The following is a 288,358-nucleotide window of genomic DNA, read 5'->3' as shown; positions in this document are numbered from 1 at the left end:
GGCTTTTTTGCATAAGTACAAATTAGATGGGGAGCTGTTTGGAAATATTGATGCCTACCCTTGTGAGGAGCAGGGGCTGTCCTTCCCCTGGCAGCACGTGCTCCATGAGCCCCACACGTGTCTGTAGCCTCGAGCCAGGTTCTGGCCACAGCTCGCATTGCTCCTTCCCTGCTGCTGCGTGCCCAAGTGAGTAGGAGGGAACTTGCAAATCCATACCCTTGTTAAAGCTTATGAATTATTCTTTTGATCTGCATTCTCTAGGAAGAGTGAGGAAGCCGGCCCAAGTAAAATTAGAATTGTCCCTACTGCTAAATCTACTTGAATTTATATATATGTAACAAAACCTTTCTCGTAATAGTGCTTTTAAAATTCAATTCGGTGCTTTTTAAAATGACAGACTTTGGTCAAAAGCAAATTTCCTTCCCATGCTTTTTATTCTGCATAATAAGGAGCTAAACCTGGTATTGCCTTACTCACGTGGGAGTTCCCTGCCTCTACCTTAGGTCTCAGAGCTGGTTATAACCTTGCACGTTTGACATGGCATTCTCTGTGCCAGATACACGCTTTGTGCTGAGCTCTTTCAAAGGTCTTTGCTGTCCTCGGGAGAGATCAGTCTGTCATAAACTGGTGGTAAGGCTCTTGTACTGGAGAAGGGCATTTGAGGCTGTGCTGCAGCCCCAAAGGGGTGGTATTGCCACCTTAGGGAGGTGCTGGGGAGGGAGGCTGGCTGACACTGCCTCGAGGTGGAGAGAATGCAGTTATTTTTGTGGGTGAGAAGAAATGTGAAGTGGCACTTCTCTTTGTGGTAGAGGAAAAGCAGGTTGTGTGTTTATGGATGCAGCGTGGAGCAGACACATCTCCTACAAGCTGCACCTTGTGATTACCCAGGTCACCGACGTTCATTCAACCTGCGGCTTTAGCATCGTGATGGCGTTACGAAATTCTAAGGTGTGGACTTCTTTCACACTGAAGCGAGACAAAATAAGTGAAAATGCTGAATCTCTGAAGAGGCAAAAAACACTTTGTTTTCATTTTGTTCTAGCTTTTTACTCAGTCAGGGTGGAAACGGGGATGGGACCACAAGTGATGTGGGTGGATTAGCTGTCATCTGCTGGCGAGGGTCTGAGTCCGTGAGGACAACTGACTGGCAGGAAGGAGGAATCTCTCCCCCATACTATTTCAAAGGCTAGACATTTGGGTGGTGTTAGGGGATTTTGCTATGTTTTAACCAATGTGCCCTTCTTTGTGTGAAACGACAGGATCTCTGCACAAAATCCTGGGCTGCTCTGGGGAGAAAGGGGGGGGGGGGGGGGAAGATCTTTGTGACTAGCACCACTGAGCTTCCTGAGGTGTAACCCTTTGTCAAACAATTATTTTCTAAAATACAGTCCCTCAGCTCATAGATTTGATGCAGAGATAAAAAAAAAAAAAAACAACCTTCAGATGTTGTCTCTTATATGCTGTGCCTTTTCTACACCCAACATGAAAGCCAGGCTTTTCCTGAAATTGTCTCCTGTCCTGTTTAAATCCTATGGAGGATTTGTTTTAATAATAACTTTTCTAAAGAAGTTAGTTTCATTATCTGAGAACAAAAGGGTCCCTGCCTTTTCAAATGCACAGCCTGCCACATGACAGACACCCTCTCCAAGCAGGAAGGGTAGGAATCCTGTTGCTCCTGACCTACAGAAGATGTTTGAGAAAGACCTTGGCCTTTAGTGCCACTCAAATGCTGGTATTAAAAGCCCTGACCTGATGTTTCCAGCTGAGCAAAACTCTTTGTGGTTGAGGAGGGGGATGTTACTTGTTCTTCTGTCAGCTGTGTCTGGGGAGCTCTTAGCCATTTTGATAAGAAAACCAGAATTCAGGATAAGCAAGCTGTGACGGGCCAAACATAAATATCGTATCTTGATTGTCTGAGAGCTGGGTGTCATATTGCAACTATCCCACTGAAAATAACTTATGAAAGGATTGTGTTGTGCATTAAGCTTCTACCAAATTACAAACAGCCTTTTGTAAAAGCTTTTTGACTGTACTGCTATTCAGCTGTCTGCAGGTGAAACCCATAAAAGAAGCCTGTTGCAGTAAAAACCTTTATTTTCCATTGTTAGGCAGGGGAAAAAAAAATGGAGGGACCAAAGGCTTTGGTCTACTCCCTAATGTAAGTAGGAAGGCTGTATCTGCATCATGCTCTGTCCTTCAAAAGTTGTCATGACTTTCTTCTGAAGAATGAAGGAAACTGGCCTATTGGCTCTGTGAAGGAAGCTGACTTCTTCTGGGCTTTTACTTACCTATTGCTGAGGCTCCCTGGCCTTTTTTACTTTCATTGAATGGGATAACAAAAACACAAAGTCAGACGTTTCAGTAAACTAACTCTTGGCTTGGTGTTTGTGAATCTGGTTACACTGAACATTTTGCCCAACATGTTTGTCTGCAGTTTTTTCACACAATCCTCTTTGAACACTTGTTGAGGGCTTTTTCCCCTCAATTTCCTGGAATACGGATAAGGTTGATGTGCCTCCACCATTATGCTCCACTTCCCATATTGAATGTGTTCCTAAAAGCTTTACAGATTTAATAACAGCCGAGCATGGTGGCGTGTGCTCGGAGCAGCACAGGGGGAGGCCAATTGAAGAGGGAAGAAAAGCTAAGAGCTGCAATTCTGCAGAAAGTGTTCTCCCTTTGCATTGGGCCCAGTCTTTCGCAGGGAAATCTTTTTTCACTTGCTGGAGACACAAGCTCCAGCTAATTCTTGCTGTGATGCTACCAATTTTACCGCAGCAGTGGCACTCATGGAATTGCTCAGCAGTAGGGCAATGACTTGCCACCAGCCTCGACGCCCCAGCCATCAGATCCAATTTTCCCTTCCTCCTACCGAGCCTCAAGCCACTTTACAAAGGTCTAAAATGAATTCATATAGCACTGATCTTTAATAGCACCAAGGCTGCTGTGCCCCCATGGCCTTTCCCTCGTGCATCTGAGGGTTGTCCATCTTTAGGCTGGACGTCAGGAGGGGGTTCTTCACAGAGAGGGTGGTTGCACACTGGAACAGGCTCCCCAGGGAAGTGGTCACTGCACCGAGCCTGTCTGAATTTAAGAAGAGATTGGACTGTGAACTTAGGCACATGGTCTGAACTTTTGGGTAGACCTGTGCGGTGTCGAGAGTTGGACTTGATGATCCTTAAGGGTCCCTTCCAACTCAGGATATTCTATGATTCTATGATTCTATGTTGTTTGTTCCTGTGGAAGAAGGGCAACAAATCTTAGTCTTGTTCCTGCTCTTAGTCCCTGCAATGTTATTTTTCAGGCAGAAGTTCTTGGGACACCCGATACCTCCCGTGAGGATGTTCACAGGCCCTGTAGTGTGCTTCTCCAGGAGACTGGGATACTCGGCAGCTGTCAGCATGGCTGTGACAGATCTGGCTCTTCAGATGCAACTCGGCCCTTGAAGTAAGGGATGATGATGGAAGGTTCACAACTTTAAAACACAGAAAAGGTCAATGCTAATTCAAAATATTTCACCATGCTTATTTCCCAGCTCTAGAGAAACTCATACTTCTTACTAAGCCCTATTGCAGTGTCCCCTGCACGTAGATCAGGGCTGCTAGGTCCTTGGTTAAGTCTTGCTGGAGAAGCATTAGATCAATGAGAAAAGTGGCTGGTGTCAGGGATGCTGACAGGCGTAGGCATCATGCTGTCATCCAATTTTTGAGTAAGGAAAGACCCTTGCTAGGAGAGCTCTCCGAGAGCACTTAGGCACTCATTGCCTGCTGTCAAGAAGCTGGCTGCCAAATCAAGGAGGTGACAAAAAACCAATTGAAAGTCACTGCAGGGCTGGCCAGCAGAGAGGGAGCTGGATGAATGTTTGCTTTGTGTGGCAATTCTGTTCCTTCAGTGAACCAAGGGAAAAAGGTGTGTGCTCCTGCCTTCACAGCATGCTCTTCTGGAGCATGGCAAAGCCCTGAGTCTGCTGTAGTTAATGCATTGTTAGCTTGTCATTACTCAGGTCACCCAAATGTTGGTGCTCCTACCATCTCTGTCTGTTACCGTAATGTACAAAAACACAAGTGTATGGGTACTAAAGGCTTGTTTGGTGCTGTACCGAGCCCTGTGTGATCATGTACCTCCAGCCCAGCTGCCCAGCAAAGCAGGGAGGTTTGTAAATCCAGCTTGGGTACCCACAAGGAGGCTGTTAAGGGATGTGCTCCTCCCAGGACCAGCACACGGGGAGCTCAGAGGGCACGTGCATGGAATTAGAGACCTAAAGTTTCAAGTCATATATGAGCTCTTTTTTTTTTTATTTTTAACATTTAAACCTTATAGGGCTCTGATTTTATTTTTTTTCTTCCCCCATCTCCTTCCTCTTTAAAATGTCTGCTGTTGTGTACTGATCACACACAAACAAAGCTGGCCAAAGCCCATCCTTACTCTTGAAGCTGTACCTCAAACTCTAGCAACAGAAAAGCCCCGACCTGTGTTGTAGAGCTTGGCATTATACAGAGCTAGCCTGGATTTAGTTCACCACCCATGTTTTGAGTGTGCTGTGTGTCTAAAAGGAAGCCTCAGGTCTTTCACGGAGGCAGTGTGCTGTGCAGTGACCTCTAACACCCGGCTGTGTTTTAGTGCAGTCTCAAAGCACTTCACAAAGAAAGAAGCAGCAGCACCATTTTAAGGAGGGGGATGGCTTAAAGTTGAAGCAAGCCAGGTGCCAAACTCACAAATAGAAGCTGAACCTCCAGCTGTGCCCTTGCCTGGGGGTGTTTTTATCTTTTTTCTTGCAAAGGGTGTCTTGATCTATGTAGACTCTTTCTGTACCATTCAGATGCATAAGCCTTTACACTGTGAAAAAATAGTCACCTCTCCTGGAAAACATTGTGACCCAACCTCCAGACTACCACCCAAACTGAGGTAGTGTGCCACATCTGGGGTGGCATCACCTGATGCTGCTAGCAGGGTGGGTACCACTGATCTGAGGGAGCAACAGTGGCAAGGGAAAAAACTTGGTGTTGACATCTGTCTCTTTCCTTTTTTATTTCTTTCTCTAATGAAATACATCCATCTCAACTGATGATTTCAGAAAAACAAAGCAGGGGATGGAAAAGGACAGCAGGCTTTTCCAAATGGAATGGAATTTTTCACAGGAAGTGGAAATGAAGTTGGATTGCAGTAAAAATCTCAATGCTCAGGCTGGGCGTCAATGCCAAAAAGGCTGGGCATTTTTGATGGATGTTTGCTTGTTTTCCCTCAGGAAATGTAAGATCAGAGCTGCCTCAAAAGAGGCAAATAGCGGTGTCTTAGTGTATCAGCATGCTGAGAAATCTCTGGCCTCGCTGAATGCAGTGTGTCCTCACGAGGCAGGTGGTGCTTTGTGGTCGTGTGGCAAATAGGCAGCTGGAAGGAACTGAGCGAAATGAGTAGGGGGTAAAGAGAAGCAGCTCAGCACCAGGGCATGCAGAGGAAGCCCGAGGGTTTGGCACAGGTCTGTGAAAGCTTGGCTCTTGGGATCACAGCAATACGCTGCCTCAGCTCGGCTTCTGAAGGTCCAGGGAGGAGCATGTGAATTCTGCACGCATCAGTGGCTGGCATAATTGAAATCTGCACTAAAATATAAATTAACGGAGGGAAAGTGTTCCTCCTTTTTCCATCTGAGCTATTTGCTTCAGCTTTATTACCCGAGATGGTAGTAAGGAATGGTCTTGTTGATTGAACGTCCTAGACCAAGTGGGGGGTGGGACCCCAATATCCATGACGCTGGTGAACAGAAACCTCTGGTGTGGGTTCAGAAGAATGTTTCCTAAAATGGAGGTAATAATCATCACAGAGCATTTAAAATTGCTCCAACAAATGGCACACAATACCTGCCTTGTTTTTCTTATAATTAACAAGGACAATGCTCTTAATTGGACAAAGAAGCAAGAGGCCCTGATTCAGCAGCACACTTGTGAATTCCAGCATGCAAGAAGTTCTCTGGAGCCAAAGAGAGGATGTTCCCTTGGCTACAGAGGGATATGTTTAAGTGCTTTTCTGGACAGAGGCCATCAGGAGTCAGGTAGAAGGACTCACAGATGCAAAGCTATTAGAGTAGTAAAGCTGCTTAGCTAATGGTCTTACTGAATGGGATCCTCATTTTGTGAACTGAGACAGGAACAGGAAACAGCAGGCTTGTGGTCAGAGGAATAGGGCTCTGCGCATCTCCCAGCAGAGAGACAGGCCCAGGATGATGGCATGGCTCTTCTTTAATTAAATGTTTTAGCTTGCGGTGTGTCTTAATCTCACAATGTGTCTTAATTTTATGGGATAATGTGTCTTGTTCGGCTTGCTGATGGGTTCTGCAGAAGCTGTAAGAGTTAAGCCCGTCCCATGTTATTTACTGAAATGTCAGAAGTTTCTATTCTGTTATTCCAGCAGTTGTCTTGTTATGGCTCTGAGAGAGCCTGTGAGCAGCATTCCAGATACAGGCTCTAAAAAGGACTACATAGTTTTATTGGTCCCATTTGAAAAATTACATTCCCACATCTCCTTAAAACAAACAAAAAAACCTGATCTTCATCTCCTCCCACTTGGCATTTGCAATATTGCCAGCTTTGTACACCACCTAATTACAATACCAGGGCAATAATATTTCATTTGGACTAGCAAGGGGCTGTCAGTTCCCCAGAAAAGCAAGGGAATTGTGTTTTTCCACCTTCAGCAGCAGGAAAGGATGCTGCTATGCAGGCTCTTTGGGGGTCAAGGGATTTCAGCCCATCTGCTGAAATAAAGGGACTTCTCAGGTATTTGTACCCTGCAGGCTGGAAGAAATGGCATCCACAGCTGGTGCTCCCTGGGGATGGGGGGAGAGGGAATGGAGACAGGCATACGTGTCACTAAATTACTGTACCTGCTCTGCTGCGGGGTAGTCGCATCGGTGTCACTGCTGTCATCTGGCCCCACTGTGGGCAATGAGTGAGGAAGTGTCTGTCACGTTTCATTTACCAGGCTTTGACAGATTTGCCAAATCATTGCCTGGGCTGATGGACTGCTCTCCTGTGTTACTGGAGTGGTAGCAAGAATCAGGACCTGGCTATTGAGGTGTGTGACACGGGCCGGTGCTGTGAGACCATCGAAGCTTTGGGCATACCCCACGTCTCTGCTGTATGTTTATGTTGTGTTTTTTTTTTTGGGGGGGTGGGGGGTGGCAGTGAGAGCAAGGTGGGGAGGTGATTTTTGTAATTTTTTTTTGTAAAGTTAACACAAAGCTCCTCATGGATGAACCTCACTGAATCCACGGAGGAGCCAGGCTTTAAAATTCAGACCTATCAACCAGCCGGAGGAGGTGTAAATAATAGATGCCACTGGTACACAGGAGAGAAGCTGATGGATAGCATCTGATTCTGTGAAATCACCAAGTGTGCAAGGATTGATGGAGATATGGGCCATCTCCTCTACTCCTTTGGCTTTCCATGCATAGAGAGGTATATGTCCCATGTTTACCGTAATTGCAGTGCTTCCTAATCTAACGTAGAAACTCACTAGCCCTTGGAAATTGACTGAGTGGTTCAGTGGGGCTGGGCTGAACGACTGGGTTTTGATGCATTTGGATGCCTGGCTTCCCTCAAAATCAATATTGAATGTACCCTTTGCCATCTGAAAGACTTTTAAAATGTGGCCCTAAATGTATTTATCCTGCAGGAAGCGTCTGAGTTGCAATCAAAATGTGGAATTTATGATAATGTGTCCTGTGGCAAAGCATTAATGCTACTCACCCTTATATTAATAGCGAATGCAACACCGGTTATACTGCAGAGACAACTGGGGAAAAAACACGTATTCGGAGATCTATTTATTTCTGAACAAAATAGATAAGTATCCTAATCTCCCTAGAAAGTCCTTCTGGATTTATGCTGACAATAGAATTCTGTGGGCTCAAATAATCAGTAATCCTGGATTGTTTTAAGAAGCAGCATTTTGTTACAATTCATGCCTGGTGGGACACAGCTATGTTTGTCTACACATTTGTTGTCCTGACCTCTTAGTGTGGTCATCACCCCTGTAATACGGGGTTCGTCTGAGATCCAAGATGAGATGTGCTTCATGCCGCACACAGGGACAGGCTGTGGGGGCTGGCTTAGCCATGCCCTGAGTCTTGTCTTGCAAAACCCTCTGGTTTTGCAATGCCCTGTTTGGGGTGCTCGTCTGCAGTCTTACTGAATCCGACAGGCCTCTGGAGCAAGTCCCTGTGAGAGCTGTCTGCATCCCCAGCCTCTCTGTAAATGGGTGGGACTCACTTCTTCACCTTACTTTTGGTGTGGTGCCAGCAAAAGCAGCACTATTAAAACTAATTAGATAAATATATATGTATGCCGTAATCAGGCAGTTAATTATGGCTTATGAAGCAGATGGCAGTCCCTGGCATTTACTCTGTCTATTCATAGCTATTTTAGAGTGAAGTATATACATTGCAGCTAATCATGACACAATGTAAAATACGCAGGTAATTGTGAACTTAGTTCTTGTTGTGTTATTTGTGTGAAGCATCCAAGTGGTTTGGAGAAATCTGCAGGCAGAGGTCCCTGTGATGATGCCTCTCTCCCCTGTTGGGTTGGCAATGCCTCTGACTTCCTATTACTGTTCTTTCACTGGAGAGCTGATGCTATCATTTAGTCTTCTCTTTTAAAGGTTGTGAATGGTTTAACTCTGTCTTAAAATCCAGGTAGGTGGTATAGAAATAACGAGAGCCCTACTGTTGCTGGGATAATCTGGAGACAGGAGCCCTTAAAAACAGCTAGGAAACCTTTGTTTTCATTCAAGTGTCACCCAAAAAAAAATTATTTTTAAGACCAGTTGAGTGTTATATCATCTTTTTTTGAACACACCCCCAAGCTGGAGTTTCTGTCAGCAAAAAAAGTTGCAAAGCTGTAGATTAGGAAGTCTGGAAACTAACATGGAAAATGAGGAGGCTGAGTTTTGGCATCTGACACCCAGTGCACCCTGCATACGTTTTGTTAGGCTTGCTTCCTCAGCACAAGAGGGCCACCCCCTGCCTTGGAGCATTTGTGATCTCTCTGATGTCAGGCTAGGAGAGCACCAGCTCTAATTTAATTCGAGAGTGTGAAGGGTGCTGATTTCATGAAGGCATATCGAGGGAGATGTGAATAAAATGTCAGAGGGATATCAGCCTACATGCCTGATGAGCCCCCTTTTACCTACCAATTAATTTCTAAAGCACTTCACTCCTGATTGAATTATGCCTTCAGAAATGAAGGAAAAGAAAACCCAGCATTGTGTCCAGAGGAATATTATGGTTTCCTGCATTGGTCACAAAGCTTGAAAATACTAGAATAAATCCATAGTTGATAAGTCCACCTACCCTTGCAGGTAAAATGCATTAAGCCTTGCAGATTGTGGCACTGAATAGCTATAAGAAACCATTACAAAAAGTGTTCTTGAAGTACATGCTCTTTTTTTTTTTTTTTAATGAAATTATTCAGTCTCTACATTCCTGGGTCAACTGTATTTCTGCCTTCCTTTGCTGACTGTATGTAGGAAACACTTGATCCAAAAAGCTTTAGAAATTTTGTAACATCTTACATAAAATATTGAGGAAGGAAATGACTTTCTTTTCTGTTTTTATATTGTGACTGATCAAGTAGAATATTTAAGAACACGCAGTCCTGATACGTACAGTCAATTAGGTCCATGTGAATATATTCATATTCTGGTGACAGGCTCTCTTCTTAGAAATATGAAGAGTAATGGTGTTTTATCCCATACACAGTAAAATGTTGAGATTTAAGTGGTGAAACAAAATGATTCAGTAGAGAAAGATGTTTGTTTTGTTTCTTTGTTTATTTTTCCCCAAAGTGTAGTATTAAATTTAAAATGTTCCATTTCAAAGCACAGACTTGAAAGTGGTATTTTTCATTTAGATTCTCTTGATGGACAAATAAGAATAACTGAAACCAACATTTTCCCATAGCTTGAAAATTTCTGGTGAATCTATTAGTTCTGATAGTAAATTATATTAAAGAAAGAAAATGTTCATTGTTTCGAATAAAGAAGATAAAGACAGAAGAATTCTGGGCCAAGCAAGAGCTATTTGTAGTTCAGGAGCTTCTAACAGAGCAAGATAAGGAATTAGTTCCTGAAAAAGTCGTTTCATATGAAAAGAATGAAACGGAGCAGGGTATTTTGTGTGTTTTTGTTTTTTTTTTTTTTCTTTTATTCCTGGTCCAAGGCAGGTAATGAAACTGAAAGATGAGTCCTTGATTACATCAGTCAGATGTCAAGGTTACCTCTACTGTAACCTGTGGTCATTATGCACTGCATTAACTACGATAAAAAGTATGGGAAATCACCTTTTCCATAAGTGGGCAGAGACTGCAAAAGTCAGAGCACTTGCCTTTGGTATTACTGTTGCCAGAGTTTTAGGAACACAGACCTCTGCAGTCTCCAGTCTCCAGGGATCCCAGCATAAGAGCATCCTCTATTAAACTCCAGCTTCTCCCCTTTCCTGGTATTTTCCAAGCCCTACAGGGAGAGTGCTGCTCTCCTTCATTTTGCCCAGCTTTGTCCCTTGCAGCCTTCTCAGAGGAATAAAGAAAATCAATTGAACTATACTTATTTTGGGGGGGTCGCAGAATAATGGAAGTAGCTCTTATGGATGTGACGCAGACTGCATCCATTCATCCCTGAGGCACGATGAATGGAGGCGTGGATTGATTTTGACTATGGTACCTCGAGAGCCAGGACTTCAGCAGCAGCCTTACAAAACAAAACAAATTGTGTTCTGCATTGCACAGAATTAATTCTTTATTCTTTAACCATATCTTATGATGAAAAACATGCAGGGAATGTAGAGAATGGTAGAGAATTTCTTGGGAACCTCGGTAGTTTCTGAAGCTCTGAAAAGGCATCAGGGACACGATAGTCTAACACGCTGTCAAGTTTGCTTGTTGAGTGGTTTAGCAATGAGTCCAATGAGGTCAGTCTTCTGAATTTGTTAACAGTGGAGCATAAAATTTCTGGTTTTGTGATTTACCTCTATTTTTAATTGATTTTCTTTTAATTTTTCATTTTATTAAACTGGAATACTTTTACCACCACGCATAAAAAATGCAACTGAAAACTCTACTACTATGTAACCAACCAAATATGTTGCAGGCTAGTAAGGACTTTAACTGTACAGGGATGCTCTCAATTTTCATTCCAACCTTCCTAACAATGTGACTAGTTATGGTATATCTGTTGAAAATTGTTAGCCTAATCTGTCTAAAGCAGTCAATCCTTTTATAATCTCTAGCCTTCTTGTTTTGTCTCAGTGATCTGTAAACATATATGTATATGTGTTGGATTGACAGAGTGTTGGTCATTCATGTTTTTATCAAGCAGGTTAAAAAAAATCTAGGTTAAAACATCCAGTATTCCAGTCCTCCATAAACTACATGATACCAAAAAGTGGGGGTGGGAGATGTAAGATCTAGAAAAATATTAATTAACACCTAGCATAACACATCAGTTGATTGGGAAGGATATGTATTTTTCTACTAAAAACTTGTTCTGTGTTTTCCCAAAGTTAAGTGAATTTTGCATCTGAACTCAGTTAAATTTGAGAGACTTGTGCATCTGTTCACCCCCAGCCCTCCAAAGCCTCTGACAATTTAGAGAGAGAAATATATCAGAGGTTTGTCACAAAAGGCTTAAACTTGCCAGAATTCTGAAGTGACTTGGCAAAATTTGTCTTTGAAATCAATGGCCTGGCTCCAGGGATTTACCATTTTCAAGGCAGTAAAAAGAGACAAGAGCAAAGGCTCCCAAGTTCTGTGAGCACATGCAGGCTTCCAGCTCCTGCAGACATCCTCTTGAGCCTTTTTTCCTCTCCAACCAGAACTTGGTACTAATCTAGTATTGGACCTAGCAATTTTTGCAATTTCGATTATTATATTGTACTGATCATGTTGTAAACTCCTGGAGAAGGAAGCGCTGGAGGAGGAGGAGCTTTTTGTGACCTCACGTTAATCAAACTGCCGTTGGATTTGGTGCTTTTCTGTGACATTGATAATAATAACAAATGCAAAGTAATGTGCCCTGCTCCAGCAGGTAATTATACTTGACTGGGCTGAATTGATTTGCTTTGTGTTCAGTCAAGCTGAACTGACATGCAAGTGACACTGAGTAAGTTTGTGGCACCTGCCACTCATCCTGAATAAATGACCTTTCAGAGATACAGAATTAACTTTCCGTTCAAAGAGTAATGTTCCTGATACAGAAGGAAACTCTTTATCCACAGTAGCTTAGGAAATGCAGCATTTTTCCCCTTGGTTTGAAGGCTAAAGGAATTCATAAATAATATTTAATATATTGTCTGTTTAATCTTTTTGAAAATTCAGATGGCTTCATGAATCTTGGAGAATGCCTATCCTCAGAATAGTGATTTGTGAGATAGTTTTATTCTTCCTTATCTTTGATATTGACTTGCCCAGTACTTCTGAATGTTTCCTGAAAGCGCTCTCTGATTTGTATCAGCTCACAAAAAATTAAAACATGCAGACTTTTAGCTATGGTGTGTCTAATCTTCCCTTTCCTCACTGTTAGGCCCTGGCTAGAAAGCCTTTGCTCCCCGTAGTGGCAGTCTGCTCCGGTTATTTTCCACCCAAGTGCAGTCAGAGTTCACACTTGGTTAAAAAATAGTCATTGTGAGAGTCAATCGCTTGCCAGTCATTTCAGGTAGCTTAAGTGTATTTACCCACGTAATTTCTATGCTCATCGTTTAAGTGAATATTTTTTAAAGTTATCCCATAAATTTCTAAGGCATTAGCTGCTTTAGATGGTGTCAGTCCACCCTTGCTCTGCATGCTGTGGATGCTTTGTGCCGTAACCTTCCAATAATAAGAAAATCAATATTTTAAGTTCAATCCTGTTATGCTGTTTGAATTCACTCTGAGAGGTGAATATTTTAGTTTCTTCTGGAACTAAGAGCAAGGAAATAAACCTTGGTGGTTTCTGTAAATGGGTGTAGATCTTGAAGGATGTGACAACACATCTTGCTTCTGATGTTTAATGATAAATAAAATACACTTAATATCCTGTTTGGTATTGAAGTGACACCAGCAGCAGACTGTCACAAAGCCTAGTGGCACCTTCTCAGTGTCACAAGAAAACAGGGAAGGAGACAGCTCCTTTGGGTTTTCTGTAACTGTGGTTTTCTGCTGCAACATGGTTTGCTTTCTGTCTGGGGGAAATTGATGGGCAGGGAGGAAGGGCAATGGAAGCTGTTTGGGTGGCTTTTGTAGGCATTGATTCATGCAGCTTGTTTTTGTCACGGTGGAAGGGAAGGGAAGCAGAATTGTTCGTTTGCTCTGGGTGCCATAGGTCTCTAGGCCAGCTCCACAGCCCCACTACAAGAACTGTGGCACTGAGATATTGTCCGCTGTTTTCCACTTTCCTCCTCCCTACTCTGCTCTTATGGTCTGTCTAGAGTGAACTTTGAGCTAATGGACTAATATTCCAGCACCACAAGGAGTGCCCATCTTCTCCATTATGAAAGAAGGGAAAGAAAATGCTGTAATGGTTTGTGTTTCCTTTGGGGATGAGGATGGAGATAGACTGGGGTGTGGGGCTCAGAGAAGCATGAGCTACATGCATGACTTTTGCTCTAACAGCTGTTATGGGGTAATGTTTTTCTGCCAAAATCCATCCTGTCCCAACCCTGCAATGTGAATTGAGATACGTGGTACGAGCCTCTCTGTGACTCTAGAAGTGTTAAAAGCTTTGCTGACAAATGGCAGTGCTGCCAGGCAGCTGTCCATCACTTGCTTATTCTTATTTTCCAAACATTTTCTCCAGACACCGGTGGAGAGTGTCGGTAAGTTAAATAGGTTTTCCTGTTGAACAATGCTCCCATTGAAGTGCTGCTGCCTCTGATCCCATCCCTTAGTCTGTAGCATGGCTTGTCCCTTGGGAAACCTGGAGCAAACATTGCGTTTGCTGTAGTGTCACTTCCCTTAAGCAGTGTGGGCAGGGGGATGTGATCCCAATCATGGCTTTGAATTGTGAGATTGGTTCCCTTCTCTGCCACCCTTTGTTTGTGAAGGAGAAATAACAATACTTCTCCTTTTCACCTTTCTTCAAATGCTTGTGACATTTTTGAGCTGCTGTGAGGCTACAGTGATGGAAGCACTTGTGGAGAAGGCTGGAAGTGCTGTACTCTTGTTGCATAAGCTCCATTTCTAACTCATGTAAGAGAAATTGCCGTTCCTGTGTGGCCTGGAGAAACACTAGCACGTTGGGGTGCTCCCCTATTCTTTGTGTTTGTCCAAAGAAGGTTCTTCCTCTCCTCTTTGAACCTTTGCTGCTGAGCTGTCAGAATAAGTTCAAATATTCTTCCCAAACCTTATTGTGTCACAAGACTGCATAAAGCACAAGGGATTGATGCTTAATAAAACATAGAGTTGGATCTGTCTTGCAGGTTATCTTAGTTACTTCCCCATTATCATACACCCTCTGAATAATAAACATTTGTACCACTATGGAAAGCCAAAAAAAGTACCTGGCAAAAATCTCCAGACTAAAGCTGTAAGATGTCTGTTAAATGTAACTGAAAATTTGTACAAGATTCAAGGAAGTGAAAATCATGATGGTACAATTAATGAAAATTTAACCTGTTTGACATTGAAAATGCAACTTTAATGCTTTAAGAACAACAAAGCATATCCACTACTCCATAAATCTCCAAGCAAGTTTATCTGCTTCCATATAGCTTCTGATGCTATAAGCTATGTAATTAATAATCTGTTGTCATGTGTTATCAACCATCTATTTTAAGATTGCTTGAAAATGTCTCAAGGGTGCAATTGAAATAATATATCAAGGAATCACCCCTCGCCCTTGCCAGTCTTGTAAATTGATATTTAATACAAAATAACCTTAGCTACGTGATTTAACCCTTTTGGGGAGGGTGGCCTGGAAAAATATTTCTCACAAAAGCTTTGGGTGAGTTCTGCCTTTACCTTATATCATATCGAAGAACTATTGTAGCTGTACACCCTCACTAGTGTGAACAGCAAAGACAAGGCCCTGAGACAACTCCTTCCATTAGCATTAGGTTTCCAGATCATGAGTGTGAAACTAGATAATAATTGGGAGGAAACTAATTTAATGGAAATTCCTATGAAGCCAGTGGTCCCTGCTTCACTGCCCATTTAACTTAGCACAGTAGGGAGCCTGAAAATATAGACAGTAAAATTCCCCTTTCATAATGGATGAATTAATTTAGCCAGCCTAGTTGATTCAAATGCAAATTATGAGTTGAAAGTGTCCACTATTTATTTCTTCATCTAAGACTGTTTTTCTGTTTCTCTCAGTTTCTGAAGTGCAGCAGAGAAGTGCTGAGCTACCAAGCACTCTCGTAGACACCAGCCAATTTTAGTAGGCTTTCTAATGACATTTGTTTTTTTGTTCTCTGCTTTAAACCTAATTTTGGGATTGTTTATTTGCTTTGACTTGTTTGTGGCTTCCAGCTGTGGCACATCGCCGCTGCCAAGTGGTTCATTTTCAAGCAAGCGGTTGGATATCAGCAGGAGGAACACCTCATCTCAGCTGGATGACCGCTGCCAATTGCACGCTGAATTTTCCTTCGGGTTTGGTTGGAAGGCAGCTGTGGAGTCCTGTTTTGTGTGTATGTTTGCACACATTTGTACATGCGTAAACACACACATGTATAGGAGTCCTGTTGGATATTTGCCTCTGGGTAATAGTACGTGGGGTTCCTACTCTGCACCAAATAATTTTGGGAACCCTTTGCAGCTGCATTTTTTAACTAATAATGTGTATTTCCCTTTATTTCTTGGGGAACTCTTCCCCCATAATAACTGAGTGGAGGGAAGCTCTGTGTTACTAGAGTCCTCTCCAGAGCAGAAGTTTCCATCTGTGTACTAGGACGGTGGCAGCATTTGAGCCATCAGCTGACTGCTTGGGAGGAACCCACTGCAGACCTCTAACAAATGCCAGAGGACTCCCTTCAGAAGTAGGAGGTGGGCAGTTAGGAAATCAGGTTGGGATTTGGTGGAGATTAGATGATGATTAAACTGTTTTGCATTCAACAGCAAGGAAAGTCAATTTCATCTGTGCTGCAGTCGTACTTTCCTCTACCACACATAAGAGGAAAAATGCTGGTTTTTTTTTTTGGTTTTTGTTTCCCTATTCAAAGACATGATCAGACAGCCCTGCAAGGACTGCCAATCATCTTTTTGAATGAAGAACGTTTCTTGTTAGAGGTGACTCTCCATTTACTGTCTTCCTACAACGTTCTCCAAAATCTGTGGTAATAATGGATGAGGTATGTGCTATGTTCCTTTCTCTCACACAGGTATTAATTCTTCACTTCAGATGCCAAATAAAACTCCCAATCTCACTGGCTTTCCTGGCTGGAGATGCCAGAAACCAAAGAGCCAACCCAGAGATACGCTCCATCAAGCCTCTGAAGTGTAAATTGGACCAAAGCACCTGAAATGCCATTTATTTTTCCTCACTCACTTTCCTTTGAGTGGGAACAGCTTTCCCTTTCAAACAGCATCTTTTGGCCCTGTGCACATCATCCAAATTAGAGTCAAGTTGTGCGTGTTACATTGCTTTGCTCCATGTCTTCTCTAGCCCTTGTCTTAAATATGTTTCCCCAGCAATGATGATTTTAGCTATTTCTATTCTGCTAGCAAGCATCTCAAAAGCATTGTCTGAAACATGTAGCTGGGAGAGCAGGATATGAAAGGGGGGAAGATGCAGAAGTTTTTGTGCTTTTTAGGTACTCTGACATTTCCAAAGTACTTGGATATTGTGGGTTCTTGGAATCTAACTACAAAGCCATTCTCTATGGTGACTTTTTTTTTTTTTTTATATTCCCTAGTATTTTCTAGCTGTTTTTAAACTGGTTGATAACTGTACTCCTACAATGCACATAAAGATGATATCACATGTTCACGGTCTTCTAGCTCTATTCTAAATTTGCTTGCTTATGAAATATTTTAAAAAGTACTTTATATTTCTTAGAAGCGTTTTATTCCAGCTTTAAGTTTTCTTATTTGGGCTTTGTACTCTAACAGAAGCCTTGCAGAAACACTACAGGTCCTTAAAAATTTAATCACTGTAATCTATATCAATTTAGTTTAGTACTGTGTAGAAATGTATCAGCTGTTGCTTGCAGCTTCAGCTCAGCTGGTGAAGCACTGTGCAAAGGGAAGCATACAGAAAGGAAGGCTGCTGTCCTGCAGCTGTCTGAAGACTTGTCTGTGCATAAGGATGCTTAGCAATGGGCACCCCTGAATTGTTTCCCATACAGAGATCTTTTATTTTGGGAGAGGAGAATGAAGCAACTGCTCCATCTGTTTTCATATGATCTAAGTTCAAAGACACTCTTATTCTAAAATATATTGATTTACAGATTTAGTTAGAATAACAATTGCATTTTGAATTTATGCACTACCTCAAACTGAATTTTCAAGTGTAGACAAGCTTTAAGCACTTGGAGGCTGACTTTTAATTAGTATGGCTGACAGCACCACCCCAGAGCTGGTTTATCTTAATGACAGAAGCTAAACTTCATTAAGTTTTCTGAGTAGCATAAGAAAATGCAAATAAGACAGAGCCCCTTAAAGGGCTTGTGACACCCCTGTCACTTTTACTATGGATGTGATTTTCACTCATAATCCCATTGGCTTCCCCTCATTGCTGTGTATGTCGGCTGTGTTCCCAACTTGGCACTGTACCCAAATATTTCAGTGGCTCGTCAGTGCCTCGCTGTGAGGATGGTGGAAGGTGACAGTTTTGTTGTGAGCAAAGTGCAGCCACAGCCCCAAGCTATCTTGAAGCTCTCAGGATGGATGCAGGAGCCAAATGACTCTCCTAGCACAGCACTAAGATGTCTCCTCTTGGATTAGGGTCCACGTGTCACAGGTGTTCAAGACGCCACAGTATTTCCTTGGAGGATCTGCACAAATGCATCTCCTTTGTCTTCGCTCAGTTTGGAAAATGAGCAAAATAAGCTCATCTTTGCTTGCCAATGTGGTATTGGACTCCTTTGTCTTCTGGGTTCATCAGCAACCAGGAGCTAGTTTATCCAGCAAGCCAAAAACTAGAGCAGCCACAGTGGCCCAGAGCAGTACAAGGATGCAGAGCACCTGTGACTGTAGCAAAAGCAGGGCTTCACCCTGGCTTGTAAATTAAAAGCTGCTGGCAACTTTCTGCAGCTGGGAAATGGAGCTTTTCGTTATAATTCCTTACCTGGATCTGGACTATGGCTTATTTCTTCTTGTGTTAGAAGGCAACAGTTGATGGGTTTAAAAAAAAATATATATATATATATATATATATCAAGAAACATAGTGCCACGTATTTTTTGATTTAGTGGGAAGTGGCAGATTGTTACATACATTTCTCCACTTCCCCTGTACTCCTTTTCACTCTCAGGACTGCTGTGAAAGGCAGCATCAAACTTCTGGAGCTGGCCTAGCTCCAGGGAATATCAGGGCCAGAAGAAAAGTCTATTTTGGGGGATGAGAAGGAGGGAGATGCAGACGAAATAAACTCAGTTTTTTATTAAAAAAAAAAAAAAAAAAAAAAAGGTAGAAAGGGATAATGTGTTTATGTTCAACAATGATTTTATTACAAATGCGATGTACAGTGACAGTATGTTAAATTTCCTAGTCAACAGGGGACAACGCAGAACAATTTGTGGCAAAAAGGAAACAGATGCAATTCTGTCTGCAGCTTCACACATCTGCTCTGCAAGCCAGTACTCCTCCTATAAGTCTCTAGGAGGGATCCAATAAAAATGATATAAAATTTTATTGTGTTAGTGGCACTAGTTATTAGAGTGAGGAGCCAGAAAGCTTACCCAGGGGCTGAACCTCTCCTGTCTTTTAGTGCAGAGTAAATGATGAGGCTGTTGCCGGTAACAGCAATACTACAGTGGGAAAAGGTAAATTCATTTTAGAGTGCTTAGCGTGCTGCCCTGGATGGCTCAAAATCAGTGCAGGAAAGCTAATAAAAGACTAATAGGCAAAGACATACCAAGAAGGATGGAAATGAAATGTTGAGGTGGTATTTAAATTTTAAAAAAACAAACAGCCTACTACTTGACAGTTGAATGTTTGTCTGCACAGGGGCACACAGGAAACCTTACTGGCTTATAAAGTAAGTGAAATTATAATTTTTCATACAGACATTAATTCTGAATTCAGGTGGCTGTAACTCAGGAGGTGAAGCAGAGTGAAATGAGGTAAAACAATACCAGCTTTCCTTCTGAATTGGTACACCTACAAGAGGATTCAAATGCAGTCTAACTGAAAGATACAACTGCTAGGAATACAGTTTGTATTTGTGTTTTTGTTTGTTTTTATTATGTTGATTTAACTTTTCAAGCCCCTGATCCAAGACCATGTGCATGAAGCCAGTTTGTCAGAGCACTGCTGGGGCACCCTGGGGTGCCCTGTGCCAGACAGCCTATGCCACGAGCTCCTGGCACCCCTGACCACAGACACCAGTCTACTGCCCAACCCTTCAAAATGGCCTGAGGGTTGGAGTTGAAAGTAAAGGGATAAAAATGAGGAATGGTTAGGAAGGAATTAAGATAAATGCTAGGGAGAATGTTGTGGAGCTGCAGCCTCCTCAGCACTGAGAAGCGAGCCGGCTGTCTTTCCTCCGAGTGGTGGCCCCTCATAGGTGCCATGGCTTCTCCCCCGTGCTATTTGGGAATGGATTTCACCTGCCCTCTGAGGATGCTTTGCCCCTGCCATGAGCCTTGGGGTAACAGAGATGATGCGTGCAAATGGGGATGGCTGAGGGAAGGAAGGGGAGCGCCGCCGTTTTGGGTGGTACGAGGATGCCTCAGCACAAGGGGTGTGCCAGCCTGACATGAAATGGCGGCCGCTGCCTTCCTCCAGGTAGCCTTGTCCTCTCTGGAGCATTCACCGATCATTTTGGTTCATATCCTGACCCACCAAAGCAGTAGGTTCTGCCATTTTTCTGTGCTAGTGCCTTTCCTAGTGCCTTATGACTAAGAAATCCCAGGTGACAGCATCTTCTTTAACTGATGTGTTTAGTGTGGAACAACATCGCTGTTGTTCCTTCTGTTCTGCCTTCTCTGTGTGTTTATAATGCTGAGATGCGCAATAAAATCTTCATGGATTTCTTAAGTATGGAGTTTAACTGTGTCATTTTTATTAGCAGGATATTCTATCAGTAGAAAATTTCAAAGAGCTGAATGAACAACCCCTCTCATATCAGTAAGGACAAAGTAATAAGGACAATGTTCTCCTCTCTGGTCACGTATCCTTTATGAAATGTAAATAAATACTGGGATGTTAAGCATGTACTTCTGCAGAATACAGCGTTGTCTGGAAATAGACTCTTGCCAGGTAATGCAATGGACAGGCTTCTTTTTTAATCTCTAGCAATGCAACAAAATGTTGCACTTTGTACCATTAAGTTCCTTAAAGCAGGGTGAATACATATTGAACACAGTCAAGTCCATTTACCTTATAAACCAATAAATTAAACTAATTTAAACATAAGAAACAGATTCATATACTAGAACTCCCTTCTTTTTTTAAAAAAGGAAAGTTCTTTTAGCATGGAAGATGATTGCATTTGAAAATAAATCCCCACTAAAACATGACAACTGTTTAAAAAAAAAAAAAAAAGTTAAAAAAAAGTGCTTTAACGTGAAATGAAGTTATCTTATATCTTTCAAATGAAAATTTCCATCTGCAGAATCACAGTGAAACTTTTTATGCTCATTTATGTTGTCAGTGATCTGTACATCACTGAATTATTGCAGTTCCTCTGTGCAGGTTGAGGTGCTTTGCCAGTTAGCACTATAAACATACTAATGCTTAGGTTATGTCACTCAAACAAAATATTGCAATACCAATTTACTTAATGAGAGGCAAAATATTTTTATCTGACTTCCTGAATGAAACCTAGATGTTTCTGAAAGATCAAAACTTTCAAGAATTTCTTTTCTAATATAAGTGTGTTTGAGTGGAACTCTCCTGAGCCATTTCAACTTCCAGACACAATTTCAAAAAGACCAATCTTTTACAACCTTACTAGCTAAATAGGGCCAAACCTTTCTATATATTTTTGAGAATAAACAAATCATTAGTTACAGCTGTAACGGAGAAAGCAAACCTTTCAACACTGTTCTTCTGTTGGCTGGTTAGAAAATGTTTGTGGAAATGCGTTGCCAGGTAAATACATTATTGATTATTTTAGAATAAAAATAACCAGTAGGATAAATATTGACCCATTTTATTTGTTTAGTTAAGAACACTTTTATGAGTTCTGTACAGCTGCACAGGAAAAAGCCACTGGCAACAAGACTGGTTGCAAATATGCTTAACAAATGTTTCTGATGCAGTTGTGACCCAATCCCTTATCTTCTCACTATATTGCACAATAAAGATAAACCATCAGTATAGGTATAGCCCCTGGAAACCAGCTGGTCTGGCAGACTAGCTGAAGAAACATAGAACTTACATGACAATGACAGAGTAAGGAGTCAAATGTCTTACTTCATAAGGTTTTGAGCCTGAAATCAGAGAGAGGGGGAAAAAAATCATTCCATTAGAATCTTAAGTTTCTAAACTTTGCACTGTAGCTCAAAATTTCAGACATCTCGTGTTATCAACACAGTGAGCTGAGAATAGGATTTGGTCTATTCTTATAAAGGTTCTGTTTGCTAATTGCTGTGGATGATCCAACTGGAGCGTTTGGATGCCCTCAGCATATCAGGGAATTCTTATTCAGAAATCTGGAACAGATTCCTGGAAGGCTACAGATTCAGATAAATATAACTGGCATAATTTTCAGCTAGTATAAACTTCTGTAGCCCTACTTAAGTGAGAATAACTGAGTCCATGGATTTATATGAGGTGATGACTATTTATTTTCACTTTGTGTTAGAAATCAAGCCGAAAATCAGGTTAATAATTCTGAATGGGTCTTTTTTCCCCTCAGTTCCCATCCATTCATTTACGGTTGAGCAAATGTTTTCCTTGATTAAAGGACTGTGTCAGAACAAAATACACTTTTTGCACATTTGCTTTACCTGTGATGCTGAAATCAGTCTTGTGTCAGTTTACTGGTATTTTTCATGGTTCAGAGACACACGCACGCAAAACAGTTGAAAGGGGCATCTTGCAGAAATCCTGTTAGCAGAAAGCAATGTAATGAACAAGCCTGTTTTGGAGACCATGAAGTGCTATCATCCATAAGAATAATCCTGAATAAACCATCTGATACCCTGAAGCCCAGACTGTTCTTTGTGGACGGGTAGGTAATTGCTACAGTGAAGAACATGCATATATTAAATTAAAGGTATGATTTATATATATATTATACTCAGTTAAATGCATTAAATCAAATGCTTGCTTCCTTATAGTCAGCATAAGGCTTCAGGCGTCCTTGTAATATAATAACTGATGGAGTTATACACAGCCATTGTTTGTGGCAGGTGACTGTACAGCTTTGCATTAATATCAGGTGATTATTAACAACACTAATATATTCATTTGTAGAGAAAGAGACTATCATTTTTTAATTGTGTAGTCTGGGTGTTTTCTATGCTTCACTGCCTAATGCCACATTTGGAAACAGCTGGCCAAGGATGAACAAGGAAAAACACAAGTTAAAACATTTTATGACTGCATTAGGTTCAATCCTTGTGTTTCTGTGCTTGGTTTCTGAAACATGGCTTCTTCCACAAGACAGATTAATATCCAAGGGATTAACTGAAAATACATTCTGTACGTGTGCTGCAGACAATATGGCTGATCTTCAGGAAACGACAAAATAAGCTCATTTATGCTTCAAGAGTTGAAGGGGAGCTTTATATTAATGGTGAAACCAAATCCCATAACTTTAATTTCCTTACAAAATGACCAGACATGTTTTATGTAAGGTATTTTCCTTCTGCCTTGTGATGGCAACCAAAAGCCTCGAGTTCTTAATGTAAACAGAGTGGGACAGCAGTCAGAAAAAGTTATTATATATGGAATTAATTTCTTCCATTCTCTCTTTAATTATTCTATATATTACTCATATTGAATCTTTAGTGATGCTTACACAGATATAGCAAGCAAGAACATAAAACTGCAAAATAATGAAGGAAATGCTTCAAAACTGCCTCATCTAGGGACCCTCCTGCAGGCTGCATATTACATCCTGATGGATGTATTCTGTACTCTGCCTTTTTGCAGGAATTTGCAGACAGTGGCAGTTGGAATTGCTTGGCCCAGAGAGAAATTGTTGCTCTACCAAAATCAACAAGGAACTTTCTGATGACTACAGCAGTACCAAAAGTTTGACTCGGGTGATTTGTAGTTGCCCATGTTCACAACTCCACTATGTGGAAGGGAAGGCCAACAACTTCCTTCAGTCCTGTCTTGCTAGGCTCAGCCAGATGGCTCAAGAGGAGATGACAGCCTGAAACTAATCAAGTCTGAGCCAGGTTTCAGAACTCAGGTGACACAAGGAATATTAAAATAATAATAATAGAATATCAAGGAAAAAAAAAAAAAAAAAAAAAAAAAACACCACAGCTGTCCCTTTTGCTCACTTAATTTCTCAATGACTTTGTAAAACTGACTCAGGGGTCATCACATCAGTGATAAGTTATAAATGTGGCAAAAAAATGAAAATTACCTCACTGTAGCAAATTGGCCTCAAAGGCCAACAAAACTTTCCATCCTGTTTCATAAAATAGTGCTGTAATCAGTAAGAATGATAAATTATACTATCTATAGTATAAGGTCATCTTGCAGGAGACTGATGCCTTATGTGAGCAACAGATTGCTGCCCAGGTAAAAGAGCTTTGCAAAGAAAGGCCATCAAAGTCACCCAAACATAGTGAGGAAATGGAGAAAGCTATGAAATGCTTTTAGATGCAGAGAAGTTCATATCACAGGCCAGATGGCTGAGAATAAATAGTTTATACTTTTAAATCAGTGGTTATTTTAGTTGATATTTCTCTTTGTATCATGCAGTCACTGAGAAAGAGAGCATTGATTCCCACAATGTTTATACACTAATACACAAATTATATTAAGACCAAGGAGGAGAGTTTTCAAAAGCAGCAGACCTGACCTAAGCTATGACAACTCACGATCACAAGCCTTTTTTAGGAGCTTTTGAAAATCACAGCCAAAAGGTTTTGCTTTGTTTTGCTCTAAGCACAGTCAGGAGCATAGACCTGCTAGGGTGTGGAGGTGTTGCCTGAATGCATTACTAGAGTGAATCTCCACAGTGGCTACCTGGTTCTCATGCCAGGTTGCCCTGCCCTCCCAAGGGGTGTAGCTTCTATGACAACTTAAGGACATAAAATAAAGTAATAAGGAACCAAAGGAATTGTATGGCAGCTGAGAAGTTGGGAAAGATAGTTTCCAATTTCCTTGTCAAAGTCCTATGTAGGACTACAAGCATACAGAACCACTTTCATTGCTGGGCACCTCAACCATGGTCACCCCTTGTGACCTGGGGACAGTCCCAGGCCTCCTGAACTGATCCATCTTTAAAGACCTCCCTCTGGTCTTTGGGTTTGGTTCCCAGTCTGTACCTTTATGTTCCTCTGTATTTACTGGTGTCCATCAGGATGGGCACCATTACAGGAAACCAGCAAAACAGATGGATATTCTGAGTAGTGCACTGGAGAATGAGACAAAATTGGTAAGCCTGATACTTCCAATGGCACGTGGTTTGGAGACAGGACTTTTAGTTCCTACAAATGATTTGCCAAATGTTTCTTATAAATCCCCTATCTAAAATTGTAAGATCTGTCAAAGTCCCCTGGGATTTATAGCAGCTTAATAACCATAATAAATGACTGTATTAGCACAGAGAGAACATGCATAGGGTGATTAATAGATTTTTCTCAAAGTCAGATAAAAATGAACAGTAGAAGGAAGGAAAACCTTCATATTAACCCTGTGGGAGCTCCGGTATTAATTGGCACATAATCAGGTACAGCTGCTAATAATCATGCAGCTCTTTAAACCAACACATAAAGCACTGCCAATACAGCCTTAAGAGGCAGAGATTAGGTAGTATGCAAATATTCTTTGAAATCCTGTTTGGGTTGCTGGATTGAAGTCACATTTTCTTATTAAGGTTACAAATGGCTGATTGTAGGTTCTGTTTATGTCAAGATCTGATAATCCTTCATGCTGCAAATCATCTCATCCCTTGCTTGCAGGTCACTGAATAACATGTCAGAAAATACTTTTTTTTTTTTTTTTCTTCTTTTCCCTGGGTTTTGTATCTCGATAATACCAGTCTACAGAGCACCCAGTCTTCTTGATGGGATATTCTATAGGCTCTTTGTGGGATCTTATTTTCTAGGATATTGCTGTCTTCTGGAGAAACAACATATCTCAGCTTGCTGGAGCTACTACCAGGTCATGCAACACCAGGCAAGTTCAAATATGAAAGCAAACTTAAGAAAGCAAATTGATTGTATAGCAACAAAGAATTAAGCTCTTGATTACAAGCTTGGAAGCAGTTACACATGCAGAAAAGAAAACAAGCCCAAAGATTTAAGAAACCTACAGTGACTCTAACAACAACCTCTTGTTTGAGCTGTCACTTATGTTTTTTTTCCTCAGCTATAAAAGTCAAGGGGCCAATTCAGCAGAACTCCCCCTCCATAGGATGGGCTTTCTGAGTAGACTATCGTCCTGGGGTTTCCATTAACCTTCATACTCAAGGGGTTCCTTGATTCTATTGAATGCAAACAAAGCTTCAAAGCCCTCTCTCAAGGACCCCTCTATTTCTTTACTTATTTAGGGTCTCTTTCCCTCCCGCAGTCTTGGCGTAGCTGTTACGCATAACATAAGCAATAATGAGGTATCTTTAACACCAAGTATGACAGCTCTGCTTTGTGGATAGGTTCACTGGAGTGCTGAGCCTTTCCTGTTCTTGTTAGAAGGTCAGCTGAATTGCATTTAGATTTCTTCATGTTTGTTTTTCTAATCCCACAGGTCTACTTGTGCAACACTTATGTCTTTTGTCCTCATGACGCTTTTACAGTGACCATGGAAGGCATTTTGCAACATGTTAGTCATTTTAGGGTTTGTTCTGCCAAACAGAGATATCCCAGGGTTTTTATTACAACGCTTTAAGAATGGCTTTTGGGATACATGAAACAGTTTTTTCCAATCAGCTAAAGCTGTGACAGTTTTCATGCATGCCTTTACAAAGCTAATCAGCAGCTGCATTTGTTTCTTCTCTCCAAAATACTGCTCTCCTTCTTTGCTGTGTTCCTCTTATGAATATTCATAAATGTGATATAAATTAAGTGTGAGAGATGTGCTCTCTACTCTTATTTGAGGTGCTTCCTTCTGTTCATGTCTGTAGCATACAGACTTTCTGATCTTCCTAAAGAAAAAGGAAAGGGATAAATGAGTAAATAGAGAGACGTGTAAGAGCTAGTGCTGGGTGTTGCCTGGCGACTAATAGCTATCAGAGCCAAATTAGCCAAGCTGCTCTGGAGACACAGGTGGGTAGCAGATAGGGACCTCAAAAACAGGAAAGAGCAACAGGAGAGATTAACTGAGTTTGGAAAAGGAGGCAAAGGTGAAACAGGGAGGTGTGGGCTAGAGTCCCTGAGGTAATCTTTGTTGGTTTTATTTCTTGATGTCTTTCTGTGCTACAAATGAAAATGTTGTCATTTTCTTCTCAAGCCGACTCCACAGTTTGTTTTTTTCAGATAGAAGCACGAAGGGTTTGGGTGTGTGTTTTGCAAATTTGTTCCAGATATGTTATTTACTTGAGTAGATCTTGCTCTGTTTTGTGCATTTCAAAGGTATAAGTACAGTAAAGAGTGCATGAAGTGAAATCAGAAGTGGTATGAGGTATGTTGTACTAAACCTCATGCTGATGCTGCTTATTAGGTGTGGCTGTCTTGTAACTCTCTGCAAGCTCATCCAGAACAAACAGATACCAGACAAATCCCTACACCTTGGAAGATATGCCTGGAAACCTCTTATGCTTCTATCAGAAGTGATGTGTATGCTTAATTCTGTTATGTCATGTGCTAAAAGTGTTATTTCCTCTTTAAAATATGTAGCAGCCTTTTATTGGTCCACATAGTGATTCTACAGAAATGTTTTCTTCTTTCCCCCCTCCCCCCTCCAAATGAGAAAACAGGAAAGTAGCTTTTTATTGGAAGGAAAAAATAAATGTTAGGAAAAGAATACAAAGCTGGGAAGACTTAGGGAGAAAGAGAATAGGGTGTAAGAGGGACTGAAAACTTTGAAGAAAGAAGTGTGTGAAGGAAACTGTCCTAAATTTGTGATTACACTTTAAATTCTGTCTTTACAATTCCTTGTATTCTGTAAAATGCTTTTGTCTAGGTTGTGTTTTAAGTTTATTATATTTTGGCTTGTTTTTCACTTTTGATGTGTGTTATACTAAATAAATATGCCCTACCAGAAATACGACGCAAATCACCTATGGGGTACTGCTAGTGATCTTATTTACAATAACACTAAGCATGGGCTCTTCTGGATATATCCTTTGTGCGTCTCGCTTTTTATTCCATGTGTAGTCAGCATTAACCTTTCACCATATGTGAAGAACAAGAAGTAATCAATACAAAACCAGGCTACCTGCCAAGAAGCAATTTCCTGCCCCCCAGCCCCCTTTCCCCCTTCTCTCCAAGATCAAAAATATAATAGTATCACTTCCATGGTTTTATTTATTTAAAGTTTATTTGGTGTTGTTTGGGGGCAAACAAACAAACAAAACAAGTAAACATTGCTTCTTTCTGTTGTTTTAGAATTAGCAAGAGCTTAAAGCTTGATTGTTTTTGGAGCTTTTGGAAACTTCTGAAGGTTGTGAGTTGTCGTGGCTTTTCTGAAGGTAAGAATATTTACCATGCTTTCTTTGGGACTAAAGGAGCCAGTAGGCTTCAGCTGGCGCTAAGAGATTTCCCTGAATCTATGGTTTGTGTGCATCTGAATTGTTCTGTATGAAAAAGGATTGTAATCACTCAAAAGATCAGGTTTAGTGTCACTTAGAAGCAAGTAGACTTCTTTACATCTGAAATGCAAGAGCGGTTTTGAAAATATCTTAACGGTATTGCAATGAAATACGCTGCAATTTAACAACTTGAGCTCAAAGGAAAGTTTTTGTTTCTTTGCCAATAACTTAAGATTCTTTTACTTGCTAAAGGTGTGTGCCATAGTTAAGATATAGATGATGCTATGAAAAGATGAGAAGCTTGGTGCATTTAAGACCTTCATAATTCATGTCTCTCAGGAGTAGGCTCAGAAATAGAAAGCATATTGAAGACAGTTAATTTCAGTGCTGTCAAAAAATCTTGGGATAGCAGTATGGAACATTAAAGCAATAGATATTAAATGAACCCAAAACTTTATTGGAAGCAACTGAAATAGATTGTATTGTTTAGTGCTTTTTGCCTGTTGGATGTTATAACAGATTCACTGTTGGAGTGTGGGTGCCTGCGCGTTAAACCTTCTGTAACTCTGGCAGATCCTCGGTGTTGCTGTTTCTGGCATCCTCAAATTTTGGACTCTAGTAATCTGGACCTTTATTTTTCTAGTAGCAAAATCTGTAAACTATAATAATTTGTATGAATTACCATAATATTTTGCTCATGCACTGGCCCCTTTGTAAACATAGAAGTATAGCTGCTCTGTTATTCATGGACAGCTTGGTTGTTTCAAACTGTCCGTTAAGTCTGCAAGTAGGACTCAAGCTGTAAGACTACAGTTTCTGATACTGTGGGATGGTTACTATTTTTCCTTTTATTTTTTGTCTCAGTCCCCTCTTTCTGCTACGGCCCTCAATCCAAAAGAACCTTGAAATGGGATCACATTCTATATGCACTTTTCTGTAACCCATGAAAAAGGAGTCTTTCAATTTGCCCTGTGCTCACCTTGCTACACAGAAACCGTATTTCTGATTAAGTTTTTCATTATCATGAGAGAGAAATACCTTTCTTCTGCCTGTTCGATATAAATCCACCTGGGATGTAAGGATAGGGGAGGGGGGATAAAATCTGGTTTCTATTGCTGCAGGCAGGAAGCAGACAAGGTTAGCTGTTGTTTGCCATCCTAGAACTAGCAATCCCTTTCCTAGCACATTTCCTTCTACTAAGTCATGTTGAGGCTATGCAGAGAAACAAGAGTACGTGGGGAGCTTGGGAGGGGTCCTCAGGTGTCACACCAAAACCTGACACAGGACTCTGGGTTGACCTGAGATAAGAAACGGAATCAAATGTCTCATACTGGCTGCTCTCATTCTGGGAATGAGGTTGTGAAGTGAGAAAAATGCTGCGTGTCACACACCGAAAGGAAAACTCTTTGCATCTTGCAGCTTCAGCCTGGGGATGAAGAAAGGGTGGTGCTAAGTGCATGGCTCACAGGGAGGCCCAAATACAAAGCCTGCAAGCTGAAATTATGGACTGCTGGTCAGCTGCCTGTGGCACGTAAAATAAGTGTGTATGATTTTAGAGGAGTTTCTGGCAGACGTGCTGAACTAGGAGATGATTTTGATGGTAGAATAGCAACTTCATTCTGTTTGCTTCCACTTTCTTCTTGTCTCAGTTTCACATCGCCTAACACTTTCATTGTGTTAATCACTTGGACAGCACCATTTTCCTAGCACCTACCAACCTGTAAGTCTCTCTTCTTTCTACCTGCTTCCTTAAAGATTAGTTTCGTGTTATGATCCACCAAAGTAACCCATCTAACACCTAGCTGCTGCGACTGCAGTAGCAGTTTCACATTGCCGACAAAATCCCATCAGAGCCGGAAATTGTTTTCTTTATGTGAGTGGCAAGGCAATTACTGAGCTGAGTGACGTGGGTAGAGGAGTGCATTTGCACGAGAAGCTATTGCTACAGCAGAAACTTCTGTCAGGAAAGCAGTGGCTGACTGACATCTTTTGGCTTATTATTATGGGCCTTGTGTAAATGAAGTAGAAGCAGTGACTGTTACCATGCTTCTCATCAACAAAGTGTTATGCCAGTAATTAGGTTTCCACTAACTCACATCTTCTTTCTAGACATTAATTGGGGGAAGATATGCAGATTGCTGGTTAATAATAGAACAGTTATAGTTCTATAATCACTTTCTTGATGTTCATCAATTTGTTTGATTGCTTGTGTGGCAAACATTTGATCCTGCATGTGTCTATTTAGCCACCAGACAGTTTAATAAACCTCATTGTTTATCAAGTTAGTGACATCTTAAAGTGCTGCAACTCGCAGAGCCTAATAGCAGCAAATATAGAACTCCATTTTGCAAAAATACACAGAGCGGGGCCTTTCACAGAAAGCTCCAGATTGTCCAAACCACATATGGATGTCAGGGATGGGAACAGTGTGAGCTGTGTGCCGAACCTATTTTAAACTCCCACTCGTGATTTCCAAATACAGCACTCTGACAGAGAGCAGGCATCGAGATTTTTTTGGAACTGTAGCGCTTGTGTAAATAAACCAGAAATCTGCTTTGGCAAAAGTGTTAATTATTATTTTACCTGTTCATGGGGGTACTACTAAAATTGGAGCCTTACAGACATATGTAATTAGATGCAGATCACATGTATAATATTTCCTGGCCAAAGAGGCCAAGAAGTCTGCAGGGGTATTCTTCTTGCTCTTTAAAGAGGGATGTAGGGCTCTGGGAGGGGAGGAAGTGTCCATGTATTACACAGTGGCAGATGTGTTCTGTCATTTAATACCCCTTGTGGGCTGTTTTGTGACCCTGATAGCTACAAAAGCTCAATCTGAAAGAGTTTTCCCCTACCTTTCAGAAGGTGTTGTTTACATGAGATCAGCTCCACACTAACCCAGGTTTCAATCTGTTCTGCGCCCACTCGTCTGCAGCTGTCTGGAATATGCCATCTGGCTGCACGTTAGCAAACTGCTAAGGCTGGTATTGAACTCAGGACCAAACATCCATCCTCTACGTCTGGGTTTTAGTCGATATATCAGCACTCTGTACGTTCTGTGCAGTTGCAGACCTGTCCTCAGAATTTCCCTAAAGTGCTGCTCCCCTCGTTCCTTGTAGACCAGAGATAAAGTATTCCAGCTGAGAGAGAGAGACAATCCTTTTATAAAATAAGCTGTGCTATTAGGCTTAGCTAAGCTACTTTTTTGCACCTCCTGGGGAAACAGAAAAGTACTTGGGAACAATCATTGCACAGGAGCGTGAACAAAGAATTCAGCAGAAATCCAGATCTATGTTTTATTTATGCTAAAGTGGAATACTATTCCTCTTCTCATAACAGCTGATTTCAGGTCTATGCACAAAGCCTCTAGATAGTTTCTGAGTTCATTAGGTGACCATTTTACACAGATGTTAACTGGTTTGAAGTTTTGTGTCTTGGTGATTGGATAGGATTGCTGAATACTGCCCTCCAGCCTCCATACCTAGCAGGAAAAAAAAGTTTGACTCTAGTTTTCCTCCTGTTATATCTTTATACAGATAACTTGCTGTAAACTTGCAGCTTGTTTTTAATCAGCTCCTTGCCATGTCCATGTTTTTTTTTTTTGTTTTTTTTTTTTGTTTGTTTGTTTGTTTTTTGTTTTTTTTTTTTTTTGGAGGGGGGAGAGAGGGAAAGTAATCGAATAGCTGTGGACAGAAAGCTAGCCTTGAAAAGCTGTGATCCTGTGTCAGCATCTGGTTTTTCCTGTTCCCAATTTCTTTGATTTTTTTTTTTTTTTTTTCAGCAAACAGATTAATTTTGTTTGAATTTCTGCTTGAATTTACACCCTCATAGAAAGCTGGAATAGACAAGTATAAGCACTCACTGACAAGCCTTCTTCCTTTTGGAGGTACTCAATGTGGTTGGGGTGGTAAAGAAAAATCTGACAACCTGATGTAAGGGAGAATCCCTTGTGCAATTTGTGCGTTATTAAGCAAAGTAGTTCCACCTTTCCAAAGCTGAAGTTCATTTCCATGTCCTCATATTTACAGTCTTGGGTACCTACTGCTGCACGCTTGTGTAGCATTTTCATGTGCTCAGCTGGATATTGGAACAACTGGATGTGGTTATATAGGTACTTGGGTTTTGTGTACTGCTCTTTGCAAGCACTTGAGCATGGTGCAAGCAGATGTATAGAAAACATAAACTACAAGCAATATCTTAAGCTTCCAGAGAGGGATGTATATGCAGGGCATGCTGTCAACTAGCCTTTGAAGGCTTGAGATGGACCTAAGAGAGTTGGTTGCTAGTTTGTTTGTTTGTGTTGCACCTCATCTAATCTTCACTTGAATTAAAGAAAATGATGAGAACCTCCAGGCGATCTTTGAAAAGGCTTCTGTGTATAGTACACTGCTTACTGAGACTTGGTTTGAGAGTGCTGCTTGATGTCTGTGGAAAAGAAGTTTTTCAGAATAGTAACCGGACGTAAAGGTTTGCATTTTTTTAACTGTCCCTGTGATTACATCTGTCACACTAATGCAGGTGCTTTCAGTAAAAAATAATGTAGCAAAGGATTGATGTACCCCTGTAGTGTATGAATAGTGGAACAAAGAGGAAGAATGTGTTTCTGAATGAGTTGATAGGAGGAATGTGTATCTTGAACCTTGGAAAGGAAAGTGGCATCCGAGGAGCTAACAGGGGTTTACTGCCCTTAATGCTGGAAATCTTTCAAAAATCTCCTTCAAATATTTTCTGCTATGACTCAAGCTTCTTCCTTCTCTCATCCACCAGTCTGGTCTCCTTCTATTGGCAGGTGTTCATTAAATACTTGAAGAATATTGCTGTGTTCTCCTTTTTTTTCTTCCCCCTTGAGATTCATCAAATCCAGTTCTGTACCTCATGTTTTCTAGGTCACTGATTATTTTCTGAACTCTCTTTTGCATTCTGTCCTGATGAGCTATCTATCTCCAAGCACACAAGCCCAGACTTGTGATATCTGAAGCTTTCAAGATACCTTAAGAGATTGGTTGCAAAAATCTTTAAATGTGAGTTCTATCTATACAGAGATCACTTCATAGGTAAAATTTGTGCATTTGTCTAACAGCTTTCAATCTGCAATTAAGGCCACAGCTATGTGCATTTCATTTGATTTAGATGATGCTGAAAGGTATTTATAAGGCTTGTTTCACCAGCACCATTGTTCCTGTTAAGATTACAGTGTCTTAAAGTTTTGTGATCTCTAAAGTAATATCCTAAAGCATAGGAAAATACTATTATCTCTTTGAAGGCCAATTTTCAGCTTCTCTTTTAATGTAAAGATACCAAAGCAGGTTCCCAGTATTGTTGGGGGGAGACCCCTACCTAAGGAGGACAGTTCAGCCTGTTTTCTACGGCATATTGTGTTGGGTCTGTCTGAGCTGGAGTCACCTTTTCCCTACAGCAGCCTACACAGTGCTGTACTCTGCACTCGTAGCTGGAACAGCACTGATATCACTCCAGTGTTGTGTCTATTGCTGCATAGTGCTGGCACAGCATCAGGACTCCTTCCAAGCCCCCAAGAGCCAGCAGGCTGGGGGTGGGCAAGTGATGGGGAGGGGACATTGCTGGGGCAGCTGACCTAAACCAACCAAAGGGATATTCCATAACACCTGATGTCACACTCAGCAATAAAAGGGGGGACTCTCGTGGGGGAGGGGGCTGTTCCTCCTGAACAACCACTACGCGTTTGGGGCCCTGCTTCCCAGGACGTGGCCGAACACCGCTCGCTGATGGGAAGTAGAGAATAATTTTTTCCTCTCTCTGTGCTTCCGCGCGGACTGATTGCTTCTTTTGTCTCTGTTTTTTTTTCCTCCCATTCCCTTTCCCTTTAATTAAACCTTTCTTATCTCAAACCTCGAGTTCTCTGTGTTGTATTTTCTCCCCCTTCCTCTTTGAGGAGAGGGGGAGTGAGAGAGCGGTTGTGGTGGAGCTCGGCTGCCCACCTGAGTAAAACCACCACAGTCCTTTTTGGCGCCCAACGTGGGGCTCGAGGGTTGAGATAATAATAGCATTGATTGAAGTATTTACAACTAACATATTGGTAGTCATAATGCTCGGTTTTCTGGTAATACTTTTCTGTGTGGATATGTTGTATATAGCCCACTCTCTGTTTTCTTTTTTCCTTTACATCCGATCGGAGAAAGTGTTGAAGTCTGTGCTTGTTTTTTTTATCATGTTGTGCTGTAACATACTGGCCTTCAGTTTTGTTTGGTATTCAGACCCGGCATTGTTATCCTCCTGGTCTCCTGGAGATTATCTTATTGAAAATATTAGGAATTACAGTGCCTTCTACTTTTCTCCCTGTGGGCTAATTACAGCAGCCTTTCAGTATCTTGGATACCCCTGGTCAGATATTATCCTCCTATCACTAGGTCTAGTGTTTGTCATCTTCCCCAAAGTAAAGCAATTTATTAAGAATATTATTCAAGGACCTGTCCCCAGACAAAGTTGTGGGTGGCAAGGTGTGTGGGGGGATTTGGGCAGGTACCTATCACGGTTTTCTCCTCCAATGGTTCTAAATTTCACCCCTGAACAAGTACAAAATCCAAGAAAACTGGTGGAATGTTTGAAAGACGTATGCCCTGACCCTGGCAATACTAGAGAACTCCACCAGCTGGCTGCACTCTGCTGGGGTCTGGCTTACGCCTATCAGATGTCAATTAACATTGCCCAGCACCCTCAAGGGGATAGGGAGCTTCCTGAATTTGATAATGAGACAGCACACACTGTGACTACCCTAGAGGACCGACCATCTATGGTATCAGTCGCCCCTGTAGTGAAGACGAAACAGTGGAAACGGAGATCAGGTCGTTTAGTAAGGGAAGAAGCTCCTTCTACGGATGAGGGAGAAGAGGAAAAGGCAAGTGGCTCTAAAGCAGCGTTATCACGGCAACATCGCGAAGAAGAGACTGAAATCATAGATGAATCAGAAACTACTCGGTCTCTATCTCTGAGTGAGCTGCGAGAAATACGGAAAGACTTCAGTCGCCATCCAGGTGAGCACATCCTCACTTGGCTGCTTCGATGCTGGGATAGTGGGGCCAATACCCAACAGCTAGAAGGCAACGAAGCCAAGCAGCTGGGATCCCTTTCTAGAGAAAGACTCATTGATAGAGTAATTGGAAGAGAGGCACAAGTTATCAGCCTCTGGAGGCGAATCCTAACAGCAGTGAAAGAAAGGTATCCCCACAAAGAGGATATTGTCTACCAAGTAAACAAATGGACCACTATGGATAAGGGCCTCCAGCAGCTGCGGGAATTAGCTGTGCTGGAGATGCTTTATAGTGATTTAAACAACGCCCAGGCACCTAAAGACCCCGATGAAGTGCAATGCACAGCGTCCATGTGGCAGAAGTTTGTACGAGCTGCACCCCCAACACATGCCAGCACACTGGCAGTCATGGGTTGGGACGAGGGGATGGGGCCAACTGTGGATACCGTGTCCAACCAGCTTCATAAATATGAAGAAAATCTCTCTCCCCCAGTACGGGGCTGCATTTCAGCTGTGGAGAAACTGTCCCAACGGTTAGATGAACACATAGCTTCGTCCTCACCTAAACGGAAAAATCTTTCGGCCATCAAGCGCCAGCAGTCCCCGGCTCAAACAAGGGAGAATCCGGGACGCACACCGCGAGGTACCTTGTGGTTTTATTTACGTGACCACGGGGAAGATATGAGGAAGTGGGATGGTGAACCGACCTCGGCCCTAGCTGCTCGGGTACGTGAGCTACGGAAAGATACAACAGCAACAAAGAGGGCCCCTAGGAAGATTGCTGCCCCAGTTTCTGTTGAACAGTCCCCCAGAGGCAGTAGAAGGAATAGTATTACTCCTGACCCTGATGAAGAGGTTTCTGCTTCACGTTTGGAAGAAATAATTGATAGATACTCCGACCAGGATTAGTGGGGCCCTGCCTCTGGCCAGGTAGAGGAGAGGGACAACCGGATTTACTGGACTGTGTGGATTCGATGGCCTGGCACACCGGAACCGCAAAAATATAAAGCTTTAGTGGACACAGGCGCACAGTGTACCCTAATGCCGTCAGGCCACCAAGGGGCAGAACCCATCTCTATCTCTGGAGTGACGGGGGGATCCCAAGAGCTAACCATATTGGAAGCTGAAGTGAGTCTAACTGGGAATGAGTGGCAAAAGCACCCCATCGTGACTGGCCCAGAGGCTCCGTGCATCCTTGGCATAGACTACCTCAGGAAAGGGTACTTCAAGGATCCAAAAGGGTACCGGTGGGCTTTTGGCATAGCTGCCTTGAGCACAGAGAAGATTAAGCAGCTGTCTACCCTGCCTGGTCTCTCACAAGACCCTTCTGCTGTAGGATTGCTGAGGATTGAAGAACAGCAAGTGCCAATTGCAACTACAACTGTGCACCGGCGGCAATATCGCACCAACCGAGACTCCCTGATTCCTATCCATGAGTTAGTTCACCATCTGGAGAGCCAAGGAGTGATCAGCAAGACTCATTCACCTTTTAACAGTCCTATATGGCCAGTGCGGAAGTCCAATGGCGAGTGGAGGCTAACAGTGGACTATCGGGGCCTGAATGAAGTCACACCACCACTAAGTGCAGCAGTGCCAGACATGCTGGAACTCCAGTACGAACTAGAGTCAAAGGCAGCCAAGTGGTATGCTACAATTGATATTGCTAATGCATTTTTCTCTATCCCTCTAGCAGCAGCATGCAGGCCACAATTCGCTTTCACTTGGAGGGGCATTCAGTATACTTGGAATCGACTGCCCCAGGGGTGGAAACATAGCCCTACCATCTGCCATGGACTGATCCAGACGACACTGGAACAGGGGAACGCTCCTGAACACCTGCAGTATATCGATGATATCATCGTATGGGGTAACACAGCAGAAGAAGTTTTTGGGAAAGGGAAGAAAATAATTCAAATTCTTCTGAAAGCTGGATTTGCCATTAAACAGAATAAAGTCAAGGGACCTGCACAGGAAATCCAGTTCTTGGGGGTAAAATGGCAGGATGGACGTCGCCACATTCCGACGGATGTGATCAACAAAATAACAGTTATGTCTCCGCCAACTAGCAAAAAAGAAACACAAGCTTTCCTAGGTCTTGTGGGATTTTGGAGAATGCATGTGCCAGGCTATAGTCAGCTTGTGAGTCCTCTATATCGAGTGACTCGAAAGAGGAACTCTTTCGAGTGGGGCCCCGAGCAACAACAGGCCTTTGAACAACTCAAACAAGAAATAGCTCGTGCAGTAGCCCTTGGGCCTGTCCGTACTGGACCAGCTGTGCAAAACATACTGTACACTGCAGCTGGGGAGCATGGGCTCACCTGGAGCCTCTGGCAGAAGACCCCAGGAGAAACTCGAGGCCGACCTTTGGGGTTCTGGAGCCGGGCCTATCGAGGATCAGAAGCCAATTACACCCCAACTGAAAAGGAAATATTAACAGCATATGAGGGGATTAGAGCAGCTTCAGAAGTTGTTGGTACAGAAGCACAACTTCTCTTGGCCCCACGGCTACCTGTGTTACATTGGATGTTCAAAGAGAAAATCCCCACTACACATCATGCAACCGATGCTACGTGGAGTAAATGGGTAGCGTTAATTACACAGCGGGCTCGAGTGGGGAAACCCAATCGCCCGGGAATCCTGGAAGAGATTATGGACTGGCCAGAGGGCAGGGATTTCGGAGCACCGACAGAAGAAGTAACGCGTGCTGAAGAGGCACCACCATACAATGAGTTGCCAGAAGACAGAAAGCAATATGTGTTGTTCACTGATGGATCCTGCCGTGTGGTAGGGAGCCATCGGAAGTGGAAAGCTGCTGTGTGGAGTCCCACACGACAAGTTGTGGAGGCCATGGAAGGGGAAGGTGAGTCAAGTCAGTATGCAGAAGTGAAAGCTATACAACTGGCCCTAGAAATTGCTGAAAGAGAAAAGTGGCCGGTACTGTATCTCTACACTGACTCATGGATGGTGGCAAATGCGCTATGGGGGTGGCTGCGACAATGGAAACAGAACAACTGGCAGCGCAGAGGTAAACCTATCTGGGCTGCTACCCTGTGGCAAGATATTGCTGCCCGGGTAGAAAACCTGGCTGTAAAGGTACGTCATGTAGATGCCCATATGCCTAAGAATCGTGCTACCGAAGAACATCAGAACAACGAAGAAGTAGATCGAGCTTCAAAAATTGAAATAGCTCAGGTGGACCTGGACTGGGGACGTAAGGGTGAACTGTTTGTAGCTCGATGGGCTCATGAAACATCAGGACATCTGGGGAGGGACGCCACATATAGATGGGCTCGTGATCGAGGGGTGGACCTGACCATTGAGGCCATCACACAGGTTACCCATCAGTGTGAGACCTGTGCTGCAATTAAACGAGCCATGAGGGTAAAGTCTCCCTGGAACAGGGGGAGATGGCTTGGATTTCGATATGGTGAGGCCTGGCAGATTGACTACATCGGACCACTTCCACAAACCCGCCAAGGCAAACGGTACATACTCACCATGGTAGAAGCAACTACTGGGTGGCTGGAAACATACCCTGTAAACCATGCCACGGCCCGAAACACTATCTTGGGCCTGGAAAGGCAAGTGCTGTGGCGACATGGTACACCGGAGAGAATAGAGTCCGACAATGGGAGTCACTTCCGAAACAATTTGATCACTTCCTGGGCCAAGAGACATGGCATTGAATGGGTGTATCACATCCCTTATCACCCACAAGCCTCTGGGAAGGTTGAGAGGTACAATGGACTGTTAAAAACTATGCTGCGAGCATTGGGTGCTGGGACATGGAAACATTGGGATATAAATCTACCAGAGGCCACTTGGCTAGTTAACAACAGGGGGTCTGAAAGCCGTCCTGGTCCTGCTGAAACAAAACCCCTACACACTGTGGGAGAAGCTAAAGTCCCTGTAGTGCGTGTGGGGAAGTGGATGGGGAAGGCGGTGTGGGTTGCCCCTGCCTCGGGAAAAGGCAAACCCACTCGTGGGATTGTCTTTGCCCAAGGACCAGGGTATACCTGGTGGGTAATGCAGAAAGATGGGGATATCAAGTGTGTGCCTCAAGGAGATTTAACACTGGGAGAAAATTAATCTGTCATCCAACTTATGTGTTGTAGGAGGACACTGCAGAACCAATGACAGGTCAACTTTGCAAGGAACCGGGCAAGTGCAACACTGATGTGAGCTAAGCTGGTGCTGGTGTCAAGAAAACCAACTTCGCCTGCCCTGAGTGACCACTTTGACAGATGAAGGCGAAACCATCAACAGTTCTTATGAGCATTTTGGGAAAAGACCTATAGAATAAAGAGAAGTACAGACATAAAAATGCTTCAATGAACAGAAAACAATGGTGATGAGAACATCTATATACTAAACTGTACCTGATTGTGACACAAATGTTATGGAATAAGGGGTGGAAGTTGTGTTGGGTCTGTCTGAGCTGGAGTCACCTTTTCCCTACAGCAGCCTACACAGTGCTGTACTCTGCACTCGTAGCTGGAACAGCACTGATATCACTCCAGTGTTGTGTCTATTGCTGCATAGTGCTGGCACAGCATCAGGACTCCTTCCAAGCCCCCAAGAGCCAGCAGGCTGGGGGTGGGCAAGTGATGGGGAGGGGACATTGCTGGGGCAGCTGACCTAAACCAACCAAAGGGATATTCCATAACACCTGATGTCACACTCAGCAATAAAAGGGGGGACTCTCGTGGGGGAGGGGGCTGTTCCTCCTGAACAACCACTACGCGTTTGGGGCCCTGCTTCCCAGGACGTGGCCGAACACCGCTCGCTGATGGGAAGTAGAGAATAATTTTTTCCTCTCTCTGTGCTTCCGCGCGGACTGATTGCTTCTTTTGTCTCTGTTTTTTTTTCCTCCCATTCCCTTTCCCTTTAATTAAACCTTTCTTATCTCAAACCTCGAGTTCTCTGTGTTGTATTTTCTCCCCCTTCCTCTTTGAGGAGAGGGGGAGTGAGAGAGCGGTTGTGGTGGAGCTCGGCTGCCCACCTGAGTAAAACCACCACACATATAAAATGAGCCTTGAAGAATTACAGTCCCAGCTGAAGTGTGGCATTGTTTCCTTAAAGAGAAATGAACATAAATGAAAGCTGCAGTCTCAACGCCTCGATCATATGGAAAATCTGCAGCTCATGTCACCAGACCACCTTTATTCTGCTAAATTGAAGCAAACTGAGATTTAAGTAATAATGTTTGTTTGCAGCGATGCTCCATAAAATGATTATAGAAAATGAAGGGAATCTCGTCTAATGAGAAAAATGAGCTGCGTGGTAGCTCTTCTGCTGGGTATTGCAGAACCAGTGAGGAGAAGAAACTGTTAACGTTGTGTTGGGCCAGCACTGAGACTTTTCATTATGATGAAAGGCATTATACTGAAACCACATGGGTCTTAAGGTTCTTATTAACAGAGAATTAAATTAAATAAATCAACATTTATTTACACAAAATTGTGTAAAATTATATATATAAAAAAAAAAAAAGAGCAAAACAAAAAAATACCTTTGACTGGTAACAGCTGCCCATAACTTTTTGAGCCAACAGACCTGAGCATCTTCTCTCTGTTTCTTCTTCATCCTTGCCTTTAGCTGATAACATACAGTTTACTTGTCATGCAGCCAACCCAGCCTACCATATGCTTAAAAAGTCTTTTCCCCACTCCTCTCTGGTACAAGCACAAGCTGTGTGCGCCGTGTTCTGGTAGAGGTAGGAAACACCCTCAGGAAATGTATGTGCTAAGACAGAGCAGACTGTTGATTAAAATGTCAGCACTGACTTCAAACTGTTGGCCTGGATATTTCTGGTAACTCCAGACCATGCCAAACACCTTCAGATCTCTCCAGATGTAGCATATTCTGCAAATATTAACTATCCATGCAATTCCTTAAAAACTAATTAAAAGATATCCTTCCCTTTCTTTTTCACACTTTCTACTTCTGATTATCTGGATGACCTCTCTTTCTGATGTGACAATTGTTTTTTATCATTTAACTTCCTTGCAGTTCAAAGAAAGAAGATGGTTAATTCATCTGGTCTCAACAGATGAATTCACCTTTAATACTTAGTTGACACAGAAGCATGAAGAAGCTACTGATGTATTTTACAGAAATTAGGCTTAACTTTTCTACTATGAACAACACTTCATAACCTGACGGGGCAATTTTCCCCATCCAAATAGCTCTCCTCCTCCTTCACCCTTAGCTGTCCTGAGCTGCTCACACAAATAATGTTACTACTTTTGCAAAATACTGTGATTGTTTAATTAGATAATTGTGCTCTTTTTGTTGCATACCATTAGGCATGTGGATATCTTCCTATCATACTCCTCAGGTATCCCAGGTAAAGTTTTGATGGATGACGTATTTTCAGACTTTCACTGAAATTTACACTCTGATTTATACTAGCTGCTGAGCATCCCAGAAGTGACTTTTTTTTTTTTATCATTGTTAAGCACTCCTGAGAGTTTAGTGGTGTACAGGACTAGTGCAGGCTCTCAGTACAGGCATGAACAGATTCACAGGAAGTGGTTTTCTAGGCACAAGTCCATTCAAAAGATGCTTTATCACAGGCTGGATATAATGCTTTCTTACTCCAGCGAAGTATCTGTTGAATGTTTCATATCTGTTAGATGATTCATATCTTCAGATCTCTGGACAAAAAGCTGAAATCTCTAGCTATTTCCCTAGAGTGTAACTTCAGTTTTCATAGGTACTGAGGAGTTTCCTCAGGCTGCAGTTCAGCAGGAAGCTGCTTTTCAACTTCAAAACAGCCACAAAAGCCATGGATAAGGGGAGATTTGAAATATTTCTTAAAAGTGAAGAAGAGAAATTTGCCCGTTAAAGTAAAATTCTACCCTCTGGTTGTCCCCTGCAGCTCCCCAACAGGAAACACTAAAACGAAGTCATTTTCCTGATAACAAGGGAGAACACAGTATCAAGGAGAATTAGTTTGTGTATTGCTATTGCCACTTAAATGTGAAGATATAGACTGGGAAAAGATTTCTCTGTACTTTGCTCAAAGTAATCAGTTCTAGTTACGGATAGACTGTGTGAATTATGTTGGAATGATTGTGCTCAGCTGTTCTGTGTGAAATAAACTTAATCCCTTCTGCAAAAGGATGCCACCCAGCCTACTCGGTGTCTTTAGGACCTCTGAGGATGGCACATAACTTAATCAAGGGAACTTGTTAAAGCAACTTGTTTTTGTGAATGTTTTCATTCCTGTTATCACAAAATGTACTGCAGAAGTTTCCTCTTTAGTCTGTTTTTTTTTTTTTTTCCTTACATCCCTAAATAACTCTGTCATTCATGCTGCAGCTTTGCAAATCTGATAACTTTCTGAACCGTTCTACATTGAGAGGACAAAGATTTCATTCAACAAAAGTTCAGTATGTCATTCTGTGTTGAAGTCACTAACTTCTAGCTGGCAATTATCCTTTTTTAATAATAAAAATATTTTTCTACGTGCTGTGATAGATCTCTCCCACCCCCCAAAAAGTAAGTTTTGCAACCCTCAGATTCTGTATTATATCTAGCGTGAATATTAGCGGAACATGTGTCTACTGTAAAATCTACAGAGTTCAAAGAGGATCGCTTCCTTTGACGTTAGGAAGTGTCACAATCATTATTAATTCAATTTTCAGCTTAAGCTTTTCTCCCCAAAGGGTGTGTGACCTCCTGCATCATGCACCATTTTGGTGGTGAAGGCCAGGACTCCGTTCCTTGAGATGCACTAGTTGTGTCCTCAGCTTCCACGTGGCCATTGCATCCTGTTGGAGTATATCAATGCCCTCAAGACATCCTGAACTCTGTCAATACAGAGGCAAAAGAGGAAGGAGAAAATGGGTACATTTAAGTAGGTCTAACTGGTAAGAGGATACGTGTGTACTTTTGCGGTGTTTCTACATGCTTTGTCTGAAGTACTTTGTTGTACTTTAAAAAATAATAAAATAGATACAGCTGACCTGGATTATTTTTTTCCTGTAACAAACTTACAAGTCTGCTTACAACTATTTCTCTGTCTTTTCCTTTCCACTTGATTTATCCATGACTTCCTGGTCATATTTTTAGCTTGTACTTAATCTCACATTAATGTCTCTCTGTGAACAAACTGATTAAGCTGTGGCATACTGAATAAATATTTGTTTTAGTCTGAACTTTCCCTTCCTGTCTGCTTTCCTGAACAAGCACACCCTGATGTTCTATCCAGCCAAGAAATGCAATTCCAAAAGAAAATAAATCAGAAAATAAATTATACAACTTTTTTTGAAGTGTTTTGTTGACGTTCTAGATTCTCCTTCCACGTGCATGTCTGCAGTGTGTTTGAGTAATAGTAAAACCCAAGATCCACAATTTAACCACTACTCATCGTTTACATGTGTAAAGCTGTTTTGTGGGTGTGTGCTGGTTCTTGGCTGTTTGGGAGTACAAAAGAGGTGAAGGCTGACATGTTTCCCTCTAGAGGCAGTTCAGTGCTGCTCACCATTCCTGAATACTCACCACTCTTGCTTGCCTTAGCTGTAGGGCAGTGTTGGAGAACAGGCTCAGCTGGCTTTATGGGGTGCACATCTACTTTAAATTCTACTCACTGAAAAGCCTCATTTATGCAGACTGTGACATAAAGGAGGGCAGCTTTTGCCCTTTATAACTCCAATACTAGACATAGTTTGTAAACCCAACTCTTTCTGTAGCGTGAACTATAACATAACTAATGAAAAAAGCACTGAATAGAGCTGAAATATATGAAAGATTTTATCATATTGAGGAAGTTGTGGTGAAATGAAAATGTTATGTAACGCGTTGTCAGTAAAGGATATCTGAAGGACAAGTAAGGGCTGTCTTTTTACCCTTTTTTCTTTTTTTCCCCCGCTCTGCTCCTTCATTCCTACTAGGAGTTGTAGAATCTCAATAAACTCTTCGTAAACTTGTTACCCTTGCCTGGAACCAATGCTGGAGGTTGTAGAGGTGATAGATAAAAGGAGATGACTAGGTAGTCATCAGTCAGGTGGGGAGTGGATGACCTCTATTCCTCTTTGGAACAGGGATCCTTGAGGATGTGTTGTCAACTTCAAAGTCCCTTTCTGTAGTTTGTTTTTCCTGCAGGGGAAAAATAAACATTTTATACATTTTCATGTTGTTTGATTTTTTTTTTTTTTTCTCTCTCAAGTCCTTGAACTTCTAAGTCTCCTGTTTCAACACTTATATTTGCCTACAACTTTACCTTTCTTATCCTATATGGCTCTGCTTCATTTCTTTTTCACAGCTCATTCTCACCATTTATTAATTTTCTCAGAAGTTTGCGTCAAGGTTATACAGCAGTGCTGTATCAGCTGGCCTTGGATCACAGCTGAACCCTTGGGATTCAAAAGATGAATACAAGAAGTTAACTCAGCTGTCTTGGTTCTAATAAAGAACAAAAGGTTTGGGATAAGCCAATAGAACAATTTAATTCCTAGTCATATAGTACCAACGTTATAGTCTGAATAAGTCTGGGTCATTTCAGCAAGGATCTTTTAATATGTTAATTAGTCCGTAGAGGCAAAAAGAGATCTGAGGTAGTAGCTGTCTGGTCCTTGTTCTAGTTCTGTAGATGATGTTTTAAATGGGTTCTAGTCCAGTGCTGGTGAGAGGGATGACTGTGGTTGCACACAAAAATTATGACCATTGAGTCATGAAGATTCCATCGATTTTTGTCCCAATGTTCTGGTTCTTTTCTCTGGGAACACCATCTCTTTAAAGAACTTAAATGGGAAATGCTGTTTTTTTTTTTTTGTTTTTTTTTTTCTCACTCTGAATCTGTTTGGAAGGTCTGGGCTGAGATACGGAGGGACCTGCAGCAATATTTAGACACAGCCACATCCTCAGATTAATTTACAGAATGTAGCTAATTAGAGTGACAGCTTTTTTGCTTGCTTTTTTTCCTGTAGCTTCTGTTTGCAGTATTCTATGGCTAATAAAACTGTCAATTCTCTTTTACTTCAATAAAAGGTCACCCCCCAACAACAGCCCTGTGCCTTCTAACAGCTAGTGCCTTTATTAATATTTAAAATGTACACAGTGATATTTCCAAAAGGTCAGACTTTTAAAAGACATAAAATGTCATCCCTAATTCTTCTCCCTCCTGGCCTTTTTCTACACCTTCTCCTCCCCAACCACTATTTAAAAGTTCTGTTTTAGATACAGTATTTATTATGGCTTGTGTTAAATCAGATAAACATCAAGCATTGCCCTGTTGCACTGCTACAGAAAGGAGGAATTTGTCACTGATTCAGCCCAACAATTTATGTACACAGTTTTCAGTTTTGACTCTACCTTGGATTCCCTTGTGTTAAATGAGTCATTTGCTCCATCAGCTCCTGATTCAAGACTGCATTTAAGCCACTGCCTGACATTGGGAAGGTAGGGTCAAAAGGTTATTGAGGCTTCAACTGTAAATAAGATTTTAAAAACTTATCCTCTCTAAGGCCTCTGTGTTCTTCCTCTGCAGCCCATCTACGCCCTCAGTCCTATCTAGATGGTAACTTCTGCATACAGGGAAACCTCCTCCAACTATATTGACCCAAAGTAGCATCCTGTTCTGCAAACTGGATAGCCAAAAGAAATGGCAGGGAATATTTCTACATATACATTTTGTATTACCTTTGATCACAGCTCGTCATGCATATGTGCTGAAAATTTTGTTGAAGTCAGTGAATATGAAAACACACAGAAGCTGAAGTTACAAGCTATATGTTGTGAGATGGTTGTTCAATCTGGTAGATTTTTGTTCAAAGGGCAAAGATTGTTTACAGGCCTGCTTCTTCATCTTACTTTGTTTGCCATCTGAATTTCTTTTCTACAGAACCCACGAACTCAGCATAATTCTGGTAAAATTAAATATTCTCTTCAGCAAAGCCCAGTCTCAATTTTCTGGTGAATCAGATTCCCTCTCACATTGCATGATGTATAAACTGCACAGAGGAGTCTCTGGATGAATTCTGGGATCACTTCTGAATTGTTTCATGGAAATCTGAGATGCAGCTGGACAATCCTAATTAGATAACGATCCCTAATTTTAATCAAAGATCTATTGTCACACAGCCTTTCATCTTCTAGGGTGTAACTGGTTATAACATCCATCTGAAAGAACAAGTTGAAACATTTGATGAATTCATGTTTGCCAAAAGTCTAGCTCCTCGGCTCTTTCCACAATGCTATGGGAGCTGATGATGGTTTAAGAACTGTAGCTTGGTCCCTGACCAGCTAATTCACATCAGTCACTGGATCTCTCATGCTCATTCTGTCATACTGCTCTGGATCAGACAATCAAAAAAAAAAAAAGTGCACACTGGGGAAAAACATCCAATGGATGGTGTTTAAGCACAGGGAGGGATAGTGCCTGCTGTTCCTTAATGCCTGTGAGCGATTGACAGCTGAACATTATTCAGGTCCTTACTTCTTCCAAAGGATACTGTTTGTTTTTCATGGCAATGTAAGAGAAGTACTTTCTTTGCTAAGAAGGATTAATTGCTACTATCAGTCAGGCTAATTTTCTACAAGGTAATTTCACATCTAGCGTAAACTGCAAGCCCAGAATAAGATCTCAAGATCTCTGCAATTCAGTTATTGTTTGCTTGCTTGTTTATTTTAAAGGATGAAGGGGATCAAAAAAGTGTATTGGTCATAATAGTTTAGTTTAGTTAGAAACTGGATTTCCTGCTCACTTTAGGCTTGTAAACATCCCTAGGCAATATGGCCAGGTTAAACATCTTGCACTGAAACTAATTGGATAGTCATAAAGTTAGATTTCCCTCTGCCTCAGTAAAGTTAAGGTGGAATCCGCTGGAATTGCGGGGTCCTGATAGAACTGATCCCTGTATAGGGGACAAAGGCTGTTGATATCTCCTTTACAAATAAATACATGAAGTTAAAGGACAACCCTCATCTTGTGTTTAATAAAAGATCAGTCAGTCAATTTGGCAATCAGAGTGGGAGGCTTGAATCAATAAATTATGCAGCTGAAGATGCAAGCTGAAGTTTTTCGGTACACAAGAGACTGTCCCACTTAAGCTAATAACCAGGTGATCTGAATCACCTTCAGGTGTGGAGATGGAAGGAGCTGGAGTAAATGCTACATTGGTCTTAAAAACCTGAGTTCAGCACAATTGATGCTGCTAAAAAAAAAAAAAAAAAAAAAAAAAAGGCTGTCTGAAACAGTTAAGTGCAAAAAAGGGGTATGTTGGACTCAGTGTCATCTACTTCAGGTTTTATGTATTTTTATCAGGACCGGGGTGTGGGGAAGACAGCGTCACTGAATTTTAAACTTTTTCTGTTTATTAGATGGCTTAAGCAGGAACCTGCAACTTCTTCCTTGAGTGTGCTGACTTACAAATCCATTTTTAGGTGCAAAGCACAGGTCTGCCTGTACCTATTATAGCATTATTAGACACGCAGCTTGAATTAAGAGTTTTCCTCCTGAAGCTGGGTGCTCCTCATGACTCCAAGCCAAAGCTCTCGTATGGATAGTTTTTCCCTTTGTTTCATGCAAGTGTCGTGGTGAAGTGCACTTTGGAAGCAGTGATGAAAATTAATTATCCTCATTCAGGATATCAGGATTTAACAGATCCAGTGATGAAAAGCAATGGTGTTCTGAAAACATTTTTCTTGTTATCTTCAGTAATGTATTAACAGAATAACTGGTAGGAAGAAATGCTTCATCTAAATGGATTTGGGCCTTATGGTGCTCGGGACCCAGCACAAAGGCACTATTCTTCCTAGTATTTCTAAATGATGTTATAAATACCAGTGTGAGAATTTCAGTCCCTAAAATCTTCAGTGAAAGAAGAGAACCAGTGATGAATAGTGAGTAATGAGCATTACTAGAACGGGGCTGTTTGAAATCAGGAGCATAGTGATGTTTGATTGTGCTTTTACTGATTGTAATCTACTATTTGTGAGCTTTCCAATTTTATCTCCCTTGGGTTTTATAGCTCTACTGATTTGTCTCTAACACCTTTGCTAGTAGTACAGTTGAAAATGTATCTGTAGTGATGCTGGTATAATATGTGCTTAATGGAAGTGTAAATATCTGAGGGAATGTAGCTGGCATCTTCCAACCAGCAGGAATTTCTGTGCAGCCCAGTGAAAGGTGTGAGTAGAACAAAGCAAATTAATGATAGAATTTCTTAGCAACTAATCTGGTGACAGTAATGCTTTGGGTGAATGCAATTGTTATTTCCCTGGCCACTTTAGGGAAGGAAGAAAAAATAAAAAAACGTATGGGAAAAGTCTAAAGAGTTAATGCTTTATTTTTTGTTCTCAAACTAATGCTTCTTTTTTCTTTTAGCTGAACTGGCTTTTCTAAAGCTTTTCTTTAACAAAGTAAGAAGCTTAGAATTGTAATGAAGTTTTCCATTTAGGACTAATATCTAATTAAATCTAATTTTTCAAATTTTAGTTTTGCTGATCACTGTCAGGGTTTTTCCTCTGTGTTAGGTAAACCACATTTTTTCTCTCCTTTCCTTGCATTTCAACTGAAACATTAATTGCTTTTTGAATGAATCAAATCATCTCTTATTACAAAATTCTACCCACCTGCTCATCAAATTCAAAACATTTTGTCAGGTAAGCTTATCTCACTAATACTGACAAACTATTCAAAATCAATAATTAACTGTGTAGTCATTGTAGCATGGAGACAATGAACAGATTCTGGACACTTTCACAGCCTGATCCAGTGCTATAAAATGTCTCTCCTTTACCATAGCTAAATATCCTTCATATGAAAGTAGATGGCCTTTGAGTTTTACCCCGCTGTGTCTTTTCTGAGCTATATCGCCTGACAACAAACGTTATTTTACATTGTCACTTGTGTTACCGTCTTTCAGCCTCTCAGTTACCTAATTGTAAGTTCATGACAGTTCTCGTGTAAGTTATCTCTGTGCATTTACATAGGAGACTTTATCTCCTGTCTCTTTCTTAGTCACCAGGAGGTCCTTTAATTCATAATGTATGGGACCGAAAACTAAAATTATAAATAGCATCAGAAAATAGGCAACTGTTTCCTCTTCCATTCATTTGAAGAGTAATATCTATATATATGTTATTTTTCCTACATTTTTTCTCTGTGCTTCTAAAGAAACATGTGGATGACTGCAACAGAAATGTACCACCTTTCCATTAAATTTACTGATTGATATGCTGTCTTAAATGATGTCTTTTTGTGGAAGTGAAGTTCAGTGAAAGTGAAGGCCATCTGTCTGAACAAAACATCTGAGACCACTCTACCTGAAGAAAAATGTATTTCTCTCCATAGGACAGAGGTTTATAACTGTATTTACTAGCTTGCTTGTAAAGCAAATTTATCTTGCAGCTACACTCATTGCTACATAATCAAAATTAACATAAGCAAACATAATGAAGAACTTCATCAAAGGAAGGACATACTCTTTCCCATTTTCTCTCTCTGATTACTAATTTTTATTAAAAGTAAATAGAACTCCTGTCAGCAGAAGCAGTTTTCTTATGTGAGTCATAAAAGAGAAGGAACAAAGATAAGCAGACCTGAATCAATAGAACTGGAAGGTTACTGAAAGCACATATGCTACTGTTTGTGAAAGCTAAGTCACAATTTATTTTAGCCAATCCGTCTCATTTGGTGTCTCTCTTCTCTAGAGATTAATACTAGAAGGGAGTCGGTTCATTTTGCTCTGTACTTTTATTCAGCTCAGCCATGTTTCTTAAAAAAATAATAATAATAGTAAATCAGTTAAGGGCAGTTGTTGGGCAGAGAGAGACAATTGTGGTGTGTCAATCAAGGATTGAAGAAACAGCATTTGGCAGGGAAAGAAGCAAAGCCAGGGAATAATTCTGCAGGGTTCATTCCCCCTGTGGTTTAGGAAGAACCAAAACTCAAAGTCTGTGTTACTGCTAAGCTCTGAGAGCCTGACTGAAGGGACCCTAGAGCCCCTGTGAAGCTTCTCTGGAGAAAAATTGCCTCCCTGCTCTAGTGAATCCTTCTCTGTCATAAGGAATATCTGAGGAAGGAGCTTGCCCCCGCAGGTGAAATGCCATAACACAGGCTGTAGTAACAGGACAGTTTACAACAGGAATCTGAGTGACAGGACTTTGAAGACTGTTCATCTAAACAGTGTATGCTTGTGCTTTGTTTTCTTTTATATAAGCTACCTGAAAACAGATCTAAATGTAAAATATCTTAAATAACAGATGTATAATAATTTTTGTTTACTTGTGGTACTACTTACTTTCTCTTACCTTTTTAAGGTGCTGGAAACTTGTGAATGATAGTTGACTGTGGTTTTACTTATGTGACTAAAATGGCAACTCTGTAGGAAATCAATGACTTCAGCTGGGTAGAGATGCAGTGTGATCCTACAGAGCTCTTTGGTCAGAGACCAAATGTGTTACTGCTGTTGCATTTTTCCCCTTTTATAATATTTCATTTTAGTCCTCAGCTATTGGGTCTCTTCATCAGGAATTCAATCTAAACTTCACTGGCAAGAATTACAGTGCAATCGCTAGATTGGGATGCACTTCATAATCAAGGCAGTTACATTACTGTTACAGCATTATTCTAGTTCTGTTATATAACTTGAATTTACTAGGATGGATAAATCTTGGTTACTCTGAGCATCTTCTATTTTATTGCTGTTCTACCTCACATTTTTTATTTTGTGTATTTTATACTCAACAGTTTAGTTATGCCTGTAGTGTTGCCAGTAGTTCCTAGATATTTTTATATGAAAATATACTAATTTTATTTGAAGTTCGGTGTCAATCCTTAGTGAATTGGGAAAAATTACTGAAAGAATATGAAATTTTGGTGAAATTTATCTACATATACATACTAAGCAGGGCAACAAGACTCTCAGCAGAGAAGTTTAACGTGTACTCAACTCCCTTTAACTTCAAAACTTGTTTATTTTCTTTTTGTTAAAGGTGATGAACTTGCATGTATGTGCTTTTGAGTGAGGAAACGTAGAACATGGGTCAGTGTCCTGAGTTGATCATTTCTCATAGGTTTCTCTTCTAGGTCAGTTACAAATTTCCACACTCTAGCTCTATGTTTATAGAAGGCTAGCGGAAGAAAGTAAATGGGATCTTTAATTGCCTTTGATACTGGTCTTTGCAGGCCAACATACATATAGAAGTTTACTTTAACTATTTTCTGTCTGGAGATATTGTGAGCTGTCCTCAGCCTGCCCTCTGTTAATTTGGAGACATCTGTACTACTCTAGCATCTGGGGGCTAATATGACAATAGTGGTGGGGGAAGGAATCTGTGCAGAGCCAGTTCTGGCTATATAGACAATCCAAACAAAAGAACCACATGTATCATTAGAAAGATAAACAAATAATGAACAACTACATTATGGGTAAACAAATATGGATCCTTTTCATTTTTAGTCTTGTGTTAATGCTCAGTAATGGCACCAGGAACCATGTGAACAGAATAGGCAAAATAAAGTTTGGATGAAATATAATGATGTGCCATTAAGAATTCATTTAGCCTACTGAAGGCAGATACTTGATGGAAGTCAGATAAACTTGTGGCAGAACCCATAACTAAACTTAGATTAAGATGTTGCTGTCTCTTCTTCATGTTCTTCCTTTTTCTACATTTGATTTTTATCAAAAAACTTTTTGTGGAAATAACAGTTAGTTTTAGTTTACTAATGCTGTTGAAAGATGTGAGAAAAAGTCTGTCTAAAAAAAATCAGTGCTTTGTATTTTTGAGAACCACAAAATTAGCAGGAAGGTTGTTTGTTACCTACTTGAGGATGACTAAAACCATTTGTTCTCGCAAAAAAAAAAAAAGCTGCTGAGATTTTAAACTGCACATTTCAAAACATTGCAAGTCAAAATAGTGAAAGCGCATGACTTTTTTGACATTTTTACTCCTCATACAAATTGCAAGGTGCTTCAAATTGCCCAGACATTTTGGTTTTCCACTTTAAAAAATATATATACTCCTGTTTAAAACTAATATTAATTGTCTACATTCTTGAAGCTATCTAGTGCTATGACAAAACATTTTTCATGGTCACCATGCTACTGGTACATTACAAATAAATGAGGTTAGTGCGGTGGAGGACTTCAGCAAGTGAGATTGAGCTTTGTGGATATTCTTGCTCCTTTATTTTGTTTTCATTTAAACGTTGTTAATGGTTTATCCAAATGCAGCATTCAGAAAAGTAGTGGATCATCAAATCATGCTAGAAGCTGGCAATGTTGAAAAGAGTTGTTCAAGTATCTGTGTACCTCTGGCAGGGCAATTCAAGGCTAACCTATGAAAACTTTTTCTTCTACCCTGACCTTTTCCAAACAGATAATATTGGCATGCGTAAATAACAAACTGTGCGGGTTGCTTGGATTTTCTTGAATAGACTGAGAGCAACAAGTCTAGTGATTGTTACATTGAATTTTTATTTGAAACTGAAGCCCCTGGAGAGGGAAGGTTATTTGAGCGCTTCAAGCCCACTGAAATGCCATTCTCCTCAAGAAGATTAATTTGATGGAGGGGAACAAAAAAAAAAAAAAAAAAAAAATCAAGAGCCTGCTATTATTGCTTGAAGATTGAACTGAGACAGGCCTTGTCATCTGTGGCTGGCCAGGTTTCTTTCACATTTTGATTTCACTACTTGAAAATACTGAATTAGTCCATCTGTTCACATTTAATTTTTCTCTCTGCTGGGACTTCAGTTGGTCGTCTTGTGTCTGTCAGGCACATTTCCAAAGCATCTACATGGAAAGTATTGCTTGCTTTCTCCCAAAATAGCAAAAATGCCTGCTAACAACAGCCTCCCAGGATCCTTGCTACTACAGGGAACATCTGTCCTTAGAATGAATGCAAACTTCATCTGTGCTGTTCCTGAACTTCCCTTACAGGAGTATTTTCCTAAGGAATTAACTGTAAACTCCATTTTGGACAGCGTTGTTACCCCAAATCATTTTATCTATGGTGAAAATGTTCCTGCTTTGAGTAATACTTCACTTGAATGAAAAGAAGCAAGGATAATCAAGTGGAGCTTATATGCAGAGCCATTCAAAATTTCTTCTAATTTAGAGGATTGGACAAACCATGAAAAATAACAGGTGGTTTATAAGCATGTTTTACAAGTTTCTAAATCTATACCCACTAGACTTTATAACCTACTGAATATTTATTTAAAGGTAATTTTCTGATGCTTGAGAAATTTCCCACAACGTAGACTGACTTGAGACGACCAGAAGTTGTAACCATGATCTGAAGTTGTCTCACTGCTTCAGGCGGTCTGTGGTTGCTAATCTTCCAGCAAAGCATGGTCTATTTGAGAAGCATGAAAATGGAGTCACATTCACTTTACCTGGTTATAGCAATCCTAAAGTCAGGAGCTAGCTTAAACTGATTTATGCACAGAGGTAAAAATTTCCTGAGAATGATGCATCCCATTCCAATCTAGGATAAATTCCCCTCTGAAAGTGCTCACCTCTCTTCTAGTACGAAGGGTCCTTAGATGATGAGGATGAGTTTGAGCACTAGCACAACCGAATGCAGTAAAGTTAAATCAAATTTTTCCCAACATTTTTAGCAAGTTTTTAAAACAAGAGCTGAAACTGTGTTGCCTTACCTCACTGCAGTTGTTTTGGGCTTTTTTTTATGGCATTCCTTGTTTCTAGAATGACTACTTCCAAGCCTTGCAAAAAAGACAAGAAGCATAAAGAAGCACAGAAAACTAATTCACCAAAATGGCCTCTTCGTGTCAAGATACAAAACGATTAGCAGTAGTGTTTAAAATCAGAGTAAGAACTAGATTGTTCCTGCAAGCAGTCATTACTTCAAAATGTGGGTTGGAGAGTGGCTGCTTCTGGGACATAGTGCTGTCAGGCACTGAACTTTTTGAACTGTCTCTTGAAACTTTCTGCTGTGATCATGGTGCTCTCTTCCCTGTAGTAAAGGCCAACGAAGTTCAGCAACAGCCTTTTTCCCTCTTCTTGGAAAGAACATAGGGATAGTGGCAGTAGGATGCAGCACAAACAGGTTCTTGAACATAGTTTGGTATTTCATGGTTTAAAATATATATATAAATAAGTAAGTTTCTGAATAACCTGATAGCAATGACATTTTTCTGATTCTGAATTCACATTGTTTTCTCCTGCTTTGAGGCCTCTGTGCCACAAGAGTGTTTGGCTAAGTCCCTAAAGTCATACACAGTAAAGCAGATCTCTGGCAACAGATCTTGACAGGTCACAGTGACGTATGCTGTGCATCTTGGTGCTCTAAATGAGGCAAATAGAATGTACGAGGCAGTCCTGAGTGTCTGAAGTCTTATGTAGGCGCAGGCTGATGCACCCATTAGCACACCCATTGCTTCAGAATTTGACTTTCTGCAGATATACGCCATGAAAAACAACAGATATCACCTCACTCCTTTAGCCTTATGGGCTTTAAAATCAACTCTTTATTTCCTTATCTTGTATTTTGTCTTCCCCGTGCTTTCTACTGCCTAAGAAATTCAGAGCGGTGCTTCTTCCAGCCAGAAGGTGGATACTTTACAGGGACCACAGAGAAACAAGTCAGGAAACTGGCTGGTATTTAAAATTTCCCAAGATTCCCCAATTCCTATGAACTTATTTCAGTGGGGGAGAACATGGCCCTATTCTTCCCTTGGTAGCTCTGTCTTCCTTGAGAATAGCATTCATTCTACAATGTTTGTGGCTGGCTACAGCACACTGAAACCTTACAGCGAGAAATTAGTTATCTTTCTCACTGTCTGCCTCTCTGTGATGATTAACTATGTTTGTATGAGTGAGAATTAATTGCTGGGAAGGTTATCACTGTGTAAGAGGTATCAATAGATCCCCAACTCCCCTTCCTCTTCCTAGCTGCGTGCTGGATGACCTGAGCTGCCTCTCAGGGTCACGTAGCTAAGCAGCCCCAGCACCAGTGCTGGCTGCTTTGCCTCAGAGCTAGTTCTGTCTGCAGCCTGGTGCTGAAAAAAGCCCTGAGCCTTTGGGGGCCGGAGCTGAATTCTCAGCTCCTAGCCTAGCTTCAAGGCACAGCTGGGTATTGGAGTCAAGAACTACTCATTTCTCTATGTCTTCAGCTTGTAGAGCTGTGGTGTTTGGTGTTGTGTGCTTCTTGCCCCCCACCAGTTGCAGTCAGCGTACCTAGTGTATCCTGTTTGCAAGCAGGAATTGCTGATGTTTTGGTGACTCATAGGGCTTCTACCCCTTAGCTGCCTGCCTTGCGGGGATAATTCAGTTACTCAGGCACCAGTTGCTGAACTGTTTTGCATCATCATCTGGTGTGTTGAGAGAGAGTAAAGCACTGCTCTTTACCTTGACAAGACAGCTATGAGCTGCAGCAGCTGCTTAGGAACAGCAAAGAGCTTGGAGAGAAGGGAGGGGGCAGGAACATCTCCCTCAGTCCCAAGACAAACCCTCTCCACTTGCAAATCACACCACTGAGGTGTCTGGGCCAAGTGCTGCTGCAGCCCTGCCTTCCTTTCCTTGGGTTGTTTCCAGCCTGTTTTCAGAACCGGCTTTCTGTTGACCTGATCCCTTTGCTCTCAGAGTATTTTGCCATATCCCACCATGAAGATCGCTAGGTAAGCTGTGGATAAATTTGTGCTGTCCATCACCTGTATGCTTTACATCTAATCTCCCCAGGTGCAAGTAGACAGGTTCAGCAAGCTAGAATTGGCACAGATTTGACCAGAGGTCCTTCCTTCTACACTTCAGGTTGTGTGGACATTGAAGGTTGTGAGGTGAGAATATACCTGACACACAAATATTTTATCAGATATCTTCCATAGCAGAGTCGCAAAGCATGTATGTTGCTCCCTATGTTAACAAAATTAGCCTAGGTTCTCTGCTTAAATAACTGTACCATGACCTGATTCATGCTAATTTTCACCAGTTGAGATCTGATTGCATCCTGGTTATCCTGCTTTGTTCCTGGTAATTAGAACAACCCCTTGATAGAGCAACTGCTCTTCTGCTGCTTATTTTGTTCTTGTTGCTTGTCATTGTTGCTGTTGTTTGTTTTTTCCTGTGCTCAGGAAAGGCTAAGCCTTGCAGTAGCAGTTGCCTGTGTTTTCAGAGCCATGCTACCAGAAGGCTCTGTGGTGTGCACTCTCCTGTACAGCCTCACTTGCTTTTGGCAATGAACCAAGACCCTCCAGAACTGACAGCTATAATAGAAGATAATGCATTACACCTACTAATTTGTGGATTGCTGCACAGCAGTTTACCTATTTAAATTCTTCTATGGGACTGGGGACTGGCATAGATTTCCAACAGCTGTTTCCAATAGTCAACACTTTCAAAAGTTAATAAAGATTGCTGCAAATTTACCATTGAATAGCAGGAGGAAAAAAGGCAGAAAATCAACTGATGCTATTGCACAGACAGTAGCCCTGCATCCCCTGCCCTCAGGTGAAGTATCAGAAGTTTAGTTTTTATTTCTCTTCAGTGGATCTGAATTACTAACTACTCATGGGTGCCATAAACTGCAAATGAATTTGAACTTCTTAAACTCAGGACTCCATAGTTTGTGAAGCAGAGAAGACATCTTGCAGACACAGAATGCTTTTCTTTCCTGGCAAAAAGCACCAGAATAAGTTATGACAAGGAAGAGGGGAAAAAAAAAGTTTGTCTTAAAACCAGGAAAATACTCAATAACTGGCCATTAGCTGTGTATTGCTTCCTACGTCTGTTGCCATGGACAGGATGGGCCATTAGGTTTCTTTCTGCATCTTTTCTTTCCCCTGGGAAATTTTTCATTTCTTATTCTGCTTTTTTCCTTGTATGACATTAAGCAAAGATGTTCCTACCTTTTCTTCAGCATATAATGCTGAAAAAAAGCTGAATTTAATTTAATGCATTTTTATATTTTTTCAATAGATGTTATCCTGCTCATGTAAATTGCGGAACTGTTTTGTTGTAGCTTTTGACAACCTCATTAGTTTGTTACCAGCGGCAGTTCATTACAAACTTCACAAGAAAAATAACCTAAATATCCCTGTATTGGTACACAATTGAGAGCCAGGCAAAGTAAGTATGAGGAAACGGAGTTCCTTGCTGGTTAGTTTTTCTCGGTAGCAGTTAATGAGGGAATGGAAGAAATCATATAGAAATTTGAAGAACATATGCATGTAGTGTTCATCCTGGTTTTACGCCCTAATTTTAGCTGAATCAGTGCATCCATTCATTGAAGACTGCAGGATCTTGTTAGCTATGAGCACAGTATTTTTCTACAGACACAGACTTGCTTTGTAACTTCTCCCTGTGGTGGGGAAAAAAAGAGATAAAAGGTCTGAGTGTTGTCTTTTAATGGTGTTGCTGTTTTAAAAGCCAGTCCTCAAGTCTTTTGTGAGGAATGGGAGTTTAAAAAACAAGCACATGCTAATCATAACATGAATGTGAAGTGAAAAAATGTTTATTTTTGCCAGCAATCCTAGGCAAAGTGTCCAGTTAGGACTTCTGGATCTAAAGTTTGAGGGATGGACCTCTAACTGCTGTGCCAACGGGCTTCTATCTGAGTTCAGTGGTCTGACGTATTTATTGACAATCTGTCCCAATACTTGCAGTGTGTTTGTGGGGGCACGAGGGAGGAGGTTACAAAATCAGATTTTAGCTTTGTAAAGGTTATGCTGCCAAAGCAGTCTCTACAGTTGGTGCAGGGAGATGCTCTAAATTCTCTAAGTCAGGCTCTGTAAAGAATAATTCAGGACAAGTATCTCCCTCCTTCCCTCCTGCTTTCCTTCCTTCCTTTCTTCCTTCCCTCTCTCCCCTGGGTAATAGATGAAGCTTAAAGAGATTAGCCTTCTTAGTCTAAAGCAGAGCATGGCAAACAGTCCCCAGAATATCAAACTGACAGAATTTGGAAAAAAATGTGAAATCTCCATAATTGACCATGAAAAAGGTGTAGTGATAACAGAGGCTTCATGCTTGCATGGCTGATGCCTGCCTTCAGCCCTAACGTGAAAGATAATTTGCAGATGCTAATTTTCCAGCCCCTTTTCCAAAAAGGTCCGTAACAGCACCAATTGGTTTTCCTGGTAATCTGTCAAACTGCAACTGGACTGAAATCATTACTTTTTTTCACACAGGCCATCAAGCAGTTTTTTCCACATTAATTCTCAGTCACCAGTGGCTCTGGTTACATCTGAATAATCACTGACCTGGAAAAGCTGAAAGTCACTGCCAATTCCCTAGAGCCATACAGATTCCCAGTGAGAGGCAGTTGCACGGGAGACCAATTAAAATAGCATCTGTGAATTAAATAAATCTATAAAAAGAATCCACTTTCCCTGCACAAAACATCAATGTGCATGGAAATTAGCAGAGAGGGTTTTTTTTAATAAATACCTGATGAAGGAATAAGCCTCTTGGGGAAGAAGGGTGCGAGGGAAACCTTATTCTGTTTGAGCTTGAAATAATGAAAGAGCAAATGAAGGCAAACAGTGCTTCACACAGGTAGGTGCCCCATGCACAAGCAAGGACTCTGCTCCTGCCTTCTGTGCTGCAGCGCAGCTCCAGTGTAAATGAAGAACGGGCCCCAGCAGTATAGATTGAAGAGAAATTTGCCATTAACTCAGTCCATTCTCTCCTGCTTCACAGGCTTTATTGCATGTTGGCAGTGGTAGGAGCGGGAAGGGACTCTGGCTATGTCTTGATGCAGTGAAAAAAGGTGATTTGTGTGAGGCTTTCAAGGCAGAATGGATTGCAGATTCTTAACCAGTAGGTGCACCTATCCTCTATGAAGCCTGGAGTGCTTTAGCTGCAATTTGCTCACAATTCTCGAAAATACAACTGGCTGGAGAAATGCTGAGGGAGTTGTTCTATTGAAATTCTATCCAGAGCAAAATGCATTTTAATGTTTTGTAAGGTTTTTTATGGAAGGAAAGAAGAAAGTAGGAAACACTTCTGAAAGTGCTGATTTTTCCTGTATTTGTACTTTTCCAAATTAAATATTTAGATACGTATAATGAAATACATATAATGTTATTGTTGATAATGCCACTTACTCTGATTTGGGCTTTTTGTGTCTTAGCTTTGTTTCAACTGAGACTTTTATATATAGCAAAACAAAAAAAAATTATAATAGCCTAAATGTCTAGAGAACTAAAACATTTTTTTTCAATGTTCCCTTCAGATAATTTTGATATAATTTTTGTACTTTCCTCTCTAGTTTGGACTGAAGCCACATTACAAATCTTTGTAACTTTTGACGAAGAAAAATTCATGTTTCCCACACAGCAGCAGAGCTCTTGTCATCACTTCCAGTCAAAGAACGATTAATATTGTTGCTACTGTTTGACAGTAACCTAGGATGGATTAACCTCCAGTACTAAATCAAAACTGTACAGACAACTTAGGATGCATGTATTTTTTTCTTTCTTCTTGTCATGATGCTGCCTTTTCATTGTTCCTTGGACTAAAGGACTTCGATGCATTGCCTACTCTTCAAGTAAACTCATAAATGCATTTTTTCAATTTGAGATATTTTCAGTGCTGTTATATTTATCAATAGCCTTGTTTTCTATAGTTTGGTCCAACTTGCATCCCAGATAAAAGTTTAAGTATTTTCTAGCCAGAATCAATTGGTGTAAAAAAAAAAAAAAAAAAAAAAAAAAAAAAAAAGAGGTTGTTTTGATAAGAAAACTAAGCCATTTTTTAATTAAAAAATATGTATATTTTCTACAAATATGTTGTAGAATTTCCCCCTTTTTTTCTTTCCATCTCACATCAATAATCATACAGGGGCAACTGAGATATCTCTGAGGTTTCTAATACAGGTTAGGCAATCAGATAATTTATCCTGGCCTCAGAATCAGTGAAGACAAATAGGAGATGCTGGTTTAATTTCTTCAGTGATGCAGGAATTTGTGGTTTATTTGCTTGGTTTTTAATTTAATTTTTAATTTAGAATATTTTTTCCTTTATCTGTTTTATTATTTAAGTAGCATGTAACCAACTTTTTCTAGGGAATGTAATGTTATTCCACAGAGTCTCAATAGCCAATCATTTCTAAACTGCTGCCTCAATTCTTTGTCTTTTAACAGCCCTAGAAAATAAATGATGTGAAACACAGTCATTGCCTCAGTTTTTGGGCGTGCTAGGTGTGTGGTAAAGCAGGTGAGATGTGGCTGTGCATTATCTGACACTTTAAAAATCTTGTGTATACAGGAATAATATCTTGGGTGGTCAGGAACCAACTGAGTTATCTGATTTGGGGGGGGTCTTTTGTGTGCTCTTCTTGAGTAGGAAGAGAGAGATTTATTTGTGTTTTGGGTGAAAGTCAGGCTTGGCTGGCTACTTTTAACTGGTTATCTACTTGTTGGGTCCAGAATCACAGAGAAGGTTATTGAACATAGGACTGGAAGCTAGACCTGAATGTGAAAAGCTGTTAAGATCCATATCATTTGGCTTTCCCAGTTTCTTTCATTCTGGCTCCTTGCCTCAGGTTTGAAGACAAACAAATCCTCAGTATACCAAAAATAAACTTAGGATGTTCTGTTGCAGAATTGTATGCATGGAAATAGACAGTTTATGATGATTGGGAAGCCAGCTGGTGAACCTAGGTGTTTCTGAAGCTCTTGGCTCTCTGTAGTTATGTCTTGCAACAGGCATTTGCCAATAAGTCCATTTTGATAGTGCTCCCTGTGACCTCTAATTTTCTTCCCTGCTTTCTTGCCATTTGCCAAAGATGTTTTGTTACTGCTTGCCAAGAAAGAACAACCCCCTGCAATATGGCCATGTGCATTATCCACCTAAAGCTAAGGCCCAAGCAGGTCTGTAGCAGATTGTCCTGCTGCTTGTTGGGACTTCCAGAGCCTGCTGGGTGACAGATTTTCTAGAAGTTTGTCAGTGAACAGATTTGCCACCCACAAAAGTACAGAATGCCTCATGCATGTCAGGTTACCTAATGTCAGATTTCTTGCTAGACAAGATAAAAGATTAATATGTTTACCTTAAAAACATAACTTTGTTAACGTGGAACAATTTATTTTTAAAGTAACAACGTGCTTTCTCTTTTTTAATTAGATTGCAATTGCTTTAGCACCTTTTGGCTTAAGCGGTTGTCTAATTGCATTCTGCAGTCTTCCTGGTTTTATTGTTAAAGACAAAATTGGACAGTCCCAAGATATGGCATGGTGACCCATTCCTTTTCAAGTTCTTGTTTAATTCACCCTTCTTCCCCGTGGGTCTGGTGGTATTGTTTGCCAGGCAATGTCACTGAAGCTTATAGATAGTCTTATGCACCCAGACTATGATGTGGTCATTAATTTGCTAATGCTTATCCATCTGGTATACTGTAATTTTATGTGTTTCATTGCTGCCATGGCCCAAACTTTGTGCTTCCATTGAGCTCTTTACGGTGCGCTTTAAGTTCTAAACTTTAACGGACTCTACTTTTTTTCCAGCATCAGAGCCCAAAATCTTGGCACCTATTTAAGTACTGAATTGTACTCTTGGAAAGCTTTGCTCAAGTTGAGCACACCAAGATTTGTACAGCCTGGTACGGCTGTAGCATGCTGTAGAGGTGTGTGTTGGGCTCTAAATGTTGCTGGTGGAGTTAGGGAATGCCCTCCTGCTCCTGGGTAGTCAAACTCACCACCTTCTGTGCAATGCGTTGCATTGGCTTGATTCCATCCACCTGGATTTTTTTATTTAAAGATACTAACAAAAATTTGGATGCCTCTGCTGGCAGACGATGGTGTTGTTTCTGGAACATTTGGGGCTAAACATAGGAGCAGAATTCTAAAAGATCTTTGCTTGCTGAAGATCTAATCTGGTTTGGGTCTAAATTGCTGCAGCCCTGTGAGTCAAGTGAGTTCTGAATCAGGCCCTATGTGGTTTTCCTTGGAATATGCATATGGACGTGGATAATACCAGTATCAGCTTCTTGAATATTTTTCATTTTTTCCACAAGTTGTGGAGTAACATACTGGAAATGTTCCAGTGCCTTCCACCAAACACTAACACGTTTAACCAATCTCCTACTTGAACAGATTGTATCTTTGGAGTTTATTTACTTTTTGCAGACATACTCTCAAATCTTTCCAGATCTTATTAGCTATCAAAAAGAAACACATTTATGTTATAATTATTGATCTTATACCTTAATCTTTGCTGCTCAGGTATGGGTAAGTCTTATATAAGCTTTGACAGTCATTATAGATTTATGGAACTTGAAAGGATTAACTCTAAAATCAAGCTCATTGTACCTTTTTTTTTTTTTTTTTTTAATTCCTCTGCTAGGCTTCATTATTCAATGAATGGACTAAAACTTTCTTCAAATAGATCATTTAAAAGCACACGTAGAAATGTATCTACTGTCCTATTTACTTGGGTGTGAAATCATATTACCATTAACACTTAATAGGCAAAAAGATATTCTATGCATAGATACATTTCTGCCTTGAATGAAAGGTAATCTTTTTTCACCAAGACTCAGATCAAATTAAAGTCCATTGATACTGACTGTTTCTGACTGATAGGAAGCTCATGTGATCTGCGTGCCCCTCACTCCAATAAACAAACTGATATTTTTATGGTATTTCCAAAAGAGTTCTTCATGAAGGATTATATATTCTGTAGGGCTTTACTACTTATCCTGCAGTACTGCTTGTTATTCCTGACACTTCCTCCATTGTATCATCTGCTTCTGTAGAGGAAAGGAGAAAACAGCTTGTTTTGTGGAGAGCAGTGATCAGACTATGGGTAGGCAGGGAGAAGGGAAACAAATTCAGTTTGGTCCTTCCCCTCAGCCCTGCCTTTGCCCTGTCCCACTGCATCTTTGGAATCCATGGCAAGGTTCCTCGGGTCAGAGATGTCATTTAATCAATGCACAATATTGAAATCTAGACAGACACCAGTACAAATTCAAATGTTCAGTGACACAAATACCAATGTGTAGGCACTTCTGGTAGACTTTCCTGAGTAGTCTATTTTGGTGAACAATCTTCTCTTCACACACCCTTCATGGATCAATCAATCTTCATTCCTTCTGCCAATGGACTTGCTTCCTCTGTCCTCAAGTATCAATTTGTCAGACTCTGACTAATATCAAGAAAGGTGATAAATCCACATCTTACCTGACCACAGAGAGAAGTGGATTACTGACTGGAATACTCTTCTGGCTGCTGCTTCATGATTGCTTAGACTTCAGTGAAGCAGTCTTAAAGATAACTTCATACTGACTGTTTTGACACATACTCTGTGTTTCCCAGAAGCCTCTAAAAATCTCCATACCAAAGGCAAGTTGTGATATTTGTTCAACAGGCCTCATACTTGAAATACATCTAAAAGGCAAAGGTATTCCTTGCTGTCTTATGCCTATGTGGCCCTAAATAAGATTAGAAACAGCTTTTTGGTAAGGTGTCAAAGATGTGGATGGCAAAAGCAAAACCAGAACAGATCAAACAAGAAGATCAGCCCTCAGATGCCATGACAGAGAAAGCATAATGAGAGCCTGAATAGAATCACCAGTTCCATGACACTTTCCCATTTTGGTTTCCCCTTTTTGGTCTTCCAAAAGGAACTTGGATTTAACCAAGCACCAAAACCCATGAACATTAACTGTACTTGACAGCTAATCACTGCAAGCTGCTCTTCACTCTGATTCTGTTATTCCTGTAGCATTACTTCCAGCTCACCTGATTTAAGGTAAACTTAGTGTCACAGAAAGGATGGAGGTGACTATAACGATATCAAACTGCTTATCCTGTTTCACTAGACAGGACTTGAGTACTATTTTTCACACCCTGGCTACCGTGCTGCTCAGTTTTCCCACCTAATATCATAGAATAGAATCATTAAGGTTGGAAAAGACTTCCAAGATCATCTGGTCCAACAAAAATCCTACATGCTGATCAAGGAATAATCCCAGGCCCTTCTAGAAAGAGAAAAACATTCATAACAGCCCAACAGGACTCAAGACTAGTCCTATTCTTTTAGGACTTACTATTAAGACTTACTATTTCCTAGTAAGTCTTTGCTGTTCCAGTCACCCAGCCAGCACTTCCAAAGCCTGCGTTCCTAGTCTTTGTGAGATCTGCAGTCAACTACCATGCTGATCTTCGTAAGGCAGGAAGCATAAGGCTTTCATTTTGTTGTATTAAAAAAGCACAGATTTGCAGAAATTCAGTGCCAAATAAAATCCAGCTAAACAGGAAATGGCCATGTGGCTTGGGCCCTTCTAAAGGGGCTGTCTGTTCTGAGGTGATTTCACAGCAGCTGTAATTATGAAAGTGTTGATCAGAATAAATCATCTTAAACTAGAGCTGTTTTCTTGTAAATGCCAACAGCAGGAAGTGTCCTTAAGTCTTGATTTCTTTCCTGCCTTGGACCGTGAAATTTTTGCTCTACGGGGACTACTACATGGACCAGAGTCCTCAGGTGTTTGTAGTAGAGCTTTATCAAGTATTTATTTATGTTAATAGTTCTGTTAGTGGGCATTCTGGTGTAGAAGAAATCAGTGATGCTTGTGATATGACTGAAAACTCTGCCCTCCAGAAAGGGGAAGGACACTCACTGGTCTGGACAGTCCCCCAGAGGGAGGCAGAACTTCTGCACATCGGTGTCACAGCTAGATTAGGAATTATTCCAGCTCTTGTTTGCATACCAGTAGCTTGTTTTCCTTTCAGCTGAACTGGTTTTATAAAAAAAAAAAAAAAAAAAAAATGTGCACAGATACTCATGCTGGCGCTATTAAAAGGTCACTCCCTCTGAACCTACATTGGCATTCTATCGCAACTCGCCTCATGTTCACTGTTTATTAACTGTATTTGCTGGTGCTTGAATACCTCTCTGTTATGCATCCGCTCTTTTACAGCTTTCTTTCAGTTGTGACACTATTACAAAGCCTTTTGTATATTCAGGAATTTAAACAAACATGACTTGTATGAATGAACTTTCCAATTTAGCAGAACCCTTGTTAGTTTGGCTTTTCAATTCTCATTAGCTGATCCAGCTATGGAGCTTGATTCCACGTGGCTTGTGCTGGACGCGGTGGCCCAGCTTTAGCTGGGAAGTCTTTTAATGTAAAGACACAGGTGAAAAATATGCATTTCTTGATGGATAGGTATGGGGCTTGATTAGTTAGTTTCCATACCATCCTCTATCTTTCTTTTCAGAAATAAAGCTAACAACATAATGAAAAAAATAACAGAAGAAATGCTGAACCATGGGGGAAAAAGAAAATCTTTTGTTCCCAAAACTTGTTCTGTCAGGTAGACTGTTGTGAGAAATCTACATGCCAATTAAGAAATACTGGAATATTTTACTGCCTGAAGAAAAATGTTTTTAATTAGCATTTTTCTCCAGTATATTTTGAAAAGGGCATATTTGAATATTCCGAAAGAGTCATATAGCTAAGTGCCTAGAGCTCTGACATGTTTAGAACTGATACCGTAACCACACACAATTAAATCTCTTTCATTCCAACTCATCGTTAAAGGATGTCGTGCTTGTAAAACCACTGAAGGATATATTTCCTGTGGCCTTGGGGAGAAATATGTGTATGAAAAAATGCAAGATTTAGGAGGAACCTGACAGTCACCCACATTACACAGATGTGGTCAAAGTAAAACATACTAATGCTTGTTTGCCAGAGGTTGGAGATGTAATAATAGGTGTGGAGATCTTAGCAGCAGTTACATAGCAGTAGATCTGGAATAATGTATTCTTTCTGAAATTGTTGTAAGATACCATGTTGTGCCGTAACATCTTTCATCTTTGTGGTGCCTGGTTAGTTTGTAACTTCTGAGCAATGGTCACTTTTTTCGCTTTCTATTTTCCAGCATGATTTGTCTGTTGTTGGCTTTTAATTACTTGCATGATTTACAGCTTGTACCTCATCACCTTGTCCTCAGAACTGTCATTAAAAAAATAACATAGTCCGTGTTCTGCCTAAATAAGTAGAAGGGAAGACAAAAAATACCTAATTTCCTTAATACTGTTTGATATGATCAGATTTTAAAAACATAAAACTACCAGACCTACAAGCACCACTAATCCCGTCTCATTGCTTTTGATGGCTCTGCATCTCAACCCCCTAGTTGCCCTTCTAAACGCTTTGCCATGTGGTCCTGATTTCCATCTGCAATCTGGAGCTTTAGCCTGAAAAATCTTAAATCTGTTCTTACAAAGCTATGTTTGCGTGATTGTGCCAGTCACCAGCAATCCACTCCCCATTTTGCTTCACTCCATTTCTTTCCCACACCTTCATAATATTTTTGGGTAGCAAAGGTTTTCTGTCCAGGAGGCATCATAAAGCAGAGGGAGGTGTTCATGCTCTAAAATCACAACAGTTTTTGTAACAAAAAGTGTGCAGCTGGCTGGAATTGAATATATACAAATATACACAGAAACGCTCTGCTCTCCAACACAAAGGCATTTCATCTATTTGCTTCCTTTAATAGAAATGCTATGCCTAGGCAAGATAATTTTTGTTTGTTTATTTAACTCCTGGCTGTTGCCAGGGTTTTTTCAATACCCATTATGTCTCTGTTCAGATTGTATAATATTTCTTTTTGCATTAGGCTGTTCAATTATAGCAGGCACACAACAGCAATACAGGATAACAGTAAAGAGATTTTTACCATGTGGGTAAAATATATGAAAAGAAATATTTTTTCTTTTTAGAGAGCTTTTATTATGCCAGAATTTTCCTCCAGGGAACAAACAAAGGAGATCCTCGCAGTCTATCTCAACATATATTAGCTAGTTTGGTTCATCTTTCATTTAGAACTGGCTGTAGATGCAAATTGAAACCCTTCCAAACAGCCTAAAATCTTTGAAGCCTCCCAAGACCTGAGCCTCCATCTGCAACTAATTTTGCAAATGATTCATCTCTTGTCTTCAAAGAAGATATGGGTGCAAATTATAACTGTACTAAGCTACCTCAAACTTTTGAGATCTTCAGCTGAATGCAAATTTTCATCTGTTTTCTTTAAAATTTTGGTTCAGCCTGTTTTAACACTTAACCCCTTGGATGTTTAGAGCACTGGGCACTTTATAGTTGCGGAAATCAAGCCAGTCATTTCTGTGCTTATGAAAGACTTTGGGTGTCTCCCCTGAGAGCCAAGTCAATTACAGTCAGATCTTATCAGAGGTTACAGCATTTGCTAACGCAGAGTGACATGCCAAGTGTCATGAGTCCCCCACTTGAGTTGCTTGCTTGCAGTGCAAAAGAGCATTTCAACAGATGCCTAAATTACAGCATGAATTACAGCTCAGTCTAGCTGAGTAATGCTGACCGTGCTCTCCATGGGCTGGATGGTAAATTCTTACCTCTTGTTGGGAACAGCCGGCTGTTCAGCTGAACCTGAAGACAGACTCTTTCCTTTGAGAAGGAAAAAGGTGCTTGCATCCTTTCTACCTTTCATAATGCTGCCTGTCTACCACCTTTATAGTTTTCCCTTTGCTATCTAGTGTAAACTGTGTCCCTTTGCTGAGTGTGCTCTCAGATGTGGGCTAGGCAAGAGTACCAGAACAATGCTAATGTATTTTTAATGCTGTTTAGGCTCCACATCTGTAATCTTAAGCAGGGTGAATCATTTCTGATTTACTTTGATGTCAAGAGTACCTGGTCAGTCCTTTAAAAACACCATTTTGGTGTTACATTTTTATTTGCATCTTTTTTTGTGTCAACACTTGCACATCAAAGAAGGTCTTAACTCTTACCTCTTCCTTCTGTTGCTGTTTCTTGGAGCTGCTTTGCTCTGGAGCTGCTGCTCTTTCTCACAAACTCTCTGCTGAGATCTGTCATGGACTGGCTCTCAGGGCATGGATTCACACGGCTCATTGCCTCAACCTCCACCAGATGTAACCCAGTGCATCTAGCATCTCTTTCGGACTTTGAAGACATGTTGTTCATGAGTAAATGCTCACATGGGTTCTGCTAAGAGAGTTGTGTTCCATTTCTACTGTTGGCTAGCTCTCTGACTCTGACTTTCATTGTGCTGTTATGTAATTTTAATTTTACGGATGGTTACTTCTAGAAAATGCGTTGTTTTCCCTCTCCATCCTAGATGTCGCTTCTTTTTTGGAGTCACCCTTGACTAGAATAGACACCATCTACTTTTGTGATGTTTTCTTTTGCTTTCGGTGGGATGGTAGTGCCATGTTTGAAAAGCAGTAAAACTGAGTCACTCTCGCTTGCCTAGGTTGGCAGTGCCTGTGTTTTTCTTCTAACTTTTCAGTAGCCCAAGGTCAGAAATAACCAAGAGCTCTGCAGTCCATGCACGGTGCTTGCTGCATTGGGTATTAAATCAGAGCACAACTAGGAAGCACACACTGTTGTGAACAGACCTCAGTTCCTTGGTGCATGCGCTTTAGCAGTGCTGTTCTAGACCTCCAAGTATTTGCTGCCCAGCAGTTCTGGGATATGTGTGGTTTATTCATTTTACCATTTTGTCGATGCCTGGAAATGCAAAGGAATACTGGAGCCTTGCACACACAGTCCCGTTCTGTTGTCCATTTATTTCCCTTAACAGAGCAGCCAGTGGCTATGCTAAGTCTGTACCAAGCAGCAAAGCAGCCAAGGAGGGCTGGATGCGGGGAGCATAGTAGCAGGTGCTGAGTGAGATCCCTCAAAATGGATATTGTGTTAGAGTCAAGCTATTTTTAAATAGTGTTAATATGGCCCTGTCAAATGACCATTGCCATTAGCAGCTGAAGCGTGTTGGATGCATTCATGGAGATAATCCTCCAGTCTAGTACATGCACAAGGGATCCAGCTCATGCTCTCTGAGACAACCCTGTGTCATGAACCAAAGTAAAGCAGCTAAGGACAATTTGAAGATCCATTTCAAAACGTGGCATCAGATCCCAACTGAAAATACTAACAGGGACTGACTCAGGAACCCCTAAATGAGGGATTCCCATAAGGGTGTTTGCAGACTGCCATATGTCTTGTAAAAACTGTGGAAATAGGAAAGGAGGATGCCTGCTGTTCCATGAAATCTTGTCCTGTGATGGCCCATAGTGCAGCTCTCTGGTCTTTGCAGGACATTTGGCCTTCCCAGATGACAGGACCCTTCTGCTGCAGAGCTAGAAAGTACATGGATTTCTAGGGCTGTGTGTGTGGTTTGGATTTTATTTTTTTTTTGTGGTGTTTTTTGTTTTGTTTTGTTTCTTCTTTCTGAGCTGTTCACCTGGTGAAGATTTCCTTCACTTCAACTTTACAGACAGCAACTTCCCTTTTGGGGTCATTAGAGAAGGTTTCTGTTTGTTTTGTTACAGCACCAGTATCAAGCTCCTCTGGCATCTAGACTGCAAAGTTATTACTCTATAATTTTTCAGCTGGTGCCTCATGCCTTAAGTGAGCCATTTTTATGCCAGCTTGTTCATCTACATTATATCATCAGAAAGTGGATGGAAAGGAATAATCTGCATGGGGACTACATGATCTGAGTTTGAAATTAACTTTTTCTGTACCATCAGCCACAAAACTGTCATAATAGTACTATCTCAGCCTTGCCACTTCATCAAATGTGTCAGCTTCAAATGATCTAAAGACTTCTGAATTTCAGTAGGATTTGTGTATGTTTTTGTTTTCTTATACATTAGGTATGTTCTGTACCTCATAAAAGTTAGAATGTGCCAAATTGCTGCTTTTTCTACTGCTATCATATGTGAAGTATGAAAATATGCTGATATCAGAGTCCTTTTGTGCTTCTGTATAATGCTTACAGCAGCCTGAAAGCACTAGCATATTTCAGCAAAATCAGAATGCAGAGCAGAAATGTTTTGTATAACTTGCAGATTAAATTATTTGCCAGCGAACGTCTTGTTGAGCACTGTGTGTATTCATGTTTCTGAAGCACGGTACGGCTCTTAATTCACTGTGCCCCTGAGCAGCTACAGGATGCCTTACTCCTGTGAGTTGAGGGACTCTGTGCTGGGTGCATGTGTGTGTATGGGGGTCTTGGTGCCTGCACCATGGGTCATGGGGCTCTGTGGTGCTCCTGTGGTGCCGTCAAAAGGCGTGAGTGAGGGTGAGTACGTCGGTGTGTGACGGCTCATAGGCAGTGAGCTGGACTGCCCAGTGAGAAGACAAGGAGCCTGGGAGCCAGGTAGCAAGGAAGCCCTGAGTTTGGGTCTTTCTTCTAGAGCTACAGGGAGATGATAAGGTCTGTGGGAGCTGGCTGCAGGACCCATTAGGATGTGTGTGTCTCTGGGTAAGGCAACTGGAGATGAGAGGACCCGGGGCCAGTTTCTGCATAGACTAAGTGTGTGAGGCCAGCTGCTGCAGGGATACCTAGCGTGTGTGCAAGAGGGCTTGTGGTCTGCTCACCCTGAGGTGCCTGCAGGTGGGGAGAGCAAGGGTTGAGAGCAAGCTGTTGGACAGGCTGTACACCTAAGGCCAGTTACTGTGTTGGCATGTGTATTATATATGTTTGTGTGTGTATTTTCCACTAACAGGCTTTTGTCCAGCTGAGCCAGAGAGGGAAGATGAGGCTGTTGGCGTTGTTTATTTGTGCATACTTAGCATTGAGCCACGTAGCTGGCCATGTGTCTGTGCATAGATCTGTTGTATGGCTGTGTTTCTGTATGCACCTATTAGGGATACGTGCTCAGCCTTACTGCTCACTAGACCTGGGAACATGGAGCTGTGGCAGCCTTGCCTCCATCTGGCTACTGCATTTGGCAACTCCTAACATGTTTGTTGTAAACTCTGTGAATGCTAAAAAGCAATAAGGTATTCAGTGTATATTTTTCTATTATGACTGCTGAGAAATAACAGTAAGCTTTCCTGAGCAAAATATTGCATAAATTGCTTCAGACCTCCTGCAGCAGTAATTTGTTACTCTTCTTGGTGAGCGCTGAAAGATGAAGCCAGAGAGCAATATTCTGTTCTGAACAGACAAGAGCAGACTGGATTTTCTGTGTGTCATAACATTCATTCTGTAACTGGCTGGAAAAATCTGCTCAAAAAAAAAAAAAAAAAAAAAAAAAAAAAAAAAAAAATCTGATGAGAAAGAAAAGTTAGTTGCCTGCAAATTTTTTACAGAACAAACGAATGCTCCATTTATAAGCAAGCTCTTGTGGAGATGATATACTGCCCTCAATTGGTACGTTTAACTTCTGCTGACAAAAGTCCTGCTGCAGCTTGTTTATAAAACATAGTGACAGAAGGCCTAGAACATCTTCTACCGTAACCTTACATGATAAAACCCCACCAAATCCATGTGGTGTTATTTGATGTGCATTCCCTGTTCACTTCTACCTTGCTTTAAACAGAGCTTATTTGGGAGAAATGCTTCCAAGCTTCTTACAGAAATCTAGACAGCAGTTATCAAAATCTGACTGTGGATGTTCTTCAGAGGGTTCCACTCACCTTCATTGGGTTATTTGGGGTTCCCTTGTGTTTGTTTCCCTTTAGAATAAAAAAGGGGGGAAAAAAAAAGAAAGTAATATAGGTAATATTTCATAACTACCAAGAGTTTTAGTTGTTTTTTTGTTGTTGTTGTTGGCTTTTTAAAAAAACAAACAACAACAAAAAGCAATGTTGCTCTCAGAAAATAAACATCTCACAGAGTTCACTTCAGGACTTGTTACCTTGACACCTTCTAGAGAAGCAGTTAAAGGCTGTGAGAAGAAACTCCAGGTCTGAAACTCTTCCTCCTACTTGCTATCAGTTTGTTCAAGCATCAGTAAAGTTGCCAGCAGGTATGTTTTACAGGAGGGTGGAAGGTCAGGAGGTTGGCTCTTCATGCACTGGAATACATTCTGTTGTGATCTGTTTTGAGCCTTACTCATTTGCTGGGAGTGGACCACGTGTGATTGTAGGTTCAGTAATAATTTTCTGTCAGAATGATCCATAATTCTGTTTTTCTTGGCCTAACTCTGACGTCTCAGCACCTACTGTCAGGACCAACCTTAGGTAGACAAATCACTGCAGTTGCACCATTGAAACTTGGTCCAGTAATGCCAGCACCATTCCCACATCCTCCGAATGATGATACACATCTATGGCTGAGAAGGGAATTCAGGAGGTTTTTGTCAGCGCTTTGCAGAAGGGTGAATGGCTATACAGAAATCCCAATCATTCCCACCAGAACAGCTTGTGGCTGAGGAACCGAGGAGCTCTTCTCATGTATGTCTTGGTTTGGTTGCTTGTGGCTGTGCAGAAAGGTGGGACTGGGCATGGGGGGGGAGAGCTCCTAAATGAGTCTGTTGTGGGGCAAGCAGTTCAGCTGATCTATGCCTACAACTTCAGGGAGACAAACACCAGTATTCATCCAGTGGCAGCTACTTCCATGTGGCAATCTGATACTTAGCCTTCGAGCAAACTGTTGTAAAAGAAGCCTACGATTTTTATTTTTATTTTTTTCCTACTTTGCTCAATACTAGCCTTTCAGGTAAAATCTTGCTGTGATCAGATGGCAATAATGATGTATTAGCTGGTGTATGCATAATCTTCCCATTTTGTAGCATAGGTCTGTCTTCTTCTTGCAGTGTGTTTTATCATCTGACATGTCTCAGAAATGTCTCCTGCTCATCTAAATCCAGTCTGGAGCTATTATGTGATAGACAGAGATTACAGCACTTGCATTCTTCCATAGTGAACAAGCCACAAATGAGAAATAAATCTTGTCAGATCTTGAGATTTGGTAGAAATGAAACTGTTTCCAGCTGTCTTAAGCATCAACTTTTACTTGTTTTAAGTGCATCTTCTCTGTCTAGCTTATCACATTCTACGCTGTCTCTGAAATGCAGTGACCATAAATGTCAGGTTTTTAAAACTTTCAGCGGGGCTCTCACAGCCATCTGCAGTGCAGGGCTGAGATTGAGAACTCCCAGCCTGACCCCTCAGCAACCAGTTATTGCTGTGAAACTGGACCAGATCTGTTACATTCACAAATTTAAAGATGAAGCTTGCAGTTCCCAATCTTTTCACCTACTGTCCAGCACTATGTGTCGTTTCTATTTCTGTGGTAGTGTTTCATAATCCCCAATAAGGATTAGAGCCACATTGTTTGGCACGCAGCACAAGGACACTGTCTGCCCTTGAAATCCTGCAGCCTAGGATAATAAACAGGGTATATCAGAAAGGGAAACTACTCAATTGGAATAAGAAATTCTAGGTGTATTTTCATTCATTATCACAGTAGAAACTAACGGTAAATGTTTTACCTTATGATCAGTCTTCATCTGATCTTCATTGATCCATTGAACCATTGCGATAGTGGGAGAAATCAGGTTACGGGACGAAGGAGCAGTTCATTGATAAGGCAACACTTAGCCATGGCTTGGCACCAAGGTGACAGGATCAGCCCTGCCAATTCTTGGAAGCAGCTCTGGCCTGAGGGCCAGCCCCAAGGAAGCCTCTCACATATACCTCCTACTCCTTGGCTGGGCTGGAACAGCGTCAGATGCAATAATTATTGCAATTAATGAAGCATACTGTGATCAATACTCATACTAAGGCTACTTTATGCCACTTCGGCTTTATAACAGGTACAAAAAAGCATGCCTAATCTGCACCTGCTGTCTGTGGGTATGCCTATAAGTCAGCCTTAGAAGGTCTGAGTAGCCTACTCTTAATAAAGAGTGAATAATAATTATCATATTATTTTTCTCAAGTCTAATAAAAGGGACAGGTTTAACTCCGGTCTGTGCTATGCAAAATAACAGCTGGTCCCAAATCACATGTTAATAGAACAGTTTCAGTATGCCACAAGCACTGTATCAATGTGAGAGGTGTCAGTCAAGGGAAGTCAGGAAAGGCACACATGAAAGAGGGCATTCATACCCAGTGTGGGCCCACCAGAACTGTATCAAGCTGTACTTGTGGTCAGTGTAGGAAAGTTTGCCCAAATATGACTAGAGATCCATTTAATGACTCAAAATATTTCCCTTGCTTGAGATGTCTCTTCAGACAGGAAAGGTGTTTTGTCTTTGTTTTTTTTTTATATATATATATATATATTATTATTATTATTCTAACATCTACAGGCCTGTTGGGTATTTTACAAACATCATAAATGACAGCCTTCACCCTTCAAATCTGCTGGCAGAGACCAGATGTAGCGAGTAGGTGGGGAAAAAGAAGTCAGGGTCGAGGAAGAATGGGGTAATAAAAACTAGGTATTTGAATATGAACTACTTTGCTGTTTCTTTCCTAAGCATAAATAGATTTAATCATATTGCAAAGCTGTTGATATGCATAGAAGCTTAGAGAAAAGGAAGTACACGTGATAATTATGTGTATGCATGTCTGGCAACATTTACAAATAATAAGGATTTTCTAGTCATTGACCAGTATTGACTGATCTTTTTCCATCTGTGTTGTCCCTGATAGCCACATGCAAAGTGACTTTTATCATGACACTACCATAATACAGCTCTTCTGTATTTCAGTGGCTGCTGTTAACCTGTTCGCATTAAAAAAAAAAAAAAAAAAAAAAAAAAAAAAAAAGTGACCAGTATCCAGTATTGCTCACTTCTTCAATTACTTTTAAGCTTTCTGAATACTGAATATCTGGATCACAAATGTTCCTTGTCTAATTACCTGGTACCCTCTTTCAACATGTCATAGTAGTCATAGTATTACTTTTTTTTTTCTCTCTTTTTAATATTATGGAAATGTAAAATAACTTGACCTTGAATACCTTGTGGGGATTCCTTTAATATATGCAGTGAATTATATGAACCCCTGTTGATAGCTAAGAGAATTTCACCTCTTCTGTTTCATAACAGCTTTGCATTTCAGAAGCAGTGAAATTTCTGGTGTGAAAGACCATTTGGATTTTCTCATTCATTACATTTTTATTAATTTGGGGTATGTCAAACGAATAAGCAATCTCTCTCACTTCTGCTGATTAAAAAGTTCTATTAAAAAACTAGATGATAAATACATATGATACAAGATGAACTAGGTAATAAATCCAAACTGGAGACACAATGTAATAAAAAACCTTTTTTTCTCAATATCTTACCCCATTTTTCTAGTATGCAGACAGCTATTGTCAGCTTAATTATTTTAAGGTAAGATCGGTCTTAATCAAAGAAACACTGGCTTTCTAATATTTAAAAAAATAAAAAAAATAAAAAGCCTAAGTAGATGTATGCATAGTTAATGCAATACACATAAGTTAACTTGTAAAAATATAATAGGGCACACTAATAAACTGAGTTACAGTAGCCAATGATATAGTCAAAGTTAATACTTCATTGACACAACTAGGGAAAACTTGATGTCTTCATCTCAGAAATAAGCATAGTTGTCAGCTGTCAGATGCACCAAGCAGAAAGCCTGGTCTAATGACTGGTATGCTAGGCAGACAGAGGAGAGGGATGCATGCTAAAGTTTAAGAAAAATGAGCAGGTGTCAAGCTACCACTTCTGTGACTTTTCTAATGCCTGTATAAAATACCTCTGAAGTCATGAGCCAAACCAAGACATTTTGTTAATTACTTTAAGCAGGCACTAGAACAAATCATATGTTTACTTTTACATAGCTCAGCTTTTACTTTGTGTGGTGTTTATGGTTTTGCTTTCTCTTTAATGAATTCAAACTACATTTATCCAGTCTGTTTTCTGTGAGAGCTCTTAGGAAATAGTTGTTAAGCTATAAACTGACTTTGGTCCTGTACAAGAATGTCAGCCACTGCTTCAGCTTTCTGAGCCCTCCACTGGGGTCAGTGTTATCACACCCTGTGTATTTGAAGCAGCTAGAAACAAATCAGTTGGAAAGACAGGTGTGAAATACCTCTTTTTTTCCCTTTTTCATTCTCTTTGTGTATACTTGGAGAAAAGAGGTGGGGAAAAGAGGAGAGCAACCTCAGAACTGTATGTGGTGGAGACCATCAGGTTGCTGGTCTTGTGTCAGTGGTGCAGCCCTGCTTTTCTCTCCCTGCAAATCTGGTTGATTGCCTTTTCCTCAGAGTTAAGGTTGATTTTTCACACAGCTTTAGTTCAGTGTTTTGTGGCAATTATGTAAATTATACGTCACACCACTGTGTATTTTCCACATCATTTGACTTGACCTTTAGAACTAATAAGAGAATTATCATTTTTATGGGCAATTTGTGTTTCATGGTATGAAACAGCAAGACAGGGACTGATGAGGGGAATATCAGAATATACAAGTTATGTTGCAGGGTAGTACTAGGGGTTCATAAGTAGTATCCAGCATGAAACAGTGGCTTGTGAGCTCCTGAAGAGTAAATTAGAAGATATATTGTGGAGTAAACTCCCCAGAGGGGAAATTTCTTTCTAATCACCATCTGGTTAGCTGTTGTTCTTTTGGTTCAAAACCATTTCTAATACGTGCATGGACATCACATCATAATCGATATACAGCTATGGATATGTGTTTTGCCTAATTTAATAAAGGATATTACTCCCTCCACGCACACCTTGATAGGTAATACCTCGCAATGCTTATACATGTTTAATCTCATTTAATCTCACTAAATGTCAGCTACGTTATCTCGAGTTAATTCTGTCGGTTAAGCATTCACTGTATATTTTTTCAGTTACTTTTGTCTGATTTAAAAGCTGCTGTAATGAGCTTCTGTATGTATCCACCTCTTAAACTACTATGAAAGGCAAAATGTCAAAAGCAAAAAATTATCCATATATTTTCTTCCCCAACTCGCACAGAGCAAGCGTTATTGCTAATGGGTTCATCAACAGCGCTGTGATATTCCTCTTTCAGCCTCCCTCTCCCTCAAAAAGACCTATGGAAAGTTCAAGGTGTCAAGAAAATTGTTGTGAAATTGTGATAAGACATGACGTTCGAGCAGTGAAGACTTCCATACCACTTGCTAAATGCCTTATTAATCTTACACGTGTCAGATGAGATTTTTCCTGCATTTAGGATGATGGCAGGCGAGTAGGACATGTTCTGTGCAGGCTGTGGTTTGTGGGGGGGAGAAATGACAGTCTTATTCCTCTGACAGAAACTTTGTATTTTATATGCCTGTAGCAGTAAAGGAATTACTCGTATACAGAGCCCTAGGGAAAAATGGGAAGAGTCCCAAATGAAATAATATATACCAGTACATTGGCCACTCTTATTGATCCTTCCAAACTCCCCTCATGGCATGTCTAGCCTTCTTTCCACCAGATGTCTGCTGTGCTTGCACAGTCAATGTTTCTGGTAGGTGGTTCTGTGTCCCACCACAGCAGAGCCATACAGCAGTTCAAGTACTTGAACAGGAGGATCCAAAGTGGACTTATCGGGCAGTGGAAATGCATCTCATGAGTCAGTTTTAGGCCAGTAGAGCTAAGGTGGTCTTGCTCAGACAGAAGCAGGAGACTCATGCTTTTTGTGTTCAGTCTTTCTTCTTACCAATAGCGTAAATTCATTCTGTCTTATCTTATTTGTCCAGCACTTTGGCCTTGCACTTTTTCATATCTATTGTGTGTCCAAGGTTAAAATACTTCTGGAGAAGTCTGAATGGTTTTTGTGTGGTTTTGTTTGTCTTTTTAGCCAAGTCCAGGGCCATATTCATGCAAGAGGAAAATCTGAAAAATTTTGTCTTGTCACAAATACCACTTCACTAATGCGATCCATGTTGCAAATTGAAGTGTAGCTGCCAGCAGTGTGCTGATTTGATCTTTCTAGAGTCTATTGAATTAGTACACTGAAATCCACAGATTTGCTCCCATACTTAAGACTGACAGTGAAGTAAACCATTATTACAAGATCTGAAACCAAGAGAAAGTAAAAATCTCAAGGACTTCCTCAAATAGCCTGATTGATTTTGCAGTTACATAAGACCTGAGAGTACTCTGTAAACTCTTCTCACCTTGCAAAGGAGATTGCACCTGTTTCTCCTCATCATGCAATGCATTTGTTTTTTTCCCCACCTTCTGCTTCTTTCTTCAACTGAGCACACCTCCTCTTCCTTGACACAGCAACTCTTTAGGCTCGTCCTCCCATTGAAAAGAAAATGCTACATATATAAAACAAAATAATATGAAAATCATCTGACTTGAAGATAGAGGCACCCAAAAACTTCACGCCAAGTTCCAGCTTTTTCAAGACAAATTATGAAAATGCTACAAGCTTAGTAACTATAGCAGCACAAACAACACCACTACAATATGCCGCAACAGATTGTTCATATGTCACTATTTTTCCAAAGTTCCTTGGCAAACATTTCCATCAGTAAACAAGTCAAGTGAGAGAATTGTAAAATGGCCAGCAAAGAGCTTCAGTCTTCTCTGGCTAATGAAATCAAATTCTGGTACTTATCGCTATTATTCTGTTCTTCAGCCCCTGTTCTTTCACCTGTGCTGACAGACTACAGTTGTCTATTTCTGCCTTCCCCATGAGCCTTTTGCTTGTTACAGCACCATCCTCTTTGTATTGTGCATGTTTATCAAAGCCATGTCAAGTCTAAACGTTGGGTCAGATTCTCACCTGGGGGAAAAACTTGCACAGATCCATTGGCATTGTCAGAAAGACAACAAATCATATGAGCTGGCACAGCATGGTGCTTGCAGCATGGTGCCCATCAATGGAACTGAGAAATCCATTAATAATGCCAGTCCACTAACACTTAGAGACAGCTTGATAGTTCATTTTTTTCATTGTCTATTTTGTTTTGCTGCTCAATATGTCAGTATCATCAGAATTTATTGTTGAGTGAAATGTCTGGGGAATAGGCCAACTCATGCTATATGTTAATGATGAGCAAATGTTAAAAGTTTAGGATTTCTTAATTGGTTATTACTGGAATAATCTCTTGAAACTTCAAAATACATATTTCTACTCTACAGAATATACAGCATTTATAAAATCAGAATGGGAAAGTTGATTTATTTATGGGGAAAAAAAGAACATGACTGGCAAACGTTTGAAGACCTTCAAAATGAGAAACTATGTTTTTTGCCTGATGATTATACTTATAACTTGAATATTCCTTAAATTTAGTTAAAATTAAGGTACATTGAATTGTAAAATGTTTGTTTCTTCATATATTGAAATAACTGAGAAGAGTTTTACCTTTACTGAGGCTGGTAGAAGTTTGCCATGAGCTCCAACATGGAATGGATCTCACTCACAACTCTTAATGCTTTCACTTTGTCCAAGAAATGATGTTCTGGCTGTGCTTTGACTTTCATTTTGGCTGCATTTCCAAATTGCAGAGAGGGGTGAAAAAATAGTATGAGGAAAAGAAATATTTAATCAAACACCCAATCTGATGAAAACAACACAGCTCACTGTAATTGTATCTTTTACTAATGGAAAAAAAAAGGAGATATAAGTGGCTACAGGCCTCAAGTTATTGTGGACACATCCATCCATAGCAAGTGTGTTTAAAAACAACAAAAATAACTAAAGATCCTTTGAAACATATAGAAGAAGGAAAAAGGAATTTGTTTATCTGAGCTTTTCCAAAGGCAAGGAAAATCCTAGGTATTTAGCGACACTCAATCAAAATGCATAAGCAAGTCTTAACACAGGAACAGGAGTGCAGTACCCCCTGCTGTCTCTCTCATCTCATCAGTGCTGACTTCTTTATGGAGCAGTACAGCTTCTCAGGGAGGGGAAGAGAGCGTTCATGGGGCCTACTGCCAAGTGAGTAAGGCTTCTGGATTTGGGAAGGTTGTGTTCCTTTCCCTCCCCATCCCAAAGAGAGCATTGAGTTTGTGTTCCAGTTCCCAGACAAATGCGGTAGTGTGTATGTATGTGTGTGTGTATATATATATATATATGTATGCTGTGGTGCTGAAGATATGGGCAGTGTTGCTGAGAAACAAATCCCATTGTAAATCCCGTCTGTTGCTCTTTTCAGGGCATGGGGAACTGGGCGTTCTCAAGGTCTATGCAATAAAAATATATTTTGTTTCATTCCCTCTCCTTAAAAAATGATCATGACTCCAGAGTTGCTGTCCCCTCATTGTGTGTGTGTGTGTTTGTGCGGCTCCCAGAACTTTTCCTGTTGTTCCCACACAGCTGGCTACAGGGTTGTACCAGAGCAGTAAGCATAATTGGTTGAGTCACCATCCCTGGAAGTTTTTAAAAGACGTTTAGATGTAGAGCTTAGTGATCTGGTTTAGTGGAGGACTTGTTAGTGTTAAGTCAGAGGCTGGACTAGGTGATCTTGGAGGTCTCTTCCAACCAAGATGATTCTGTGATAATCAAAAGAAATCATTAAGTCAAAGTTGCTTTTCCTAGGCTGTCCCTCTGTTCCACTCTTCAGCAATTTAACGCGTTCGTCACTGCTGCTTTTACACAGTGCATCCTTGAGTCATCAGGCATGATGAACAGCACAGCCAGGCCTTTCCATCAGAATTTTCAGAAAGCTGCACAAGACACATTCGTTCATCACCTCTCTGTTTCTTTCTGTAAGCATCCTTTCGCAGTGCTTGCTTCTCTCTATGCAAGGTAGCAACAGGTCTGGTAGGTATGTTTAACTGTGGCTTACTTAATTGATGACGTTAATTGAGGTTGCTGTCGTCATTATCCTGAGTTAGATTATGACAGTGTTAGTAACAGGACTTAACTTTTTTTGTAGGAGACTGCACAATTCACATGACAAAATTGTGCTGAACACCATGTCTTTCTGCCATTTATTCCTGTATAGCAAGGCAGAGAGTTCCCAACAGGCTTAAAGACAAGCATAAATCACGAAGCTATTTATGACCTTCCCATTGATTTATTCTCAACAGCCAACAGGTGCCTCGTATAGAATTTATTATTATAAATGCAGAGAGGCAAAACCAACAACCTTCCAATGAAATATGCCAGGGACAACTTCTAATCCTCTCTGTTTTCATAGCACTGCTCATTCTGAAAAGATGATGAGGGAGGAAAAAAATAAAAGAAACAAAGAGGAAAATCCTGAAAGAGTTAGTGCCCCAGAGAGCTACATAATGACTAACAATTCTTTTTTCAAATGCTAAGCACTTCCTTCTCAGTACTGAATGACAATAGAATCATAACTTCATCAAAATTACTTTGAATAGTCTCATTAATGGCACATGGTCTTGGTTTGTCCCTGGCTCAAAGTGCGATAATATTTTCATACCAGCTATTGAATGTGTGTTTAGCTTTGTCCCTCTCATTTGTACAATACATTCATACTTATCAGATCATCTGCCTTTGTGCTTGGATATTCAACAATTCAATAAAAGGTTAACAATAGAAAGGGAGGCAGAAGATAAGATGAAGGCCTATTTTCAGTATCAGCTAACTAAATAATACGAAGGAAAGTGTATTATATTGTGCTGTAGAAAACAGCCTACTCCATCCAATTCTCACCCTAGAGGATATTTAGAAAGCATGGGCCCTAAATAAGATTTATTGAAGTATAGTCTTGCCTTCATTGTATTGAGTAGAGGCGTTCTCTTCTAAAATAGCTGATTAATAGGAGCAGCTCCCTTAAGAATGGTTGCACAGAGTATTCCTGTCAAGCCTCTACCTTGCATAAATATTTTTGATTAATATATGCCTTCATTGAATATAATAAAAAAAAATAAGCGTTAATGCTCACCAGAGACCCTGCTATTTAGAGTGCTTATCTTAAATTTAATTTCATTTGCAGATGCCATTAATTTATTTCTAATAGGTCTCTAATTTGTTTTTATCTATTTTATGATCAGCTCTTGCAGATATTATCAGGCTGCGCTTCCTTCAAAGCCCACCAGCTTTCCCCTCCCACCTCCTTCAGGCTTGCTGCTCTCCACAGAGTGTGTTTAAATTAGCTGGACCATTGCAGGCTAAGAGACTGATTAATCTTCAGATGTGCCACAAGATAGAAGTCAACAGCCTAGCTGAGGGACTTGAGGTGGGAAATGGTGTTACTGCTCCAAGTCCTCTGTTCTATTTAGCAAAGCAGCAGTTGTGTCATACAGGAACAGGCTGACCTTTAAGCATTTTCTCTGCAAGTGAGTGACAGTGGTTACTGTTGCACAGCACATAAACCTCTTTTTATCAGCTTGTATTAACCACAGAATTGACTTGTAAGGCATTGGCACTCAGAGAGAGAGATGAATAATGTCCTGTTTTTAACAAAGGGTACATCAGTGCTGCAGCATAGAGGGGAGATACTGGAGTTAGTTTCCTAGAAAACGACACGTTTTCAAAGTTTTCTGCTGTCACAGCTCAGTTTTGTAGATGTCTAAATTGATGGTTTCTTTGCAACTGTAGGAAATGAGATGGCTCCCAGAGCAATGTCTGATAGCTGCCCTGTTAGCTTGAACTTAGGCAGCATTTTTACTTGGTGCTTGTCTCATTAGTTTTAGGCTTGTGCCTTTGTTTTTCATTGCATATGAGAATACTTCATGGTCACAGTGTGTTTCTACAGGTGTGGTGCTGAGGAAGGTAGGAGATGGGGATCAATCTTCTTTAGCCCTATTTAGACAAAGACTGAAAGTCAAGGAAGGGAAGGATACTTCCCTCCATTTCTGATACTCTGATACAACTCTGATACAGAGGAATTATGTGACTTTTTTTTTTTTTTTTCCAGTCATCCAGGAACTTTAAGGCCAAACCTGGAGATCAATCTAGATCTTTTGCATCCCTGACTAGGTCTGCAATGTAAAACTGTCCTTTGTTTTTCAATATGTATGAGCAGTAATTGATATGTTTGCTAAAGAACAGTGCTATAGCCCAGTTTTCTCTGCTCTGCTGCAGTCAATATGTACTGTACTACTGCCTCTAGAAGAAATAGAGTGCACATTCAACCATTAAAAGCACAGGAATTGATAACTTTATATTGATCTAAAGAATAAGCTTCTTTAGGGTTGTACCTCACCTTCTAACTGGGAATATCTCTAGATTTAATCTTAACCCCATTTCTTCTAAAAGGGGCTAAAGGGTGCTGGTTGAGATGAAGAGCATGGGATTCCTACCTCCTTGGAACCATTTCTGAACTCAGCAAATTTGTTTAATACAAACAGATCTCCTGTGGAGATGATTTTGATGCCTATGATTAGAGGCTGGATGTAAACCAGAAACTCATAGAGTCAAGGACCTCTGTTTTCTGGTCAGCCTCCTGACTGAATAAACTGGGAGTGTTCATTTATAAACTTTCCTGTCAAGTGGTAGGATGAAGAAGGATATTCATGATGTTTTCAAAGGACAGCTGATGTTCTTTTATTTCTTTGATTTTTGTCTTTTGTCCATATTCTGACCTAAGCAACAAAATGCAGGGTCTTAAGTAGGGAGGATCAAGTAATTTTAATAACACCATGCTACCATCCCTCATTATCCTTTTATTGTCTGGCTTAATAACCACTGTGTTAATGAACCCCAAACCATCCCAGTCTCTGAAACAAGTCTGAAGGTTGTTTTTCCAGATGAACCAATTTAAGCCTGATAAGATCACAGCAGGCCTGGGAATAAGGACATGCTACATTTTCAGGAACAAAAGCCTCAAGAGAACATGGATTACATGAGAGAATATTTTTAGACCTCTATCAGTGTACGTGGAAGTGCACAGAATGATAGGAGAGCAGGATCCTATCTGATCGGCTGCATACAAGCATGCTCTATTAGGAGGCTGGGAATAATTCATGTTTATAATGAATCTGTCGTACCAGTGAAGCATATACCTTCTTACAATCACAGTCAATTTCTTATTGTTCATAGCCTTACGTGGAAGAATGCGTAGTGAGGTTTTAATGTTCACTTCACCTTCCCATTTATGAGACAATCCTCAGACAAGGGGACAGCCCGCAAGCTCTTTGTATGTCAGGTGTGTGAGGTTCTTTCCTTTTTGTTTTTGTTTATTTGATTTTTGCTTCCATACCATTTTTCTTCCCTCCCCCACACCACCCCAATGTGCAAGAGTGTTTCATACCAACGTCATTTTTTTTTAAGGTATGACTTGCTTAAAAATATTTTTATGAACATATTCAAGTTAGAAAATAAGATGTTTTCTCAAGATATGTTTACAGCCTTTTCTTTGGTCATCTAGTGGTTCCTCCAGGGTCAATCTTACTCTCCAGGAGTGTGGAGGGAGACATCCAGAATGGTTCTACTATTTAAGGAAAGGTAAGGGTTTTGTGAAGCTAACCTAAAGTCTGTTTGGTCTTCATGCACCTTTTCAGAAAGAGAAAGGGACTACTTCTTCCTGTGACACCAGTCTCTAGGAGAAATCTCATTCACACAGACCCTCTATGTGACCAAATTTCTGGGGGCGGGGGAAGTAATCTTCACCCAGGTAGGTTTCACTGAAGAACCGGCCGGGGTGTAACCACCATGAGAATCTTCCAAGATCACATGGTGCCCAGGAATGGGATTCTTGTGCTTTCTCAATTAATCTGAAATAGTTGTGTGAGGACAGATAAAGCAGAAAAAAAAATCTATTTATAGCAACCTAATATTAACAGCACAATTACAACAAGCATAGAGATAAGTGTACAGAATGATGGAAAGCCACAATTGCCTCTCCTTTACCATTTTAAATCGGCTTCAGTGACGATGCTCTGCTGAAGCTGCATATTATCTCCACACATCAAAAACCGTGAGGAATTTCTTAAAAGGTAAGCGAATGCCTGGGCTAGACTCTGAGTGACTGTAGAAATTCAAGAGCTCGGGGACTGAGGAGGACTCTTTTGAATTTGCTGTGGCATTAAATGCTCTCTCCATCTGTAGAAATGCAGCAGTAGTCTGTTCACTTTCCAGATTGGCAAGTCTCACTGGATTCAACTCAGAACACAGCTGAAATATTATGAAGCAGGAAGAAATTAGGTAAAAGAAGAAATAAAGATGGCAGGGGAAAATCTCCAAATTCAGCCAAACTGATGCAAAAGCAAATTAAAGTGTAACAGTGATTTTAAGAAAGGATTGATGTTTCCATTATGAATATAAATATGAAATGCAGCCTACATTGAAGGAGTTATTGATAATGTCCACCAAAACTGGAATGAATAAGTATTCATATTGATTCCTTTTATTGGCCATATGACCATCCAGGTCCTCGCGACATCCCACAGTGTTCCTCTCCATAGTGTTCATCCTTCAACACAACTATAGAGAAGGCTTATGGAATGTTGGTCTCCTCTGTAGACAATGCTAGAAGTTATTTTTGATTGTCAGGTATTTTAAATTTCATCTAGGTACCAAGATAACCTTGGAGTATGTTAAGGAGATCTGGCTGTGATCGTTCATCTAGAGTGATAGCCTGTTTGTGATGACAGGCTATGAATCATATCAGCCAGAGACGCAGATGAGTCTCTCTGAAGATGTCATGGAGCTTCAGCAGAACCCAGCAGTATGGATGATTCCCAGCATCCTGTCTCTAGGTGGTGTGGGGGGGAATTCATCTTTTTAAAGTCATCCTTTTTGTTTGATTTGTTTGGGTTTTTAATTTTCTTAGTAAGCCACAAAATCATGCACTACAGAAAGAAGCCTGCTGCATGCAAGACCATGAAAACATGGATTGCAAGACATGTTGAAAACCTGAAAAGAAATTGGTTCTCAGCACAGATAGTGTTGGTATTTGTTTTGTGAGTCCTTATGTGCAGGGTCTTAGAGAAAACATAAAAGTGACCCTTAGACTATGAGTTGTCAGCTACTGGACTAGAAACAATTTACCTGTGTAAATTTACTTCACAAATATAATGTTTTTAATATACTCAGCTGTCATATAAATATGGGCTAGATATTTTTTCCAGTAAAACCTTGCCCATTGGTTTCTTTTAAGTGCCACACAAATATTTGGCCATTGACTATAGCAGATGAAAAATCTGCTGCATAGTAGATGCTTTCAAAAAATACTCATGGTTATCACAGTAAAAGCAAGATTGTCTTCCTTCCATTTTCAGAAAAAATGTAGTTCTGCTCAGGGTACCATAAGATTATAAAAATAGCTATACTAATTCAACCCAGGGGCTGATTATGCACTTTTTTGTTTCCAGTTGTTGCTGCAGGCTGATGTATCAGGATGCATGGAACAAAGAGACTTTGTGGGATTTTGACTGCAATCACTGGCACATCCCCTGTCCTCTGCCTGTTCTTTTTCACCACCATGCTGCAAGCAGCAGACCTCCACAGGGAGACTGACCATCCTGGTGGGCTGCTGAGGTCTTCATCCTCTCCCTCGTGCTCTTTAGCAACTTAGTAAACGTAGGTGAAAGACTCCAGGCAAAGACATTCTGCCAAATCATTAAGTTTTTCTTCCTTTTTTTTTTTTTTTTTTTTTTTTTTTTTTTGATTCTGGCCTTCACTGGTCTTACGTTCACATTTGGCCTCTACTATGTCAAAGAAAGATTCTCTGTTAAAAGTGAGTAAAAAGGTAAGAGAAATTGATACCTTGTCACCCCACCACAGAGAAAGCCTCCTTACTGCAAGTTTGGACTAGGACTCTTAGCTTTCCAATAACACAGTAGCTTTAAAAGAAAAATAAATAACTGTACCCAGCAGCAGCTGCCCATGGAAGGGGAAGAAGTAGAATAGCATGTATGAGAGTACACATGAGAACTGTCCTAGACTCCAGTTATTTTCATATCAAGGGATATCCTGTACCCAGTGTGTCTGACTGTTTAGTAATCTTCAATGGATCTCTTTAATGACTTGAGTGTGAAAAGCAGCTTTTTAATTGTTTAGACAGTTGTGTTTTTTTGTTTTTTGTTTTTTGTTTTTTTTTTTTTTAATTGCAGGGACCTGGCTTCCTTTAGCTTCTTTTGAGGGCCCCAAGTTCTTGCATTAGAAAAGAAAATGAATACTTACTGAATCATCCCAGTAGTTCATCTGCTGCACAGAGTTGTCGGTGAAAATCTGAACCCTCTAAGGTAAGTGACTCTGCAACTTTATTCCTGAGATCCCCCAGGAAGAATGCAATAATTTAAAGGGCATTGAACTTAGAGAAGAAAAAAAAAATATATATATATATATATATATAAAGTAACACTCCTTACATTTTGATTTCCTACTGTTCATCTAAGCATATGTCACAGATCCTTCAAATGGGATTTAAAATAAGCACTATTATGGAATTTTCTTTGGCTCAGTTTATAACTACATCTTTGGTCCTTAACCTGTGAACTTCACAGGTTAGCGCTTATAATCAAAGCAAACAAAAAATTGCTGTAGCTATTCTATGTGGAGCCAAGTTCCAAGTTTTCAGGTAGCCACTAGTTATTACAAGTGTGTTAGTTTGTGAATGCAAGAGGCTGTCACATTTTTTGTAAGAAAACTTTTGATTCCAAATGAGGAAATTCACTTTTTTTTTTTTCTGTAGAAATATTTTTAAGTAACTCTAGATATTTTTTTCTTTTATGACAAGAACAAACGATAGTTTTTGCTTTGCTTCATCATCATCATTCTCTTTCACCTCACAGCACTTTTGTATGACCAACAGCTACATGCTGAAGAACAACAACTATGTGTTGTGATAACAGCAGAAAAATTATTTGATAAATGTTAATTTTGCTTTTTGGTTTTGAATTAGTGGTATTTTTTTCTGAATGTATTTGTTCTTGAGAATGGTTAGCTGAATAACTTTAAGCTATAAGGTCATTCTGAAAACTCTTCAGAGGTGGTAATAGTTTGATGTGATATCTTAGACATCTGATAGTGTTTCTCTTTTCTTAGTGGCTGAGCCATAAAAATTTAAATTATGATTCTAGATTTTATCCCAGAATTCTGCCTATTCTGCCTTTGGATATATTTTTTGTATGTAAACTGATTCCTATTTTTCATTAAAAAAAAAAAAAAAAATCTTAATGCAAAACAATCTACTTTCCAAGAAAGACTAAGCTTGTGTACAAATAAATAACTGAAAAAGGAATTAAGACCCCTAACTGCTTTTCAGTTTTCATCAAATAATCTCACCAAAACTATAAGCACATGATAGCATTTTGTCATTAATGTTGTCCTATATTGTTTTTCTACCTGGGTTCTCAAAGTCAACATTTCATATTGCATTGAATGTATTTCCTAAGAGTGGAATGCTATTTCTTGAATCCCTCCCCTAAAGCAATGCAAATTCCATGAAACACAGAGAATGTGCTACAAATCCAATATACTATTGCTTTTGGCTAAAACATTTAGAACGGTGAAGTTAGGATTCTTCCACACAGTTTTCTGTGGGCAGAGTGTAATGAAGAAATGTTGATATGTTTTGAAGAAACTACCACAGAAATACTTGTATATTTCTAATATGTATGTTTTCTATGGAATGCCAGTCGCAAACATGAATGCAGTGAAATTTGAATTTGCATCCATGCAAATATCTGTAAGTTTAGTTCTTCTGTCCATTAATCTGTACTAAATACTCTTTCAGGTTGTGTTTTTTATGTTTGTTCAGTAATGGAGTTGTCCAGAATACAGTCTAATTTATTTTAAATCCTAAAGAACACAGGAAATTTGACTCTGACGGTGCTGATTAATTGTAAATCTTTAAGTCCATTATGGACTAGAAGTGTTCAAATTATTCTTGATGAACTATTGAATTGATTAACCTTTTTTTCCTTTTCTCTTGTTCCTGAACTGATCAGGTGTGCTATGAATGTGTTAATTGCTCAAAAAATCATCTAATGCTTGCTGAAAAAAGAAAACGATTTTAAAGATTTTTTAATGAGCTATTCCCTGCTACTGTTTCTTTAAGTATAGAATATTTTTTCAGGCATCTGATTTGTCTCCTTAGTTGTTTTTTCTTTCTAAATTATGGTTAGATAATTCAATCTGTTAAAATGAGAATAAAACCAAAAACATCTAACCCATGATGACTTGCAATATTATTTTTCAGCATGGATGATTATTCACTGACTGTTTGTGAATCATTTAAACTCATAAATATCTTCAGGACTAAAAACGTTTCTCATGCAGATATGCATATGGAGTTAATAATAAGTCATAAATAATGCGTGAATGAGCCTACAGTGCTTATCAAAAATTATTCATTTTTTTTTAACCACATCTACTTAGGTTGTATAAATAACCACTGACTTAAAGATTCTGAAGACCAGGTGGATCTGCTGGATATTTTTTCTGACCTCCTAGTTAGTGTAAGTCGGATACTTTTAACTAGTTGTACTGTACATCTGTCTGCATTTATTCTTGTAATTATGAGTGTAGAAAAGATTTAATTTAAAGTAGACAAAAAGCTGGCATAGTAACTGGGAAGGCTTACTGATTAAAAAAATAATAATAATAAAAAAGTGTAACAGTCTTCTTATATTTAAAGAGTGCAGCAGTCATATCACAGTTAAAATTTCCTCCCTATACAAGGTGTGGAAGGGTTTGGGGAGTTTCTTATTCCCTCTTCTTGTAAGATTATGTAGAACCATGATGGGAAGTAGATTCCAGAGAATAGCAACAGTTATTTCTCTACAGCAAATCTGATTGTTAATGGAAAGAAATGCAAGACAGCCATCTGTTGGATTGCCCAGCAACAAACTTGGCTTCCAGGTCCCGGTGTGGGCAGCCGGTAGCTCGGAAAGGAACAAGTACTGTGCTTAGTGCAAGGGCAGATGGTGTTTGTGGCCAGTCTAAATTCAGGCTGAGCAGAACTCCATGAAATGGAAATGTGTGCACATGAATTTTGGTCCTACAACTAGTGCAGACCTCTGAGATGCGGGCAAGGTGGTGTCATCAGGATGTTTCTGGTTATAGAGAGGTGTTCTGCATCTTTTCACAAGTTACAATCCTGCGGTTCAAGACTACGTGGCTAGCTGCCATCAAAAATGATGGATTCAGCACTAGCCTCTGCTTGGGGAGAGCAAACATGCAGATGATCTCAAAGCACATGTTAGTGCTTAACAGGAGACTAGTGTGTCCCTGGACTCATATGACACCTGCCAGTATATATTGTAAAGCACTAGTGAAGATCACAATGATATTTCCTTTTAAAATGATGGGTTTAGTGTAAGATTTGGATAGACACCTTGGATTCTCATGTTTTGTGCATCACTGGCTTTTGTTACAAACTTTTTCCAATGTATTGATTACTAAGTGACACAGTCAATAATTGGGTCTTCGGTTGTCCCAGGATAACTTAGCCAAGCTGCATGCCACAGCCATTCATGCTAGGGTCCACGCCAGTATATCTTCTCTCCTACTTGAGATATTGTGCCATACTGTTATTTTAAACTGATTTTTTTATACCTGTTCTGTGGCCACTTAGGTACACTTAGCTCCCCATGTAAAGGAGTTAAGTTCACCCTGCTGTCTCTAGATCTTTTCAGTAAATATAGACAACACAGTGGATATACTGATCCAACCTCAAGTCACAGTCTTCAGTGTAATACTTGAGCATGTTATCACTCTTCTAGGTGACCAAAGAAAGGAGAACTCCTGATATGTTGCCATGGCCTGGGTGTATGGGAAGGCATTTTGTCATGCCTTTCCCATATAGCTGTTGTCACTAGCCATTACAGCTGCATGTTGATACTCAGGACCAAGCCCCAAACCTCTGTGAATTTGATGGAAATATCAGTGTTTGGTTGTTGTTGTTGTTTTAATCTGAAATCTTATCTGAAAGTGATTTATTCTGAGAGTTCCCTGGCTTGCCTGTTTTATGTTCTTGTCCCTGCTGAGGCCAATTACACTTAAAGCTGAAAAAATTGAGCCAGTGTTGAAAATCACACCCTACATGTTCCTCTGAGAACAAAGAGATTGAGTTTCAATTAAAAATTAGAGAGAAGTAAAAGGTCACTTGTTAATGCCAATGTAATATAAGATGGCTGTAAATTAATTAAGTTTGTTTTGCTGTGTTTTTGTTGTTTGTTTGTTTGTTTGTTTTAAAGTTCTGTCACATGTTCTTTTGTAGGTCAGTGAAATCACCAGAACTGGTAACGTCCACTGGTTGTAAAAGTTAAAGGGGAGAGGGACAAGGTGTTTGAACCTTAAGAAAGGTATCTGAATAAGTGGCTAGGCTAAATAATGGAGTAGAGAGCTATACTGTTTGGTCTGCACTAACCATTTGTTTGCAACATTTTGTGGCAGAGCTCCATTGTGAATATTTGATACATGTGATTGATTTGGTGGAGATATTCAAACTGTTTGCAAACACAAGGATTTGGTTACTGCATTCCACGTGATAATCATGAGTCTTGCATTCTGAGTTCTTGTTTGTTTTTTGATTTGTTTGTGCCTTGGGGTGTTTTTCTATTTGGTTGGCTTGGGGATAATTTTGTTTAGACTATGACAGCTTCTGCACATAGATTGTGGTGCCTCTATCCAATGTGTTATCATCAGAAAATTAGTATTATGTTCTGAAGGAAGGTTCAGCTGATACTGAACTAATACAGCTGGAAGGATAAGGCTACCAGCTGGGGTGGGCCAGCTCATTAACCCAGAGGTTGCAAATTTTGAGAATTGTAAATTATAAATTTTGTAGCTGCTAGCAGAGAATCCAATTTACTCTTTGATATATGTCCTTGATACCCTGAAATATTCACAATATGTATTGGAGGTAAATCTCATGGTCTCAGGCCAAACTGTTCATAATTTGGTTGGAAAGGCATTCCAGGCTCAGTATATGCAATAGTCAGAGTGGAAGTAATTAGTGTTTCCCACTTGCAAATGACAAGTCTTCTCACCCGAGCACAGGGCCCCAGGAGAATGTAAGAAAAAGGTTATGGAGTTTCAGAGGAGATACCTGGCAGATTGTGTGCTGTTTTGAAGAAAGGCTGGCCTTTCTGCTATGTAAGGTTTATTTTTGCTTAGTCAGCAAACTGTAATGCAATGGTCTAGTCTGGTTCTGATTTTATGTTATATTTAATATAAATTTCATGACTTTGCTTCCATTATAATCTATAAAGCCTGTTATTTTTTGTTTGTTTGCGTTTTGTTTTTTTTTTTGTTTGGTTTGGTTTGTTTTGTTTTTTTTTTTTGCTTTAATTTAAATGACCTGGTTTTGAAATTGCTGACTACTGCTGTTTGGAGATGCTTACAGAATCTCCTGGGGAACTTCAGAGGAAGGCACAGGTTGTATCTTACATAAAAATTTCAGTCTCTGAAGTAATCTGGAGTGGGATATGTAAATGGGAACTGATGTATCGGTTTGTGTTAAAGGTAAGGGAAAGGTATCAGATTCAATAGAAGGAGGTAAAATCTCTGGTATGTGTACTGAAAGCAAAAGAAAACCCCTCAGAAATTTGGAAGCAAAGCAAACCCTTTTTTAAATGGGACAGAACAATTTCCCAGCAATTCCTAATATATTGGATCGTTTTAAAACCTTCTGCAGGCTTTACCTTTGACCCCAAAACTGAAATAGAGGAAGGTTTTGCCTTCATTGCTCAAGACAGATGAGTTCATTAGAGCACGATAACAAATGTGGGTTATGTCACTACAAATGCGAAAGAGGAAGATTCAGGCAAGCACTTCAGGTGCTTGCCTCTGGCTAGGTATGTAAGGCAGGTGCCTTATTCTTATCTAGGTACAGCCTTGCTGCTTACCTTGCATTAAATTAAGCTGACTGCTTGTCCTCACTATGACTGAAATAGCTTTTTTTTGTGTGTGTGTTAGTTACCCTGAGGTGTAAAAAAAAAAAAAAAAAAAAAAAAAAAAAAAAAAAAAAAGTCAGGGTAACTAAGACACCTTAGCTTTCCTGAAATAAAGCCTAGTGAAGGCAAAACACTTTGCTTTGAGATCAGCGCTATTCATCTGCCTAAGGTTGGCTTAGCTGAATTTATCTCACAGTAAAACTGAAGTACACTGGCATTATTTTTTTGTTTGTTTCTTTTGACTGTTTTTTGTTTTGTGGGGTTTTTCCTTCACACAACTTCATGTGTGTGCTGATTACCCCAGCAGAAATGTAATACTTCTTGAATACTGATTAAATTGTTTTAACCACAGAATTCCTAAGTTATGCTAGCATGGAGATCACAAAGTTGATGGTACAGTACTTATCTTAGAAGTAATTTATCTTTTCCCATAGGCAAGCAATCTTCCTCCTTTTCCTGGCTCATAACTCAATTGTGTATTTCAACGTGACTCACTGGTATGTGGCATTCTGCTGTTCTCCTGACCAGATGCTCAGGCTTAGTTACTTCTAAAGCACTCATCTAGCTGTGGGCTTCCTGTGCCACTGTCAGCTGCTCTCCACTGAAGCAGGAGTACATAGGAACTGTATTTGAAATTTCTGCACAATTCTTCCACCCCAGAGTGGCAGCCTGAGATTTTTTGATTTTCTTACTCTTAAATAGGACTCAATAACCAGTGATTCTTGTTTGTTTCTATTCCCTGTCAAATGTAAGTTTACAGTAGACAAGGCTCCTGACCCTATTCCTGTGCAACTCAGGGTCTTCATTTTGCTGTGTATTGGCAAAAAGTCTGAATAATATTTTTGCAAGTCCATGGAAAATAATTTAATTCTTCTTCCATTCCCATAGCACCCAGAATTTCCTAACTATACTGATAAAGAAGTTATAGCAGGATATTTTAGGTGCTAATGTTGATTGATTTATCTTGATGTATTGTGCTTTCCTAACTTGGAAATATCTCTCTCACATGTTTTCCTAAAAATTCAGCTGTGTACTCATTCTTCTCTGATCCCGGTCTTTGAAATGTTCCAATGATTTCAGTTAAGTTGCTTCAAATGCCCTTAAGGGAGCTACAGAATTATAAAATTTTCTAGCATATACATGTAGATTCACTCTATAATATCACAAGGATGACTGTAATTTTGAGGTCAACAAAATACACGAGCTTTTTCTGCTCAAACAACGTTATGGTATTTCTAGAGAACATCTTATCTGTAAGGTTTTTCTCTTTACTAAGGAGGGTGGGGAAGTCTGAGTTTCCAATCCTGTCCAATACAGATTAGAAAGAAAAAAAAAAAAAAAAAAGTGAAAATCTTATGTAAGTATGAAGTGAGTTGTACTTCCTACACTTAAAAGTAAAAACAAAATTTATCTTCTTTCAAAAAGTTTTGTGTATAGATTTGATTAGATGTACTCTTGCAGTAGCATCAATCTGTGGAAAAAAATGGTAGTTCGGCTTCTGCTTGCCTGAATTTTGGTTTCCGGGTTAAGCATGTGCTTGCAAAAACATAACCACATTTTTTTTTTTTAATAAATTGGCCCAATTTCCTGCTAATTGTGTGATTACCCCAGAAAATGAACTGTGATTTGTATGTTCTGTGATAGATTTGTGACACTTTGCTGCTAAAGGCATTCAAACAGTCAATAATTTGACCCAAGATATTTATTTATTTATTATGTTCTATAAATCATTCAGTATTAAGGATGCTCCAGTAATTGAAGACATATGCTTGAATTACTAGTATCAAATCACAGTGTTCAAAATTAATCCACCTTCCAGCTGGCACAATCCATGCCAAGGTAGAAGTTAAAGCCAACATAAAAGATTGTGTGCACATGCGTGTGTCCTTTAATTTTAAAATATCTAGGTGCATTTATGTTACGCTGTCTATTTTCAGGCCACTTTAAACTGCAATTACTATTAAAGTATGAACTGAAACAGGTACACTTTTGGCTGTTGAAGCGTGTCTATGTGTGAACAGGCTGTAATTCAAAGATTTGCTAGCCACTGATGCTTGCTGTCTGTGCAGCAGCAGATCTGCAGTTGCCACCCCGACACCACTTTTCACCACTTCTCTGGCAAAAGGAATTGTGACTCAAGTCACTCCGGATATTATGTTTCTTCACCTGCAAATGAATACTTCCTCTGTTGATTTTAGATTTCACCCAACTGCTGTGCTGAGCCAGCTGTATTTTCTCACTCAATTTATAGTACATAATGTGACCCGCATTTCAAAGCTAAGCAATGTAAGCTAAGATCATGTTCTTTCATGTCTGCTTTGCTCTATCCTTTCTCACACAGAACTCCACCTGCCTGTGTTCAAAATTTGCAAACAGCAGTATTTTAGCATGCTACATAAGTCTGATAGATCATACAAGCAAGGTTCTCAGTTTCAGTACTGCCCAATTTCACTGGCAGTATAAAAAAAAGCCTCAAAGAAGATGGAAATATGTGTGGGGAGTATGATGCAAATTTCCTGAGAGATTTTTCTCAATGGTGGCTTTTTCTCAGTGGCTACTTTAGGTTTAATTTCTTTTGAGTAAAAGTGTTTTATTTGGTATCGGGTTCCATCTAGCCGTGATTAGCAAGAGCTTTTCTGAATGATTCAGATTCTGTGTTCACCCTTTAGAGTCCCTGTCCTCATATGCAGTCAGATTATGCAGTATTGAGACTCCTCAAATTTAAATCAAACACTGAAACAGTCTCCAAATGGCCTTGCATTATCAACAAGAAGTTGACATAAATCCCTTTTGCCCCTTCCCTGCAGAGGAACTGAACATCTGTAACTCAAGAAAGGCTTTTGGCAATGCCTAGGGTATCAGGGTTGCTGTGCCAAGACTGCTGTGACTGCTGCCTTTGTTTCTTTTTGGAAAATTGTAGTTTCATCAAAATAGTAATTTCTCTGCAGATCTATTACCATCACAAATATACTGTTGACAGATATGTTTGTAGAAGTTTCCAAAATCAATGAATTGATTTGTTTGCATTTTCTGGCTTACTTCTGACTTTCTCATTTCCTTTTCTTTTATTTTGACAGCATACTATGCCATATTTTCAGCTTTAATATCATCAAATTATTAAAGTCATTTAATAAAGCATTACTGGTCTGTTTAGTATATCAAGATATTGATTTTTTTCCTAAAATTTAGGGGGGAAAAAAATGTGTAAAGTCAGACTATCCAACAAGATGGAAATTCTGTAGCTGCTTTAATGTTTCCATCTGTGCTTTTGAGCTTCAAGGGCCTGATTCAGTGCCCACACAAATAAATGGGAGTCTTTCTGTGGAATTAAATGATTTGGGCTCAAATTTAAGACCAAGGAGTTTTCAAACCAATTATAGAGGCCAAGAGTTTTTTGTCTTTCTCTTTTAATTTAAAATATTCCTGGTGCTGTGTTTTATGAAAGCCCAACTGGCAGGAGGAAATCTATGTTGAACATCCACATTTAATTTAACGTGAAAATGTGAGGGCTCCTGGTTTATACGTTGACTCCTAATTATGTCAGATTATTAGTTCAGTGAAATCTGCCATGAGCTACTAGGCTATAAGGCTCCAATGCCTTATTACTGGATCTCCACAAACAGTGAACTCCCGATTCTATTGAGGGAGAAAAACTCTCATCATCCACCGCTTTCTGAAGTTGTTCCTTCTGCAAATGACATACTTTGCAGTGAGATTCGGAGATCAGGTTACTGTCAGCTAAATGCAGTTCTGTTTATCACTTCTGAAGAATATTGAACCAGTGTCTGGTAGGAAGCTTTGGTGCATATAGAATTGAGATGGAGCACAGATGTGACATACTGGTCACACATTAAGGTTCACGTCTGGCTGTTCTGGTGGCTTTGTGTGTGTGATGCCATTGTCAGTTCTGAGCGCTCCAACAAGTTCAGGTTGCCACCACAAATGCTTCAGGACAGGAGGCCAGCTCACCTACTCTACTACACCTTCATGAACCTGTCTATTGAAAGTACCACGCATAGGAGTGAGCAGAAATTCTGCTGTACAAAGTGCTGCTCCTGTGTCCATTGCTTATGCCCCATCCTGTGCAGCTGTAATGGGGGCCTGTTGTTTGCTCGGCTGTGCCTCACTCTGTGACACCATGAACCAAGAGGGAATAAAGCCTGTCGCTCCTCGACCATTCAAGATAAGCACAGAGAATCAAGCTTCATCTTTTACTTTATATCTTATGTCACCTGAGTCAACAAATGTTACTATGGATGTAGAAAAGGGAGCTGATGGCCCCCAAACAGAAGTTTTTCAGAAAGGTACTACACACAACCCATTTTCTTGCAAACCCATTGGTACATTGTTGAAAAAGGCACAAGAGATTTTGACGATTCACACTGTATTCCATGGCTGCCATTGCACTGTATGTAGGTAGAGTTGCTTTTCTACAGTCTCTGGTAGATACTCGAGTAGATTTTTGGGTTGCCAGCTTCTTTCTGCAGATAGGGAAACTAGGCACTTGTTTCTTTCATTCTCAAAGCCCATTAGCCCTGAGCACAGTTCTCAGGGTTATTTAGGCTATTTTCACAAGACCCAGGTGGTTTTCTTTTTTTGGTTGGTTGGTTTGTTTTTATCAGTTTATTTTTTAAATAACAAAGAATGGTATTTCCACTTAAGATGCTCTCAGAGTTGCTGCTAATAAGACTCCTAGATAAAGATGGAAGAATTCTCAGAGTTTGCCTTAGGCGCAAACCCTTGGGAGAAAATGTTGCTGGACTGAAAACACTTTTTTTTCTCTCCTGTCCCACCCCTTTTTTTCTTTTTTCCCCTCTGTGGCCCAGGTTGGCACATTCAAAAGATTTCAAATCATTTTCATTTTCTACCCTACTGATGAAGATTTAAGTTCATGTGCTCCCCACACCTTAGGAATCATGTATTTTAGGTGGTTTATTGTGAACTTGGCAGCCATAAACTTTTTGACAGTAGTTTTTTCCTGTTTCAAACGTTTTCTGCTCTATGATCATAAATGATATTTCATTTATAAAGATAGATTGAGGTGAAGGTTTTGTGCTTTTTTTTTTTTTTTTTTTTAATAAAATCTGGAGACATTTCTGAAGAGCTGTAAGATAGAAACAGGATTTCCATTGGAAATAACATTTTCTGCAAGCACTTACCTTGGCTTGTACGCATTTTCACCTCACCTTCAAAAGAGAATGGTGGTACAAAGCAAAAATTATCCCAGGACACCCTTAGAAATTACTTGGTTTACATCTTGAAAGAGCCCGTTTCTTGTCATGTCAACATTTATTGTTTCAGAGCACTAGAGCTTCTAGGCACGATTTCAGGACTGTCATACACATTTAAAGCCATCAGAGGTCAGTACAAGCTCGTTCATCTGAGCACTTCTAAAGTATTTTATTCCTCCAATCATAACAGGTTTTTGGTAAAGATGAAAATGAGCCTTCATGTCTGTATCATCTTACTAAATAAAAAGATTCTTGGGAACTGGAAAAGGCTAATAAACACGAAGTGTACACTTACGCTAATATCTTGATGCCATACAGTGTGTCAGAAAATGTTCCATTTCCAGTTTCTACTGGTTTGAGGAATATAACTTAGTAAGTGCCAGAAGACCGGAATAAGTGAAAAAGCTATACCAAGTGCTTTTCCAGACTTTGTTTAATGTTTATGCCTTAATGAGATCTGCTTGTCATTAACCCTACTGGATATGAAGTTTAAGTTTAAGAGTGAGCACCAGGACAGCTACAGCAAAGAGCCTACACTACGTGGTGTGGTGTGCTGTTTTAGTATATATTACTTGGATGCATTGGGAGGGGGTGAGGGGAAGCACTATATTTTATCTAAATAATTTTCAGATAAAGAGAATGAATTTTTGAAGCTTATGTCCTCTGAATTTATAACTGATTTTACTGTATGCTATATTTATTTCAACAGATATGCTATGAACTGCTAAAAATGAGAAATATAACAAAACTCTGAGGAGCAAAACTCTGAGGAGCAGAAGATTCAGGAAGTTCAGAAGTTATTTTCCAAAAACAATACTTAATTCTGTATCCTTCTGCATCTGTTTCACTATATTTTTTTCCTCAGAGGAACATGAATAAAATTGTATTTGGCTGTACTGTGGGAGAGTGAAAGACAGACAATGAACCTGGTGGCTTCAGTCCCTGCTGCATGTAAGGTTTGAGACGCTCTGTAATGAGTCTGGCAGAGAATGAATTTGAAATTGTCTCCCACTGTAAAAATGGGCTATCGATTACGGAATCTTCTCTCTCTGGAGCCAAACTTAAAATATAAACAAAAATTGATAACTACAATGGGTATAAGTGTTTGTTTAGAAAAAAAAAAAAAAAAAAAAAAAAAAAAGAAGAAGAAACTTCGAAATGAATTTGGTTTTGGCCCAAAAGAAATATTGAAACAGAGAAAAACTCTGAAAATATGATTATAGTTCCCTGGACAGTAGAAATTATAATGTGAACTGCTTCCTATCTACAACTAAGCTATGAAAATAAAATGCAAGTGTAGAAGGTCAGTTGTAAATGAAAAATGTGATTTATTATCTTGATCGTATTGGGGGAGGAAAAAAAAAAATTACCAAATGCTGCACACCCAGAATTGCCAAGGCTTTGGGTTCAACATAGATCTCACAGTACTGGTTGTTTAATCTGTGAAGTTCCCACAGCCATTTGTCATCTGAAAATCTGTTTTCATTAAGAGAACGTGTTGTTGCCTTTGGGCCATGAACATATGAAAATACAAAAAGCTCTAACTCAACTATTCCTATACTGTCACAAAACAAACAAAAAAGTATAAAGCTAGGTTTACAAAGTCCCAGTGTTTCAGCAGGAATGGCTACAGGGAAGGAAGGAAAAAAATATCATGAATCTATCAATAAAACTGTGACAGTTGACAATGCTGAGTGCAGAAAGAATCCACTCAAAATATCTAGCTCAAATCGGGGTCCAGTAAACAGGAGTCATTTTAAGAGTGCCAGCTTTGAACTGACTAGGCAATCTTCGTAGTCCTGGTGAATGATTTAGCAAATCCTGGTATTGCCCATCAGGACCATCATCATGTCTGCCCTGAGGTCTAAACAAAAATTTAAACAAGGTAGCATCCTGACTTCTGTCTCTACACCAGCTAGTGTTCTGTATGAACAGTATTGGTGTATTGGTGTTATCTCAGTAATAATTAGCTCTTATATTATTACAAGATAGCAAAGCAACTTGGATTTTATTGAAGGGGATGCTCAGGGACAGAGGCACGCTGTGAGTTCTTCCGGAGGCTGACAAACCTAGAAAGAAGACTCTCTAGAACCCAAGCTCTAACTATGTTTAGTGACCGTGATTTGAAATAGGAGAAGATAAAGAGAAATATTATAAGAATGGGCAGGAATTTTACTGTGTCTTACAAAAGCTGTTCTCAGCCTTACAGTTATGTTATGAGCAGCTGTATTGATCTGAATGGAAATACTTGAAGTAGTATAGCTATGTAAGTATGCAACTGTGGGAAGGCTGTGATATTTGCAAGAAGAGCTTTTGGTATTCTGGAAATGACTACAGTTAGATAAAAAAAGACTCAATGCAAAGGTGGTTTGTGTTATTGAAAAGTCATGATTGTAAAGTCTACTAACAACTCTAATTGAGCACATATGTAAAAGACTAATTATATTAATGATTTGCTTGCTGTTCTATGCTACATGGAATCCTGTATTTCTCTTTATTTATACTACTTCCTAAAGTTCTTTAAAGCATTGCCCTAACAACCATGTGGAAGGTTAGTCTGAAATATTCTGTTTTTGACATCTGGATGGCTGTGTAATTTTCTTGTCTGGTTTCAGAAAGACACGGTGAATTCAGCTAGAGAGAATACAAGCAATCTCTAACTAGGCCTAAATAGATTCTGGTCTGAGTCTTTAAAAAGTGTAAGTCTGAGTCTGGACAGAGTGCCAAAAGCCAACAGAGCTCTGTATATGTCATCCCAGGGCAAGGGTTATGCCTTCCTGCAGAGTTATCACAGATTTTTTTTCATTTTTTTTCCCTTGAGTTTGTTTTTACATGGGAAAACCTAGCTTTATGTGTTTGTGGCTTTGTCTTAAACATCAAACTCTGGACATGGGCAATCCTGAATGCTTGCTGTAGCAGTACGTTATGTTTTCCACTCTTGAGGAATTGTGGTTAAGTCAGGGAACTTTTCAGAGAGGTCCTTTAGTCAAACCCAACTCCATAAGAGCGTGCATGCTAGAAGAACCCCGACCTCTCTGAATAAAACTGTACTTATCTAAGATCTGATGATTTAAGATTAGTGGTGTCTCCAGGTCTCAGAAATCTAGTAATAAGGATGTCATTTTTACACTGTTTTAAAAAGGGGTAAAAACAGTATCAGAACTTGGTAATTCTTATGCAACAGGGAGTAGCACATACTCTACTACTGATTTGTTGAAGAACTGCCTTAAATTCTATGATTCTATAAATAACAAGTAGCAGAGGCAGTAAGCTAGGGCAGGTGGCACCTGGGACAGTAAAATGGCAATGGCTTGGCTTGGCTTGGTTGTCTGCACTACCAGAGCAAGACATTTGGGGAGCTAAATGGGCTGCTAGAAGCTAAGAGGGCCTGGAGCACCGCAGTTGCTGTGGGAAGGAAAGAAGGGTAAGGCCACTCTCCTATTTATTTCACAGAAGTAGAATAGTGCAACCCATTCTCCAGAATGCCAGTTCTTTATCCCTGCTCCATCCCTTTCTACACACCTTTTTTTCAGTGAAAACGGATTCTAGCACCCTTCCCTGCTGAGTATTCAGTTTTGCCTGTCCTGATGAGAAATATTGAGTCATCTCTGTTCTATTTCTAGCATGTTTTCATCCACTGAAGAGATGGAAATGATATGCAAAAAAAACTGCATTAATGCTGCGCTAAATCCATGATGTCAGCTGCTGTTTGCCAGCTTAGTGAACAGCAGGTGAGGAAAGAAACTTTTAAAATAAAACACTGTCTTAGATGTCTGTTAGCTGTAGAGAAAACTCTGGAACTGAGGGACATGTACCAGTGTCAGAGCAAGCTATAGCTGATCATTTACTAGCTTGAAATTTAAGCAACATTTATTTTATTTTATTTTTATTTTATTTTATTTTATTTTATTATTTTATTTTATTTTTTTGTAAAAGTGTCACATACTGAAAAGGTTGCTTGGAGATCCAAGCTGCAAAAGATAGCTGGAGAAGTCATTTCCCAAGCTAAGGGATGAATGCACGTAGCTGGTGAGTGGAATGAGGCCTGGTTAAAAGTGCTCTAAGGCCCCACTTGTTTAGCCTTCTCCAGTGATATTATAATACGTGCTTCTTTGTTTGACACGGGGACTTGTTTCAACAGAACCATAGTGACTAGAAAACGCAACACTTGATTCCAGTTCTTTCTTGAGGTCTGTCAAACTTACCTTGCATAATGTAACAATTAAAGGTCACATGGAATATAGGAATGAATGAATGAATGCCATAGGACAGAAGCTTTGTTTTTTCAGTGTCTTTGTGCAACATACAAAAGGCTCCAATCATAAATTTGCTTCCTGTAAAAATGTGAACATATTTAATGAAAAAGCCATGACTGAAGTTAATATATTGAAAGAGAACTTGCTGTTTTGGAATTCCTTCAGATGATTTTATTCTCTGGTTTATGTACTGGCTTTGAGCTGAATCTTGGAGTCCTAGCTCCTGAAAAATGGCAGTATTTTTGAAACAACAGGGTTTGTTCAGCTTCCTAAAGCTTCTGTAACAAATTCAGGGTGTTTCAGACTTGTGCAGTAAATCTGAAAAACGCATAACCCCAAGTCAAGAACTGAAACATATTTTTGTTGTTTTTGTTTAAATAAAGTTACAGTGCAATTAAATGCAAGGATTAAATGAATCTCTAAAACCATCTTTTGCAGAACTTTGTGGATTTAAAAGATTTTGGGATCATTTTGCAATATTGCCCCATCTACAAATTGAGACCAGTTTCTAGGATGAATTTGTAAATTCTCATTCGACTCTTATCCTCCCATCTATCCCATGATACCTCTTCAGAGCTTCATTGACTTGAGAGAAGCACAAAATTGGGAAAGGACTACAGTTAAAATAGCAACTAAGTCACAAAGCCATGGATGGAGCAAAACTCTCAAAGTTCAAAAGAATTTCTGCCAAAGTGAAAATATACCAAATTATATTTAGAAAACCTTTTGAAATTTTATAGTAGGTAAGTAAGATGAACAGTAACTTGATTTCTTCTGTCTGTTTGAAATAACTGTCAACAGTAGTAAACTATCATCAGACCGCTGAAGGACAAAATCTTAGTTTTCATAAGGCAACCTACCTACTGGCTCTTTACCATTATGATTGATAAGCAACACAGACATTTTTTCTCTCTTAACATGTATTTCCCTAAGAGAGAATGGACAGAACTGAAATAATGAATAGCAAAAATACAGGCAATAGAAACAGGAAATGAGACTAAATTTAATCCGTGTATGGAGTCACGTTTAACACAGTCTAATTCTATGCTACGTCTTGAAATGATTTGTTCAATGGCAATGGGGAAGGCAAGTAATTTATCATGTCACTAAGTTTAGTAATGCTAATAAAGAGGTGTTGGAGCATAACAACTATTTGGGTAAGTAGCTCTATTGACTTCACTAGGTCTAATCACGTGAAGTGCTTCATTGAATGAGTAAGAATTGCAAAACGTAGCTATTTGTTGTTAGATCAAAAAATATATTTTGGATATTTCACAATGCTACTTTCTTTTAAACTGGGTAGCATTACTAGTCCTCATCTGAGCCTGTATAAATCTCACACTTCTGGAAGCACTGAACAATTACATTATGAGAACAATGAACAATAACCTCTAGGCTTTGTGTGAAATCCCTTTGTAATTTCCTGCTCAGAAACTAGGCTTTGTGTGAAATCCCTTTGTAATTTCCTGCTCAGAAACTGAAATTTCATCATTAAATATATGTTAATGCTACGTCTTTTGGATGAGTTTTGTTACTAATACTGAGGAGATTTGTGTTCCTGGTCCAGTATCAGTTATCTTAAAGTTTCAGATGTTTGTAGCTAAGAATAACTTACCTAGATCGATTCGGTGATGACCCAGAGAAGGAACAGATGGCATAGAGCAGTCCTTGCTCCTTTCATTACATCAGCAACTGGAAATGATGACGATACCACACTGGCTTATTCCAAATTACGGAGACCAGTGAACAGACTAGCCTGACTGGCAGGAGATCTCGGAAAAAGAGACTCAAGTCTGCCTTGGACAGCTACAGAGGTTAAATGCCTCTGGATCACGTTGCTGATGAAAGAGGTCAGTAGAGAAATGGCCCAAGAAAGAAGTTTTGCAATCACCTTGGTGTTTGTAAAGTTCTTTCACCCTTTGGCTTGGGTGAGTTACTCTATTGACTTCACTGTGTCTAATCACGTGAAGTGCTTCATTTAAGGAGTAAGAATTGCAGATTTGACTTTATGATCATTATGATCAAGTACTAGGTAAGAATGTAGTAGTGGCATGATACTTGTATGTGGAAGAAGCTAGAGCAGAAGGATATACTAGACTTCCTGGTGCTTACTGCTGTATTTTTGCAGTAGAATTCTGGTTACTGCGATATTCTTTTTGTCTTGGTCAGGTTTTCTGTATTACTGTTGATTTTGGCTGACTATGACGTTCCAGTAAGTTTGTTTTTTTTCTTTTTGTACAGTGGGATAGAGACAGAACTGTATCCACTCTGCAATTTATGAAGTCTTAATCCTTACAAAGATATTAAATTGTCAGGTGCCGCAACATTTCTTTGGTTTATGTACAGATTCCTACGCAGATATGTGTGCCATATAAAAAAGAAATTCCAGCAATTGCCTAATGTTATGAGAAGTCACAGCTGATTGACATCTCAATACATACAGAGAACAAAATCTGGTAATGTTGCTTAAGGAACCAGGGAGACAGTATTTTCATGTGCATATGGCTTGCGACCATTTTCATTTTGTCTTATTGTACGTAATGAGAGAATAAAGAAGGGCACGATTTGTAACTAAGGAAAAACAAATTTTGTTCCAAAAGAAAGGAAACTTGTTGGGATTTTTTTTATTTGGGCCTGCAGTACAGATTGTTATAGACCACCAAATACAAATTTTTGGTATGAGTTATTTATTGGTATGAGTCTTTATGAAGTTTCTTCTGTGGCTTGGTGAACATGTTTTTTACAAGGGCATACTTACAGTTTGGAAGGAATGAAAGTATTTACAATGCTGAGATTTCAAAAAGCAAAATGAAAAGAAGCTTTAAAATGTGTAAAATTGTTTGTTTGGTAAATAAAAAGTGAATAATATTTATTTATTTTTTTTTCCAGACTGGAAAGTGAGATTTGGATAAACTTCAGATCACCCGCTTTCCAAGTGTTTTACTCTTGACTGCTCTATCAGCCTTGAGGTAATTTGCCAGAAGACCACTTGCCCAATGAGTGGAAGAAGGTAAGCTCATAATTCTTGTGCTTCTAGAGGACTCTACTTCATCGTTGTATTTAGCCTAGATTGCTAACGTGAGCACTATTTAATATGCTTGCTACTAAGTGTATGAACAAATCCCCAAATATTAGAGTTTAACCCTTTACCCAACATAGTAATTTCCAATACTTTTTCCCCACAAGTACAGCAGCTTACATGTATATTGTATTTCTTCTTATTACTTGAGGAAAGTTCCATCGGCCCATCTGCAAGGATCTTAGTTTATATGAGCCACTCCCTGATCTCAATAGTTAGCAGAATTCTTTGAAAACTTAAATTCAGAAAAAATATCACTCCTGAAAATTCTAAAGTAGTGCTTGAAAAATATTGCAACAAGATCTGTGCTGCTAAGTATGATTTTGGGGGTGATGGGACTTAAATTTTGGTCAGGAGGTTCCAAGCTTTCAGTAACAAGAGAATATTAAGCGCTAATGGGTTTTGCATTAGTGCTTGAAAATGCAACCCAGTTGCATCTGAAATTTTTGGACTAAAAATCATTATTATTTTAAACGTACTTTATGATATTTCCATTGTTAATGTTGGCTGTATCCAGTAATTCAATACAACCAATGGTAAAATAATTTTTAAATCAACATAACTACTGAAAATGGTAAAGCTAAGTAGGTGTTTTCAGAGGAAAGTACAAATGTACTGGATTTCCATTGATCAGGCTATGATAATGGCAGGCTTTTAATACAGAGAACAGGTGGTCTGAGATTTTGGTTTTATGTTAAAAATAATAAAAAGGGAAATAAAAGAATTTAGAAGCTTCATTTCTCAAAGGAAATATTCAAAATCTGTGGGTACGTATGAACTTTTAGAGCATATTAAAGATATTATATACTATTCATCTTATGAACACTGGAAAAAACAAAAAAAAAAAGAGATTATGGAAATAATGGTAATAACAGCAAAAAAGCAGAGGTCTTTATCATCAATTTTGATAGATCAAAACAGTTCAGGCAGATGTATCACCCCAAGATTAATTGACATCCAAAATTATCCATAAGCTTCACTTGGCTACCTGGATGCCTGATGTTTTTTCTATGCAAAACTTAGTCTTCAGTATTTAAATGACCAAGTTAGTGCAGACGTAGGCTATTTAAGGTGTGCACTGCTGATTATAAACTGAAAAACTGGGTGTACTTTATAAATTTTATCTAAACCCTGTCTTGAATGGTAGGTTTAATCATTGATGGTGCTGGAATAGAAATTGAACATTTTAAATGTATGATTTCTTTATCAATTTAAGAACAACATCCAAAATGATGTGCACATGCTAATACATGAAATTTAGGTCTGGTTATAGTGTGCCTGTTTGTCATCTTTTACTGATCTACAATAAATCATCTATGGATTTATTAATCTCTTTTTTCACAAGTCCACTACATTAGTAGTTAGAAATTGAATATGTTGGCCATGACTGGCAATTTATTTACACTGCTGTAACTCCACTGATATGTAGCAACTTAAGCAAATAATGCATTACTACAGTGCAAGAGAAGAATGAGATTTTTAACCCTAACTGAAGAAGGAATCACATCTGAAAGTAACAAGAAATATGCTGAATTTATCTAACAGTTATGCATTAAGTGGTAAAATTAAAAAAAAAAGAGAGAGAGACAGTACACCTAAGCAAAGATCTAGCCATCCAACAATAAGGTGATCTGACATCTGGACATATAATAGTGTTCTGCATAACTCATGTGCATAAAACAGCTGGAATTAGTTCATGTATCACCATTTTACCCCACTGTATACTAAGGTTTCAGCACATCTCCCTGTAGCAACTGGAACATTCAATCAAGTGTGGGTTTTACAGAATGCAATATTAAAATGAGAAATACTATGTATAACATGTTTACTTTGGGATTTTTAGGTATGTCCATTGCAACTTGGGAGTACTTGGGTCATCAGAGTGACGGTCTGGCAATCCATGAGGTAATGTTTGCTTTAAATTAACTTAATTAGTACATACAGCTAGCATAATTCTGGTTGCACTGATATCAACAGCAAAAATCCCTGCTGCAGTCTATTCTGTTTTTCAATTAAAGGTAATTTTTAGTGTTACATAAGCACGTGGAGGTGTGATTGGATCTCCACTATGTTCCATATGTAAAATGGTCTGGAGAGCCTACAACAAATTTGAAACATAAGACATAGAGCTGGTGGGAAGCCAAATTCAGAATATGTTCTGCGCCAGGGGTGTGCAAAGAGCATAAACAGAGCATCTGCTCTAGTCAGCAATGTTTGAGCTTCCCTTTGAAAACAAGTACTTTTGTGTAGGTGCGAAAAACTTTTCCTCCTTTCTCCTCAAAGTGCGCAGTTGCTAGAAACGTATCTTCATTTATTAGCACTTCATCACTTTCAAAAGCAGTTTTTGAAAAATTCTTCAGTTTCATTGCCCCTTCAGTTTCTGAGATAAGAAGGATCGTTTGGTTTTAAAATGTTTTCTGATCCCTTCATGAACCTGGTTAGTGTAATCAAGCTGTTAAACTGAATTCATCCTTGTCTTCATAGGAGTTATAGTCTTAAAGAAAAGTTTTTGAAAGCTTATGAAACTGCCAGTTTGTGTGGTCTAACAAGTGTTCACACAGGGTGCCTAGTTCTCCACATTGTTTCAATGGGTGTATTGGTTTATAACTGTGTACTGTAGATTTCCAGCTCGGATCAGTTCAGTAACTTTACTCACATCAAAGGAAACCCTTGATTCCCAATAAATACTTGTATGTATCATTGCTTTACTGCCAGCCTGCGATCATAACTGGAACTCTCTTCCCTTACTCATTCTCATGCAAACATTTTTTATTATCAACATCTAGTAAGAATTCTCAGAATTTTCTGTGGTTACTCTGCCGTGTTTTTTTTTTTTTTTTTTTTTCCTGAAGATTTTGCAGGCAAGCAGAATGGATGAAGGCCAAAAGCTCTTTGTGCTTTACTGAGAGCTTATCCACAAAAATCTGTTGAAAGGAAGAGAAGATAGAAATAATAGATTGTGATAATAAAACAGCACAGATGAAATTCAGATAGTGTAAAAGATCAAGTCCCTGCCTGCTCCATGCTGTTTCCCAAGAGCTTCCCTTGAGCCATCCAGCAAAGAATTGGAGAGGATTAATGAGGTGTGTCTAATTATAAAGGTGATATCTGTTCTGGACTGCCCAGAGCTGTTTTGGGGGTTTAAAGATATTATTTTTAAAATTTTCCTTTTAGAGAGAGGGAATCAGATGGGAGGGAAAGAATACAAAAGAGTAGTTCAGTTGGAAGAGGCCCTTGAAGATCCTCTAGTCCAGATAAAGAGGAGGAAGAAAATGCTGAAATGCTGACTGCTTGGAAAAAAAAAAAAAAAAAAAAAAAAAAAAAAAAAAAAAAAAAAAAGAGGAATCTCCTATTTGCTTTGTGGAAGTCCTTTCTACATGCACTTGTGTGCATGTGACTTCCCACAGAATTATGTTATTGTGCCACTTCTCAATCTATGAGCCTGAAAGCAGGTTAGTAACGGTCCACCTCTGCAATAAAAATCAACATATCTTTCTGGGCTGTCACTATACTAAATAACAAAAAATTTGCAAGGGCCCATTTGGGAAAAAAGAAAAGAAAGTCAATTAAAACCTTTTCCTTCCCAGCCTCCTTTGCCAGAGTTGAAAAATTAAAGTTGCAGGGTTGTAGAAACCTCATGAACGAAATTCACAGTTGCAGCATAAGGAATGAAATTAAATATTCAGTCTTTGGTACAGCCTTCAAGTTTGTGGATCTCTGCATAAGGACTGTAAGTTTTCACAATACACTTTCTTTCATTAGGTACATATATCCATGATCCCTAAGAAGTTCTTGTACCCTAGTAGCCCACAGGTGAGAGTGAAATTGCTAAAAATGTCTCTTAGGGAAAACCAATGCTGTTCAGAAGCCTGGAGTCATGTTTCCAGCTATGAAGTAACATTTCTCTATGCATTAACCCTTAGAGAGGCCCCCACTCCCCTAAGGATTGAGCTGCAGTCTGAGGTGAGAAGGACAAACCTCTGACCCCAGAATGGCAACCTCCACGTCCCTTAGAACAGGAGCAATGTTGAGGAACCTGTCAAGACTTGGTATGCACATGGAGGGCAAAAGTTAAATAAAGATGTTTACATAAACAGGAAAAAATGTTCTTCTATCCACACAATAGTCGTTTATTTGTATATGCTGACAGGATAAAGCTGCTAAACCACTGTTCTTGCTTCACCCAGGGAAGTTTTTATAACATACCTTTGTTTTTTTGGCTTCCCAGCCCTTAGTCATGCTTCCACTGGCCTTTTAGACAGGCCTGGAACAGCCTCATCTCCTCTCAGTCTTGAGCTTGGCTCAGCCTGACTTCAGATCCTGACTCCCAGCCAGGGATAGCTCAGCTTTCACAGCTGGACATGGCTTTGTGCTCCAGTGCCCACAGCGCTGGCTGTGCTTTTCTAGTCAGAGCACAAACATTTTGTGGTGAATTCAGGGAATTTTATTTTTTAAGTGATGCAGGATTACCTTGTTTGTAGGAGCTTCCTGCTCTGGAGATCTCACAGCCTGTCTTCTGGAATTTCATATAAACCAGCTAAGCTGTAAAACATGCAATTTTTTCCCTGTGGTTGATCTTCCCAAGCAGCCTCCCACTTAGGTAGTCTATGCTACTCCAACCCACCCTTGCCTTTTGCCCCTGCCTGATATTTCAAGCTGCCAGTAACAATTCCGTCTGAATTGCATGCAGAGAGCATGTCCCAGCCTTCTCAAATGCTTTGGGAGAGGATCTCTTAAAGCTGGTGGAGCTGCATCATCTCTGCAGGACTCTGGAAGATGGCAGTCCTGCAGCTGATCCAGCCCAGCCTGCATACAGCTGGCCTCCAGGTTGAGCAAGGCTGGGTGGGAGTGTTGCCGTAGCAGAGCCCTGCCTGTTGTACCATGTCCTCTCTGTTGCACTGCTGCTTGGGTGCATCTGCCTATGCCATGGGTCTTTGTTCTAAGATGCTTTGGGATTATTTCCTGACCAAATTTTGTATATCCTTCAGGGGGCAGTTGTGCAAGGGCACTTGAGCAGATCCATCAGCAGTTGTGTGCAGTTTTACACCCAGGTTTAGGGTAACATCTCTACCCTTTCCCACAGATGCGTTGGCTAGACAAGGTTTAAAGCAGCAAACATGGAGTAGGGGTTCTTCCATGTGAAAGTTCAGGAAGTTTAGCCTATACCCAGTGCTGGGGAAGTCTGGATGAATCTGGAAAGACACCCAAGAAGATGACTGACCAGCAGATACATGATACTTGCTATTGCTTATTTTGCTTTGTTGCTATAATTCCCCTCTGTCCATTTATTTCAGCCTCACTGATGACTACATGATGACTTTATGATCATGTCTGAGGCAGGAAATGTCTCAGATATCCACATCTCCACAGGTACCAAACATACTGGGATCTTAATCAGAGAGTAAGTCTTCAGTGGTGCTCAGAATTAATAATATGGACTTCTGTTGTAAGAGAAGTGATCAGGAGAGCAGGAGGACTTCTTAGCTCTGTTCTCCACCACTGGGACATGCTCTGCTGCTAATTTAATTATTACGAAAACTATGGCATTTAGCAAATTGAATTGGGTGTTCCAGTTTTTTCAGTCCCTGTTTGCCATTGGTATCTGCCCTGCACAAATAAGCATAAAGCTAGCAGGTGCCTCTGCATAGGTCCTTACTGCTTGTGGCATGTAAATTTGCACCTGTCATGAACTGAAATGATGAGGATCTTGCAGATAGATTGCAAGACCATTTCACAACTATATCATAACTAACTGTTCTCTGGGATAAACAGGAATCCTGTGGAAATCATTCTGGATTACGACATTACAGTTTTCTGGGGATCAGCTCTCACACTTTCTTGCAACACTGCACTTTTGTAATGGTAGATAATCCAGTAGTGCTATTACAGCTGGGGACCCTGTGGCTGCTCTCATGACACCAAATGGTTGGTCTGAGCCAAAACTCTATTGGAAGGTTGAATATTTGTGTCCCCATTTCTTAAATGTATCAGCAGAGGTCAACCGTCTTACCCATCGTGTGTAACAATGGTAGTGCACGACAGAAACGTTTTCCTACAGAACTGAGAGACTGCTTAGACAGAGCCCTGCCCTGTCATTTCTCTCCTCTTTGCTCTTAAACCTTGGCTAAATAACTGCATCTATCTTACTTTTAGTACCATGCTCCTCTGCAATTCATCTCCAAGCATTTTGCAAAGGCTTTTTATCCTCATTTCAAGAGGTGAGTCAGCCAAAACCCAGTGGTGTATGATAACGATAAAGCAAGGAGTAATACCTAGACCCTGGGAAATGACTGGTGGCTTTCCTACAGATTTACTGTGATTGTAGCCACATCTTATAAACTTTACTAACATCTCTCCGGAACATGGTATGTGGTCTGCTAATAACCTTAGGAATTCTCCACCTTCTTACCGGTGTACAAAAATCAACTTTGTTCCTTCTGACTAGTGCCCAAACTACTGAAGTGAAGCACATGTATGATTTTAATAGGGTTGGGGTCCCCTGCTCTTAAAACACACACAGTTCTTTTACAGTCAGCATAATAAGTTTTTCCTCCCATTTTCCAGAATGGTAAAAAGAGAAAGTGTATTTCTGTTTGTGGTTTTGGTGTTGTACAGCCCACAATTATTGGGTCTCTCCTCCAGTGCCCATGCAGGGTAGACCCTCATGCATTTAAATAATTGATTTGTATGCAGCTAATAGGTAGCATGATAGATATGGATGTAAAAGCCTGAATAACAGATGGCTTTGAGTAAGATGGGGCTCTAAAGGGCACAATTCAACATTTTCTTCTCCAGGAGCAATACCACATCCTGTTTACAGATTATCTATGTTTATCTGGCCAGACACAGATGCTATAAATCATTTGCTCCAAATGGAGTCAGGGCAGGAATTTTACTCATCCCCTAGTGGTGCTTGTTTTGTGAGCTTTGGCTTTTAGGGTATGGTTAAAAGAAAACCAAAAGGACAGATGTTCTCTGGGGTTTTTAAAACTGCTTATTTAAATTTGAATTTAAATGTAATCCCCTCTTTTTAGTGCTGCTTGTTTGTGATCTTAAATGTGTTAGACATATTGAAAACTAAGGTTAATATAACATTTTATTCCTGTAAGGGCAGTGTGATTTCATGGGCCTCGAAGCAGATAACAAGTATAGACTGTGACAGTCTGGGACTAGAGAGAGAATTTGCATCATCTGAACTGTTATCTAATCAGAGATTCCCCTCACCCACAAACCTGAATGAAAAAAAATGTAATGCATACATGAGATGTTAATTATATTCCTTTGTGCCCTGGAAGCTACTCAGTCTCCTGGGAAGTGTACCTGGCAGAGGTGTTAGCTGAGTCACTGGAAGCTGCCGAGGGGAAGAACCACTACTGTAGTAAGTTTTCTTGTTTTACCTTTATCACAGCGCAGTCAAGATGATCAGTAAATGACTGAGCAAATGGAATGTTTTGTCATGAAAGACAAAAAAAATAATGATTTCCAGAAGAATGCTTCTTGGTGGGCATGGGTTGCCAGGTGCAGAGAGTATTCTCCTACATCACCTCGTTTGATTTATCAGGGTCTCATAAGTGATAGATACACAGAAAAGTGTTACTTTGACTGTTCATTCCACCTACTTCTGCATTGTCCTCATCTCAGTCTTTTCCTTGCAAACTCCTGGACAATAATTATGACTAGCAATAGATCTTCTCACTACGTATTCACAATTCATCTATGACTGAGTTATACTCACCAATACATTACTGAAGCCTACAAAAGATTGATTCATACAGAAATGAGGCATTCTTCCCTAGGAAAAACACCAAAAAGAACAAAAACTAGGAAATCCGAGTTCTGGTGCTGAATCTGGTGTAACTGTGAAGTTACATAACTATGAAAACATGTCGGTGTTTTACACTTGCTGTGTCAGTTTTAGTCAGATAGGGAGATGTTGCTTTGGGGTTGTTGGTTGTTTTTTGGTTTTTGTGTTGTTTTTTATTGTTTTTGTTTTGTTTTTATTTTTTTGACCAAAACTGTTACTGTCTTATTAATTTGAATATGTAGGTAAAAGGTTTCTTTCCAAGGATATCAAAATCAAACCTTATTAAGGATGGATTTCTTCTTTGGTGGTTCTACTCTGTAGTGTATTATGGATTTTTTCTACAGATCTTACTGGAAGTCTCTGCAAACAACCAAGTGGTATGAAATGAATCGAAATGCAGAAGGAAAAATACACATATGTTTCTTTTAAATACAGTTCATTTCAGGTCTCCCTTGTGTTTGTAAACTTTTGGTCCCTACCTATTAAAGGCATCCCACTTTGCAAATCACTTTAAAAGAGAAAATACATTTTAGCAATTCAGTAGGTGGCTAAGAAGTTTTCAAAATCAATATAATGTGTTTTTCTTATGTATTTTCATAGTAGCTCATTTAACATTTAATCTCCTCCATTCCATATATTCCAGTTGTAGGCTGCATTTTCTGTATATTGCTACTTTTCATTGGCAAGATGAAATCATTATTTTTTCTAATTAAAATACTCAAAGACTTTTACTTTCCCAGCCTTTCATCCTTACTGCTTTCCAAAATGGATAGTATAATACAGCTTTCCTTTAATCTGTCTCTACACTAATTTTAATCATTTTGTGAAGAAGAAATTCCATCACGTGTGGCCAAGAACGTATACACTATTATGTTTTTCAACTAAAATCTAAAACACAAGTGTTCTGTCCAGAAAAGAAGATATATGTGCAAGTATTTCCATAGTCAATTAACTCTTCTAAGCAGAATATATGTTTGCTTTTTAGTTTCACATTTGATCAAAGTCTAGCTGGTTTATACCCCCATTTAATCAACTTTATAAAAGCCCGTTTCTCGTTGATGAAAATATCATGCAATTTAACCCATTATTAGCCAAGGTGAGTTTTAAAGGGACAGTTCACTCTGGTAAGCACCCACGTGCATGTGTCAGTAGGATGGGGCCAAATATATACTTTCTGGTTATAGGTAAATATTTCATTTTAATACTAGAATGCTTTCCATTTCTTTAAGGGGAGGGGAGTTAATGTTGCATCTACCACTGCCTATATAAAAAGAGATTTAAAAAAATTAAAATGTTCTGTTTTACTCAGCAAAATCCTTTCTTCAGCCAGTATACTCTTCATAAAATGGAGCGTGTAATTTTAAAGATTACTTTATTTAAGTTTTCAAAACATTTTATTACTCTCCTCTAAATGGAGTAAAATAGCTCCACATGGAATGTAATTGAGAGAAAAAAAATGTAATGCTCCTCCCTCGGAGGTATTTAAGAGGTAATGTATCTTTAAGTGTCTCCGCCTCTGAATCCACCCACTTCTTGATAGCTGCAGCAGTCTTGTTGACTCATAAAAGCTGTGTTCATACAATAGCCAGCAATGAGCAGTATTTTTCAGAGATTTTAAGAGCACACCTCCTGCTATGTATTTCGCATTCTAGTTTGCTGGGGCTGAAGGTGTATGAAAGAAACAGTTTTAAGTTTCTTAGATATTGCAAAAGATAGTTCCTCCTCTCATCCTGGAAAATCCTGACAGACCAGTTGGATACCTTTCAGGCCTTAACTAAGAAGTTTATCTGCTCATCCCACTGTCTTTTTTACTGTAGAAAGACCTGAGACACCCTTACGAACTGAGAATCTGACTAATTTAAACAGATGGCTAATCCCAGTGCTGTCTGCAATGGACATCTACATCATCATCATCATCAGAAACAGAATAACCTCTTAAAAAGTGGAGTCTGTAAGAAAAATGGAATTACCAAAGGAATGAAGGTAAGGCTTAATTGTTTACCACAATTGTCTCAATAGTGAAAACAAATAGTTGCAACATTGCTTATTAAGCTAGTTTTACGAAGGTCTCAGTCTTCATTGAACAGGTGGTATGGCATTGGCTTGTGTGTTAAGTTTTATAATCTCAGAATGTGTTGCTGCATTGTTTTCTGTCATCCTAAACTGCAGTAAGAGTTGTGGATGCTCGCGAACAAACTGTTTGTGTACTAACGAGGCTCTAGTTCATATCAAGCTCAGCAAACGCATGCACCTTGAAGGATAGTAGTTTCCTTTTAAAGCTTAACCAACTGTGGAGTTGACTCTGTGTTGTATGAATCACTGGTGGAAAGCAGTTTTATCAACCTGAAGTGTGTGTGGAGTGAGTTTCAATGTATGATTTATTGCTGTACAAATATAACAACAACAACAACAACAAAACGTAGGCAGGAGAAGCTGTCTTTTCCTGATGCTTACATTAGTGCAAGGTTGGCTTGATACCTACTTCACTGATACCTGCTTTCCAGCCTTGAACAGCTTAAAATCCACGTCAGTTTACTTACCATTTTCTCGAGCTGTTCTCTGTCAAACCAACAATTCTCATTTATGTGAACATTTTGTAAAGTAGTTGAAGTGCAGCATGCCAAAGAACAAACCACAAAACCAAAGGTGTTCTTTTGCCAGAAGAGACGAAGTCTTAAATGTTGTCTGTCTGCAATACCAGTTCTGCTTGGGAACGTACTGTCTGTCTTAAAGTATCCTAATTCTGGATCTTAGTGTGGTCATTAGTAGAACCTCTTGTAGTGACTAGGAGAAGGCTGGCTTTACAGCATGGTGCCATGGTGAGAGGAGGATGGAGAAGTTGCTTCAGGAGCCTGAGCTCTCACCTGACTGTGTCTCTTTGGAGCCTGTTGAAAGCTTTAGACAAGCATGGCAAGGGCTCCACTGCTTTACAAGTAAACTGCTATCTTAAATCTTTTTTAAATGGAGCTGTCATGCACCTAGCACTCTAATGAAGGCACGCCCAGTGTCAAGCTTAATGATTGTCTGGCTTTAGGTGTCTCCCTTGGTATGGGTGTTTCCTGATCGCTGGCTTGCGTAGGATGAGGAGAGCACAAAAGCTTGTGCAATGACTGAAAAGGCCTTTCCTGAGATTTGCTTCCAGAAACCTAATTTAGCATCCTTTAATATATTACATATATTTCCTCATCATTTTATGTATGAACTATTTGCCACTATGGTATCTGAAATCTTTTCTTTTGGATTGAATAGCAAATTTCAAGGACTAAACCTTGCCACTTGTTCGTTGCTAACTTGCTACAAATGAGCAGTTTTCAAGCAGTAAGCTCCCAGGAGAGTATTAATTAGAATTGCCTTTCTAAATCAGAAAGATATGGCCAGAGAAGTGAAGTAGAATATTACTAAAGGTAAGCAAAAGGGTAGCAAAGGCTGGGCTGAAAGGGATGGTAAAGAAATGAAGTGTTGGTAGAGATAGTGCCCATAGCACTTCACTAATCCAGCAGCTATGCAGTTGGAGGAGAAAGGGAGAGAAGTACTGAACCATTGGTAAATACTTTTTGTGGCTGAGGAAGAGTTGAGGATGTAAAGCCTTAGAAAGTTCAGGAGGGTTATCAAAGGCAGATTTGGGAAATCCGGGTCTGGCACTGTGTTATGAATTACATGCCATTTCCCCTGTCTTCCTGCTTCAAATGCAGGCTGAGAAAGAAGGAAACAATAACAGACAAGAGCTCTGTACGAAACAGGAATCTCATTCCCGGTAGGAATCTCCCCATTCCTGTCTGGTCTGTTTCCCCACCCCAGCTGCCTCACCCTGTACAGTACTTATGCTTTATCCTATTTTGCAGGAATAGATATTGTTCCTTTCTACCTTGTCTGTTTACATGGCTTACTGCTGTAGGTGTGCAACATCACCCAGTCTTATACTCACAACACCTTGCTGAGGTGTGCTCCCACCTTTTACAGCTGGGATCTGAAGAGCAAGGAAAATGGCAGCTGGGTGCACAAGGAAACCTGTGCAGGAACCAGACACAAGTTCAGCATGATTCCAGTCGTCATCCTTTTCTCCTCTTTTGTCCTTTCTCCATATTGCCCTGATGTCCCTAATACTGTGTCATGTGCTCACACGCATGTATATATCAATGGTCTCTTCAACAGATTGATTCATAATTAAGCACCTTACGTAGGAGAGGAAATAGTGCTAGAACGTTCAGGATGTGGCTGATGATACTGCTTCTAGCACCTGAGACTTGTGGCAGTTCTGAGGTCTTGATCTTTATAACAGCTGTGTTACTTGCAAGGACAGAGCGATGCTCTGGTTTGAGAGAGAGAGCTGATGTTGCTGAGGCTGCAGTAAGGGCACAGCACGGTGAAGGTTTCTAAGCCAGGAATATGTAGCAATATCTGCACACAATTGGCTGACTGGAACATCAGGCTTTGCAAAACTCAGCTCCATAAACCTCTTTTCTAAGGAGCCCACAGGAAGCACTGCCTTTGGAAGCACTGCCTTTGAAAACACTGGTTCAGGAACAACGTATTTTGCATCTTTGTGATGTAAGAACTTTTGTGTGTGTATGTGCGTGACAAGAGAGAGAGAAACAATTCTAATAAAGCAAAGCCTCCTGTTTTCTGAACTAAAGATTTTGTTTAACGGGTTGGGGAGGGTAATTAGGGATGATCAAATGCAGGGGAGCAGGAAGGGAGGTTCTCTTCACTTCTAGCAGTCTGTGGCACACCAAGGGCAGGAAAGGAGGTAGCTAAGCAATAAAGAAGCAGTGAAGCATCCTGCCAGAAGAGATGCTGTTGCTTCTGGCAAAGAAATATGCTTTGCCATGGTGGAGAGGGGACTGTTCATTTGAATAGCTTCTGTGATTATTTGAAGTCTAACTCTCTTGGAAGCTGGACCACAGTTAGACCTTAGCTTTGGGAGGTGGGTCATGGGCCATCTCTTCCATTTAATTACTGCTTGTAACATAGGCATACGCTTAATATTCTTCCAGAACTTAAAACCTGGACTGATCTTCATGTAAGGCGCATTTCAATAGTTAACCTATTTTGTTATCTAACTGCAGTAGACAGGAGAAGGTATTTTCCTAGCTGTGGTTTCTTTTGCTATGTACTGCCGCTGGTTGGGTGTCACCTGTAGGGGACATTGTATTTTAAAACAATAGGTGTTTTTCCCATGGGAACAATATTTTTTCCTATGGTAAACATTCAACGATTTTATTTCTTTGATGGATCACTTCATTGGATGCCTTAGAAAGCCTCCAAGACAATATCAATCTATTCATGAATTCGTTTTTTCTTGCCTACACTATAATGGCAGTAGCTTGGAAGATACTTGCAGTGAACAGACTATAGCCTTTTCCAGGAGTTCCAAACTTTTTTCTGAAAAAGAAAAGAACATGGAAGGATACCAGACTCAGTTACCTCTGTCTTGCTTTTTTGATGGTCAGAAGACATGATGACCTCTGGCGTTGGGGGCCCTAAAATTCAGAAGCTGATTGTATTTGCCTTCTGTCCTCCAACATCTGGTCCTCCTCCTAACTTTTCTACTCTGCTATTGATTCAATACTCCAGCAGCCACCTTCCGTCCCTTCCATGCTTTTTCTTACCCTGCTTTTCTTCCTCTCTTTTCTGCACTACAGCATCACTGCCAAATGAAGATTTTAAAGAAAACATTAAAAAAAAAAAAAAAAAAAAGTTATGAAAAGAATATGCCATGCAGCTGGTCTCACTGGATTCATTTTCTTGTATGTTGTAAATGCCTTCTCGAACTGCTTTGTGCTGTGTCTTCTCACACATTTACTTCATGTGCTTTTGCAGTAATTAGTGTAACTGGGGCATTCTGGATGCAAGCTCAATATAAATGTTAATGAGTCCTGTGGGGAAAAAAATAAGCTAATTCCTGCAATTAGGGTGATGTGATAAGGCTATTAATAAGAGAAGAGAATGGAGGGAGTGCTTAAGGCTGATCAGACTACAGTTTTTCCAAGTTTGTAACCTCATCTGTGCAACAGTAATGATCATAATAACATTTTTTTTCCTCCAAAATATCTGTTGTTGTTGTTGTTGCTTTGTATAAAAAAAAAAAAAGTGAAAACTGACATTGTTGGCCCCAGCATGGTTCATTTCCAACACCTAAGCCTTTTGGACCTGTTCAATTATGCGTGTTTTAGTGGAAAGTGGAATACCCATATGAGTTTTATAGCTGTAGTGACAGCAGGAAAGTATTAAGAGTTGGTTTCCAGTCTGCATTCCCTACCGATTACTTTACCTGTTGCTTCAGCTGCAGCATAGACATGATCTCCTCATCCTCAGTTCCTGCCTTCTTCTCTCCTCAGTTTCGGGCCCCGGAAATTTGTTGCTTTGTACCAGCACTCTCAGCTATTAATCACAGGTCTCAGATCCACACCCTTGTTTCTGTCATTTGCCCTGCTATGTGATGAGCTCAATGCATTGGAAGCAGGAAATGTCGAAGGCTACCTTCAGCAAACTGAGATGTGACTAGAGTGTGGGCACATGTAACAGTCAAGGACTCGTGTAGCAATGTTTAAAGTATGTTGCATGAGATTTTACATACAAGACTGGAGATTGTTTGCATAGTACACTAAGTTTCCAGTAACACTGTAGTCCCACTCCTGTTAATGGCTGGAAATCTCTAAATTCAAGTAATTAATTTTTGGTGGTGATTGGGAATAGCAAGCATGGATTTACCAAAGGTAAATGATGTTTGACTGACTGTCTTCTATGATGAAGTGACTAGCCAAAACAGCATGTAAATATTTGCTTTGGATTGACAGGCCTAGCAAACAGAAAAGCAGATGATAATTCGGGGGGACAAAGGAACTCAAGAAAGATGTCGGGTGTTTCAGTACAACCTCCTCCTAGCACAAGAACAGTTCATCGCTGTATTCGTGAAAACAAGTAAAACATTAGGAGGCTGGCTTAGTTAACCAGGTAACCCATGATTGACCTCCAGTGCAGCCAGGCAGTATAATAAGAGGTGGAAACAGGAATGGGCTACAAAAAAAAGTACGTAGGAGTGGTGTTAGGAAAGCCAAAGCCCACCTAGAGTTGACATTTACAAAGGATATCAAGGGGAGCAAGAAGAGCTCTTACTGCTATATTACTAGTAAATGAATTAACACAGAAAATAAGGCTAGTTTCTGAATGGGGTGGGTGACTTAGTGATGGCAGACACAGGTAAAGCTGAGGTACTTCGTGCTGGTTTTGCCTAAGTTTTCACTAATAAATTCTCCTCTGTTGCCTCAAACCACCAGGTTTGAGGAGGAGAAGAACTACCAGTAGTGGAAGAAGTTTTAGTCATGGATCTCTTGAGAAATTTCAAACCATATAAGTGCATGGGACCAGAAGGGGTGCATCCAAGTATGCTGGCTGATGTCATAGCGAGATCTCACCCTATCCATGACCTTCCAAAGATGGTATCAAAGAAGATCCCTAATAACTTTAGACAGGCAAATGTTCCACCTCTCTTCAAGATGTATATAACTTCTAGCAAAGATCATTACTGAAAGCATAAAGGTGGTGGTGATTGGGAATAGGAAGCATGGATTTGCCAGAGGTAAATGATGTTTGACTGATTGTCTTCTACGATGAAGTGAACACATCTGTGAATGAGAGCAGTGATGGGTGTCACCTACCTTGTCTTTATCAATGCAGTACTTGTATGCTAGTTGGGACATTACGGTCTTGATGGGTAGAGTAGTATATGGGTTAATAACTGACTGGATCATTGGGCTCCAAGGGTAGTGGTTAGTGGTGCATGATTTGCCTGGAGGCTCGTTACAAGTAGAGTTCTCAGGGGTCTGTCCTGGGATTTTTCCTGTTTAATGATTTTATCAACAAAATGGAGAAAGGAGACAGAACGCCTGCTCGCCAGCTTTGGCGACAACATCAGACAACATGCTCAAGAACAGGGCCATCATTTAGAGAGATCTAGACAGGCTGGAGGAATGTATCAGCAGAAGCATCATGTAAGTCAACAAGCACAAATGCAAAGCTGCAATACATTGGTACAGGCTGGGGACTGACCGACTTGGGAGCAGTTTTGCCAAGAAAGTCTGTGAGTCTTGGCAGACAGCCCACTACATATGAAACAGCAGTGCAGCCTGGCAGGGAGGAAGACTGTCGGTATCCTGGGCTATATTAAAAGGAGCATAGCCAGTGTATTGATCCACTCTTACCTGGCACTTTTCACATGACAATCTAGGATGCTGCACTCAGCTTTGGGTCCACCAATACAAGAAGCTGGAGTGACTCCTGTAGTATAAGGAGGCAGCATTTCTATGACACTATAGTGATGGACAGAATGATGATGATGATGATAAAAAAAAAAAAAAAAAAAAAAAAAAAAAGCCCCATGGAGCTCCTGCAGGTAATTAATTACCTGGTAAGATAGTTATATATATTAGTTGTATGTGCCATTCAGGCTTCCACATTCTGGAAAATCACTCTTCAGTGTCAAATGTCAGAGGGGCTGCCAGCGTTAAAAAACAACAAGGAAATCTCATTTAGTTTCACTAGTCCTATGAACAAAGCTAGTGGAATTTGTCTCCATCTTTTAGTAATATTTGATCAAATGGAGGTTTTTCAGAGGGTGAAGATTCAGCCAGCTTTGGTAATGATTTCAAAAGAACAGCCAAAGGATCAACCCTCCTGCAGAATTTCAAGTCCTTCCTTCAAAGAATGAATACATTGAACTTGCTCAGTAAAAATATAGTGTGCAATTTTTAGTTGAACTGAAACAAAATGTGGATGTGTTTTGTTTGTTTGCTGGGCTTCCCCAATCCTTATTGCTTTAACCAAGCTTTAAAAAATAAATCTGAGGCAGACACTTGGTCAGCAACGTGTCATCCAGAAGGGCTAAAATCTGGGAAATCACTTGCAACCATTACTGTGTATGTACCTGAACTGCACGGCCTGTGAGTGCTTCCAAGCTCCTGAGTTTTGCTTTGACACTGGTGTGAACAGGAGACCAGAACTCCAGAAGGTGCCACAGCACATGCTGGTGCTTCTCTGGACAGTGACTATGTGCCCCGTTACCTTCATATTGCACAAAAACTGTATTATCCCTATCTCCTAGATGGCTGTGGTACACTCATTACAAAAAGCACTGCTGTGCATTCTGTGCTTTTTTGCTGTATTCTCCTGGAGCTCCTTTCTCACTAACTATGTATTAAACTCCCAGATCAGGATTATATTTTCTCCTTGGGTAAAAGGCCGCTTTTTTCACAGCAGCTTGTTATTGCTCAGTAGAGGTAACGAGTAAAAAGAAGGCCATGAAGTGGCTAGTCCCATTGCCTGCATACTAATGCCCCTCCAGCGTGAGAATTAATTACCTTTGTTGTAAGTAGCAGTCTGGCTTTCAGAAACAAGCAAGGTAATACACGTTTTCTACCTGCTGTGTCGGCGAGGGATGTAGCTGGCTGCCTTCCATTGCAGGAGCAAGTTCATGAATATAATGGGCACAATGATAAGGTAATGGTTGCTTAGGGACTGTTCTAGGTGTCTGTAAAACCTGACTTTAGCCAGAATAATGGTTAACATCATGTTGTTTCTCACAGCTTGCTGCTTGCAAGTGTGCAGTGGTGATTCAAATCCTGTTTTATTGTGTACTAGACACTATAAAGAGCCCTTAATTTATCACTGTACACGGGTCTGTTTCTGCTGCCAACAGAATTATGAACTCTCTCAAGGATTATTATTTTTTAATTTCTTTTTGAAGAAAATTAACATTTGTTGTGGCTAAGACTGTGGCACCGAGCAGCAAAACAGGAAATTAAATTTCCTTACAATGACCATTGGCTCAGCCAGAGAATTCCTGCCATTCCTGGCAGCTAACTTTTCCACAGAAAACACTTTCTGAAAGCAACCAAGCCAGAAGTTTTGTGAGGCCATTGTCTGAGAGAGCTGTCATTGTGGGATGGATGTTGAGTTGGGAAGAAAAACAGAGCGTAAGGAGCAGAGCAGGCAGGAATAAACAGTTTTCTGGGCCAGACCAGAGTACCAAGGGGGTTTCACACTTTGGGATGCATTAATTCAGCCAGATAGCTAGAGCAACAAGATGCCTTCGGTATGAAACTGTGAGGTGAGCAGCTGAATTCCCAGGGCAGCAATCATCGACATGCACCCATGTTTTCAGCACCAAGGTAATGCTTAACCTGTTCGGGCCAGGTGACTTTCTCCCTTCCCTGTTTCTACAAAGGGGTCCAACACCAGTTTGAGAGGGACCCATGTCTGCCTTCAGTCTGAGGAAGAAGATGCTCCTGCTGCAATTGATCTGAGACTGAAAGCTTTTTGAATTCCTGGGAGATCATCTGGTGTAGATGTAATGCAGCAAAGATTTGTCTGTTCTGATCATCTCAGTCTTTTTGGAAATCATTCAGCTGTATCCTTTTTTTTCGCTCCTTCAGCCAAGCACAGCCTTTGGCATCTGCTATGCTATTTCCCCCTCTTCCATAAAAATCTATTTCCACCCCACTCAGCCTACCAAGAATCGAGGATTTATCGACTGAGCAACAGGAATATGGAAAGGGATATCTGCGGTGGGAAGCTGAGACCTGCAGTCACATCACGCTGCACTCTGCTTCCTCCAGGACCTTCCATTTGAGTTGCTGCTTTCTTGTCGCTGCTGCTGATTCATGTGGGCTGAAGGGCTGCCATCCAGCCCTCTCCGTGACTCATATGTAGCTATCTGAGACTTCATCCTGGCCGATCTTCACAATCTGTTGGCCTGCACTTGGAGTCACAGCGGCCATTTGTACGCTCCTGAGCTTCTTGGGGTGTTCTGTGAGAGTGACTCAGCCTGTCTCCATCTTCAAGCTTCTGTCTCTTCCTTGTGCCTTCACAAAACTTTCCGTATTTCTTTTGAAGGGAACATTCTTCCCTTAGTTTGGCCCCTTTAGGTTACCTGCAAGAAGTGCAAAGGCAGCTAGGATCAGGATGTTGTACATGCTGCTGTGGGGCAGATTCATGAAGATCACCCAAACCACTGCCTAGAGAGGGCAGAACACAGGTGTTTCCACCCAGTCCTCAGCAGCCGTGAGTCAGTGACTGTAGTGATTTGATACAGGAACCACGGAGGCTGGGGAATATAACTTGAGAAATAAATTAAAGACTGTCAGTGAATGTCAGCTCTTACCTCATTGTCAGCTGCTCCCAGAAAGAATCCCAGCCCTGTGATCTGATCAGACGTATCTCCTGCTCAGGCCACATGCTGAGCAGCCTCACTGCTAGCACTTCAGGTGCTGCACAGAAACCAACACCAAGCAATGAAACAATTCACAGGCACAATTCAACATTAATGAGATTTTGTGGAAGACATTTCATGGTCCAAGAGAATGTTTGAAAAATAAGCATGTTTTTTCAGTTCTTTAAGATCATATTCACATAAATTCAACTGTTTGAGCTTTTGGACTTCTGGCAATCTCTTTACACCAGGCATGCTCAAAAGGATCATTTTATTTATTTTATTTATTTTTGACTGCATGTCTGTTGATGTCGTCTCTTCTTTATATAAGGCATTACTCTCCTGTGTTGTCACTGTACAATTTTTCCTTGCATCATTGTTTTATATAAACAGCTTTTTGGTTTGCATATGTGGGTGGTGAAATTGTATGGGAGGTTCTAGCAGGTACCAGGGAGTGTTAATGCCCAAGGGGGAAGTTTTGTTGCTTTTTGTTGTTTTGTTTTAATCACAAAGGAAACAAAACTGTGATTTGATGAAATCGTCACCCCTCTTCCTCTCTTCTAATCATAGTTGTCTCTCACCTAGGAGCTATCATCCTCGGTTGCTTTTCACTTGCTTTAGGTTATGTCAGAACCGATAGTGAAGTTTTTATGAGCCTTTAAGTAGTGAATTGTTGCATCTGTAAGTGAATATATCAGGGGCATTACAAACTGGTTCTGGTTGGTGTGTGTGTGTGTGTGTGTTACAGCACAGTCTAATCCCAAGTTGAGAAATGCAAAATTACTTTATCAAATAATGTATGAAGAATGCCACATGGGTGGAATTGTTTATTAGTCATTTTTGGCTTTAGATACATTTCGTAATAGCATCTCTTTAAGTTGAACTCAGAACCTTTGAGTTTGGTATCTGATTCTTACTCATAAGCAAGCAGGAATAATTAAAGATTCCAAAACAAAGCACAAACATTTGCCACAATCTACAACTTTTAAAGGAAAAAGTTAATGTTTTGTTCATTTGTTTCATTCTGTGACAATTATACTGTTAATACATGTTAAGCCTAATTGTTCTTAAAGTCTGCATTTGTTTTCGAGAGACAGCCTATTAATTCCGTCATCCGACTTAATTTTGAGATGTATACAAATTGAACTGGTATGTTGATATGCATAGTGTGAAACATTGGATATTTTGTGTGTATTTATAAGATTTGGCAAAATAACTATGGGCTGGTTTTCTGTCTTGAGACAGAATACATGGACTTTGGGAACTGAGCATCTTTAACCCAAGATGAAACTGAATTTTAGTAAACCTTTTGTACTAGGAGAAGTATAAGTTGCTGCGTTCCTTGAAAAGGAATTAATTGGCCTTCTCATGTGTCATATTCGCTAGCTAAAGAATGAAAATTCTGCAAAAAGATAAGTCTTTAACCTGAAATGCACCGGACCAAGAAGACCTGCAGTGAGGCTGCCATCTTTTTGTTTGTTTTGTGAGCATGGATGGGTGAGCTGGCAGGCCCCGAAGTCTTGGCTTCTGGGCAGTGGTGCTCAGTGTGCAAACCCAGCAGAGGACTTGTTTTTTCAGCAAAAACTGATGTCTAGAAGATCCTTCTGTTTTCCTTCATGACAAAGTATTCCCAAGCATGCAGGTTCACCTGTTTCCAGCAAGTTTTTCTCTGTACTTCATTGGTGTCTTGGCTCTCCTAAATTTCTCTTCTGTTGAGAAATTTATTCTGTTTACTGACTTACTGGATAAGGGAAGTCCTGCCATCACTTTTTTGATTTCAGAAAGAAATTACCATGTTGGGTTTTTTTTGTTTTTTTTTTTTCATTAGAGATACATCTTTAGAGGTTATGCAAGAGTGAAAGTCACCAGACTCTTTGCCAGTAATGAACAAGACCATGTAACCAAGAATGACAGATCAAAAATGGGACTCTATCAACTTACGTTCCCCCACACACACTTCCAACCCAAAGTATTGATTAACTGATATATTTGAAAATGTTGACATGGACTTCTACGCTGTTAGGACAACAGAAATTAAGCAAAGGAAGGTAAAAACCATCTTTACTTATCTATAGGTGGAAAACATTCTAATGCTGGCCTAGAAAAGGTACTATTAGTAGTTTTTATATCTGATGTTCAGTATAACTGGAGACCTGTTGAGAACTTCTCATGCACATGGGCTGAGAACTATGTTTTTATGAAACTGAGGTAAAGCATATATTTTTATTTAATTCTTTTACTATTATTAGCAGAAACTCTGGCTTTTTTGGCTGTTACAGTATGTAGCTGATGAGAAACAAAGTGCTGCAATCCCCTAATTATGTTGCAGAAATGTTAATGTTTACAGGAAACAATTTAATTCGACAAGTTATTCAGATTCTTAAAGCATGCCTATGCTTATAGGTGTCAAAAATATGTGTGTTTGGGGATATTGTATGGGGGGGGGAAACTACATAGTTTCATAAATAGTATTATACAAACTGTGCCGAAAGTTAATAATCTTAGTTCATTTTGACCTAGTTTTCTATAGAAGCAGGGCATATGTAGCAGCAGTAGCTGTCTGTCAACTCCTTAATAACTTGTGAACCTGTTAGCCATTTTCAGCGGGATTTGACAAAGTCGTGTCATCCTTTCTTTCCTTAAAGCAGGCAGCTGGGCACAGGAGAAAAAGCTCTGCATATTCCTTGTTTAAAGAGGAGCTGCTGTGTGAACTCATTTCTCCTGTACCCTTTCTAGTAGAAAGGAGATTTGATCTATGTCCCAAGTAAGAAGGAAGTTTCCATTGGTGTGTTTCTTAATTTGATAGCAAAGTCAGTCTACGTGACGCATCTACAGAAACCCAGAATTTATTATTCCCCAGGTCTGCAGATCTCTCTTTACTTCTGCTCTAGCTTATTTCTGTGTGGCATGTACTTTATTGCTTTTCTGTGGAATTTTTTTGGACTGTAAACTTTCTGACTCTGTTTTCTGTTCTAGTAAAATACTTGGTACACATAGGAGTGGTATCTATTAAGTGCCTTTTCAGAGGGCTTTTTCATCAGCCTTCCCATGTTTTGCAAATATCAGTAGCCTATCATCCATACTGTGTAATGTAGTTGAGCTATCTCCTTCTCTAGTTGCTGCAGTTAAGCCAGGATAGGAAAATGGACTTTGGTCTCATTTCTCACAGGACACTTCTCCTCTGCCAGTCTATCTACAGGTGGAACTTGAGTTTAAATTAAATGTACTAAATCACAGTTACTGATTTGCAGTAATTCAATTCTCATTCAGTCATCCATTAGTTCTTCATCTTTAGAGACTGGGTCCAAAGGTAAGCATGTTCAAAGTCATCATTGTCATCTAACTGGCGCTTCCCCAATTCACAAAGGCTGTATGATTTCAGTTCACCTCCTGCTGATCACATATTGCACCTACTCAGCAACAGCATTCTCTAGTGAAGATGTATTTTGAGACATCAGCATAAAGACAGAAATGCAATGGAAACAAAACTCTCACCCTGTGACAGGTAGTTTTTGTAAGCTTGGGCAGAAGTTCGGTAGTTAGGCATTTTGGAGAGCTTTAACTACTTTCCTGAGATTTAGGGGATCATAATTAGAAGATTTTTCTGAGCTACTCACACAATAACTTGATAGTGTGGAAAGTCTGTCAGAGAGCTTTTAACCAGATGCAAGAAAGGCTTCTCCTTAGAAACAAAGTTTGGAAGACTGTCAGAATAGGTATTAAGTGTTCCTTAGTTTTCTTCTTGTTTTGGGTGATGATTTGTTGGCATGGCAATCAAAATATCTCAGCACTGTGACACTTCTCAGTAAATAACCAATGGCTGACTGACAGTAATTTGTCTGCGGACTTTGCTGTTTGCCACTTACTCCTATTCCCCCTTCCTCCAGCTTTTGCATCATCCTGACTTATGGCTAGCATTTCCAGACTACATTTAGTCACTGTTGCATTTGTGGCTGTGCTACGTGTCCTTTTTTTCCATTTGAATGAAAAAAAAAAATTATATTCATTTTCCTCAAGACTCACTCAGGGTTTGCAATGCAACGTTTCCACAAAGGTATGGCAGATGGGCACGTATCATGTTTTGGCAACTGTATTTGCCAACCATACTTTCTTGGAATAGGAAACATTTACGTATCAGATGATGATGGTGATAGCCAGAGTTACAACTCTGATGATAAATCTTCTGGCACAATTTCCTGAAACTTGTAGTAGAAGCACATAAGCCAGTAATACTTTCTATACTATTGGACAAGGCTTTTTTCTTACCTTGATAGAACTGCTAGCTTCTTGTTTCTCTCTTAGATCCATTCAGCCATGGTTAAAACAAGCAATCACACCCATGTTTTGTCCATTTACACATTCTGGTAGGTCATTGCAAATTAGAACAAGAATTAGTGATTTTTGGGCCATATCATTCAGCATGTAGGATGTAGCAGAGCTCATAAACAACATTATTTAAACAACTGAATGGGTAAGAACACTGCCAGAGCTTAGAAATATTCTGTATTTTGAAAATATAGTTAAATCTCTCTCATTTAAAAAAATAAAATAAAATAAAAAAATAATCAAATGACAAGACATTGAAGGAGAAGGATATCCCTAAAGCTGACAGAAGTAGTTTTTACATACTGGTCACTTCTGGAATAGGAAAATTCATTATTGAGCTGCAGGATATCTAATTTATTTAACATTGGTCAGTTCACATATTCAGATTACTGATCAGCTACATATAAAGCTTTGCATGTCATAAACCAGGCAGGTTAGAATTATAATGAGTTGCTTTAGGTCCCACTTTCACATCTGTTATGAGAAAAACGTGCTTGGGAGAAAGACATACCTACTTGGTACAACTTCTAAGTATTCACAAAGCAGTATTATGGACAAGGAATCACACGAGGATAAAGCATGAACTTCTGTAACTTCTTCTCGCTTTCGAGTCAAGTTCAGTAAAATCTGTATTAGTCAATGCAAGGGACAGGTGACAAGTTGCCATGCAGGGTGGAAATTGGGGGGTGAGATAAAGCACTGGTTGAACTGGAGAGTCTGGCTTGTTCGGTTGTCCTGAGGAGCGAGCTCTGTTCAGCAGTGTGGTAGTGCTCTGATGGAGTGAGGTGGAGCTGCCCGAGGCAGCAAAATGCACTGTGAGAACTAGGTCAGGGGTGTGCCGAGCTCCTGGGGTGCCGGCGTAGCCAGAGGCTAGAGAGGGAAAGCCAGGAGGAGGTGAAAGGTGGATGGGTTGAGCCTGTGGCAGGTGATCTCAGCCAGGATGAAGGCAAGGAACCGAGGGGAAGGAATGGTGCAATGACAGGAAGATGTAGGTCAGTGAGCAGCTGCAGTCTTAAAAGGAGGAGGTGATTCTTTTTCACTCCTTTTTGCAAAATAGCAAAGTACCATTACTGAGTAGGATTCATGGGGATGGCTACCAAAACATAAATCATTTGACAGCCATCATATTACTAATGTGTAGTTCTCTGAAAGGAAAAACTTCAGTGTTGACTGAATATTTTTATCTGAGCATCAGTTATAACAAAAGCAGTCTTGCTTGCTGTGGCTGCCACAGCCAGCTTTTTACCATATTCCCATTAGGAGAGTTCTAGGATGACCTTTTTGTAACTGTTTGCAACACCTTTGTTCAGTTCTCTTTGTCTGGGTTAGTAAGCATACCATAATCTTCTTTTGTATAAATTCTTCAAGAGTATACTTACATTTTACAATTTTATTTCCAAATCCAAAGTTGAGCCATAGTATTCCAGAGCAAATGTGTTCACCTCTGCAGGATGTCTCTTAAAAGACTAAAAACAGATTTGAGGGCTGCACAGAGAGGGGATGGTGGGGGAAACAGGGATGGATCATAGGAGATGAGGATAGAGTTGCAGGTTTTTGTGTAGAAAAGCAAGCCTTCCATGTTCCTTGACTGAGGTGTGCAACACTGGAAAAAGTCAGCAATGCTTAGCTCTTGTGCACTACAGAGACTGAGGGACATGGATGGAATTTCAAAATAATTCAGTTTTGCTTTGCAAACTAAGTGGCCAGATTTTTGGAATGACTCCTACTGAAAATAAAAATCTTTTGAAATTCTGTGGTCTGTGATCCTGTCTCCTGGCACTGTCAGAATGTTCGTGTCAAATATTTTCCATTCTTTGCATGAATTTACCCTTTCCAAGTTTGTGTTCTGTTCTAATGCAAATAATCTGGGTACTTTAAAGATTGGATATTTTCATTCAGTCAAGACAAACATAATAATTTGAACCTGAAGCATAACTATATTTTTATTTTCTGTACCTTCCTGTATATCTTCACTTACAACTGCATATAACTGAGCTAAACCTGATTACAAAGCCACCACCTCTCACTGAAGCAAGGTGCAACATCTAGCTTACATAAAGCTCTGTGCCAGGAAGAGGTTGGCAGGCTTGCTCAGAAGACAGTACAGATGATCTCCTGCCAATGCGGAGCACTGCTGGTTAAAGTGAGGAATATGAAACATCATTGGAAACATCATGTTCTCCCATAATTCAAGCAATTATATGAAAAGGTAATTCAGGCTACTTACACAGCCTTTGCAGCTGGAAGTTCTGTTTTTCTGGAGGAAAGATTTGTCCTTTTTAGAAGTTTCTCTAGCATTTTGTGCTCCTGCCTCTAGCTGTTTTGTGAGTACTGAGCTTTGCCTTCTTTAGAGCTCAATTAAAGGTGAGTTCCCTAGTCATATTTCCCCACTGTTAGACCCTAGATTCTGCCTTGTAAGTCCTTGCTGTTGGGCAGTTCTACCAGAGTTTTGTTCTTAGAGCTTCAACCTTCCTCCAACTGAGCAGAATGGGGAGTGGAGGGGGGGAACACACAACATATAAGTACTGCAAATTGTGTTTTATTGCATGTGTTATCTTCCAGAAATTGGTATGCTTTAAGAGAGTAGCTTTGATCCATGGGAGGGGAAAAAAAAAAAAGAAAAAAAAAAAAAAAAGACAACCATACTACCTGGTATGAATTGTTCTCCAGAAGCGGGGCTATATTCTTGAATTGTGATGGTTATTCACCATGTCGCTGTTTTCCTCCTTGATTTTGTACCTATTGATCTTTTATACAGATTGAAGTTATTCCATTTGTCCATAAGTGAGATGTCAGGCACATAAAAATTCTTAATTCAGCTTAGGAATACAGAACTTTTTTACCCCATGGAATAAGAAGCAATATAAAAGCAGAAGCAGTTACCAGCGTATGTTAGTGTTGTTTCAGAACTCACTATAAAGCATTGTGTCTCACGCATCTAAATACTTAGAAGAGCATCTCCTTAGTTTTTGTGAGGAGGTTATGTGTGAGACCTCAGATAAGTATTTTATTCCCCACTGTAACTGAGCTTTATTAATTCTGTGTCTTGGGACATGATATTGAGATCGTGCTACTTTGCACACATGGACATTAATCAGAAGTAAATGATATTTTTCTCTGTTAGATTGTAGGATATAAGTATAAACTTCACCCTGACACAGGAGTTACTAGATGAGCTAAAGCCAGAACAAATGGGACACCTCTCTCTACTACAGCTGGAACACCATCTTATTTATCATTGGTTTATCTGCCACATTGCACGAATACATTAGTTGCAGCCACTACAGGAGGGTATGGCCTTAATCTTATATTCAGGTTTGCAATTTTTGTTTGCAGTATAAATTTTGTTTTTTACTACAGTACAAATTTTGTTAAAGATCTTGACAATATGAAACATATCTTCTGAAAATGTGTCTTTTATAGGATTTAAAACCAATTTATGCAAAATCTTACATCTCTTTGAATAGTGATTTACTTGATTATATGACATAGAATGAAGGAGTTACTCTGCTTGTAGCTGATTTTATCTCCTTATGAGTTCCAGCGTTGGTGTTAATTTTAAGGGGACATTTTGGAAATCTAAGTTAAGCTAAGGGGAAAAGAGACACTGACTTTAGATACAGGATGCAGGAAGATGGTTTGGAATGCTACATCAAAGCATAGTAGCTTTTGTTAAAGTCTTAGATTTCTGCAGGTCATGTTCAGCTTCTATCATTTCCCAAATCGTGTTCATGGAAAGATTTATCTTCTGTGTTAAGTTTTACTTTGACCGATGTTTTTACTTATCATGTACACCTTTAAGCAACTTTTTTTTTTTTATGTGAAAGTGTTCTTGAGGTAGGAGTAACAGGTTTTTTTGTGCCCAAAAAATAAATCTGTACAGTCTTTATTAGGTATAACTTTGTTCGCTGATCCGTAAAGTGTACTGAACACATTTAAATTTTCCAAATACAGAGTTGCCAAGAGCCAGGGTCATTTTAATTTATTTTTGTTTTAAACAAAAACTATATATTCGCTTCCTTCTTCTAGCATCCATGGCTTGAAGGTTGTCTCTGTCTACTTGCATTTGACTCTTTGGAAAATATATTGGCTATTTTCTGAGTGTTCATTCTTTTCTGTTCCACATTCCACGTCACAGTGAGGTTTTTGAACATAAGGTAAATCTAAATGATGAAATTAACATGATCTAACTTAATGTTTGATTGATTTTATCAGTAGAAAGTTTTTTCTCATGTCTGATCTAAGCCACCTTGACCGTCATTTTACAATGCTGTATCTTGTCCAGAACATAATTCATTCCCTTCCTCTTGCAGTTACCTGTTACATGTTTTAAGACTCTCAAACCACCAGTCCTCAGGGCTTTCTCTTCCCTTTAGAGTAAACAGTTCAAATTCTTTCATTCGTTTCTCAGAACTTTATTTCCAGTCTTTATCTTTCTCTTCCCAGATCTCTACAGTTAGTTCAAATCTCTGTTCTGTATTGCCCAAAGCTGGATGGAGGACTTCAGCAGAGATCTGTATAGTGCTTTGTAACATTAGAGTGCTTTGTCCTTTTGCCCTTAACATTGTTCTCTTGAAGGATGGCTGTTTTTAACAACTCATTTTAATATCCCTTCCTATGGAATTGCATGCTATTTCCAAGTACAGTTGTGCTTTCTTGAAATCTGTTATTCTGCTGTTCCATTTCCTGCTTTTCCCAAGTCCCTTGATTTCTACCATTTTATGAGCTTATGATCAGTATAAATGAAAACTTTGAGTTAAGATGCCCTAATGTCTACTTAAACTACTTCCAAGTAATGTTTTCAGTATTATTTTTTAATTTGCCTCACCGCAACAGAGGAAGAAGAAATAATCTTAGAGGTAAGAGAGAGAGAGGCTTGTGAAGTGTCCACAACTGTTTTTTGTGTTTGTTTTGTTTTGTTTTGTTTTCCCATGAGTGATAGAACTACTCATCTTGTGTGTACAGAAACTTCTACTCCAGAAAATTGCAATTTGACTACCATGTCTCTTACTTTCCAGATAGGCAAGAGAAAGCACTTATCAAGGCTTGGCATATTCTATGCAGATGCTGACTGGTGGGTCGTTACATGTCTATGTGTAATTTACTCCAAGAACCTTCAAAGAGATGAGTTATTGCTGTCTTTCCTTCTGTCTGTGGGTTTGGACCAGTTTAAATTATCAAGGTCAGATTTTCCTGAAGCTTTCAGAAAAGTTCATGTCTTGGAAGACCTCAATTCTTCTGTCAGGTTGAAATTGGTCTAACTCAAAAACTCTTAGGGGGGTACTTGCAAACAGAGGGGCAACATGATAACATAACCCATTGTTTTCTTTGAAAAGTTTAAAATTTTTCACATTGAAAAGCTTAATTCAGATGAGTTTTTGCTGCTTGTCATGCATTTGAAAAGGCACTTTCCTTTGAACCAAGAAAAACATGCTTCTGTCACTCCTTTCTTTCAGTGTGCTTACACCTGACTTCTGTCTTTTGAATTCCTGGTGTTCTTTTTCTTACTTCTTCTGTCTTCAGCCAAGAACCACAACTCCCAGATGTTTGCCTCTGGCTAGATGTGTATCTACTAATGAAAATTAGTACCACATGTTGGGATGAGGACTTTCCTTGTTGTATATACCTAGACTTCTATAAAACCTGAGGAGAGCATTTATTTAAGAATAATTTCTGCAAATGTAGAGGAGGAAGGTTCAGATGAGAGAATGCAAGCCATTCTGATCTTCAGTGTTTCATAATTACTGGAACAGCTTATAAAAATAATTTTATTGCATGATGTACTGAAAATAACCATGTACAATTTATTTCTAGATTATTTTTTATTAATCTTAAAGTAATTGAAGTAGAATACATTTGACTGTGAGCTCTAAGATTGAGTTAGCCAATTTAATAATGGTTAATGAATGTCATTACAATTAAATAGGCATTAAGCAGTCGTCAAGGAATGGATCATCTTTTCCAATTATACCAGGAAGAAATTGAAATTAGTGGGAATAGAGTGCCTCTTGGAGGACTTATTGTACCACCTCTGGGATCTTGGAGGAGTCCTGTGAGTTCCTCACAAGTATAGAGGTGGAGATCACTCAATCATAGCAGATTGAAATCACCTTTTCTTAATATTTAAAAAATAAATCAAAATAGAGAAGGGTGTTACTGTTTCTGCTGTTTTTTTAGAAAGAAAAAAATATCCGAAGAAAGCAATTCATTGTAATTTGTGAAAATACACAGCTTTTCTGCAATTGGGCACGAGTGTAAAAGAAATATCAGACTGTATTTGTGTTTCAAATGGATGTAAAGATTCTGCAGAATCATGTCAAATTTCTCACCTAGACTTTTTGCAGTATTGTGATAATCTTATATCATTTATTGCTCAGGTACCTCTATTAAGATAGTTTAATTGCTTACTTTCTCATATTTAGCTGTCTCACTCAGCTTTTCAGCATGTAACCAATGTATTTGTACCTTATAAGAAGCTGCAAGTGTAGAATTTGTTATGGTATGTTTCTTCTCACTACTCTTGTGTTATGAACTGCGGGATTTAAATATAGTCGGTGCTAATGTAAACTTCACAGTTTTTTCTGTAGTTCTGTCTCTCATTCAAAAAAAAAAAAAAAAAAAAAAGGAATCTACCTCCAGTTAAGAGGTTGACATTTCTCTGAAATACACATTTTATTCTACAGAATATTCTCCACAGTCTACAGAAATGTTTATTTCCATTTTTGTAGTACTGAGTTGTTCCGTATCACACTCATCTTAATTAGTCATGAATTCTGTTTCTGATGGGATTTCTTGCTGTAGTCTTGAAAGCAACATATGAAGAGCTTGTGTAAGCTTTCTATAATTATATTGCTTTTTCTGTATTGCTTACAATTTCAATCTATTTTTTTTATGCAGTGGTACTCAAGTGTTTGATTGTTTTCTAGATCATTCTTCCTCCCAGATATTTTACAGCAATGCTTGATGCTTAGCCTTGCAGCCTCTAAGAATCAATTACATTGGGACTGGTATTATATACCATCTTGTTCAGATTTTTTTTTTTTTTTCCCAAATATGTACTGATTTGAGTTCCTTAGCAATGAATTTCAACTGTAATCCACCTTTGGTGTTGTTCACAATTTATTCAAGTATTTATAGACTAATAAAAATTAGCCAGTTTTCTATACATGTTGCATCTGGGCAGCCCTGATCAGGGAAGAAGAAGAAGAAAAAAAGTACGTGTGGGTGCCTTCACAATAGCACAAGCCAGATTGTTTAATCATGACACTTTAGGCCAGATTGTGGTGCTCAGTTGATTCTAGTCACTTCTCTTGCAAAGAAATCAAGAGGCTATCATAGGATGTGTGGGAAAAAAAAAAAAAAAAAAGTGTAATGAGTAATTTGGAACAATTTAATTTAGGAAGTATATTTAAAGTATGTAAAGGAGTAAACAGGCTTTAACTTGCATAATTGAAATGGTGGAACCCATTCCTATAAGACTTTAAGATTAAATATCCATGTGAAATATAGCAAGTTGAAAAATTTTTATGGTTGGTATTAGTATTATTTTAAAAACAAAATAGGAGTTTTGAAAGAAAATGTCAGACCTTCAACAAAATCTCACTAGTTGGTGGATCCAGGTTACTCTGTAAACTTCTTCTGGGCTTCTTGCAACATAACTTGGACTGCAACCTATCTATCCTCATGTCATGTTGTTATAGTAGATGGTACACTGATGCGATCAGGTATGCCAGTTCTGATGCTGGCTTTGGTATGATCCATCCCAGTTTAATTATGCCATGAGCTCTACTGCCAAGTTGCCTAACTATTGTTTAAATGAATTCCTTTCATCTTGCTTAAGACAGTTTCTCTTGTGTTTTAAGGTGTCAAGATATTCATTTTCTCAACTTTTGTCACTTCGTGATATAATGTGAGACTATAGCCACCTTTAGTAATGGTTGTCTCTCATCTTCCTCAAATTCTTCTATCCTAAAGTTCTGTTCTTTATTATAAAAATGAAAAGGCTTTTTTGAACTTTTTTCTTTTTCTTTTTTCTTTTACCAGTTTTGCTTTGTTTTCCTACTGAGCTTTTAATTACCCTACATGAGAAGTTAGCAGCACGTCCTGGTTGCCTCTTTTTGTTCTTGAGAAAAATTGTTTTTCCCCATCATTAAATCTGTAACTTTTTGATTCTGGTATTTCATCTCTTTCTTTGTCAGTGGTATGCTAGGAGATTCATATTTAAATACCGTTACAAAAGAAATTAATTACCTTGGAGGATATAGAATAAATAGTAAAATTTGTCTGATTTCATTAAGAAAATTGGCAATGATTTTCTGTCTTCACTTTTCTGAGATATGATAGATAACTCATTGCAATAACAGGAATGTCTTGCAGAGCACGTTTTCCACTTAACTTGTGCATTACACTCAAAATAAGTGGAATAACATGCAAATTATTCTAATGATACACAACTCTGAGGTAGGAAATGTGAATGCTGTAAATTCTGTTCATGATACTTTCACAAAGGACCCAGTGTTCAGTGCCTTCCAAAAGTCTTCATCAAAACTGGTGCTGTCATCTTGGGAGCGAAGGGTGGCCTGAGGCTTTCTGAAGCTTTAACACATTAAGACTGAATCTTGTCGTGTATTTAGCATGGGAAGTCCAGGGACACGTCCATCCTGATGGGAAATGAGTCTCATTATTAAGCTGTTTCCTTTTGTCTCCTGTACAGAATCCTGGTCCTGTTTGAAGCCACTGTAGTTTATAATGGGAAAGCACTAGGATCCAACGCTGATCCAGTCATGCAAGTTACTGCGCAGCATCTGTCTGTTCACCTGTAATGTTTTCCTCACAAGGGAATTTTGTGGAGAGAACAATCTGATGTTAGTTAAAACACTTTCTGGTGTTCTTTGCAAAGTCTGTACGTGGGAAGCTGAGCTGGTGGATTGCTTCATATAGATTTTATAATAGAGCCTGCACTGGGCAAAATCACTAAGAGTCTGGTTAGATAATATCAAGTATCTTTCTATTCAATTACATTTTCAGTCACAAAAATGTGTAGAGACTCCACTGAATGACTTCCTAAATGATAAATCATTTCTGGAAGATATTTCATATGTTAGGAGATCACCACTAGTGTCACACAGAAATGGAAACCATTTCAAGTAGTACTACTTTGACCCTTGTTTGTTTTCTGCCATTCATTCTTAAAGCCAAAGCCATGGGATATGAATGATAGGGAGAGATCCTGATGTGGCCAGGCAGTGTGACTCTTGTAGTTCACTATGAGCTTTGGAAATAATAGCAAACACTTGCTGCAACTTGACGCCAGGAACTGTGCCAGAATTCCTGTAACCTAGGCGTCTCATCTCGTTCTTTTGTCTGATTCAACGTGTCTGGCTTTCTACTCTGTAATTGCTGTAAGGTTAGGAAATACCTTCTGGTATGCGTAACTATCTCCCTGGTTAGTGAACTTCACTGTTATGTCTCTAGTAATTTAAAATTATTAAACTTCATCTTTGCCTTCCCAGTTATATCTTTGCCATCCCTTCTTTCATCTTTGCCATCCCTTCCCATTTATATTGAGTCCCCTTTGAATTCTCCAGCAACAATGGAAAGCAGAATAATAGCTATATCAGGCCTTTTACATACTCCTTTTTCATTTTAATGTTTCTTGCTATTGCTTGTAATGTACAGATGTAAAGTCATTAGAAGAATGTACTATGTGATTTTTTTTTTCCCTGTGTACTGTTTATGTGTCTTAGTTGGTACTGGATTTTATCTGTTTATACAGCAATTTCGGAAATCTACAGCTCAAAGCAGTGTTTGCTACTGGCGTGAAATCTCTCCAAAGAAATTCTTCCTGTGTGTCCCAAGTCGGTGTGAATGCATCTAAATTTCTCTGCTATACAGAGATGTATGTGGTTTTTATTTTGACAAATACTATAGCGCAACCATTCTGCAATGTGTAATTCAGCTTACTGGACTAAATTCATTACAGATGAAAATGTACATATCCATAGATTTTGGGAAAACTGCACACAGACAATTTACTTCGTTGCAAATAACCATTCACTGATGCCAGAATGCACAGTGTCTGTGATGTGTGCAGGGATGGAAACACATATCCTGACACACCAGGATAAGAGGCAACTTGAATAAGGATGTCTGCATAAAACTTATAAAAGATGATGAAACATTCATCTTCCAAGTTCATCTCTGCTCTAGCTTAGACTTTTTATGACTGTTGTCTCTGGACTTCTGCCAATTTTTTTCCTTCCTGAACCTTGTGAGTAAGAAGTCTGTCTTCCAGCTTCCCATGTTGCATTCAAAAGTATTATTTTGTCTCTTTTTATTCCTTATACTGTACAAGGAAGCTGTTTCTAAAATGCTTCATAGTGCCCAATACTAGCTCTACTTTGTGATAGTGTTCAAGGGAAGGTCACTAGTGACATAAAAGGTGAAATTCCAATTTGTTTTGTTGAGAAAAGGTTCAAGTCACACTGAGTATTAATATGCTATGAGATTTTTCTTCTGATGTTAAGTAGCATGTATTCTTCATGTAGGTTATTGTTCTTTCTACAGGCAATATATCTGATAGAAAGGGGATTGTAAAATTGAATATGGAGCAAGTATTTGTCACAGCAATGTACTTAGTCCAATATCTGCGTAGTAAGGATTTTTTTATTTTATAACAATGCTTTCTATTTAACAGTATGTTTTGAATGATCTTGTCTTTCACAGCAGTAGTTGTCATTGCAGGACTCCATTATTTTGTGCTGTAAAATCTGTTACAAGGTGGATGTCTTGGAGCTCCATTTCTGCTTAACTGAAAAAAAAAAAAAATGGTGCAAGTGTGGGAAATGAAAACCCCACCTTCTCATCTGCTTTTTTTGCTATTTGTCCATACTATGCTGCCATGAATTTGTACAAGGAAGCTGGAAGTTCTCGGTTAGTCATTAGATTTAGATTACAGGTGGTTGTTGGTTAGTTGGTTGTGTTTCAAAGTGATTTCGCTGGTGAGTATGAAAAGTAAGGTGAAAGGACCCAAGCTTCACAAAAGCACAAAGTGACAGAGCAGAACAAGCAGCAGCTCGTACAGCTTATAAGGGAGCAAACTTCTCACTTTCTGAGTTGTTAGATTCTAAACCTCTAGGAAGTTCAATAGCACATGGATTCTCAAGTTACTGTGAAGGTTTCTTAAATTTCCTAAGTCTTCTGAACAGTCCTGGACATTTTGCTCTGTTTTTAGCAATTGCTTCACTACCAGGTGTATTTTTTTTCTCAAAATTTCAGTGGAAATCAATAACCAGTCTAAACAAGGGTTCTGCAGACACAGGAGTAATAGCACACGTGTTTTTTTGTTTTGTTTCTATTTACAGTTTGTGCTGTGTGAAAATTACACTTTCTTCTGGCTTGGTCACATTTTAAGAGGCTGTGGCCTACATTTTAGCACCTTCTAGACATCAGTTTCACAATTATTTTTAATTTAAGACTTGTATGTATAGCTCAGTAAGCTACGAACTCACTGTGTAGCCATTTTTGGTTTGTATTTTCAGGATTTACAGGCTCAGACCTCTCAATGTGTTGTAACAGAGAAGAAACAATATACTTGCAATAAAGGATATCATTGCCAATAACTGCAGAGATTTGTGAAGTGATCTCAGTCTGTTGATCTTACATTCATTATAGGAAACTTCTGATTTTTGTAATCTTATATTTTCCTTTCTGTAACCCTTTTCTTTTCCTGAGGACTTCATGCAATCATTAAGAATTCTAGTCTCTAATGGATACTGAGGGACGGTGTTTCTGTGAGAAAGCACTAGTTGTAGCAGGCTTGTATAGAACAGTTTTATTCTTTGAGACCCAGTCTTCTCATGACAATGTTCCCTAGAGGACAGAGTTGCGTATCAGCCACTTGAAAATCTGACTATCCAGTGGGAAGCTCTTGGGGGGGATTTAGGCTGACCATACCCTTCTTATGGCTGAAATGGGACCCCGTATTATCCCATCTTCAGCTTCTGCTCCAGGAGGGTACAAGCCTCTAAAGGTCCTGTGTACTGCCTGCCATCACCATGTAGCTGTCTCACACATCCTAGGACATCTAAAATCACCTGCATTTAGGGTCTTTCCCCAGATTTTTCCCCCACCCCCAATGTTAGAAAGGAAATGTCTGTTTAGAACCAAACCATCTGCAAGCAACCAGATGGTGCATCCGTGATTACCAGTCTGTGCTCCCATCAGTTCTTGGCTGTAGCAATGCACTGTCACAATTTGCTCAGGATTTCAGTGGGTACTTGAAATCTGGCAGGTACTGAGCAAAGGTGTCTTTCATTTGTTTCACAGATTTCAACATCTACCCCTTTCATATTCATATCTGTCACAGAAGTTTTATGTGGATCACTCAGCTTGTGTTGCCTTTTTTTTTTTTTTTATAGGTTTTATGCAACAATGTGATAACATCTGATCCAGACACAGATTAAACTTTCTTCTTAAACTGAGTGAGAGTAAAATAAAGTTTCACCTGTTTCTGGATCACTTTTTGTTTGTTGTGGAGAATTCATATTAAAAGACAGACTTTTTCTTTATTCTCCTAGTAGTTTTGCTTCAAAGATATAGCTATTTGTACTTACTACTGCTGTATTGGAAGTGACCATAGTAGGGCACACTTTTTTTTTTTTTTTTTTTTTTTTGAGAGGGCTTTCAAAAAGCAGATCAGTTTCTGGATTTCTTTACAGTGTACATGTATATTGCCTCTACAGAACAGACTTGTGTGAAAACATGAGCTCTTGGGTCCTCATAGCTCCAGTCATGTGGGTTTACTCCTAACTCATGCTGGTGTAAGTGGTTACCTCTTTGCCAGCAAATTAGTCACAGTCAGCACACAGATTCAGTAGTGTCACACTATGCCCGTGTTGTTCAGCCCTAGCTCTCCACTTCGACATGATTCTGGCTCATGTTGACTAGCACTCTCCCAGAGGCTGCATGACCTAAATGAAATGAAAATGTCTTTCCTCACTTTCTGGGTAGTATAAACAAATATTTAAGTACTATTCACACTATTGCACAGATATATTTTATTTTTCTTTGCTAATGGAAATCTCATGTTTTGTAACTCCTCCTTTGAAAAGTGTTGCCAGAAGTCTGCTTAGACTTTCAGATTAGTTTACATGATTCTAATAGCACTGTTAGATTTGTTGTTAGTGTTAATTTCTCCATTTTAAACCTGAGGGGGTTAAGAGGATATTCCTCATGATAGAAAAGATAGAAATTGTTTCAAAATCATTTTGCTAACTGCAGAATATGGGGATATAAGGTGTATTGCATTTAAAGCTGGTTTTATTGACTGTATTGGCATCGCTCCTGTTGACTTCAATGGCATTAAAATCTTTCCCAGGAATTCTCTTGCTGTGAGTATCTTACTGGAAACCACTTTGCAACTGTGGTTTAAAGCTGCTGCCAAATCTGTCGACATGGATTCTGTATAACTGTGTGCTGCACACAGAGTTATGAGCTGGAGCTGCCAGTACGACCTTCGGTTGTAAGAGAGCAAAAGGCAGCATGTTCTAGTAAACTAAACAGACTCAGCGCAAGAAAGTTGCATATTATAGTCCTGATTGTGCTGTTGGTTTCTGTGAAGCTGATGAAATCCTAGATTTGTCTATCAGAGCGGTAAAATATCTGTTCACTTTGAATTTCTTCTATAGCTTGTCTGCCTTGAGTGTCTTTATAACTTGCATTGGTGGATTCATTGCATTTGTGCCTAGAAAGTACCCTTTCTCTGTAGCAGACTAGTGAGTGACTATTGTGATTTGGAATACTGGCAGAATTTTTTAAACAAGCCAAGAAAATGTGGATTAGCATATCACAAAGCATGTTTATTCAAAATTTGTAAAGGAATCCAAAAATAAAGTTGCTGAATAACTCTGGGCTGCTGCTTAAGATGGCATTTTCACCACAGAAATGGAGTGTTATAAATAAGATACAAATTTTAAAAATGTGACCAAGTAGGTGCAGGGAATGAACTCCTCCTGGGACTGGAGCTGTGCTTTCACAATTTTTACTAACAGTCTGGGAAAAAAAGGGGTGAGGAGAAATAGGTGACAATAGGTGTTGACAGCACAGAATTTTTCAGAGTAGTGGAAGATTAATTCTGGATAACAACACAATGTTCTCATAGTAACATTTGATAAAATGGTAGAAAAAATTACGTGTCACTAATTAAAAAGCAATACATGAATTGGAAGAGGAAAATGATCCTAACATGCAAAAATAGCAGTGTGCTCTAAAAGAGGTGTTTATTGCAGCTAAGGAAGGATATACTGTAATCACTAGGGATATTTCTGGAACTGTGAACTGTTGCAAAAAGGCAGACAGAATGTCAGAGATCTTGACAAAATCAACAGAAAACAAGCCAAAGCATCATTTCCCGGTGTGTAAATTGACACTGTGCCCTCCAGTACTGTATGTAATTTTAATTCCCTTATCCTGCATTACAAAAAGGTATTATTGAACTAGGCAGACTGAAGAGAAAGTTGAACATTATAATATAGATTATTCATTTTTTCCTATGCAAGAAGAAAGAGACTAATCTAGTCTTAAATAGATTAAGGTTCTTCAGTTTGAAAAGGACAAGTGGAGAAGCAGAAGTCATTTGAGTAAAGAGAACGACAAGTAGCATAATTTCTCAAGCAGAAAAATTGAATAGAGGGCAGTGGTCAGAAAGTAAATTATCAAGTGAAATTTATCAGTTGTATAATAAATAAATATATTTTTTTTACAGATGAAATCAATTATTGAAATTCACAGTTTTTATCCACATCAGTTGCAGGTTCAAAAGTGATGAACAAATTCATAGTTATCCCCTGATGATGCAATTAATTAAATGTGATGACAGAGTCTTGGGTTCATGAAACATCCAAGCCACAAATTGTTGGAAGTTAGGAGAATATACTCAAGAAAGCATCATTCTCTATTTTTGCTTCTAGAACCTTTGTTTTATCTGCTAGGATTGGTACAGGCAGGGGGCTAGAAATCTCCTATTCCCTACAGATGTTCTTATGGATAGTTGTAAGTGTACAATTCAGCAAAGCACCCAGTGTGTAACTAGTGATCTCTGAGTCACTGCAGGTGTTTGTAAGAGATATGTTGTATTAGACTCCGGTGCCAGTAACAACCCAACTACATCAGCCTTTGCAGTCTAGGTGCTTAAAATTCACTGTCTCTGATTCCACCTCTTTCTTTATGATTACACATAGAAATCTAACAGTAACATAATGCAAAATGTCAATTCAGTATTCATCCACTGATCATTTAGGTTGACTGGAATTGTTGATCATGATCAGTCAGTCCTACCTTTACCCCAGTGCTTGGATTTGAAGTGCTGCTCAAAAGCATCCCAATAATCTACTCTCCAGAAGCAGCAAATCTACTTATTTAGGTTATTCCAGTGTTTGTACTTTTTTTTTTTTTTTTTTTCCCCCTGGGACTCCAAGGATGGGTGAAATGCCCTGTTTTCCCCACTTTAGTTTTTAGATGAGATGTCACTGTTTTTCTGAATTTGTTTTCCCAGCCTTGTACTGACCTTGCGCTATCTGAAGACTGTTGGTTTTCATTGTTCATAGACTGTCACGTGTTAGAAAATTTGGGTCACCATTTAACGTTGTGTTCAGTGCTTTACTCCTGTTGATGTGCCATTTACCACTAGCTGTTTGTATTAAGAATAGAAGGGGATGGTGGTTGCATCTTTAAATATATATACCATACCGACTGTATAAACCAGGAGCAGATGAATGCAGAGCATTTTGTTGCAGAAGAGAGCTTTGCAATGCAGGACTCTGATATAAGCCAAAGCTTCTCTGCTCCTTTACAAATAAAACATATAACTGTAAAGTGTTTATTAATAAAATTGCTAAACATCATGCTAATTCTCTCCTCTGGACTAAGGTTCATTATCACATCGGCACAGCTTGCCAAACTACAACGTCAATGGAATTGCCATAGATGACCATAAGTATGCTCTTAGCCTGTGGCAAACATATGGTAATGGGGCTTAGCTTAGTCCTTGATGGAATAGAGCATTGTGTCGTAGCGTACACACAGCTCTTGTGGCTTACCTGAAATATGACTGGACCAGGTGTTTAACTCACTCTCATAGAATGTTTTTCATGGTAAATGGGTTGGCCTAAGAATAATTAGCTTTAGGTAGAGGTGCCTATGCAGAATTGCTTCAAAGGTCTACACTCACATGGGGAGAACCAGCTCTCTATTCCTTCTCCTTCACAAGGTAGTAAGTCTTCCCAAAGGCTAGATGAATTTCTGTTCACCATCACCCTGGAATTTCTTCCTTTTTTGGGTTTCTACAAAATCTTTACATTCTATCCTGTATCCTGCATTTTTTTTTCTTTTGGGAAAGCACTGTAAATCCAAGATTGGACAGTAAGCTACAATTGAAATCAAAATCATCTGAAGATAAAGGCAACTTAATGCAGTATGCTAGGTCTAGCAAGTGCAGTGAATTTGTGGTTGTTCTTAATGTAATTATTGTATTTCAGCTTGCTGTGTTGCATAAATAATCTTTTATTTTGGCTCATCCATCCCACAGGCAGTAATGGATTAATGCAATTTTTTCATATGGTTGTAGGCTTTGCTTTAGAATAAGCTCAAAAATGGTCCTTTTTTAACAGAAGGATTACATTTTTTAATTATTTTTTGAATTGGCAAGTTGAACATTACTAGAAAGTAACCGGAAATGCTGTCCTATTTTGTGGAAATGAGGGGTTACTTCTATTTTAAAGAACAATCTGATAAACATTCTGAATATAGGTTGGTCTGAAAAGATTGCAGTTGAAAACTTGAGCTTCTTTCACTTGTGAACTCCCAAAGTTTTAGAATATTTTAAAGACAAATTAATTTTGTCCACGTATGATTGTAAGTTTCTAGGAGTCGGTCACAATAGCATGATGAATTCCAGCAAACAAAGGGTGTGCATTTGTCCATGTGTATTGCCTTTTGTTTCTTTTTTTTTTTCTGTTTTGTAATACCTTTAGAAGTATGGAAGAGGTAATTGGAAGTATAATTAAAGGCATTTTTGAAATTGGAACAGAAATGGAAGGCTGGGATTATTGCTGTTTTGGGTACTTCCTCAGATCTGAAGAACAACATGGCAAAGGTGCCCTATTTTAGGCAGGATTTCCTGTTTATGGGTTAGCTGCTGTAGCGGGTTACACAAGCGTTTCAGAAGCAGCGTCAGGCCCAGTGTAGGTGAGTTTTCAATGCCGCCCTTCCCTTTTTATAGTTTGGTCTTGCAAGAACAGAGTATTGTGGTTTGCATTTAATCACCTTTGAAATAATTGTCCAATTAAACAGTAATATGTTGCCAGTCTTTCATAAGTTTCCAGTGTTTCAAAATAGACAAGGGAGTGGTGTTGAAGACGCCTGCAATTGAAGACATTGGTGGAGAGGAGAGAAAATTGAATATATTTGCAGTGATCAGTAGCACCAGCAGTGTTAGAAGCCCCCTCCTCCAAGTATAAATTGCATTATCTGATATGGTGAGAGGTCTAAATGCCTCTCCTGCTTTGTTGTATATTAGAGGAAAAGATTTACTTCAAGGTTTAAGGTTTTGGTATAAACTTTGATCATTTGAAGAGTTATTAATCCCAAGTTTCTGTTCTATATTTTCAGAAGAATGGTGTATCAAATGGAACTCTCTACAAAAAAACATTTATTGAGCACTTTGAACAGGCACCAATGTATGTTGCAGTTCTTACTTTCGTGGGTTTTGGAGTGGGCACAATATTTGGCTACCTGCGGGATTTTATGAGAGCCTGGGGACTAGAAAAACGTAACATTGCTGAAGAGAGAGAACAACAAAAAGTACGTATAAAAAAGTATGTATGTATACACAGCTGAGTTTTCCACTGTCAGCAGAATAGAATCTCAATGTCTTAGGTCAATTCAAAGAAAAAGAAAACTCGTAAACCCTTTATTGTTAACTATATCATCTAGCTATATCTCTTCAACCCCTGTCTTTCCATATGCTACCTTATCCTTTCTAGCAATAGGCAGAACTAACATCTTTGTGATTGCTCACTTATGTTTGTCAAACTGCTAGTCACAAAGCACCTCAGCAAGTTCAATTGCATAGTAACTTCATTTAGATTTTTTGCTGCTCCACCTCCTCTGCGCAGTTTGAACTGTGACTTACTATAGCACCTGGCATAATGGAGTAAAACTGTAAATAGTATTACTGTTCCTCTTACAAATAAAATTCCCAAAATAATGTTTTCTGATTTGGCTTCTCAAAGATGCTTGCACTACAAAATGAAATACAATGGTGTAATCTTTATATGAGCATTCTCTTGGAATAACTTTTTTCAATTCACTTATTTTGGCCATTCATGCACTATTTTGATTTCAGATACGCTAGTTAAATCTTGACACCATCCACAATGTATCTACATGGTCAGTTAATTCTCCAGTCTTCTACATATGTAATTACATACCATGTTATTTTATCAGTCCATTGAATCCAATATCTAACATGGCTATATTTCTGTTTCATATAAAACTTTATTTTGATTCTGTACCTTTCTTTTAGTTTAATTTTCAAATTAAAATCCATAGATAGAAACTAATCATCAGCCAAACTCATTGTCTTAACTGTTTGGATGTCCAGTCTAGACCAATAATGCCCAGATCATTTGGACTAACTTTAATCTAGCATGGCCAATATTTAATGAAATACGGTGAGTTATTTCTCTGTTTTCAATCTGCTCTGCACGTAGCAAAATGTTCAATTTGAAACGTTTAGATTCTCCAAGTGGAAATAGTGGAAATATCATGAATTCATTTCGAACGTTCCAAATATTGGAGTGGAGAGTTAGGCCAACTTGTGGACCATGTGAAGTTTAAGAAAAAAAAAATGTAGTTCAAAATAATTAAACATATTTGTCGATTGGAATTGTGACATAGGAATATGTGGTTGTTGTAACCCTCTGTTTACTAATGAATCAATTTTTCCTTTGTAATGGGAATGACTTGGGTTCCCTAGCAGAGATTTTCCTAGCAACATAACCCTGTGCATGTTTTCAAACCAGGATTTTGTGCCACTTTATCAAGATTTTGAGAACTTTTACACCAGAAACCTCTATATGAGAATACGTGATAACTGGAATCGTCCAATTTGCAGTGTCCCAGGGCCGCAGTTTGACCTTATGGAACGCGTTACAGATGATTACAACTGGACATTTAGGTGAGTCAGCTTACATTCTGCAGGTGTCAGTTTCTTAAGAATTAATCCTGATACATCTGCAAAGCACAGAAAGGTGCATCTAGCCCATTATACCTAATCCCCAGATATATCCGTTAGCACTTTTTTTCCGAAATCAGTACAGTTCTGACAATTTGTCCTCTTTCTTCTGAATATTGTTTGGCAATGCAATGTGGAAGACACTGAACTCTATCAGAAGTGAGATTTGTTTGGCAATGTCAGCACACGTAGAACAGCTTATGCTTCATTTATAATAGATCTTTAGTCAGAATATTGCAACTAAGTTTGTTGTATCCCTTGGTTAGGATTTAAATAATAATTTCTTGCATTGCATAAGTACTCCTTCTAACTTGCATAGTGAGTCTCTGGCAGTGAGTTTTAAGCAGTTTACAGCTTGAAGGTTTCAGTATATCACAACTGTTATTGAGTTAAATGATATGAAAATTTACCATATAGATAATGTGCAGGTTGGCTACACTAACAATAATTTTTTTGGTTTGGTTGGTTGGGTTTTGGTCCATGAAATTGCCATTTCACCTGGCAAAAAAAGGGAAAGGCTGGAAAAACTTGTAGGATGTTAATTATATAAGGATTGTCAATTCCAAATATGAATCCAACAGTGGAACAAGATTTGGGATTTTTTTCTTCTGTTTTCATTTAGTGTGCGTGGGAGGGTTGCAGCATTCTTTAAAAATTTTTTTGATTTATAGGTTTACAGGAAGAACTATCAAGAACGTAATCAATATGGGTTCTTATAACTACCTCGGCTTTGCAGAAACAGAACCTAATGCTTTGAAAACTGTAACCAAAGAGTTACAAAAGTATGGAACAGGAATCTGCAGTACCAGACAAGAAATGGGTGAGTAAACAGCTAGATGGCCACCAATGTTTCTGTAACTATATGATTTTTCATACAGGTATCTTGAAGGAACTGGAAACTTAGAGAATTTTAATCATATCAACAAGTACTTGTTTGACTATTAACAATGATATTTTATTAATTATAATGTAAGGACTTTTTTCAAAGGAGAAAATATTACTCTTAAATATTACTCAAAAAATATTACTATTTTTTTAGAAAAGTAAAAATTTCCAGTGTGCATGTAAGGAAGAAATTCAGGAAGGTTTCGTCTCACTTTTTTGAGTTGATATGTCCTTTAAGAAATAAATGTGTTTTCACTTTCTGGGCTGCATGTGGTGTTATCTTCAATCCTATATTTTTATACAAATCCTTTTACCAAACCATTATTAAATGTGGATATAATTATGCATTTCTAATAGTGCAATCAGCCTGCATTTCAGAGAAAGCAATTTCCATCCAAACTGAGGAGGAGGTGTTCCTCTAAGCTTTAACTTTCTTGGGAGCTGTCAAAAGGGAAAAGTAGGCTTCACAGCATGGAGAAGTCCTTTATAGACTTTTTTTATCCAACAACCTGATTTTTTTTTCGTTTTGTATCTCTCGTAGCAAATTTTTTTCCTCCCAAAATCTCATGAAAAACAAAAACTTTATTATTTAATTTCTTTCATTTTTCATTTCTTTCATTTCTTTCATTTTAAGTCTCATTTCCAGGGAGAAGAAAATAATAAAATAAAAATAAACCTTGTTATTACTTATCTTGTCATCATGGTTTGATTTTCAGTAATAAAATTGTCATTGACGACACACTGAGAGGGTTTACAGGTTGACCCTACTTTCTTTTTGTAGGTGACCCATGTGGTGACTGCAATATATTGTTTAACCTGAATTGCATGCATGCTTGAAAGTTGTCACCACTACTAGTCATCTAAGGTATTCAAGGAACATTTCTCTGTGTCTTTTTGCCTTGAATTCTATTTTGTCTGAGAATGTGTTGGGTTGTTTTCAGTACTTCAAAGAATATGTCTGGTGTTTGTCGGTCTTTATCTTTTGCCTTTGGAATTCTTTAATTTGGAAGACTTGCAATGGCTTTTAGTTTATTAAAAAAAAAAAAAAAAAAAAGTCTTCAAATATTAAGTCATAGAATCATTTCTGTTGAAAAAGACCTTTAAGATCATCAAGCCCAACCATCCACCTAACGCTTCAAGTCCACTGCTAAACCATGTACCTGTGCACCACATCTCTGTGTCTTTTAGATGTTACTGGTCATCTCCATCTAGTCTGTTTCAACAGCCACAGTGTGCAGATTTCTAGGACTTTCTCTTTATCTGAATTCCTGTTCAATAATCCTGAAGTGAATTTCAGGGAGCAGATGAGCTGGGAGGATTTATTAAAATAGAGAAGCATAGTGTTAAGACCTGGCTTAAGTCACATAGAGGAGCAGTCATAGCATTTTCTCCCAGGCAGCTAGTAGAGGTCCTGTGCTTCTGTGGTCAGTGGAGATACAAAAGCTGCTGTGTGGAGCAGTTCTGCACAATGGTTACTTCCTATCTAGAACCTATCTACCTTAAATTTATAAAACAACTTAAGGAAAATAGCTGCTTGTTACCAGTGTGGATACCCTCTTTTCTTTTTCTGTTCCCCACATGTGCACTTCTCCTTCACATTCAAGCAGATTTGAAAAGTTATGTTTAAATTTCTTTGTTTGCTTGTATTATTTAATATACTTTTTCAGAAGAAAGGGAAAGGTCTGCTCTCTGGAAGGTTTCTTCTTTAAGTAAGTGGCATCTTCATCTTAGTAAAATAGAACAGAATGATTTTGTTATTGGGCAGATAACATTTCAAAACTTTAACTTGGCCACACAAAAATAACTGAAGTGGTGTGAAGTATGAATACAGTGAGCTGTAGGAGCCTGTAGATTGTAAATTGACTATCCTAATTCAAGGAAGCACTTAAACGTATTAGTAATTTCAAACTAATTGGCTCTAAATGTGCTGTTCTGCTTACGTGCATTTAAGGGTCTGGCATGCTCAGGGCTTTACCAAGATTTCTTTCAGAGCAGTGGTAGGTTTCTTTTTATAAGAAGGATCATTCCACTGCTTTGAGAAGATTTCAGAGAGAGGGGAAAATAAAAAAATTAAAAAACAAATTAAAAGGAAAAGAAAAGAAACACAGTGATTACGAGTGATGTTTGAAAGAATACATGATGGTAAAACTGTCCTCTGTGGTCTAAACTCCCCCTTTCCTAACTGTGCAGATTGTGGAATGTTGTCACATCAGAATGTTGTTGCAGGCCATTTGCTCTCAGAATAAGTTAATATAAAAGTTTTAACATATCATATTTATATTTACAAAACACTATTTTATTAAGGAAATGTAGTGAATGTGAAACAGTTACCGTCTCAGAAAAGTAACTTCAGACTGTGTCTAAACATAGTTCAGAAATTAACTTCAGTGAGAACTGTGAAGCCCTGCTCATGTTTTCTCTAAAATAATAGTCCATACGTCAATTGAACAGACATTCCTGATTAAGTACAAAAGCATAGGAACCTGATAAAAATAGCATCTGACCTTCTAGATTTGCTCTCCATAAGAAGATTCTAGGCTTTTTTCACCATTTTTAATCCTGTGTTCTTTTTTAATTATAATAATAGTAAATCACTTTCTTAGCATAACAGTGTCATTTAAGACACATTCCTGAGGCTTTTGTGGGACTTGCAATCTGAAAGAAAAATATTTTTTTTTTTTTTTTTTTTGTAGCCCAAGCAAACTATCATCCCTTAGGAACAAAAGATCTTAGGCTTATAAGTAGTAGTTCTGTGAAAGCATTAGCTGCTTGTTTGATGGTCAGAAAGCAAACCAAATCATAGAATCATAGAATATCCTGAGTTGGAAGGGACCCTTAAGGATCATCAAGTCCAACTCTTGACACCACACAGGTCTACCCAAAAGTTCAGACCATGTGACTAAGTGCACAGTCCAATCTCTTCTTAAATTCAGACAGGCTCGGTGCAGTGACCACTTCCCTGGGGAGCCTGTTCCAGTGTGCAACCACCCTCTCTGTGAAGAACCCCCTCCTGACGTCCAGCCTAAATTTCCCCTGCCTCAGCTTAACCCCGTTCCCGCGGGTCCTGTCACTAGTGTTAATGGAGAAAAGGTCTCCTGCCTCTCGACACCCCCTTACGAGGAATACTAGATATAATTAGGAAGTGAACAGAAAGTTAACCATAGAATCTCCATATGCTACTATATAAAAGCATAGTTTATTATAGTTTACTATATAAAAGCATAGTTTATTATAGTTTACTATATAAAAGCATAGTTTGCTGTCATCTTAAGTACTTTGCAAAATTTTGGTCAGAAACATTCAGCAGAACTGGAACGTGTCAGAAAAGGGCAAAAAGTATCATCAAAGGTCTCAAACAGCTTCTGGGTAAAGAACTACTGAGCTAATTGTCTTCAGCTGTCAGAAATGCCAGGCATTAGGCTTGGAAAAGAGCCCAGGGGGGAATTACAGAAGTCTACAAAATGATGCATGACATGGAAGAGTGGACAGATTTGGCTGTTGATTCTCTTCCACTACAAGACTTACAGCACTTTGTATGAAGTTGGTAGGAGATTTCCATCTAAATACAGGAGGCAGCTCTTCAACCAGGGGTCTTGCAGACCTGAGGAACTCATTGCGAATAAGGTTTTAGATGCCAAAACTTAACACTTCATTGAATTCCAGCAGACACAGGCTATGTACAGAGCAGAGATCATTGATAGTCACAAAAAATACCAGAACTCTTATCTGATTAAGGATATCCTTTTGATGAGATTAGTTAGAAGCTGGGATGCTATTTTTATGTGTATATGTGTGTATGTATATGCTTTTCCTGCTTTCATTCTTCCCCAGACATTGATACAAGGTGACTGTCAGATGAAAAGTAATGGGCTAAGGGGACCTTTCATGTGGCACAGTGCATCTAATACTAGTTGCTTAGCACTATTTTATGTAATTAGTTAAGTATTATTGCTGATGTGCCTATGACTATTGTTGTACAATCATTAACACTGCACCTGTGGGCTAGCAAATCATGATACAAATATGACTTGAATCGGGAATGTGCACATATTCAGATTTCTATAAAGTTAGACATCATGATAAGGGAAGAGTGTAAGGAACCAAGGAAGCTGTGTTCATGAGGTTAGTAACCCGTCTGTCTTCAGCCTTCCTGAGGACACAAAGGTTAAAAAGAGATTAAGGGAGGAGACTTGAGAGACCAGCAAGAAAGTGGGGCACATGTACCCAGAGCATGTCTTCTCAGAGCAGTAGCTTGAGTGAATGTGTGAAAGTGGCTATCTGCACTTATCTGACTTTTCTGTTCTGCATGGCATATGTGATGGAAGTAATCCCTGAAGGATTTTGAGGGTGAAAATTTAAGTGGAATTCTTTAGGAATGTTCAGAGGAGGTGGAGATGTAGAATGAGGACCTTCTTGGTCAGAGGGACAGGCTGGGAGGAAAGATAAAAGGATTTGTCTACAATGGTAAGAGTGTTCTGAGGGCATCTGGGAATGGCAAGGTTAAACTCACTGAAGCCAGAGGAAAAGATGCTCCATTAACCGTCTGAGGTGTCAAGGAAGGATACAAGAGAGACCTGCACCCACCACACCAGACAAAACTGAACATGGGCCTAATTTAAATTAAAATAGCTTTTTGTCAGCAGCAGTCTCTTACAGGTGCAGAAAAAGTCCATTTTTCATTTGACTAGGGAACCAATTTGGACAGGAAAAGTAGGAAGTTCTGTTTTCCACTGTTACAGGAATAAAAATTGGATCTGAGGCAATAATTTTTGAATTCTGAAGGATTTAGGTAACTAAAAACCACCTACTCAAGTAATTGGAGTACTTAGAACATTTAATTTCATGGAAAGTAATTTCATGCAAACTAACAAAAAGCTATTTCATTTGTTTTAATCTTCTCAGAAGTGTTATTTTTAACATACTAAAAACAATAACAAATAGGTATCCAAATAAGTTAGAAATAGCATGTATTCCCTCTATATGGTGAAAAGAATGACAGCTTGAATGTAAAGTCTTTACCTTCCTTGCAAATCAATGCATTTTAATGGCTAGAGTGGGAGTTGGCCACTGCTGGAGACAGGCTCACAAGCCTTTTGTCTGAGCACATCCTGTCATTCTTATGTTTATGGTCAGACTTTTCGATGGAATGTAACTTCAAATTAAGGGGAAATTATGCAAATGTCTGCAAAATGATTATTTAAAGCTCCTTCTTGCTTGCTGATTGCAGATGAGAATAAAATCGGTAATTTAAAACTTTTTTTTTAATAAAGCAGATTATTGTGCCTTAACCACTCCCAGGCTTATTGCCAGGGCTGTGATGGGGCTGTCATGTGAGCAGCCAGTAGCTCCAGTGCTCTATTTATCGAACTCACCATGATTCCTTATGGAGATGATATACATGAGTAACAGGAGCAAATGTATCATTAGTGCTATTTAAGCAGCCAAGCAGGATTACTGCCTTTTTGAAATCCTTCTCCTGTGATTAAGTCTTGGACCAAAAGACAAGACGGAGCCTGCACAGAACATTTGCAGGATGATTCATTCTGGAGGACATGGTTAGGAGCTTACCTTTAAATGCCTACCTTGCACTTGGTTGTATGGCTTTTTGTTTGTTTGACATTTTTTGATATTTGATTATCCGATTTCTAAAAAGCAGAACAGAAAGCCTGTGCCAACATTTAAATTACAAAAGTAGCTTCATCCCCTTCACATCCTTCCGTTAGGTTTTAAGGCCTAATAGGAATTTCTAGTAGCAAATTCAAGAAGGTATAAATAGTTGTATTTTCTTTTATACCACTTCATAGCTTTAATAAAAGCAAGGGCACATTTTAAACTCGGTACTGAACACACAGAGAAATAAATGGTTCATTTTTTAGTTAGGAGGAAATGATAAGGAACTAAAGTTCTTATAGTTCAGAGTTTCTAGGTAGAAACTTAAGGAAAAAATGCAGTGATATTAAATGAGAATTAGTGTGTATGTATATTTCATAATCTCAGCTTTCTGGTAGGACAGAGTATAGATTAGGAAACAGTTAATGAGGAATTTTCCTTCTTTGTCATCTCCTGCTACCATCATTTTCCTTTTTTTGCCTATTCTCCCATAAATAACTGATTCAACTTAAAATCAAAGGGCCAGGTTTGCTCCTGGTATTTCACTGCACAAGAATGCTTTGTAAAGTATGATTAAGCTCCAAACAGTCTGACTTCCAGCAGGTAGAACTGAAGGCATCAGGAGTAAATAAGGGTTGTGTGGTCTGTTTTAAACCTAAAAGATCTCCAATATATAGTGTTATCTATGTATGTACAGATATTTATACACTTCAGATGCTGCTGTCCGTTCTCTGACACTAGACAGGTTGGACTTCAGCTGTGTATTTATAAAGGTAGACAAAATCCAAAAAAATGAAAAGATCCAAACTAAACTGGAAGTTTTGTTAAAATCAATCTCTGCTTTTCTGAGAATCAGTAAGTAACACAGGTAAATTATTGGATCTGTGACACCTGTGGTATCTTTTTGGTATGGAAGCCCAGTGAGGTGAGAACAGAATTAAGAATATGCGAACACTTTCCTTTATTTCAAATGCTTCCTCAAACCCCACTTCTTTAGGGGCTCTTTTCATACACACACAGTCATAAATGAGGCATTTGCATAACACTGCTATGTGCTCCTCTGCCTCTCATCACTGTGTATCATCCAACAAATTTAGGCTTTGCTCCTCTAGTGGACTCTGTGTGACAGTGATACCATCTGGATCATCCAGTCTTGTAGAGTTATGTGAAAAAGTAATACACTTACTGCATCTTCTTTCTTCATCTTCCAGTAGGAACTTATTTGATCTTCCTTTGTAAAAATGTGTATGTGTTTCAGTAATTTATTTATTTATTTTAATCTCTGACAAATACCTTACCAGAATGAGTTTGTGACCTGAAGTTTCCAGTGTAGCAGGGATGTTTAGGTGTCTTGTTTTGTTCCCCATGCAGCTAAAGGTACCTCTGACAAACCATCGATTTCATAGAGTAATGATTCTTATTCGCATTAATGAGTCATATCAGGATTCCCAGTTGCTGTTCATATGTGGAATTGACTTTTATGGGAATCTGTTCTTTTTCTTTCAGTGATAAAAACTTCTGTCTTTATCAGTTTACTCATCTAGCTTTTGTTTATCTTGAAGCAAACATTTTCTTTTATTCCTTGGGTTTCAGAAATCAAAATGAAAAATTGTATTAAAAGATACTGCTGCCAATGTTCGCAGTTTAACCAGTACATGTCATTGGTTTGTAAGAACCTGAAAGACTATATTGGGCAGACTGAACAGTGGTATTACCCACCATATTCAAGCTGAAGGAAGTGTCAAAGCTCAATAGTAAAATATGTAGACTGGGGGAAGTGAATTTTCAAGCTTTTTGTATCCAGTAGACTGACAGTGACCTTCAGTCCAAGAGCATCGGTAAGACTATGAAAGCCTGCCCCAGCAGAGCATGGTTCGTGTTCCCTGTCCCCAAAATGGCGAGTTAAGGGAGGGAACTAGGTCACCAGCATTTGAAAATGAGGGGATTTACTTTGAGAAGGGTGGGAATCTGCGGAGGCAGCTAATATTGTGAAAGTCCCCGCTTTTGATAAGATCTTTGATTTTACTTTCCATAATATTTATATAATCTTGAAACAAAACACCTGCTGTCCTCTATTGCATACAGTTGTTCATGAGGGAGGAATAGCTTTCAAAAGAAACTAATTTGTCTCTTAAAGGTGCAGGTAGCTTTCTCTTTTTCACCTTAAATCTTTCTCAGTAGGATGATGTACATTTAGTTATATCCCATTTCTCAGGTCAAACCAAGCTGTAGTCAATGTAAAAATAAAAAATCAGAGGAGGCAGAGTATGGGGAAAAAATTCGGATGTCTGTATTTATGTATAGGACAAGTACAGAAGGTATCCATTTACACAGTGTACCTGTGTATTAATAACGATATATCTAGTATACCATTTTGCATTCACTAGGTCATAATGCTGGTCAAATCCAACACAACTGAAGACATTTTTCTGATACCTGAGTTGGTACTGATAAGGTTGTGTTTAACAAAGACCACTGTAATTACTGTCTTTCTTATGTAGCTTGAGACATAGCAGCTTGTGCCTGTAGGAAGTTCCTCCAAATCAGATTCACATCAATCTGGTAATGCTGCTTGTGATTTTTGGGGTTGTTGCTGTGACCAACTGGGAATGCTAGTGGACAAGTCCTGTTCCAATAAAGCATGTCTATTCTCTCATTTTCCCCCCAGTGGAAATGGTTGTGATATAATTGTTGCAGTTTACATGGTGCCCAAAGATTGACCTGTGATGGAGAAATCTTCTGATATGATTAAATAATTGCATAACTCATTAAATAAATACCCCTTTTCCTCTAAAACTGGGAAAATGCACTCTGGTATGCTTTTTCAGATCTGTTCTTCACAACGTATATGGCTATCACTAACCTGCCCCTGTCAGTATGGGTATTTATCATATTGCTGCTCTAACACCTCACCTTACCCACATACAGTATTGCCATTCTGATTAAAGTAATTCAAACCTAGGGCTGATTTTGCAAATCCTTGTCATTCAGGTTTTGGGGTTGCTAAACCAACCTCTATTGATTCCAATTTGTAGTCCAGGATTTGTAGACAATAGTGATATACGATACCATCTATGTTCAATGTGTTAAGGTTAGTAGACAATAAGTAGGAATAGGTCACTTTCAGAAGTCTGATTCTTCCCCATCATGCAATCATTAAAACTGGGTCAAAAGTGTGCTGTTCCTTTCTGGTTCATCTAATAGATGCTTGACCAGAATAATTTGTAGTGAGTCAGGCACTCCTTATTTGTAAAAACAGAAAACATGTTGCAACCCCAAAAAGCAATTTAACTCCACCCCAGTAGTTTCAGATCTACCCCGGTAGAGTCAGGGACAATTTTCTCATGCTTTAAAATGACTGCCTTGCAAAGCATGCACTGCTTGTTTCTCATGCTTTCACAAACCTACTTCTGATATAGTCTGTCACCACAGTGTGCTTGGCTCCAGAACTTTCCTTTCAAATCTTCATCTGTCCGTAGCCATTCAGTGACAAAATTGCATCTGTAAGGAGCACTAGTGCAGTTGGAGGGAAAAAATCAAACACAAAGCTAACTAGAAATATACGCTGAGACCTACTGGGCTTACAAGTCAACATAGAGCCTCCCGCACACATGGTTGTGACCTGTCCAGCAGACAGCTCAATTCTGAAACTATTTTTGTGTTTTGTGGAGCTCAGCTACTAAGCACTGGCTGTTTACAGGGCTGGCATATACCCATGCACATCCTGGAATCTACGAATACAAAAAGTAGCCATCCTTGAGGACCTTCATGCACAGTCAGCTCACGTTTACTGGAGGTTCTAGATATTTAATGAGGAAAAATTAACAAAACCACTACTTTGCTGCAACGGCTGAGTTAGCATTGCTGCTGCCATTTTGTTTTTGTTGTTTTTACTGAGCTTCCCTCCATGATAAAGGTAAGATCATCTTCGTGATTTGACATTCTTGTCAAGGCACTCAGTCAAGCTTCTGCTTTCCTTCATTCTTCTGCCCTTTGGCCATCACAGTAAACACAGATTTCTTATTCTCACTAATTGTAATTCATTCTACCTATATTATTGTGGCATTGATTTGTGCATCTCAAGTGAAGTGAGATGTTCACTTCTTCAATATTTTCTTCTGTTCCCTGTTTATTCATAGGAGAAATGCTGTCAGAATCCACAGGCTACTCTTTTCTTTCCCGTGTATCACCCTGTAAGAATTCCTCTTGCCTTGCTACCTGCAATGCACAGCCAGCCAAAGACTAGAGAGTTGGCAAGCTGAGATGATTCATTACTGTTCAAAGTTAGTTGTTATCTTAATATCTTCAACACTGCTCCCCTGTTTGTTCCCCTTTGTATTTTGTTGTCCTCCTTTGTGAGTTGGTGGGGAAAGATACTGCTTTTGTTGGACAGTTGGAGAACATTTTTGATTTGGAGCCTCCAGGCACTAATATTAGATAAGTAAAACGCAATAAGGAAGGTTCTCCAGTTGCTGCCTTGGCATTTGTTTGACTGATGAGAGGGAAGAAAGAAGAACTGCTATCACTTATGAAGAGTGGCATGGCTTCTACCTTCCAAAGTACAAAAGGATGGAAAAAAACTTTCATTTGTCTATCCATATAACAAAATAATTAAAAATTTTGTATACATACAGGCACACAAGAAAAAATGGAAGAATTTAATTGTAGTAACTTTGTGCTTTCTCATCCAAAAAGAACTCAAACATGTTCAAGTTGTTTGTCCTATGCTTCCTGTAAAAAGGAGGAGGGCTTTTTCCTCACTGAGGGAAGAGTAGGGAGAAGAAAATGACTTTTCAAGATAGCAACAACTTTTGATGTAGTTTATGAGAAATTGAAGTGTTTTGTGTTTTTTTGTTTTTGTTTTTTTTCCCCAAGGCAACTGCTTTGCTATCTTAACAGCAACAATATTTTTAGCATTAGTAATAGCTTGTTCGCATCCTTTTTCTCGTTGTATTCCACATGCACCAGATACAAATGGAAAAACTTAATTAGAAATAAAAAAAATAATAATAAAATAGGTTAATAACAGTCTTCTCGACTGATCTTTTGTATATTTTATGTCCTTAGAATTAAAATCTTTCAGTCTAATGAGATTTAAGATTCTTTGTATATTTCTGCAGGTACCTTAGACAAGCATGTAGAACTAGAGAAACTTGTGGCCAAGTTCCTTGGTGTAGATGATGCTATGGTGTTTGGCATGGGATTTGCAACAAATTCAATGAATATTCCAGCCCTTGTTGGGAAGGTGAGTACTTCCTGAAGGAACACATGGAACTGTTGTTTATTAATTGTATTAAAAGCAGTATTCTGGGCAAGCGTTAAATAGAAAGGCTTGACTGAGGGGAAAAAAAGCATGATATTGGGAACCACTGGGTCATAATGCTGACAACCTTGTGGCGTGTAATATGCTCCTTTGTCATATTTTCTAGCTCTGGGTGTTCCTATCACACACATCTAGCATCTGGTTAGGGATCCAGTTTAAGATTATCCAGGTTCTCTTAACCAAGTCACCTCTTCCTAAAAAGTGAGCACGTTGCCTCCCATGTCTCAGGTGTTATAGGATGAACAATTTGGGACTGGTTTGTTTGTGTTTTGTTTTTTGTTTTTTTTGTTTTTTTTTTTTTTACCTACTTGCACAGAAATTGAGCAGGAATAATTGTACAGGGATATTTAGATACAAGTGGCATAAAGATATTGCTATATGTGTTATGTAGAATATAACTATAGTATCTGTTAATATTATATATCATTATGAAGTGTTATATGTTGCAAGTATTATGTAATTGCCATATGTTTGGGAGATTTATTCTTAAATTTCCCCTATAATTAGCCTAGCAGCTATTATTTTCTTGTCAAGATGTACATACCTAGCTTTTACTGCTGATGCTGTATAGTAGTATTTAGGCAGATCTGTGTACATATCTCTCATCCAAGGCATAATCTGTGTTTCCAAAATAAGTATTTGCCTAATGTATTGTCCTTTGACTGGGTAATGAAACAAAACCATAAAAGATATACAATAGAAAGGAGAACTAAATTAGGGTTCCAGCTTGAATTTCAGCTATAAATGCTGACTCTTGTTGATATAACACACAAAGGTACTTCTCCTGCATTTCTTAGATGTAAACTTGTTTTCTTTTTTGGAATATGAGTTAATTAATGAGAAATATGCTACAGGTGAACTGTATATTCATTTACCAGAGGGAGAGATTCTGCCTGGTGCCTAGGCTCCACTTGTGTCTTAATGGACGTGGAATTTATGCAGCAGCAACCCAACCTGATCTTATTTCTGCAGCTCAAAGTGTTGATGTCAGTCCAGCCTCAGTATCGCTCTTCCTTACCTTAGTGTCATGCTACTTGGGTGGTTGGCTGTATTTTTCTGGACACACAACACAGACTTTAGACAGATAATAGAAGAACAAACATCACTTGATTTTCATATAAAGCAGTTGATCTCTGTTAGGGTTATTCACCACATTCTAGTTACAGGAAATATTTGGCCCCTTTGCACCTCCTGGGAATTCCTGAAAATACAACCTTTTCTTTTTTTCTGTCTGCCTTTGCAGTGGGTCTTTGCTCGCTCATAAAAGTGGCAAAAATTCCAATTCACATCTGATACTTACAGTTTAATTGGTGCAGTGCTATATTGTAGACATAAATGTATGCTGAAACACACACACTTGTCAACAGCCTCCCAGTTCATGCAAATGCTGATTGTACTCCTTTTTCACAGGGCTGCCTCATTTTAAGTGATGAGTTGAACCACACTTCCCTTGTTCTTGGTGCGAGGCTTTCAGGTGCTACTATTAGAATCTTCAAGCATAATAGTGAGTATTGAAGTTGGAAATGTTTAGAGACAGATGTTCACACCTCAAAGGCAAGAGTGCTTTCTTTCAATGCATGCTCTGCTTTCTGTTCCCAGATAATGCTTTTATCCAGGCACAAGAATTAACTGTTCAAGATTAAATGGTTTTCAATGGGGGAGAAAATAACGGTATAAGATAATAATTGCCATTCTGCATGATCTGGGACATCAAGTTGGATCTTAATTTTTGAAATCTGGAGTCTTAACCTCCTTGTTGTCTTTTTGACATGCTAAGTGACTGAGTGTTGCCATAAATATTGTCACTATGTCACTACAGCAAAATAGTATGAACAAACTTACAGAAATTAACTCTGCGTTTCCTGCCTCTGTTTCTATCAGGTTCAGTGCAACCAGAGTTACATTAATGTAACATTCCTTTGAAACAGCTATCCTGATTTTTTTTTTTTTGGGGGGGAGGGGGATTATAGCAAAGATGTAGATGGTTACATTAAAAGCATCATCCAAATATTCTTTGAAGTATAATTTTAGGATAGAAATCACACTAACGTAATGTATTACCTTTGCAATCGCGTAATTATCTTCTAAAATACTCATGCGTTTAACTTTTATTTAGTTAATGCTGCTGTGGTCACAGTCAGAGACATTGTGACTGGCTTTGATGACAGGAGCTGGTTCTTTTCCCTTAATCCCCATTGCAATTCCTCTTTGCATCCCTACTGCTGCCACCAGGCAGTGATTGCAACAGAGGTTAAGAAGCTAGAGAAGTGGTGAGGAATGAGAAAAGAGGTCTGATCACCTTTATTAATAACTAATATGGTCGCTTCTCGTTATTGTGTTGTGTTCAGCCCTGAGGTGAGCAAAAATGAATTATACATACACTATAAAAGGCCTAAGGATCCCTTGGAATGAAAAGCACACTGTAATTATAATACAAGGCGTTGTTATAATTAATATCTATTCATAATTTGGGCAAGAAGCAATTCCTGAAGATCATATAAGAATTAATGATCATGTGTATCAGTATGTTTTTACAAAAGTAATTATTCGTATATTAGCCCATAGCAAGCCCCAACTTGTTCCATTTCCACAAATTTAGATATGCTAGGCATGGTTGCTCTACCGGTCTTCTCTCAACTCTTCCTTAGTTTGTTTGGTACCTTATCCCATTCAAACTTACGTTTGCATTGATCTTTGTGGGATGATCTATCACTAACCAAATCCAAATATTCTCAGCTTCTCCACCCATCTAGTGCCGCATGCAGCACAGCTGGCTTATGCTGCTTCCCACAGCATTTCAAAGAATGTTCCAGTTTAAGGAGTGTATTTCTCTCAGCTGCTAGGCAAGCAGTGAAGACATCACTTTGGGCTGTCATTCTCACTTTAAGGAATTCAGTCTTTATCCATCCCTCAATATTTCACTCCTCTCCCAAGAAGCTGTTACCAACCAGCCTTTACTTGAGCTAATGCCAGATGAAAGCTGATGTTCTTTTGTGAATAATGAGTGACCCTAGAAATAACAGTTACTGGTCCAAAAAGCATCAAACCAGCACTGAAAAATTTAGACAGTCCTTTTGAGGGTCTCAGCAAACATCAGTGGATGCCTAGTCAATATTGCTTTGGAAAAGGCCATTGTTTTCTAGATTAGAGATCTGATCTGCCACAGTCAGCCTTGTATGATATTTCTGAGTTAACACCTTATTTTTCAAAATGAAACTGTGAAAAGTTTTGCAAATACCGTTTGAAATTTGAGTGACACCTTTTTTCATCACAATTTTGTAGCCCGAGTCTTATCTGAAGTGGCGCTTAGAGAGCACTTTGTGTGAAGAAGCTTCACACATTCAGGATTTTTCTGTCAGCCCACTGTGAACCTCTCCATGTTTCCACAGTTAGAAAGTTTCTTACTCTCATTTATTTATTTATTTAATCATACCCATGAGTTATGCATCAAGAAATCATCCTCGTCCAAAACCAAGAAAACTTGGGAGCACCTAATGAAAGTGATTCAAGGTAATTTTAAATGGATTTAAAATGTGCTTCTTTAAATAGTAGCTAGTAAACTTGCAAAAGTTCCTGCTAAAGAAGATTGTGGAAATGGACAGGAGTTTCAAAAGGGATTAGAAAAAATCACAACCAGAGATCCATACATGGATATTAAAAAATAAAAAAATCACCAGGGATGTCTTTCAACATCCCTAAAATGTCAGTTGAGATTAATGGAGGAAAATGAGGGAAAATGACCATACAAAGTGCCCAGGCTAAATAGATCTCTGGTTGCCACCATCAGAGATGGTGGCCACTGGGCCAGATGGACCTTGGTGTGAGGGATCTCCCTGGCACTTTGTGGAAGAGAAGCAGAACATCCTTCAGATATCCTTGACCACATCTGGAAGAACAAGTCAAGTCATACTATCCATTTTAGGTACAATTGTCACCTGTTATCATCAGCAAAGAAAAAACGTTGTTTTGTAGCTTTTAAAATTATATGCGGAAATACATTTATGAGCCTTTTGCCTCGGGGAAAATAGGATGTGTGTTGGGGGAGTAGAGCAGTGGAAATGATAATCTTGCAGGACTACCTTTGTGTAGGGTGCGTAGTTTGACACAAAATGAAACAGACAGTATCGTTCTCTATGGATGTGTCAGAGTAGTATAATGAAAGTCAGTAGAGCAAATGACTGTAAGGGGATACATAGCCTAAACTACCGTCTTATGTTGGGAGGGTTCTTTTCTTTTCAGTTAAATAGCTACTTGTTTGTTTTGTTATATCAGAGTTGTGTTGCTTGTGCTCCCAGATGATTATTCTCACTCATGGATATACAGGATATACACTGGTGTGCGAACACACGCCCAAAATGTCCAGCTATGTTAGTACTGTCATTGTCATGCTCACAAACAGGAATTAAGCCATTATCCGTGTCATACTGCCTGATGAGAAAATGAGGTTCCTTATGCTGAATTGGCCCTGTGGATGAATAGAAAACTTTGTACCTTGAGTTATCACATGAAGAACTTTGATAAGCATTAATTTCAGCATCAGGTAGTCATGCATTTTGTCTTTTTAAAATACTCCTCTGCATTCTCATAGAAAAGGTCAATACCCTCCACCTCCTCCTTTCGATGGAGAGGGGTTTGATGTGTGCCTTTTCATATAAGGAAATCAATGATCCTTTAAAGAGCTTGGCTCCTGGCATTAACTGCAGGATGTTACTGTGTCAAAGGCTTGGCTAGGGCCCTTTGTTGACCGGTTGGAACAATTTTCCAGCAAGGCGCAGAAGAAAAGAGTAAATCTGAATCCAATCCCAAAGAGGATTAGGGCTTAATGTGCTTTTCTTTCTGGCTTGTAAGTACGGAGCCAAGTTGTCCGCTGGCATGAGTTGGCTCATCTCCTCTGGAGCTGTGCCAAGCCCCACACGCATGCCACTTGACCCAATATTGCCCTGCGCTGCAGACAACAGAGAGGATGCCAGGCAGTACCACCGCTGGTGCCTGAGACACACTTTGTGCAAAAGAGTAAGCAACCAACCAAACAAAAAGTTTAAATCAGGCAGCAGATTTTGAAGTTACCTTTTTGCTGTTAGAATGCAGCTTGAGTAAGCAGGATCTTTCCACGCTCCTTATTGCTTATATCAGCCTCTTTTGAAATGCTGTGTAATACCTTTGATAAGGCTGCCTCGAACATATTTACTTTGGCTCTGACTTCCTTAGTTGCGTATGTATAGAAGAGACACTGGGAGAAAGGTGAGGTGTGAATGCTTGTTGCAGTTATTATAAATGGTTAGCAAAATGAGGAGGAATAATTATATAACGAGTTTGTAAAGCTGAACCAGCTGCTTCTGAATAGTGTGCAAAAACATGAACAGGTGTGTGCTGGTAGCCTCCCTTTCTAACAAGCTTAACACTAAATCTCTCCCCTCCTTTTTTCCCCTTATAATAGTAAAATTATGTTCAAATAAATTATAGGAAATCATATTCTATTATAAAAAGTATTTCACAGAAAATAGAGTAAAAACTGCTATTTTAAATCTATTACTGCCACGTATTCATCTTTCAAAGGCTATTATGTAGGTGAGAAAGCTTTCAAACCTTAAGGTGAATAATAGAGCAAAGACGAGATGTGAATCTGTAAATCTCTTTTTATTTGGACATAGGAATGTGCCTTGCATCCTGACTGCAGGTGAACAATCCCTTCCTTGTAAACAGACAGGAATTTACAGGCTTGGGTTGAGAGAAATGCACAGGCACATGCCTACAGGTCATCCAGGAGAGAGAAATTCAGGAGAATACCCCAGTCCTATAACTGAGATGTACTGAACGTCCCCTTCCTATGGGCTCTCACTAGCAGTATTTCTAGTCTTCACCCTGCTGGGGTCACAGCAGTGTGCCACAAGGTATTTGGCCTTTAAGGTATTTCTGCTCCAGGGATCTGTGAGGTTTTGTGGATGTTAGAAGCAAAGCTCTGCCTCCTGGAACCCCTGCTCTGAGGAGTGGGAATAGCAGTTCTCTTTTAATTACTATTATTTATTAAATTGGATCACACCTGAGATCCTGGGGTTACATGTCCATGCAGTTGGGCCTGATTTGCACCAGGATCTTTCCCTGTAGGTGGGGACAGCACGGTAGCACAATGCTCAGGAAGAGTCCCGCAGCCATGTGAGGCCATTTGGTGACTCTCAGCTTTCCTGTTTCCTGAAGGCAGTCATAGCAAAGACTGAAACCTCCCCTCCACTGTCTCCATGGCATCTGGGCAGTAAGAAGGCCCTTCTAAAATTTCTGCTCTACATCAGCCAGCCTTTTGCCAGTCTCATTGAATATCACAGGTTGTGCTGCCAGTGGAATGAGCTGAGGTAGAGAGGCAATCTTGGGATCACCTGCCACATCACTAGGATGTTTGTTGCTTAAAAATAAACACTCTTTTATCCATTTTCTTATCCTTTCTATTAATTCCCAACATTCTTCTGTAGAAATAATACTTTTAGAACATTTTTTTAACCCAGTAGCTGGAGCTTTAAATCTGACTAGGTTTAAGATGGAATTGATTGGGTTAATTGATAGGAGTTATAGGTGCATTTCCAGACAGGTAGACTAAGAAGGTTTGTATCAGGCCTCATTTCCTGGGCAGTGATTTGTTTAGGAAGCTGGAAAAGAGCTGCATTTCTATCCTTGAAGTGAAACTGTGCCGGCAGCATAGCCCAATGGCCAGTGTGCAGTGTGAGGAGGACAGGAGGCAAAGACATCTCCCCACCTCTGTGGCAGTAGTGGCCTGGCCTTGGTTAGGTGTGTGCCAGAAGGATGTTATCCCTACCAGACTTGTGCTCTGGAGAGCCTCTCCCATCCTTCCCAAGTGACCCACGTGGATGTCCCTTCAGTTATGTGGGGGCTATGCTCATGGGTGCTTTTGTTTTCTGGCCCTGGGAAAGATTGACATACTGCCTGTTCTTTTTGTTTTTCAAAGACAGTCTTTTATTTTATGTCACATATTTTAAAGCACTTTTTCAGAACCCCCGACCTTTTTCTTGGATAAATATTTGCCGAAATCTCTTAACCTTTCCAATAAAACTTGAAAAGCAAAACCAAGTAGCTAACCATTAATCAGCTCATGATTTTTATCAAGGGTTTTCTGTTGCAGCAATTCTGTGCCTTGTACTAGCATCAGGTGAGAGCATATCTTTGTTCATTCAGTGGACAAATGAGGGTGTTCCTGACTAACTACATCCAGGTGAATTCTGTTCATATGAGCTTGTATAAGGACATGCTGTACGAGACTTAGGATTTGTTTGTTCTTTCTAGTTCTACTGCATTTTTGCCTTATAGCATCAAGCAGCTAAATTGCAGTCACATTTTCAGGGTTAGATTTGCAATTGCTTGAGCAACCTGTGAGAATGTCGTGACTACTCACAGAAATCAGGCCACGGGGGAAAAGAAAATTCCAGTTCTCTTCATTGCAAAGGCACTTCAACGTGCAATCAGAGTAAGTGATACTGTGAGGAATGCAGGCAATTGCAAGGCACAACCAAGCACCCTGGGTAGATGAAAATCTGACCTCAAATCTGGCGCTTGAATCCACATCTGAAAAGTGAGGATTGCGGTGGTACATTCCTACCTCCTCCTCATGGACCTTGCAGGAGTGTTGTGAAAATAGTGAGGGTTTTTGGGGGTTCTCACAGCTCAGGTGTTTGAGGACAGCTGTGTGTCATGCAGGCATGAGCTGTTCAGGTTTCCATACAAAATGGTTCCTGCTTGGACAACAGGTGAATTTGTTATTCCATATATGTCATTTCTTGGTCCACTCAGTCAAACTAAACTTTGTGTGTGCCACAAGGATGCCTTAGAGAAAGCACAGCTGTCTGGAGTTGTAATTAACACTGAAAGGGTAGCAGAAGGCCCTCATGTTCCAGTGCAAATATATTCTCTAGCTAAAAAATAAAAAAGGGGGTGGGGGGATACAGTTACATGCCTTTAAGCAAGTAAACAAATAAAGTGGAGAGAAAACAACAGGGATAAATTAATAAGTAAAAATTAGTCAAAAATCTGTATTAGTTAAAAAAAAAAAAAAAAAAGCTTACAGTGCCTTCATATGAGACAGGTCCTTTTGTGTTTTTTGTTTTTTGTTTTTTTTCCTTTGGAGGTGTAATTGGTCCTTGAATTTCAGAAGGGAGGGCTCTGTTCCTGCTATTACAGAGCAGGATGAAAGGCACATTACCCACTAAGGTTTTGTCCTGTTTGAAGCCTCTGGCCACTATCAGAGACAAGATTATTGCGCTAGATAGATCGACCGCAGTCTAATCCAGTTTGACATGTATTTCCCTGTGACACATACAGACGCTGCCACAGAGAGAAGACTGGTATATCCTGCTCCTAGTGTGCTGTGTCTGCATTTGCCCTCTCTGACTTGAGAAAGCCATGTCTGACCTGCCATATGTGAGCAGGACTTTTTCCTGAGCGAGTGCTATTTGCTTACACCCAGCTGTGTATTTCTTGGAGTTAAGGAGGGGGATCTAAGACTATTACTGTGGCTGCAGTAACTACCACTTCCCTATACCACCCCCAACCATTCCAAACAAAAATAATCCCAGCTGTCATTTCAGGCAAATGACTCCAAGGGCACTCTTTCTGTTCAGAGCTTTGCCAGCATTCAGAGACTTTTCAAAGTCTAGTTTTCACTAGAATGAAAATTGAAAATTTCACTTTTACAGTCCCAGAGGTAGGTGATGTTTAGCTCAGTGAAAGCCTTGCAGTGGTTTCCCTTTGCTCTAGGGATTTGGAAGGAGGAACAGCATCAGAGCTAGGCACTCGAGTCACCGATGAGAGGACAGTGACCAGGAAAGGTATCAGTGGGGAGAGGGCAAGAGAGGAGAGGCAGGAGCTGCAGCAGTGGGGAGCTGGTTGTGTGGGAGACTGGGAAGGGGCAGGTAGCCACAGAGTCTGCATAAAGAACTTGCACAAGAGTGCAAAATGTGAGAAACTGACAACGAGAGGGGCAAGTGCAATAGGAAGGAAAGGAGAATGCGATAAGGGTAGTGGGAGCCTTTTTATCCTAATTAAAAAGGATTCGGCTGACATCACACAGGAGGTGTTCAGCCCACGCGGAGGAATGGTGACGATGTCCCCAGCATTGTAATGTGGAGCTGAGGGGTGGAGACGCCGTGTCTACCTGTGAGGAGGAGGCACATTGTGCCTGGGAGAAGGCAGGGGCCCGTGCAGGAGCCTGGAGTCCCACCTGCACTGGAGGCAGCATGACACACAGCCCGCCCAGGTCCAGGCTCGCCTTGACCCACTGGCAGTTTGTGGTGTTATTTCTGCTGAAGTAACTCTGAAAGATCCTAAACAAGGGTTGTGCAAGTCTCTATTAAATTCTAAAAACCGCAGTGATCCACAGTCCCTGCTTAGGAAACCTTATCCTCTAAATCCAAACACTATTTCAAAGGGATAAGGTGGAAACTGAGGCAAAGGATACGTTTGGTTGTGCTTTGAGTAATTAACTAAGTGAAATTCCTACCACCACCTCCTAGGCCTGGTGAACGGTCATTAGCCTTTACCACTGAAAAGCCTGGGCTAGTGATGGTCAAATGAGGAAGGACAGTTATTTTTCCCATAACTGGTTATTCGAGATGGACTCGTGCAACATCTCCCTCCCCCAGTCAAACCATATTTAATGGCCAAATAATTTGGTAGAAGAAAGTCATCTGGGGTTGCACTATTTCCTGAAACTGAGTATACCCCACAGTATACCCCACTGTCTGGAAAGTCCAAGTGCACAGAAAGCAACTTGACTTTGTCTGAATAACAGAAACTGCCTTCTGGAGGGTAGATTCAAGGCAATAGATATTTTTTCTCCTTTCAATTTCCCTTTTCCAAATGAAATGCTACAAGCACAGAGTATAAGGTTCAGTAAAATTCATTTGCACCTAAGAAAATTAATGTGTTGGCTGTTAAAGGCTTAAGAAAGGCCCCCCTACATGTTTTTCAGAATGAGACATCAAAAGCAGAGTGAGATAGCCCTGATCCTGAAAGCAGACATGTCCTTAACTTCAGCAGGACTGTCATGGATAAAGTCAGGCAAGCTCCTGCCTTGGAGAGGTTCTTTTATATCTGCAGTCCTGCATTGTACACTCATTGGGACAGAGGAGCTATTTACATCCATGGACTTTTTCAAATAGCTCTTTAAAAAAAAAAAAAAAAAAGTGATATGCGTTTCATAACTCTCTAGCCTCTCCTCTTTCTTTCTGTGGGCTTATGTGAAAACTGAATTTCCAAGCTGTGATTTCAGCTTAGAGGTTGGGTAAGCTGACTTTCCCCAAATCTGGACTGACAAGTAGACAGAATACTGAATTGAAGCACCCTGCATGATTCAGAGGGGAGTTTCAAAAGTCTCAAAGGAATTTAGATGACAAAGACAATTACATTCAGGAGAGAAATTTGATGCTAAAATTTGTGCCTAAATTTGAGTTTGAGACTGAATATCTTATTTCATTTTTGTAACCCATGAACTTTCTGTCATTCTGTGGAGTCCTTTAATTCTCAGAACCGAAAAGGATTTCTGAATATTATCTACCCAGAAGAGAAGGTGAGCAGCTCTCTTTCACAAAACGTGCTCAGTGTGGTTATAAATTCCCTTTTTAAAACACCAAAGAATTTTTATTTCCTTTATTGCCATCTAGTGGAAACTGTGCTGTCTGCATTGCATTATTCTTAAAAGCGTTTCCATCTGGGAACCCATCCAGTTGTGCAGGTGATTGCACAGTGGAAATAAGGGCTTATCATGTATGTATCGTGCTTTGCAAGTTAAAGCAAGGGCTTGCTAGGTCAAGAGATCACACTGTAAAGTGCAGAGTGGCACAGATGTTTCTGAGAAATGCACCTTTCACTGAGACCAGGACCTCAGCAAACATCAAGGTACCAAAGCATAAGGGTTCAGGACATATCTAGCCATCTCTCAGCTCTCAGGTTATTCATGGTGATGGACAGGTACTGTGCAAACTGCCTGGTTCCAGTCAGGTGGAAACCAAGCTCTAGGTCAACATTAATATAACTAAGGTGTCTTTGCTTCAGCGGGGAGAACTCTATTTTAAAGATTAGCTTTGTATAATTTTAGGTAACAGTAACTATGTTAAGATGTGTTGCTGAAAAACTGGGTTCATATCAGGAAAAAATGCCATTCATTTTCCCAACCAAAACTTTGAGCTGATCTCCAGCATTCCTTGGTGTAGTGTGAGTCTCTGTAAGGTGTTCTTTGAAAATGTTTTGAAATGTCAGTTCAGATTCCTGAAAAGTAGCATTGTAATTCATTCTGGAGAGAGTTCGTTCATGTGCAGACACCAGAACACTGATTTCAGCTCTGCACTGAGAGTCACATTTTGATCTGACTCTTGTGCCTGTGGTTGTTTTTTTTCTGTGTTTTTGAAAACTTCAGTGGCTTTCCTGTTAGCATTTTATTAGCTTATCTGCAATCAGACCTTGAGAAAGCAGCTAAATTTCTAACATTGCTCCAGGCCTCCTTATATCAAGGTCTTGCCAGTTCCAAGCATTCTGGCACCTAATTAGCGTATCCATGCTGTGTACTTGTACACACTTTTCTCTCCCTTTCTCATCAACGTTTTTTTCACTGGCTTTTCTTCCTGAGAAGGACAGGATTTTTCTTGCTGCTATCCTGATATACTGCATGCAGCCTGATTCAAGCTTTTGCTGAAGCAGTGCATGTGATTCACGAGCCCTTGGTGATGCGGGAAAGCAACCGAATACTCCCTATTCAAAAGCTTTGTGATATGATGAGTATCAGCAACCCGTACAGAGAATTGCTGCAATTAGTCTCAGTACGTAAGCAAAGTGGTTAAATTTTGTCTTTAAATAAAAATGCGTGCCAAGAATTTTCAGAAATTTCCCAGAAGGGGTGCATAACTGAAAGCGTTTTGTAACTCTACTTATCACAAGATTGCATTCAGGCAAATAAAATCAATTATTGGTTCTTGCCTGCCAGCAAAGGAATTTTATCTTCAGAATAACTTTTTTTTTATGTGATTTTTTTTTCTGTAGGAAAAAGTAGTAACTGGTAGAAAAAAAAAAAAAAAAAAAAAAAAAAAAAATTTAATTTGAAAAATCTTTGTTAATATTCTCCTTTTACTTATTTTTAAATAAAGATATGCAAAGTCTCGAGAAGTTACTGAGAGATGCAATAATATATGGCCAGCCTCGAAGCCGCAGAGCATGGAGAAAAATTATCATCCTCGTGGAGGGCATTTACAGGTATGTGTGTTTTAGAAACATCAGTACTCTTTATCATTTCTGAGGACAGAATGATGTATTGATCATTGACTTAGGTATCTGAAAGAAATCTGAAATGAATGGAGTTTACAATAACATGCTCAGTGATCTTATAAAGCTGTTAATTTTCATTCGGTTAGTACCCTGTGGCATTACTCACTTCAGTTAGGTCCTCTGTGGTGTTCTGAATGTTGATTTAGTAAAATCGCTGTGGAGCAGGCTATTATGTACTGTGAGAGCAAGATAGATCATCAGCTGGTGTATGTTGTCACAGATGTGGTAAAATTCATGGAGCTGCAGTGGGTGAGGAGTTTTGCAAAGTTGAGTTTTCCAGAGTTATGTGTTGCGCACTAGCAGATCAAAAGACAACGGTGTCATTCCTAGTTAAGTTCTTTCTGCATGCCCAGTTCTTATCCAGCTGTTGGAAATTAAAACCTCAAACACTGGCCAAGTGATACCAGCACCTTTCCGTTTATCAGTGCTGGATCTAAGGGACTCAAACTTTAACAGGAAAAACAGTAACAAGAGTGACTTTCAAGGAATTATATAGTGGTATTCATTTAGACCTCGGTCCCTGGAGGAATTTGAATGAAAGGTGTCTTTGAGAATCTATCAGGTAACATCATTATCAGCGATATGATGTAATTAAAGAACTTCCTAGTCAGTTTGCTCCAGTTCACTAGTGGTGCATCTTGCACCCAGCCAGAGGGACAAACCATCGCTGGAGTTGGGCAGCGGAGCAGAGGCACCAGCCAGGCTCACCACCTTGGGCTTCATCCCGGCAACTGCTCAAGTCAGAATTCAGATGCTGGGGAGGTGGCATGGAGCCGGTGGACAGCACGGAGAGGGAGCCACTGGAGTCTTCAGAGGCTGGGCAAGGAGCTGGACAGCAGGAACACAGGGAGAGCTGGAGATTTTGAAGAAGAGGGAAGGGCTGAAGAAGCAGGGATCTAAGCAAGGCTACAGCAAGGATGATGAGAGAGGGTGAGTAGAAGGTTTAGGAGTTTTAGAGTGAAGTTTAGGAGTAGCACCTCTAGCACTAGAGAGAAGGGAGGCAAGACCAATCATTCACAGGATGTGACATGGTTTATGAAAGGAACCTTAAACTTTATGTGCAGAGATTATTTCATGTGTTGCTGAAATATAGTCGCTGCAGAGAGACAGTCACACCATTTTATTGAGAAGTGGTAGTGCAGTTTAGCAGCTTAGTCTTTTTCAGAAGATCTCTTTTACAATCTCGTTTCATCACAACTTCATAGTCATCAGCGCTTTCTTTTTACCTAACATTTTCCATCTGCAAAGAGAACAAATCAGTCCTTATCTAAACACCTGTCACTCAGAGCTGAAACAGGTCAGCTGATCCAAAGCAGGCTGAACGTCCCCTTTCAACCAGAATAAACAGAGCAAAACTGCAAATAAACATAGCTTGGTACTACTAAAAGAAAGCTCAAATTTAAGGACTTTGATCATACAGAAATTAAGTGGACCACCAACATTTTACTGACAAATATTGCCATCAGTTACATGGCCTGCAGAAAATGCTCCAGCTGCTGAGCTTTGTTCACTTTTAAATCCTTTGCTCTGGATATTGACCACTAGGGAGAAAGACAGTAGATTGGTAACCACAGAGGCATAGATCCATTTAAGCAGTGGGCCAAACCCACTGTCAGATAGTTGCAATACTTGCAGCTGTCTTTCCAGATGTATGTTTGGTATAGAGCATTGTTTTGCTTTTCTTTTTGCAGTTGATTTTCAAAGAAGATTTCCTTCTCAAAAGTTTGCACATCCATCTGTTAGGATGTGAAATAAAAACATGTTAAACCTCAGACAACCACACCAAAAAGGAATTTTTATTTTAGAGAGGAATTGGTAGTGGTACATAACAGTTCATAAGTTACTGCTTTTCAATGGGATTTGACAATCAAATTACTTACATTTTATTTCCTTTAGAGTCTCAGCCCTACTATGTCACTTCCTTCTGATTGCCAGAGAAATATCAGACACACAGGGAATCAGATATTATACTTCTTTGTTTCTACTTCATTTATATCACACTCACCCCTAAAGAGCTGAACAGCGTTAAGACCACTCATGTCCTAAGCATCAATATTTGTGAAAGGCATAAAGTAAATAAATAAATAAACCCACAAAGTTCAGCTCTCTAATGTCACTGGAACAAGCCCCAACAGTAGCTAGGTTGGTTGGTTAGTTGTTTTCTTAGTCTAAGCAGATCAGAAATTGAAGATTGTGGTTTGGTTGCAAAGCAAATCTGCCTTGACTTGAGGGAGAATACCTCCACACCCCACTGTGCCGCGTCCCTGCCATCGCTGCCAACGCAAGACACAGGCAGCTGATCTGTCCTTAGAGCGCAGCTGGGAACAGATTCACCAGCCATGTAGTCTAAGTAGTTTAATAACATTTCACATGCTGAAAAAAGCTGGAGAAAGACACATTAGAAGTGCTTTTACTTTTTTTGTGTACATGTTCTGTCCTTTCTTGGCCCATGATTTTTGAAAGACTAAAACTTTCCAACCCCAATATTGGCTAATGTTAATTCTCTTGCAAATTTGCCAGATCAACATTCATCTAAAGGTGTTAAGAGGAGGCAGACTTTTGTTAATGTATTCTTCTTAAAACAGTCAATATTGCCTTTTTTTTTTTTTTTTTCTTCCCTCCCAAGGACTTAGAGAGGTTTTGCTCTGGGAACAACTAATACAGAATTTAAATAACTTGGTCAGAGCCATTCTCCAAGTTAAAATACCTTGACTTGCAAGTTTGGCTTGGCAAATGTTTACAGAAATGCCTTTTCCAGAGATGCAAAAGAAATGCTAAGCTTTCCTATTTTAAATAAATACTGTTAAATGGGACACCGTAGTTGTAGTATGGTGAAGTTGATGGTACGGAAAAAAATTTGCCTTCTGTTTGCATTAGGGGTATGTTAAAGTGTTTACTCTGCTCATACGCCTGGAGTTACCAGCTGGCAAAATTTGAAAAGGGTCGTTGTTAGCCAACATGAGCATTTCTGGAAATCAGACTTGCGTTTGAAACCATAAGCCACAGATTTTGCTTGGTTACAACCAAAGGCAGAATTGGCCCCTTGACTTGGGAAGCACCCAAGCTACATGTCAAATAAATAGCAATAAGTATATGATTGTTTGCTTTTTAATGTCTCTAGCATCTTAAAAAGAAAAAAATCATCAGAAGTAGATGTAACTACTAGTGAAAGCTAGTTCTTAACTTGGCCTAGCCTAGGAGCAAATATATTTCATTTTCCTTCCAAACAGAGAGACCGTCCAGCCATCAATCTTCAGTACAAAAAGCATGAACAAGTTTTGGCAGTGTCCAGGGCATAAATTAAAGTGACTTGCAAAATCATATTTCTATTATTTAAATATCCAGCTAATGTTTTTCTTGGCTTCTACTATTTCCAGTTCAGGATTAATCAGTTACTATGTTCTTACACGGTTTGTGGTAGACTTCTGCTCTCCTGCACACATATTTACCTAGGAGTCAGATAGACTAAGGATGAGGGCAGGAGTTATGAGGCACTAGAAACTGATCGAAACAGATTTTTTCCCCTGCTTTTAATTTAATTTGGGTATATTTCTATATTTCCTTCCAGCTCAGAAAATAGCTCTCTGATCAATTGGATATTATCCAGTGCCTTTTCATGTGCACTAGAAGTTCCTGGGGAATCAGTGCCAATACCATAAGAAATTTATCAGGGTTATTTTTTATTTCCTGGGATTAGATGACAGGACTTCAGAAAAGAATGGGGTAACATTTAATGCCTTTGGCCAGGGACCAGCATTAAAGGTTAACATTTCTATCATTTCAGTGTATGGGGTTGTATGTGAGGGCAGTGTTAGAGGGTTTCCTTAAACTATGGCTCTAAACTACAAAATGGAGATTGTAGCATGAATATCCAATGTTTATATGAGAAAAAAATCCCTAAAGTAAATATTAAAATGCAGTGCATATATTTTGGGAGCAATAGGTCAGGAAAGAAAGAGATTTTCCCAAATGCAAACTAGCCTAATAGTAAACAGACAAGTTGTCAAATGTTGAAAGGATAGGGACACTGTAGGGCAGGTTTAGGGAAGTTGAGTGATGCACTTATGAAGATGATAGGTTGAATATTGGTAAATCACTTTTTCTGACAGAAAAAAAAAAAAAAAAAAACTGCCAGTATAGCAAGTCTGTATTCCAGGAGAGGTGACCAGCACAAAAAATACACACCTCCTGTGTCTCAACGCACCTGCCTCTAGAATTCATAAGCTGCATCAGGAAGGATGTCAGGTTTGTTGGGATTGAACCAAGCCTCAAAATTAATTGATTCCCCAAATTTTGGGTTAGCTCCTCATGTCTGGAAGTAGATTCAAAATGAATGCATACTTAAGCAAGCTCTTCTGCCACCCTCTGAGCAAGGGAGATGAGGGTCAGCTGCAATCTAGAAGCTGTATATCCCTGCAGCCAAGCTAATAATTTTTACTGTGAGACAGGATGTAATACCACATAATGCTTATGTCTGGCCTGGGCAGAGCCAGCTTACGTTCATCTGCATACAGCTCTTTAGACGTGCACTGTGTGCCTGAGCAGATCTGGAAACAGATCAATAGCTTTGTAAAAGTGACGCAGCCAGACTGAGACAGAGAGATTACAGTTCACTTCTGGTTCTCTGGTTTAAACTCAGTTGACAGCAATATTTACTGAAGGATTCAGTAAACTTTCCATTTGAGCTACCCAAGGGTATATACGAAGTGAGTTTTATCTTGGAGCAATTCTAAACAGAGGGATGTTCGTATCACAAGCAATCTCCCAGGGTCAAATGGCCAAGAATCAAAGAGTTGGGTAGGCACAGAAACAGCTTTCATCTCTGTCATGAGGAGGATGGAGGCCAATTCAAATGGCAGCACAGAAAATGTACCTGAAGCCAGCAGGGCTTTGCCTATTCCAAGGATGTTTCAAAGCCATGTTAGGATCTCTATCAATTATTGCAACATTTGTGTCAGCAGGCATCTTTAAAAAGCATTAACTCATCACTGAAAATGGCAAATATGCAATGTTTGCATAAGATCTGTATTTTTAATTTACCATTATTGCTCTTTTTGAAGTTAAATGCTTTATCTCCCACCTGAATCTCCATGAGCCAGTGTGCTGTGATGCCTATGTAAATGTGGAAAAACTGTTATTCTCTGTTGAGCTGGTCTCCCCAGCTGTTGCTGGAAGGTGAAGGGTGGGATGCCTGTTTGTTTCCTGCAGAGGAGCTCCTTGGCCCCACGCTTGCTCTCTGACCACTCAGCCAGCCTACGAGCTGACCAGGTGGCTAGAAGCTGCACTCCCTAGCACGCAGGATGCTGCATGCCCCAGCACAGCCGGTGGCTTGGTATAATTTTTAGCTGACTAATGGTTTGACTCTGGGTTATGTGAGGACTGCGGGCTCTGACCTCGTACTCATTAGGAAAATAGCTGTGGTGGTTCAAGTTCCTTCTCCCCAAGCTGTCAAGTGCCGCTTGGCTGCTGGAGGGCTCTGTCCCCAGCACAGGGTGACAGGAGGGAAAGCTCAGTCCTTGGAGCTTGCAGCACAAGCCTGTCCACCCTTTGCTGCAAGCAACAGTGGTGTTGATACACACACCCATAGCTGCCTCTTCTAGGGCTAGGCAAGATAGGCATCACCTGATGGCCAAAAATGTGCATCCAGGTGCACGCAGCCAGGCTCTCTGAGCCTGAACACCACAGGCAACCCCTGTCCCTGGCTGCTAGCCAGTGCTGGTCTTTCAAACTCATGCAGCCTTGCCGATGGGCAGGGAACAAATACCTCCTTCAAAACCAGTTTGTTTCCAAGCTTACTCAGGAGACCAAAGGATGAAAAGGAGGGCAAAAACTGTCAGTAAGTAATGTCCCAAGTGTCCAGAGCCCCTCCTGCCCCTTTCTTGCTGCACAGTGCAGCTTGAGTGTGAGGAAAAGAATCAGTGAAAGCCACTGGTCCAGGATCAAAAAACTGCTAAGAAATTATCCTGATGACACTGCTCTTTTTTCACTTGCCACTTGGGAACAAACTTGACATTTCTGCCTATCTGAAGCTCCTGTCGCACATGCAGTTGAATACGCTTTAGGTAGTAGCCACAGAGCACTGGTTTTCCTGGCACACGGTGCATTCACTTTGCGTTTGATAGGAAGTACTTAGCATTTAAAGACCTGCTCGCTAGAGCTAGTGAAGAGAACATGTTTAACTCATTATGAAATGAATGCTGAGTGCAGCAGAGCGTATCCAAGCGTAGCCTTAGTCATCTCACAAAGGTTTTCAAGACATAATAGTCTTCACAGCAATACTATTGATACTTCATCTTTATAGGATTAGAGTGCATTTCTTATGTCTCCCAGGGCTTTCATTTTGCTGTACAGCTCCTCTGTGCCTTCTAACTTACTGATGTCATTACCAACAGCACAAAAGATTTATCATCTTTTCTTATTTCTAGAACTCTCTACGCACCATTAGTACACATTTAGAATATTTCAATTTCCTGCATGGCTGTAAGAATATAAATAGAAAAAGAATGGAAACTTGATTTTCCTTTGGAGTGCTAGGCAGCAGGCTGCATTTCCTTTTTTTTTTTTTTTTTTTAAAAAAAAAAAAAAAAAAAAGAAAAACTGTCAGGAGCAGCAATTATCAAGAGTAGATTTGAGCTACCTTTTCTAATCCCTGATTCTCTCCACTCTAAAGACTGGGGTGCTTTGAGTTATGGCACTGTCTGTGCATTTCGTGTGGGCCATCTGATATATGTTAGACCCAATTCCTCTGCACTGGAGTAATTTTTCTCTAAAGCTGTTACCCCCAGATATCACCACAGTAGCAGAAGATAGATGAAGTAAGAAAAGACCAGACTGTGAATTATATCATTTCCTTATAATTCATTACAATATATTTTATTTGTAGTGAAATGTAGCATCTTGCTTTGGATGGATATCTCCCCCCTTACTTTATGCCTTTCCTTCTCTTTTCTTTTAGCAATTTACAGATACACGAGAACATTTTAACTGTTCTTCATTACTTGAATTGTAAAACTGCTTGACTGTTTTATACTCACCTGCAGTTGTGAGAAGTTTGCAATATTTCTCTGTAAATAAAGTTTTTTAAATAATAAAATTATTTAAATATTTAAAAAATATTTAAATAAATATTTAAAAATTATTTAAAATTTTAAATAATTTTTTAAACAGAGTTTGCAGAAGATCTTCCATGGAGGAAATTGTGCTATGCAATTAATGTCTATGTTTTCCTGCAGTATTTTAAGGAGAAAGGGTGGTGCTGTGTTTGTTGTTTATCCAGAATTCTCTCCATCCACAGCATGGAAGGGTCCATTGTGCGCCTGCCAGAGATAGTCTCCTTGAAGAAGAAATACAAAGCCTACCTCTACTTGGACGAAGCTCACAGCATCGGTGCAGTGGGAGCAACAGGACGAGGAGTTGTGGAGTACTTCGGTATGAGTCCTGATGATGTTGACGTATTAATGGGAACGTTCACAAAGAGCTTTGGTGCAGCTGGAGGATACATAGCTGGCAAAAAGGTAAAGCAAAACACATATTTAACATCAAGGGAAAGAAAAGTACCTTCTTACTGTGTGATATATTTTATTATCTTTTCACATAGACTGCTTTACAGAAGCACAACTCTAAAGATAGTACCACTTTTGTCTGGATCCCAAATGCACATCAAACAGTCAGACTTTCTTATTTTTGTCTCATGTTCGTATTATGTAATTTGCTTGGGCAGGGTATTTCCGTGCCACCCTGATGATTGTTGTTTGTCTTGGAAATGTTTAGACACTTTGTGGTTGGCTAAATATACTTCACTACATTAATTTGCATGCAGACTGCTTGTTACTTTATTTCACATTTGTAAACAGCGTGTGGAGCAATATTGAGAGATTAAAGCCACAGTTTCATCCACTGATAATAAAATTCCTGAACAGTTGTGGATTGTCATAGTTGCTTTTTTTTTTTTTAGGAGGATGGTGAAAGAGGGTTTACTGAGGGCCTTTTGCAATAGTAAAATCTGTGTCCTCAGTTGCTCTGTGTACATTAACAAAACAACAAAACAATCTTCTTGTCAACAACAGATGTCAATGAAAAGTAGAGCTGAGCTTGTTTTAAGTAGGAGTGTAGTAGAAAAGAAAGCATAATCGGTGCCATTGTGAAATGTCATCATTTTTTTGCTTAGCAGAGATATGAAGTGGTTGTTGATTGTTTACTCTCTTCATACTCCATGAATGTATTTCTTAAGCAGATTGCTAAATGAGTAGGAAGCCTTCTTAGACAGTCCATATGGATGCTGTCGGGATAGTAATAATAATTTTGTTCTACTTGAGTAGAACAAAAGGGATATAAGAAAATATATGGTGTATATTTCTCACCATCTTTAGGGGGTTTTTCATCTTAACAAAGACTATCATGAAGTGTAAAGAATCAACTTTCTTTTGTTTGCTTCCTGAATTCGTATCTAAGAATTAAACTTCTATGAAGGACAATATGGCTAACAGCTAGAAATGAGAGGAAGCCTAGACCTGTGAAAAAAAGGACTCATTATCTAACCCTAGGAAGTTTTTTTAAATGAAAGTGGTCGCTCTTCTTACGCCTGTGTTTATCACTAAGCTTTGCCTCAGGCTTCTGGGCCTTGGTGGCAGCTGCTCACCTGCATTCATTTCTGCCACCAAAATCTCACTGTGGCATTTTTTGCTGTGTCAGTAAGAGCACAGATGCCTTCTCAGCTATCTGGTTAAACCTTTAGGATTACAACTGCAATGCAGCAATGCATAATGCATATGAAGTTAAATAAATCTTTTTCCCTAGCACTGGAGTTACAGCATAGACTAAAGGATATTTTTTTATTTTTATTTTTTGCAATAATTTGTATAACCACCTTTGTTTATTTGGTGATATTATTATTATTATTTTGTTAATAATAATAATAATAATAATCAAAGGCCATTTTCATGCAGGCATCACCCCTTTCTCACTACAATGCATTTAACTTTTAGTGTGATGACAGTTACTCTGCAACCTGCACTGTGAAATACGAGTTGTCATAGCAATGATATTCCTAATCAAGCTCTGAATTCCTTCCCTATATCTGCATTCAGAAGAGTCGCTGGTGCTTTAGATATGCCTACAGTACAGCAATGCTTTTGCTGAGACCACAGATTGTGCTCTTGCTTATACAAGGAAATGTTAAAGCACCTATACTGATTACAACGTGACAGAACCTGCCACACTGATGGAAAGTTTCAGTTCTAAGAAATGTGTATGCTAATAGCCAAAGATAGATCCTAGTAAGGTTGTTTTTCCTGAGTTAGGTCTTGGGGAAAAAAAACTCTGCTGTTGTCACGTAGGTTTTGTTTCATTCCCATTCGGAGATGGACTGAGCAGTATTTTAAATGCAGCTGTTTTTTGGTCTTTAAATGATTTCGGCTCCTTTATAATAAGTTTCAGCACATAAACAGCATTCTGTTCCAGAGCTTTGTTTCAGCTGTAATTGCCCCACTTAAATTGTAAAGTACTTGCACCTGATATTTCTTCAGGCTGCGTATTAACAGTAGCAGCCAAGAAAGTAAACCAATAACTGGTGAAACGTCTTTTTTTCGCATGCTCTCACTCTGCAGTAGTTAAGAGGGAGATCTGCTATTTGGGCACCTCAAAGCTCATTCATACTTTGTTTTGCTTGTGTAAGGACCTTGTGGACTTTTTACGAACACATTCTCACAGTGCTGTGTACGCCACATCTATGTGTCCGCCTGTGGCAGAGCAAATCATCAGGGCAATGAAATGTCTCATGGGACTAGATGGAACAACACAAGGTAAGCCACCCTCTTAAACTTGCATGTATTTCAGTTACAACTAGAGCATCCACTGTGTTCGGGTGCGCACAAAAGCTCACCCAGCAGCAAACTGGTACAGTAATGTAATCCAAAGGGAATCATTCTACTGTACAATGAATACCCAGATCATCACATTTCCAAGTGCTATCAACTGTACTTCTTTTTCCACACTCATTCACATGCAGCAGAGATGGAAATATTCCTGGATTCTGACACCAAGCTACTACCCATATTCACCAGTCCCCTCTGCTTTGCAGCAGCAAATTGGAAAAGTACATAAATTGCCCTTTAGATTGTGTGACATTGAAGGAGGTGTTTAGAAGGACTTATTTTCATGAATGGGCAAGGTTCTGCCTGTTCAGCTTCTTTCTAAGTGTGAACCTTCAAAACTGCAAGCATATCAAGCATGGCACAGAATTTTAACATGGGTATTGTACGTTAAATGCTGGTATGAGAAGATGATTATGATAGTTCTCACTTTATTCAGGCATTAGGTTATAGTGTCCTGAAGCTAGTTTTGAAGACTGTTTTGTCCCTCACCCAAAAAAAATGGGTTAAATCCTACCTCAGAGAAAAGCTCTTGTTTTTGTTGTTTTGTTTTTGTGGTTGGTTTTCTTTTTTGTTTTTTTTTTTTTTTTTTTTTGAATTTATATAGTTTTTGTCAGGCATGCCTGTGGGTCACTTCATTGCGTAACATGTAGATGAAGATACAGATTTTGTTCTGAATTGTAGTCTCTTTTATACTGGTCCAGCAGCGGTGTGTTGTTTTCTCTTACTTTGTGTAGGACTAACAGAGTCATTCTGTGTTAGACCTCCTGATGTGTTATGCTGGGAGTAAGGTGGTAATGGAAAGGAAAAAAGATGCATAAGAGAGTGTAAGACCACATGACACTGCTCTTCACTGTTCTCTTGCAGTGGCCTAGAGCGTTTAGAGAGTTTTAAGCGAAGATAGACACGAGAATATCGAGATGTTTATCACAGCCCTACACTGAGGCCAGAATTTCCAACGCTTCAGTGTAGAAAAGGAGGGATAGAGAATCCAGTCGCGGTGCCAAATTCTGCTGAGTCCAGTAACAAAGTGCAGCCAAACTCCAGTGCAATATGTAGACGAGGAAATGATGCTTTTGTCATTTTGACAGAGAAGTCAAGTTGGAAACTGTTGTTACGCTCTGCGAGTTGAAGGGTCAGGGTTATGTTTGCTGATGTCTACATCCTGTTCGTTCTAAGAGACCACGTCTGACATGTTTCTTCTACCTTGGGGATTGTGTGTGCAGTGCAGCCTGTCCCGCTGTGCTACTCCCTGCACTCGCTGTAGGAAATGCTTGCCGTCAGAGGGCAGCCTTACACTGAGCCTTCCCAACAGCTACAGACTTGGGGCTCTCATAGTTGCGGCGTGTAAAGTATTAAACATGCAGAGCGTTTCCAAACCTTCAAAGCCTCTTACAAACGACCTTCAGCTAGCGTGATTCTGCATGCAGTTCAGTGCAGGCTAACAGAAAAACTTGGTTCAATACAGCCTTTTCAGCCGTGCGTGTCTGACTGTCTGAGGGCTAAAGAGGTCGCAGTGTTTTCTCTTTTAGAAGCAGTATTCTTTAATAACATAATGTTTTTATTTGTCTGCAAAGTCTCCTGCAATGCTTTACGAAATAAATTAGTGTTCTATCAGTTCTTTAAAATCCGTCTGGTAATATGAAATGCAAATGAGTAGAAGAACAAATTAATAAATCATATATCACAACTTAAGAGTATTACACAAAGGCTAGCAAACTGACTATGATGTCTAAAAATGCTTCTTGTCCTTCTGAGCCAGACTCATTATTTTAGACCATTGGTTTTTCTTTCATGTGGGCCTTCCTTCATTAGGCTGTCTTGCTGACTACAAAAAAAAAAAAAAAAAAAAAAAAAAAAGAGCAACACCAAAACACAGGAAAAAATGTTGTGCTGGACCACACTACAATGCTGCTTTGGCATACAGAAAGACGAAGACGGAGAGAGGAAGAGAAGAGAGAAAGCGCTGTCTCTTCTTAGATAGCTTTGTTTCCAAGGACAACGGTGGTCTTGACTGAGTTCTTCTGGTCTGCTGTCATGGAAAATGGTGAATTCTGTGTGTGAGTTGTCCTCTTGAGAGCATGAGGCATGTAGCAGAGACCTGGTAGTGAAGTTTCAAGTGAACCACAGGGTGATGATGGACCCTCTGTGTAAATGAGATCACGGGGTTTTTCTCCAGAAGCCTGTAGGATTGGTAAAGGGAGTTTAATTTGCAATTTATTTCAAATGGCATTCTCTCCCCAAGGACAACTGGGGGAATCCTTTAGAAGGACAACTACCCTGATGGCCTGTCCTCCACAGGTCATTCCTGTAGGGGAGGGAGCCTTGCAGAAAATACTGACAAAGGTTTTAGAAAAGAATTTAAAAAAAAAAAAATGCTAGAAAGTTCTATGTTAACTAAGAAACTGGCTGCTCTTGGTTTTGACTGGCGCACGCTTCATTGGGTTAGAAACTGGCTGGATAGCCGGGCCCAAAGAGTCGTGGTGAATGGAGTCAAATCCAGTTGGAGGCCAGTCACTAGTGGCGTCCCCCAGGGCTCGGTGCTGGGGCCGGTCCTCTTTAATATCTTCATCAATGATCTGGACGAGGGCATCGAGTGCACCCTCAGTAAGTTCGCAGATGACACCAAGTTAGGTGCGTGTGTTGATCTGCTTGAGGGTAAGAAAGCTCTGCAGGAGGATCTGGATAGGCTGGACCGATGGGCTGAGGTCAACTGCATGAAGTTTAACAAGGCCAAGTGCCGGGTCCTGCACCTGGGGTGCAATAACCCCAAGCAGAGCTACAGGCTGGGAGAGGAATGGTTGGAGAGCTGCCAGGCAGAGAAGGACCTGGGAGTGATGGTGGATAGTCGGCTGAATATGAGCCAGCAGTGTGCTCAGGTGGCCAAGAAGGCCAACAGCATCCTGGCTTGTATCAGGAACAGTGTGACCAGCAGGGCTAGGGAGGTGATCGTCCCCCTGTACTCAGCTCTGGTGAGGCCGCACCTCGAGTACTGTGTTCAGTTTTGGGCCCCTCGCTACAAGAAGGACATGGAGGTGCTTGAGCGGGTGCAGAGAAGGGCGACGAAGCTGGTGAGGGGCCTGGAGAACAAGTCCTACGAGGAGCGGCTGAGGGAGCTGGGCTTGTTCAGCCTGGAGAAGAGGAGGCTCAGGGGTGACCTTATCGCTCTCTATAGGTACCTCAAGGGAGGCTGTAGCGAGGTGGGGGTTGGCCTGTTCTCCCACGTGCCTGGTGACAGGACGAGGGGGAATGGGCTTAAGTTGAGCCAGGGGAGTTTTAGGTTAGATGTTAGGAAGAACTTCTTTACCGAAAGGGTTGTGAGGCATTGGAACAGGCTGCCCAGGGAAGTGGTGGAGTCACCATCCCTGGAAGTCTTCAAAAGACGTTTAGATGTAGAGCTTAGGGATATGGTTTAGTGGGGACTGTTAGTGTTAGGTCAGAGGTTGGACTCGATGATCTTGAGGTCTCTTCCAACCTAGAAATTCTGTGATTCTGTGATAACTAGGGGGTGCTTCTTGAGAAGAGTTTGAAATAAAGGGATGAAAAATACATGTATGTTAACCTAGCTGGTTCTTGTATGTGAACTTCATGACAGACTCTTTTGCAGGTAAATAGAAAAGCAGGGGAAAGAAGATTGATTTGGTCATTTAAGTTACTGTTCTAAAAAGTCTTTATTCTGTGTTTTCAATCATTTCACTCAGTCTTCTCTTATTTTCCCAGATATCATGCTTTTACATTCTCTTCAATTTTCTGACAGTTATTCTCCACAGATCTGTTAAGCAGCTGATTTATGAAAGAGTAGGGTAGTTGAAATTATATAGTGGATAATGCCAGAGGCCAGAAATGCAGGGATAATGTTTGTGCTTTATCCCGGTGTGTATCCAAATGATTGATCTCCCATGTTTTCTTCCTTTATTTTCCATTATTAAGAATATGGTTGTTTGGAAAGTCAATCATGGTATACATTTCCTTGACAGGATTAGTGTATTGGATGCATGACTACAGAATATGAATAGATACATATGTACACAGGGGATACAGCTTAATTACAAAGATGGCGAGGTTTAACACTAAAAAAATAACCCTTAAACCTGAACTGTTTAGCTGGAAATTATCCACGATGACTATGTTTCAGGGTGTACTTTTTTCACAGGAAAAAAAAAAAAATTAATTCCTCAGAACGAGTCTATATATACATATGGGCTTTTGATGATGATTTAAAAAATAATTAAATGATGATTTAATTTAAAAATCACTTCTTTCCCTGAAGAGCTTTGGTTTCTCCAGGTGTTGGGATGAAGATTTGGATTATGATAGCCAAGATTAGCATTTTCACCTTGTTTTTGAAATATCATCTGAGCCCTGTAATGCTATGAGTCCCTAAATATATATATATATTTGTGTGTGTGTGTGTGTGTGTGTATATATACTTGAAATGAACAGTGACAAACTTCAAGACCCACCAAGTGAAGGAGTATCTTCCAGCTCACTGCCAGAGGGCCTGAACCACAAATCCCCCATCTGGGACCTGGGGAGGAGACTGGGGCCCTGAGCACCTGCATCCATCCTGCACTGTCAAGCTTTTAGGGAGGTGAGCCAGAAAGATTAAAGAGAAGAGACTCTAGCAAGCAATGGAGACACCACAAGGAATAGATAACAAGTGGTTAGGAATGATGAAGATGGACCAAAATGAGATGCTGAGAAGATGAGCTAGAGAGGCTGTGAACAAAAAGGGCCTGGTGTGGAGAAGGAGGGGAAGAGGGTCTGCAAGTGACTACAGCATGCACACCACTCTGCAAACTAGTTGAGCTAGATACTCCTCTGTTTGCTCTGGTCAACAAACTGCTGTGGAAGTGTGCTAGCAAAATGTGTGCTTAACTTCCTTTGCAGCAAGAGACTCCAGTTTATCTGGGGAAGGTCTCATTTTAAAAGCTGTGTACTGACACTACTAAAAAGGTAAAGAGAAGACCTGGTATTTCCCAAAGCAACCATCTATAAATGTGGAATATGCCTCATGCCAGTATTCATGATGACAATGAAACATTAATGTCATGGTAACGTGATCTGTATCTCCTACAATGTAGTCATCTTAAATTCAAAGAGATTGGGAGGATGCTGCAGAGACCATAGCCAGTTATTAACATTTCAGTATTTTCCTGTTTTCTGCTGTGCCTTGAGAAAATGAAGTGCAAGAAATGTTGAATCAGGAGAAGGCAGTAGTTCCCTTAAAACTGATAGGCACAGTTGTTCCTGCCTGGCAGGTAGATTGGGGTTAGTATGACTAAGTCCTTTGCTTCCTGAGTGACTTTTAGCAGAAGAGTCAGAGAACAACAGCAAAAATTGGAAATATATTTCCATTTTCATGTAAAGTCATATTTTTAGTAGAGTACAAATCCTGGCATTTTTCAATGTCATGCTTTACAGGACTCTGATAATCAGCAACTGGTAGAACAAGACATTTATTCTTGGTAGTGTAATGTCATAGATATTATCATAGCTGCTACAATAGAGTTGTTCAAAAGTGTATGAACTTCTGGCAGCTGTGTTTCCTTTAGTAATGTCATAAGGCAGCAAGTCTATAAAAAAAAAAAAATATCCCTCTTAATCCCTCTTAAAGCTTTGTGGCCTTTTCATCTCAAATGTGTCTCTCCTCATTTATTAGAAGATATGGGAAACAGAAGTTCCCATGGCAGTTACTCTTTATAATTCATAATATAGATACTCTCTATATGTTCTCCTTGTGGCTTCTCGTTACACCACTGGAGATACCTCAGGAAGCTCAGCAGCTGCTTTAGTGGTTTTATCCCCACAATGAGACTGTGGTTGACTCAGAAAGCTTGGACCCTGTGCAAATGTTCATGTGCACTTACTTGCGTGCAACACAGCCTCTCCAGCTGTGACCTGGGACCCTTTTTTTCCCCCACTTCTGCCTGAGAATACCAAAAGCATATTTTTACACTTAAATTTGATAGGTAAAAAATAGAACCACTAAGCAGACAGAGTTAAGACTGGTAGGAAATGTAAAGCAAATTTCTTGATGTGTAATAATAAATTATAGTGACTAAAAAACAAATTATAGCATTTCTGATTTTTTTTTTTTCTATTTAATGCATAGCAAAAAACAATTCACCAACAGCAATAGGCAGTTTCATATGTTTTTTATGGGACACTGCAAAATTTAATGCCATATCCTCAGGTATCTACTGTCTTGTTATGTTAAAAGCTAATTCCTGAGGTTGTTTAGACAGAAAGTGTTTAATATGTTAAAGTGCTTTGCCATTTGTGCTGATTGGTTTATCTTCTTGTAGCTACTAGTTTTCATTTTTGTTTGTAGCAGATCTTGAGTTCTTGCATTTGAGCACATTCAGATTGCAAGAAGCTTCAGAATGCTGTTTTCTGTTTTGGCTTGGCATTAAAAGAATCTGCTTTTAAAAGGTTCCTTTTTGAAACATTTCCGTCTGCCTTAGATTTTTGTGTAACTGGAGGACCAGCTTCTTAAAATGCTCAGTTTTCAACATTTTCCACTGCTATCAGTGCTCAGCAATCTTTTGAAAACATTACCTTTGCATCTCAGGGTCCTCTGTAAACTCAAACGCCTTAGTTTAACCATCACTGTAATCGGGCACAAGCCAGCACTGCTGCTGAGAAGGGCAGTCTTGGCCTTTCTCCCCCTGCCAAGCCCCTTATTAGTGCCCCTTTTCCTTACGCTAGCATTAGTGCTTGTGCAGCCGTGCGATGAACTGAATCAGGGAACTGATCTAGCTGAAAAAATAACTGAAGCCCCCACAAATGGTGAGCCTACAGCCAAACCGGTTCCCTGAGCCAGTTGACCATATGGCTGGATGAATCCTAGTGCCAGGACTTGAGCAGCTGGAGTCAAGGGGAACGATCCCTTTCTCAGCAAATTAAATTTGTGCCAGACTCAACTGATCATGAAACTAGAGCTGGAAGCTTTAATGCTGCAAGCTACCTAGCGACAGACCCCTTGAACCTGCTCAAAACATCCTGCAGAATCAGTCCCTCTAAAGTATGGCTTTTTACTGTTCCCTCTCAAATTTTCCTCCTGCTGCTTCATTCTGAGATGATTGCTTCTCTGGGGTCTTCATCAAGCAGAATGTTTGAACCATGGCTTAATTTTAAGTAAGTTAATATTCCCAATAAGTATGTGCCTACACTTAGAGCATTTAAGCAGCTTTATTCCCTGTTGGCTCAGCACTGGCTCCGTAGCTAAGGCTCCCAGTTGCTATGACAGTGAAGATGGTAACGATGATAATATGTTGTCGTGATTGTTACTTGTCTGAGCCGAACATCACAGATGTTCTCCCAGCAGTGGATGATGAAACAGAGATAAATTCTGCTGTCTCTACTTGAAATGAGTGAGACATGCTATTCTGGAGGAGTCACCTGCCATGTGATCCACCTCCTAGAGGAAGCCAAATGTATCTGCGGAGGGTCAGTTGATCTGCACAAGAAGGGGCTTTGGAGTAATAGTGTCTGCAGTGGGATTTGCAAGAGCTCTGAGGATTGACTGAATCCTGCCTCATTTGAAGTCATTTTTTCCATAGTCAAAGTTAAACCAGTGCCGAGTCCTTTAGCAGATCCTGTCCATGGATAAGTCTCCCTGTGTTCATAAATAAGCTTTAACTGCAGGCAGAGTAAGGATGTGACCAGACTGCAAGCTTTTCTGCATGGCCTGCCGTGCAATCTATCTGATGACTAGCAGCCTATCCCCCAGTAAAGAAAGCCACACCGTTCCCAGGGGCAGCAACACGCCGCTCCACGACAGTTTCCTTTTAAGAGTGTCTTTGCTGCTGAGCATGAGGATCCCTCCTCCATTCCTGATGCTGCTTGCCACTGCCTGAGGACTCCAGCACTGTTACCAGCCCGAGGAGCACGAAGGAGAGAAGTGCCTTCTCTAACGGCATTCCTGTCGCTGGCATTTCAGAAGCACCTAATGTGATACAGATGGAGCGTGTTGTGCACTGGCTGGCTTTCAGTGGAGGGACTGATGTGCTTTGTGATTAATCACCTGTGCTGGGAATAACTAAGGCTCAGCTAAGGCTGGCTGCTCTGTCCCTGCTTTTGTGCAGGACAACAAGTGCTGACACTGTACATCTGAATACAGATAAGGTGCTGGATAGGCACAGTTGGCTCAATTCAGAAATAAGGCAAAAATGACAGTGTATGTGCAATTTCTCCCTTTTCTGCTTCAGTTGTAATTGCCACTTTTTCTTCCTGTAGTCTGCTCTGGAAAGTGTTTTGCAGCAGTTCACAGTTAAAATTGGACTGACTAAATAAGTCCTTAAGGGCTTATTTAGCAGTTGAATTAAGTTGAAATTACTAGGTTTATAGTTGGCATTAGACTGGAGAAGAAAATGTCTTCACTTCTCCCCATTTCATAGCAAAGTTATTTTTTTATAAAGATTTTTTATCTGAGAACATATTTCCTTTAGGCACCCCAGTTTTATAGCATTCTATTTGTGATTTAATGCACATGGAGGTACATGTGTGTTACTCTTATAATGGAACTGGGGGGGGGCATGGAGGGGAGGGAGAAAAAAATCTGTCCATCTGCAACAGTTTAGTGGGGAAGAGCTATTGTTTTCCAAATTTTTTTTTTTTTCAGCCTATGAAAGTTTGCTTTTTACTATCTAGTTTTTAGTCAAGGAGGGCAGGGAGTAGAGTTCTGCATCCAAGGAACACAGATTGAAGAGACGCTCTGACACCGGTATGTAGAAGGTTGATTGTGTAACTAATTGTCTAGAAAGGCCCAATGAAACAACAGCTGGAGACGATTAAAGCAGGTGGATTTGTATCTTGAAGAGTCCACCATGTGCCAAGGAAAAGCGTGGTGTGGGATTATCTTTCCTGGAATGAGTTCAGGAAAAACAGCTCTCCTTCAATTAAAATACACCTGAGATCTTGATATGAAAGGCTACAGGTTGCTTATTCCTGTTTTCAATATACTGAGTCAGAATTTCCAAAGTTAGAAGCCTACAGAAAGAGTTCAAAGGTAGAGTGTTTGTGCAAGAACTGAGCGCAGCCAGCTTCTCCGCTTATTAAAATCTTGCAGGAGCGAAAAGCAGACGTCTCTGGAAGAGGAAAACAAACTTTTGTTTCAGAGAGCTGATAGTTTTACTACCTGTTTTGCTGCCAGGATAAGGTCCTCAGCTGGCATAAATAGCAAAGCTCTGTTGAAGAGCGTGGAGCTGCGCCAGGTAACACCCGCCTGCGATCAGGCCCTCGGGCTTGTAGTCAGGATGCCTTCCTGCTGTCAGACTCCAGAGCAGCTCCTCACTGACAGCAGGTCTGTAGCCATCGCCCGGCATGTGACCAAGCATCCACCGAGCCTACTACTCCAAGTGGCTCCCTTAAAACATCTGCTGCTTCAAAGAAATTATGAGCAAGCCATCTATCTTTTATCATTTCTTTTTCTATTGCCATCTCTTTGTGTTTTTTTTTTTTTTTTTCTTTTTCCCTTAAACTAAACCATATTAATTGTGAGCTGTAAAGCCTTCTAAAAGCTTGCAGAAATTAATGAGCTAGAACTGGCAATACACAATAATGCGTGTCAAATAAAAATGTAATCAGCGTTTTTCCCAGAATTGCCAACACCTTAGAACTTTGCAATAAAACAAATATTTTTAAAGCAGTGGAACAAATGTAATTTCTGAATTTGCCAGCACAGTTGCACTGTCCAGGTAAATACTCCTGTATTTCAGTACAATCCCCATAAACCGGCTATGCAGCACTGTATGTTCCAAGTAGCATGAAGATAACTTGTGAAGTTAAGAGTCCTTTATCCTGCAGTTTTTCCTCTTCGTGTCCCTCTTTAATTCAGCTAGAATTAAATTTAGCTGATGAATCTTTAATTCTACATCTTCTTGATGTAGAGCTCTTAATAAAGTTGTGCTTTTAACCTCAGCTGTGAAATCTGAAGCATTAGTGGGCTTCATTTTAGTTAGCTAAGGGTCAGTTTTCCCTGCTCAGGCTTTCTGTTTTCTTTGAACATATACTCTGTTGTGGTTCACTTGTTTTAGGGAATATATCTACCTGGCTATCCTGCATGCTGTGCTATATGCTATTTGCATAGACCGTGGATTCTGAAAATCCTCAAGAATTTTGCAAACTAAAAAGTTTTGAACAAATATATTTACTATCTAAGGCTCTTATCCTGTAATTAGTGCTGCACAGGCAAATTCTTGCCCTAAAATAGATGCAGTTATATCATTTTAGCTCTGACACTGCAGATTTTTGCTCATAAAAGGAGGAGGTTAGCAAGAAGACTACAAGACTGAAGATCACAGCCTCAAGAATCAAAGAAAATAGCTTTTAAATACAGTGCCTGTGATTAAACATACCACAGTGAAATTTGGACTAAGATCTGATTCTAAGCTGAATTCCATCACTCTTATGCTGATTTAATCTGCAGTGTGGGGGAAAAATTGGGCCAATGAGACCAAAATAAACATTTTGCTCAGATCTGCCTTCTTATCTGACGTTGGAGGGTCCCATAAAGGAAAGAAAAAAGCGTTGAAATACAGTTACAAACTTTAAGGCTTTTATTGCTCTTATCGGGACAGTCTAGAAGATGGCTGTGTATATGGTGTGTGTATGTGGTCTTTGACCACAAAGCTTAACATGAGAAAGGAAAGTGTTGACACTTGGTAAAGAAGTAGGTTCCTCCCAGCCACCCACCCACAAGTACAGTGTATGTAGCAATCGTCTCCTAATGTGCTTTTTCTCCCTCCAGATATATGTGAATGCTCTGATCTTTTATTTGGCTCTTTAATGCATCTCTGCAAGTGACATTACTATTTTGGGATGTTTCTGAAACATTGAAGTGGCTCTCTTGCATCAAAGTTGGCTTCCTTCGAATGGATTCCATGGGGGTTTTCAAAAGGGAATCCGACCCATCGCAAAATTGGCTAAGGTTATGGATTTAGCAGGGTAGGACTGGAAAAGGAGGGAGGTATTCAACATTTGGGGGGTTTGCCTGAAATTACTCTTTCAGCTCTAAGGCTTCTTTTGCTTTGGAATCTGAGTTCCTGGTACCTAAAATAAGGAGAGACAAAATGATCAACTGTAGGCCGTGAGCATATGGTTTGATAAATACCGAAGGGCCTGGAATCTTGCATGGCTGACACTTTGTTTCCAGCTTTGTGGTAAACAGCTGAATAGAAAGGAGAAGGCGGCAAGTATTAAACTGCATCCGCCAAGAACATCTGCATTTATGAAAACTTTCCCTAATTGAAAATCTAGTAGTTTCAAATGCTGGAGGCTGGGAGTTTGGAAACTAGCTTAGGGGCTGCTAAGATAGCAAGAAGCAGTGGTGATTTCCAGCCCCCAGTTGAGGTCACTCCTGCACCCACCTCCCTGTCATTTGGGTGTTCAGGAGATGCTGCTAAAGACTTTATGAAAACTCTCTCTCCTCAAGCACGTTATTCTGCAGTTCTTCTCTAACCCTTTTCCTTAGCCATTTCCTTAGCCTCCCCTACCCCCATCTCTCCTCCTCCTCCTTAATATTTCCTCCTGGTTCTTTGAGATCTACTACACCAAAAATATTTTTGGAAATACCACAGGCTATTGTTTTTATTAGTGACTGGAAAGCTTTGTAGTAGGATGCTTTTGTGTTTCATTTGTTTTCCTTGCTCTGGCACAGCTGTTTTTGTTTTAGCAGCATTAGAGAGATGGTTAAACTATTTGTGGCCTTTTCTAACCCAGCAGATCTCTTCCACTGAATGTTTTAAGCTGAATGACTGAAACTGTAACTAACAGGTTGTCTGTGTGGGCAGTTTGTGCATAAAGTTACAAATGCACCGGTTTTATGAGATCTTTTAATTTGTTCAGCAAAACACTGATCACTGCGAAGCAAGTCCCAGTTTCCTTATAAATTTCCCAGCCAGAACATTGACAGAACCTTGACTCGGGAAGATACAGAACAGATGAAGCAGTAGATCTTGTTCAAACCTACATGCACTCAGAAATGATTAGTGGAGAAGAGGTTTATGTAGGTGTGGTGATCCCCACCCATGCCAAGAGAGAATAGGAAGAAAAGCCTCAGCAGTAGCTGTGGCACAGGACGAATCTGCCGAGGATGGTATGTTGCGGATGTCACAGCCTAACTGGCTGTTGTGGTTACAAAGAGGAAGATGGGACATCAGCAAACAGGCACCCAGTCAGAGAATGATGACAGCAGAAAGTAGTGAATGAAGAATGAAGTGAACAAAAGGCAAAGGAAAAAGGAAATGGAGTTGGAAAACAAAGTACGTCTGCACAAAGGCAACTTAAAAGCAAAGGAAAAAAAAAAAAAAAGGAAATAAGTTGTACTGGGGACTTCAGTGCTCGTGTCTGGTGACATGATCAAAGTGATAGGGAAAGGATGGGCTGATGAAAAGGAGAAAGGAAAGACAATGATGTAGCAGAGATGTTGTCCCACTAAATCCCACTCCTACCATGCATTCGTACCACCTCTGCTGGGCAGGTGCAAGCACCTGCACAGTGATAATGCTTAGGGAATCGATCTGCTTGACAGTAATGTGGTTCCTTCTGGCTGGGTCAGGCAGGTGAGGGACCTGGCTTGATTCATTGTGTGGCAGTGTGAACCCAGGACTGGTGCTGGGGGCACTGGGAAGTAGCAATGTGTGGGTACCAAGTAGGTAGCACCGTCCAGGTAGGCAAGAGGTACAGCATGAGACGTGCAGCACATATATCAGCAAGCTGGTGAAATATAATGCAGGTAGAGTGAGGAAAGGGCATCCTCTAGCCCCTGTCTGCAGTAATGATGAGTGTGGCTTCTTCCCTTTTGTATGCAGTGCATAGGGAGGTAACTGCCCTTGTCAGAAATCATCTTAGTGACACTACAAAAGAAACGGCTGAGCTGACTTGTTAAGTATGTCTTCCTTTGCTGGTTTTGGTCTTTTTTTTTTTTTTTTTTTTTTTTTCTTCACTAAAAATAATAGTTTTCAATCCTGCTTTTGGTTTTGCTGGGAGATGCATCTCTGAATTAGCGACTGAGTGAGGCCAGGGACAATGCAGGGAACAAAATTTGTGTCTGAAAGATGTGAATGACTTAAGTTTGTTGTCAGATTGTGATACTGAGGAAGTAATAGTAAAATAAGAGGACACAGGGACTGAACAGCTGATTCTTAGACTCCATATCCTTTCAAGAACTAGCAAGAAAATTCTTAAAGCAAATGTTAAGGTATTCTGTAACTTAAGTTTGTGTCTGGGTAGGTTCTCTTGTTCCCTTCTTTTTCATTCCCAGTTTTCCTGTCTACAATTGCACTAGCTGCTTAAAGGAGGAAGGTAAGGCTTAGTGCTCTGTTTAAAAATACATATACAAATAAACAGCGGTAAAAACATATCTTAGAAACTAGAGATCTGTCATATGTTTTTCTAATGCATTTGTGCAAATAAGGGCCAAAATACAACATTTATTTTTGAATTTAACTCCTTTCTACGCTTTACTACTCTTTTCCTAGTTTTTTTTCTTCTCCCCAGTTGAGGGTCTGCTTGACATAGCAATACGTACAGTCATAACTGCATAGAATTCCACAACTTACCTACTCTGTAAATGCTTGCATGTAGCCAAAAGTAGTCCTATGGATGTAAGTGGATGAGTTATTTGAAGTAAGTGACAAAATGTATAGGAGAGATGTTCAGCACGGACCTGTAGGATCTGGAGAAAGGAGTAGGAAGCATCACGTGGGATTGCCACACTTTCCACTTCAGCATTCCTCATTTACTTTGAAAAAGAAAATGAGAAAAAATTGTCCTTGAGTTTACTATAGGAAGTCATTCAGAATGAAAAATTAGGAGAACTAAGCAAGGGTTTACACATGTAGATGCACGTTATAATAATTGGAATTATGCTGAATATTGACAGCACACTATAGAATATCAGACTTGGTGTAATAAGAGTTTATTGAATGCCTTGCCTTTGCCTGAAAAACTGAGGAAAAAGGAAGTATCAGTTTGAGCTGATCTAAAATGCAGTGTTTTCTACTTTAAGTTTTATTATGGCAAAAAAAAACAGAAACAATTATGTGCACAGAACTGGCTAAGGTATAAGAGGAGCCCTGCAGAATGTTGTTAATGAGAAAATATATAGATATAGTGACATATGTATCAAGGTCTCTGTGGATATAAGATGTTTTCCCTTGTAGTGAATTGTGTTGGGAAAGTACATACTCTACCTATATGTCCTGTATCCCTAGAGACATGTAACTGCTTCTCTACGGGTGTGTCATTCAGCAGGCTTTATTCAGTGCAATACAATAAAGGGAATTGTTCACAAATCACATCTCCAGAAGACATGAAACAAGACGCTTCTGGCAGTGGAAAGGCACCTCACAAGTATGGAAATGTCAGCTGTCTGTCCTACAATGCCATAATAATCAATATAATTGCACTTTGCTCATTCTATGTTCTTGTTCTTCTTCTGAATCAAATGGTAATATATATATTTCAGCTGAACTTTTTGAACTGTTACGGCCCTCTTTCCAGGCTGTTACTAGATTCCAGTTATGATGTTTACACTGACTGTTCTCCTGACTGACGCATTTCAGGGCTCCAAAGAGTGCGCCAGCTAGGGAAAAACACAAGATACTTCAGAAGACGACTGCACGAAATGGGCTTCATCATTTATGGCAATGATGATTCTCCTGTTGTCCCCTTACTCCTTTATATGCCTGGTAAGATAGGGTAAGTACTGAAAACACCTTCTCAGCAAAATCAACACCATTCAAATTCAAAGTTTATTTCATATGAACTGGGAAAAATGTAGTTATGTTTGGTAGATGCTTCACAAAAGAAACATACTTTGTTAGGTGATTTCATCTTTAGTTACGTTCTATTTCAAATTTACCCCTAGACATAATTTTGAATTGTTCCAGTATGTATCACCTTAAAAACTTTCTATAAACCTCTTTATCTTGCTCTGGAGTAACACTTCTGATTTCATTTTGAACTTGGGTTTTTTTGAATTATTAATTCTTAAAAGAGACATATTGCCTTTGAGATATTAATTGTTTTTGATGGATGCTCTTTATCTCCATCTGATACTGATACTTGAACACTTTGCACAGAGTTGTTTTACCATTCAGTACCATCAAGCAGCACTTACGGACTGACTGAGAAATGTGTAATGCAACAGCCAAACTGTAGAGAGCCTTTGCAGGTAACTTAGGGTGGTTATGTGCTTTAGGTGTAGTAAACACTACGCAAAACGTTCCTAATCAGGCAGAGTAATTGTGAGAGCAAGGAAACCATCACACAGATTGGGTCATGTTGTGTGCTGGGACACAGCTCTCACATCTTCCAGAGGCCCAGCTTCTTCAGTGCTTAGGGACTGCTAGTGCCCAGAGGTTTTGATTTGCACTCCAAGCCTTTACCATAACTGAATTGGTTCTCTACTACAGTACACTTTTTGCCATCATACTGCTAGGATTTGACACCCACATGGCTTCGCGAGCTGTTAAACAGCAAAGAATCTCAATCCCACTGGTAAAATTCTGGCTCCTATTGAATTAAATGGGAATATTACCATCTACTTCAATTGAAGACAGGATTCTGCCCATTGTTTTATTATACTTGAATGTTTTCTCTTTGTGGTCAGTTTATTAGCGATAATTTACTCTTGTTTTTTTCTTCTTCTTCCCTCCTTAGGGCCTTTGCAAGACGCATGTTAGAAAAAAATATCGGGGTGGTTGTGGTTGGGTTTCCAGCTACTCCTATCACAGAATCCAGGGCTCGGTTTTGTGTGTCAGCTGCACATACACGGGAGATGTTAGACACGGTAAGCACAGCAGATGTCCTGCTGAAATTAACTTCAGATGCAAAGGGGGTTGGGAGAAGCTGTGTGTCTGTTACTTTGAATCTCAATAATTCATTTTTATTTCTGTTTTTCTGGTCTTGTCACTTGATCTTTAAAGGCATTTTAGCCTTATATATTTTATTTTTAAAAACAGATTATGGGACAGTTAACTTGTTATGTTCTTCTATTTCTAATAGTGACCAAGCCTGCCACAACTAATAAAGACCTACATGAAAAGCACAGCAAGACAAAAGCTAACTGCTAGGTCAAAACTATCAGAGTAGGAAACCTGAAACGATATGGAAATAATTGCAAATCGGTTTTTCCATACCATTTTTCACTCTACATTTCCACGTGTTTCTTGAATTGCAGAAGTACCTGAGACAGCCTTGGGGGTACAGGTAGCAACTGAAAACAGTACTTGGAATGGTTTGAACCTAATGAGGTTTAATTGGTGCTGTCTGGCCTCTCTCAGCTCTGTATCTTTCTCTGACACCAGAAATACTATTAAGATTATGTAGAGACTTCCAAATTAACCCCTCATTCCAACACAGTCAGAAATGTGTTTAAAATAAACTCCTTGAAATTTTCCATCTCCCCTTCTTGCCAAAGATGTTTTTGGCCTGACTTGATATACGTTCTTTCATTCTCAGAGCAAGCCGACTTAGAGGCAGGCAACACAGAGGGTTAACAGTAGATTTCAAGCATTCTTTTTCTTCTCTTTGCGCAAGTACCATGCTCAAAGAAAAAAAAAATAAACAAACAAAAAAAAGGCAACAAAAAACTCACACACCTGTGAATACAGAAGGCATTTGAGTAGGAGATGGCGCTTCTTGCGGACTAGCATCTGTGCCTGCAGAGAGCCCCTGGCTCCCATTTGCATCCTGAGATTCATATGGAGGTTGATGAGGGAGCCCTGCCTGGCTGACCAGCTCCCATGCCAGTGTAGACCCCTCTCAGACAACACCAAAAAATCTGCTTTGCACGTGTGCAGTGCAAAATTCCTGCTGCTCTTAAAGGTGCAGTAGTTATTAGCAGAGCATAATACCAGAAAGATAAAATTGTGTAGAGCAGGGCATAGCTATGTCCATGTGTTGGTCATTGTCATCTTTTACTGTTTGACAGTGTGGATTTTGGCTTATGTAACTGGTAACAGGCAATGAGGTTGATGTGAAGGTTAATCTCTTGAGGTTGCTGCTTTGCTTTGCTTCATCACCCTCCACCCTCAACTGTCAAGTCCATTACTTTTGTAAGCCATCACTGCATGTATTCTTCTGCTACCTGCACATCCCTGCTTCCTGGTACAAGTGAAGGTCTGAAACACTCCCCAGCTATCATTCTTAAATGTGCTGTGCTTTTACCTTTGCTATACTAACTCTGGCATTCTTTAAATGTTCTTATGCTATGGGAGAATGGAAATGCCCTGAGTTTAATTACATACAGACGGAAAGGTTTTTTTAGGGCAATCACTTTGTGAACATTCCTAAATCCAGTGTAACAACAGGTAACAAGCACAATGAAAACTTCCCTTTGGCAAAAATTTTTTTGACTCTTGGCTTGGAACTAAGAAAAGGAAAGATCCATTTAAAGGGCAAGCTCCCAATAATAACTTCCTTAATGACTTCAAAACTATCTCTCTGCATTAACCATTACTAAAATACTCCTTTCTGCTCACAATCAAAATTGCTATTTTCCTTTTCGATGCCAAAAGGTTGGCAGCTCTTGAGCATGGTTCAGATGCTACAAGATACTGAGTTGTTTCTCTGTGGTCTAAAGTTCCCTGGCTACTTTTTGAATCTAGTGAGAGCTGAGGACACTGCTCAGCAAGTTGCATTATAACCCTAATGCATTATTAATTATGCCTGTGATATTAACGCAAGAAAACAATGGAATGCACCAGAAATACCTTAAACTGTTCAGCGTATTTATGACGACTGTGATCAGCGCTGTGTGCTGAGTCCCATCCAATAAAACATAGTGACAACTGCAGTCTTCAGGATCGATATAGAAGTGTAGAAGTATTACCTTACATATGCCTTTTTCGCAAGTAATGATAATTTTTTGTCTGGATTATTATCTCACCGTGCTTCTAGAATGTTGTTTTTTTTTAATCTGTGTTCAATTCATGTACTGACTGATAAACCATAACCTTCTGAAGGAGTAAATTCTGTTCTCATGGATGTTATTGTGCATCTATGACTGCATGAACATTCTCTATGGGAGAGTAAAAGCAAAATTTGCCCTTTCACCTTTCTTTAACTGATGCTTTTAGGAAGTTGTTTTTCTTCTGTAACATAAAAGTCAGTAGAACTTCATATCTTTTCCAGGAGAATTGACACAATGTGATGGTCTTACAGGTTTTGAATGCTCTGGATGAATTGGGTGATTTTCTACAACTGAAATATTCCCGGTATTCCAAGTCATCTCATCCTGAACTGTATGAAGAAACTAGGTTTGAACTTGAAGATTGAGTTTTCCACCCATGAAGAGAACATTATGATGCTATGAAAAGGGGGGAAAACCCCGAAACTAAAAAATACAAATGCATTTCTTCCCCTCTAAGGACAATTTTTGTTTCTCAGTTAATTGAAAAGAGGGGAAGCTTTGTTGTTGCATTTTATTGTATCAAATTTCTGTATTCAAGAGACTGAACTATTGATACAGATTTGCCTCCCCAGGAGATCTGTCCTTCTTATGGTATTTTTGATGCAGAATGAATGCATCCATTGATCAAGTTGCTAGTGTACAGCTTTTGTTATGGCCCCTTTTTATGAAGAGGCTTCAGATAGTCGTAATTGTGACTGAAATAATAAAGTTTAAAAACTGAATGGATTCCAGTGTAGTATGATGATGTAACTGAACTTCTTCAGTGAAACTGGATTCTGTCTGTTGAAGAGCATAAATCAAGCCATCGCTGTGGATTGCTACCGAGGAAAGAGCAGAAAGTGACCTCTTAACTAATCTGTCCTATCATGCCTTTCTCCAGAAAACATTAGAAGAAGGCAAATGCTGAGAACAAGAAAAGTAGTTTCATCAGCTGTTTCTGACAGCAGATTATGGGAAAGGGAAACATCTCCTTCCTTCCACAGACCCTTTCTCTGCCACTTGAATACACTATAAGCTTCATAATGTACAAAATTGGGGGCTTAGAAATAAACAAGAATGCTTTTCTTCTAATGCATTTGAACTACAGCCTTCCACATCTCATCACAATGAAAGTTCTTCAGCAGGCTTACTCCCTTTTCATGTAGCAGTAGTAAATTAATTTAATAACTGTTTAACTTTCCCGTAAAAACCTTGATCAAAACAGTCAGATACTTGCAGTTCACAAACTGCAGATGACATTTATGGGCCCATTCCTAAGTTTCTTGAACTACTTATGGGCTTAATAAATTCACTAACAAGTACATAATGCTGAAGCTGATAGTTACACAGAACGTGAAGTTCAGGATGCCGTATGCAGTTCTGCCACCTGTTAAACCGAGAACTCCACCATTTCTAAATGTGCTAAGGTCATCCACTTAATAACATTTCGTGAAATATTCTTGTCTGGTTTATGCATGTCAGGGGTTGTTTTACTTGTCTGGTTGCAGACTTTTTGAATGGTTTGTTTTTCAAATAATTGATTATGTCATCTGAGGGGAAGATGTCCTTGTTCTCTTTTCCACTGCTTGAGTGACAAATGCTCAAAGACACTTGAAGGAAATGTTACAGCCTGCAGTTTCCCTGCAATGCCTGCAGCAGCATAACCATCAGCCTTATGTGGGCTGAGTTGTTTGAAGGAGGCTTTTTCCCTTTTTTTTGCTGTGTTGAAAAGCAGCTCTGCAGCTTTAAGAATGAACTCCAAACCATTCCACGCTATCAAATGTCATTGTAAACACATCAGATGAGAGATGTTTAGCTTTCTGTTGCACAGATGTACCACACTTTCATGTTCTCTTGAAAGCTATGGTGTAAACTTAACCCACAGCTGCAATATTAGATTTAAGAACAGAACAATTAAATTGCGGAGTACCAATTACACTATATTACTCCCTGCTTGTTAAAGCTGCTTTCAGGATATAACAAGGCTGATTGGTTATGAGGGCCCATTTTTTTGTTGGATTTTTGTTGTTGTTGTTGTGCAAGTTAATAAAAAGCCAGTGGTGCTATAACTTTAAGAATTGATTACAACACATTCCATAATATCAAATGTCGGCTTTAGGAAACATATATCAAGGTCTGGGGGAGGACTAAGTGGTGTCATGTGATTCTTTACTCTGGTAGAAGGACTTGAAAAACATTGCAGAGGTTCAAGGGAGCAGTGTTGGTGGATAAGAGCAAATTCGCTATATAAATATTAGAATACTGAGATACAGGACAGAGAAATTAGGAAAAGTGAACTTTGTCTTTGAGTAACCTGGCAATTTGTGATTTACAGCTTTGTTACATGCAGGGTGAGTGCATTGACTGTGAAGGAGATGGGTTGAGATATTTCTGCAACCTGTTCCTTGAGGAAAAGCACTGAGCGTGATATATTGCGTTTTGATCTCTATTGCCGAACATCTGCGGCCAGATCCTCAGTTGACTTCTGACCTTCCATCTTGGGGTATACGGCCATAGTTTATATTTCAGCAAACATTATTGCACATGCTATTGCAGGCAACATGTTATTTTCCTCAAAGAGAGGTCTGAGATTGATTAAGCTACGGAGTGATCACTTTTTGTCCCCCTATAGGGGAATGTTTTCTGTCTAAAGCCAAATTCCTCCTGCCCTCAGAACATTAGTCTCTCTCATATTAAGGAGACAGGACAGCTATTTTTCAGAGTCTGTCAGTTGATTTATTATATGCTCTCTTCTGATTTCTTCCATCCTTTACACATTAGAGAAAGTACAGGCTGACTATCCCTGAGCGTGGGCAACATTTGGAGAGAAATCCCTGCTCCACTGGTACAATAATAAAACTCCCAGGAACTCCAGACTCTTAAATTTTCCCCATGAGGCTTAGTTATGGCCTGGCACTGCCTCTTCCACCAATGCAATTTCAGTGGAGTTTTTCCATATTTACATCAATTTTAATAGATTTAAAGATCAGCACTTGGAGACCCAATTTTAGCTAGCTTAGGGGAAAAAAAAAAAAAAAGAAAAAAAAAAGAAAAAAAAAGTATTTATTACAGAATTAGCACCTGTAGCCTAAGGATCACATTTCCTAGAATATATTTCCTCTTCAAAAAAGCATGTTCTTATGAGATGTAGTTCTCTATAGTTGTTTTAGGTGGTTTTGAAAAAGAACTGCCCTCCATAAATAAAACTTGTTCGAGTTGTCACATTTTAATCTGGTGGAAATGTAAGTGTGCATATGCTAACTTTCTGTTGGCAAGCTGCAATTCTAGAATCTTGTTATCCTACCTAAAATCTTGATTGACCTTCAGGCTAGGAGAAGACTCAAGTTGTCGTTTTGACAGAGTAACTGAATTGTTTGCTTTTTCCTGTACTTTTATCCCACCTCATCTTTTAGAAAGCCTTCATTTCCTGAGCTTATCTTGCTTGTCAAGTTGGTTCCCTCATCCATTTCTCCTCCCTCCTTGTAATATTCTTCCTATTCTACTAGTTTGCATCCTCTGGGTCTCAGGGAAAGCACACTGGCAGCTTCAGAGGACCTGAAGTGTATCACTTGGCTGTGTAGGCATTGCGTCACTCTGCCTGCTTTTCCTGGTATCCTCATCAGCTCCTGCAGACTTTAATCTTTCATTTTCAAATAAAAGTTTCCTACTGATGGTGCTAAGTTTCTAAGCTGAACCACATCTGCACTGCGTAAGCTATTGAACCAAGATTGAGTTTGATCTTCCACTCATTCCGCTGTAGATCAGGTTAAATCTTGCTTTGAAGTCAATACCATTGGTTTAAAACTGGAGGAACCTGTCAGTATGAGGTGAGCTGCCTGCCTTTGTTTCAAAGGGAATTGAACACTGACATCTCCGGACTATTTCACAGTGGCTGTTCTTCACAAGGGACCGTGATATGGGATTAGATTTATTTAAGGTAGGATTTGAATTTTCTTTTATTTATTTATTACCAAAATGTTTTCTGTTTGTAGTTGCATTGCATATCTCCCAGTCCTGCTGAGACAGGGAAAAATAATGATGTAAGAAAAGCAATTTACAATAAAGGTGTTTACTTAATTGTGCATTTTCTAGCCTGCTTAGAAATCCAATAGAGTATCTCTAACATATGATCTGCTTTTTATTTGTGCATAAAGTTTAATTGTTCTTCAAATTAAGACACAGATTGGGACCAAATTTTAAAGAAACCACACCACCAGCTGAGAAATGGCAGATGTCATTCCAGTATTGGCAGATGAACTTTCAAGCCTCCAGATGCCTTCTCAGCAGATCAGAAAAAAAAGTATCTAGGTGTTTCCTTTGTTTACTCACACATCTAATGTTGTTTGTGCTCACTGCAGATCAGTCACAAGATAATGAGATTCTCACTCTGTCCCTTAGTGGGAAATTGTGGGTCTTTCAAACCAGTTAGGAGGAAATTTTTGTCTTTAATATCAGAATGGTGACTGTGAACCAGGCAAAGAGAGATGCTACACATTGTGTGATTCCACTTTGTATATGAAGAGAAGGCAGCATAGATAGGGTGCAATAGCAGATGACCCTGATACTTAGTACCCTGTTATGTTTTATAGACAATCACTTCTGCCAGATGCTGTACAAAGGCCAACAGGTATTAATTGCTCTCAATAGACCTGAGTTCAACAGCTTGTGCTGTCAGGGTAACCAAGTTTGCAGTAGTGTTTGAGCCACCTTCTATAGAGAATCGATGCTGAAAATGGTTCAGAGATCATTCTAATAATAATAATGCATGGCTTTATTGATGGTTGTGATGCTTTCACTGTCATCCTTGTTGGGATGCCAATGCTGCAGGTATGATGACAATCGCCTGTGCTACCCTGCCAGGTCTAAATGTGATGTGGCTCCAGGACAGGTATGACAGCGCCCTCTTCTTTGCAGGTACAGAAGGACATGGCCTATAGGTCGCTCCAGTAGATGAGTCTCTTTCTGACAAAGCAGCTTAACCAGAAGATGTACCCATGAAACCAGGACGTAGTAGGATGTCTAAAAGCTTGATTCTCAAAGGTAAGTCAAGTACTTGCAGTAACAGATGGAGGAAATGTTTTGTGTGTCACATGGAACAGCCGTGCCAGATGTGATAGGTGAGGCTTATTTTTCTACCATCGCCACTGAAATTGCCTCAAAGAATTTTCTGTGAACGTGAGATAATTCTAGCATTGTGTGGTGGGCTAAAGTATACGTATCCTCTAATTCCTGGAACACCAAACTGATTTCTCATGCCATGGCAAAGCATTAAGTACCATCGCATTTGTTGCACTTAATCTGTTGTAGTTCCATTTCCACTCCCAGCACAGCAGGCAGCAGGTCTGTCTTGTCTGTTCAGAGCACAGCATGAAGTGGACAGCTAGGCCTACTGGCATCCAGTGTGCCCTCCACCACAGTCCATGGCACAGCACTGAGTGAATGCTTCTTGGCAAAGGCTGCCTTTTGCTGTGCTGCAGATAGCGTCTAGTCTGAACTGGGATTCTCATCTATTGACATCTCCAGCAGCTGCTCGGGAATAGCACAGAAGTGATGAAATCAATGGGGGCATTACCAAAGCTTAGCTTCCTCTGTGTGTTTTCTGGAGCTTGCTCTGACACAAATATCCTGTGTGTGTCCTACTCTCCCCTTGTTACCACACAAACCTCGTGATGACTTGGCTCTGTGCACAGTGCAGAAACTGTTGTGCTTATTGCTGGGGATCCTACTTTCATGTGGGAGCCGCTCTTCAAAAATTCCTAATACCGAGGATGCAGCTACTTGCAGCCAGGATGAGGCATGATATTTTTTATAATTCATGGACCATGTATGCATACTTTTGACATTTCTGTATGTGCAGAATATCCTGGTCTGAACTCTCTGACTCCCATTGCACACTCCAGTACCCATATTTTAAAAACTATTCTTCTCCACAAATCAGTGTAACCTGTGGACCAGAGCTCCACACTGGATGCAAGAAAACTAATTCTGTTCTGTCTCTTCTCTGCTAAGTAATTGCAGATGAGACACATTAATGTTCTTTGCCTCACTTTTGTTCCTCTGTAAAACTGTGATAGTGATCCCGATTTATTTGTAAAACACTAAGCTGAACAGACAAGAAGAGCTATCAAAGAGCTAAGCGTTGTTATTATCTGAGCAATCTTTTCATTTCTACATCTCAGGACTTCTCCGTTAATCCTGTAAAAGTCATAAATACTCTGTTTACCAGACCTAATGTACAAGACAGTACAATAGTGAGGACTAATTATAAATTATAGAAAAAAAAAAAATCTGGAAAACAAATTCTTTTAACATTTCCATTCTGTGCAGGCTTTGTCAATGTCTTGCTCCAATGATGCCATTTGGATTAGGAAGCTTTTTAAAATGTGAATTTATCTTTTCAAAGATTTGTAGCCAAGCCTTTCGAGTTTGTTAAAATGTAATTAATGTCTGCTTGTTAATATGATGTTCATTGATTTTTAAAGTACACAGACTTCAAAGCTAAAAATAAATAAATAAAAAGAGAGATAATTCAAACCAGAGTGGAACAGCTCGGACAGTTTTACTCTTTTGCCAGGATCCCAAAGCTGTTGTCTTCAAACAATGCCACAGTTTGAGTGGAAATGTGAAGATTAAATCCAAACCCTGCATGTCAGCTTTTTTGCAAATGACTATCCAGGATTTCACTAAAATGTCCAACCACAACAGATCATGTTGCAGGGATTTTTATTACTTAACAGTTCGTGATAGTCTCCTGTTTCTCTGTTGTGTATAGCAGATCTATGCACCTAGCACTTAGTAAATACCAGTGGAAGTTTGGTACCTAACTCTATTAGGCACCTTTGAAAAAGCCTTTCAAATGGTCAAAAGAAGAAAGAGATCACAAACATGATGGACAGCTGAAGAAGCTCCCAGTTGCACATCAATGTGTCGTGATATGCAATACATGTATGTAGGTGCGAAATATGATTTGATGGCAGCAATAGAGGAAACAATGCAAGAGCTAAAGAGGCACATGGAGGTAACTTCAAATTCAGGCAGGAATTCAAAGATGTGATTGAGGAATATGTTGAGAAGACTGCAAAAACACTAGAGCACAAAACCTTCTGAAGAAGAAGGCTTGGAGAACAAAAAGGTGAGAATTATCCATGGGAGAACCCTACCCAAGTACAAGAGGGAGGATGGAATTTGCTAGTGCAGGAGAGGTGAAGCTGAGCGGCACATTTGTTTTACTGGAGAAGAAAAAAAAGAAACAGTAGCAAAGAAGAAAAGAAGGGAAACTATCCCCCAAAGACAAAATGACAAGACAGTGAAGACAGCCAGAACTGAGACTCCACAGGGCAGAACGAGGGAGAAAAGAAGACAGACTGATTTTCAGACAAGCAAGAGAGAAGAGGAGATCCCACCACACCAGTATGACATGGGTGTCTGTGGACGGGTCCCTTAATTGTTTAGAGCAAAGGAGGAACAATATCGAGCCAAAACTCGGAGAGATGCCTTGTCTTCCATAACTAGGAATGTTAGATGTGAACCAGTGGCAAAGCAAATAAGGAAAGCTGATGGTAACAGGAATTGTCTTTCTTTCAGGACAAGTGATACTGTGGAAACACACCATGGACAACTCTGCCACAGAGAGGGCAGTGCTTTAAGATAGAGATGCCCCCATAGTTTTTCCAATGAATTATTCCAGTCCTAATGGAAAAGTCAAAGATAATGAAAAGGGATATAGGTCCTCATAAATAGTTCTGTGAAGGAAATTTGGGGATGCTTGATCACTGAGAAGTGAACATCTAAAACAGATACTTCTCTGAGGGTAGTCTCCACTTCGCCACTTGCAATACTAGCCTTCCAGGACCAAAATGGGCGACAGAAAGTAAAGCCAAGTGTAAAATAGCAAGAAGCAGGCACAAGAGCTCTGATTTTCATGCTGGGTTTTAACAGACACAAAAAGAAAATTATTGATAGTAAATATAGTGGGGGACAATGGAGCTCAAAAGAATAAAGGCATGCTGAAAGCAAAGAATTAATTGCTGGTCCCAATATAAGAAGATATTTTTCTCTAACAAGTTTGAAAGTGCCATTCACTTTGTTACTGCAGATTTACTGTGGGATGCCATCCATGGTGAGCACCAAAGGAGGTCAGCTGTGCGATAACAATTCTAAGCCTTGGTTTCTATATTGTATACAATATAAGTGTCCTGGTCTCTTCTTGTTCTTTGAAAACTGAGGGGCCACCTAAGATTTTAAACTGCTTCATCTGCTTCATAGTCATCCCAGACAGTCCTGAAAGGAGATAGAAGAGTGTTCTCACTGAATACAAGTGGTAAAAAAAAAAAAAAAAAAAAAAAAAGTGGAAAAGGATGGAGAGTGGGGAGAAATCACTGAGATCAGGAATACCCAGTTGCTTTAGAAACTGCTGTTTGTAACAGTCTCCCTATCTATCTGAGTGATCACATGAGGCTGCAAGCATCGTTTGATTTAAACAGTTTCAGTAGTAAGCCTTTGTTACCTTGGTTCACTTTGACTTAACCAAGAGCATAGATAGAAGCATCCCTGTAGACAGAATACAGAAAATCAAAGATAGAAGCACAGTTTAGTTAGCTTTCAGAATAGGGGGTGATGATGATGACCACGAGGGAGCAGCAACTGCTTTCTTTGATCCTCCTAAAGGCAGCATGGTTATTTGTCTATGGATTTGTCCATGGTTGCAGCACACCAAATGTCACACCACTTAACTCATCTGTGTAAATTTAAATCAACGGGAGCCAAAACTAAGTCAGTAAAGAGCTCAGAATCTTTGAATATAGAGTCAGTTCAGATATTCTCTAAGTCAAATTTGCTTTTAAAAATCATCTTAGTGTTTTGTGTCTCAGAAGCATAGCTGCTGGGAGCCCTGGGAAAGAGGATTTAGCAGGAAGAATGCTCTCGACCCAACTGGTTAAGTAATCCTTTCAACCAGGGTGTGAGAAATAAGCTCAAATTTTGTAGGGCAAGTGGCAGATCAGCAAAGAAAAGCCGTACTGTAGTAAGAAAGCAGAGGAATAAAGTGAGAACTGCCAAATGGTGCAAACCAGAGAAATGGTGCAAAGGTAATGAAAGCAAATTGTGATCAGTCTGTTAGCCGTAAAAAGGGAAGCAAAAAACTGAGTCATGATGTAGTGAGGTTGGGGAATTTATTGCACATGGCAGCAGCCGAAAAAAGGCAGAGTTGGCTATGAATGTGGGATGCAGCACTTACTGGCCTGCCCTTGAACTAGGACCTGCAGCACTAAGATGTGCAGAGCAAATGAATAAGGAAGTAAGAAAAGCAAAGGGCAATGTTGAAAAGATCTAAAATAATTTAGGGAACAGGAGATAGTATGGATCCAAACACCCTGAAAAACATCAATACGGGGAACTAAAGGCTGTGGTAAGGGTGATCAAGAGCTTGCTTAGGCAAAGGATGATGAAAACTTGCCAGTGGAAGAGAAGTTGTAAGGTGGGTCACAGTCAGTCAGCAAAGGATTAGATAACACACCCAGGGGAATAACGCAGGGATAGAGTGATGCAAGGTGTAGGGGATCGGATTTGAGGACCCACGATGCCCTGTCCAGCTTAATCATCTACGATTCCATGGAGACAGCAGTGAAAGACCTGCATTGTCTCCCTGAGAACTAATTTTGTCAGGTATGGGCTTAGGTCACGTATTACAAATAGGTCTCTTTTATGTAGGATTCTAGTTTGGAGTTTGCAGTGATTGATGGATTCATTAAAACGTCATCACTGAAACAGACAAGAATTTTCTATTTAAAAATAAATAAATGACGACAGAAATAGAAAAGAAAAAAAAAAGCCTTCTGCTTTACTTGTTGATTCTCTCTGCAGCTTAATGTGGTTCAGGAGACTGCTTGATGGGGGCGGGAGAGAGAGAGAAAAGACAGGATAAGAAAGGATTAGCAAGGGATATCAGCGTTTCATTCAGATCTTTGGCTACCTGGTTCCTTTTAAATTCTACCTCCCAGTATCCTTCTCTTTGTTTGTCTGAATGTCACATTAACATAATTCGGGTGCTGAATAATATTTATACTGTGATCTCCCATTTGGTCTAGAAAAGGCACTTGGCCAGGTTCTCAGGTAGCTATACCAGAGCTTTATCACACAGATGTAAGCAGAGTTGCACTTGAAGATCCAGCCCACTGGATTACTGCTTGTACAGCTGTGCTGTCTTTTTAATGCCAAATTAGTCGGTATAGAAAGATTTTCTGCACAGAATTTGGCTGTCATCCCCGTGACAGTATGTTATATCTTCAAGTAGATCCCATGGGCCAAATTAATTCTAGTATTCTACTGATGTCAGTGATGTTACCCTGAGTGTGAATTTGGCCCCATTGTTCTAAGGCTAATAGAGATTTTTTATAATGAAAGTGGATCATAAAATATTCTCAGATTTTCATCTGGTTTTGCTTATAGTAATTATCCTTTCCTGGAGCTGAGTAGTAAAGAAAATATTCATATTCTCCAGTGTCTGGTATAAATTGCAGTGCTTGTTTGCCGCAGCCCAGGACACAAGTCACAGGCAGAAATTGGTGCATTTACCCATGTGCATATGGCCAGAGTTAGTCACTTTCTGCATGTGAGAAAAAGCACAGCAAAGGCTTTTGAAGGTGTCTAGTATCAGTGCTATATCAATGAAACGCGTTGACTTTCTGTGGCTTTTTATACTTCAGAAGGAAACTTTTCTGGCAACCAGTGCACCAAGATAACATTTAATTCCATCTTTTATTATTAATGGATACAAAAGATGTTGTTCTTCACGGGTTTCCACGATTTTGAAATAATACATGTAAGGCCTGCAGAATTAATACTGAAAGAGGAAGCCAGCATATTTTTGTTGTCAGTTTGCACCCAGCTAGGCCAGAGAAGACTGGGATGCGTTTGCAGTAAAATCAGAACAGAGGAGTCATTACCAATGGTTCTTTCTCCTGACTTGAAATAGCACACCTATAGGTGCGTGCAGCTGCGACTTCACTGCTATGGTTTTGGAGAGAGATGCAGGCTGTCTCTGCCTGGCTACTCTTGGATTTCATTTGCTGTGTATTACATCTAATGCTCTCAAATTTGTCTTGGGCATTGTCTGCAAAAACATCAGGAATCAGAGGAGCTTGCTTGAACTAAAGTGCTACTTTTCAGTGCAATCTTTCTGTTACAAATATGAGGAACATCAATGGAAAATCCTAAATGGATATAGGATGTGTCCTGAAACACCGTTTAAGGAGTAGAAGGAACTTTATGTGCCGTAAGTTGCTTCATAACAAATCATCAGGCTCAGAGTATATAGCTGGAGCCCTCCATCCCTCTCTAAACCATCATGATTTCTCATATATTCTTGTTAAACAAATCTTTTGGTCTATTTTAAATTGCCATGGAATATTCACTGAAAAGGGTTGCTTGTGATTTACAAAAAGGCATCAAACGTTTCAGGACTTTGACCTCCTCAATAAATGTTTAAATAAATAAGTGTGAAACTGATGGTAATGGAGCTGGTACTGCCTCTTTAGCTTAAGAAATCTGTCTCTCTAAGTGCATTTGAAGCTTCATCTAGGGAAACCAGCCTTCAGCGTCCATAAGAACTGTAAGAAACCATGGTGTGGACTGAGTTCGATCTATCTGAGCTCAGTGGCCTCTACCCTAATGCACATCAGCAAGGAATTTGGCCCTCTGGATATTTGATGAAGAATAAAGACCACAGACTACCTCTGTGGTGTTGAAAGTGGGAGTTATTCTTGAAACAGAAATGCTGATATTGGATCATCCCTAAAAGTAGTGGTGAAGGCTATGCTGTTATTATGCAATTTTCTTTTCTTTCTGTTGAAAGTAGGGGTGGAAGAAAATGCAGAGATTGACCCTGTGCCCATATAAATAGCCTATCTGTGAAAACCATACTTCTTGATGAAAGGAAGATCATGTCCTAAGCAAACAGATATGATGTGCACTAATAACAAAAAAGAAGAAAAGGAAAAAATGAGAAAGAAATAGAGAGAAAAAGAGAAAGAGAGAGAAAGGAAGAAGGGAAGAAAGAAAGAAAGAAAAGGAAGGAAGGAAGAAAGGAAGGAAGGTTCTCTATCTATGTCTTTGTTCACAAGCATGAGGGAAAGCAGTTGAATTTACTGTATGTTTTCTGGAAATCTATGGGAGTCTCTTAAAGACAGATGATTAACTAAAGAGCTCGCTCTCTTGCTGGCTTTCTCCTAATACAAGATCAGTGTTTAAGTATCCTTTTTACTCTAGAGTTCAGGATCTGATTTCAGATGGCTTTAGAGTTAAAAAACAGGCAGAAGTTTCAGTGGAATAAAGTCTCCCTCAGTGTTCATGTGAGAAACATCAACTGGACGTAGGTATGGGTACTTCAGGGCACACTTCATGCTTTTCTTCAGAGTTGTATCTACTGATCAGGTATCTAGCAACTCCTTTTCTTTGCCATCCATTTACCTGTCAGGCCTTCAGAGAGCACTCTGTGACTTCAGTGCAACTCTGCTGTCACATAAAAATGGCTGCATGTATTCACAGCCTGAAAATACCGAAGTGTGAAGGAGGAGATAATTCCTTTAGTGGTAGGGAAAAGGCAAAGACTCTCTCTCTGAGCTTTCAAATTTAGATTGAGGGAAAAAAAAAAAAAAAAAAAAAAAGAATAGTCTCCCAGTGATGTCTCCATGTAGTGATGTTCTGCTGAAGGATGACCAGTTTGTCTCTATTTTTAACAGGTGTGGTGATGCCCCGTTACCCTTAAAAATGGTTGAAGTTGGAGCAAAGCTTTCCCAATGAAACTCGAAACCAGGAGAAACTGCCTTCTTCAGGAGGTCTAATAAAAACTGCAATTCAGGCAAGTTGTGCTGATATTTGCAAGCTGGGGCCAGCTTTAGTGCGAACACAGGAAATTTAGTATAACAGGTGGAAACCAGGTAGTGCTTGGTAATGCCACATCATGCTGCTGCTGGAGTCAGTGCAACTCAGTAATTTGACATTGGAGATTTTAGATGGATGTAAATTGCAGAAATTTAATCTAGTTCTAAGGAAGCCGAATACATCAGAATCAAAACCAGGACTGATTGCTAATCCACAGGAACAAATGCTATCCATTTCCACGCTGATCTGGTTGAAACCAAGAGTTACTAAATTGTTTCCAAGCCTCAAGACCAAGATTTTTTCTCTTGCTTACAGCAATCTGTACTTTATATCAACATCTCTTGTTGAGATTCTTGCTCCAATAAGGTACTAGGGAAATTCCAGAGACATTGAAGTGAATAAATGTTTCATTATTTTAAAAGAAAGATGGAGGTGTCCCCTTTTTCCCAGACTCCTCAAGCAAATATAGGCTAGTTAACCTGACATCAGTTCCAAGACAATTGCAAGAATATCAGATGACTGGAATAGTCAAAATCTAGTTAAAGAGATGGTGACATGAATGACACCAGTCAGTATAGTTTTGATATTATATAGTTTGTATTTGTACAAAACAGTTCTAAAACATTGCTACGTGTGATGTAGCACGTATTAAATGACTAAACTGATGTATCTGAATGGAAAGGTGTCAGGAGGGTATTTTTATCAAGGCTCTGCAATGATTCTTTCATGTCCTTGGGCTGTTTATTATTGATATCAAGGATTTGAAAGAAAAATAAATAAATAAATTAGCTGCTAGAAAAGTTGCAGATACATCGTAGTGGTAAATAAACAAGATAGGTCAAGTCTGCAAGGCAAACTGCATCACTTGGTAAACTAGCCTCCTCTGAACATGTGTTTTAAAACAGCAAAATGCAAGGTCATATATTTGAGAACAAAGGCTACAAATGATAGTTTACATCCTGGAGGCAGTGACTGTGAAAGCCTTGTCCCAGATACAGGCTGTGGGCTTTGTCAATGCATACATGCAGACATACATAAATCCTGTCCCAGCCGTTCTAAAATCTGTTTGTGTTAAATTTATATAATCGGTCGTTCTTAGCCACTGTGCAGACTTTAGTGAAAGTTTGGCTGCCTGGGACAATTTTTGGATTTTTCCAGTAGCTGGGAACAGGCAGGAAGCATCCAATTTTGAATTGGGAACTTAGTTGGTGCTTTTTGACCTGAAATGCCTTATCTGCAGCGAAGATCCTGCGATTATGGATTGTGAACGTTGCCACTTATCACATCAATTACCTGATGAGGGGTCTAGTTTCAGGGCTGTTCTGCCAATTGTAAATGAAAAAACAAGGCTGTGTAGCAGACAAAATGTTCAAGATATCACTAAAGATCTGTTGGATAGATGGTGATCTTGGATTGGAAAGATCATTGCTTTCTTGAAGCTCGTAAACCCTTCAAGACTGAGCAGCTCACATTGTTCTTCCTTTTATATACCAAAGAATTTGTCAGGTATTCAGATGGTAAGAAATGTCAGAGTTAAGGTTATCTGTGCAACCTGAAGTCATTTCCCTTGTGAGCGGGGATTAAGCCTCTCATTGCATGACCCTTACTGATTTTTCCGCAGGTCCTCTTAATGATTTTCCACTCGCCTTTTTTTTTTTTTTTTTTTTTTTTTTTTTTTTTTTTTTTTTTTTTTTTTTTTTTAATGCAGGCTCCCAGGTCATGCCTGACTTTTGAAAGTGCAACAGAAACTGTAAGTCACCAGGGTACTCTCGGAAAATATCCTGTTGGGTCATCACCAAGCAGATAAGCTGCTAAAAATAAGCATCAGCCAGCCCCACAGATGGGGATATACCACAGGTAGGGAGCCAGAAGGGATTTCCTTACCCTCTTGGACTTCCCACCCCCTCCCATATAACACCAGGAAAATATTTCAAAGTCTGAGTAGGCTGGAGTGGAGAGGGTTGGTACTGGCGGTGAGAAGAGCTTCTTGGCTCTGCTGCAGAGTGGGAATAGAACAAGCTACAATGCAGAGTTCTGTTGGGTTTGGTTTTCAGTCCATAAGCAGAGTGCTCAGCAAAAGCAGCCTGGATGTTAGAGTGCCCTTTGTGAATGGTTTCTGTTAACTATAGGAGAATCTGCAGCACTCTGCACTGAAGACTGCGGTGTCATTTCTATGGAGGTGCTAACTTGTAACCCATAAACTGGGTACAAATATTGGAAAAAATATTTTCTTAAGCTCTAGAAAGCATCTTGTTTTTCTCAAGCAAGTAGATATGACATTTTAACAAAGTATGTCTGTGACAGCCCTCACCCATGCAGACCATTTTCCTATACTATCTTTCGAGCTGCTTTGCCCTGCTCTAACGCTTGTGTTGTAGAGGCAGGAAGGCTCCTGGATTTCCTGTCTTTACCCAGTGAACACCACTTAGCATCCAGCCAGAAGTCTTGATCAGTATGAAAACAATATTGAATTTTGTGGGTCTCATTTATTTAAGAGGGTAAAACGCCTTTCTTTTTGAAGTGCTTCTCTTTAGCTTTCATTTCCTGTGCATGGAGTAGCTTTGTCTTGAGTACAATAATTAAGTTGTTGACCTTCCTTAGAGGTCAAATGTAGCTTCCCTTTAGAGACAGATAAAAACAAGCAATAATAGATACTTTAACTGGTCTAAGATATTTGCTCTGCATATCTGTGATGTTTCTGTAATTTTTGTGGATATTTTTTCCCATGATAATTCAGGACAAGATGCTGTCGATCCATTTATTTTGGTGGTGGATATGTGGTATTTATTCAAGTAGTCTTTTCCCCATTCTTTTTGAGGTGAAAAAATATTTCAATGTAACTACAACAAAGATCATGATCGTGTATGCTCTAATGATAATGTTTCGTGTGATTTTTTGCATGGCTTTTTACTCTTTTTAATTACTCTTTTTTTTTTTTTTTTTTTTTCGACTAATTCTCCCAGATTGTTTTGTGTAGCAGATAGTGTTCCTAGTAGCCCAAGTTGTGTTCTACATTGTATATGAGATCATGCCAGCAATTCAGCTCACAGTAGCTGGAACTCTATGAGTAAGCAAGACATTTGGATTATCTGCTTAAACTCAGTAAGTTTTATTAGTGAGCTTAACTTCTTTTGTATAGAAGTTTGAGATCTTGCCCATGGTATGGAAGCTAGGGGTGGAGGGGGGGAACCACGTTATCCTTTACAAAATGGGCAAGCAGTAGAAATCCTCACATGTGGAAGAAGCCCGTTCATTCTGGTGATCTGGGGCTTTATTGCTGGTCTGTGCTAATGGCCATAGATGCTAGGACTGAACAGCATGGTGGAGGAAGGAAAAACTTATATAAGCATTCCACCACCTGTACTGGAACAGGCTGGGCCTGCCTCAACACTTCTGAATTCTTAAACACAGTGTTCTAAACCCTCATATTCCCTATACCTTTCTCTTTAATTCCAGAAGCCTCCTTCAGGCCTTTACTGCTCCTTTTTTCTCATGCAGACAGTAAAATTAAGTCTGAAAGTTCAATATGTATATGGCCATAAAAAAGTCCTAATGTACATTTAGTCTTGGAGGCAAGAGAGCAAAGTCACATCGCAACTGAGACCAAGTGTTCACTCCATCTCTTATTCTTGCAGCACTTTGTAGCTCTTAATACATGAGCAATCCCTTCCTCGTTCACCAAAGCCCTTAAATTCATGCTACCGTCCCATCATGGTGAATTAAAGTTAAATATGCCTTAATGAAAGGGGGGCTAAGTGGAAAGTCAGTCCAAAGCAAAGCATCTTTTTTGTTCAAAACTAAAAGAGCAATGCTGGTATCTAATTTTGGACCCCTGGGAAATGCTTCGACACTGAAGTGGTCAGCACCATGTAAAAACTTAGTGAGAGACTGGCATTCTCCACTGCCTACAGTCATTCAGACTTGGGTTGGCACCCCTCAAAACCCCTAAGTAGAAGCTATGGTTGCAGTCCTTTCAGCCATTTTAGGACTTTGTAGGTAAATGCGGTCCAGCGGCAGCAAAAGGCAGTTCTGTTTTTAATAAAGATTAAAAAATATTTTTGAATGACCCTCCTTGTTCCTTACTATTATACGGTATTAAAATATAAGAGCGCAGCCAAGGAGAATAGAAAACAAAGAGAAAAGCCTTTAAAAAAAATTCCACAATTTTATATCCTTTCCCTACTAACCCACCACAGAATTCAAGGGTGGGGGATTCGAGGGCTGAAAGAATCTTCATATGGTGCCAAAAATTCCCCACAGATCTCTCTGGTCCCTCCGCATTTGGCTATTTAAAGCAAACACATTGTGTTTTAGATGCTAGTTTAGATCCATTTTCCATATGAGGAGGTGGGATGTAATTAATTAGCTGTTCTTTTGATTTCTGAGTATCGCATGTACATTGCACAAGGGCATGTACTTTCGACAGAGGCTAGAAAAAGGAAATAAAATACAAGCTGCACCACTTAAGTCTTCTTGGTACAAATGATGGATCAGCAGGGGATTATCATGTGTATTTTATTGCTACCAATGCTGATTGAGTCACTTGAGTGTTAATACAAACCTAGAAAAAAAAGTCTGGATGGAATCACAGTAACAGTGTTTAAAGTGTTTATTTTAGTCATAATTGCACTGTTTTTATATAAAGCCTTTGATCTGTAGGTTGAAAAGAGGCAAAGCCAGTAGTCCACAGTAGAAGCAACCGAATAAACTTCTCTGTAAAGTTTAAGAAAAAAAAACAGTCCACAGTCAGATATGCACTTGGACATACACAGCAGGGAGATGAAATCCAGATTCCAGCAAACCAAAAAACACAGCTCATTGCCATCCCAACTAATGACGTCCCTCTTCTGAGGACATGGTAAGTTTCACTTGCACAAGCCCTTCATCATCTTCTTCTCTACCTAGACACCCTCTTGTATTGGATAGAAATATACGAACATTAGCACGTGGCTGCTCTTTTCTTTACCTTTTTCTTATGCACAGTTTTCTGAAACGATTGCTGGAAGATTTCACACAGGCTGATTCTCCTCAAGCCCTCTCTGAATGAGCAGAAGAAAAGACAGGTTCTTTTGTGGGGCATTTCAGAGCCAGAGCCTACCGCAGTGGCACCAAAATGCTCCTGAATAGTTTCCCTCTCTCTTAGCTCTGGGAAGAAGCCAGGGATGCTATAGGCTAATAGGGGCCTATGTGAATCCTCCCATCAGTCGACTGTCCCATGTGCTGCTGTTATATGTGTGTATGTTATTACAGAAGTCAATCACACTTTAATGACAAATGTTTAAAAAATTAAGCTATAAAATTCTTAACTCAGTTATTAACTTTAAATGAATTGTTTAGGTTGTTTCCTCCCACGCACCCCACCCCATTAACTTATTCTTGAGGGAAATGTATTTATGGAGCCATGTGCTTCTCACATGGCTGAGTCTAAAAATAGCTAAAGAAAAAAAAAATCATTCCAGCTAAAACTTAATTTAAAATCCAGTCCACCAGCCTAACACACTATAACTGGTTTCTTAGACTGGTTTCTATATTTGTAATGATAGCCTTGACCAGTCTTTTGAGTGCTGATATTTCTGGATTTCCCATACTCTACTACCATTTAATAAGGTATATATGTATATACATTCCTGAACCTAAGAACCCCCAAATTACTTGTGCAATAGGCAAACTTATTTTCTCTCATAAATGCACATGTACACCACAGAGATAGCAGTCAGTCCAGGTTTCTTGGTTCTTGGTTGTTTTTTCTTTTTTACTTGTTTGTTGGTTTGGGTTGGTGGAGTTTTGTTGATTTTATTTTTTTTTTTTTTTTGAGGGGGGTGTGTAGAAAGGTTTATCAGGCACTGAAAGCACTGAACTGTTTTTCCCAGGATCTTTTAGTCAATGATCGACAGATCAGATGCTTCAAAAGGTCTGAATCCTTATGGGTCAAATCCCTCTTCCGTTTAATTCAGTATGAGTTTTGACACTCATTTTAGAGAAGCCAAAACTGTAGCCCGTAACGGACAATTATGCAAGCCCTGGATGAAAGGGATGTTTTCTCCTTGCCCTAGATAATTAAGCCAAATGAAGAATCTTTCCATTCCCATCACTAGTTTATTTTTTTAATTGGTCTTGAGATGACTGCGTCTTGAGCACCAAGGTCTGAAATCCTTTAGAATAGAGATCTTCAACCTGTGGCTTACAAATCTGTGGGGCAGCAACAAGCGGCTAAGAAAAGCAAACTTATTGTCAGTAGGCTCAGGAACTGCCCAGGAATCTATATGTCTAGTGAAAAAATGCAGCAATCCACATTAAAAGCGAGATGGAAAACCACTGATTTAGCTAATGTTATGCTATCAGTGGAAGAAATGTAGGTCTCATAAAAATGCTTAGATTTGCGGAGAATTTTTTTGTTCTGGTTTCAGCTTTTTTCAGTCTGAATCCCTCAACTCATTTCTACAGTGCTAGGCATTATTTATGAAAAAGCATACTCCTTTTTGCTTACAGATGTCATGTGCTTTAACGATGCTGCATTGTCTCCATCCAGTAGTACAGAAGAGGTCATTTCCCTTTCTGTAAAGCAGTGGCTACTTTAACACGACATTAGGCTGTCTGCTGGCACATCTTCTTCGATCCCTGATCCTTGTCCTTCTGGGTCCCTTTTCAAGTAGCAAAGTTCTCTCGACCTTGGTTATCATGTGGATTTTTTCTGTACCTGGTTTCTGGTGTTGACACAAAGTCAGTACTTAAAGTGCCAGCTGAAATGACAGCAAAAGAATATTTTCAGCATTATTTTCTCCCCAAGCATCACAGCTTTTTCTTCTGAGTGCTTCTCCCCAGACAATTCCCTCTTGTTCACATTGGAACCAAGTTTGGTAGAGTCCCCTTACCATTACGCAGTGTGTGGGAGTATTTTTGCCATGTTGTTTCTGCTACATTCTTCTACGTGAATCTCTTCATTGCTGTGTTGTCTATCTGGAATGGAATTTGTTCCTCTTTTCCCTCAGCTTTATTTAACTTTATCAGTTTAGTTTTATCTGCCAAATTTAACGCATTGCTTCTCAGCTTCTTCCCCAGTTGTTAATAGGTGTGGCAATCCAGAGAGCTTTGCTCCAACTAAAGACTAATTCGTGTGCGTGTATTGTTCTATGGGTTGGGATTTTTACTGTTTGAATTGTTTTCAGTCAGTGGTAGACTTTTGTTCTCTCTACTATGACTGTTTAGTTCATAAATAGTCACTGGGAAGTCTTTCTGCAAGGCTGAGTAGGCTTTGTCTCTTACTTTCCTGAAACAACTGAAGAGTGCTAGTGGACTTTTATGTCCTGTACCTGCTTGCACATAGATTTTCTATTTCTGCTAGGGGTATGATTTTATTTTATTTTTTTAACTGAAGCTGTTAAATTAGTGAAAGTCCTGACGAAGGTGCAATATCAGCAAAATGCGCTTTATACTGGTATAGTTTACTCCTGTGAATTGGGATGTGCATCGTCTCTACCTGCAGAGAGGGGGCAGTTGCACCACACCGTTTAAGTACACGGGCTTCATCCGATACAAAAACGTGTGTTGTTTAGCCTCAAGGAACTATTGGGAGCTAAAGGGGCAGAAATCCAATTTAAAGCATTTCAGTAAATGCAAGCTAAACACTCGTATTAACACAATTATTTGCTAGTGGAATTTTACCATCGTTGGAGGGGGTGCGGTGCACGCTGCAAGAGGCAGAAAATTCAGAGTTAGCACTCCCCTGTGCACCATCGCCTCCTCTGCGTGCGTGTGCTGGAATTGCTGCTCTGTTGCAACACACTGGGGCTCTGGGCTGCTTGCAGGTCATGTGTCCGGCCCAGTTTCTGCAGCCTCAGCTCCAAGCTAAAGGTACCCCGCAGCAGCAGATGCCAGCGCAGACGAGGCTCCCACACGCAGGTTTTTGGCCTCTCCAACGCAGGCGAGCCAGCGCTGCCAGCTGCAAGCGCTCAGAGCGCAGGAGCCGGGAGCTGAAGCCTGCAGCTACCGGGGTTTGTCTTCCTCTTTGGAGCTGCTTTGACTTCGTTTTGTAATTACAAGATTAATCATGAGAACAGAATGACTGATAACAGTCCAGGCTCCGCTCCCCCCCAGCCCCCAGTGATTAAATACACAGGCAAAAGCTTGTGCGTGGCCCAAACTCAGCACAAATCCAAGGGATTAGAGGCAGGTATCTGAGGACAAAACCTGGCTTGCTGTTTGGCAGGGACAGGGATTTGGAAACCCCATCCACCACCACATCCATGAAAAATCAAAGGACAACAAGCAGTAGACAGAAGTTCTGTTCTCTTTGAAGTGAAGAGCTGCCAAAATGTTCATGTCGGGCTTTCTCTCTCTCTCTCTCTCTCTCTTTTTTTTTTCCTTTGGACAGGCAGAGCTGGGTTGCAGCCGAGCTGTTCACGGCCTCGCCTGCACCCAGGGAGCACCCAAAACCGAAAGTGCAAAGGGTTTATTGGGCATGCACGTGTCTGGGGGAGCCCCGCGACACACTGCATGAGTAGGGGGGATGTTGAAACATCCGATGATTTAGAGCATTTCCTTCAGCATCTCATTTCCATTAATGAAACTACTGGCAACAAGGTAGTCCATTTTTATTTTCATTTGGTTTGAATTTCTAAAAAGCATAATTTCAGCGATTTTTCTCTGCTCTTCCCCGCACACACAAAAATTGCTTTAGACAGGAAGAATTTTCTAAATTGAGTTAGACTCGAATCAAATAAATGAAAACCTATTTTTAAAAAGCACTGTGGTACTTTGCATTCTTAAAAAAAATTCTTGTATTCCCACTTGTTTTTCAGTAAACTTTCATCGTTCTGTTTAAAGTTCTGCAAGTGTGAATATTCATATTTCAAACATCTGGCTTGCAAATCGAGCATTTCAGAAGTACCATATCCTCGCTTACTACAGAATCGGCAGTAAAACTTCAGCAACAACCAGCTCTTTTCCTTGCCAAGGGCTGGTTCTGCGTTATTCACACAAATAAGCTTTTTTTCCATTGACTGGAATGGGAGCAGAATCCATCCTGAAGTAGTGGCCCCCTGGTTTAATCCATGACAAGAGACAAACAAATAGACCCTTTGAAATGAGTTTTGTCTTTTGTGCCCCATTTGTTGTCTGAAGCAGGTGTCAATTGGATCTTTTCCTGTCTGCCTGTGGTTGAAAAGCAACATGTTGTACTTAAACCCACTTGTAAATTGTAGCGTTTTACAGACGAACCCCCCTAGGGATCTACTTAAAAAAGCTGTTTGAGGTTAAGCGCCAGAAGTCAAAAAGGGTTAATTTGCTTTTTTTTTTTTTTTTTTTGCTTTTTTTTTTTTTTCCCTCTCTCTCTTTCCATTTTTCATTCTGTTTCAAGTTGTTTCTTGTTTAAAAAAGATCTCTTTAGTGTCTCCATATACAGTAAAAAAAATCCTTGGTGTACAAGAGTCTGATCCTGCCTGCACTGAATTTCATTTATTTGTAAATTTTTGGAAAGAATTTCCTTTTATAGTGGGCCCAGTCACAAACTTTCTCAAACTTTCTAGTTTCTTGAGCCAATAATCTTATCACCCACCTGCTCTGTGGGTTTAGCACTAGGAATAGCTTCAGTGTTTCTTAACCTGGTGAAGAGGCAACTCTGGAAGGAAAACTACCAAGGGCTGGCCCGATTGTGCTGCCATTTGCTCAGACCAGGGGACTAGCCAGGAAACAACCACCAGCAGCAGCTTCAATAGCAACAGTAAGCCCATACGCCCCACATTTCAGGAAAATGACATTATGCATTAAAAATGCACTAGAAACATATAAACTCTGAAGTGATATTACGGCATAAAAGGGACAACGGTTATAGCCAGCACAGTAGAAGGATAAAGACCATGATTGATCAGAGAGGGCTGTGATGTTGTTATTCAGAGATGCTTACCCATTTTTCCACCAGTCCTGCTGAAGCCTTCCTCCCTTGAGGATTTGTGTAGTTATACCACCTCCTGATGCTGATTTTCACCGTGACAGTAGAACAAGGCCAGTAGTTGATTAGCAGCAAATAGCTGTCTCAGACAGCAAGGTGGAGCTCCAGCTATTGCTTTTTCCACACCGTTTTGCTGCTGTCTTCAGGGTACGTGAGGAGCGAACATCTACAGACAGGTCAGATGCCCTGAACAAACACATGCTTTGATCTGCAGTGTGTCACCCGTTCAACCCACTCTCCCTCGCTCCCTCCCAGCCCTGTGGCTCCAGTCTGGAGCAATTTCTCCAGAATGTCTGCCTCCAGCAGGACCAAGAATTCCCTGGGCACTTGTGGGTGTCCCTGCTTTCCTCCCACTTATCACCAGCATGCACCAAGTGTCAGGTCTGCTGTAGATGCTCTGGAACCCCCTGTGCACTGGCCACCTCATCCAAACCACTGAGATTTTCACATCCCACCGTGGACAGCAGGTGAAGCTGTTGCTGTCCAAACTGCGCTTGTCCAAAAAAGCGTGATTGAAGTTGGGTAGCAGAGGACGTTTTTCTTAAATACTTGAGCTGAAAGGCCCCAAACTCTTATTTTATTTTATTTTATTTTATTTTATTTTATTTTATTTTATTTTATTTTATTTTATTTTATTTTATTTTATTTTATTTTATTTTATTTTATTTTATTTTATTTTAATTTCCCTCTCCATTGCTTTATTTAACATAATATCATCATCCTTTAAAGGGACGTTTCAAATTAATCCCATTCTCTATTGCCTGGGATATTTCACAGGGACTCTACCACTGTTTGCTATTATGACTTTCACTGTTGGTTCTAGGCTATCACAAACCTGGGCTCCACTTTAGTAAAGCTGTTCTGACAGAGGAAACAAAACCCAGCCTGCACTTTAGCTCCGGTGCTGTGAATATCTAACCTAACTGCCCGTCTTTAGTCATGAATTACACATTTACACATGAATTTAAGGCCTCAGCAACTTATAAAAAATAGAGAGAGAAGGGGCACGTGTACAGGTTTAAATGATTTCTTCACCTGCAGTAATAACTGAGCCTCTTCCCACTGTTTCCCTACAGCATGCCAAATGGCTGTGTAACAGATATGCCTCCACTGAGCACATTGCCACAGTCCCTACAGAGGAGGTTTACTTCCCATAAGAGCTTTTTTTGTGCATCTCAGTGAACTTACATGGTTTGAAAGACTGTTGCCAATGTAGCAGATCATTCGGACATCTCTGCAGGGATTTATACCATTTGTCATTGGGCTTGGACTTGGGGTACCAATGGGCTCAGCATCAGAGCCTCAGAGAAAGAGGTAAATAGCAGGGGAAAATCTGTCCTCTTGCTCCATGTTTCTGACACTTTTGTTAAACAAAGTCTCTGTAATGACAGGACTGTGGCATTTTTCCAGTTGGTTCAGTACACAGAGTGACGTACTTCAGAATTATTTGCTGGAGATTCCATTATGGAAAAGAAGAGAATATTTATCACTGATACTGTTTAGCTCCTAAAGCACTGGCTCGAAATGGAGCTGAGAGATGTCAGGGTAAATTCAGCACTCAACTGTTACAGGCGTTAGAGTGCAGGATTCAAAAATGATCGTTTTATTGATGTGGTATACTTTTGACTTGCCAAAGCACTGCACAAAGATATTAGGAAATCCAGAGCATCAGCCATCAAGGAGAGGAACTGACATAGTAAGGAAAATAAAATATAACCCCTGAAGAGTCCCTATTCAGGAGGCATAACCAGACTGGCAAAATCTTCAGCCCTGACAGCGCAGCAATAGGCTTCAGCACAACTCTCTGCCTCTCGTGTGAAATCAGTTGTGCAAAGCCAGATGACACCACCTGAAGCCAACAGCACACGAACTATATTCTATGTATGTTCTCTGTAGGAGTGAAAGGTTCCCAGCAATGGAGATAGCTAAACTCTTTTTTTGGGGGGTGGGAGGAGGAGAGACAGCCCTTCATCTCACTCATCATCACTGCATTTGCTGCAAAATCGTCCTTTCTCATCCCTGTGAGTTAGCCGCTCAGCTGGCTTTCTGATTTGTTTTAGTTTTCAATTAAGTTCCCTGCTTCCAGTGTTACAAAAGTAGCCTTGAAAAAAGGCCAATAGCAATCCAGCAGTGTGATGTTTTCCCTGGGGAAATAAAGGGGTTGGAAATCATAGGTGTGGAAGGTGTGAAATGCTCTATTTATCTCTCTCTTTTTTTCTTCTTCTTTTTTTTAATTATCAGAGATGCTGCTGATCTGCTACACCGCTGAACACAAGGCAAGACATGTCAGAAGTTGCTGCTCTGCTCAAGCCTCAGTCATACAACCCCTTCCCATCAGCTGGGCCAGCAGAACCGAACCTCCTGGCTGTGCTCTCAGCCCCACCAGACGTGCCCGTGTAAAGCTCCTTCTCTGCAGCACCCACAGACAGCCTGCGTAGGTATGCGCAGGGTGAGCTGTCACCTTATTCATTATTAAATGTAATAATTTAAGCTTACCGATGAATTTGGCCGAGCCAACTTAACGGATGAGCCAACTTAATGGGTGAGCCAATTCAATGGCTCGCTGCTGCCAAAATGTGAGCCTGCCTCCCCGCTCCAGGCCGCGGGGCCGGCTCTACCAAATGCCTGGCACTGCAGCCAGCAAAACCACCGGGAAGGTGTTCGCCTCGGCTGAGGGGCTGCGTCTCGATGAGGGTAACTCAATCAGGTGGCTGAGCCCCGCAGCGCCCGCCTCAGCTAAAAACCCATGTCCTTCTGCAGCAATAAAACTGTGCTGGCGGGAAAGGAGTTTGCTGGTTTCGCTGTGTTTCTCTAAAGAGGCAAAAATGCCTTGTGGCAAGCGCTTATGAATGTCAGCAGAACTGAGGCTCTCTGGGCACTTCTGAAAAATGTTGCCCAGTATGTCGATTCCCACAGCCTTGTACTGCCGCGTCTTGGCAAATGCTGCAGTGCAGTTGCACGTCATCAGTACACAAATGCGCAGCATGTTGAAAAGTGAAAATGTGGGCGAGTGGAAAATAAACAGAATTTGGTATTAAAAAAATAAATAACAGGTGGGAAACTGGGCCAGACTGTTTTCTCCATTTCCATATTCCATGATTGAGACTTCTCATTATACGTTTCTGCTTTTGCTTCAAGTTTTAATAAAGTGGCCGCTGAATTTCCAGCCTGTCACATGAGGCACTGCAAAATTCAGAAATCTTGACCCAGCCATTAGACCCAGCTGGTGGCAAAATATGTAGACGGGAAGGAAAGCGCTGGTCTAGCAGAGGCAGGAAAATGGAGACCTCTGAGCTAATCAGTTATTTTTAAAAGACAGTGGTTACTATTCAAGTAGTAATTTATCGAGATAAAGGGACCATGAGTCACAGAAAGACCTAGGTTGCCTGCAGGGGAAGGTTATTCTTTTTTTTTTTTTTTTTTTTTTAAGAAGACCCTTATGTGTGCATTTGCAGCTTACAGCTAAGAGGTGGGAGCTAGAAGCTAATCAGCCATTCTGTCTCCTATCTGCTGATCTGCCGGTGTTGGGGGAAGGGGAATGTGGGCAAACAGGCATTAAATTCCACTGGCAGGCGACGGGAAGGTATTCCTTGATAAGCAGCATCCAAGATGATGAGCTGTAAAGCAAAGTCCCTGTAAGGAAGCAGGGGAAGAGGCAGGCAAAGCTTTAGCCATCTGTCTCAACCAGCCTTGCTCAATGCTCGTCAGAGCAGAGGTCACCACCAACAATAATAACCCTCAAGAAGCCAGACGTATGCTTTCCATTCACCAATAATCTACAAAGCATCTTAGGGTGAAATCCTGGCTCCTCTGAAGTCAATGGGAGCTTTGCCAACGACTTCAGTGGAGCCAGGTTTTCATCCCAGATAATTTTAAAGCAACCCCCGGGCTTAAAGATAAAACAACAGCATCCTGGGAGTGGGCGCGGGGAGGAGTGAGCTGAGGAAGGCTCTACCAGCCACGTCTGGTCTGAAAAGCTGTCAGTCTTACAGACAGGACACCTCCACAGTCCCGAAGCAATACCAGGGTTGGTAATAAAGGGGCAAAGTGGACAAACAGGTAAGCGCCAGCATCCTTTAACCACCGAGATGAGTGGGGTGCAGGGCCCCACTGAGCTGCGGTGCTCTGACAAAAAAGGCACCTCACACCAGTTAATCTGCTGTTGCTCCCACCGCTGCCTCCTCCATCCTTCTGAGATAAAGCATAGACAGCACCATACGTTGTGTTACATCACACTGTATTTTTCCCTCTCTTTCTCTCTCTCCCCAGCCCCTCTCACACTAGCCTTGAAGGACGTCACCTTGTGGCACTCATCCAAAACAAGGATTTTTCACACTTGAGCAGGTACAGCTAACGTACTAATTATTTCAGTCAACAGGACCTCCCAGACTGCAGTGTCGTTTGTCAGCTAGGCAATGCTTCGTTTCTCAGGAGTGGCACTCATGACGCCAAATGGTTGAGTGCCTTTGTGGTGATGTGGTGGGGTTTGCCCTGGAAAGTGCAGGTGCCAGGAACACCGGCAAGCAGGACATGCCAGCTAGGATGTGGCAAATCCAGCCCCAGCTTCTTGCCCTTGAGCACTGAAGGTGTCACAGTGACCATGGACAACTGTTGTGCAGTTTTTTGTTGACAGGACCATGACCAGAGTCTTGATTGACCCTGGAAACAGCCTCCCCAGGAGAGAGTCTTCAACATGTGGTTGAGGCTGACAGGCACAGCCATATCCCCCTTTGGAAGCTGCACAATGAGGAGTGTAAGATCTGCGGGGCTCGGGAGAGGTAGATCAGACCCTGAGCTACTGCAGCTTGCTGATAACCCCACTGTCCACGTAGTGCACTTGTCCTATAGGAAATGTTGCATAAAATGTGAATTTAACTCTCTTTTAGTGAGCGTGGGCTCAGGGTGTTTCCTTTTGCACACACAAGAGGCTGGGAGTGCTGCACCCCACTGAATACTGTCCACCTCTACCTTTGTTGCCAGCGGGAAGAGAAATGGAAGGGAGAAGCTGGAGGTGGAGGGGCGAGGCTGTCAAAGGAACACCCACCTGCTGATGTACCTCCCTGATGGGTGCCCATAACCACATCCTGGGAGCAGCATCCCCTGCAGCCTGCCGATGGGTCTCCTCCCCAGGGCAAAGCCTGCCTTCATTTTCCAGGGATCAGATGGTGGCTGCCAAGCAAGTTACTCGCTCAGCCTGGAGAAGTTTTTCCCTTTGCTTTTGAGTACATCTCCTCTACAGGTTGTGATTCTGTCTTCTGGATTCATCGACGAAGTCATCTGCTGATTTAACAGTGTCTGTGAATTGAAATTAGCATCTACAGAGCCCAAGCAGACGATCCCCACTCCCGCCACCCGTTCCCCCCAGTGCAGCCATGCAGGCAGTTTTGCCATAAGCCAGCGCCACTTTTGTGCCAGCTTTTCAATGGGAAGAGGTTTTGGCTTCTCGCTGCCATCCGCTTGCTGCTAATAGTAGCACTGCTCTGTCCCTAACTGTCTTTCCACAAAAGCTTAAAGCATAAAACTTAACGTCCCATGAGGAAATGTGCACCAGTTCAGGCCCATCTCATCTGGATTAAAGATGTCTTTAGCTTCAGTCTTTCATAAGGCGAGGGAGAACTTACATTACCCAGAGCTCAGCGGCAGACCCATGTGTGTTTCACCAGGCTGTCACTTGGACTGTTTCACATTACAGCCTCCCGTCTCTGGCCATTGATTTGCACTGGTGAGCCCCGAGATATGAAACTCCCATGCCAAGTTTCCACTTTGCTTCGACAGCTGGGATCCACTGACAGCCACCAGGTTAGGGACAGACCTTGGTACACCTGGAGGGCCGTTCTTCTGCCTTTTTTTCTGCCTGATTTTGCTAGCCTGCTTTCTTAGCCACCTCCTGCTTCGTGCTCGCTGCTGCTGGCATTGCCTGCCCGGGGATGAAGTTGCCGGCTGCCAGGATCACAGCGATGGCAGCAGGAGGAGAGCCCAGGCCAAGCGATGACATCTGAAGCACATCAGTGTTTTTATCTTCTCAGTGTTTTGATTAGCCCAAGGAATGTTTGGGTTAAAAAAAAAAAAAAAAAAAAAAAGAAAGAAAAAAAACATTTTTCTAAACCCACGTGACAGTCCCACAGGCTGTTATGGCTTTATGTAATATGGAATAGCTTCGTATGATTTTCCGGCATATCCGCGAGCACTGGTGCAATATCGGGTGTTTCTCAACGAGAGATTGCAGAGGGCTATTCCTTGCTGCGATGCACATGCGAGTCTCTACCCTATGCAGTTGTTTGTGTACATCATTCCTGCTATAGTACTAATACAGACCAAGTTTTTGGATTAAAAGTCCTTAAATCTGAAGGGTTGGGTTTTGTGGCTTTAGGTCACATCTTTAACGATAATTCAGTGCAATTATTTTAACCATATTCCTGTCTGATGCCTAATACTTTGCAATGGTTATCATTGGAAGGGAAACCTATCTGCCTGGAAGGGTACGAGGCATCGTTCTGACTCAATCATGACCGCAGCCTTCAGCGGCACCAAGACCCGTAAGAAACCTCCCGCAAGCTCTGACCGCTCGCGCCCCAAACCTGCCAGATTCCTAGCGTGCCGCATGCAGAGGCTCCCCCTTCGTGCCTTGGTCCCTGCTGGTACTGCTCTCTGCACATCCTACCCTTGTGTTGCGGGAACACCACTGAGGGCATTACTCTTAGGCTGAAAATGTTTTGGGGTGGGAACACTTCTTCCCCATTTGGCCATTTCGATAGCAGTTTCAGGTGGTGCCAGCTCACACACACCCCTCCGCCACACACCTGCCCAGGCCATCATCACTTGTGTCCTCATTTTCACATGGAACGACCTGAATTGTGGAAAAGCAACCTCAGAGATGCCAAAACTCTCTTTTTTTGTTGTTGTTAGGTGACTTTATTTACGTTTCAAGTTTATTTGAGCTGTGTTTGTTCCTGTTACAGCGAGCTGGACCGTCAGCATTCAAAAGGGGCTCGGCTCCATCAGCTCCAGTGCCGGGATCCTGCCTCGCAGCAGGTGATAACCCTCACTTTCTTATATTTCCAAATACAAGTTACTCTGAAACCTGGGGGCTTCCCACCTGACAGCGACTGTTCCGGTTGCTTTTTTTTCCCCACCACGCTTACGCAGTCGGCAAGGAGGAAAGCGAGGAGCGTGAAATGCTTGGAGCCTGAGCCCTGCTGGGGACGCGGGACCAGAAGAAGGGGACGAGACGTTCGGGCACAGCTCCGTGCCCACGGGGCAGAGCTGGAAGCCCTCCCGCAAGGTGCAGGGCCCGGCCGGGTGCGGGTGCCCGGGCAGAGCGGGGCTGGCAGAGGGGCACGGTGGAGGGGGGAGCGGGGCGGGGGGGCGACGGCAGGCTGCTGCGGGAGCTGCGGAGAGGGAGAAGGGAAAGGGGGGGAGCAAGAAGGGGGGAGGACAGCAGGGGAGGGAGGCAGGGCAGTATAAAAGCATCCGACGCACACCTCTCCCGACACAAGAGCGAGGGGGCGAGAAAGTTGCTCTGGAAGCAGCAGCAGCGGGAGCAGGAGCAGGAGCAGGAGCAGGAGCAGAGCCAGCCTTTCGCACACACGCACGCACGGTGGCAGGAGAGAGTGCGGAGCTGCCCCTGCCAGCACTAGGGCGGCTGGAGGAAAGAGAGGAGAGATGGAGCCAGGTATCCAGCTCCCAGGGAGGGCAGGCAGCTGAAGCTCTCGCAGCCCCTCGCCCGCCGCCCCCAGACCCCGCCGCCGAGCCGGGGGCAGCGCTCCGAGAGAAGAGAGGAGGAGGAGGAGGAGGAGGAGGAAGAAGAAGAAGGGGGGCGGCGGGGAGGCGGCGGGGCTGCCCCTCATCCCGCAGCCCTCGGGGGCAGCTCGCAGCCGGCCCGGGACGGGTCGGGACGGGGCCGGCCGGGGCGGGCGGGGGCAGGCGCCTCGCCGGGGGTCCCGCGGGGAAGGGGCAGCGGCGGGGGGGGGCGAGGCCACCGCAGCGGGGGGAAGCGGCTCCGGGGGCCACCCCCATCCCCCGGCGAGGGGGCAGGCGACAGCCGCCGGCTCCCTCCTCCCCGCGATGTGAGAGCCGGCCCCGGCGCCCCCTCCTCCTGCCCTCCCTCCTCCTTCCCTCCGACGGCCCACGGTGCCTCTGGCTTGCAGGGCCGCCCGCAGAGACGCCGCCGGCCCGCGGCCCCTCGGGGGCTACCTGCCGGCCCCCGCCGCCGGCCAGCGCCGGGACCGGGACCGTCGCCGCCGCCGTCGCCTCTGTCGCCGCGTCCCGCCCCGACGTGGCTCCGCCGTGGGGCTGCGGCCCCCCCCGCTGCTGCTGCTGCTGCTGCTGCTGCTGCCGCCGCTGCCCCGACGGCGGCGCGGCCCCCGCCGCCCGTCCTGCGGCTCCCGGGGCTCCGGCGGTGGCCCCGGCGCCGGGGACGGTGGTGGCGACGGCGGCGGCGGCGGCTCCTCCTCCTCCTCCGCCTCCTCCTCCTCGGCCGCCGCCGCTGCGGGGCCCTAAAGCCGCCCGGCTGAAGAGGATGGTGCGGCTGGCGGCCGAGCTGCTGCTGCTGCTGGGGCTGCTCCTGCTCACCTTGCACATCACCGTGCTGCGCGGCGGCGGCGGCGAGCCCCAGGGTCCCGGCAACCACAGCCAGCGGCAGGTGAGTGCCTGAATCCCCTCCCCGGACCGCCCCCCCGGCGCGGTGTCTCCCCCTAGGGGCTGAGGGGAGCCCCCGGGGGGCAGCCAGCCCCAAAAGGGAGTGGGTGCTGAGGGCACCGGGCTTCCCTCCCCCTGACACCGACGGGGAATTGCCAGGCAGAGGTAAAGGACCGCTTTGGGTTTGGTTTCCCAACGGAAAACCTCTTTCGAGAGTGGTTCTTTTCATTTATTTATTTATTTAATTTTAATTACTCAGGATCACATTTTGTTAGCCTTTTGAAAGGGCCAGAGACAGCCATAAAGGGCTAAGAGGTGCAGAACCATCCAAATCCCAAGGCAAAGCCTGTAAATAGCTGGGCAGTTGCATGTGCTGAGGTCAAGTGCTTTCAGTTTCTCTGTGTCCAGGTGTTAGGAAAGAAACAAGCACCAAATCATGCAAGGCACTGACAGAAGATTTATCATCATAAGTAGCCCAAATGTGCATAACCCCCCTTTATCACTTCTAAAAGAATTAAAGCACCAGCAGAGCGTTTTTATAAAAGGTGTGGAATCAGAGGGTAGCGGGCACCCTTTGAACGGCACCCCTGGCTGGTGGGCCACAGAGTGCAACCCCTCACTGCGGCCAGGATTTTGGGTCTGGGGGTTCCCCAGCCCGGTCCCAAGCGGGGATCAGACCCTCCTTGCACGGAGATCCCCGCTGGCTGTGGTGGGGGTCCTGCCCAGGAGTCCTCCCCCATGTGCCTCAGGAAGGGCCCAAGGCGCTGTCGCTCTTTGGGGCTGCCACTCCAGGACATTTTATTTTGTTGTTGTTAATATCTTCAAGATTTCTGGTAATAATGTTTTATAAATGATGCTTTCTTTCCTCATGGGCACTTGAAATGCCTTTTAAAGTGATGTTCCTTGGAAAAGTAAATTTGGAGAGGTTTTTTTATGAGGTGTTTGCTATCATTAGAATAACCCTGAATTTGCCTTTCCTTGACAGGCTTGTAACATAATGAGGGAAACATCTGGGCAAGTGGGAACTCTGGGTGATGCCATTTCCCAGAGGAGCCCTTTTTAGAGCACTATTGTAAAGTTAAGGTGATGCGGGAGGAAGATCAGATAATTATCCTCGAGTGTTGTCACACTGTCTCATCAAAATCTGTTGATTGGTGACTTCAATAATTTTTTTTTTCTGTCCAGTTATTTTTTTTAACAGATAGATTAACAAAATTCTGTGCCTTTAAGCATCGTGATAGCTTTAGCAGTTCATGTTTTTGTCGTGCTTTGACATTTGTCAAATTGAGATTTTTATATTCTTCCCAGATGAATTGATCCTGCAGTTACGTATTTGAGAGAATGTGTCTGTACAAGACATTAGGGGAGGAAAGTATATCGATTAGAGCAATCAGTGAAACAGATGGCAGTTGATCGTTTTTTTTTTTTTGGTTTTTTTTTTTGGTTTATAACGTTCATGGATTCCTTTGCTAGCCAGAAAATACTGTGACCTGCTCCAGCAGATGGGACTCTGACAGGCAGATGCTTCCATTCAGGGCATTGCAATAGAGACCTGGAATGGGAGGTTTGCACTGGGGTCCGCAGCTTTTGGGACCGAGTGATTTCTTGGCTGTGGCTGTGAGGTGAAGTGCAATGCAAGTGAAATGCACTGAAGTGAAATGCAAAACACTATTGCATTGCATTCCCTGGTAAAGAATCAATGCGGAAAGTGAAACTGTTGGTACAAATGAATGGGCATCTTTCAGGTTGTTACTGCTTATACTAAAAAAACAAACAAACAAAAAAACTATTGTTGATTTAATATAAATTTGATATATGTTTGATACATACGTGTGTGTGTAATACAGTGAAAGTCTGCTTCATATGTACAGCAGGCTAGCTTGTCACCCTGTCCTGCCAGATGTGCCAGAAAGTGCCAGGTGTTCAGTAGATGCATGATTTGCTGTGTTCCTTTCTTCTGTTTTTTTTTTTTTTTTCCTTTTTTTTTTTTTTTTTCTCAGTCTTGCTATTTCTGTTGAATGAAAGGATTGTGAGAAAAGTGATTAAGTCAGTGTTTCAACTGATGAAATTTCATTGACCAAGTTTGTTGCACACATCCTGGCAAACCCAGAAAAAAACAATCTGTGCAGCAACTGCTTGGAAATGGATTTTGACAAGGCAAATTTGTGTAAAAACATACTACTGGTAGAGTTAAAGTGTTACTGTTTGTTCCTGACTAGTACCAAATGGAGGGCATGATATTTTAGGATTTGTGCAGTCAGTTTGCATGAATAAAGCAGTGAGAACTTGGTCTTATGTGTCTGAAAGAAAATATGAAGTGTTAGTCCCAGTTAAAAAAGAAAAGAAAACCAAACAAAGAAGCAAAAACCTAGCATACCCTTGAACCTCTCCCCTTAAAGTTGGTTCAGAAAGAATCCTTTCTAATCCTAAAGTAATGATGGAGATTCAGGTACTCTAAGATAAAGAGACTTGTGTGCATGTAGTCAGATACATAAAGGGGGGAAGAGCTTCTCTTTCTCCCATCCTTGGTCCTACAAATGATGGAAGGATTTTAGAGGATAGGTTTGGACAATTTACTTATTTATTTATTTTGCCTCTCATTTATGTTTCAAATGCTGATAGATGAAAGAAATCCAGATAGAACTTCCATCCTAAAATTAAAAAGTTATTATTTTCCTACTCTTCTTCCTCCTTTTGGTGCCTTTCCCTGTGCTGTGCCTGTCCCTGAAGCTCCTGGAGCGTTGTGCCCCTGGGGCTGGCTGTAACGGAGCAGCAGTGAGGAGAAAAGTTTGGACGCAGCAGTGAGGAGAAAAGTTTGGACGTAGTCTGCTGGTGCTCTTTGGGACGGGTGAGATACAGGCACAGGCTTTCTCAGTTTGCTGCTGCAGAAACAGTCACTGGACCTCTGCCTTACTGCAGTTTCGTGCTGCTGCTAAAATCGGTTTTATGGTAAACTAACAAGAAGTGGGAAATCCAGATTGGAGTTGGAAAATATCTGGCAGTTTTGAGTTAGGATAGAGAATCATTTCTTTTTTTTTCCTCAGTCAGAAAAAAAAAAAAAAAAAAAAAAAAAAAGATTATTTTTTTTTTAGTGGGAGTGGGACAGGGAAGATTGGGATATTTGGTTTTTGCCAAACTCTATTAAGTACAATTTAATTAGCAGACAGAAAGTATTTTGGAGTACATTTTTGAAATAAACATAAACATTTGCATCTGAAAAAGAGCAAGTGAAGCTATTATCAAGAGATGGAAAACTGCTGCTTTGTGTATGCTTTTATCTTTAAACCTAGTTCTAAAACTAATGGAAGGCCTTCACATAACATTTGAAATATGTTTGTAATACTTTATGATCATCTAAAATTTCCTCTGCTTTCATTTGGAGAGAAACTAATTCATCAAAAAGTTTATTCCCATCACTTCTAATTTTTCCATACTGGGCACCGCACACCAAGAAAAGCCGTGTTCCCACCCCAAGACAAATGACCTGGTATGTGTGGTAACAGAGCCACCAACAACACGCGCTGTAGCACAAGTCAGATTCTCCACGGCATTACTTGCAGCAGAATTATGTTAGCAAGAAACGCAGTAGTTGTGCATAAAACTGGGGCCATAAAGGAGAATGTAGTGTGAAAAGAAGCACAATGCTGTGAGCAGCTTTTTACTTCTCATCTCCATGCTCCTTGTCCCTCTCAGTGAGCGTGCAGGCAATTACAGTGTATCAGAGACGGTCTCCGAGCCCTACGAGAAGAAACATGTCCTGCTGCTTACACACATCACTCCCCAAGTCCTGTGAGGCATCTTACACAGGTCTGAACTCCTGATTTTCTTCTAAGATCATCAGCTCAACATGACGAGAAGTTTGGAAAAGGTGTGCTGTCTGTTGCCTTTCCCAGGATGTAGTTCTGTGTTTTTAAGATTTGGCGTTCCGGCTGCCCGTGTACTGGATTCAGGCACACTGCAAAATGTTCTCCATTCAGAGGCAGCAGGGAGCTTCAGCTTTCTGGCTTTCTCAGTCCAAGCAGGACTAAAGCTGTTTACTTTGGGAGAGTTTTAGACTGAGCTTTTTAAGGCTTTTTGGAGCTCTGGAGCTTTACAATCCGTTAGCTCTAATAGGAACTGGTCCTCTAAATCATCTCTGAAAAATTGTTGATTCGACGTTTTGCATTCATGTTTCCCAGACTGTCCCTGGCCTATATAAGATGCCGATAGCTGACTGCACATCATATATTTCATAACAGCACTAAATCCTCCTCTGCCTTAAGAGCAGTTTATACATTACACAAATGACTTTCAGAGCAGGTGTCTTATGAGTGAAGCAGGCTGATACTTTGAAAACCCAAATCTCTTTTGGTGAGGTTGTTACTCATCACAGAGGATGTTCTGTTTCGTGCTTTTTGACAGTGATAGTAAAACCTGTCTGTTCTCAGCAGGCCTCGCTGCAGAGGTTCTTAGCTAAAGCTCACCCTTACCATTAGCATATGTTCTTCCAGTTAGGCACTAAGCCTTACGACTGACTTACACCATGTGCACTTCATTCGTTCATGTCCCAAGGGAGAGAATTATGTGTGCTCTTTAGTGGTTTTGCTAGTGGGCTGTGGCTTGTTCCAGGATCTAGGGGGAAGGAAGGGTGATTAGCTTTACGTGTGCTGCCGCTGCCGCATGTGTGGAAGCAGAGGATAAAGCAGGAAACAAGGGTGAAGGAGTGAGACTGCTGCTCCGAGCAGAGCAGCGTGCTCTTGTCCAGGGCTCCTCGGAGAGGTTCTTCCACTTGCCAAACCTGGCTGCAGGAAAACTCCAGAAAATATTAATTAAACATCATACCTATCCCATTGATTCATTTCCCAGCAAACAAAAGCATCCCTAGTGGAAAAGAGCTGCCACACCTTCAGGGTAGGATGTGGCAAGCCTTTTTAGTACCTAAGACTACTGCTATAATTTAGAACAGGCATCCAGGAATGTTGTATTTAGTTATGGCTGCAAGGAGCACCGTCAGGCAGGTACAAATGTCTCTTTCTACATTAGATTTGACCAAGATGTTTGGCTGAGACATATTTTGCTGAACTTCTCTCCAGCTCAACAGTTAACAGTTATTGTACAGCTCATCTTGAGTCATCAGTGATAAATACCTGGCATTAAATCAGAGGGTGCATCTCAATTTTGTCTCTGTGACTACAGCTCAGAGCAGTTTTTTCCTAGTGCCTTATATGGATGAGTCTGTTGTAATGTGGTATTTCTGTTTTCAGCAAGATTTGAAAACCTTTTTCCAACTTGTTATAGTATTGGCTTATTTGTGTGAAAAAAAAGTGGAGTGCACATGGTCTTAAATTCATTCTGGGGCTTTGCTGGGGAGGCAAGAGCGGTTAAAGGGAAACCTGCTAACGTGTGGCTCTGAGCCTTACAAACAGAGGTGGGTGGTTGACTAAGGGTAGTGAAAAGGGTGGTAGGTTTGAGTCTGGTTCCTGAGAAGGTCCAGAGCCTTAATGATGTTCCTTGGTGACAATTGGAATAGAGACACCGGGCATTGGTACAAAGATCCTGGAAGGAGCAGGGTTGGCACACTTATATTGGTTCAACCAATGTGGGCAATCAGCGCTGGTTCTCGAGTAGCTTTTATTTTGCAGCCTTTGTTCGTCGTGTAAACAGAAGCCCGTTCTGCACAGGAGGAACACAGCTAGTCCATCACAGCTATAGCAGCACAACAGCAGTACAGCAGTGCAACTGCTGACCCTAATTGTTATCTGATGGGCACAGAAATCTCTCCTTCGCTCCTCCTGCTTAGGCTGTCAGTCCTTAGGTCCAGCTGCATTTCCCCGCTCCATCCTTCCTCACACCAGCTGTCCACAGAGACAGGAGGCCTCAGCTTGGAGCTCTGCTGTTGGTCTTCACGGCCCCAACAATTTCATCATCATTTTACTGTCAGGCAGGAGCCGGTCACTGTGTACTCCCCTGCGGATTTTATCACGCACGTTATGACCTGCTAATAGGTAACCCAGCCCTAGCACTGAGAGCTTCAGCACGCTAAGCTTTTCAACACCTTGCTCTGCTTTGCAATTGTTTTGCTTGGGAGAGATCTGTTTAACCAATTCAGGTAGTATTAAATGTAAATTGGGAACCGTGTTTTGAATTCAGCAGTTGTTCTTTTGTCTGCATCTGTATATTGATAACCAGTGCCTCATTGTTCCAAAATGGGGAAAAACTTCTTTAAAGAAAGCAAGGAGCAATGAAAGATTAGGTGAAAACTCTGGCTGTGTTTTGTTGCAACATCTGAAAACCTCACAAAGTGGAGTGCAGAGGCTGCCTGTCGCAGATTGCCCGGCCTCACTTCATGCTCGATAGGACAACAGTTCTCTCTGGTTATGGGGCCGCGCTGTAGTCCTCATTTGGAGGTGAAAAGGCTGCCTGCCTCAGTGCATCCTTCTTGTTTGCTGAGCAGAGCAGGCACATTGTGGCACAGCTCGTGCTTTCCTGTCTGAGGAAACTCTTGCAGGTCAGTAAGGAAGAGATGCCCGGCACAGGCCGTGCCCCACGCACATCTCAGCTGCAAAGCAGCTGCAGCACAGTAACCACAGATTTCTGCTCAAAACATCACCAGTTTTAGTCCTGCTTACTTGATGCTGAGAGAAATGCCCAAACCAAAAGGGGGAGCAGGCTCCCATGCACTCACCCTGTGTGAGGCAGTAGCAGTGATAACGATGCAGACTGTGCTATCTTGGACTTCCCACAGGTTTGGAGATATTCATGCTTAACAATTTCCTTTTTTTTTTTTTTTTTTTTTTTGTTCTTTTTTTTTCCCCCTACAATATAAAAGTACACAGAATGCAAGCAATGGTAGGAAATTATCTCGCCATACTCTTTTGATGCTTACATTCTCCTAAGTCATTAAACAATCTTTAAAGGCACTCATACTTCAAATATATATGCAGACAATTCAGATGTTTTCTTACACAAACATAAACTATAAAATTGAAGCAAGCTACTTTTTCTTTGGGCTTATATCCTGAAAATATAGTGACAGACAAGATTTAGGGGCTGTGCCAGGTTTAAGTATCAGAGTTGGCTGCTGCACACTTTTCTGTGCATTTTACTGGTGTTCGTGTGAACGCCTGTGGTGGCACCCATCTGTACCTCACTTGTGCTGTTTGCAGTGTTGTTTGGTGCTTGTTTGGCCTGCTTTGCCAGATTCATATCTTGGTATCTGCCTTAAGACCACATTTTTTTTAATCAAAAGCTCTTTGAGTTGACTAACTTATGTTCTCCATTAAAGCTGACTTTTTTAAGAGCGTTATTTTTCAGTGGTAGCAGATCTAGGTCAGTGATGCATTTTATTTTTTCCTTTATTTTTGAAATCTCAACCCAGGCTCTTTGTGGTTGAGACTCCTTTGTTGTTGTTGTTATTGCTTGCAAACAATGTGTAGTATAATAGGTCTCCAGGCATGAGTGGAGGCTGTAGGCACTGTCACAATGAATAATAAAGTGACAGCTTACAGCAGAAAAATAGAAAGTGCTTTAGTAAGTTGCAAAAGGAAGTATTAAATAATAGAGTGCTTACTGTTGCATTGTAATACCATTGTGCCCTCAGGATACTGATTTTAGAAGTTTTGAAGACAGAAAATGCCAGGTTAAAAGTCACAGTTGAACACATTCGGATGAGCAAGGCTTCCAAGGAATAGAGCAGTGAGCTTATTGATCCATCCATAAGAGCAGAGTGTTTCCCGTGCTGGTGTTTCCACATACGTGTGGCAATCCAAGTGATGGCTCGCCACAGTGGTCAGTTGTGCGGCAGTATAATACTTGGTCGGAGGAGCTGGTGTGGGTGGTACTGGTAAGCTGTCCCTTCATTCTTTTGCCCTTGTTTTTCTGTGCTTGGAGGAATCGTAGTAGTGGGGCATATTTTTGTATTCTTCCCTTCTAGCTGGCAGCAGGATGAAAGCAGGCCTCGAGTTGTTCACCTCTAAGCTCTTTTGGTCTAATGACAATTCGAGTCCTTTTTTAACTTACGGAGATGCTCATAGAGATGGGAGAGGAAAATCAGAGATGAAATCTTTCTTTTGTCAGTCGCAGTGGGTCCAGTCCATGTTGAAAGGCAGGAGAAGTTCAAAGGTACCTTGGCTTTTGCATCTCCATGCTGGACCTACGTTCTCAGTGTGTTTAAATTGACCTTGCACCTCTGACTTTCATGAAGCAAGAGGAGTCAATGACTTGCGTTGGCTGCAGACCCAGCCAAAGTTCCTCTTGGATCTGAATATTTCACAACTCATTTTTTCTAAAGAATTGACATGCATGTAACACACTTAATCAGGGCCTCCATCCTTGTAGACAAGCTGGGCTTTGGCATGTGGTTTTCTTCTGATTGCAAGAATCCATTTCCGTCTAAAATGTTTCTTTGTTAGTTTCATACCCACTGAAAAATCTTGGGCTGTTTTGTTCCACAGCAGCTCTTCTTCCTAGGAAAGATTACAATATCCTCTTTGCCTGCATGGCTGTTGAGATCAGTGCTTGTGACAATACCATGAGTGCAGCGTATAAACCACCCAGATAATTTGTCCCATCTTTTTCCATCCCTCTTTACAGTTCCGCTCTGAAAAAGCAGTCCTCCCTTTCTAAGGAAGAGGCACTGGGTGGGTGCTGTCCTCAGGCTGAGTTTAACTTCCAGAAAGGCATCTGGCCTTTACATTCCCGTTGGATCGGGTATTCAGGAATCGAACGATGCACGCTGTCAGTGAAACATCTCTTCTTGCACAAGCCCGGGAAGGCTGAGTGGGAGGCGAGGTCCTTTCCCCAGAAGGTCTGTGCTGTAGGTGCAATGGAAAGGCTGCCAACGGAGCACAGAGTAATGGAAAGAGCAGCGAGGAGGGCCTAGTGACAACATCGCTATTTTGGGTGCTAGTCTTACAGAAACGTCAAATCATTTTAGTATCTTTCTCACTTAAAAGTAAGCCATCGGCAGCAGGTTTTGCCATGAGGAAACCAAAATTACTCCACTGGAAGCAGTTGCCTAAGATTACTGCAGGTGTAACAAAGCATACTCTTGCTTGGTTTTATCTGCCACCTACATATCAGTACAGGATTTTAAAACCAACGTGAACTTCATCTAGATATACTGTTACTAATTGGACATTTGCTAATGGCTTTTTGCACAAATTACCTAAATAAACAAAATGGATTAATAGCTTAAACAGATTAAAACTTCTCATTACATTGACATAAAATTTATTAGAAAAAAATAGCAGCCAGAGCTAGGTAGTCTGGATTCCATAAAACCCCACCAGAATCATCTCCTACATCAAATGAGTTGCTTATACACTCTTTAATTTCATACCAGGAAATTACTTAGCATCTACTTAGTGGTACAATAGCAATAAAACTGCCCGTGCCTTTAATGTCTGCGGATACAGCTCTTATCTGAAAGCATCCTTTGAAATTACCTCCGTGATCAGCCTGGATTATTTAAGATGCGGTGTATATGTTGGTGTTTTGTGCGGCTGATTTCAAGATTCGCTGGCCTGAAGGAGTCTGTAAAGGTTCACTGCACAGAGCAGGCTGTAACAAAGCAGTTAATGATTCTTGTGACATCGGTGCTGCCATTTCAGTTTATTTGAATGACACTGGCATTCTGTCTTAAATATATCACTTTTTATTAGTTTTGGGGGTTTTTGTTGCCTTTTTTTTTTATTTTGAAACCAACTAGATATTAGGCATGGGTATGCATCTTAGCTAAACTATAACCTAGCAAGTCCATGCCTTTTGCACTGCAGAGCACCCAGAGTTTTTCTAAACATGTAACCACAGTGATATTTTTATAAAGGAATGTTCACCTCATGGGATTTTTTTAAGGTGTTCTATTTTTTTTCCAAGTTACAGCTTCACTTTATTGTACATGATGTCCAATAAAAAAGATATATGTCTGTGATTGGACTTTGAAAAAGGGCCACGGTGCCTATTCCATTTAAAGGGAATGAAGTCAAGCAGTAAATTTGCTGGTCGCCCTTTTCATATTGACTGTATCTCGGCCAGCAGTTGGTCTTTGATGTTGTAACAATAGAGCAAAAGCAGAGGAGGAGGAGGATTAGGACCTCCATAATATAAAAACAAGTCTGCATTCATCGTGATTTTTACAGAGCACAGTCCATGTCTATTGGAGGTTTGCAGTGGTCTGCAGAGGAGTGCTGCAATCTTAACATTTGCAGGTGGTTTACAATTCATCCATCATTTCTACTACCATCTCCTCTTAATTCAGAGTTTGTTTAGGCTTTCAGCATTTAACTTTTTCTGTCATCTAATTCGTTCCTACAATAGGAAAACAGATGTACGTCAGGATAGAGCTTCTGGAGTATCATTTTCCTTTACAGGGATTGATTGTCCTGTTATTTATGAAAGGCTAGCTGCAGCTGGCCAATAGAGTATCTATTCCTCATCTTGCACTTTAAAGTCCAAGCTTTTATTGGGAAAGAATAGAGAGGTTGATATGTCTATGCTGAACATTTGTGGAAATATATTTCAAAAGGGAACCTAGGGCAGCCACACCATGCCTGTGTCTTCAGATGTTCTGGAACAATAGCACCAAAGGTTTCAAATGAACTCTTTAGCCTGATAGAGCCCTGGAGCTTTTGATATGCATTTAAATGGTGGCAGTGCTGGCTCTTGCTCTTGATCACAACACGCAGAAGGAAAAGGGTCATCCATTTCATGAAAATGCATAAAGTACCAAACGACACTAAATGCTGGTGAGAATAGGTAGACTTTGAATTGTGGGAAGAGCTTGGAAAGAGCTGAATAACGCACAGTGCACCATTGTGGCGTGCGGGTAACCTGGGGGCAGTGAGAGGCAGGGTGCACCGGGTGTCCCCAGTGACACAGCGGTGGCAGCAGCAGCGAGCCCAGTGCAAGGAGATCGGTGTCAGAAGCCCAAAGGCAGCTCTTAAGAGACCATCTGGGCATGCGCCAAGTGAAGTTGCTTTACTGCACCCAACCCCAGTGGCTCTGGCTTAAGGCATGACCCTGCAGTGTCCTGACAAGGCACACCTGCAAGATTCCCTACAAAAGAAGCCTGGCCAAAAGAAGCGGGGTGAGGAAGATGCCAATTTGTAGTGCATTTGACACCTTAGGACTTGATTTCAGGTTGGATCCTGGGCCTTCTGGGTGTCCAGATGAGACCTGTGAGCCCAAACTCATGAACAAGTCGCCACTTGCCAGGTGAGCTGCAGTAGCTCTTTAGAGCCTTATCCCACCTTTGTCCCACAAGTACAAGGTGAGTTGTACCCATCAGCAAGGGGCTGGTGCCTCTGGCCAGAGCCGAGCAAACAAATCCTGCCCAGGGCAGCTGGGCTCTCAGCAGGGTGATTGCATCCTGTCCCTGGACAAACCACTTCAAGGACTTGGTGGATACCAAATGTACAGCTTGTCAGTGAGGAAGCTGGTCTTTTATTTAACATCCACCACAATGGCCATTAAAAAGGTAACATCTGGTGCCGAAAATACACACATGGTATTTCTGTGCTCTGCTGTATGTCTCCTTCATCAGGCCCAGATACAGCAGTGTCTTAGCTGTCTCTGCTTTCCCCAAGATGCCAGCTGATGAAAGCAAACTACGTGAGGCTTAGCCAGCATCAGATGGGAGCTCTGGGTAGTTAGAGGCATCTCTGGAGTTTAAAAGAGTTTGCCCTTGAGGGATCAATAATTCTGAAAAAGCTGCTGAATTCAGTGGCACTGAGTTTGATTCTTGCTCTTCTTTGATCTGACATTCATGGCTTTTTGAATGATGTAAGACATGTCTGCCTTTCTCACCTACCCATTCTTCTTTCTTCTTCTCCTGCCTGTCTCTTGAAAGGATCTTTTTTCTTGTATTCTCAGGAATATCGCTATCGCAGTCCTTGCAACAAACGAAAATGAGCTAATTAGTTGCATAACATCAGAGCAAGGGCCAGTTTAATATCACCTCTCTGTTTTTTTTTGTTTTTTTGTTTTTTTCTCTATTCCATTTAAGTCTTTCCATAGTAAAATCCAAGAGGAGACTGCAGCTGAAATTGTGCGTTTGCACACATGTGGAATAAGTAGGGGAAAGAGTTGTATATGCCAATTCCCCAGCACACACTGCTGCTGTTGGTAAAAAGAGCTACAATTACACTGCAATCAGGTTATAAACCCCACAATACTCCCATGACAATCATCGCAGTTTACTGGTAAGAGCCATATGAGGAGAGAAGACATATATTTATCTCCTTAGCACAGTTAAGGAGCTGGAAGCGAGTTCTGTGCCACAGCCTACCAGGAAATGCTCTTCCAACCTGCTCTGCAGCACACGTGCTGCGGACACTTTGGGCTCTCCCTTTACACAGAAGCAGTTCTTCCTCCCTGGGCTCTGGCGTATCATCTAGGGTCACAGCTCCATTCCTCTAACGGGGGAGGCTAGGGTCTCTCAAACCCGGGCTGCTCATCTTTCCTCCTCTACCTTGCTGCAACATCTGGCTGCTGGGGCTAGCCTAGGGATGGTTTTGGCCAGCTCCCTACAGTTTATTGTCAGTGGCATCTGGGTGGCTTCAGGCACGTGGAACGATTATAGCAAATTTGAAAAATAAAACCATTTTCTAAGAATAGCCTAGAACTAACCAGCCATCGTGGGGTGGGGGGAGACAGAAATGAAGATATTTTCTTTTCACGTAAGTGTCAGATTCAAAAGCATCTGCCTTGCTCAGTGCATGTATGGTATTCATTTCCTGTCTGCAGTCTATTGGAATGCCCCCCGAGTCGTTTGAAATTGAAAATCGAGTCATGCTTCTTTAATCAGCTCTAGGAAATAGTCCCCCTCCCTTACTATTCTCACAAAATGTATATATACATGCATTGAATTAATAATATAAAAAGCCCACATTTCTCCCCAGGGCAAATCCTTTCTCGCTCATCTCTTAAACAGGGGAGGGTCCTCGCATTGTCTTGTCATGGGGCTGCGCATCACCTCACTTGCTCTTCTTCCCCATCATGTCACTGGAGGGAGGCCTTTCTCTTGTCTATCTGCTTCCTCTCCTTTCTTTCCCTCCCTCTGCCATTAGGGCAGTTCACAGCGATGTAGAAAGAGGGCACAGTGCCTGCTGATGATACCTTGACAGACAAACACGAGTTACCACGCTGCGTGTGCAGACGCCATTTGTGCTAACGACTTCCAGTTGCTCGTGTCTCAGTCTCCAGCGTTTTCTGATGGAGAGCATGCAGCAGCACCCCCAGTCTCGGAAGAGCTCTGCTGCAGGAGCAGAGGTGCGCGATCCCGAGGCAGCTGCTCAGGTTTCTGCTGCTGTTTTTCTGTAAGCTCCTGGGTGTAGTAACAGCCCCTTCTAGAGAGTGTTGTAAGTCATATATTTGGGGCACAGGTATTGAATATAAACAAGCGCTGCTTTTCCTCTGCCTTCACCCTCTAACTTCCATCAAAATAAAAAGTTGTGTTGGTGGGGAGTGCAGCTAACCGAGGGTCGAGTAAATTATCTCACAGTGCTTCGATGGCGTGTGTGTTTTGAGCATCAAGACCAGCGACTTGCCATTTTTCAGGCACAGAAGTAGTATTGCCAGAAGCACAGGAAACATCATGTTTTTGGAATATAACACTTGTCTGCTTTCTTGCTTTCCCGTTATTAGCTTTTGCTTATGTGATGAAGTCATCATGTAACTTTTGGTCCACAGGGACTAAACACTTTCTAGTCTCTAAAAACATCTGCCAGCTAGCACAGCCAAAGTCACAGACACTTTTGAAAGCATAGGGTGGATATTCAGTGGCATATAAGAGGGAGACGCAGAGGCTGGGAATAGCTGTTCCTTGGAAACTAACAGCTGAAGGCAACTTTGAAAATTGAAAAGGTTTCAAGTAAGGTTACTCTTTTGGCTAGGGAGAGATGAAAACTTCATTTATTAAAGCTGGTTCACCTAGTGAAATCCTAGCTACAGTGATTTAGTGGAATAAACTTGCAGAAGGACCCAGTTTAAAACCCATGAAAATAATTTCAGATGTATGTTTGTTCTCTTTCATTTACACTGACTTTTTGTTTGCTGGCCTGCAAAGCCTGACCAAAATGTTGTATACAAAAAGTATTAATACTCTGGATATCCTTTACTTTTGTGGTTTTGATTACAGCTTAAGGCAGAGTTTCCCATTCTCTTGGAAATGTGTGTATAAATTAAGATACAGATTTCAAATGATGACTTCAATTAAATTTAGCCATGGCATAAATGGATTCTATTTAAAACTATATTATGCTACTGATTTTATGCAAGGATTTAATAAAGCCCAAAAGAATCAGTACGTTCAAAGAATTTGCATTTTGGCATCACAGGTTATAGGAGTGAAATAGTTGGCTTGCTCTTCAGTTGTGCATTCGCCTGTTCAACTGCTAAATCAATGAGTCCTGCGTGGAGAGCTCCAGCCAGGCGGTGATTACGGGGCAGATCATCAGAGTCATGAAGAACGACTAAAAGTTTGCCACCAGCTTAGGCAACTGGAAATATCTGTTAACTACAAGCAAAACTTGGCACTGATCATCTGTCAAAGCCCTACATAATTTTAATTCTGTGCACTTGGCTGTCTCATGGATGGCTGAATATCTGCTGAAGAACAAAGCATCAGTGTGTGCTGCGTTAGAAAAAATTGCTAAAGGGCCTCTGTTTTTTCCTGCAGACATTGAATTGTAATCACCATCAAGTCCATTTTATTATCAAAGTGTTTATACAAACTGGCAGCTCTTCACCTCTAAGTTGAGCCATACTGTTTGTATTTTCCAGCTGAAAGAAAACACGAAATACAAGCAAACAACAGAGCATGAAAAATAGCTGTGCTGTGAAATGTGTGTCCACAACATGTAGGAAAAAATTGCCAGATCTGAGTATAATATGGTTGGTTTTCTCCTTGAGCTCTGAGGAAAACAATATCGACTGCCAGAGCAGTTCAGCTCTGAACCCAGTGTTTAGTAATGCTGTGGAAGAGATGGGGAGCCTAGTGAGAGAAGCTCACCAGACGGAGGCCAAAGAAAGGATGGACCAAGGCTTGATTATTGCAAGCATATGGAGGCCATTTATTCAGCCTCAGCGACGGAGGAATGGTAGGAGAGCTCTTCTGCTCCGGAAAGTCCTGCCATAGTGTTGGGCATGTGGCTTGGGAGAGTGGTCTGGGACTTGCTGGAGCTTAGGTGGGAAGGTGGCCTCAGTACCACTGCCCCTGCATCCCTGCACATAGCATAAGGCTCAGCTGCGTGTTCAGCTCTCAAGATTTTCCATGGCACTAGGAAGCTAGAATTTTCTAGTGAAAAAACAAAAACAAAAACAAAAATAAAATCAAAAGCTCTGGTTCTGAGATGGGTGTTCCCAGATGCTTTGAGGTGCTGCTTCTGCTGTACACAGCTCCCGAGAGCAACCTCAGCGTGTGCCAGAAAACCAGCAGTGGTAGGGCACCCTCAGCTGCATAACTGTGCTCCTGCTGGCACCCAACATTTAGCCTCCAACAGTGCCTGTGGATCACCACTTCCACTCTGAAGTTCTGCTGTCTTATTACAACACTGTTTGCAGCTCCTGCAACTCCTGTTTGTCACAGAAACAAAATCAAAAGCCCCACAGCCCCTGGAGCTAATGCATCCCACAGCAGTACCCTATGGGATGCCTGGGTTGGTGTCTCCATACCCATCTAGTCATACATGCGGGTTAAAGAGAATGAGATGCAATGTCATTTTGCTAATTTTTCTGGACTGAACTGAAGTATTAAAAAATAGACTGTGTTAAACAGGACTTTCTTTTTAGTAACTGTAACAGCAATTCATCTTCTGTATGCACAATGCTTAAAACAGATGATAGGTTTTGCAGCCACTTTGTGAAAATGATTGCGTACTTGCAAGGCAGAGTAGTCCATTTTAAATGATTTAAGAACAGTGATTATCTAAAATGGGCTATTAATCACTGCACCAATTAATTTGTGTGGCTTTCCAAAGATAAGTAAGTCTTTCGCCTCACTGATGGTTGTGAACATGAGGGACAAGCGTTCTTTAAGGAAAATGTGAGCGTTTCAGAAGCTGGGGGGTGGATGTGCCACACCTCTGGTGTGACTTCTGGAGGTGGGAGCTGTCAGTGACTTCGTGGAGCGAAGGGGAGCTGCAAGGTTCAGCGCCACTACAGAAATTGAGTATGAGCCTAAGAGAGCTGCTTGTTTTATAAGAAAGTCACAGCAGAGCTACGAAGAGAACGTGGGTCTCCTGACTGCCTGGACTGTACGTGGCATTAATCATAAAATAAATTTTCCTCTGTGTATCTCCGATAATGCTTTTCAGCTGTTAGCCGCCCTGTCTGCTTTCCCAACACTGTCCTCATACGTCTTCATGCTAGGTCACGTGCTGCTTACACTCACGATATAAAAAGTAAATAAATAAAACCCTGGCATCAGATCACCCAAGTTCGTTACGGATCTTGGATCTGGGGAGGTGAAAGTCTCATGCGGTATCCTGGTGCGCTACTCAGCCTCCCCAGATGGGTTAATTTTAAAGTGATCATTTGGCACTAACCTGGAAACACACGACAGCCTTCAAAATCAAAACAATCTGTTTAGGCAGGTGGGGAATGAAACCAGCCCTAATGGCTATAATGATTTTCTGTGAAGGCCCCAGGCCTCATTTTGTCTCTGATAGCAATATAATCTTTTATAGCGTCTGTGAAGTTTCCTAATAAATAAATGTTCCTCATTCCTGGTGGTTGAAGATGCTGTACAGGTGCATCATGAAAGTGCATTGACAGACTGTCGGGTTTCAATTCAAGACCTCTTGTCAAGATCATTTTACAAGATATTTCAAAGGAGTATACAAGAAATAAAAAATAAAATAAAATAAAAGTGGTGTAGCCATAGCAGGGATTTGGTAATAGATTCCCTTTCTGTCTGGGAGTTGTTAGGGTTATAAGCTGCATCAGTTTTCCCAAATTCTTTCAGCTTCATAATTAGCAGTGTTTGCAAATGTGCCTTTAGCTTGGCAAGTGGGGAGAAAATGAAAGAAGGTGAGTAAGAACTATGAAGGACAGAGAAAGAGCAGCTCCTACAGAAGGTTTTCTGTCGGTCCAGCCATTCCTCACCTATTCCCTCTCTTGGTTGTTTTTCCAGACCTAGAAATGGGATTAAAATAAAGGGAAGAGGAAGGAGATGGGTTCCTCACTTGCTAAAAATGCAGGGGACTTCCCTTTTCCCCTAGTAGGGTATTTTTAGAAGTTCCAAATTCTGTTTAATTATCTACTGGAAAGAGAAACAGTGCACTTCCCTGCAGCTCGCATCTAACATGATGGAGGTAGAAATAATAAGGCAGCAGTGGACAGAGCTAAAATACCCATTTAATTATTGGAAATTTAAGCTGCAGTATCAGGTAGGAAACTTTACCTGTATGCAGAGTTGTATCTTGCTGCCCTAAAGCACTCCATGGTGTAAGTCCCAGCGGGATCACCAACTTTTAAAGTTATCCTCACAAAATCCCTGTGAATCGTTCTTCCCTGGTTTACAGGTAGATGCAAATACATCGATATGTGGGATTTTAAACCAAATCGGAGTGACTTCATCAAGTCTCGTATCAGTCCATGGCAGAGATGGGATAACGATGCTTGGGTGTCTGCCTTATTTTTTCATGCGTGGCCCAACTCATCTGTCACACTCCACCCTGTACAGCATCTGCCATAAAGGAGACAATAGATAGCACTTTTATCTCTGTGCTCTCTTTTCTAATATATTTTAACTGTGCTCCCTGTTTGCCACTTCTTCACAGAGCCTAAACCCAGCAGACAAGGGTTTCTCTCCCCCCCTTTTTCAGTGATGACTGTGGCAGGGCATGTTAGTGTGTAACACAAACAGCGTGGCAGATTCTCTCTATAGGGTTTATTTCAGTGCCTCGTCACACGGCTATGAATAATGAGTTCCTGCCCTTGTATACTGTCCACACTGAGAGTGCTCAGAAATCCTAAGCTGTTTTCATACTGGGGACTTCCATAAATATCTGATCCCGCGGGGATGGCAGAGTTGTGGCTGACAGCAATCATGAGTAACCCCTTAAAAGTCATCCTAATGGAAAGTTTAAAAGTTATGAATAATCCTGTTAAATGAAGGAAAAAAAGTGATTTATCTTAAAATATTTAGAGCAGATGCATCATTTGAGCAATAAACCAATGATGTGCCTGATTTAGAAATGTCATAACTTCAAAGAAACTGAGTCAGTAGTTCAGCATGAAGTGACATTGCTTCTGAAGCAAGGGAAGCAACCCCGCTTTCCCAAAAGCAATCGGAAATACAAATTGTGTACACCCAAAAATAAATAGTGTGAAATAAAAACATGTGAAATGACTTAGAAATAAGAAGAGGATTGCCCTCCCCAGGTTTTCATCTGTTCGCTTTGGAACACAACCACTGCTTTCCTCAGAAGGCATGCTGGCACTGCAGTACCAACACACTTTTCCCTGCTGGGCTGGCCTTGGAAGAGCCATCCTGAGTGCTGTACACCACTGAGCCCATCTTCTGCTCGTTGGGTGCAGTGCACGCTCACTTTTATTGATGGCAGCCCCTGCTACCTTCTTACCAGAGATAAATGTTTCTAGTAATGTTGCACATAAGCTTAGACACAACGCCAAAAAGGATTCCTCTGAAAAGCAGGCCTCCTATTTATTGTAATGACTGAGAACAAACGGTCTTAGGTCTGGTGGTACCGTGAGCAGATAACAGGTGAACCCGTCGTGTTGGCTGACAGCTGACACACACGGCTCAGTGTGGGCTTGCCCTGGCCTGAGAGGGTCTGCAAGAGCCGGCGTGGCTTTTAGGCAGCGGGTGCTCTGCATCACTTCTGCCATGCCCGACAGACACCGGTCCACCCCGTTCTTACAGACAGGCTCCACGTTCACCCCGGCACAGTCTGCTCTCAAACTGTGTCTGGCTTGGAGAAAAAGGCGGCGGGGTGACCGCATGGCTCTCTGCAACTGCCCGAGGAGGTGACATGCAGAGGGCAGCTCCAGCCCCTTCCTGGTAGCCGATGACAGGACGTGTGGTGGCAGCACGAAGCTGTGTCAGGGAAGGGTCAGGCTGGGTGTTAGGAGCAGTTTCTTTGCCGTGAGGGTGGTCAGACACTGGGACAAGCTTCCTAAAGAGGTGGTTGATGCCCTGTGCCTGTCAGTGTTTAAGTGGCATTTGGACAATGCCCTCAATAATACGCTTTGACTTTTGGTTAGCCCTGAAGTGGTCAGGCAGCTGGACTCGATGATCTTTGTAGGTCCCTTCCAACTCTAAATTCTGAAGTTGTTTTTCACAGTCACTGCCATTAGAGACGTGTTACTGATGTTGAACCAGCACCGCCTGCTCCTGTCCACCCTGAAGATGCAGAGGTCCAGCTCCTTCCTTGCTGCAGCAGCCCCTGGCATGGGGCAGTTTTGATGTCCCCTCGGTTTTCCTTTCTAACGTTCAGCAACCCCAACTCAGGCTGTAATTAATGACAGTCCTGCCCCAAGCAGCTTGGTAGTGGGCCCGATCAGCCTGATGTCATTACTTCGCCATGACAATTTTCTAACTAACTCCATGTGATATTCCATCTGTTTGACACTATTAAAAACTTTTTTATATAGCCCGTATTATTGTAGTTGCCGAGCTCCCCACAAACATCACAGTGAGGAAGGGAAGTGCAGTTATACCCACCAAGGCACAGACAGACCATGACCTGCCGAGATCACACAGCAAGTCTTATCAGGGAATTAAACACAGAGCTCTAAAGCCCATGGCCAGCTCTCTAGCTGTACAGTACATTAATGCAGAGAATCAGGATGTTCCTGAATGTGCAAGCAAATACCAAAAGTATAGGATTGTATGTGAGAATTTTATTTTTTAATAAATCTCACACTGTTTTTAATAAAGGCAAGATTATGTGCGTGGTACCCCAGGAAAAAAAAAAAAAAAAAAAAAAAAAAAAGTTAAAAACACAACTTTTTTGGTTCCTGTCTGAAGTAATTTAATAGCGGTGCAATTACTCCTTGTTGTTGGTCAGGCATAGGTGAGAAGCCATTTAATCCTCATGCACCAAGAAGTCTGAAGTTAAATTTGGTTTGATAAGTGTTAAGTTAAAGCACAAACGTGTGGATAAGGACCCTAAAGTGAGCTAAGTGGCCCTCAGTTTTATTTCCTAGAGCTTGCAGCCATGGGATTTTCTTTCTACTTTACATTAAATAAGGTGTGTGTTAATGGATGGCCCACCAAAGGCATCCCAAATTCTTGCCTGGTCTGTAGCAAAGAGCAGCATTGCTGTTTTGGCATTCGAACACAGTTAGGAGCACAAAGACTTCTACCTCTGCATGCATACACTAACTTGGAATGAACTTTGTACATCTGTGCTGTAGAGAGATGTTTAGTAGCCTTCTGGTACTTTCTGAGTATAAATATTCTGATCACGAAAACACCAAGAATATATTAATACTACAAAATCTGATTTTTGGTCTACAAATGCAGCGCAGGGAGAGGGGGAGAAGAGAAACGCCTTAGCTTTTGCTTGAGATTTCACTTAGTCCCAGATTAACTCTTAAATCTTGATTTATTTAACTCCATGAATATCTTCCTGTAATGTGCACAGATTACATTGTAAAATCTCTTCAAAGGTCAATTTAGAACAGTCTGAGCAAATAAACACAAAATAAAAGAAAAGGCACTGGGACTGGTGTGTATCTGAGACCTTAACAAAAGGTATGCTAGCTTAATTTGAGCCAGGGGAGCTGAGTGAAGATTGTGTTTAACCAGATATGCTGGCAAAAATATGCTTCAGAAGAGCCAGAACCACATGTGGCCATTCCACTTTAATTGTGCTTGTTTTAAAAGATAGGTCTTTAACATTTACCCTATCCATGCTTGCTGTATCTTTATGAACTGAAAATAAAAGCTCCCCAGGCAGTCATACTAAGACCTCAAACCTAAATTTTTTCAGCTGAGTCAAAAGCAAAACCTGTGTTGAATCTGCCCCATGCATTTCTTCATTTCTTTTTTTTTTTTTTTTTTGACTTGTCTGCCTTTTTTTTTTTCTTTTTTTTTCCGAGTCCCCAGGCCAGTCCTAACCCAGGAGAGAGTGTTTTGATACTAAATGTATCTCCTTGGTGAGGTCAAAGGCAGTGGCAGCAGTGCTACTGGTTCGAAGGCAGCCTGCTGTAATAAACTACAAAACCCAAAAGTACGCTCAGCAATAACAAAAGCATTAACCGCTGACCCACAACTTGGTGAAATTCAATCCCACCATTAGGCAAACATGAAAATGAGATCCCAGAGGAAGGAAGGTTCAGATGTTCAAGTCCAGAGGAATTGGGTGAGGAAGACAGACAACTAGATGGAAGTTACTGCAAACTGAGGAGAGGTAGAGAAGCTGCCAGCTCAACACAGTAGGATCTTTTAATACCATAAATTTCAGCAAGAACTTAGCAGTGTTTTTGCTCCACTCTGGAACAAAACAAATTGAAATGCTCAGTGGCAAAGACATCCTTCCACCATTTTAGGGATGTGTTTAATCTGATACAACTTCATTTCACAGGGATTGTTGCTTCAGATCTTCATGTTTCCAGATTTGCTTTAATTAAACGTTTGTGTCAAAGTGCAGGTGTCACTGGAGAGCTGGATTGTTCCAGGAACCTGAAAGCACCAAGCACCCACGTCTGACTCAGTTTTCTCTTGTGTCATGGTTTTGCACCGGTGTAACTGAGGATATTTCAGTGAGAACCTGGTGCCAAACTCATGACCCCATAGAAAATACATTGTGAATCTCGTACATTTAAGAAAGTGGCAGCAGGTCTGGATGCTGTAAGGATTTCTACCTGCAGTGTGCAGCCATCATTAGCAGGAAGCTGGAGATGGGGGTACTGGCAGGACTGCACCTCAGTTGTTGTTATAGTGCGTTGCTTTTTTCCCCAGAACACACTTACTACAGATGACCATTCTCCTGAAGACAGCTTTACCCTGAACCCCGAGGACAGAAGAGAATACCCTGATCTCCAGGCTGCCCACCGGCCATTCCCTAAGCAGCGATTCAGGCAGGAAAACGGGCACACGTCCTTACAAAGAGATGGACCCAGATCTTTCCTCCTGGATCTCCCAAACTTCCCTGACCTGTCAAAAGCAGATATCAATGGGCAGAATCCCAACATTCAGGTACAAATTTTTGTTAGCATGTGATGTTTTATGAAGCTACACAAGATCATTTTACTGAGCCAAGTGACCTTTCAGCCTGGCTTCCATGTTGTGCAGTCAGTTCTCTGCCTCTCTACCCAAGAGAGGTTATATGTACCCTCTGTCTGAATGCCCAGATTTCATTTTTTTTTTCTTCTGAATTTCTCTTTGGATATTGTTGATTGCATAATGTAGATATCAATATAGACCTGTTTATGATACTAAAGCTATCTTTGTTTTTGCATTTTGGAACATATTATCTTTGATATTAAATGGGTATTTTAAATTCTGTTTTCAACTCTGCATTGTAAAATTTGTTTATGAACAGATTCTCTTTTAGCATGCTATTATAAAATACAATCCTTCCCAAAGGTTTTAAGAAAGTATGTCTTTAACTTTCATCTTAAAATATGGTCTGCTGTATGGAACGAAGACTTAAAGTTAATTCTGCAGCAGCTGCCTGGAATAATAAAAAAAAAAAAAAAAAAAAAAAGTTGTCTGCAAATAAACTTTGTTATATGTTATTCCTAAAACTATTCTTGAGCTTGGAATGGCCTCTTGCAAGCCACTTGCATCTTAAAACTTCAAGGATTAGAAAGAGGAAAAAATGAGTGATTTGGTTTTAATTCAGAGCCTTAAAGCAAAATTGGCATTAATAAGCAGTCTTTTTTAACCAAAACAATAAATTGAAATGTTGTTCTGCCTAAGATGTGCTTATAAAAACAATACGCTAATAGAACGAGTATTCTGGTTAGATAAATTCCTGGCTTCTTACAGTCCCCCAGCCCACAAAATTACCATCCTTTTGATATGTCTAAGAAGTACATACATAAAGATATAAAAGATCTATTCGTGAGAGAACAAGCTGTCTCAAGTCAACGCTCCATTACTTCATAGATGGCTTGCAACGTTAAGAAGTCTAACAGCTTTGGATCAAGTGCAGGTCCAACACTCGACAGGCCAAGGTAGTAAACATGTTCAACATATGGTGCCTGTACGCATCTCGCATGCTGGAAGAAGCCTTCCAGAAAGCCTTAGGAAGGGAAGGTGGGGAAGCTGTAGGGGCCCCAGGTTGTGGCAGGCGGTGAATGGTGTAACATCACTGTTTGAACAGTATGCAAACCACGGAGGAGGACAGGAGGAAACAAAATCCTTCTCTGATTCGTGACAGTGTTTAATGTTTAGACCTAGGGAATAGATAAATGAGTGGAGGATGGAAACATTTCCCTGGCTTGTCTTTACAGTAACTGCTTCTGCTGTGAACTCTTTTTCCACCACCTGATGCTGGAAATGTGTCAGCCAGCTAAGTCAGCAGTTTTGCTGGACTCTGAGAACTGGAAAGCCTAGTCCTGTAAACTGGAAAACATTGGGCAACATTAATAACAGAGCTCTTACGCACAAGGATCAACTCTTTCAGAAATAGGCTCCTTACATTCTGCTTTATATTTAGTCTGCTTACTCAGGTGCATAAATAGGGATATACAGAGCTTCCTGAAGTTCCTGGTTGACTGTCCTACAGCAGTTCAGGCATTACAGAGAGAAAGCTGCCGTTAATTCATTAAAAAGTCAATGGAAGTTTATTTCTTTGCTTGAAGGTTGTAAAAGGTGGTCTTTTTTTTTCTTGTGGGGAAAAAAAAAAAAAAAGATGTCTAGCGAATTCTTGCTCATTAACCAATACTTTACTTATCTGAATGGAAATAATGACAGTTGTTGACTTGTAAATTTCTTGTCACCTCTTTGACAAGTGAAAGCAGAATCAATACTCATTTTTCTTTTTCACAACAGCTTTGGGCTCTGTAAGTTGCCGTTCTGAGGGTGTTAACTAAAGAGCCTTCACAGGACAGTGATACACAGGACATGGTTTCAGTCATGAACCAAACGTCTGTGGAGATCTGACCTGTTGCGTACATGCATTGTAATATACAGCAGGGTGGAATTTTGAATGAGCACTGCTGGGTGAGCAAGAAGATAGAAACTCAGTCTCTGCTGCAGCTAACATGGTTTGACATCCCCGATGACTTTGCATCCAGCCCTCCACGTGCTGTATGCAGTCTAGAGACAATTTGTGTGGCTTCTTGGGAAGAGGGGCACTGTCTGCTCCAGAGGACAGCCACCAACCTAGAAAGTGTCAGCTCACTGCCAGATCAGGCACCTGCTTGCAGTTAGAAGAGGACAGGAATATGTGAGTGGACATAACGAGCAGTAGGTGGAAAAAGCATTAGAGGCAGCTGGTGAAACAGCAGCAGGGGACTGGCTGTGAGACATCAAGCCAGCCTCTTGCCTCTTTATGACAGGAGTCAGGATAAAGGTGACCCTCGTGTTGCACAGGATAACAGTGCTGTGAAGTCCATGGTACTGTAGCAAATTAATATTTTGTGTCCCGGGATTTGGTTGAAAAGGAGAAAAAAAAAAACAAACAACAGCTATGTGTTAATCTAGTACAATGGCCACATTTACCTCTCATGGACCCCACAGCCTCTTTTCTCTTTACTACTACAAGTCTGTGTAGACTAAAAATAACATTTTAAAGGGAAATTGTACCTGGAAATTTAAAAAACCTAATAAACAGATGTAAAAAATCAGCGTAAGAAAGCAAATTGAAAAGATACTCTGGTGAGTTTTCTTTATGACCTTTCCTTCTCCGGTTTCCTGCAAGAAGGTAATTGCAGTATCATACCCTAGTTGTGTTCAGTTTCAGGGAGGAAGGTGTGGATATCAGAACACAATCACAGGAATTCAGAAAATTAACATGTCCCTAGACTACTACTGTGTTTATCAGGTGATAATCAAGTATAAGTATAGTGGACTGTCTTCTAGAAAAACCTCAGGAGCAATAATCAGAGCAGCAGTAATGCAAATGTTATTTGACCCTATGTGTGCAAGACCAGGATGACACTTACTGGTCTTTCTGGTAAAGGCTGGTGCTCCAGCCTTGATAAATTTTGGATCACTTCAAGGGAAGTTTTATGCTTTAGCACTACTTTTACACTCGTTGTTTGAGAGTAACTGCAAGGGCTGCTGTTGTGCAAAGGAGGGCTGTTTGGTTTGAGATATTTGATTTTCTTGTCATTTCAACTATTCTGTCAATGCCTGGAAGGCTTCAGCAAGAGAAGATGATTACAGAAACTGATCACACCTTTTCTCTGGATTTCCTCACATGAGAAATACCCCTTTTGCACTCCTTTGACTAGCTGAGGGATGCTATTAAACTAGCTGAGGGATGCTATGAAGACCTTGTAAATGCAGGGTTGTTCAGAGTAGGACAGACTTGTTCCTACTTGTTCTAGGTAACACAATAACGCCATGTGGGGGATGTATAGGAACCTGCTTGTTTTCCATTTCTGATGTTTTTTTTTCTCATCTCTTCCAACCAGACTTCTACAACCTCTCAGCTCTCCTTTGAGACCCTGGGCCCTGTGTCTTTCACCTTCCTGGCCATTCCTCTGTTTGGAACCTGATGCCCCATCACGCAGTTGAACTTTTTCCCATGTCTCTCCTCTTTGCTTTTCACTCCTGATTTTTCAGGCTTGTGTAGGTAGAGTGCTACTCTCTGTTGTCCCAGTGCTTTGCTGCTTTCCTAGCAGTGCTGGGTACCTTGACAAATGAGAAGAAAATGGAAAACTCCCTATTGTTTGTCAGGTGAAAGCTTTTTATTGATATTGATCCATTTTGGAGAACTTGAATCTTGACCAAATTTCACACCCAGTGTACCTGAAATACAACTCGGTGAGTTCCAGCAGAGATGATTGATAAGATGGGTTCCAAGTAGAAACAGAGTTAGGTAATATTCCTGGCCTAAAAATGTGTTGGTGTGGCCTGGAAACTGAACTAGAAGAGGATATGATTAAACCTGTTTTGATTAGTATCCTCACTGTGAATTGTGGCATTGCTAACAATTGATAGGAGTGATTTCAAGGCAGAAGTTAACGCTGCCTGCTTGGTGATGTTACATGAGGCTTGTGGACCATATTCACCAGTCATACTACACTAGTTCTGCTTTGTTAGCTTTGTTTGATATCTGTTTGATATCTACTCAGTTTCTACCTTCCCTTAAAAAACAACAACAACAAAAACAACAACAAAAACACAACTCTACACAGAACCACCCACTCCAGGAAGATACAGAATACAGAGAAACAAGGCTGTGAGATCTGCTTTAAGAAATAACTGCAGACTTCAAAGTAACTCTTTTCCAGGTTCATCAATACCCATTCCCCTCACCTCCATCCATATCACATATTTTATTAGATATATTTCTAAGATAACCTTTATATTTGTCATTTGAAGCTGCTGACTTCACTGCACTGGAAAGCAACGCCCTCCCAGCGTTGTCACAAAAGGCTCAGCAGTATCTGTAATGCTCTGACCGGCATTTCTCATCCCTAATCTAGCACAGTAAGAATTGGAGGGCTCCAGTAGGTAGCACTCTGTTCGTGTAATGCTTCTAGGGCCTAATTCTTTGAGATGGTAGCAGCACAATTGTCCCTGTCATCAAACTAAGATGTGGACAAGCTGAAAGTGCATGTTCATTTTCTCATTCCTCGGGCTGGGTCTGTACCGCGGAGAACTCACTGCTCCAAAGACCATCTGCCTGGTCTGCCTGTCTGCTTCGCTGAGCGTGCTGCAGCACCAGAGCACAGCGTAGCCACGCCAGGAACTAGCTAGTCCTCATGGTGAGCTGGAGGGATTAGTCTTGGCAGAACAGGGTGCCGGAGGGCCATGGTTAAACAGCTTTCAATACAGAGCTGTTACCTCTACATGTCATGGTGTAACAAGGGCTCATCAGAGAGCGCAAAATTCAGAGCTGGGCTTGGGACCAGAGTATGAATTGTGGGATTCAGTTAGGCCCATCAGAAAGTGGAATTAAGACAGCATATAAGACAAATGTTAAGTTTTGAGTCGTGTTGTCTTCTTTTCTCCCAGCAAATGTCAAGGTCCCTCACTTTCCTTCCAACTAGTCCAGAGAAGTGTCATGACATAACCAGGAGTAACTTGGTATCACTGCTGATACCATTTTAGCTGAATCGTTATGTGGTGTGAACCTAAATTTATCATTTCAATACCTTATAATTAACTAATTTCTGCTCTGCTATTATATGACACTGCTGACTTGCACACCCACCTTGCAGAACGGCAAGTTCTGCACTGACAGTTTGCATCAGTTTCACAAAGGAAACAGAGGATAGCCATGTGGTAGACTCCACCGCTTGCACAATACTGCAAGTGTAGTTCTTCCTGTAACATAATCTTCCAGTTGCTTAGGGCAATGTTTACACCATTAAAGTGAATTCAGAAACATTGTCTCGGTAAACAGGACAAAGCACATAGAACTTTTTGTGCACTCCAGAAGGCGGGGATAATATTTATCTTCTGTATATTTTTGGCCAGGAGAAAATTGGATGTTGGTGTCTCAGGACATCTGTGCTTGATACACTTATTTCATTAGAAATTCATTGCAAATCTGTTGTTTTAATGTACCTATGCCAATTGTTTTTAACAATTTTTAGAGGAACATCCTTATTTATAGCTCAAACAACCATAAAAGAAATGGCTTCATTTTAGGCTTGAATACTTCTGGAGATGATTGTGGATTTATACAAGAACCATGTTACCACAGACATTTTGGGAAGTTTGACAAAAAAATAAATAATCATCTTTGCAGTTTTGATAATCACTGGAAGAGGAAGACAGGGAAAATGAATTCTTTAAAGCAGTCTCTGTGATAGAAATACTAAACAAGATCTATTTTTTAATTTTTGAGAGAAGATATTTTTTTTGGAATAGTTACCCAGCATGAAAGCTTTTCCAGAGCTGTCTTAACCACTCCTTTTTCATGACTATAGTTCTATATCTGTTTTCTTTTTTTCCTTTTTATAAACAATCCCCAGTATAGAAACCAATCAAACAAGATACATATTTATGTACCATGTGTATGTATATGCATGGTCATGGGCTAATGCTGTTAAGGCTAACATTTAAGTACCAGGAAGAATTCAGTGAATGCTAATTTTTCAAATTTTACATTGGGATAGGGGAGCAATTGCTCTCCTGAAGAAGCAGCCACTTCTCACACCACCACCCTAACTCTTGGGCCATACCATGAAGGCATTACTGGTGCCATTTACCACTATTACTACTACTACATGGAGGCATGACTGCTTACTGATCTCCTCACGGCCATCAGAAGGTGTCTTAGAGTTAAATGGGGCTGGGCAGAGCGTAGATGAGTCCCTGAAAATGAACAGAACTGGAGTCAACTGAAGTTGTTTTTTTTTTTTTAACTTTTCAAGAGTGGCACTTCAGGCAATCCCACGACACTGTAGAATTTCTTGCACTCTACAGTTTTAAAGCCACGAACAAAAAACTTTGTAATCAACACTTAAAAAGGGGGAGGGAGGAATACTGGTGCTTGTCAGACTGCCACACTGGATTTTACTTTTTTATGTTCATTTTTTTAGATAGGCTATTTGAAAACAAAACAAAAGAAAAAGAAAAAAGAAAGAAAGAAAAAAAAAAAACAACAATGCAAAAGGTTCTGCAAAACCTCTTTTGCTTAAACTGAATCAGCATCTTGAATAAGTATTTTAAATCTCGAATACCTTTGTTTCTTCTCATTGTACCTGGCTGAAATAATGGGAGTTTACCCTGACTCACAATCATATAACTACAGTTTACCAAAGCAAATGGAATGATTGTCAAGTGCTCCATGCCTTTTTTACGAGAGGGTTTTTTTGTTTTTGTTTTTTTTCCCCACTTTGCTGAGTCATTGCTTACAAAGTTAATGCGGTCTTAAAAATACTTGCTACCAAAGTACTAGAGTCATACTGATTTTCACATGGTCACTACCAAAGCCCTCTGACTGGCCAGTGGTGCACAGTGTTACCCACTCAGTAACATCATTTATTTTCACTTATTGTGAAAACTGTTTTGCTTGGGTCGAAGCAACAGTTCTGAATCCCTGAACTAACCCTGTTGTTTTCAAACTTATGAAATACATTTTAAATCTTGGTCTGCAGAAACTGAGGTTACTGAAGTAATCATCCTGATTCCACAGTTATGGGAGTAACATATCTCTTGTGTAAAGATGATATTAGGCTGACAACTGCACTTTCCCTTGTTCTTGCTCTTTCTCCCAGTGAGCTTCATAGTAGCCTCAAAGTTGTTTTGTTTCTATGTCTCTGTGTATGGTCAAAAGCAGAGCATGAAACAGATTCAAAGTGTCCTTTCTCCAAAAAGGAACACAATTTTCCTGGAGTAATGTCTTGAAAGACTGTTTTGTAAGTTTATAAATCATGAACACCTTTGTACATATTAAACGTTATGGGTATATCTGAAATTCACATCTGTGTCGTGGTTGTTTAGCCAGTCCAATGTAATCACTGAAGCACACCAACATGAAGCATCAGAGCATTTCATGATTTATCTATCTGTGGTCATGCTGTGCTTGCACAGTTGTGTAGAGCCAAGGATTCTGATGGCTAGTTCCTATTTCTACCTAAATAGCCACCTATATGTATGCAGAATATTTATCCAAGAGTTTCATATTTACACATTGTTCAGCACGAGTCACCAGGGACTCTCCCTGTGCAGAATTATATTTATATTCATGATGCATGTGAGTGAACTGGGCAGAAAGCTATGAATCTCACCTCTGGGTTCTGCAGAAACCGTAAATGGACTGCATATGATTTTATGCCAAAGCTTAGAAGGAGGACCCACTTCAGCTGGCTCAGCAGCAAGTGATTTATATGGCACTGGCTGGAAGAGCTTCTGGCTCTCATTGCCACAGACAGTGGTTTCACGCAGCGGTGACATCCCATGCCGTGGTGCGATGGAAGCACGGGTGCTGCGAGGTGGGCAGCATGAGGGGGATGGCTGAGCTGCCACTAGAGGGCAAGGCAGATGCAAACAGCTTGACCCCGCAGGGACCCTGGGCTCTGTCTTCCACCTGCAGACCCGTGGAGTTATTTAGCCCCGTGCTGAGTCAGTCCCAGCCCTTGGAACAGGCTCTGCATGCTGGTGGGCTTCATGCTTGCCTCAGATTCAGCCCCAGCATATTTAGAGTAACAGATTTCGTTTCTTTCTCCTGGTCATATATGTCCAGGTTTAAACATCTTTTCCCCATAAGGCAGAAAGTTCTTCTGCGAAAGTTTTAGGCACAGCATGGGTTATTATTTTGCGCGGTATTTTTCCTAGCCTTTGTTCCAAGGTCTGATTCAGCAGAGGTAGCAGAAGGAATCACTCAGCCTCTGCATATCTCTGGGCTCAGTAATCCACATATGGTTTACAACAAGCTAACCCTACAGTATTACACAGCCCCTTTGCAAGGCAGCATCTCATTTGCCTGTGCCATGTAGAGGGTTCCCCAGTGACTAGGGGTGATGCTGACGGACGCTCCGGTCTGTTTTTAATCCCCCAGGTTACCATTGAAGTGGTGGATGGTCCTGACACTGAGACAGACAAGGACTTGCAGAAAGAGAGCAGCAAGCCTAGCTGGCCAGTCCCATCACCCGACTGGAGAAACTGGTGGCAGAGGTCCTCCACCTTGACTCGCATGAGCAGTGGTGACCAGGACTACAAGTATGACAGCACTACCGAGGACAGCAACTTCCTAAACCCTCTCGGTGGGTGGGATAGTCATGCACCCAGTCACCGAACGTTTGAGTCCAAGGAGCAGCCAGAGTATGGTGAGTTTGTGTTCCAGGCCTCTTATGGGCATCTTGGGATTGTAAAATGAGTTGGGGGAAATGAAAATGGTGAGGCATTGCTGAAAGCAGGCCAAACAAAATAGAATTTTTCAACATGTGGCTTTTGTTCATCAGCTTTTAAATACAAATCTGTGCAGATGCACAAGCTGTACTGTGGTAGCTACATTCCACTAGTAAGTCTATAATCTTGCAAATCATACCAGTTATCCCATAAGAGGACCTTTTTTTAGTCCTAAGTGTACTTTTTTTAAAAGCAAAGGAAACAAGGTTTCATATTTATTTTTAGAGTAAGGATAAGTGCAAATTTAGAATCATGCAGCGGTTTGGGAACTAAAATGTAATTATTGGATAAATAAGCAAGATCTAAAACATGGTAGTGTTTGGTGGATACACAAATAAGAAGAATTATGTTGGTGCATGTGTGGGGAGTGGCATATGCAGCAGGAACATTGTGTATTTGCGTGTGTAATTCTCTTCCAGATGTGTCATGGCGAAAACAATTGTTTTCAGCTTGTTGCATGAAACAGTTGCAGAAACTAGAAACAGAGAGGAGCTACATTTATTCACTGCCCCGTTGGGGTGTAGCTATCCACAGGGAAAGACTCAAGGGAGGTGAATTAATATGCATACCCCAGGAGCCACAGGTATCTTACAGCCTCTCAGATTTCAGCTTTTATGTAAATAAATAAATAAATAAAATAAATCGGTTAGAGCAGGGTTTCAAAGCCACAGTATTTTTATCCTGGCACTTGTGTTGCATCACCTCGATATTGCAGAGGGGCTGTCTTGCATTGTTTCAGTCTTATTTTTCCCTGCCTAAGTCCTAGAGCCTTAACATTAGAGATGGCCTTTCCATGGAATGTTGTATTTAAATGTATACATATGTATTAAATTTTGTGGTCAGAAGATTGAAGTCTATCCCTTCTTTTTGCACCTGCGTTTAGTCATGGGCACAATTTGTTGCCAAGAATTCATGTATTAGGTAGTTATTCATTTAGGCAAAATAAATTTTCTTTCACAAATAATTGTGGTAGAATTAAAATAATAAGAATTACAAATATCAAAAGACGGAGAGCAGGTTGAGATCCAGCTGAAAATCCAGCTCTGTATATTTAATGTTAGATATTGTGTTTTCATGGTGCAGGATAAACACTGTGTAGGAAGGCCTGAAAATTATCCTTGAGCTCTCTGCCATATACCAGTGCACCCTACTAATTGCAAGAGACTCCTGGCCTTATGACTAGTGTAAAATGTTGCATGCCATTGGCATGCTGGGAGGATGCAGCAGCAGATCCTGTCCGCTTTGATGGCTAGTTCCAGCCAGCAGACTGTTTGCACGTTTTACCTGCCCTCACCTCACCCCTGCCAAAAAGCATCCTGCAGTGCTCTGCCTGCTCACCCTGGCCTCCCAGGCTGGGCTCTTTGACAAGCATCACACCCGCTCATCCTTGTTCTTCCTCATCAGCCACGTGGAAAAAAAAATCAGTCAGAAAAGGGCTGGGAAGGAGAGCAGGGCTCGTAAGGGAGGGCAGATCTCATTTTCCTGAGAGTTCATATGCCTCTTCAGACTGCTGCAGTGCTCTCCTGTTGGCAAAGCCCACAATCATGGCTCTTTGCACAACGATTGTACTGCAGGGGCCATAATTCCACCCACACCTGACCAGTGGACACCTGGTCCAAGTGTGCTGACGTAGCAGTTGGCAGCGGTGTAAGAAAAGGAGAAACACGTAAGGTCCCTGCCACAAGGAACTCACATCTAGGCAGCTCGCTATGAGTGAGATGTATAACCTTCCCATACTCGCGGCAATAAATGTTTAATAGCACCCCACAGAGTTGTCGTCAGTCATTACATATGGTACAAATCAAGTAACGTGTTCTACTAACCAGCTCAGGAAGCCCACAGACAGCATGGCAGTGAGGGGGAAGCAGGAGCTGTGTGTAGCACGAGGGGCTGTGCGGGCAGGGATCTGTCCTGTTATCGTGCCTGTGCATACGCGGTCAGCCTATAGCTATAAAGAGAGACAAACCTCAGCTGGGGAGGCCGAAAGTCAGGAGGCTGCTGGGAATGAAAGTGAACTGGGATTGGTCTGTGCTGCATTTGGTGCCCTTTGCAAGGTGGGGTGTGCAGCCATTAGCTCAGCAAACACACGGGACTAGCTCTAAGGTGTTTAGATACTCACAGCATCACCGAGCCTCGGCAGCACAGACTTGGTACTGTTTGTCTTGGCTGTCTAGCAGAAGAGAATGAAGTCAGGTTTCCTTATCAGACGGCTCGTCCTAATAAAGAATCAGATTCGATGTTATTCAATAATTTGGATGAATCACTACAAATTGTATGCTATTCTGGGTGCAAGGTGAATATGCAGACCCCTATATTCATGGCAGTATTCCTGAATATCTGTTTCCTGTTTAAGGGACTGAAAAACAAAATTTGCAATTTTCACACATGACCCTCAGCCTCCCACAGTCTGACATTCATTCTGTCCTAAAAATTAATTATGTAGGCATTGTTGTGCTATTGCTGTGTGTTTTGAAGCAAAGAAAAAGAAAATTTATCCTGTGCTTGATTAGTCTGTGGTCAGAAAACATATTCCTATATACAGGGAAATGATGTGAATAGATGTGTACTGTTAGTTCATGACCCAGCTTTGCAGCTGAGGATTCTCAGCTGCCAAAAGGTCAAAAGAGAAAGGAAATATTTTTTCAAATAATGCTGCATGCATTTCCCCGAGGAGCGTCAAGTGTGAAAACCGTTTAAACAGCAGGCTTAGGCCTGGCATTTAGCCCAAGCTTCAGGTAGAGACATCTGGATTCCATTCTTGTTTTGCCTTCTTAATAAAAAACACTACACAGTAGTTTGGGGTAGTAGGAGTTTTGTTTCTTCGTTTCCTTCCTCATCTTTGTTCCTGCGCAGATTACATTGATGGTGAGGGAGACTGGAGCCCGTGGTCCCTTTGCAGCGTCACCTGCGGGAGCGGCAATCAGAAGCGGACGAGGTCCTGTGGGTATGCCTGCACCGCCACCGAGTCACGGAGCTGCGACAGGCCAAACTGCCCAGGTTTGGTTTCGCCCTCTCGGATTGCTGGCGGAAGGGGAGTGGGGACGGGGGGCAAAGGAGGGGGAGAACAGCCCTATGGCATGCAAAGCCAAGGTCCTATTTCATTTGCTCCTTGGCTAGGTAGGAGTTTTTGGGGGAAGAGGCATGCTGGTTCTCAAGGGCATTTGTGGAATGAAATGGCAGGTCCTTTGCTAGTAATAATGCACTGCTAGTTGCAGACTACTATCCCCTGGGACTTAAAAGACGAATACAGTTTTTTTTAGATGATGGCAGGCATTTTTGTTCACAGTACGTTTTGTATTCCAAAGGGTGTAATCTACTCTCATGAAACAAATTTGTATTAACTTTAGAGTTTCAAAACAGCCATGCTAACTGTTGCCTCAGTGAGCTCATATTTTGCTGGGCAAGTGAATGGATGTGCCTGTGTGGTGAACAAATAGCTCCCCCAGTTATATGGCTTTTAAGTTTTGTGCCTAACATATATAGAGTTACTGTATGACTCCACATATATTAATATGAAAAAAATACTTTAAATAGCTGCTTGTGTTTGACCTAAGAGATTGTGTTTTTATTGGTCTACAAAAACTCCTGTTCTAGAAAGTCAACATCTATGGTCAGGTGGAAATGTCATCTCTCTTGCCATGTTGCTTGGTCAGTTGTAGAGAATTATAAACAGCAGGTTTGGTCCTGCAATAGCTGTGCACAATGAGACAAAGGAAAGTGTAATTTTTGGCTTGAATGCATTCAGACAATATGTCCAAGACTAGGAGCCTTTCCTTTGCTCCTACCCAACAGCTGGTACAAACATTTAAATGGCAGTAACGGAGGTGTCCTTACTGTCATACAGCTTTTGCTTTGCTGAAAGCAGGGCTGAGCACTCAAACCTACAGCATAAAAGTTAAAAGCTGCTATGGGAAACTTGTCTTGTGATGTTCTTAAAATGCTACTTCAGGCGAGTTCGCAATGCAGTGATGCAGTAGTTGCTACAATGCATGGGCTATATGCAGGTTCATTACTTAGCACGATCAAAGAGAAGTAAAACACATGCCAGGGTGGTATACATTTCACTGAGCTTACTTAATGACATAAAAAGGCAAATTTTTTAAACTGGAGGTCATTCTTTTTGATGGGAAGTGAAATGTCAGCAGTGCTGGGGAAAAGAGGTAGGAACCTTATAAGGCAGCTGGAGAGAAGTTTCACTCACAGATAGACGCGTGCATTCACTGCAAGATAAAGACTGCTAGTTCAGCAGAAAAATACTGCTGGATTTTCTCATACATCCTGAAACTTCAATAATAAGGGGTTAAATCCAGAAGAAAGCATGTACTTCCCCAGCTATATTCTCCAGTATTTATTATCAGCTAGCATCAAACAGTGGCAAACTTGAAAGAACATATTATGTCATATAAGAGACCCCCAACGATCAGCAAGCAAAATAGATTCACTCTTTGAGGCTGTGCTGACATTTTTAAAATGACAAGGGCAAAGCTCAGCTTCTACTGTTTATAATTCCAGCAGTGAATTACTTGTAATGGATTCTTGGGTATCTATTATTCTGCATCTACTGCTGGAGTTAAGGCAAAACCGTATGATAATTTTATTGAAAAGCTGCCTGAGGCTGTTTTGAAGCTTTGCAAGCCACTATTATGCCCTGGTTCAGGGGATCAGGAGAAAGTTCATTGGAGACAAGATGAACGGTGAACAGACTTCATTATTAACCATATAGTTATCATCTATTAAAGTGCTTCCTGCTCTCTGCAGAGGTTTTTAAGTCAAGGGTGGAAAAAAAAAAAAAAAAAAAAAAAAAAAGAGAGAAGAAAAAAAAAGAATAGTGTTCACATGCTTCTTTGAAGACATACTTGTTTTAAGGCTCCACAGCACAGACTGACAGACTGGGTGACATGAGGTTGGCAGGCAGGCCAAACTAAAACAGCCATGAAAGAATGCATACTTTGGAAGGATCCTTCAATATATTTTCTGGTTGTGTTATGTTTCTCTCTAATGACAGCAGATACTTAACTGGAGATTGCAGGAAGATCCTTATATTTTGAGATCCCAATTTATTATTTTATTGCTATAGCTAACTTCAGATTATTTCCCTGCCAAACAAAAGCAACTTGCGGAACTAGGGGAGGACAGGGTGGCAGGGAGATGGTTGATTTTGTTTTGTTTTAATAGGAAAACACCACCACCATTAACATGTTTGTCTTAGGGATAGAAGATACCTTCCGGACAGCTGCCACAGAAGTGAGCTTACTGGCTGGAAGTGAAGACTTCAATGCCACCAAACTGTTTGAAGTTGGTAAGCAGCCTAGTCAACCTTTCAGTAGTAGATAAGAAACTTACTTAGATTTTCCTTTTTTGACTCTCACTGTGGGACTAAGGTTTTAAGTTTATCATTAAACATGTCAGTAAAAATTGTCATTTATTATCTTGCTTAAGTTTATGACCTGGACCTTAGCTCATTTCGATCATTAAATCTTTATCTTCTTAACTCTTAACAAATTTCTGTGGCTCGTTTTTTGTAAAATAGTGAGTCTCTTCCCTAGTTCTGAAAAGTGCAGTAAGTCTCAACCCTAATGGAGGGAGAAAATCAAACACTGTTTAGCATTTTGCTGAAATAGCCTTGAATGGAAGATATTATAAAAGCATTTTAGTTAGTGCTGTCACACTAAAATAAATGGGGATAGCCAAAGCAATTTTGTAGGGCATGATCTATCTAAAACTTATCCCAACCTCTAAAACATTCCGATTTTATCCTTCCAATGAAGCCATAGTGTGGCCACTCTTAAACACTGTATGTTGGACTAATTGGATAAACAATGTACTCCACCACCTCCTTCCTATGGTGGTAGAGCACAACATTTAATGACAGCTGGGATACAACTCTTAAAACAACAGAAAGAAGAAGGACAGATTACTAAGTAAATATTTTGAAAGAATGTTTGCTAAAAGAGTTTTAGGCCCCAATCTTTGCCTTACTCCAGAGTCCTGTTAAGTAAGTGTGGAGCAAGATGTGCAAGGCTTTTTAAAGCCCATAGCCTGATACAAACACCTTAAACAACATTTCATGTAGGAGATGTTTAACCAGATTCTCTGAAGACTGTTGCAAAATAATAAAATGTCAGTATTAAATATACTACTAGTATATAAATCTCTTTAATCCCAGCTATAAGTCACGGCTGTGATACCACAAAGTCCCCCTAACATACAGACTCTCTGATATTATGTCACATATGCTCATTTAGAATCTGAATCACTTCTGGCTGCATTTGTGAGAAGTCAGCCAAGATCTCAGTCTCTGTGTCTGAACTACAGCTGCTTGAAATACCCCTTTGGGAAGATGCAGACCAAAGAGAAAAAAAAGTATTTGCTAGGTAAAAGGCTGAATTAGGACTTAATAACAAATTTTAGAAAAAATAACCCAGGCTTTGCTTGCCATCTTGATGTTTACAACATCATGAGAAAATCTTTCAAAATCTGAATCTGCTGTTCTTAAAATGTGAGTGTGTGGACTAGAGCTTTAAACCAAAGGTGGCCTTCAAATCTCTGTACAAGTTCAGGGAATAGAATTGCCCTATGTCAGTTCTGTTGCTTATAAAGCCGCGTAATTCCTCTTGTGCTGCATGGGCATATCAGAGGCTTAGCTAGAACTTGCCAAGTGGAAGAAATGTTAAAGATTTGTGCTGGCATTGGTACTGCAATATAATATGGAGTAGCGATGCCTGAGGACCTCAAAGTCAGTCACATGTTTGATTTCTCTGTCTGACAAGACAGCATATTAACACATTGCAGGCAGGGAGGCAAGCTTTTCTTACTGCCCTTTCTTTCTTAAGCAAAGCACTGGTGCTGAACAGTAATGCTTTACTCATTCGTCATGCTCATATGAACTGGGATGCTGCATAATGTATCTTAAGTTTTCCATTTCCTGTCCTTAAACAGACACTGATAGTTGCGAAAGATGGATGAGCTGCAAAAGTGAGTTCTTGAAGAAATATATGCACAAAGTGGTCAATGATCTTCCCAGCTGCCCATGCTCCTACCCCAGAGAAGTTGCATACAGCACTGCTGAAATCTATGATCGAATTAAGAGAAAAAACTTTCGCTGGAAAGATGCAAGTGGCCCAAAGGAAAAACTGGAGATCTATAAGCCCACTGCACGATACTGCATCCGCTCCATGCTCTCTTTGGAGAGCACAACGCTGGCAGCTCAGCACTGCTGCTATGATGATAATATGCAGCTGATTACCAGAGGGAAGGGGGCGGGTACACCAAACCTGATCAGCATCGAATTCTCAGCAGAACTCCATTACAAAGTGGACATTCTGCCCTGGATTATATGCAAAGGGGACTGGAGCCGATACAATGAAGCACGGCCTCCAAACAATGGGCAAAAGTGTACAGAAAACCCTTCAGACGAAGACTATTACAAGCAATTTCAAGAAGCAAGGGAATACTGAAAAGATTTTCCTCCTCTTCAGACAGAAAGTAGCATTCATTTCCTGGATGCCCAAGAACTGATAACGGCTGCTGCATTATCTCCTTGACAGGAGTTGATCAGTTTCTTTCTAATGAATGTATATAGTTGTAATATAATACATAAGTATTTTTCATAGTGTGTGTAATTTATAAACACGTATCTCTCTATCTCACACACACCTATTTTTGCATACAGACATACATAAAACTTGTCCTGGTAAGATTTTATACTGCAATAGTGTTCATTTAATAATGTGCATTTCATTTTATTCCCCAACTATAACATAAATACGAGATGGGGGGGTGGGAAGGAGTGGAGCAGCTGCCATCACCATCAAGCCCAAAGCCCCAGCTGAGGAGGGCACATATTTAAAAGTTATTATAAACAACAGGATTGAAAAATATACTCTTCCATATGGGAATGGTTTACAAGATTAATGCACCTACGGCATCAGTTTTCTCCATAATTGATTTCATGAGTAGGCATATCTAAGAAAGGAAGATTATTTTTTTTTTTTTTTATGGAAGGCTAATACTTAAAAGTGAGTATAGTACCTTACTAGCAATTCTTGCTTGGATTTCTTCCTGTTACCCTCTAGCTCAGGTCCTTGCTGTCCATCTGGGGTAGGCCTGCAGGGAGGTGTAGCTGTGGTTTTCCTGTGGACAAGGACACAACTCAGTGGTTCTCCAGGTGTCACAAACAGCCCATTCCTGGAGACTTCTCAGATATGGAACTACAGCTGGCAGGGCTTATGTCTTACGCTGGGGAGCAGAGCTTTAGGGCAGCTACCTGTAAATTAAGCATGCTGTAAGTCTTTGGAGGAGTGAGGCCACAGAAGGAAATCATGTCAAAGGCAAAAAGAATCACAGTTACTTCTCAATTTTTAACATGAAGAGTGTTTAGATCTGCTTCTTTCTTTTAAGAAAAGTTTATTTTTTAAAAAACAGGAGAAGTGGAAAATACATTTCTAATTCCCTCAGACAAAGCATGAAACCAGCCTCTTTTCCCCTTTTTATCATATGCTGAGTGTACAGTACTCTATAGAAGAAGCTGTTCTTTAAGCAAGCTGTCTGGGAGGGACTATGGTGAGTTAAATTTCTTCCTTTTTTTTTTTTTTAAAAAAAGCTAGCATTATTTTTGTAAAGTATTTATTGTATTATAACAATAACTCACATATGGGATGTCTCTAACATGAAAGGCTTCTGTAGATGGAACTCGAATGCCAGGAATAAGACTGTTTTTTTTAGGCAAAGGTTTTACTTCCAAATTTTTATAAAGTGCACGTTTACATACATAATCCTGTAATTAAGCACCTGATACCCGTGTTCTTATGGAAGATAAAAATTACACCATGGGTAAATAAATACTTTTCCATCCTTTATAAATACAGTTCCATCCTTTAAAAGCCTGTTTTGCTGCAAGTCAATGTCTTCATTTGGAAAACTAAGGCTAAATGTCACTAGAGAAATGTGTATTTTCGGGTTATGTGGTCTGATGCCCATATGTGCTCTGCATGTGGAACTGCACACAGCAGTAAAGCCAATCTTGCATTACAGTCAATCTGAGCTAAAAGATTCAAGACGGCCACAAAAGACAATTCCCTCTGCTACGTATGTGGACACATATTTATTGTAAATCTTTTCACTAGCTCTGTTGGCCTTTCAGGTGCTGGTTGATTGCAACTTCCCGGACAGACGTGTGCATGCTCCCCCCAGCATTAACTTATGCCTAAGTCCACTGAGTCTGGGAAGTGTCAGGCTTGTGTTGGTTTGCCCAGGTGCTGCGAATCAGAGGGCTAAAAAGCAGCCCGGGCCTTGGACACCCACTTTGACCAAATGTGTGGCGTGCACGCTGCAAAGGCTCTCCCCAGCTCTGCCAGACCTAGTCTGACAGGCTGCAGAGCCTCAGCACTGTACTTACGCTCCAGATTTCCAGAAACACAGCAGTCCAGGCAAAGCTACTGCTCATATGCAACAACAACTGATCTTCCGAGGTAACTTCAGCAGCTGGAAGTCTCGGCCAAGTCATCAGATCTTCCCAGATGCAGGATCGAGCTGGAGGTCGGGGGAGACATGGATATATTCTAGCACTAGCTGGTAGTAACAAAACATGGCTAGTTGAGCAAGAGGGTAAACATGGGGATTGCCCCTTAATTTTTATAGAAACCAGGTTTTGTAAATTCTTGCAAGGTCATATGAAGGAGCCTGTAGCTAGCTGAGCCAGTTAAATTGACAGCAGATGGATGAAAAGCATAAGCAACTCCAGGATCAGTCAGTTACTAGGGAAGACAGGTATTTTCTGCAATATGGGGGAGAAGGCCCAGCTTTTTAGTTCACTTAGCAGTGTCGGGGAACAACAGTCTCAGGTTTCTCTGGGAGGGCAACGAGAGGGCAGTCACAATTTTTGAAATATAAAACATCCCTGCTCTTTATGGATTACTAAATTATGGTGCTATTGAGAGATGTTACTGTACCATTAAAACTGAACATAACAAATAAAGTGTCAGGGAAGAGGAAAAATTATTCTAATAAATGACGCACAAAGTTCAAGTCTTACCACTCATGTTTTGCCAAGGCTAGGAACACTGAAGGAGCCTAAACCACTGATAAGGACATACCAGGTTTTTCATAGCATTAGTCTTGGAGCACACATCAAGAGCGTCGTCACACTTCTGCAGTCTTAAGCAATGGTCTGTATTAAAAACAAAGGCAGTGTTATCTTATAAATTATGATCCCTTTGGCTGCTTTTTTCATCTCCTTTCCAACAACTGTACCTGGAATGACTTTGAGCAGTAGTCTTTAGCAAGGTACTAGAGTAACCATGGCCAAATTTGGCTCAGTCTCTCAAATTTCATGTCAGAATAAGACCTCAAGAAGGCTTTGTGGTCTTACATTTGTGGGCACAGCTCAGTAGTTAGACGAAGCTGTTTTCATGTGTCTGAGTTACCACGGAGCAACTGTATTCAAAGACCCAACCAAAGATATGAGGGGGGTTGAAATGAGCAGAACTAAACAAGGCTTATGGTCTCAACACTGAGAAACCCTCAGAGTCTGAAGTAGCCATTCTGATTCCCAAAAGGAAACCCAAAACACAGATTTAACAGCAACTCTCCATATCTGAGCAGTTCTGTTTTTCCTATTTCTCATCAGCAAAGCCAGAGCAAGGTGTTTTCACCTTCTGGCCGCTCCTTCTTCTGTAGTACCTTTCTCTTGGACCAGCACAGCTGCTCATGAAGCAAAGGAACCAGTCAAGTCACCCAAGTTATTTTTAACTCTGCTCTACCAACAGAGATAGATCACTGCATGGCTGCAGAGTTGAGCAGGCAGGAGTGCCTTAAGCTGGCACCGCCGCTGAGAAGGATGTGTGGAGCAGTGCCCCGAGGCAGCCAGAAATGGATTGAATATGTACCTTTGATGGTTAAAAGGATGAGTGGGCCTGGCTTCACATTGCCTGGACAGCTGCTGAGCAGCAAAATTCCACTAACACAACCCACAGTGATGCATATGGGTTATAGGACAATATAGCGAAAAACAGAAACATACACACATTCACGAATCCCTACAGTTCTGCATTAGTTACCAGCTGCATTTTTCCCCCTGCTGTGCAAAATGGTTAGCACTGTCAACACAACACATTCTTTCACAAACTGCTGGTGAGCTCACAGGCCCACCTTCCCATAGGCAGCCGCCTCATTGCGACTGTAGGGTTGGCTGCAACGAAATGGGTAACCGATGCACCTGACATTTTTGCCTACGTGTGTTTAGGTGACACCAGTGATGACTCTGCTTTTTCATCCTCAGCAGCAAGCTCCTCCTGACCATTTTATGGGCAAGGTGTCTCCTGCAGCCCAGTGCTGGGTAAAGCTTTTGGGTGTCTATCACAACTCTTGCTGGAGCAGCAGAGGGGCCGTGGCCATCAGGTGAGTGAAGGGTTTACAGACCGCAGTCACAAGCAACCAAAAAGCCACCACAAACCTTCTCCAGCACCAGACCCCGTGAGGCCTCTGGGCACATATAAATCCCACCGGCAGGGTGGCAGCCAGAGGAAGGTTGCAGACCAGAGGTGAACAAAATCAGATCTCTTCGTACACCTGCACGGCCACAGCCCTGGCCCTTCCCCTGCCTACACACAGAGCGCTGCGGAGGGAGCACACACGCTGGGGGAAGACCAGCAGTGAGCAGCAGAAAAAGGAGGAGAATTCATCCAGCAAACTGGTGCGAGTGTACATTGCTGCCTGGCTGCATGGCATTTATGTGACAGCTGACAGAGCATGTGTTTTTCTGTCACCAATTCCCCCTCCCTTCCCTTTGTAACTTTTAATGGAAAAATGTGTGGGCAGTTTCCATTCTGCCTGCACTGTTTCAGACAAATTAAGGGGTTGGCTAAGAAATCACTGGTTTCGTATTTCATACAAAATACACACACATGCATATATTTATATATCTATGTAAATTTATTTAGGATATCCTCTAGCCATGCGCTTTATAGCAGCACGTTGCTGAGTGTGATGGCTGCAGGAGCAGACCTACGGAGGAGCCTCCGCTTGTGGTCTGCACAGGGGGATGAGGCTATTTCTGACCTCACATGGGAGACCTTCACCAGGAAACTGAACTGGCAGAAGCCATTCCTCAGCTCTGCCTTTTACTTTTTGAGTGACAGGTTTATTCATTTTTCCTTTTCAGTTGCATTGCTAAAGCCACATGCGCCTTTTATGACTGTGCTAATTTTCTATCAGTTTAGGGAGTTATAATTTTTTTCCTGTGTTTGTTCTCTATCGCAGGAATGAAGCGGGGGTGGGATTTTAACCACATGGAAAAGCCTTTCATTCATTAAAATGCACAATTTATAAGGGATTCGAGATGTTATATTCTGGAAGTGATAGCAACATGACACAGGTCAAATCAGCCAAACCCAACAAAACAAAGTGTGGGTGGCTCTAGTTTTCAAAGGAGTGCTTGAATAATATTTCCTTTTTAAACGTGGGCAAACAACACTACATGTGTTAAATGTCAGAATTTGCTGTTTATTACGGGCCTGACCAATACTTTGCTTAGAGCTGAAGAGTGCGTCAGTCCTTTGGCTTCAGGAGGGCTCTGGTACGGCTCCGAAACATGCCTAAAGCAAGGGACAGCATCTGCACGCCGTGGTGGTGGATGCAGGATGTGACTCACAAAGTATGGGGAACAGGGGAAGGTCGGGGAACCAGCTCCCACCCCAAACACCCTCATCCAGGCTGGCTCCTGACTCTGCACGGCTGTGTTTAACACATTTCTTCGCATCCAAACCCAAAGCTGCAGCTGGGACCCATCTCCACATCCTGGGGGCAGCTTGAGGAGACATGGCTCAGCCACGCAAAATGAAGCAGGGGTGCAGGCAGCCTTAGGAAAAACCCTATGGCTGCATAGGGATCTCTTGGTCAGGTAAGAAGATGGGGAAAATGCAAATTTACTTGCCAGTATGGATGCAGGGATTCCTGTGCCCCGCTGTCCTCAGCAGCACTTTCTGTCAGGCAGTCACCAGGAGCATGTTCAAATCACAACATGGCCTGGCTTCACACCTCCTGCCTGCCAGGAAAAAGTCCTGGCCCATGCAGCACACCCAGGCCTGGTGGCAAGCAGTGGTTTGGAGACACAGCGAGGTCCACCACTGCCTCTGCAGCAGTAACCGTGTCCGAAGGCAACAGTGAGCTGAATTCAAGGCATTGGTTCACTTCCACAACCTCATCCTACAAACTACACAGGAAACACAGAATGAGAACATATAACAGGCAGATGCAGTTGCTTTGGTTTGGGAAAGATGCAGTAGCAGGAACAGAAGTGACTTCTGGCCAGTGGGGAGAGGAAACAACAGCACATTAAGTTATAAAATGGCTTCATTAAGGCGCACCAAAATTTATATGAGCATGTGGGTAATGATATCCTAAAGGAGGACAGCCTCAGAGAGGGGTAAATCAGAAGGAACAAAACAAGTCTTGCAAAGGAACCTAGCAAAGGAAATGCTGAAGCAGTGCCTACCCCCCCGGCAGGCTGAGGGCTTCTGTTGCCTGTCCATAGACTCACAGACCTGTTCCCAACTATTTCACCATGTGTTGGATCACCACAAGGTACGCAACACCAGAAAAGCCGGATTAAAAGGGTACAGCCAGTAGGTGAAAAGGGGAGAAAAATTGCTGAGCATTTTTTCCTGAATAACAGCCCAGATGGGCTCAAGCTCCCGGAGATCACAGAGCAGTGGTAGCTGCACCACAGCTTTTAGCTGTCCACAAGAGGTCGATGGTGGTGGTTAACCTTGACAAATAACTATGTTTTGCCCTTGCCCATAGTGGCACAGCCATCAGTACTCCTGTAATTTTATGCGGCTTTTGCTCGAGAGGTCAGCCCCCTTTCTCTCACGCCCAAGGAGATGAGACCAGATCAGCCAGCTGTACAAGAGGAGATCTGCAAGTCCAGGGAGTCCCACAGGCTGTTGGGTGCACCTGACACCTCCAGGCTGGTAATTAATAATTAGAGGCTCTTTAATAATAATTATAAAGCCTCTTTAACCAGAACTGAGAAAGGAAACAGCAAAACTGATAGAAACCGGGAGATTTTTCCTCCCAAGAGCAGCCACCTGTTTCTCCAAAAGATTTCCTTCTGCAAAATTTCCCACTGCTTGCAGCAGGCGTAGAGCTGCTCTCCAGCCTCTTCAGAGCCAGGGCCCTCCAGAGAAGTTCATCTCCTGGCAATGAAGAGGAGGTGAAGATCACCCCACCACCACCCACTTGCCCTTTGTGTTGGCTTTGTACCATGCACAGCACAAGTAACACCACGTCTGCGAGCTCTCGGGTCTGATGGCACAGCTCAGTACCACTAACAACGACCGCTGTGTTGTCCTGGTTTATCCTGAGACACTTCTTTTGCCAGATTTTTATTTTTTTTTTTAATGGGAAGAGGCTATAGCAGACGTCCTGCATGAAGACAATTTGTCTCTTCTGGACAGATGCCAGCATGAGGAGGGTACTTTATACATATGGGCTCTTTCATGTTTGATTGTTGGACTAAGATCACATCGTTGTCCAGCTCAAGGGGGAAGAAAAAAGCAAAACCCACACAAATCAGGAAAGCATTAGGTAAACTTAGCTAAGAATACATCTTCTTACCAAATGGAGAGCAATGCTCTCATATAATTAGACCGTCTGCAGGAAGTCAGAAAGAACAGCCCGTGGTGCTGTCTGTGCTGTAGGAGATGTGCCCTCCCCAGGGTATGATCACACCTCTGCCCCTAAGCTTCAGGTCAGCATCCATGGGCGAAAAAGGATAGCTTGGTTTAACCCCCCCAAAAAAACCTCTGTCATTTCTTTGCAGCTCCAAACGCCACCACTCGTTCAATGAAGAGACATCCATCCAGGAAAGCAGTGCCATGGGAATGGCACAGATGGACAGAGCAACACACAGGGCAGCGGGCGTGGGGGGCCAGACACCCACACTCCTGCTCCGTGCTGGCTGGGGTGAGCAGCAGGGACGTGCGGGGACAGATCCTTCACCCTCCAAAGTCAACGCCAAGGCTTGATTTGTCTTTAGCCCAGTCTGTTGTTTTGGGAAGGAACTCTTTACCAAAAAGAAACAAGTAAACATTTTCCATTCTCTTCCCTTCCTAGACGTTGAGCAAGAGTAACTTGTAAATTGCTTCCAGCGACTTCAAGACAACAAGGGAACAAACAACTATCATCAAGCATTACCCTCGTTGCTTCACACGAAAACAGTTATGAGACTGAAGGGATCCTGACAGGCAATTGGAAAACATTCCTTTTTATGCTAATTTTATTGTATTTTAGACCAATTTTCCGTGATTTAAAATGTGCGATGTAATAAAGAGCTGGAATGCCTTCTTTTGTCATAGCACTTCACACCCAAGGCCTCAGAGCACTTTTGTGAATCAAACTCAGCAATAGTTTTGCAAAGCAAATGTTTTTTAGGAAGCGAAGAACTGGAAATGGCAGTTTTCAGAGTTGGTGGTGGTCACAGAAGAGCCTGTAACAGAACGAAAGCAGCATCCTGGTACCTGGCCTTCCCGGCACCGTGCTGGGACTGCAGGCTCTGTCCCCCTTAGGAGGACACGTGCCCAAAGTCCTCCTGGTCCCTTCACCTGGAGCTGCGGCTCCTCACCTGCGTGCCCATGCTGCAAAAGCAAGAAAGTTGGAACGAAGGGAAAGATGGTTTCATTGGGGAGATCAAGTAAGGAATGGCCAACGAAACGCTTGGCATTTTGCAGCAGGAGGCTGAGATGGACAACTCCAGCTCTTTCCCCTCCTCACACCACAATTTTAAATACTCACCAGGGCACCAGGAAGGAGGCAGCGTCAGCTGTCTTGGGACTGTTGCTTACTGGACCGTAGCTAACTGGGACCATCAAGTGGTTCCGTTCTCATGGACAGTTCCGTTCTCATGGACAGGCAGCCCTATTGCAAGAACCAGTTGTAACTGGCACTGGGAGACAAAGAGCTCAAAGCCTGGGCAAACATAAAGGCTGTGCTGCTTCTTGGTGATCCCACACAAACACATATGGGTGAGGCTTTTTAGTACTTCCATGCAAAGGAACTTGCATATAACCATAGGCAATGTTAATGCAAACTTCATTAGATTATTGGCACATAACTAAAGGGCTTCAGGGGACTATGAGCTGTGAGCTTAACTATACCCATATAGCGAAGCTTGTACATCCCCTTCCCAAGAGCATTCCTCCACCATGGGCATAATTTCCAGACAAAGCAGGGACGGATCTGGGGCCTTTCTACAAGTACAGCCTTTCTCACATGGGCATTATGTTAAAAACAAAACCAGTTATCAACGGATGTTTCTCATGAGCAGTACTGTCAGCCCCTACATGCCTCCAGGTGGGACAGGCAGACACAGGCAGCGGGACCACAACCATACCTGGTGTGGCTCGCAGTGCTCTCCAGACATCACAGTGCAAAGCTTCTCTCAGTCCGTCTCAGGAATCCCAGTTTCTACAGATACTCATGAACTGAGATTCCTCACAGCTTTAAAGCGTGAAGATTCATTTGTCCTCATGGTTGTCAGCTCACCTCGTGGCATCAGGAGAATTAACCTGGCCAAAGTCAGGGCTGGAAGGAAGGATGTGGCAAAACTGAGAACTGACTCCATGATGTCCACCTGACTTTTAAAAGCATAAGCTGTACTAGTGACGATCACTGGACCATAGTGTTTTTGACGCAGTTATTTTCTAAAATTTCAGTGATCGCGTCCCATTTCCACCATCCGTTTATACAGAAAATGAGCAGCTACTACACTGTGGGAGGTAAAGCCTGTGCCCATATCAAACACCCTCCGTGGCTCAAAGCAGCACCCATGCTAGTCCCCCGTGCCTCAAAGAGCTGAAATGGTGGGTGCACGCAGCTGGTGCAGACGTTTGTTCTCGCAGCTCTCAGGAATGTGCTGCTCTTGAGAGGGCTTGATGATTCGCTGTCCTGCATCCAGGAGGGCTTTGTTCTCTGTGGGGTGAAACCTCAGCCTTCAGTTCATTAAATGCAATTGCAGAAGCCAAGAGGATGAGTCACAAAGCCAGTTGTGTAAGCATGCATACGATGAAAGCAAAGAGGACACGCATTTTCTTTACAGAGGTTTGCTTGGGTCTGGCAAAGCCCTTCTGACAGGCGCAGGTGGGTGGCTGGACCCACTGTAGCACAGCCCTGGTCCGTCACCTCCCACCTGATCTCAGCGAGGGCTTGGTCAGACAACTTGTGCAGGTATCAGATGCAAACCAAACACAAAGCAACCAGACAAACAGCAGGTATGGACACAGCAGCAGGGACAACCTCCCGTGCAGGGAGCTCCCTCCATCGCTAGCCAGGATGTGGCCAAGAAAAGGCCACAGCGAGTCTGTCCAGCTGCCTCGGACACAGTGCTCTCTCCCCCAGCCTTGCTGGCCCCATCAGGTCCCAACCTGCCTTCCTTCCCACTGCCCACATCCCCAACCCTGTCTAAAGGATACAAGAGAAAAAGGGGAAGCTGCTGGCACAGGGTGCCTTCACTAGCAGACTGCAAACAGCACTGACTGTGGGGTGCAAAACATACACGCAGCACGCCCTGGCTTATGATGGCATTTTTCTGTCCCTTTCCCCTGCTCATCAGATTGCAAAGCCTTTGCCAGAACGAAACACCTGCCCAGTCACAGGAGCAAGAAGTGAGCTGGCAGCCTTTTTCCAGGGCTGGATCCTGCCACCCTTCCGCATCAGACATGAGCAAGGCTTTTGCTTAGGGGAAAAAAAAAAGGCGGCCTGCTGAGGAGCACCAGAGGAGAGGAGAAAGGGAGCAAAAACCTGCAGGTTCTGCTACCGAGATGGTGGAGAGATCTCGACCCCAGAGGTGGACCTGACCAAAGCCCTACGGGGTCTGGAAGGAAAACAAAAGCTACGGATTACAATCAGTTCTGGGGCCTTTACGTTGCCACTGCTCACAATTTTCTACCCAAAAGCTGTCAGCTCCTTTGGTGGCAAAGGTAGACCCTCAGAAAAGCACCCAGGGGTCATAGCTGCTTTGTTCTCCTCACCCAGGCTGTCTCTTACCCCCTGCCTCCAGCCAGATGTGCTCACTGCCTTGCTCCTGCCAGTCCTCGCCTTCACCCTGGTGTTAATTCAGCAATTCAATTCAGGAAGCTGATCCAGCTGAAATCCTCAGCAAGGAAAAAAAAAAAAATGTTTCCAGCAGAATATAAGCACTGCCTTTGAACACAAAAACCTCCCTAATTTGTTTAAAAAAGGAAAACATAGAAGAAAGCAACCAAAGGCTCTTCATAAAAACCTCTTTTTTAAGCTGAAGAAAAATGCCATGAAAATACCGACCTTGTAACACCGTAAATTGAGTTGAGGAGGAGATGGTGCCTTTTTGAAAGAGACATCAGACTGTATGGAATTCATCACTCGTTTACTCTTTTAAAATAAATCAGCTGGCTAAGTTATGATGTGACCTACTTTAATTTGTTGTCTTGAAACTTGATGAGCATTTGAGATTTGTTCCCAAAGCCTGGAAAAGGAGAGGGGGGAAAAAATGCAGGCACCATATCCAAAACCCCTCCGCTGACACGTCGTCCACATTCAGATGCCACAGAAGGCACAGCTATAGCAGTCGGTGGCCTCAGCAGCGCTGCTAATGAGAGGAAAATCAGGCTGCAGCAGCCCTCGTGAGGGAGTCCAGTCCCTCATCTTGCCTTAAAGCAAGTCAAGCACAGTGTTTCTGGCAGGGATTTGTTCCACATATTTTGAAAAGCTTCTGCTGATGGAAGTTTTGCTCCACACCTGAGCAAACTGCCTTCCTCACTGGCAGGTTTTTGCATGAGCCTCCTCCCTTTCTGCTCCAAAGGCTGAGCACCCTTTTCCATGGCTAATGGACACAGAAAGCAACACCTTCCCTTTCTCCTTGCACCCACGCAGCCGGAGGTTGTTAGCTGTTCTCTTCTCCCTTATTTTCCGTGAAATCTGGTGCCTGAACCTCTGCAAGGTTACACCTGCATGATTGTCCCCATGCACCCCCACCCCAACAAACTCCTGGCACTTGTTTCAGTTTCAGTGTGTACCACCGAGTGCATCTCCCAAATGTCACTGTACCCTTTTGAAAACTTTCCTTAATTACAGTATCCACATTTTCTGTTTTTTTATTATCAGAATCTATTTTTTATAGGCTGCCATATCCAAACAAAAATTAGGTAATAACACTCCACAGTTCCATCACAAATCCAAAATCTCTTTGCTATTTCCCAGGTGAGACACAAGCTCCACCAACGCCACCAGAAACACCACAGTGCACAAGCAGAGAATGTTGCCCAAGGGCTACAGAAACCCAAAAGTTTGGCAACTGCACCTTGGTGCTTTAATTAAAAATATTTGATAGGTTAAGAAGTGTGTTGATATTTTTTTTTTTTTTTTTTTTTTTGAGGGGAGAGAAATTGATTGTATCTACCTAGCTGTATTTACAGCAGCTTGATCTGTTTTGAGATTTCATATTTTCTCTGATTTGATAAGATTGTGGCCCTTTAATAAGCTGAAGTATTCAGATACTTATGACAATCTGGCACTCAAATTGTTTGCTTTAGCATTGCAGATTGCACAAGAGACATGAAAGGTTTCAGCGTAGCTGGAAAGTCACTTTTGATGAAATCACACATCGCTCCAGGGGCTGCATTCTTCACAATTTGTGCATACTGATGATATGTGTCTTCAGATGCATTTTGGCAACCCTATGCCATTTTCAGAAATCCATCTGGGACTCAGGAACAAAGCAAATGCACACGAACATGAGGAAGACAGAGCTGGCACAGCTACCGGATGGATTTTCTTTAAGGAAGCTAAATCGCTTGTTCATTTTGCTGGCAGAAAAAGATAGGAAAATGAGTGTTCCTGTTCTTGATGAACTCTATGATATTGTTAAATCCTTCAGACAACATATAATTCATGGCAAAGCCGTGGCAGAATTCCTTTGCACTTATCCACAGTGTGGCTCTCCCCCAAAACACAGATCTCTGCCTTCATTTCATGCACAAAAGTTGCCCAGATGAACAATAGCTCTAACTTTAGAGAAAAATCAGAACACTTGCCTCTGTTTTTTTGCTTCAGCCCTGCCAGAATTTATTAAGACTCCATTAACTGTATAGTTCTGTTGCACTAAAAAATTACAAAAGCAGGCTCCACGCTGTGATACGGAACAGCAGGTAACTTCTAAGGCGAGATGGCCAGGTGGTGCCTGAGGGTCCATGAGGTGATGCCATGTGAGCACTGAAGGGGACAGCAGAAAAGATCACCTGTACCTGGAGGTGCCCCCTTGACCCCAAGAAGCTCTCCCGAGGCTGCATGATGGCACGGCCCTAAGCCCAGAGCAGAAAAAGGAGGTGGTGGTACCTGCTTGGCCATGAACACCAGCCTACGGCACCTTCATCAGTGCCAGTGAACATGTGAGATACACTAGCCAGGAACTACAAGTCATAATGCCCATCCTGGCTTTGCATTTCTTTTGGAAAAGAGCAGTGAATCACTGAAGTGGAAGCTTGCAGAGGAAATCCTTAGCCACAACAAAAAGATTTCATGCTTTATCTCCCCCCCCTCAAGTATTTTAGCAGACAGACAGAGGATTTTCCTTGCAGTGACAACAATAACTACGATCATTGAAGAAAAATATGTGGAACAGGAAGACCTGCATTCCTTGTATGAAAAATAAGAGTGGTCTGTGCCAGCTGCATTTTTCAGGAACAACTCATCCGCATGAAGAAATGGCTGCTGCGATAGTGTCGGGATCAGTGAAGCCCATGGCACTGTGCTATGTAACTGGCAGGTGGGGAAAGTAGAGAAATGTAGCTTAGTCCTTGTTTCTTCCGAAGTTCCCATTATTATTAAACCTCTTTGACTCGTATTTGAATGACTAGCGAGGTGGGGGTTGGTCTGTTCTCCCACGTGCCTGGTGACAGGATGAGGGGGAATCGGCTAAAGTTGCACCAGGGGAGTTTTAGGTTAGATGTTAGGAAGAACTTCTTTACTGAAAGGGTTGTGAGGCATTGGAACAGGCTGCCCAGGGAAGTGGTGGAGTCACCATCCCTGGAAGTCTTCAAAAGACGTTTAGATGTAGAGCTTAGGGATATGGTTTAGTGGGGACTGTTAGTGTTAGGTCAGAGGTTGGACTCGATGATCTTGAGGTCTCTTCCAACCTAGAAATTCTGTGACTCGTGTCTTCCCTGCTTCTTGCTCCCACTGCTTTGTCTCGCAGTTGTACCTTATTCCTAATAGTACCATTTGCAAAAGCTTAGTTATTTTGTGTTGAAGAGACCCCTTGAAACACATCCTGACATCTCCAGCTCTTCAGGACAAGGATTTGATAGGCTTGCCCTGCAATATGTTAAGCTTAACTTTTAGGGTCTACATATGAAATTAAGTACCTAAAAGAATTAAGTTTCCCACAGTGATAAAGCTTAAATGCATCTCTGTAGTCCAGACAATACAGCTACTGTATTTGGTTATTAATTATTATTATTTTAAAAGAGTTCAGGGGAAAAAAAAAAAAAGAACTGGGAATATCTGCTAACCTTTTCTAGAAAGGAAGAAAGTGACCAAGACACCAGCCTCACATATGAAGTAAGTGCCCGCCTTTTACCACATCAGGCAGCTAAAAGGCAAGGCTGACGTGTCTCCCCCCTTCTAGCTGACCGCTACTGTTTCCAGAGCAGGCACCCATGGACATTTCCCAGTTGCAAACTTTCCAAGCTTCCAAACTTTCCAAATTCTCCCCCTCCCTGATGACACCAGTGCAGGCGCCTTTCCCGTGCCCAGCGGCTTTGCTCAGGTTGCACATGGATATGACAGCAAAGGGCATTCCCTTCCTCAAACTAGCACTGCGACTATTCTGCTTCCATCGTGCCAGACCCACAGGACATGCAGGGCAAAACCAAAGGCAGGACTGAGACGTCAGTGCACAAAATTCGGGGGCATGATTGAGAAGTGGCAGAACAGGCAGGCACTTGTGCATCAGGGCTGCGCACCTCGGCCCACGGTTGGCATGCCGTGAGGCTTGCTGCGCTCAGGCGAGCGGAGGAGGGCATTCGGCGCCAGCCGAAAAAGCGGAGGCTGAGCTGTGCCAGTCTGTCAGCGCAAAAACACTCAGCTCCCTCTCAGCCATTAAAATGAATGAAGAGCAAGACTGTTTGGATAAACATCAGCCAAAAGAAACCTTGGAGGCAGTTAGAAGGCTACTGCTTCATACAATATAGACCATGTTTCCAAATACAAATATTGCACTTGGCAAAGACGCTCCTTTGCTTCATGAGTTATGTTGCATTTTTTGTTATGTTTAAGTTTGTGCAAGAGGTATAAATAGCTGGACTGGTATTAAATGAGCTTTTCATTTTTTCACAAAATATCGAACTGGTCCCAACTTCACGGAACAAACACACACTATATTCTTGTGCCTGAATTTTCGTTGCTAATTACAGAAAGTACCATGTAACTGAAAAACAATGTTCAAGAGCCAGACGTGAAAAATGCAACTTTCCTATATGAAGTCATTTTCAGAAAACTGTCTGGAGAAGGCATCTGGTTCACCATATAATTTACATGTGTGCATACATGCTTATTTGCCTCACAGAATAGTAATTAGCTTCTGCTCGCACTGTGCTAGGACATGAAAAGCCCCATGTCCAAGCTGCAGAAGAGTGCAGTGCGAGAGAGGTGCCTAGTTTGGGTCTTTGGTCACAACTGCTCTGGTGTGCCACTGTGGCTGCGTGGTGCCCCCAGGAAACAATGGGATTGCCACACCTCACCTAGTCACATGCCAATGATGAGGTGGGGCAGCAGGATGCTGGGGAAGAGCCTGCCACCTGCCTTAGATCCCAAAAAGCAGCGTTCCTTGTTACTGACCTCCAGAGATGACACAACTTTCTACTGCACACAGCTAGCTCCTGCAGCAAAGCTCAGCAACCATCCATGCTTCTCCATCTCCTCACGAGAAGATACCATGGCCCACAAAGCCACTGTAAACCCATTTCAGGTTAACTTTGGCACACGTACATCTGGGGTTGGAGGAGATATTTTTCTTCAGTGAGAGAGAGCAAATTGCTCTGTGTGGTTTTTCAACCCAAACCTAAACCCAAACACAACTGTATAGCAAGCAACAGAACTTGCTGGAGGCCAAACGGCACTTTTATTTGTTCTTTGATAAATCTGAGTGTGCATAAACACAAGAGCCCAGCAGGGCCCTCACTAGCCGAATCCCCAGCTAGAGAGGTCCCAGCCACTGCCAGGGCCTGACACTACTTCTCTATCAGCACAGCAGCAATTTCGGGCTGGTTTGACTAATTCATACCTGAATGTATAAGCAAGCTACTTTTAAAGATGGATATGAACTATCCAACTATTTAGTGATGCAACACTAAATGACTGTCTTAGACAACCACGGAGAAGAGTTCAACTACACCATTTGCTTAGCATTGCAGAGGACTTTCAATTTCAGACAAAACAAAGGGCTGTCTATTTCCACTGAAGGTCAATATTTACTTCCATTAAAAAAACCTTCCCAAGTATTTTAGAAGTGTTACAAGACCACCATACTGATAGAACAGGCATCAGCTAACATTTGAGAGCACAATTAATCTTTCTGCAGCCCTGCAGGTCCACAGCAAATACAAATCGTACTATGTACTTACAGGGGAATTGAAGTGAGGGGCACACAGAACCCTCTGTTGAACCACAGAGCTTTTCCTTGTGCATGGAAGTGGCCAATGCCCTCTGTGAACAGCTACCCTGTAACGTGTTGCACAGCACCATCCACCCTTCTGACCTCAGCAGTCAGGCAAGAGCAACCAAGGAAAGCCTTGCCTGCACGAATGCATCTGAAGCTCGAACGCTGGGACAGTGTGAGGCCAAATGCCTCAAAACAGGGACGGGAGGTATGGGACACTTCAGAGCACTTGGCCCTTTTCCCCTCCTCCTCTGCTGCCAGGAACATGCCCCATGCAGAAGGAAAGGCCAAGGACTGTGCTTGGAAATGGCATTGGCTTAGGGTCATGGCAGGGAAAGGCTGCATTTCTGTCCCACACGAATTATGCCAGGAGCAGAGTTTTTGGATTCTTCTTTTGGATTCCTGACGAAAGGCTGACTAGAAAGTGATGCTGTTGTAGCCCACTCACCCTTGTACTTTCCTATCGCCATTCACTAGGGGTGCTTGCCAAGGGTCCTCAGAGTGTCCTGTATGGAACTGAGGATCAAACTGAAGTACAAAATTAAACACAAAGCCATTTTCTCCTCTCACCCTGCATGGTTTTGCTGGTGGCCAGAACCTCTCATTGGAAGCAGATGAGTGCGCACTGCAATATGTCTTTATAAATAGCTCATTCAGTATTCTGGTTATTTCCTCATGTACCAGTGTAGGGGAAAATATTGACCACCGCTGATACAGTGGCTGGTGGAACTGAATAGGAAGGGCTTTTAAAAACCCCACAGAAATGTTGGTAATTTTAGCTCCTGACACCACTCTATGGGAGTTGTTGAGCATTTCAGGAAGTGTCTGACCAGTAATAACCATCCTACGGCAGTGTGGCCAATCTTAATTGAAAGGCCTCTGCGCATCTTGTAATCAAAGTTTCATGCCCTCATTTTGAGTTCACATCTTTGGCTGTGAGAAGTGGCCTGTTTTTCAGCCAGCATGATAATCCCCAGAAAACATACTTAGAAAGAGTTGAGTTAGTCTTACCCAGCTTTGTACTCATTTTCTATGAAAACAGCAGTTTCCAAAACAAAGGTGTGGGACAAAACAAACGTGCTGTGGAGAATCATTCCTTGCATTCACTTACTGCTGCTCCTCATTTGGAAAAAAAAAAATAAAAAATGTATCTTTAACCCTGCACAATTAGTACAGGGTAGTGAACCTTAAGCTGTCATTAGAGGCTGCCAAATGAGCCAATGTCTCTTGTGTCAGTAAGTAAACAGGGGTGCACGAGTGTTGAACAAACAAACAAACAGAGCAGTCAGGGGTATCTTTCGGACTCCAGCATTGCTCAGTGTCAAAAGAAACCCTGTGCTATTTTCTCTGTGCTTTTGCACCAAAGATTGGTAATAACTCAGCACAGGTGCCTTGGGTCCCTGTCTGGACTAGTGAGGCCAGTTCAGGTACCTGTCCTACCATGGTCAAACCCATCAAAAGATCATCATTTTAGAAAAGTCTCTTGCAGTAGTAGCCAAGAAGTGCAACATGAAGCAAATGTGTGAATGCCTTCGTATAAATTACTCATGTTAGTGAGACTCCTCTATTATGCAGGCAGATGCTGGCCTTTGCAAAACTGCAAAATGCATAAGCAAAGAAAGACAGTCACCTATTTTTTAACATTTTTTGCTCGCACAGAACCACGTCGTGATAGGAGCTGTATCTGAGAGCCTTCCTGTCTGACCACAGCCAAGGGAAGGGAGCAGGGGCTGCAAAGCTGCTTTCTGGAGGCATTGGAGCAATAGGCACACAAGTGGTTCCAGTGTGGTGTGGAGGAGGAGGTGAAGTCAAGCAGACCTGTGTGAATTGTACCTGTTTAAATCGTAAGAGCTCTGTGCCTGCCGACGCATGGTGACTTCAGACATCCTCTTCTCAATAAAGCCCTGGAAAGTTAAATGCAAACCAGACTTGTGACACCTGCCCAACTGTGGCCTCACCAGCTGAACCCAGACAAACTCCCCTGCATTTGTAAACAGAAACAAAAATACTCAACTATCCCTCATCTCCCCTCCTCCAAACTGCCCACAAAAGACTACCAGAATTTTTTCTAAGATTAAAATCTTACTCATACACAAAAGGGAGGGGAAAAAAAAAAAAGAGAGAGAGAGGGAGAGAGAGAGATGTTGTGTGCTGAGGAAAGTACATACCACTGATGTACATGGACTTGGCAAACACCACCCTTGGTTTCTGCGTGGGGAATAGGACAGCCCAGCCAGGGTATGTCCCTTGCTGGTCTCTGGGTCCTGTTACAGCTTTATTTATGGTAGTTGTGACACTGCCAGAGATTTCATTTTCCCATTCATGCTATATTCTCCATCTCCTTATTCTACCTTCACCCCAAATCTGAACTTGTTTTTCAATTACTTTGAAGCCAGATTAGAAGCCCTATTTTATCTCCTTGGCTAAGGCTGCTCTGTTAAGAAAGAGTAAGATCTTAAATAGGCTTTGACTTTGATTTTTTTTGTGCTCTCTGTGGACTGAAGAGGCATTAAAGCTTTCCGCTCATTTTTTTCAAGTGTAAAAGTACTATTACATTAAACATATCCATCAAAAGAAATGCTGCTTCCACTTGCATATTCTTATCCTATTGATAAAATCTCTCCAAATGACCTACAGAACTGCTGACTGTGATTCTCGTATAGGCATAAGGAGAGAGAATATGCAATACAAAGGGATTTTCTTTAAGGCATGATCTAAAGGTAGAAAGAAGTGGGAAGCTACCAACTGTCTGTTGACATCCCCACCGCTGTGCACTTTTCCAAGAAGTTAGTGCCTCTACAGACTGCCCTGTGGTTTTTCTTCCTCACTTCTCAGTGTAAAACAAATAGGTGAAAGCAGC

The 288,358-nt window shown here is 40.8% G+C and overlaps 2 protein-coding genes and 4 long non-coding RNA genes across 13 annotated transcripts in view; 5 read left to right on the top strand and 1 right to left on the bottom strand.

The window, feature by feature from the left end:
* The window catches only part of LOC311433556, a 14,392-nt gene extending 8,995 nt beyond the window's left edge, over nucleotides 1–5,397 (top strand). Inside the window, exon 6 of one of the 2 annotated variants that reach the window (XR_014690817.1) lies at nucleotides 3,309–5,397. This is a non-coding gene — a long non-coding RNA (uncharacterized lncRNA). Of the gene's footprint in view, nucleotides 1–3,304 lie in introns of both variants that reach the window. The other variant, XR_014690818.1, reaches the window with a different exon arrangement.
* Nucleotides 5,398–26,542: 21,145 nt separating this feature from the next.
* Nucleotides 26,543–87,659, top strand: LOC311433557. The gene is made up of 6 exons (XR_014690819.1): nucleotides 26,543–26,632; nucleotides 27,803–27,885; nucleotides 83,838–83,914; nucleotides 85,783–85,990; nucleotides 86,524–86,655; nucleotides 87,205–87,659. It is a non-coding gene; the product is annotated as an uncharacterized lncRNA (long non-coding RNA).
* Nucleotides 87,660–102,414: 14,755 nt separating this feature from the next.
* On the top strand, nucleotides 102,415–200,160 carry SPTLC3 (serine palmitoyltransferase long chain base subunit 3). Of its 3 annotated transcripts, XM_084515158.1 has the most exons (16): nucleotides 102,415–102,543; nucleotides 104,690–104,810; nucleotides 106,723–106,784; nucleotides 112,175–112,257; nucleotides 114,501–114,666; nucleotides 145,883–146,074; nucleotides 147,298–147,452; nucleotides 148,181–148,329; nucleotides 159,125–159,249; nucleotides 160,738–160,831; nucleotides 171,465–171,570; nucleotides 178,937–179,156; nucleotides 181,316–181,442; nucleotides 196,082–196,217; nucleotides 197,181–197,310; nucleotides 199,686–200,160. In XM_084515158.1, the coding sequence occupies exons 5-16, from the start codon at nucleotides 114,550–114,552 to the stop codon at nucleotides 199,797–199,799; spliced, it is 1,665 nt and encodes a 554-aa protein (XP_084371284.1). In that variant the 5' UTR covers nucleotides 102,415–102,543; nucleotides 104,690–104,810; nucleotides 106,723–106,784; nucleotides 112,175–112,257; nucleotides 114,501–114,549; the 3' UTR covers nucleotides 199,800–200,160. The 3 variants fall into 3 exon arrangements, with proteins under 3 accessions (XP_084371284.1, XP_084371285.1, XP_084371283.1); XM_084515159.1 differs by lacking the exons at nucleotides 102,415–102,543; nucleotides 104,690–104,810; nucleotides 106,723–106,784; nucleotides 112,175–112,257 and having other exon boundaries at nucleotides 114,095–114,666; nucleotides 145,886–146,074; XM_084515157.1 differs by lacking the exons at nucleotides 102,415–102,543; nucleotides 104,690–104,810; nucleotides 106,723–106,784; nucleotides 112,175–112,257 and having other exon boundaries at nucleotides 114,098–114,666.
* Nucleotides 200,161–202,458: 2,298 nt separating this feature from the next.
* Nucleotides 202,459–227,230, top strand: LOC311434765. Of its 3 annotated transcripts, none has more exons than XR_014691721.1 (8): nucleotides 202,459–203,350; nucleotides 204,328–204,453; nucleotides 212,151–212,269; nucleotides 214,001–214,149; nucleotides 215,256–215,394; nucleotides 216,952–217,150; nucleotides 224,480–224,676; nucleotides 226,508–227,230. It is a non-coding gene; the product is annotated as an uncharacterized lncRNA (long non-coding RNA). The 3 variants fall into 3 exon arrangements; XR_014691722.1 differs by having other exon boundaries at nucleotides 202,459–204,453; nucleotides 226,508–226,582; nucleotides 226,872–227,230; XR_014691723.1 differs by having other exon boundaries at nucleotides 202,459–204,453.
* Nucleotides 227,231–229,421: 2,191 nt separating this feature from the next.
* ISM1 (isthmin 1) lies at nucleotides 229,422–269,514 on the top strand. 3 transcript variants are annotated; one of them, XM_084515172.1, is made up of 7 exons: nucleotides 229,826–229,910; nucleotides 230,386–230,879; nucleotides 252,786–253,022; nucleotides 261,460–261,727; nucleotides 264,663–264,806; nucleotides 267,019–267,108; nucleotides 268,749–269,514. In XM_084515172.1, exons 1-7 carry the CDS (start codon nucleotides 229,901–229,903, stop codon nucleotides 269,264–269,266), a joined length of 1,761 nt encoding a protein of 586 aa, XP_084371298.1. In that variant the 5' UTR covers nucleotides 229,826–229,900; the 3' UTR covers nucleotides 269,267–269,514. The 3 variants fall into 3 exon arrangements, with proteins under 3 accessions (XP_084371297.1, XP_084371296.1, XP_084371298.1); XM_084515170.1 differs by having other exon boundaries at nucleotides 229,423–230,879; XM_084515171.1 differs by lacking the exon at nucleotides 252,786–253,022 and having other exon boundaries at nucleotides 229,422–230,879.
* Nucleotides 269,515–277,068: 7,554 nt separating this feature from the next.
* Nucleotides 277,069–278,720, bottom strand: LOC311434925. The gene is made up of 3 exons (XR_014691834.1): nucleotides 278,200–278,720; nucleotides 277,602–277,724; nucleotides 277,069–277,296 (listed from the first exon to the last, which is right to left on the bottom strand). It is a non-coding gene; the product is annotated as an uncharacterized lncRNA (long non-coding RNA).
* Nucleotides 278,721–288,358: the final 9,638 nt, after the last annotated feature.

Source organism: Aythya ferina (assembly GCF_964211825.1).
Source record: "Aythya ferina genome assembly, chromosome: 3".
In the NCBI taxonomy this organism is placed as follows: domain Eukaryota; kingdom Metazoa; phylum Chordata; class Aves; order Anseriformes; family Anatidae; genus Aythya; species Aythya ferina.
The sequence above is the reverse complement of the archived record's forward strand: the minus strand, read 5'-3'. Positions and strand labels throughout refer to the sequence as shown.

Excerpts from the sequence above, each read along its gene's own strand:
- SPTLC3 (XM_084515158.1), top strand. The coding sequence starts at position 114,550 with ATGGCTAATCCCAGTGCTGTCTGCAATGGACATCTACATCATCATCAT. Across the intron at positions 147,453-148,180 it reads GATTACAACTGGACATTTAG|GTTTACAGGAAGAACTATCA; the intron begins GTGAGTCAGCTT and ends TTTGATTTATAG. Across the intron at positions 181,443-196,081 it reads ACTAGATGGAACAACACAAG|GGCTCCAAAGAGTGCGCCAG; the intron begins GTAAGCCACCCT and ends GACGCATTTCAG.
- ISM1 (XM_084515172.1), top strand. Across the intron at positions 264,807-267,018 it reads CGACAGGCCAAACTGCCCAG|GGATAGAAGATACCTTCCGG; the intron begins GTTTGGTTTCGC and ends TGTTTGTCTTAG. Across the intron at positions 267,109-268,748 it reads CACCAAACTGTTTGAAGTTG|ACACTGATAGTTGCGAAAGA; the intron begins GTAAGCAGCCTA and ends GTCCTTAAACAG.